This window comes from Emys orbicularis, chromosome 23 (assembly GCF_028017835.1).
Source record: "Emys orbicularis isolate rEmyOrb1 chromosome 23, rEmyOrb1.hap1, whole genome shotgun sequence".
Classification (NCBI taxonomy): Eukaryota; Metazoa; Chordata; order Testudines; family Emydidae; genus Emys; species Emys orbicularis.
This window is the reverse complement of record NC_088705.1, coordinates 18,977,314-19,265,671: the sequence shown is the minus strand read 5'-3', so window position 1 is coordinate 19,265,671 and position 288,358 is coordinate 18,977,314. Positions and strand designations below refer to the sequence as shown.

The 288,358-nt window shown below is 48.1% G+C and overlaps 4 protein-coding genes across 5 annotated transcripts; 3 read left to right on the top strand and 1 right to left on the bottom strand.

Moving 5' to 3' along the window:
• Positions 1 to 34,511: 34,511 nt before the first annotated feature.
• On the top strand, positions 34,512 to 42,464 carry PTAFR (platelet activating factor receptor). The gene is made up of 2 exons (XM_065421758.1): positions 34,512 to 34,653; positions 40,509 to 42,464. Exon 2 carries the CDS (start codon positions 40,571 to 40,573, stop codon positions 41,672 to 41,674), a length of 1,104 nt encoding a protein of 367 aa, XP_065277830.1. The 5' UTR covers positions 34,512 to 34,653; positions 40,509 to 40,570; the 3' UTR covers positions 41,675 to 42,464.
• A 13,341-nt stretch (positions 42,465 to 55,805) lies between these two features.
• On the top strand, positions 55,806 to 202,489 carry EYA3 (EYA transcriptional coactivator and phosphatase 3). 2 transcript variants are annotated; one of them, XM_065421596.1, is made up of 18 exons: positions 55,806 to 55,916; positions 107,904 to 108,002; positions 124,535 to 124,578; positions 127,172 to 127,251; positions 140,734 to 140,800; positions 147,106 to 147,248; positions 155,183 to 155,320; positions 162,563 to 162,648; positions 164,008 to 164,191; positions 168,625 to 168,764; positions 170,759 to 170,842; positions 178,718 to 178,807; positions 182,026 to 182,084; positions 184,343 to 184,503; positions 192,700 to 192,814; positions 193,683 to 193,804; positions 195,204 to 195,304; positions 201,275 to 202,489. In XM_065421596.1, the coding sequence occupies exons 2-18, from the start codon at positions 107,970 to 107,972 to the stop codon at positions 201,353 to 201,355; spliced, it is 1,728 nt and encodes a 575-aa protein (XP_065277668.1). In that variant the 5' UTR covers positions 55,806 to 55,916; positions 107,904 to 107,969; the 3' UTR covers positions 201,356 to 202,489. The 2 variants fall into 2 exon arrangements, with proteins under 2 accessions (XP_065277668.1, XP_065277667.1); XM_065421595.1 differs by lacking the exon at positions 155,183 to 155,320.
• A 6,351-nt stretch (positions 202,490 to 208,840) lies between these two features.
• XKR8 (XK related 8) lies at positions 208,841 to 217,778 on the bottom strand. Its single transcript, XM_065421833.1, has 3 exons — positions 217,462 to 217,778; positions 214,482 to 214,678; positions 208,841 to 209,571 (listed from the first exon to the last, which is right to left on the bottom strand). The coding sequence occupies exons 1-3, from the start codon at positions 217,776 to 217,778 to the stop codon at positions 208,841 to 208,843; spliced, it is 1,245 nt and encodes a 414-aa protein (XP_065277905.1).
• Positions 217,779 to 255,449: 37,671 nt separating this feature from the next.
• SMPDL3B (sphingomyelin phosphodiesterase acid like 3B) lies at positions 255,450 to 275,664 on the top strand. Its single transcript, XM_065421844.1, has 8 exons — positions 255,450 to 255,516; positions 262,279 to 262,492; positions 268,927 to 269,024; positions 270,322 to 270,465; positions 271,395 to 271,567; positions 271,729 to 271,909; positions 273,752 to 273,885; positions 275,284 to 275,664. The coding sequence occupies exons 1-8, from the start codon at positions 255,450 to 255,452 to the stop codon at positions 275,662 to 275,664; spliced, it is 1,392 nt and encodes a 463-aa protein (XP_065277916.1).
• The last annotated feature ends 12,694 nt before the right edge of the window (positions 275,665 to 288,358 follow it).

The following is a 288,358-nucleotide window of genomic DNA, read 5'->3' as shown; positions in this document are numbered from 1 at the left end:
GGAGCCGGTGCTCAGGGCGGGGGGGGGGGGGGGCAAAGTGAAGCTCAAGGGCTTCAGCCCCAGGTGGAGGCCTACCTGAGCCCCACCACCCAGGGCTGAAGCCCTTGAGCTTTGGCCCCCAGTGATGGGGCTCAGGCTTTGGCTTCAGCTCTGGGCCCCAGCAAATCCAACACCAGCCCTGGTGACCCACTTTGGAGTCCCAACCCACAGTTTGAGAACTGCTGATATAACACCACCAATAGTGCTGATTTACAAGGTGCTATGCACGGCCTCCTGCCTCCCACAGCCCCCAACCTGGGAGGGGACCCACCGTGCAGCTTCTCAGCAGCAGCCCAGTTGCAAGCACAGCTGCCAAACACTGTGTGAGTCAATGGGTGGAATCTGCAGCGCCTGGTCCAGGCCGCGCCCTGAGAGTAGCAGCAGGTCTGGGGAGTATTGCAGCTGCCAAGAGGAAGATGACTCACTGACCTGTGAACCCAGGCATCCCTCCTCTTCCACACCTCCACTTCTTGCTCATTACTCTGGGGCAGAGTCTTCTGAGCAGACAGGAAACAGGCTCCATTCTCAGGGATCCCTCAGAGTTTGGCCTTTGCAAAGGCTCCTGGCGGCTCCAGCTCCCCGTGCTCCGCTGCCCAAGGTAAGAAGGTCCTTTCCTGGCTGTTCTCCTGGTGGGAATCTCTCTCCCCCATCATTGGGCTGATCCCTTGGCTGCCTCCAAAACCCCTCTGCTTCCTCCACCTGCCTGGGCCAGAAACCGCCCTGTGCATCCCTATCTGAGCTGGGGCCTCTGCCCTGGCCCTGGGCTCTGCCCAGCACTTGTTTTCAGTGCAATCAGTGCTCCCTATGGCTCGCTATCTGAGCCCCCAGGAGAGCGTCCAAGGGCACGTGGGAATGAATGGCTGTCTGCAACCCCCCCCAGCTCACTCACGGGACTCAGCAGGTTTCTGCCTGTGCCCCATTCTGGTTCGGGGGGGGGGGGGAGCGGCAGTGGGAAGACGGGGGCTACAGTACCTTCCTCATGCCGGTGATGAGCTATCTTTAGCTCGTCACACCCAGCCTCACCAGGGTGGAAGGAAGAGAGTTCCCGCTAAAGCTCAGTGCAAATAAGAGCAACATTTCCTCCTGCTGCTCAGGGTGTCTGGTGTCTCGGTGGGATCCAGCTGCAGTCGTGTCTGCACCTGCACTCTATAGGGTTGCCAGGTGTCCGGTTTTCGACTGGAAAGTCCGGTCAAAAAGGGGACCTGGCAGTATCTAGTCAGCACTACTGACCGGACACCAAAAGTCCAGTGACCTGAGTAACCGTCCACAATCGGCTTCCGTTCTGCCGCTAGGAAGGTGGGAAGAGCAGCTACTGCTGGAGTAGGAGGAGCACTCAGGAACTGCCTGGCTCTGGCAGAGAGAGGTACAAGCAGCTGGCGTCCAGGGGGAGGGCTCCTGAAGCATGCGGCATTTGAGGAGCGGGGCCGGTGGCCAGATTCACCACCTGGGACCCCTTCTCAGCCTCCTTTATGCCTCACCCCCGCGGTGCTGCCCCTCCATACTGCCCCAGTCACCCCACCACCCCCGGCGTGCGTCTCTCCCTCCCACACTCTGCCTCAGTCACCCCCACCCCGGAGCATGGTTCTCCATGCCCCAGTCACCCCTCCAGCCCCAGAGCGTGGCTCGACCTAGAACGTCCTGCACATGTCACCCAGCTGGCAGGGGGCGGGAGATGGAGAGAGCAGCAAGTGACAGGCAGGGGAAAGAGGAGCGGTGGCGGGGCCTTAGGGAAAAGAGGCGGAGTAGGGGTGGGGCCTTAGGGGGAAGAGGTGGGGCAGGGGAGGTTCTGTTTCTCAGTGTCCAGTTTTCACAAATTAGAAAGTTACCCACCCTAACTCTGTATTGTGTTTAGCCTCACACACCCCCTCCCTGCAGGGGGGCTATTCTTCCATTTGGCAGGGAAACTGAGGCAGAGAGTGGAGGTGATTTGTCCAAGGGAGTCCATGGCAGAGCAGGGCATTGACCCCAGGACCCAGGCTAGCACCCTAACCACTGGACCATTCTTCCTTCAGCACCCCTTATCTGGGCCTTTGTCCCTTCCAGACTAGTGCAGTGTGTGCGCTTTGGGGGCAGTCCCTGAAGGCACCCTGCAATGGACATGGGTGTAGCAGGCTGCAGCCTGTGTCAGGAGCAGTGCACTGCATTGAGAGCCCCCTTGTGGCCTCTGGGGTTCTGGGTTGAATTGAAGGTGTCTGGCTTTGACCTGTAGAGTCCTATCTGGGCTGGGCGCAGCCTATCTGCGAGATGTCTCTCCCCGGGTCACGCTGCCATGGCTGCGTGAGTAGAGGCGCTGGCACTGGAGCCACCTGGGCTAAAAGGGCTGTGGGATTTACTGCCCCTGGGTCCCAAGGAGTCCCAGTATGGTAACCCCCAGGGTGCCTGGCAGGGCCCCATCTCCGTACCCAGCCCAGGGCTGCGGTGTCACAGGATGGCTGGTCATTTCTGGTCAGCTGTTTTCTGTTAACTGCTGCTTTGTTTGAGGCGTGGGGTGAAGGTGCCCAGAGATGCTGGCGCTTTGGGGGCTGCTCTAGCCAGTCACAGGCCAGGAGAGGTTTGGCACCGTTTCACAGTGAGCAGGTTTCACTCAGCCAGGGAATATCAAGCTGGAGTAAACAGAGAGCTAAACAGTGAGCAGGCAAGGTCACTGTAGTGTTCTCCAAACAGGATGTTCTGTGCTGCTCTCTTGCCCAGCAGGGAGTCAGTGTCTATAGTGCTACATTCTCACCAGAAGCCACTGGTGCTCGCTCCATGCATTTCCCGCTGAGAGATTTGCACACAGTGCAGAGGGGAGGGGACACAGAGATCCAGGAAAATCCCATTCCTGGGTGGCCAAGGATTGAATTGCAGGGGACCAGAGTGTGGTACTCAGCTCACAACCCCTGAATTCCCCACGCCCACCACTACTCTCGCCACTCCTACTTCCTACCTGCTTGAGGTGTCTGCACCAGTTAGAGACAGGAGGAAGGACAAGGAGCAGAGATGCCCGTAAACCCATTGCCTGCTCTCTGGGACACGGCATCCAGTCTGAATCAGTTCCACGCCCCAGCTGAACATTTCATGTGCAGGAAATGATTTCACAATTATTGCACAATAATTGGTACAATTAGAAAGCTAGTGATTTCACAGCACCATCACTTTGTTAGTTTCGCCTTCATTAAAAGCTGCCAGATCAGAGCGGGGCACCCAGGATCCTGTCTCTGACAGTGCCAGCACCAGCTGCTGCAGAGGAAGGTGGAAGGAGCCCTGCAGTAGCAGTTACAGGATAACCTGCCCTGGGGGAAGACACCTCCTGAGCCCTTTGATCCCTTTAGGTAAGGATTGGCTCCTCTTCTGAAACAGGAAGATTTGTGTCCCTTCAAAAACTCTTGCTTAGATTTAATAACATTCTCTACTATCATATCTCTGCACATTCTTGTTCTCCATACAAACGGCCAATCTGTTTTTGAATTCAGTTAAGCTCTTGGCCTCTGTGATACTTTGTGGCAGTGAGTTCCATAGGTTACTGTGCATTGTCCAAAAAGTATTTTGTTTGCTCAGTTTTAAATGTGCAGCCTTTCATTTTCATTTGATGTGCCCTTCCCTGCCCAGCCATCATGTGGGACTATCTTATCCACAGCTCCTCATGGTGGGACTGGAACCCATGACCTAGGCTTGAGAGGTATCACTGGCCCATCCCCAGTCCTTTGCAGTCAGTAGTTCTGATTTTGTTTAGAAGCTCCCTAGAAATGAGCCCGTTCTTGCTGCATCCTGAGGCTGTTCACAGAGACAGGAGGAACTGGCTACGCTCACAGTCTGAGCATGCCAAGGCTCTTGGTTGCATCATGTGCTGGAGCTGCCCAGCAGAGAGCCTACCCAAGGCTGCGGTGCCTGCACTCTGAGCACGGCAGGGCAAGGGTGCTAAGTGTGCGGCTGGGAATAGGCTGGAGCGTATCAATGGCAGGGAAGCAGGCCACTTCCTGGGTTATTTATTTTTGTTGCGGCAGTCATGCCAAAGGACCCCAGATAGGGAACAGCACCCCATTGTACAGGGCACTCTGCAAACACTGCAAAGAATATGTGTCCCTGCTGCAGAGCACCCATAGTCTAGGACTGACACAACAGGGGCAGGTGAGCACCCAACACCACAGGGGTGGGCAGCGATGGGGGTTTAGCATCAGGAGTCAGTGGTCACCAGCCAAGGTAATGCCAGCTGGGCCGTAAGACGAAAGTCTCTGCCTGATGGAGATGTACTACTGAAGGGTCAGGGAGGAGGGGATGGTGTGGCTCCTGGGAAGGGAAGAGGAGCAGCTGCTTTCTCCAGCCTCAGCTCTGGGGGACAGGGAACTCCCCTTGCACTGATAATCACCCCAAGCCAGCAAGAGGGTGCAGGGACCCAGTGCTTCCAGGTGTTAGCTCCAAGGACATCATTTTGGGGGTGTTGCTGACAGGCAGGCAGGCTTGGGTTTGGCAGCGGGAGGGAAGGCTACAGCATGGAGCTGGGAGGAGCTAGCCCCAAACTCCTGGGCATGCAGCAGCATGGGTGGGAAGGGGACTCCCAGGGGATTTGCCTTGTGCACAAATGGCTCCTTCCTGTTTTTTGGGTTCAGTTGAATAATGCTGCAGTGACACTGAGCCCAAAGGTCTATTCGAAGCCTTCATGCCCATCGCAATACGTAGCCCTTCCACAGTGCCCTTCTAACCCTAGGAGGCACAGAGCCCAGGCTAGTGCTCTGCCCACTGGACTTTGCTGCCTCTCCAGGCCGGACCAGTGACCAGCCAGCCAGCACTCAAACACAGCATCCTGCTGCATCCCAGGGATGGTCCTGCTTTGGCACCAGTCCAGAGACACCCGCTGTGGGAGCTTTTCATACAAAAGCCACATGCACAGTTTGGGACGTCCTCCTCCTTCCAGGTAACATGGCTTCCCCTGTGCAGCCAGCGCACAGAGGTGCCACACCACAGGACAAGGGACTAGGCACTCACAGAGACCACAGCCAGGTTGAAGGCTGTGAAGTGTGAACATACTCCAGGTATGGCAAGCCAGCCTGGGGAGATGTTGCTCAGCTCCTTCTAGCTGGGCTAGAGTCTCTGGAGTGAAAAGTTACTGTGAATCCTGGTGACTAAGGCGTGGACCCGGCACCTAATAGCATGTCTGCTCATTCCACCTGTGCAAACTGAATGCTCCCCCACTTTGCAAGCAGCTCCTGCCCTGTCCCTACCAGGCTCCAGCACTTGGGCTCTGAGTGACGGGCTCCTGCCCACAGACCAGGGGTGCAGCCACTCTGCTCCTGCTGCAGGTCTCTGCAGCATTTGCCACCATGATGTGCTACTGCCTCCAAAGCAGCAGGACGACAAGCAAGGCCCTGAAATGGCTCTGGCCTTTCATCTCTGACTGAAGCCCAGGGTCATTCAAGGCAACTAGTCCTCAACCTCCAGGACTCCCATCTCCTGGGGCTCATCTACTCCCCTCCCCAGTCTGCATCTGCAGGAAACCAGCAGGTGAGCTGCCAAGATGCCCAGGCTGAGGGGCCAGCAGGGCACAGACCACACCTAGCTTTGCTCTGGCTTCATGGCCACCGTTACCTGCCCTGCCTCCTAGGCCTCTCGCTGCCTGGCCAACATCAGCACTGGGGTGAGAGGAGCGGCAGCAGCCACCCCACATGAGGTGGAGCTGATTCTGGCAGTGAGAGGGAAATACTTTGGAGAACTCTGCCAGAGCAACCCCATCCCTTGGCCCTAGACAGTTAGATGGGCCCATGGCCTTGGGCGCCTCCTGTGTTGGTTTAACTGGAGTGGGTATTCCTGTGCCAGGCTGTGTGGACACTCCTATCTTGGAAACTATATGGCTAGAACGGAGTTAGTTAAATTGGGTTTGTTACCAGCCATAGCTGAATCCACCCTAAGCCCAGGTTTATTCCAGGGTCAGACCATCCACACAGACCTGCACCAAAATACCCACATAACCACTAGGAATCCCGTTTAGCTGAACCATCCACATCTGTGCAGGCCAGCCTGATTCTGCCCTGCTCCTGCGCACTCCCACAGCAGAACACCCTCCCATCTACATCCGGCCAGCAGGTCACACCTGATCTTATCAGCTGCTGAGTGGCCACAGAGTTGCATGGGAAATGCCCTGATAAGACTGCTGCAGTTCTCTGTCTTCAGGAAATGGAGGCCAAGCTCTGAGAATGCGCCACTTGGTTCACAGTGCAGCAGCGTCTGCCCAGCCGCACCGGGTCCCAGGAACACATTGCCTGGTTCTTTGCTCTGGCCAGGGCCGGATTAACTTTTTGTGGGCCCGGCGCCAAACATATTTGTGGGCCCCCATTGGGGAAATAGGGCATGTGATGGGGGGCCATCCGCAGAGCGAGGGGCTGGTTGGGGGGCAATGAGGCGCATCAGGAGTGGCCCCACTCAGCCCAGCACAAGGGCACTGTTTACAAACCCAAAACTGCTAGACGCACACTGGCCTGCCCAGCCCTGCGCTGCCAGCGTGCCCCTTCCACACTGCCCCCTGCCCAGTGCCCTGCCCTTATGCCAGTGCCCCCTCACCCAGAGACTTCCCCCACAGATCCCTATGCCCAGCACCCCCTGCCTAGAGACCCCTCCCGCTGACATCCCACCACAACTACACAGCACCTTGCACACCATACCCCCTGCCCAGCTCCCCCACCCACAGATCCCCGACTGTCCAGCACCCCCTTCCCAGTCCCACCATCACAGCTGCACAGCGCCCCATATTCCTGAGGGAATTCTGCATCAAATTCTGTGCATAATATTTTAAAATTCTGATTTTTTAAAATAATAAATAGATGTGGAAGCTCCACCATTGCAGTGGGGAGCACAGGCCACTGGCTGCATGGAGGTGGGAGATCCCTGCAGCCTCCCCCACCCCCCTGGGACAGGGACTTGGCAGTGAGACTGAACCTGACCCTGACACAGCACAAGGGCCAGGCCTGCCACAGAAACACCCTGGGGCCCTGCCACTTTTGTGCCAGGCACATCAGATGTGGGCAGGGAGGCTCAGCCCAGCAGCAGGATCCAAGTGCAGAGGGACTTAGTGTGGGGGGATCCAGATGGGGGTAAGAGGGTTCCGGGGGGGGGGGGAAGAGGGTTCTGTGGGGGGGAAGTCTGGGTGCAGGGAGCTCAGTGGGGGATCTGGATGCACAGGGAGGTGCCAGGTGCAGGGGCAATGGGAGTCTGCAGGGGGGACCAAGTGAAAATGGTTGGAGCTCGGGGTTGGGAGGAGTCTGGGTGCAGGGGAGGTGGGGTTGTTGTGCTTAAAGTACTGCACAGGATCTTTTCAGGGGGAATAAGGCAAACGCCACATTCATTGGTAATACATGCATCAATCAACACTGTATCATATGCATATGATCTATATTACACTCATGCACTCACATACACACACACAAACACACTCCGTCTTGTTGTTGTTACCAACTAGTTGCTCCCCTTAACTTCACTGGCCAGGTGAGTTAGATGGGGGAGGGGTGGAGCCGGGCTTCTGCTGATCTGGATCAATGCTCCGATGTTGACGAGACCCAGGGTCCTCTGCAAGACCCCTCACATTTATAGCAGCTTCCCTCTCCTGCAAATCTAGACCAGCTTCAAACTCTGTGTCCGTTGGTCCTTTGTGCTGCTTCCTTCTGGGTGTTGTCCCAATACTGTTCAAAAAGGGTGTTTCCAAAAGAAGGTGCTTGATTCTAACCCCCCGGCCATCAATATGTCTGCTCTTCTTTAGTGAGCCCACTTGACAAGTTTGATTGTCCTTGGGTCTGGCTTCCATCCCCTCTCCAACTAGCTGTCTGGAGGTGCTGCCTTCCACGCCTTCCTCATTCACACCTCATTCATTCAACAAGGCAATTGATTAAGGGAGTATGTCCGAAGAAGTGAGGTTTTTACCCATGAAAGCTTATGCCCAAATAAATCTGTTAGTCTTTAAGGTGCCACCGGACTCCTTGTTGTTTTTGTAGATACAGACTAACACGGCTACCCCCTGATACTTGTGTGGGGAATCTTATTCTAGTAGCAAAACGACATTTTTCTTCTACTTTAACTATCCTTAGGAGCTATAACATTATACCAAGGCTTAACACAAAGTTTTCTATAAGTTTTTCTACATAGGGATCTGATACAAAGTTCCTATATCAAAGGACTTGATACAAAGTTGTATGAAAATAGCTTAATACAGGGTTATATGAAGAGGCATAATACAAAGTCATATGAAAGTTATGTGAAGATGCTTAATACCGAGTTTTATCTACAGGGTTCATTTGGATGGGGGTCCGGGTGCAGGTGATTGGGGCTCAGTGGGGAGTGTGTCTGGGGGGGGGCTCATCGGGGTGGTACAGATGCAGGGGAGGTGGGGCTTGTCAGGGTGAGGGTTTGATGGGCCTGCTTAACAGGGGAGCCCCAGTTGCTGCTGGGCCCCCATTTCCCCTATCCCAGGGATCGGTAACCTTCAGCACGCAGCCCACCCAGAGCACATGGACTAAACACATACTACAACAGCAGGTAGTTCCAGCTTCCCTTGGGAGACAATTCCATCCACACCCCAAGGCAGAGATTGCACTGCTAGGACACTTTCCCCTGATAGCCTCAGTTTTCCTTTCCTACCCACCCCCCATCGCTCTTCCCCACTGCCTCTTTCCTTCCAGCCCCCTAAGAGGCAGTCACCCAGATGCCAGGGAGGGGGACCAAGCGCATTACACATGTGGCCACTGTCTCTGAGAGGCAGGCGTCTCTGCCTGGGGAGGGAGGGCAAGCAGGAGAGACCAGGAGATACCCCCCACCCCCCATCATGCCTGTCCTGGTCCAGCTGCCCAGCAGGGCTGGTACTCTCAGTCTCTGTGCTGCGGGAGTGCAGGGGATATTTTTGGAGATGCCTCTGGCTGAGCCCCCTGCCAAATGCAGAGAGCTGGGTGGCAGCTAGTGCCCCCCAGGCCCCCACCATGCAGACCGCCAGCAGCCAGCTCTCAGCACAGCCACCTGGGAAGGGGTTTCAGTCTCCCCCAGCCACCCTCACCCCAAGACCCCCTTTGAAATACATTTACCAGCTCAGCTGCTGCTACTGGCTGCCTTTAGTTGGGTGAGAGGTTGGAGCAAGGCTGGGAGCTGCACTAGCGCCACAGAAAGCAGCCTGCTGCCCATGAGAAGCGGCAGGTAGGAGACGAAGGCGGGGCTGCACCTGGGGGGTTGCTCAGCCCCTGCTCCAGGAGCAGAGTTCCCCTCGCTGATTGGCTGGTGGCCAAAAAACACCTAAACAGCCCTGCCCACTACACCGGTGACCAGCCATGCTGATCAGCAACTCAGAGCCAGAAAAACTTCCTTCATTGGTGGCTCTGCAATGATTCCTCCAGTCCCCCCACCGAACAGCTGATGGCTCGTGGGCCCCCACGGCCCCATTCCCCCCCTTCCCCAAGGCCCGGCCCCGCCTCTCCTCCTCCCAGGAGCTGCTAGCTCTGGATCTCAGCCCTGCCCACTCCCCTCCTGCTGCTGGGAGACAGACAGCTAATCCGATCGGCAGCAGGGCGGGGCGGGCAGGGCACGCAGCGCTGGGGGAAGAGCTTCGCTGCTGCTCCAGAGCCAGCAGGAGGCCAGCGCCGGCAGCACCAAAGAGCGGCTTCCCTGGGCCCCTACCCTCAGTTTCAAAGCCCTGCATGACACTGGGCCCACCTGCCTGAGGTATCCGCTTTCTTCCGCCTCAGCCATGACTTCCCCCGACAGCTGCTAACTGAGTGGGGAAAGGGGGGAGGGATAGCTCAGTGGTTTAAGCATTAGCCGGCTAAACCCAGGGTTGTGAGTTCAATCCTTGAGGGGGCCACTTAGGGATCTGGGGCAAATCAGTACTTGGTCCTGCTAGTGAAGGCAGGGGGCTGGACTTTCGGGGTCCCTTCCAGCTCTCTGAGATAGGGATCTCTCCATGTATTATTATTAACAATTGGGTTTGACAGAGTCCTCACGGGAACCAGACCCAGACTACGCAGCTCACTGGCAGAGGAAACCCGGATGGCCAGCCTGGCTGCATTTAAAGCTAATGCAAAACCCATCACTGTGGCCAGCACCACTCTTCTGCATTCAGGAGCAGCCAGAGCCTGCCTATGGTGAACAGGGAAGAAAGACAGAGAGGCCCTGGATGCCATTATTTTCTGCTGGGAGACACTCAGACACTGCAGTGATGGGCCCAATGCAAGAACCCAGATGAGAGAACATGGATGTGAAATGCTGCAACATCAGCATGGGAGCACATTACACTTGCTCTGAGCTCATGCACCTTTCTATTTTCCTCAGCAGGATTGGACTTCCAATTTTTAAAGGCTGCCTTTTTGCCTCTGACCGCTTTTACTCTGTTTAGCCAGAGGGGCACTTTTTTGGCCCTCTCACTATGTAGTTAAATTTGGGGTCATGGGTAACATTTCATTTGCGCTTCTATTACTCTGCTTCACAGAGCTTTACACATTTCATTTTGTGTTGCATAATTTCCTGCTGTGTATTTTAAACACTCTGTTTTGGAAATGGCCAGCAAGGCAGGTCTGTTTCCTGCTAGTCTATGGCGTGCTAACAAGGTGGAAAGCTCCGGGGGCTGATTTAATATTTCTTTACTGGCATGAGTAAAAGAAAATACTGCTTAGGGCCGTGGAAGCTTGAGCCACTTTGCTGACTCCTGCTCCCTGGGATGTGGCTGAGATGGGAGTTGACATACTCAAGCCACTGGCGAAATTAACCAGGCAAATGAGTTCACATCAAGGCCCATCTCAGTACTGTCCCCATTGTGGTATGCTTTGAAAATCTCTCAGCACTGGTGCTTCCGGCAAAGGCAGAAATACTGAGCTGTGTTGCCTCCCACGTCAGCCACAAGAAATCAGAACCAGATTATGCAGCTACACACAGCTGTGCTTTGAGCTGTCCCTCCTGCTCTGCTGCAAAAGACACCACGCTGCATTGCTGAAGCAATCGGGTTGGAAGGTGCCAGGATCTGCGTGACCATGAATTAAAATAACAAAATAGATAAAATGTGGCAGTGCTGACCATGAAATGTTGTGTATGGGCCACAGATTACACGTCTGGAATTGTAAGGCCAAGATTTCAGAGAATCACGCCGTGCAGTAGATTTAGAACTAGCATCTTATGTTGCTGCGTCACGTGTCCCATGGCTCGGTCGCTACTGAATGATGGAAGCACAGTTCTGTCCTGGCTCCAAATCCTGCTGTTATTGGAATTGCAGTGAGGCCTCTGAGAGACTTTCCAGTACTGCTGTGGGCAGAGCAGACCTATAGCACAGTCAGTGGCTGTCTTCATGTACATTTTCCAACACAAAAAGCAGCAAGATACTTTGAGTGACAATGACTTTCGAGATGACAGTGTGTGCCTCCTCTGTAACATGATGCAGCCACTCTGCTGCACAAAATGGCAGCTGTCTCTGCAGCCTAAAGGCTCCTAGAAATGTAAAGGTACGGTACACAGAACACAAAACCATAACAGTTACATAGCTACATGTCCCGGGGTTATCTGTGGTGCAGAATGAGCTCCTGATTCCTAATGTTTGTATCCGACGTGGCTATTTGCACCTGTGCGAAGGGGGCGTCATCTGCTACCAAATGGCCGGATAGTGTATTACAACCACTCTGCACAGCCATGAGTGCTGGCACAAGGCAGAGACCGGCACTGAATTTCTGCCTTTCCTATGAGAATGCTGAACAGGGGTTTCAGCAATGAGTCCAGTTAACATTCAGCAGCTGCTTAATGGAAATACACAGACAACAGCATTTCGCATTGACTCATTAGCTGCTATTCAGTAAAATAGTCAGTTGGGGTGACCAGATGCCAAAGATGAAATATCGGGTCGCCGGGGGGCGGAGCAAAAAAAAAAAAAGCCGCCAGATCGCGCCCCCCTCCCCGCCGCAACCCTCTGCAGCCGCTGGCTGGGCCCCCGGCTCTGCAATCAGAGATGCAGCGCTCGGCTGCTCCTCTGCCCTAAAAGCCAGCCTCCCTCCCGGCACGGGCTTGTCCCTCCTCCGCACACAAAGGCTGGTGCAGGAGGCAAAGTCCCGGGGGGGGGGGGGGGGGCCGGGAAGGCCGCAGGAGCAGGGGGCAGTGAGAACCCACCCGGGGACGGGAGAGCCCCGCAAAGGAGGCACAGACCCCCCCTTCCCCACCCTGTAGCTGCCATAAGCGCCAGTGAACAAACCGGAGCGCTCCCCCCTTGGTGTGTGTGGGACTGCCGAGCCGAGCCGCTTCCTTCTTCCCCCGCCGCCTCCGCTCCACTCACGGGCGGGAGGTTTCGGGTTACAGCGCCTGCACCCCGGACCCCCCACAGCCGCCGCGCCAAGAGAGAGGTGCAGACTCGGAGCAACTGCCCGACCCTCCTCCCTCCATCCCCCCTCCACACATCCCTCGTCCGCTGGCCTCCAGGCGCAGCTGCTGCACCGCACCAGCTTCTTAATCTTCATGGCGACCGCGCCACACACGCTGGTGTCCGCCTCCCTCCAGCGCTTGTGCCGCCGCCATAGAGCTGATCAGCGCGCAAGCGGCGTGCGTGGGGAAGAGGCGGGGCCAGGGCGGGGATTTGGGGAGCTATCCAATGGGGGAAGGATGGGGCGGAGTCGGGGGGGGGCGCGAGCCGGAGTGGAGGGCAAAAATTGCTTCTTTGTCCAGTGTCCCGACCAAACATCAGTCGGGACGCGGGACAAACAAGTAAACATCGGGACAGTCCCGATAAAATCGGGACGTCTGGTCACCCTATTGTCATTAGAGGTCATTGGGACAGTGACCAGCCCTACCTGTGTGTTTGTGCAGTACCCAGCACAGCAACATCCTGGTTCTGACTGGTCCCTTTGGGCATGATGGCAATGCATGTCAGAATACTCCTAATTAATAATGGCATGTCTGACTTCAGGCAGGAGGGCAGAATCTGGCTGCCTCATTCTTTATTGCATTCCATTGAGAATTTTTCTCAAATAAATGCATTAAAATTATTTATGCTCATTGACAAAGGTCTCTGGACTTTCTTTTATAACATTGTTTTTTGTTGCCCGATTCATACGAGAGAATTGCATCTGCAAAGCTAGCATCTGGCCATCACCATTTATCATCATCATCATGTTCCTATTACGCCTCTGGTGTTTAGGGCAGTGACGAAGCTCCTCCATGCCTGTCTGTTTCTGGCAAGTCTTTCAATGGTTTCCCAGCTGTGCCCAGGTTTTTCAGCTCAACTTCCACAGCTCTTCGCCATGTTGTTTTCGGGTGGCCTCATTTTTGCTTGCCTTCAGGTGTCCATCTTATTGCTACTCTGGTGATGGAATCAAATGACCGATACATCTCCAATGTCTCCTGGCAATGATAGTGCTCAGATCCTCTTGGCTGCACTGTGTCAATAGATCTTAGTTTGAGATTGTTCTGGGCCAAAAGATACGGAGGATTTTTCTGAGGCAGGTTGTATGGAATGAAGATTGTTTGGACATGTCATACTTTCTCATTCCCCAGCATTCTGCACTATAAAGTAGTGTTGAAAGTACACAGCTCTGATAAATCTTGAGTTTGGTTTTGATGTTGTATTTTGACGATTTCCAGACTGTATTTAAGCTCCTGAAGGTGTTCCTGGCTTTATTGATTTTGTTGCGGATGTCCTGGCTTGTTCCATCATCCTGGGTGATGGTGCTGCCCAAGTATGTGAATGTTTCTACATTGATGAGAACATAATCCTCTATCCATACTGGTGATGGTGAGGCAATATTAAAGGTCATGATATCTGTCTTATTGCTGGCTGAATGCATTGAGTTGAGCTGATTTTTCTTGTATATGGTGTTGGGTATGTGACAGGAGAGCGACATCATCTGCAAAGTCCAGGTCTTCAAGGGATGAGAAGAGACATGACAGGTAGACAAACTAACACTGGAGGTAAATCAGGCACTCCTGTTCACATCCTCTCATAATACAGGAACAAGGGCATGTTCAATGAAATAGAAAGATGGCAGATTCAAAACTGATAAAGGGAATACTTTTTTGCACATTGCTCAATTAGCAGCCACAGGAAGAATGCTAATGTTATACCAATAGTCATAAAGACCAAGCAAAATGTCTCAGGTAATTATAGACCAGTTAGTTTGACATCAATCCTGGGCAAAATAATGGGAAAGCTGATACAGGATTCAACTGATAAAGAATTAAAGCCTCAGTACAGGCCTAACTGGGTGAAATGTAGCAGCCGGTGATATGCAGGAGGTCATACTAGATAATCCATAATTCCTTTAAATTATGAATCATTGAGGCACAGGATTAGCAGGGTTCAGAAAAGGTCTGGATGTTTATATGGAGGACCTGACTATCCAGAGATATAATAGGAAAGATTGAAACAAAGAAACAAACAAAACCACCCCAGAATTTTGGAAGGGACAGAAACTTCCTGATTCAGGGCATGAACCAACCTCTAGTTAAAGGGATCAGCACGAGCCTTTTCCTAGTGCATGCTGTCCCATAACTGCTACTGCGGGCCCCTTGCTCCTTCCTCCAGAGCAGCTGGTGATGGCCATTGTCAGAGACAGGATTCTGAGCTAGAGGGACCCTGGTCTGATCCACTCTGGCAGCTCCTCCGCTTCTCTGTTAATTAATGAAGGTAAAACTAATGAAGCAGTGGTTTTGTGAAATCACTAGCTTTCTGCTTATAGTAAGAACTAGGACATCATTTCCTGTGCATGGAATGTCTGTCTGGGCTCTGGAAATGATTTGGTTCTTTTAAAGAAATAAGCATTTTGGACTGTTTCTATGTCTTGAATTGTCTCAGTATAAATCACTATTCAGCAAAAATGACAAATTGTCCCTTCATTGCCAGCAAATAATCCTCCCCCCCACACACAATGACATGAACATTGGTGCTCTTTGTGCGTCAGTCTCTTTAATAGAAACCGACCACTGAGGCAGTGACACAAGGGAGTCAGGGATACACAGGCATTCCCAACCCTGGGGCTCCAAAGGGGTGGCTTTGGAATCCTATGTACTCTGTTGGTCAGTGAATGTGATGGGCGGTCACATCCAGAGATATAAGAGACAAGACAACACAACTAATCTGGGGCCCTTGGATCATATGCTAAGGCAGCATGGCCTAGAGCAGCGGTTCTCAAACTTCATTGCACCGTGACTCTCTTCAGGCAACAAAAATTACTATGTGACTCCAAGAGGGGTTACCGAAGCCTGAGTCCACCCAAGCAGGGGGGCCAAAGCCCGAGCCCAACCGCCTGTAACCTGAGCCCAGCCACTGAGGACTGAAGATCTCTGGCTTTAGCTTCGGCCCAGGGTGGTGGGACTTCGACCCCAGGCCCCAGCACGTCTTATGCCAGCCCTGGCAACCCCATTAAAATGGGGTCATAGAATCATAGAATCGTAGAATATCAGGGTTGGAAGGGATCTCAGGAGGTCATCTAGTCCAACCCCCTGCTCAAAGCAGGACCAACCCCAACTAAATCATCCCAGCCAGGGCTTTGTCAAGCCTGACCTTAAAAACCTCTAAGGAAGGAGATTCCACCACCTCCCTAGGTAACCCATTCCAGTGCTTCACCACCCTCCTAGTGAACTAGTGTTTTCTAATATCCAACCTAGACCTCCCCCACTGCAGCTTGAGACCATTACTCCTTGTTTTGTCATCTGGTACCACTGAGAACAGTCTAGCTCCATCCTCTTTGGAACCCCCTTTCAGGTAGTTGAAAGCAGCTATCAAATCCCCCCTCATTCTTCTCTTCTGCAGACTAAACAATCCCAGTTCCCTCAGCCTGCCCTTATAAGTCATGTGCTCCAGCCCCCTGATCATTTTTGTTGCCCTCTGCTGGATTCTTTCCAATTTTTCCACATCCTTCTTGTAGTGTGGGGCCCAAAACTGGACACAGTACTCCAGATGAGGCCTCACCAATGTCGAATAGAGGGGAATGATCACGTCCCGCAATCTGCTGGCAATGCCCCTACTTATACAGCCCAAAATGCCATTAGCCTTCTTGGCAACAAGGGCACACTGTTGACTCATATTCAGCATGACCCACTTTGGGGTCCCGACCCACAGTTTGAGAACCACTGGCCTAGAGGAACAACAGTTTACTCACTCTTGCAAATTTATCGTAACCTGATTTTGGCCCTTGCTGCAGGCAGACTCACAATATTGCACACAAGATTGGGAAGCCAAATGAGAAACAGTGCCCTGGCACCAAGGGGAAAGGACAATGAACTGCAAGCCCAAAGACCAGTCCTATCCCAGCTCTTCCACTAATGGCTGGAGATACTTGCTACTAGCAGTGGCAGACGGGCCACATGCCATTGTCTCAGCATAGCATCCCTTTCATAAACTTATCAAGCTCAGTCTTGAAGCTAGTTAGTTTTTTCGCCCACACTGCTCCCCATGGAAGGCTGTTCCAGAACTTCACTCCTCTGATGGTTAGAAACCTTCACCTAATTTCAAGCCAAAATTTATTGATGGCCAGTTTATATCCATTTGTTCTTGTGCACCATTGGCGCGGAACTTAAACTTCCCCTCCCTGGTATTTATCCGCCTGGTGTATTTATAGAGAGCAATCATATCTCCCCATAGCCTTTGTTTGGTTAGGCTAAAGAAGGCAAGCTCCTTAAGTCTCCGCTCATAAGATAGGTTTCCCATTCTTCTGATCATCCTCGTAGCCCTTCTCTGCACCTGTTCCTGTTTGAATTCATCTTTCTTGAACATGGGAGACTAGTACTGCACACAGTATTCCAGATGAGGTCTCACCAGTGCCTTGTATAATGGTATCTTTGCTATCTCTACTTGCCTGATGCTTTCTAAGATTGCATTAGCCTTTTTCATGGCTGCATCACATTGGCGGCTCATAGTCATCCTGTGATCGACCATCACACCCAGCTCTTTCTCCTCCTCTGTTGCTTCCAACTGATACGTCCCCAGTTTATAGCAAAAATTCTGGTTAATCCCTAAGTGAATGACCTTGTACTTTGCACTATTAAATTCCATCCCATTTCTATTACTCCAGTTTTCAAAGTCATCCAGATTTTGTATGATATTCTGGTCAATCTCCATATTGGCATAGACCTTCCAACTTTGTGTCATCTGCAAATTTTATTAGCACACTCCCACTTTTTGTGTCAGTAATAAAAATGTTAAATAAGATTGATCCCAAGACAGATCCCTGAGGATCTCCACTAGTAACCTCTCTCCAGCCTGACAGTTTACCTTTCAGTACAACCCATCATAGTCTGTCCTTTAACCAGTTCCTTACCCATCTTTCAATTCTCATATTAATCCCCATCTTCTCCAATTTAACTAATAATTTTCCATGTGGAACTGTATGTTTTACTGAAATCCAGGTAGGTTAAATCTACTGCATTTCCTTTGTCTAAAAAATCAGTTATCTTCTCATAGAAAGAGATCAGATCGGTCTGGCACGATCTACCTTTTGTAAAACCATGTTGTACTTTATCCCATCCAGTTTGGGCTGCAGCTCTTCCCTATGAATTTTTCCCCCTTGCTTAGGATGCAGGTTTCACATAACTTCTGCAACTTTGACCTAAATAATTTCAAGTCTACTTCACATTCAGATCCTTCTGTTCTTCAGTCCAGTCACTTCCCTAACTACTTCCCTTAATTTTTAAATTTGCTCTTTTGAAATCAAGCACCATAGTTGCAGATCTATTTTTGTTTATCCTTCCGTTTAGTTTAAACTAAATTAGCTCATGATCACTTGAACCAAGGTTGTCCCCTACAACCAGTTCTTCCATGACAGGGGTAGCCAACCCGTGACTCCGGCGCCACATGCGGCTCTTCAGAAGTTAATATGTGGCTCCTTGTATAGGCACCGACTCCGGGGCTGGAGCTACAGGCACCAACTTTCCAATGTGCTGGGGGGTGCTCACTGCTCAACCCCTGGCTCTGCCACAGGCCCTGCCCGTACTCCACTCCTTCCCATCCCCTCCTCTGAGCCTGCCGTGCCTTCGCTCCTCCCCCCCAGAGCCTCCTGCACACCATGAAACAGCTGATTGGGAGGTGCGGGGAGGGAGAGGGTGGGGCTGCCGGTGGGTGGGAGGCACTGGGAGTGGGGGAGCTGATCAGGGGCTGTTGACATATTACTGTGGCTTTTTGGCAATGTACGTTGGTAAATTCTGGCTCCTTCTCAGGCTGAGTTGGCCTCCCCTGTTCTATGAGCTTCTCACTACTCACCAGTACCAAATCTAAAATGGCATCATCTCTTGTTGGTTCAGCGACCCTTTGGTGAAGAAATCTGTCTGCTATCACGTCCAGGAAAATTTGGGCCCTACTATTAGTAGTAGCATTTGTCCTCCAGTCTATATCTGGGAAATTAAAGTCTCCCATAATCACACAATTCCCAGTAGGGTCTGACTCATAATTAGTGAAATTTTGGCTTTGGTAATACTGCAAATACTGCACACTGCTTTGAACATGTACAATGCTACATATGGCAATGCTAAGGCTGATCTGTTCTGAGGTCAGGAAGAATTGGGGCCTGAACTAACACTATCCACTTGAAATTCCTGTGTAGTTAGCAAACCTTAATGGAAGAGCTATTAATAGCAGCAGGGCTTGTTTAAAGAGGAAAGCAGGAGTTTTCTTGTCCTTCCCTGCACTGTTATAGAGCACTGCCCCTGGGGGCTTTCTGCCTGGAGCCGCTTTATCTTCACTGCCCCAGCTCTCCAGCCAGGTTTCTCAAGTTCAGCCCCATTCCAGGGTTGCAAAGAGTTCAACAAAACTGTCTTCACTTGGACTTCCAAACAGAGCCTTGTCCCCCTTGGGGGCTTAGGTCATTTCACTAGTAGGCTGCGCGGGGAGGGACCATGGCCCACCCACTACTCCGGGTGCCAGCCCAGGGACCCTACATACAGCAGCCACATACTGCTTCCTTCAGTTTCCTGCTGCTATTCCATGGGCCTTTTCCCATGTAGCCCCTTTCTCTTTACCCTGACTCAGGGCTGAGGTTGTCAAATCCTCCTCCTCCTTGCTGAATGCAGGGATTACCAGAAGCTGTCTTCTGGTTCTCTTCTTGAGCTCCTGTCAGCAGCAACAAGCACCCTTCCTTGCTGTTCTGGTCCCAGCCAGGAACTGACCTACTCAGGCCCTATAGCTCCTTTTAATTGAGCCTGCTAGGCTCTGATTGGCTCCTTCCATGAGGCCTATTTAGGCAGGCCTGGAGGACCCACCTCTGCTGCTTCTTCCTGGGTCTAGGGTTGCCACCTGTCCAGGTTTTACCAGACAGTCCATTTTTTGGCTTCTGTGTCCAGGTGCTAATTAGGGTTGCCAGGTGCCTGGTTTTCAACCAGAAAGTCCAGTCAAAAAGGGGACCTGGCAACCCTAAATGGCACCCAAACCAAAAGTCCAGTTACTGTGGGGTGGCAGGAGGCACCAGGTCATTAGTCAATGCCAGCCCCTGCTCATCGGGGCTACCTCCTTCCTGCAAGCAGGCTCCTTGAGACAATCCAGCAAGTGACATGAGAAAGGAGTGAACGATGGGGGCAGGGCATTGGGAGGAAGAGGCAGAGGAGAGGCGGGGCCTTGAGGGAAGAGGCAGAGCAGGGGTGTGGCCTTGGGGGAAGAGGTGGAGAAGAGGCAGGGCCTTCGGCATCCAATTACCAGCAATAAGAAAGGTGGCAACCCTACCTGGGGCGGGGTGTGGTAGGAACGCAGGGCCTCCAGCAGGAAGCCTTGAAGGGGCTGGTACACCCCATCACACCACTGTTAGGATTCTTTTTGATCTTACTACTTTTTAAAATGCCTTCTTATTGTTCTTAACTCTACTGGCCATAGATTTTTCCTTGTGTTATTTTGCTTCCCTTATCAATTTTCTACAATTTCTAGCCTCTGATTTATATTCATTACTATCACCTTCTCCATTCATCCATTTGTTATATATGTTTTAAATAACTGCCTTCACTTCCCTGCTAAACTTGGTCTGTTTTTTAATTAGCACGGCCTTCTTCCTGAGTTGTGGGATTGTGGCTTTTTGGGCATATAGTAAAGTATTCTTAAGCAATTGCCAGTTATCATTCACATTTTTCTGATAAAATTCTTACTTCCAGCTGAATTGGCTCATAACTGTTTTCCACTTTTTGAAATTGATCCTTTTAAAGCAACAGGTACATAAATCACTGGTCTGGACTTTTTTCTGTTTGCACATTATAAATGTGACCAAATCATGATCATGTGTATCTAAATTACCATTAATTTTTAGTTCTATGATCAGTTCTTTAGCTGTGAAGATGAAGTCTAATATAGACTCCCCCATGTTGGATGCAACACTTTTTGAGTTGGGAAATTGTCATAATAGATGTGCCAACTCTATGAGCTTGGCTATATTCTCTCTAACCAGCCACTGCTCTAACCATGAGACCATGCTCCTCCCTTAGTAAACATGTGTGCTAAGGATCTGAATGTCTTGGATTCAAATCCTGCTGATGACCTGGCGGTGGGGGCGGAAGAGAGTTATGGATGCATATAATGGTATCAATTTTTCTAATTTTCTCATTTTAAAATTGTATCAATTTAATTTGTACAGTCAGAAAACACCCTGAAGAAGTTCTGTAGTTAAAAAACCTGTCAATTATGGGGCAATGTATAACAAAAGCCAGGCGTTCCACATTTCAGTCATGTTCTCAGTTTGATGGCTTGTGTCACACATTGGCAGGTTTGACAGCCCTCAAGCCACATTTACTATCCCTCACTTTCACAGGCCTTGGGTGGCAGGCCAGTCCTCGCCCACAGACAACCCGCCAACCTGAAGCATATTCTCACCATTAACTACACACCTCACCATAGTAACTCTAAACTCTAAAGGAACCAATCCATCCAACAAACCTCGATGCCAACTCTGCCCACATATCTACACCAGCGACACCATCACAGGACCTAACCAGATCAGCCACACCGTCACCGGTTCATTCACCTGCACGTCCACCAATGTAATATATGCCATCATATGCCAGCAATGCCCCTCCGCTATGTACATCGGCCAAACTGGACAGTCCCTACGTAAAAGGATAAATGGACACAAATCAGATATTAGGAATGGCAATATACAAAAACCTGTAGGAGAACACTTCAACCTCCCTGGACACACAATAGCAGATTTAAAGGTAGCCATCCTGCAGCAAAAAAACTTCAGGACCAGACTTCAAAGAGAAACTGCTGAGCTTCAGTTCATCTGCAAATTTGACACCATCAGCTCAGGATTAAACAAAGACTGTGAATGGCTAGCCAACTACAAAAGCAGTTTCTCCTCCCTTGGTGTTCACACCTCAACTGCTAGAAGAGGGCCTCATCCTCCCTGATTGAACTAACCTTGTTATCTCTAGCCTGACTCACTCTTGCTTGCATATTTATACCTACCTCTGGAAATTTCCTCTACATGCATCCGAAGAAGTGGGTATTCACCCACAAAAGCTCATGCTCCAATACGTCTGTTAGTCTATAAGGTGCCACAGGACTCTTTGCTGCATTTACTATCCTGTGAGCCCTTCTCTTGCTTGAAAGGGTCTGTAGTGAGTTATGGGGCAGGGGAGCTGGTCGGGACTGCTTGCAGAAACTCCCAAAGGTGCAGCTCAGAATATGCACCTGGAGGTGTGTGATCTGAATGACACCTCTGACTCTTTCAGTCAAGCCCAAGAAGGCAAGCAGTGCCACAATGAGGCTGCTGCCACCATCTCTGTTCCTCTGAGGCCAGCTAGAGACAGTCAGACACCTCTGTATGTCAGGGGGTTGGGGAAGGGGCTGGGAAAGGCTCTCACAGCTTGGGCCATTCCCAGTCTCCTGATGCCAGTGACAGGCAGTGGTGCACAGCTCCCCCCCTTATCATTAAATATTGACATATACTGGGTCATTAACAATCTGTGTGCAGATTTTCAGATACACTAAACAGGTCCCTAGTGCTGGAAAGCGCCTGAGCTGCTCCCACAACCTACCCCATGGACAGCTCTGCTGGGCTCCTCACACTGCTCCTGGGATACTGGCAGTCTGGCAGCTGGATGACACTGCCTGGGCCACACACAGCAAGGGGGAGGCAGCTGGGCTCCAGGTGTCTGTGCTGTGGGCCCAGTGCATACATGCAGGTGAATGGCTCACACTGGAAGGGCTTGTCCAAGACACTGAGTCTCTGACTGGGAAGAATATGGCCAGCATTCCTCAGCTACCCTTGGAGTTTGGGCACTCCAGAAATGAGACACTGATGTCAAATCCCTAGGGTGGGGCCTGGTTTCCAGCAGCACTCACAGCTGCAGCTGACGTTAGGGTTGCCAACTTTTTGACTGCAGAAAACCGAACACCTTTACCCTGCCCCTGCCCCTTCTCCGAGGCCCCTCACTCCATCCCACCTCCCTCCTTCGCTCACTCTCCCCCATCCTCATTCATTTTCACTTGGCTGGAGCAGAGGGTTGAGGTGCGGGAGAGGGTAAGGGCACTGGCTGGAGTTGTGGGCTCTGGGGTGGGGCCAGGGATGCAGGAGGGGGCTCGTGGCAGGGGGTTGGATTGCAGGGGGGTGAGGGCTCTGGCTGGGGGGTGAGCTCTGGGGTAGGGCTGGGTATGAGGGGTTTGGGGTGCAGGAAGGGGCTCCAGGCTGGGAACAAGGGGTTTGGAATATGGGAGGGGGCTACTGGCTGGGGTTGGGTGGCGGGGTGGTGCAGGCTCTGGCTGGGGGTGCAAGCTCTGGGGTGAGGCCAGGGATGAGGGGTTTGGTTTGCAGGACGGGGCTCCAGGCTGGGACAGGAGGTTGGGGTGCAGGAGTGGGGGAGAGCTCCAGCTGGGGGTGCGGGCTCTTGGTTGGGGCCAAGGAGTTTGGAGTGCGGCAGGAGGTGCGGGCAGGGCCGTCCCTAGGCATACGCAACATACGCGGTTGTGTAGGGCACCCAAAAATTTGGGGCACCACCCTCACTGGCCTCAGCTGGAATCCTCTCTTCTCCGGCCCCTCCCCCGCACTGGGCTGGCAGGCTTCTCCCCAACCCCGCCCTCTCCCTCACTGGCTCCTCAGCCAGCCGGCTGAGGGCTTCAGCCTCCAGCTCTGCCGACCCAGCCCTGGGGAGCCCAGAGCGGCGCAGCCCTGGCCCACTGCCGCCCGGAGCGGAGTCCCTCCCTGGACCCTGCCTGCCTGCGGCCCTCGGTCTCCGGCGGGGGACGGGGCCAGGACCGAGGAGCGAAACTTCTATGTGAGTGGGGGGTGGAGAGGAAGAGGGGGACTTAAAGTGACAGTGCACTCACTGTCTCTCACAGTTCACTAACACACACACACAGTCTCTTTCGCACATCGACTGGCTCTCACACCCACATACACTCTGCCTCTCATGAGTCACAGTGCCCCAACACACAGTCACACACACACAATCTCTCTCTCTCTGTTTCTCTCACACGTACTGGCTCTCTCTCACACACACACACATACATACACACACACTCCGCACGCGCACACACACTGTCACGCACACACACTTGTATTATTGTTGGTGTTATTACTGCTCGGTACTTCCTGTCAAAATGCTTGTGGTGAGCCAGGAGTGGCGACGGGCTGCAGGATGCAGCCTCCATGTGACAGCACGAAGCCTGCCTTGAGCCACTGCCGCAGCGTCTGCTGCGTACGAAGCATAGGGGCACCAGTTTAATAATACTGCGTAGGGCCCCATAAATCCTAAGGACGGCCCTGAGTGTGGGCTCTGGGAGAGAGTTTGGATGTGGGAGGGGGTGCGGGCTCTGAGTGGGAGTTTGGGTGTGGGAGGGGGTGCGGGCTCTGAGTGGGAGTTTGGGTGTGGGAGGGGGTGCGGGCTCTGAGTGGGAGTTTGGGTGTGGGAGGGGGGGTGCGGGCTCTGGGTGGGAGTTTGGGTGTGGGAGCGGGTGCGGGCTCTGGGTGGGAGTTTGGGTGTGGGAGCGGGTGCAGGCTCTGGGTGGTGCTTACCTCAGGCGGCTCCCAGAAGCAGTGGCATGTCCCTCCAGGCGGCTCCTAAGTGGAGGGGCCAGGTGGCTCTGCGCAGTGCGCGCTACCCTCACCCGCAGGCGCCGCCCCTGCAGCTCCTATTGGCCACGGCTCCTGGCCAATGGGAGCTGCGGAGTGGGAGCTCGGGGTGGGGGCAGTGCATGGAGTCCCCTGGTCCCTCCACCTTAGGGCCACCCCAGTGGCGTAGCCAGGTGGAGGGAACAGGGGGAGCAATAAAAAAAAAAGGCGCCACCCGCTGCAGCGCTTTTACTCACCCGGCGGCGCTCCGGGTGTCTTCGGCGGCACTTCGGTCGCGGGCCCTTCACTCGCTCCGGGTGTCTTCGGCCGCGGGCCCTTCACTCGCTCCGGGTGTCTTCGGCCGCGGGCCCTTCACTCGCTCCGGGTGTCTTCGGCCGCGGGCCCTTCACTCGCTCCGGGTGTCTTCGGCCGCGGGCCCTTCACTCGCTCTGGGTGTCTTCGGCCGCGGGCCCTTCACTCGCTCCGGGTGTCTTCGGCGGCACTGAAGGTCCCGCCACCGAAGTGCTGCGGAAGACCCGGAGCGAGTGAAGGTCCCGTCGCCGAAGACCCGGAGCGAGTGACGGTCCCGTCGCTGAAGTGCCGCAGAAGACCCGGAGCGAGTGAAGGTCCCGTCGCTGAAGACCCGGAGCGAGTGACGGTCCCGTCGCTGAAGACCCGGAGCGAGTGACGGTCCCGTCGCTGAAGTGCCGCGGAAGACCCGGAGTGAGTGAAGGTCCCGTCGCTGAAGTGCCGCAGAAGACCCGGAGCGAGTGAAGGTCCCGTCGCTGAAGACCCGGAGCGAGTGACGGTCCCGTCGCTGAAGACCCGGAGCGAGTGAAGGTCCCGTCGCTGAAGTGCCGCGGAAGACCCGGAGTGAGTGAAGGTCCCGTCGCTGAAGACCCGGAGCGAGTGAAGGTCCCGTCGCTGAAGACCCGGAGCGAGTGACGGTCCCGTCGCTGAAGACCCGGAGCGAGTGACGGTCCCGTCGCTGAAGACCCGGAGCGAGTGACGGTCCCGTCGCTGAAGTGCCGCGGAAGACCCGGAGTGAGTGAAGGTCCCGTCGCTGAAGACCCGGAGCGAGTGACGGTCCCGTCGCTGAAGTGCCGCAGAAGACCCGGAGCGAGTGAAGGTCCCGTCGCTGAAGACCCGGAGCGAGTGACGGTCCCGTCGCTGAAGACCCGGAGCGAGTGAAGGTCCCGTCGCTGAAGTGCCGCGGAAGACCCGGAGCGAGTGACGGTCCCGTCGCTGAAGACCCGGAGCGAGTGAAGGTCCCGTCGCTGAAGACCCGGAGCGAGTGACGGTCCCGTCGCTGAAGTGCCGCGGAAGACCCGGAGTGAGTGAAGGTCCCGTCGCTGAAGACCCGGAGCGAGTGACGGTCCCGTCGCTGAAGTGCCGCAGAAGACCCGGAGCGAGTGAAGGTCCCGTCGCTGAAGACCCGGAGCGAGTGACGGTCCCGTCGCTGAAGACCCGGAGCGAGTGAAGGTCCCGTCGCTGAAGTGCCGCGGAAGACCCGGAGCGAGTGACGGTCCCGTCGCTGAAGACCCGGAGCGAGTGAAGGTCCCGTCGCTGAAGTGCCGCGGAAGACCCGGAGCGAGTGAAGGTCCCGTCGCTGAAGACCTGGAGCAAGTGACGGTCCCGTCGCTGAAGACCCGGAGCGAGTGAAGGTCCCGTCGCTGAAGTGCCGCTGAAGACCCGGAGCGAGTGACGGTCCCGTCGCTGAAGACCCGGAGCGAGTGACGGTCCCGTCGCCGAAGACCCGGAGCGCCGCCGGGTGAGTAAAATAAAAGCGCCGCAGCGGGTGGCACCTTTTTTTTTATCGCTCCCCCGGGTGAGTACAAAGGCGCCAAGAAATTGACAAGGCGCCACTTGTGCTCAGTGGGGAGCGGCCACTCCCCCCGCTCCACCCTTAGCTATGCTACTGGGCCACCCGGAGGGATATGCCGTCACTTCTGGGAGCTGCGCGGAGCCAGGCAGGCAAGGAGCCTGCCTTAGCTCCACTGCACCGCTGACCGGAGCCACCAGGGTCACTTTTCGACTGGGCGTTTCGGTCGAAAACCAGACACCTGGCAACTCTAGCTGATGTCAATGGGACCTGCGGCTGCTCAGAACCTCTGGCCAGTCTGGCCCTTGGGGGCTAATGCAGGGCACCAGATCCCTGAGCTCCCCAAATGAGAGGCCCCTTTGATTGTGCTGTGCTAAATGTGACGACAAAGCTAGCAGGGAGTCTGCCGGGGTCTCACCCAATGTTCCTGCTGCTACCTTGGCATTAGTACAGGCCAGCTAGGCCAGCTCTGGACCTGAATCCTGAGTAGAGCTATTCGTGGGAGGGGCTCCAGTCCCTCAGGGCTTGTCTACACCAGTGTTTTTCAACCTTTTTTTGGGCAAAGGCACACTTGTTTCATGAAAAAAATCACGAGGCACACCACCATTAGAAAATGTTAAAAAATTTAACTCTGTGCCTATATTGACTATATATAAAGTAATTCTCTTGAATAGGAATCAAATAAACACAAAGAAAGTATTTTATAATTACTTTATTATGAAATAGTAAGTAAACAGAAATATGAAAAATTATAAAATACTTTATTCAGTGCGCAACCTGGGCCTGTTTGGCTGAACACAAAGCTGATATTCTGGCTGGAATCGAAGAAAGACACACACGTAGCTCTTCGTCAACAGCTCTCAGTCTCTCTCTGTATTTAGTTTTTATAGCAATCATGCTTGAAAAGCTCATCTCACACAGATATGTAGTGGAAAATGGGAGCAATGTCAAAATAGCTTTGTTTGCCAGAAGGGGGAACTCCTTGGCAGTATCCAACCAAAAACTGTCCAAAGGTAGATCAGCAAATCTTAGCTTGAAACCACGATTTTGTCTCAGTTCAGTTAGTTCCTCCTGCTCCTGTAAAGTCATGTCCTTTCCACCAACTGATGCTGAGCTATAAGGGTCCCTAACCCAGTCAAGGCATTCAGTGGAGACTGAAGAGAAATAAAATGACAACTTCTCCTCGAGAGTTTTTAAATGTTTAACTATTATCTCACACAGTGCAGCAGTGTGAACACCTTGCCATTGCTTGGTGAGTGTGAACATTTCAAGATTGCCACTTTCCACGTGTTGATGCCAGAGTTGCACCTTTGAACGGAATCCATTTATTTTATCTGTACTTGTAAGCAGGTTTTCATTTCGGCCTTGCATTCGTGTGTTCAGTTCATTCAGATGATGAAATATATCTGCCAGGTATGCCAGCCTTGCACACCACTCATCACTTGCAAGCAGCTTTGCGTAATCTGACCTCTCATTTGTCAGAAATACTTTAAGTTCCTCCCGCAGCTCATACACACGAACCAAGACCTTGCCACGCGACAACCACCGGACCTCCGTATGAAACAGCAAGGTTTTATGCTTCGCTCCCATCTCCTCACACAAAGCTGCAAATATGCGACTTTTCACGGGTCGTGACTTTACAAAGTTTACCATGCGCACAACATCATCCAACACATGAACTAGGTCTGCTGGTAAAGTCTTGGCTACGAGGGCCTCACGGTGTAAAAAACAATGCGTAACAATCACATCTGGATTTCTTTCCTTCACTCTGCTTACAAAGCCTTTGGTGCGCCCGACCATGGCTGCAGCTCCATCGGTGCAGACACTTGTGCAGTTTTCCCACTTAAGTCCTCCTTGTTCAAGGTATTCTGATGTGACCCGAAAAATTTCTTCTCCTGTTGTTTTTTCTGGCAATGCCTTGCAAAAAAAGAAGTTTTCTCTAATTGCATCACCATCAACAAAACGCACATTGGCCAAGAGTTGAGCATGTCCACTGATATCAGTAGACTCGTCAAGTTGCAATGCAAATTTCTCACTGATACGGATCTTTTCCAAAACCACACTTTCGATGTCTGCAGACATGTCATTAATACGTCTGGAAATTGTGTTGTCTGAGAGAGGGACTTTGGCTATTTCCTTAGCTGCTTCAGGTCCGAGCATCTCCTCTACAATAGCTTTGCAGGCGGGAAGTATTAATGTCTCTGCCACAGTGTGCGACTTTTTTGACTTGGCTATAAGTTCAGCAACTTGATAGCTAGCTTTAAGAGCTCTTTCATTTACCTTTGTGGTTTTTCTCATGAAAGTTGCCTGTTTCTCCGTGTTTTCACGCAGGCGAACAAAATAGTCCGCATTCTTGTTTTGAAGCGAAGGGTGTTTCGTTTGGAGATGGCGTTTAAGTTTGCTTGGGACCATAGCACTGTTAGCTAGCTTTTCACCACACACCACGCACAGTGGAGTTGGTTTGTTTGCATCTCCGGTGAAAGTAAATCCAAATGAAATATAGCTTTCGTTATATTGCCTTGTGCCAGAGAATTTGCTTGAGCTAACCATCTTTGCTTTCTTTTGATCCCCACTCATACTTGGGCTCTCATCTGGCTCCAAATTTTGTTCAGAGTCCAGTTCTTTCCTTTTCAAAAACTTGTCCATCACTGCAGTATCTCACTGTCACTCAGTACTTTCTGCGCTTGTCTCCTCCAGATAGCCGCTGTCCGTCACACTCAGCACTCTTCTGCGCATGTCTCCATCCAGATCCATCAGTCAGCGCTCTTCTGCTCATGTTTCCTCCAAATCCAGATCCATTGGCGCTCTTCTGCTCATCGGCGATCTACTGCGATGTCTCCTCCTGTCCTCCTCCTGTTAGTGTAACAGTGACACCGGAGCTATTTATAGTCCTTAACATCAGTGGTGGGATTCAAAAATTTTAGTAACCAGTTCCGACATTCAAGCATGGTTTAATATTTTTTTCCCACGGCACACCAGGCAACATCTCGCGGCACACTGGTTGAAAAACACTGGTCTACACTACACAGCTTTTAGCGACAAGGCTGTGTCGACACAGCCTTGTCGCTAAAACTCAGCATGTGTAAAAGCTCTCTGTAGGTATTTTGTTGGCACTTTTGCTGACAAAATACTTCCAGCCCTGTAAGTGGCATTAGTTTGTTTGTCGGCAGGGGGGACTTTTTTAAGTACCTGTGAAAGACAAAAGTTTTGTCAACAACCTCACAGTGTAAACAAGCCCTCAGTCTCTCCTTGAGGGGACTCCTCCCTAGTGGCTTGCTGAAGGGAGGATAGGAGTAGGAGGCTTGCCGTGTGCAGGGGCAGCCTGGGAAAAGGCCTGGGGGAAGAACAGGGGCATTCCGGCTGGTGGCATTGAAGGGGTGGGAAGAGGAGGTCAGCATTAGTCACACAGGCAAGCACTGGCAGGGCAGACAGCTCTCCTGGCTCCTAGGCTTGTTCTTTGTCCAGAGCTCTCTCCCCTGAGGCACCGCACCCCTCTCGCACACAGCTTGGGATCCCAGTGCTGGCCCAGAACACACATGCACTGTCCCCAAGTGCTGCTGGGGGGCAGCATGGCACGGCGTCCCTTTCTGAGTGAGTGGCAGGGCTGGGTGAAGCATGGGGAGGGGAAGGGTCAGCCCCTGTCGCAGAGGCTTGGCAGATGCTAGTTCTATGTGCCCCCCCCCCGCCCCGCCCCGCCCCGCCCCGCCCCGCAGCCAGTGTAAATGGGGTCACAATGTTGCTTCACCCATATTTCTTCTCCTGAGTTTTCTACACTTGTCCGTGGAAACCAGCTCCTTCCCTGCCTTGAGGCCCAGCAGTTCAGCATCGAGCCAATGGCACAGGCCAGTTACTGTCTACACCCCGGGAATTCCTGCCCCCTGCCTTTGCATGAGTGTGAGGGCAGCTTGTGCTGACAGTCTCTGAGAGGTTCCTTCTTCCTTCAGCCTCATGTCTCTTCCTGACACATATCAGACTAGGTGGTTGGCAGCCCATGTCCCTGTGTGGTTGTGGGGCAGAGGGTCTCAGCTTTTTCTGGCCTGGATCCCATCAATGGGGAACCTGAGTGCTGGGCCCTGAGGCTGCTGCTTTTCTTTTGTGCAGCCATGGCTGGAGCAGGCAGCTGAGCCTCTGTGTCCAGCTCAGCTAAGCAAATTAAATAAAGAAGATAAATTAATGGAGATATCCCATCTCCTAGAACTGGAAGGGACCTTGAAGGGTCATCGAGTCCAGCCCCCTGCCTTCACTAGCAGGACCAAGTACTGATTTTACCCCAGATCCCTAAGTGGCCCCCTCAAGGATTGAACTCACAACCCTGGGTTTAGTAGACCAATGCTCAAACCACTGAGCTATCCCTCCCCCCAAAGAGGTCCCCCTGCCCCACAACCCTGCCCCCTGCAGGCTTTTTGTTCTTTCCAGTACAGCCACGCTCCCCTTAGCAGCCCCAAGCTCCCACTACATGCTGATTCTGACCAGAGGTGACGTTAGGGTTGCCAACTTTCTAATTGCAGAAAACCAAACACCCTCATCCCATCGCCTGCCCGCCCCTTCCCCTGAGGCCTCACCCTGCCCTGCTTCTTCTCTGAGGCCCCGCCCCCCCACTCACTCCATCCCCTCTCCCTCTGTCACTTGCTATCCCCCACCCTCGCTCACTCGCTCATTTTCACTGGGATGGGGCAGGAGGGTTTGGGTGCGAGAGGGGGTGAGGACTCCGACTGGGGGTGCTGGCTCTGGAGTGGGGCCAGGGAAGAGGGGTTTGGGGTGCAGGAGAGGGCTTTGGGCGGGGAGGTGGGGCGAAGGGGATCAGAATGTGGGAGGTGGCTCTGGGCTAAGGCAGGGGATTGAGGTATGGGCTCTGGGCTGGGGGTGCAGGCTCCAGGGTGGAGCCAGAAATGGGTTCAGGGTGCGGGAGGGGGCTCAGGCTGGGGCAGGGGTGGGGGAGGGGGTTCGGGAAGCAGCTGGCATGTCCCTCTGTGCGGCTCCTAGGCCTAGGAATGGTCAAGGAGGCTCCACACACTGCCCCCGCCTGCAGGCGCCGCCCCCGCAGCTCCCACTGCTTGTGGCAGCGGCAGCACGCGGAGCCTCCCTGGCCGTCCCTCCACCAAGGAGCCACGGGGACATGTCGCTGGTTCTGGGAGCTGCGTGGAGCCTGGCTGGGAGCCTGCCAGCCCCTCTGTGCCGCAACGGAACTTTTTAGGGCCTGGTCAGCAGTGTTGACTGGAGCTTCCAGGGTCCCTTTTCAACTAGGCATTCCAGTCGAAAACCAGACACCTGGCAACCCTAGGTGGGAGGGCACGCAGGATCATATGCCCTCCCCCCGATTTGCTGCTTGTCTTGTACTGAGTATGCTCAGTAACATCTGCTGAAGCTGGCTGCTCTCACTCTGCCCCCCACTATTGGCAGGCATGGGTTGTCTCTGTGATTCTCAATGGGGAAGAGCCATAGGGTACATGCAGATTTGGGCTAGCAGGGCTCGTGGTAACACTCTGGCAAGTAAATGCCTGTCTAGACAGCACTTTGAAATTGTGCCTTGGGCTGGCGCTCAGACTCTAAAGCCTACGGATCGTGTGTGTGTGTGTGGGGGGGTGCTGTCTATACACTATTGTTAGAGTACTAGCATGAGCCTTGCAAGCTCAAGTCTGTTGACCCAAGCTGGGAGGCTTGCTCCAAAATGCTGTGTAGACATACCCATAGTGACCTTTAGTCCCAGTGAACTCTTGGGCAATGTGGTGGCCCACTGTTCTCCAGTCACCTCTAGAGGAGACTTTAACACCACGGTGTGTGTATGTATTACAGCAGCGAACAGAGGAGAAGCAAACACAGAGAGTTTGCTGAGAACTTGCAAGTACCACGAGGATGAATGGGTGATCACTAGCAGCCAGCATGGATTTACCAAGAACAATCATGCCAAAACAGCTTGGTTTCCTTCTTTCACAGGGTAATTGGTTTGGAGGATAGGGGAACACAGTGGACATAATATACCTGGATTTCAGGAAAGCTTTTGACACAGTTTCACTTGACATTCTGATAAGTAAGCTGGAGAAATGTGGGCTTACGCAGTGTCATCAGATGTTGGCTATGTGTATGTGTTCTCTCTGCGTGCTGCACTGGCTCTGGCCAGATAGCCCGTACAGCAGGTTCCGATCGAACTGCCCAATAACCACAGACCTGTTTAGTAGCGAAGGCACCCGGCCAGGTTTATTGTTAACGAAGATTCTACAGGATCACTAACACATGTATGCCCATCACAATGGACCAGCTCAGTCAGTGGCAGGACTTTTCACTGCCCCCCGGCCAGCCAAAGACACTCCCAGTCTGAGACTCCATTTTATACACTGATACAAACAAGTTATGTATTGCCCTCTGACATGGTCAGTTACCACCCTCTGACGTAGTTAGTTACCACCCATTACCTTTTACATGTTGGTTCGATCAAACATATCTATCCATCACACTGTCATCCTGACCTTATCTCTAACAGTGTATTTTTGTATCATCCTTGGGGCATGTGTTTGTACCATACTTGGTATTGGGGTGTTCTGGTACCATCCTTCTGGAATGTGTTTGCATGAGTGTCCTGTGCCCAGCATTTCTCAGGAATGTGTGTGTTTTTGTAATACCAGCCCTGTTCTTGACAGATTCTGTCAAGCCTGCACGCAGGCAGAGCCTAACTCTGCTCACAGCCTGTCTCTTGCTAACTTTGCTTTATATTAGCAAGGCTTGACCACTACTTTAGTTCAGGCCACAGGCCGGACCTCTGATACAAGGGCTTATATCTCAGGCTCTCTTTCTATTACAGGCAGAACTACCATTAAGTGGACACATAATTGGTTAAACAACCGCAAACGAAGAGTAACTATTAATGGAATGATGTCAGATTGGAGGGAGGTCTCAGGTGGGTTCCACAGGGATCTGTTCTGGGTCCAGTATTGTTAAAAATCTCTGTTAATGACCTGGATGTGGGAATAGAGAGCATACTGATCAAATTTGCAGATGACACAAAGCTGGGGCGTAAGGTTGCTGACACTTGGGAGGATAGAGCTAAAATTCAGAGGGCTCTTTATAAATTGGAGAACTGGGCTATAGATGAGAAAATGAAATTCAACAAAGACAAATGTAAAGTGCTACACTTAGGGAAAAAAAACCAAATGCACAAGTACAGAATGGGGGATAACTGGCTTGGCAGCAGCACTGCTGAGAAGGATCTGGGAGTGGAGGTGGATCACAACCTCAACATGAGTCAGCAATACGATGCTGTTGCAAAAAAAGCAAATGCAATTTTAGGCTGCATTAACAGAGGCACAGCATGCAAGTCACGGGAGGTGATAGTACCACTCTACTCAGCGCTAGGTAGGCCTCAGCTGGAGTACGGTGTCCAGTTTTGGTCACCAATGTATAGAAAGGATTTAGAGAAACTGGAAAGGATCCAGAAGTGAGCAACAAAGATGATCAAAGGGATGGAATGCAAGTCATATGAGCAAAGGCTGAAGGAACTGGGTATGTTTAGTTTGGAAAAGAGGAGATTGAAGGGGAACATGATAGCAGTCTTTAAATACTTGAAAGACTGCTGTGAAAAAGATGGAGAACAGTTGTTCTCTCTTGCCACAGAGGGAAGGACAAGAGGCAATGGGTTCAAACTACAGCATAGCAGATTAAATCTCAGGATAAATTTCCTAACTGTAAGAACAGTAGGACAATGGAACAGACGCCTCGGGAGGTTGTGAAAGCTCCTTCACTGGAGATTTTCAAAGGGAGGCTGGATAGCCACTGTCTTGGATGGCTTAGACACAACAAATCCTGCATCTTGTCAGGGGGGTTAGACTCACTAGATGACCTTTGTGGTCCCTTCTAACCCTATGATTCTATGATTGCTGTCCAGTTACAATGGCTATGGGAAGCAGAACTTTGCATTCGCTGGCCCAGATCCTGGGCTGTTATGTAAATCATCTTTGGTGCCCTGATCTTGGGGCTGTCAAGCACTAAGCCAGTTCCCAAGAGCAACACAGAGTGGTCCAATGCTGCTTTAAGTTGTACCAGCTGACAATGGCCCCAGGGCTGTTCTGGGAGCTAGGGATTGTCAGGCACAAGGATACCCCAGGCCATGTCTTCTTTCCTCCAGTCTTAACCCCTACACCAGTGCCTGGTAGAGGGTAGGGTAGGAACTGCTAGGATGGCTCATCAACCCCTGAGGATCCCCTTGCAGAACAGGAGTCCTAGAGTGGCTGGATTCCCCAGGTTTAAGTCTGTTTAGTACTGGCGTAAAGATGCAGAGCTGACTGTTTACTGGAGAATCGGCTCCTGTGGCCTTTGTGCATCAAAAATCCCAGCCTTTATGTGGAGTGACCAGTTCTCTAGCAATTAATTTTCTTGGATTTGTAAAGAAAAAGCACTCTATGCACAGGCCAGCCCTGCTGCTGGGAAAGATGCCATTCAAGTGCTGTTTGCTTCCTGACTTAACCACAGACAAGGGACTGGATTCCTACTTGGCCTCCAGAGGCGAATTGTGATGTCCCTATCTCTTTCAGGAACACAGCCATTAGAAGTAGATTTCCTTTGATGAAATGCTACTGCTAATGGCTTTTCAGGGACACCCAGTCTTTGCTGTCAATTTGCTTTCCCCCCATGTCTTAGTTTATTTCTCTTTTCCTTTGCCCTGCTATCACATGACATTTCCTCTTCTCTAATGACTTGGCAGGAAGCTTTTGCAATCCTTTCAGTTCTGCAATTCTGATCAATAGAACTGTGTGTGCGGGGAGGCTGCAGCCACAGGCTGGGACGGACAGGACCTGGAAGCAGACCCAGCAAGCAGAATACGCCACTGCTCTTCAAAGTTTGGCATTGGAGAGATCACGCTGCATCCATTCGACTCTGGTAAGCAGGGACTAGCTTTCACTAGTGCTATTCATATGGAATTTGCATTCTAGCCTGAATTTCTTAGAATGGTTTACCTGGGTGAGATTGCTGTACCAAGCTGCCATGCTATTGTCTATCCTGTATTGGGGCAACATGGCAGTGGACTGGGAATCAAGGGACCAGAGCTCTGTTCCTAGCTTTGCCACTGGCTCGCTGGCTGATGTTGGGCAAGTGACTTCCCCGCTGTGTCTCAGTTCCCCTAGTATAAAATGGAACTAATGATGCACACCCTTGTTTGTCAAGTGATTGGAGCTCATTGAATGAACATGAAGTATCATTATCCTGGAGACAGAGGTATTGCCTTCGTTCCTGGCTTTGCCCATGCTCTTTCTGATTTTAGAGAATAACATAACAATGACTAAATGATGACCCTTCCCATATTGTTAGCCAATGGGTGGGGGAAGCCTGCCAGGGCACCTTTCATCCCAGTGGATCCCAGAGCATTTTATAGGCCACATCCACAGGAATCACTTCATCTATTGCTGAAATGCAGTCACCTCTGGCCTGAGCTCTTAGCAGCAGCATTACTTAAGAGTTTACAAGAAGAAGCAGAGAGAACGCTGTACCCCCACTAAAGCTGCTGGGGGAATTCTTGATAAACAGAACTAATTACCCAGGTTGGAATCTAGCCAAGACATCTGTAACAGGTGGCTTTGAGGGCTGGCCAGGGCTCTCAGCCTCCTATTTGGTTGAGGAGCCTCAGTCTTTAAAGCCAGTGGGGGCAGACGGACCCAGGCCCTCCCTCTCCACCAAGTCCCAGCCCAGAGCCCTGTGCATGTCAACCTCTGAACTGGAGGATTGGGGGGACGGACGGAGGGAGGGATAGCCCCAAGCAGGGAGTCAAAACGCACTGCCCTGGGCTATGTCCTACCAGTCTATTCAGTTTGGGGTGTGGCCCCTCTAGTCCAGTTTGCTTGGCGGCTTGCTGACCTCTCTTGGGTCTTGCGCAGCTCCTTTGGGCAGGGCAGCTGCAAGTTGGTTAGGGCAAGCCCCACAATGTCTCTGGGGTTGCTCACTCAGTTACCTGGGGTGCTGGGTACATAGGTCCCCTTCGCAGGCTCCCTTGTCTGGGAAGACAGTGCTCTCTCCCAGGTGGCTGCCTTGGCTGGTAGGCTAGAGCTCCTTCCCCTCAGGTAGGGACACAGGCGCCGGCTTTTTCCTTTGCCCAACCTCCACTCAGCCCCAGGCCCTGCCCCCACTGCACCCCTTACCCCAAGCCCCGACCCCACCTCTTCCCCACCTAGTTCCGCCCCCTCCCCCAAGCGCACCCCATCCCCACTTGTCCCCTTCCCCCCAGTGCCTCCTGCACGCCACAGAACAACTGATTGCGGCGGACGGGAGGCGCTGGGAGGGGAAGGAAGGCGTAAGCTGTCAGTGGGTGATAAGCAGCCGCAATTTTTTTTCCAGGACTGGAGCACCCACGGAGTCGGTGCCTATGGGTAGGAAGGCAGCTAGCTCCTGCCTCTTCGCAGTCAGCCCTGAACTGAGCCAGTCTCTGACCTTTTCTCCCCTCTCCAGGCCTGGCACTGTTTGCAGGGATAGCAGGGCGGGGCTAGCTGGGCCCAAAGGCTCTCCTTAACCCCTGCTGTTCTGACTGGCATCACAACACTGGAATTCATACCCAGATTGAAAAGTGCCATGGGATCTTTAATGATCACAAGCAATTAGTGCTTCATTTTATATCTCATTCTAGTATCAGGGCCCTCAGCAGAATAGTGCCCCAACATCATCCTCAGCCATTAGTGCAGTCAGAGAAGAGTCTGACCTCTGGAGTGAAATCACCCCTTCCCAGCTCTGCTCAGCAGGCCAGAGGGACTTAGTGGATCATGTGTACATCAGCTGGGTCACTTTCAGCACATTATACCAGGACCTGCAGAACATGTTGTGCTGAGAGATGAGTATGCACTGGACACATTGTGCTGGGACAGCTCTTCACTGGGCCAGGACACACACCCAGGCTGAGATCCACTGGCCCTGCCATCGCTGGGATGGGAGTGTTGGACATGTTCCATCAGGACAGGTACTCTTGGGGCTGGAATATGTGAGGCATATTTCCCCAGGACACATAAGTATGTGTAGCACTTAACATGCTTTACGGATGGGGAAACTAACGGAGACACAGAGAGATGCAGTGATTTTTCCTAAGTCACACAGTGAGTCAAGGGCAGAGCTGGGAATGGAATCCCAGTTTCCACTCCCAACCTGGTGCCCAATCCAAGTCTAAATCACACTGAGTGGAGATAGGCACGTGATGAGCTAGATATACCTGTTCAGTCTGGGACACAGCCTGATGTGGTCAGACCCTCCAGTGCGCTGTGTCACGCTGGTGCAAAGGTTACTATGGCACAAACCCCTCCTGGCAAAGGGTGTATCCCCAGAGTTCCCTCTTGCCCAGTGGATCTCTGACTGCTGGGCAATATTGTAAGTTAGAGCAGCCTTCAGGCTGGAGTTGGGACTGGGACCAGGATGGCCCCTGGATATGGGGAACACAATGGTAATTTAAAGCTACTTTCTTAACTTGACTTCCTAAGCTGCACTAAATGCCTTGGTTGCAGCAGCCGAAGATCTGTCCATTTATGCTGGGATGCACACTTGGTGAGCCAGGATGGCCTGAATATGCGGCACTCACTGGGCTGCAATGCTCATTCCCTGGGCTAGGCCTACAGGATGTGTGGGGAGACGGGAACATGGTTATTGCATTAAATAGGCAGAGAAATCCTGTCTGTTAGGGCAAGTGTGACGCACTAGGAGCGGGAAGCCTCTAGGAACTTGGTAACTAAATTCCTTTGCAGGCTGTACTCTCCCATATATTCTGTACTTCAGTGCATAATGCTGGCCTCCTTGGCACTGTGTAGAATTAATACAAAAGGTTTGTTGTACATTCAGCATCAACCTCCATTCACTGTTAATTGGAAGATGTTGCTGGTTTGACAGCCAGCAGCCTAAAGTCCCCTTTCTCAGTCACAGCATGGGCAGCTTCATGCACACGCTGACCGAGAGGGGTCACTTCCAGGAGAGAGTATAATTCAGTCTCCACAAGCCAATCCTAGGTTAGATGGATGGGTGGACAGAGAGAAGCAACTTCAAAGCCCCTGGTTGGTGCAAACAGAGATTTGATTGTATTTCCCCAAAGTGTGTATTCCAAATGATTCCTCTTGCCCCTTGCTTGAATAGTGACCTCTACCCCCACCGCACTGGGGAACGAAGGCCAGGAGGTGGCCTTGTTTGGAATGATTCCTGGATCTGATTTAAATTAGCACATGGTGACTCTGCCTGGACATCTCCAGGCTACTAAATATAGTGCAGCAGCCGCATGAGTGAATCTCTGGGTGCAGCAGACAGGTTGGATTGGAACAAAGCCACAAAAAGGCTCCTTTACTGAACAGGGTGGGGAGGACCAGGCTCAGAGGTTAACCAGCACTGAGAGGGGACATGATAGCAGTTTTCAGGTATCTAAAAGGGTGTCATAAGGAGGAGGGAGAAAACTTGTTCACCTTAGCCTCTGAGGATAGAACAAGAAGCAATGGGCTTAAACTGCAAGTCTAGGCTGGACATTAGGAAAAAGTTCCTAACTGTCAGGGTGGTTAAACACTGGAATAAATTGCCTAGGGAGGTTGTGGAATCTCCATCTCGGGAGATATTTAAGAGTAGGTTAGATAAATGTCTATCAGGGATGGTCTAGACAGTATTTGGTCCTGCCATGCGGGCAGGGGACTGGACTCGATGACCTCTCGAGGTCCCTTCCAGTCCTAGAATCTATGAATCTATGAACAGCATCACCTCAATCCAGAGCCCTCTGCACAGGCCAGGGCAGGAACACTGTGCTAGCTGTCAAGGCTGATGGACTCCTCCAGTAGCAACAGGTAAGTTTGGAGCAAACCTCTAGCTCTCTTTTAGCAACACCCCCCTCCGTGCTGCCAGGTGCTGCGGGGGTGATGCAGCCATGGCAGTATCTTCCCACTGCTCTCTCATGGCAGTCAATATAAGCGCTGTTTCAGTGCTGCTGCTGAGTGAGCAGCCTGACTGAGCAACAGCTGGCACCATGCAGCTTCTCTCTGCAGTTTCCCTCAGCAGGTCCCAGTCTCCCAGCCTACAAACTCTTCCTCAACTTGGATGTCTAGGAATTACCCCTTTCCCATTTGGGGCCCTCCCCCTCCCTGGCCAGGGGTCTTCTAGCAGAGACAGGCAAGTCGCTCTTGAGAGGTGCTCTATGGGCAAGGTGACATTGTGAGGAAAACAGGGGCATTTGTTTGTGTTTTCCACTCGGCTCCTGGCGAGGCGTTAGGGACAGATTACTTTCCTGTATGTTCTCTTCCATTGATAAGTCAGCAGAGACTCCAGAGGGCCTGTCCAGAGTGCGACTGTGCCCAAACTCCAAGCCCTGCTGTAGAAAGGCTCTGAACACACCCACTGCCACGGGCTGCTTGTCAGTAAACCTGCAATGGAATGGATCTATTTCATGGGGCATGCACACCACACTGCACCCTGGAGGGGGTGGGGGGAGAGGGCTGGGCACCACCACCAGGGGCTTTGATTATGCATTGGTTGGTTCAGCAGGCATCATAGCTCACAGCATGGGGGATATATTTATACAGTAAAGTCATGTTACAAGAAACTCAGCATCTGTCCCTATACAAACACATCCCTCCCTCAAAGAAATGGGTGAGCTCTTAGAGGTGGAGCTAACAGAGCTCACTGGGCCTACTGTCCCATATACTATATGTGATTAACTAATGATTCTGGTTTCTCTGTGTTTATGTGGCAATAGGTTGTTGCTTGGTCAACAGTAAAGGAGAAAAGAGAGGAAGTAACCTATGTGAGAAGGGACAGTGACGCACAATCAACCTGTGGAACTCCTTGCCAGAGGATGTTGTGAAGGCCAAGACCATAACAGGGTTCAAAAAAGAACTAGATAAATTCATGGAGGATAGGTCCATCAATGGCTATTAGCCAGGATGGGCAGGGATGGTGTCCCTAGCCTCTGTTTGCCAGAATCTGGGAATGAGCGACAGGGGATGGATCACTTGATGATTACCTGTTCTGTTCATTCCCTCCCTGGCACTGGCCACTGTCGGAAGACAGGATACTCGGCTAGATGGACCTTTGGTCTGACTCGGTAGGGCCATTCTTAGTTCTTATGTTCAGTGCAAGTCAGATAGGCCAGCAACAATTAAAGAGCAACTTCCTCACCACACAGCTCTGGGAAAGAGGCTGAGATTGGAGGGGCAGGTGGGGTAGGCAGATATGAGCTCGTAGGGTGACCAGCCATTCTGTATTTTAAAGAACATGGCTTATGTGGTGCCTAATGCCCTGTGATATGACCAGTGTCCAAGAAGGAGACTTTAGGAAACACATCTGATTTCCAGTAATAACCATGGAAATGCTCAGGTACTGTGATACCGACATAGGCTTTGTATCATGAGTAAAACACTTTCAGGATAAGCTCTGTCCCATACTTTACAGTTGGCTTTTTCAAATCCCTGGAAAGGCAGGATAAGGAAAGTGGTAGAATGAGTAGTTGGCTGTGGAACTAGAGAAGGGAGATTGGACCACAGAGCAAGTGGGCATAGGATGTAAGTGGGTATGAAACTGGAGTAATACTGAGAAGAGGAAGGAGCGGAGTGGGTGGGGGGCAGACAGCAGGGTGGGTGTCTGAGGTCGAAGAGTGAGAGGAGAGATCAGAGGGGTAAGTGGGCACAGAGGAATGCGGGAGAACTCCCGCAGTCAGAGGGGATATGAACTGAGAACAGACAGGTGGCTCTGGGGCTTGGCAGTGGCCCTACATGCTGTAATCACATGTTTTGTGTTCTTAGAATAAGAAGAAAAGAAGAGGACAGAAAATTTTCTGCCTTGGAAGAGTTGGGTCAGTGACACAATGTCCTCGAAGGGGGGAACTCCTTCACCCCTGAATGTCACCACCCTGTCCGCTGACACCTCATGCGGGGTGGATTCTGAGTTCAGATACCTCCTTTTCACCATCTTCTACAGCTTCATCTTCATTCTGGGCTTCATTGCCAATTGCTATGTGCTGTGGATTTTCTGCCACGTTTATGCTTGGAGGAAACTAAACGAAATCAAGATCTTCATGGTGAACCTGATAGTGGCTGACCTGCTGTTCCTAATCACACTGCCCCTGTGGATACTTTACTATCACCACAATGGAAACTGGATTATGCCTACATTCCTGTGTAACGTGGCCGGCTACTTGTTCTTTGTTAACACCTACTGCTCCATCGCCTTTTTGACAGTCATCACATACAACCGATTCCAGGCAGTGACCAAGCCCATCACAGCCGCTCAGTTCCCCACCAGGAGAAGGGGTATCTTCCTCTCCGCAGCTATCTGGGTGGTGATAATGAGCAGTGCTTTGTACTACCTCACTAGGGATGGAATTAATGAAATTAACCATGGCACCATCAAGCGGTGTTTTGAGGGCTATAACACCTCTACCTCTGACAACAATGTGCCCATCCTCGCCAGCCACGTTGTCATATTCATTATTTTTGTCTTCATTTTCCTGTTTATACTGGTGTGTAACTTGTTCATTATCAAGACACTGCTGACCAAGTCAGTGCAGCTGCAGAAGAGCACCCATGTCAAGCAGAGGGCATTCAGGATGGTGTGCACTGTCCTGGCTGTATTCATCATATGCTTTGTACCTCACCATCTTGTTGGACTCCCCTGGACCCTGACGGTCCTAGAGCTGTGGCAGAAGGAAAACTGTCCCTTGCGCCAGCAGCTCAATGATGCCCATCAGGTGACGCTATGCCTCCTGAGCACCAACTGCATGCTGGACCCTGTCATCTACTGCTTCCTCACCAAGAAGTTCAGGAAGCACCTTTCAGAGAATCTTAAAAGCATGAAAGGGAGTCGCAAGTGTTCCAGGCAAACCACTGAAACAGTGATCGAGGGCACAGTGCCCGTCAATGACCTCCCCACCACCCCCATGAGAAATGAATATAGCCCTATCTCCTACTGAGCAGGGCTGGGCCACTTGTGTCATCAGCTTCCTCCCACTAAGCCAGGAAGAGGAATTATGAGCATTCAATCCCTGTATCCACAAATGCAACCAGAGGAATAGGGAGCCAGCAGGGGCTGCAAAGAGGCACCTTCTGACACATACTGATGCTTCATGGGACACTAATCACAGCTCAGTTTGTTTTATTTTCTGTAAAGAAAAATACCATTGACCTTGTACAAGTCTTTCTCCCCCATCCCATCTCCTTGTGTGATCTGTCAGCACTTTAACATGGGAAGGCAAGGGAATTGCCATGAGGCGAGCTCACCCTTATGAATGACAGAGATTCTATGGGATCTGATTCAAGTAACCAGCCTGGAGAGAAGGGGGGTCTGTGAAAGTCGATGAGTATTGGTGATGTGCTGGAAACCTCAGCCATAGCTCCCCCAATCCCTGGGATCCCTATGTATAGATTTTAAGGCCACCAGGGACCATTATCTAGTCTGACCTCCTGCATATCACTGGCTAGAGAATGTCACCTATTCCTAGACCCAGCCCAATAACTTCTGGTTGAGCTAGCACATATCTTTCAGAGAGACCGAATATCAACTGAAAACCTCCAAGTGACAGAGGATGATTGCCAGCATAGGAGTTAAGATAGCAAATGAATTTAATGCTTCTTCATCATAGCTTTTATTTATTATAGATGGGATTATAAAGAGGGAGTGGCTATTGTCCCTAAGCTTGTGCTGCTGGAAACAAAGAAATGTAGCTGGTTGCTTATTTGAAGACTGTTTTCTGGTATTTTATCATTAATAAACTAACAGCTTGTGGCCACACCCCAGGGCACCCTCCAAACCACTCAACTGATGCCGTGGTGTTAAGTCCAGTGCAAAAATGTCAAGGGTTTTAAGCTCAGGCATTCAGTCCAGGGTGAAATGGACCCTGCTCCAAACAGTGCTGGCGGCAGACAATTTGGGCCCACAGAAAGCTCGCTATCCTGAGGGTGCCAGGCTTGGTTACAGAGCAGAAGACACTCAAGGCTCCTTGTCTAACCCTGAGTTGCTCAATACTAAACTTCCTTGAAGCACAGGAAGTAGAACAGGGTGGGGAACTCCGTTTGGTTCTTACATGAGGTTTTGGTTCCTCAACTCTTCTAGAAAAATTTCCCAGCTGGTGATAGGAAAAACTCATCTGCCATATTGACACTGGAAAAGGTTATTTATACCAGTTAGCAGCAGCCTGGTGATACCAGCCAGAGAACTGCTAGGAGTTTTTATGTGGCAAACTCCAAACGTCCGACCAACAATGGTATTATATTATGCCCATATTTCACTGAGAGGATTCCCAGCTCTTCGATCCCCAGTCATCACTGGTGGCAGGGCCGGCTCCAGGCACCAGGCACCCAAGCACGTGCTTGGGGCGACACCTGGTAAGGGGCGGCGGGAGGAGCGCGGCTTGGCATTCCCCGGGGGGGGCGCTCCGGCGGCGCTCGGCGGGGGGGGGCAGCGCTCGGCGGGGGCGGGCTCCGGGGGGGCGGCGCTCGGCGGGGGGGGGGGGCGGGCTCCGGGGGGGCGGGCTCCAGCGGCGCGGTGCTCGGCGGGGGGGCAGCGCAGGCAGGGCCGGCTCCAGGCACCAGGCACCCAAGCACGTGCTTGGGGCGGCACCTGGTAAGGGGCGGCGGGAGGAGCGCGGCTCGACATTCCATGGGGGGGGGCGGGCTCCAGCGGCGCGGCGCTCGGCGGGGGGGCAGCACGGGGCTCGCGCTGGGGGGGGTTTCTGGCGGTTTGGCACGGGGGGAGCGGGCTCCGGCGCGCGGCGCTCGACGGGGGGGGGGGGCGGCACGGGCGCGGCGCTGGAATGGGGGTTCCGGCGGCGCTTGGCAGTGGGCGGGGGGGGTTCTGGCGGCGCTCGGCACAGGGGGCGGGCTCCAGCGCGCGGCGGGGGGGGGGGGCGGCTCGGCGATCGGCTGGGGGGCGGGTTCCGGCGGCGCTCGGCGCGGGGGGGGGTGGGCTCCGGCGCGCGGTGCTCGGCGGGGGGGGGCGGCAGGGGGGGGCAGCGCAGGGGGGGTTCCGGCGGCGCTCGGCGCGGGGGCGGCGCGGCACTCGGCTGGGGGGGGGGGCTCGGGGGCGGCGCTTTTTTTTGCTGCTTGGGGCAGCAAAAAAGCTAGAGCCGGCCCTGACTGGTGGACCACTGAAACTTTGATATCTGTGAATGGGCAAAAAGTTTAGACTTTTCCTTTCTACTATGTACCTCACAGTGGTCACCCACGCATTCAGATGCTACAGTGCAGGACATGGATAAGAACCCGATCAGAACTGCATGTGCCTTTGCCTCCTATGGGCAAGACTACTGCAATGATCTCTGCTTAGGGCTGCCCATGAAGACTACACAGGGGCTTCTTCTAGTGCAGATATGGCATTCACTTGGTTATTAGAGCAAACCATTCTGAGTGCCTAACACTCATGCTCAAACCTTTGCCCTGGATCCCTGTTCATTTGGAATGCAATCCAAGGTAATGGCAATGATCTTCAAAACTCTTAGTGGGCTTACTTGCTGGAGGCACCGCCTCTCACATTTATGCCCCACTGTGACAGTTATTGGAGGATGTGGTGGCACTCCCCAGGCATGGTAGCAGAATTTTCTGGTTTTGGAGAACTCTCCCATTGGCGGGCCTCCATTACTTGAGTTTTGCAAATTTCAGAGAACAATGGAAGGGGGTGGTGTTTGCTGCAGAGTTTAAGTGTGTTGATTTTGTACTGTGTGTTCCTAGAAATCTTGCAATAGAGACTAGTTTATGCTACACATTGTGGATAACTTTGTACAAGTATGTTTTGCTCCACTGTGCTTAGCTGCTATGGCAATAAGTGCTTCGCTACTAGATGTTTGCATTTATTATCAAAGGGCAAAGACAAAGATATTTGCACAGGACAGACAATGCACTCCAGTTGGAATTTTTTTTAAACTTAACCAAATCATTTAAAATATATCTGTTTAAAAATTTTGCTGAGATTTTTCACTTCTGCTTCTGAGATGATCATTTCAATTTTAGAGGAGGAACAGGATTATACAAATTGGAAATTGTAAACTGCATGCAGGACAAGGATGTCCTGGCCTGACTTAGCAAAATGGATCCTCCAGGAGAGTCTTAAATAAATGTAAAACTCTGCCCACTTGTGCGCAATCCTCTGATATTTTTTCTACATTCACCAATAAATGGGGAGGAGGGGTGTGAAGGGGATGTGAAGAGAAATGGGGTAGAAAAAAGTGATGTTCTCACCCAGACCAAAATGTAGAAATTCATAAATCAAGCCAAGCTGGATGCTTGTGATGAAACAAGCACACATTTTTAAGATAGTGCAAACAGGACTATAAGAATGACATATGTAATGATGAACAGAATCAGGGGATGAGGACTCAGACATAAAGGCCAGAATGGACAATCACAATCATCTAGTCTGACCTCCTGCACAATTGTAGGCTACAGAACCTCACCCAACACTCCTGCAATAGATCCATAACCTCTGGCTGAGTTAGTGAAGTCCTCAAACAATGATTTAAAGACAGAAAATCCACCATTTATTCTAATTTAAACCAGCAAGTGACCCATGCCCATGCTGCAACAGAAGGTGAAAAAACTCCAGAGGAATATTTCTATAACAATGAATAGATGTTGGGGTAGAATTCAAAGGCAACTGATATTGTATTTAACCTTCATTTATTTCCTTTGGTGCAGTAGAAAGTACAACTAAGGTCTACAACCCCACAAAACCAGGTTGCCATGATATCGCACAGTGTTCACTGGCAGCAATCTTCTTTTTTCTTTTTTTTTAAACTACCAAAGAGTAGACTGTCTGGAATGATGAAATAGAAGATTAAAACACAATCTAACCCAGTGAAGGGAAAAGGGAAAGAAATGAGGTTTCAGTAGGAAGCCAACTTCTGAAACACTGGCTTGAGCCAGTAGCCAGTAACAGGTTGTGACAGTGTACCCCATAAGGCTTTATGGGGAGGGGGTGCTTATAAATGTATGTATGACATAACTGGAATATGTTTTGTGCTGCCTGTGCCAGGTAACATATCTCCGTAAAGGTTATGGTCTACTATATCTATTCATCCTATTTGTACATATATATATCATTTTCTATTTAAGGTTAAGAATATGGGCTGTATGCTTGCTTGGTTTCTAAGTAAGCTTTGGGTGGCATTTGGTCAGCTTCTTTAGGAAGGAATTCGCCAGGTTAAGTACCTAATCAGGAAACACTTGGGGAACAATGCATCTTGGAATACTCCAATCCACATAAGAAATCTTCCTGGAGACATGCAAGATACCATGTGAACAATGGCTTCAGCCTGTAAAGACTGAGTCATGCAGGGACATGTGACTTGTCCAGGTAACTCCAGAACTCCATCTTGGAGCTGGACTTTGCATAGGAGGGAGGAGGGGGGTCTCCTCCCACAAGAGAGAGTCTATTTAAGCCTGGGGGAGACCCCTCCATCTTGTCTTCAGCTGGCTAAAGAAGGAGCCTCTCCACCCCCCCCCAGGATACTTGAACAGAGACTACAGGGGTTGTGAAAGATTGCTGGACCCAGGCTAAAGGGAGAGTAGCCTGTAAAAGGGAGCATTCTGGAACTGGTGAGGAACTTATCTGTATTTAGTTTGATTAGGCATAGATTTGCGCATTTTATCTTATTTTGCTTGTGACTTACTTTGTTCTGTCTGTTACTACTTTGAACCACTTAGATCCTACTGTCTGTATTTAATAAAATCACTTTTTATTTAGTAATTTACTCAGAGTATGTATTAATACCTGGGGGAGCAAACAACTGTGCATATCTCTCTATCAGTGTTATAGAGGGCGAACAATTTATGAGTTTGCCCTGCATAAGCTTTATGCAGGGTAAAACGGATTTATCTGGGTTTAGACCCCATTGGGAGTTGGGCATCTGAGTGCTAAAGACAAGCACGCTCCTGTGAGCTGTTTTGGGTAAACTTGCAGCTTTAGGACAACTGATTCGGACCCTTGTTCTGTGTTGGAGCCAGACAGGAGTGTCTGACTCAGCGAGACGGGGTGCTGGAGTCCTGAGCTGGCAGGGAAAACAGAAGCAGGGGTAGTCTTTGCACATTGGGTGGCAGCTCCCAAGGGGGTTTCTGTGATCCAACCCGTCACAGTGGCGTAGTCGAGCAGGATCTGTGCACAGCTGATTGCTTTGAGATACTGGTAGTGATTTTAAGTGAGTTTTAAGTGTGGTGGCTGGAGAACAGACAAAGTAGTTACTGGTTTGTTATTTTCTGTTTGCTTATTTCGGGAAAGGGAAGTAGGGACAGAAAAGGAAGCAAAATAAGTAAGACGGAAGATCAGAAGAAACTAAAACTGCACAGGGTACAAATTGCCCAGAAAAGCTGAACGCTGGGCACTGTGAAAGTCTTGGTTAACTAAGAATCCCCTGAGCTAAGTGCATCTCAGTTTCAGTGAACTGCAGAGGGGTTGTGGCCCAGCCCAAGAAAGCAGGAAAATGAGTACTAGTGATCTCAGTTTCAGTGAACTGCAGAGGGATTGCAGCCCAGCACAAGCAAGCAGGACAATGAGTACTAGTGACGCTGCTTATAAACTAAAGCTGGCCAGGCTGGTAGCAAAAGAGAAAGAAAATGAACATAAGAGACAGTTGAAACTAAGACAATTAGAAATTAGTGCCAGGAAGGCAGAACATGCAAGGGAAGAGGCTGCCCACAAGAGAGCTATGGAGGCAGAGGCAGCGAGAGCGGAGGCAGAGACAGCCGCCCACAAGAGAGCTATGGAGCTGGCGGCAGCGAGGGCGGAGGCAGAGGCAGCTGCCCAGGAGAGGGCTATGGAGGCCCAGAGGGAGGCCCAGAAACATGAACTGACTGTTATGGAGTCGAGGAGACAAAACCCTCCCCCTGCTGTCTCCACTTCCCCAAAAATCCACAAATGGGAGCGACTATGTCCACAGTATGACGAGTCCAGCGATATCGCCGAATATTTCATCACCTTTGAGAGACTGTGCACCCTCCATGCCATCCCTGAAGATCAGAAGATGACCACATTGATAGCAAAATTGTCTGGCAGAGCTCTGGACATATTCAATAAGATGCCGATTGATGATGCTTCAAACTATGGTAAATTTAAGGAACTGGTTTTGAAACAGTTTCAGGTTACACCTGAAACCTACAGGGTTAAATTCAGGAGCCTTAAGAGGGGATCTGGATTAAGTAATGTGGCTTATGCCAATGAAATGAGAGATTTGGTAGATAAATGGGTGCGGGGGAGAGGCATTACCAGCTTTGAAGGGATGTGTGATCTGGTTACTCAGGAACACTTCCTGAATATGTGCAGTGATGAGGTAAAACAGTATTTGTGGGACAAAAAGGTAAATGCAGTGGGTGAATTAGCTGAGTATGCTGACTCTTATGAGCAAGCACAAGCTGCAATCAAACATAAACCACTGGCGGAGGGGTATAGGGTTGGGGGAAAGCAGAATCACCGTTTTACACCTGGGTCTGGGAAAAAGGAGGCTGGGCGGTCACCTCCCCATTCCACTGGTACTCGTCCCAAATTTCCTGTGCAAGCAGAGGAGCCCAAGAGGTGCTATCATTGTAAGTCCACTGAGCACCTGAGGAATAAGTGTCCCTTGCTGAGTGGAAACAGGCAACAAGTAACTCATGAAGCTGTGGCTTCTCAGAGCCAGGCTGTGGCCTCTTTCCACACAGGATTTGTAAAGCTTGCTTCCACACAACCAAGCAATGAGCACATGTATGCTGTTAAATTAAATGGTCAAATGCTTCTTGGATTAAGGGACACGGGTGCTGAGATTTCTGTGGTCAGAAGGGACCTGGTCCAGGAAAAGGTTTGTTGCCAGGTAAAATGGCAGAATTAGAGCTAGTAGGGGGTTACAAAGTCCTTGCACCTTTAGCTAAAGTACACATGCAAACTCAGGGTTTGCAGGCTGAGCTGACTGTTGCAACGGTGGCACACAATTTTGCACCGTTTCTACTGGGGAATGATTTCTTTAGTATGGCAGAATCTGTCCCAGGGTTAGTTAGCAGTGAGAAGGAATCTTATGCTAAAAGCCCCAGAGGGGGGGGGGGTGAAGTCACACGAACTGCTGGGGGAATAGGAGAGTGTCTCTTAGATTCCTCTGCAGCAGTAAAGGATGCAGCTTCGGGGGCAGGGCTGGTTGTAGCCAATTCCTATAGCCCTGGGGCTCCAGGAAAGTTCAAGAGGGAGGAGCTGGATAGAGCTAGCTCCTGTCCCGTAATCATCTCCCCGGGGGAGGGGGATGTACCACCTTGTAGCAAGGAGGCCACCACAGCTGCTGACTGCCAGAAAGTTGCAGGTCAGCAGGGGGCCGGGCCTGCCCTGGGGTGCACAGAGGCGTGTGTCCCAAAGGTGGAAGTTGGGGTCCTGGGGACCGCTGCGGTGGGAACAGGCCCCAAGGACTCTTTAGCTGGGTGCCAGCCCAACCCGAGTGAAAGGGGGGGGATTTTCCTGGCCAATGAGAGGTCTGTCGTAGCTGGTAGCTGTAAGTCCACAGCTGGGGCAGGATCACCTTCCCTTTTGGGGAACACAAGAGTGTCGGACCCAGAGGGGAGCCCAAAGAGGGAAGCCCAAATGGAAGGTCAGGGGGGGGCCAGAGAGTCCACCCACCTTTTGTAGGGAGGGGCTTTCCCAGGAGGAGGGTGAAAAGTCTGCATTCAAAAGGCCAGCCCCCTCTCCTGTGGATCAGGTTTTAAGGGAAACCTGGGGGTCAGGTCTCCCGGATGAGGGGGTCCATCCAGCTGACCCATTGGAAACAAAAAGTGGGGGGCCCAAAGGGGTCCAGAGCACCCCAGGGAAAAATGTTGTTCTTGCTACACTTGCAAGAGATAAAACTCTCTCTCCAAGAGGGGGGGGGGAAATCTCTGCATGGGAGGAACTTCACAAGGGAGTGGGGCCCAGCCCAGAGAAACTCCAGAGGGAGGGGCCGAGGGCAAGCATGGGCGTAGTACACCCTTTCCTGGCCAAAGACCCAAGCACATGCCCGAACTAGAAGTCTTCCCCAAAGAGGCAAAAGAATCGGCATCAGAGTGTCTACCAGAGAGCACAGAGAACTGGGAAAATGCAATAGGGGCTAAACAAGTCAGATTGAGTGAACGAAGCCTGTCCACCGTAGATTTGCTGTTAACCTTGTGTCTTTTGCTAATTCACCTATGGGATAAAATAAAAGAATTCACACTAGTGGTAAACCCTTTAAAGACGTGGAACATTCCTAATTTGTGGAAGAAGCTGTTATACATGCTGGGGATGGTAACAAGACAGCCCCACCAGCATGTTACTTTACAGCCCATACCTGTAAAAAGCAGCGAAAGCATAACAGGCCCATGCTGCTGTGTAGAAGGGGAAACTGAGGCACACCGCCTCATGGCATTGGTGGCTAAATGCCAAGATACCCCCACTTTAACGAATATTGCTGCTTGCATTCTGTTAGCAATACTACATCCCTACCTGTTTGCAAACATCTGGGGACCAGGAACCCCAAAACAGGCTAGAACCCCTAGAAGTGACATCATATGGTTTCAAGGTACTGAAAGGAAGTGTGACCAAAAACAAACAGAAATTTTACAGGTACTGCCTCCGCCATGGACAGTGTCCAAGTCTCTGGCAGTAAGTTCAGGGGGAGGGTGTGACAGTGTACCCCATAAGGCTTTATGGGGAGGGGGTGCTTATAAATGTATGTATGACATAACTGGAATATGTTTTGTGCTGCCTGTGCCAGGTAACATATCTCCGTAAAGGTTATGGTCTACTATATCTATTCATCCTATTTGTACATATATATATCATTTTCTATTTAAGGTTAAGAATATGGGCTGTATGCTTGCTTGGTTTCTAAGTAAGCTTTGGGTGGCATTTGGTCAGCTTCTTTAGGAAGGAATTCGCCAGGTTAAGTACCTAATCAGGAAACACTTGGGGAACAATGCATCTTGGAATGCTCCAATCCACATAAGAAGTCTTCCTGGAGACATGCAAGATACCATGTGAACAATGGCTTCAGCCTGTAAAGACTGAGTCATGCAGGGACATGTGACTTGTCCAGGTAACTCCAGAACTCCATCTTGGAGCTGGACTTTGCATAGGAGGGAGGAGGGGGGTCTCCTCCCACAAGAGAGAGTCTATTTAAGCCTGGGGGAGACCCCTCCATCTTGTCTTCAGCTGGCTAAAGAAGGAGCCTCTCCACCCCCCCCCCCCCCCCAGGATACTTGAACAGAGACTACAGGGGTTGTGAAAGATTGCTGGACCCAGGCTAAAGGGAGAGTAGCCTGTAAAAGGGAGCATTCTGGAACTGGTGAGGAACTTATCTGTATTTAGTTTGATTAGGCATAGATTTGCGCATTTTATCTTATTTTGCTTGTGACTTACTTTGTTCTGTCTGTTACTACTTTGAACCACTTAGATCCTACTGTCTGTATTTAATAAAATCACTTTTTATTTAGTAATTTACTCAGAGTATGTATTAATACCTGGGGGAGCAAACAACTGTGCATATCTCTCTATCAGTGTTATAGAGGGCGAACAATTTATGAGTTTGCCCTGCATAAGCTTTATGCAGGGTAAAACGGATTTATCTGGGTTTAGACCCCATTGGGAGTTGGGCATCTGAGTGCTAAAGACAAGCACGCTCCTGTGAGCTGTTTTGGGTAAACTTGCAGCTTTAGGACAACTGATTCGGACCCTTGTTCTGTGTTGGAGCCAGACAGGAGTGTCTGACTCAGCGAGACGGGGTGCTGGAGTCCTGAGCTGGCAGGGAAAACAGAAGCAGGGGTAGTCTTTGCACATTGGGTGGCAGCTCCCAAGGGGGTTTCTGTGATCCAACCCGTCACACAGGTCACTAACAAGGAGCACTTTCCAAAAGACTGGGAAAGGGAAGAGTGTTGCACTTTGCTTAAAAAGGTGGGCATCAAATATGCTGGGTTTGAATAGTCCGTCTGAAATGATTTAATGGCTGAAAACCAATTATTTTCAGAAACTTTCTGTAACAGAACAAAACGGAGAGAAGAAAGGTGGTTCCATCCATTACAATAATGAAGTGAGGGTAATGGACAGTACAGAGGACAAACAATTGTGGAGACCCATAAAGTGACTGTTCAACAGTCATATGAAGAATCAGTATTGTGAAGAGGGTTTCAATTTTTTTTTTCAGATTAAGTTTTACATTGTGATTTCTGGTAGGTGAAGTTGAGACCGAATCACCACCTTGCCTGCTGAGAGGATTGATGGTAGCTGTATTCCATGAGCATAAATATTCTCTCTCAGGGCCAACTGCAATACCCCTATTCACATTGAGTAGTCCTACTGAAACCAATGGGATTATATGAGAGGTAATGTACGATTCAGTGTTAAGAGTACCAGTTTGAGGGCCAGATTATAAAATACTAGGGACCAGGACTCTCTTTTTAGTTGTGTCTTGTTGTATCACCGTGGTCAATATGGGGGTTCCAGAGTGCTACTTTGAGGTACAGTGTCACACTAGTCCTGTGAAATAGGTATTATCTACTTATGCTAAACAATCTGTTCCACCTCGTATTTAGCTGTGACACTCATTTCCCAGACCGGAAGAAGAGCTCTGCGTAAGAATAGAATAGAATATCAGGGTTGGAAGGGCCCGCAGGAGGTCATCTAGTCCAACCCCCTGCTCAAAGCAGGACCAATCCCCAACTAAATCATCCCAGCCAGGACTTTGTCAAGCCTGACCTTAAAAACCTCTAAAGGAAGGAGATTCTACCACCTCCCTAGGTAACCCATTCCAATATTTCATCACCCTCCTAGTGAAAAAGATTTTCCTAATATCCAACCTAAACCTCCCATACTGCAACTTGAGACCATTACTCCTTGTTCTGTCATCTGCTACCACTCAGAACAGTCTAGCTCCATCCTCTTTGGAACCCCCTTTCAGGTAGTTGAAAGCAGCTATCAAATCCCCCCTCACTCTTCTCTTCTGCAGACTAAACAATCCCAGTTCCCTCAGCCTCTCCTCATAAGTCATGTGCTCCAGCCCCCAAAACATTTTTGTTGCCCTCCGCTGGACTCTTTCCAATTTTTCCACATCCTTCTTGTAGTGTGGGGCCCAAAACTGGACACGCTACTCCAGATGAGGCCTCACCAATGTCGAATAGAGGGGAATGATCACGTCCCTCGATCTGCTGGCAATGCCCCTACTTATACAGCCCAAAATGCCGTTAGCCTTCTTGGCAACAAGGGCACACTGCTGACTCATATCCAGCTTCTCGTCCACTGTAACCCCTAGGTCCTTTTCTGCAGAACTGCTGCCTAGCCATTCGGTCCCTAGTCTGTAGCAGTGCATGGGATTCTTCCGTCCTAAGTGCAGGACTCTGCACTTGTCCTTGTTGAACCTCATCAGATTTCTTTTGGCCCAATCCTCTAATTTGTCTAGGTCCCTCTGTATCCTATCCCTACCCTCCAGCGTATCTACAACTCCTCCCAGTTTAGTGTTATCTGCAAACTTGCTGAGGGTGCAGTTCACCCCATCCAGATCATTAATGAAGATATTGAACAAAACCGGCTCCAGGACCAACCCTTGGGGCACTCCGCTTTTTACCGACTGCCAAGCTTGAAAGCTTGTCTCTCTTAACAATATAGTAGAGCCTCACAGTTCCAAACACCAGAGTTACAAACCTACCAGTCAAGCACACACCTCATTTTGAACCGGAAGTACACAATCAGGCAGCAGCGGAGACCAAAAAAAAAAAAAAAGCAAATACAGTACAGTACTGTGTTAAATGTAAACTACTAAAAAAAATAAAGGGAAAGCAGCATTTTTCTTCTGCATAATAAAGTTTAGAATCTGTATTAAGTCAATGTTCAGCTGTAAACTTTTGAAAGAACCATAATGTTTTGTTCAGAGTTACAAAAATTTCAGTTATGAACAACGCCCATTCTCAAGGTGTTTGTAACTCTGTGCTTCTACTGTAGAAGTTGGTCCAATAAATTATCTCATTCACCTTGTCTCTCTAAAACCATAAGTGACAAACTATGTTTAACCATTTTAAAGGCCGTGTTTTCATTGTGTGAATTATATCATTAAAAAAAAACAAAAAAAACAAAACAAAACGAACCCCCCCCAAATCATCTCCTATGCAATCAGAGATTCATAGAACTGGAAGGGACCTCAAAGGGTCATCTAGTCCAGTCCCCTGCACTCAAGGCAGGACTAAATATTATCTAGACCATCCTTGACAGGTGTTTGTCCAACCTGCTCTTAAAAATCCCCAATGATGGAGATTCCACAACCTCCCTAGGCAATTTATTCCAGTGCTTATCCACCCTGACAGTTAGGAAGTTTTTTCTAATGTCCAAACTAAACCTCCCTGCAATTTAAGCCCATTGCTTCTTGTCCTATCCTCAGAGGTTAAGAAGAACAATTTTTCTCCCTCCTCCTTGTAACAACCTTTTATGTACTTGAAAACTGTTATGTCCCCTCTCAGTCTTCTTTTCTCCAGACTAAACAAACCCAATTTTTTTCAATCTTCCCTCACAGGTCATATTTCCTAGACCTTTAATCATTTTTGTTGCTCTTCTCTAGACTTTCTCCAATTTGTCCACATCTTTCCTGAAATGTGGCGCTCAGAACTGGACACAATACTCCAGGTGAGCCCAGCTGGGGGGGGGGGGGGGGGGGGGAAAGACAGCAAAGCCTGAGCTTCACTGCTCTGGGCGGGGGAACCAAAGCCAAAGGGCTTTCAGCCCCAGACAGGGGGCCTGTGACCTGAGCCCTGCCACTAAGGGATGTAGTCCTCAGGTTTCGGACCCGGCCAGTGAGACTCAGGCTTCAGCTTTGGCCCAGTGCAATGGGGCACAGTCTTCGACTCCAGACGGTGAGGCTTGGTCTTGGGCTTTGACTGCTGACCCCAGAAAGTCTAACACCAGCCCTGGCGACCCCACTGCATGATCAGGATCTCACCCTGTAAGCTCCCATGGGCATGGCTCACACCTTCACTTGTTCCTGTGTCATGCCTAGCTTGGGTGCTCAGCTACCAGTACAGTAAGCAAACCTCAGCATCAGGCAGGAGTGGCGCTTGCCACCTCGGCAATAGACAGCACGCCTCCTCCACACGTCCCGACTGTTTCACTGCATGTCATGACACGCCAGAGCAGGGGGTGGGCAAACTACGGCCCGTGGGCTGGATTTGGGCCGCCAGCCATTTTACTCCTGCCTGTGATCTCCTGCTGGGGATCGGGGTCTGGGGTTTGCCCCGCTCTGGCATTCCAGCTGGGGAGCAGGGTTGGGAGCCGGAAGCAGTGACATGGCCCTCCGGCGCCTACACAGAGGGACAGCCAGGGGACTCCACTCTGCAGGCTGCCCCCACCCCAAGCGCTGCCCTGAAGCTCCCATTGGCCGGGAACCATGGCCAATGGGAGCTGCAGGGACGGTGCCTGCGGAGGGGGTAACGTGCAGAGCCGCCTGGCCACACCTCTGTGTAGGAGTTGGAGAAGGGACATGCTGCTGCTTCTGGGAGCCACTTGTGGTAACCCCAACACACTGCCCCAGTCCTGATCCCCCTTCCGCCCTCCAAACCCATCTGTCCCAGCCCAGAGCCCCCTCCTATACCCCAAACGCCTCATCCCCAGCCAGTGCCCTCACTCCCCCTCATTTCTAGCCCCACCCCAGAGCCTGCACTCCAAACCGAGCCCTCACCAACTCCAGCACTCCAACCCCAATTTGGTGAGCATTCATGGCCTGCCACACAATTTCTATTGCGCCAGACGCTCGGCCCTAGGCAGGCTGACGAGCTGGCACTGAGCAGCTCCTGGGTGACACCTCGTGGGCCGGACTGGTACCTGTAGGGGCACCTACAAAGGGGAGGTGGGCGGGCCTCAGGCCGAGATGCCGCTTTCGCCGGGTTTATGGCACTAACCCAGGTGCCCCGTGCTCCCCAGAGCTCGCCCCGGCTCCACAGGCTGATCCGGCCTGACCCGGCCCGAGCGGGCCAACGTCGCTAAGGCGACTGGCCCAGCTCCCCGCCCGAGCTCGAGCTGAGGACGAAGAAAGAACCAAACCGGGCAGCCGAGCCGAGCCGCTCCCAACCCCACCGCAGCGTCACTTCCGGCTGAGCGGGGTTCTGCTTCCGGGTTACGCTGCCTGGCTGGGCTCCGAGCTGAGTGTTCCTTGTACCGACCGCCACGGCCGCTGCCATGTCCCCCACGGGACGCATTGCCGGGGCCGGCTCCGGAGCTGCCGCTTCACGGTAAGAGGCTGCTCCGCTGGCCTCTGCAGGCTCCTTCTCGCGAGACCCAGGGACCCCCGCCATAGCAGCCCCCCCCGACGAGAGATATCACGCGTGTCCTGCCCCCCCCGCGTGGATCTGCCTAGCCCCTCCCCGGGACCTGCACGGCGGGAACTGAGTGGTCCCCCCCGTCACTGTGCCCCCCACGGCGCTGCTGCTACTTCACCCCGCCAGGCCTCCGCTGTGGGTCGGGGGGGGGCGGAGCGCCCGGAGATGGATCTCCTGTGGGGCCGCGGCTGGGTGGGAGTGTATGGCAGCTGAGCTTAGGAGACAGTGGGCTTGTGGTCACTGTAGTGACTAAGGGCTGGCTGGGGGAGGGGGGATAGCCCCTGAGCGAGCCATACAAATTAATGTGAAGGTTTCTTTCGTGTACAGCCTCAGTGAAACGGTCAGTGCCTATAAATGTACCAATTTCCCTGCTGAGTCCTTCCATCCAGCTCCAATAGCCTGTAAACATGGACTTACTTTCTGTACCTGTGGCTAGCACTGTTTCTGCCACATGAAAGCCTATAGAGCATTAACCATATTGTGATGTATTGTCTGGGTTCTAAATACAGAGTTCCAGATTGTTAAGAAAGCATGTGCTTGTGGACAGTTAAATGAAAACCTCTTCTCTATATGCAGCTACAGTAAAAAGAAAGCAGCAAAGAGTCCTGTGGCACCTTATAGACTAACAGACGTATAGGAGCATGTGCTTTCGTGGGTGAATACCCACTTCTTCGGATGCATAAGGTGCCACAGGACTCTTTGCTGCTTTTACAGATCCAGACTAACACGGCTACCACTTTGATAGTAAAAAGAAACAAGATGTTAGGGCGCATAGGAATGAGATGGAGAATTAAAGACAAAATGTAATGCCATTATATAAATCAATGTTACACCCTCAGCTGGACACTGTGTGCTGTATTGGTCATGCCATCTCAGAAAGAATGTTGTAGAATTAGAGGGGTTTTAATTCACTTTTCTCTTATGGTGACTTCTGTCTGTAGCTGCACAGGAATCCTAATTTTCACTATCGGGGAAAAGTTTGCTGTTCTGCTGACATTATGTAGCTGTGGCCTTTCCTTTCCTTAAAATCATGTCATTGTGAATACCATTGTGCCCTTTTGTGATGTGATTTTGATTGCGTACAGTATATTTCACAAATTTTTAATTAGACCTTAATGTTTCTTATCACTTAAGATTTTAGGCGTGAGCACTCATTTATGGCTTAGATGGTTTAAACTTTATGTGAAATTGGACTTTGAAATGGTCACTGGCCCATCAGCCTAGAATTGTGTGTTTTGCATTTTGTGGTACTGACTGTAGCAAGTCGTAGATATTGGCTGACCATAATTCTCAGTCCTGATTCATTTACCATCTGTAAACATTTTTAACCTTTAAATGTCTAGTTGCAGGATAACTTTTGAATTGGGCTGTATATAAAAAAGTATCCGTGTTTTGCAGAGTGTGTGGTAATAGGATTTGTGGAAGAATCTCCATGATAAGCTAGCATACTGTTTCTTAGTTTCATGTGCCACAGGCTGAGCTTATTGGTGTAAATAGTAGGCCCCACAAACAGCTGATGACTGTCCTGGATTTATGGTGAGCTTGATCTTGGTCAGGATCCAAAGACACACAGGAAGGCTGGGTAAAGCAGATTGGAATGTTTTTGTTTAATGGACAAATCTAATCATTAAGATAAAGTGGTCCCAAAATGTTGTTCTCCGTGGGTATTGAGGTGTGCTAGAAATGTATACACTACATTGATGTCGAAGGTATATTGGCAAGTCAAAATTGCCCCTGAATTAATATTTGGAAAAATTCAACCTGATACCAGTAGATTTTTTTTTCATGCTTTGCAGTGCAAGGCTAGTGCAGGAGAATTTGAATGTGAAATTGACTAAAAACTACTTTCATTGTCCTACCTGCGAGAAATGGAAAAAGTAAATGACATTAAAGGTGTAAAGCTAATTAGATTTTTAACATTTTCAGTTTTAATCTTTGTAAACTTGTAAAAATGATACTTAAGATGACTGCCTCTTTAATATGCCAAATCAGGGTGTAAGGTTACAATATTAGGAAGTCAGAGATACATGAGGTGGTTTGAAATAGTGTCAAGCTTTGCTATAACAGATCTTTATGGTGGGGAGAGACTGCTTAAGGGAACTCTCGTTTCCTAAGCCCATAAACTCTAGAGTTAGTGGCAGAGACTGCTAATTTTTGTTTAGTACCACTGTGGGCAGTGCACGTCTGAGACAAATGACAATGTTCCTGCCCAAGGACTAACAGTCTGAAGCCCTGATCCCACTAGCTAATCCGTACAGACTCCTGTGTCCATGTGGATGAGGTCAGTGGGGCTCTAAATGAGCATAAAGATCTATCACTAGATATCAGCTTGCAGTATCACGACCCAGGTTACTACATAATGTGTTGATGCATTATAGTGATCAATAAGGAGGTGGGGGAAAAAAGAGGACAAAGATTACAGCAATATCTACTTTGGCTAGTAATACATTCATGTACCTCGTGGGTTTGTAACTTGGATACTTCCACTATAAGAGCAAGAGTAAGGTTTTATAGATCTCACAGAAGGGATTTGTTTTAAGGAGAGTCTTGAGAAAGAAGATGAGGCATGGTGAGCTGGGTGTGAACAGCAGCAAGGAAAAAGGCCACGAGGTGACACTGGGAAATGCAGCTAGGGAGGTGGCTCATTGTGTGCTTGAGGGGTAAAATCAGTTCAGTGGGAAGTGCTGAATTGTGAAGGGCTTTGAAGGTAAGGGTCAGGTCAGGAGCTCAAATTTAAAAGATATAAAGGTGTGGGGAAGCCAAAGCTAGATATACTAGATGTGATCAGAGCATCAGGCAAGGTACCTTTTTTTCCCTCTCTCTTTTTTAACAGTAGCATTTTGAGGGTTTGGAGAGTCTAGAGCAGTGGTTCTCAAACTGGGGTTTGCGAAATGTTACAGGGGGTTCTTGGGGGGGGGGGGGGGGGAAATTCCCTAACGGTGGACAGAGCTGTCCCTAGGGATCCTGGGCAGCACAGGGCCAGCAGCCCGGAGCCCCTGGACTTCCAGGAGCTAAGCATATCTGTCACACTGAGGAGATTTAAACTTCAAGATTCCTTATAAGAAATGGAAAGGGAGGTGGATATTTTTTGCTGTTTTTAAAATTAAATAGGCAGCTAGTATTGTTTTTAAAATTATTATGAACAAGTTTAAGCTTTGTTGTAATGTGCGTTGTTTGCCTGAAGACCTGAATGCTTGTGTAGGAGGAACTCTTTGAGTTGGCTTCTTAAATACCTTTATGCTGTTTCACATCTGATACTCCTTGATGAAACACAGGAGCCTTGTCTTATAAAAGGCTTATTCAAAGTGACACAAGCTACGAAAGTGAGATCTTGGAAGAGTGTTGCCATTTTCATAATGTAATAAAAATACTATAATGATAAATAATAATAGTGTGTAATAAGCATGTTATAAAAACAAATTTTATATTCCCAAGATCACTGCTTTTATAATTTATACTCAGGTAAAGGAGAAAATCCCTGGAAATATTCATTTCATATTCAAATATTCATTCTATGATTTTTAGGAGGGGGATTGCGAGATTTGACATTTTAGTGAAAGGGGTGTGACGGGTTGGATCACAGAACCCCCCTCGGGAGCTGCCACCCGATGTGCCAAGACTACTTCTACCCCTGCTTTCCCTGCCAGCTCGGGACCCCAGCACCCTGTCTTGCTGAGCCAGACACGCCCATCTGCTCCAACAAAGACCAAGGTTTGAATTACTTGCCCCAAAGCTGCAGGTTTACCTGAAAGCAGCTAACAGAAGTGTTCCTGCTTTAACACTCAGATGCCCAACTCCCAATGGGGTCTAAACCGAAATAAATCTGTTTTACCCTGTATAAAGGTTATACAGGGTAAACTCATAAATTGTTCGCCCTCTATAACACTGATAGAGAGATATGCATAGTTGTTTGCTCCCCCAGGTATTAATACATACTCTGAGTTAATTAATAAGTAAAAAGTGATTTTATTAAATACAGAAAGTAGGATTTAAGTGGTTCCAAGTAGTAACAGACAGAACAAAGTAAGTCACCAAGCAAAATAAAATAAAATGCGCAAATCTATGTCTAATCAAACTGAATACCGATAATCTCACCCTTAGAGATGCTTCAGTAAGTTTTTTCCTCAGACTGGACACCTTCCAGGCCTGGGCACAATTCTTTCCCCTGGTACAGCTCTTGTTCCAGCTCAGGTGGTAGCTAGGGAATTCTTCATGATGGCTCCTCTCTTCGTTCTGTTCGACCCATTTATATATCTTTTGCATAAGGTGGGAATCCTTTGTCCCTCTGGGTTTCCACCACTCCCCCCCACTGGAAAAGCACCAGGTTAAAGATGGATTCCAGTTCATGTGACATGATCACATGTCACTGTAAGACCCCAAGCCTTCATTCCTCTCAGCCAGACTCACAGGAAGGCTTGCTTGCAAACAGAGCCATCCAGTCAATTGTCCTAGTTGATGGGAGCCATTAAGATTCCAAACCACCATTAATGGCCCACACTTTGCATAATTGCAATAGGCCCTCAGAGTTATATTTCATATTTCTAGTTTCAGATACAAGAGTGATACCTTTATACAAATAGGATGACCACACTCAGTAAACAATAAGCTTTGTAATGATACCTTACGAGATACCTTTTGCATGAAGCATATTCCAGTTGCATTATATTCACCCATTAGCATATTTTTATAAAATCATATAGACTGCAATGTCACAAGGGGTTCACAGGTTGTTAAAGTTTGGGAACCACTGGTCTAAAGGCAGGGAGATGCACAAGGAGGTGATGGCCAGTTTGACTACTGCATTATCTTGATGTAAACTTCCCTTTTCCATCCGCACCCTGACACCACCTACAATGCGGCTATCCATTTTTAATACAGAAACGTACAGCATATTGAGAACTTGGAATGCAGTAAAATATCAAATAAATAATCTGGGACACTGTCCTGATTGTGCAGTGCTGTGGGAAAGGACTTAATCAGTGTGTTCAGAATTATTGTTTATGATATCTGGATGTATTTGGCACAGTTCAGAGCTAGCTGCACCCATATCCTTCATAGTATTAAGCTGGGTATTGTGAAGTTTGTAACTTGGCTAATTTAACCTGCATTAGGCAGAAACTTGGTGTATAGGATTGTCACAGGGTTTTTATCTCTATATAAATAGGGGCACCCTCTCTTCAGGTGTTTCCTGCACTCACAGCTATAATGCCTTCTGCCTTGGCCTCTGGCCTCCTAGTCCTGGAGCACCTGGCCCTTACAACCTCTCCAACTTCCCTCTTGTAGGTTTTTATACAGCTGCTGGTCTTGATCAGCTACTCTCACCAAATAGTCCTGTAAGTATACTTAGGTCTCCCACAGTCTCTGTTGATTTTTCCAGTATCTGTCCCCATATAGCATGGACCCATCCCTGTTGCTTATGATCTCCCTTCTGTGAGAGTGGCACCTCCGGCATCAACTCTGGTATGGGATAACTTCCCTCAGCAAAAGAAGTCTGTACTGTAGGAATCTCCATCTCTCTTTCCCTTAGGGGTTCTTTCTTTGTTATGGCCCCTTTGTCAAGGTTCGACTCCCTTACAGTCTCTAACACCTCACCTTGGGGTGCTCATCATGCACAGTCTGTCACTGATCCCTTTTGTCAGGGATGACTATCATGCCCACATTCACCACCAATTGTGATGGGGTCGTCTACACTGCTAGATGGGTGCCTCCTCCTGATGGTTCTGGGTATTAGCTCTGAGGCCGACGCCCCTTCCTGAGGTTGCACTTTGTCATTGTCTCTTTCTCACTCTGTGCCCTCTTTTTCACTGCGGGAGCTGCAGCTTTCTCTTCGGGATTCCACCGTCCGTCCAGGTCACTCGGCAATTTCCCGTTCCAGGTTGGTCGTTAAAGGTTCTCTCCAGAAGCAGCATCAGGCAGCCCTCACGCCTGCCGCCCTGACTGTGTCGCTCCCGCAGTGATGCCAACAGGCTTTGTATCCACTACCCTTAGTAATACCGGTTGGCAGGGAAACCCAGGCCCACCCTCTACTCTGGGGGCCAACCCGGGGCCCTTAGTAAATAGTTAAGGTCTGCATCTACCCCAACCTTACTGTTCTTACCCCTGGACTCCTTCCTACCATGCTGCTTCTCCCCTACTTCAGGCAGAGGGACGGCAGGATTCCTCCCTGCTGATCCTTACGTGGTTGCGGGCCTCCTGGCTTTATAGAATCCCCTCCTGTCCCCTCACAGGTGAGCTTCCTTCTAATTAGCTCCCTCCACACAGCCTAAAGCTCCCCAGTTTGCAGCTTAATTGGCTGATTTGGCCCACTGGGTCTAATTCAGCTTTTGCAGGGCCAGTGTGGGGATTACATCCCATCACAAATATCTTCTCCAGCTATAATCTGAGTCCATGTTTACGCTAGAAAGCTTTATCGGTAGCATTTTTGTCCACATACAGCTCTCTGCATTGCAGTATTTCTAGAGCACATGCGTGCATGACTGCCTTTGCCAGTGCCACATGTCCTCACTGAAAGTGGTTGTATCATCAGAAGATGGTATGAGGCACTGTGGGCAGGCAGCCCAGTGTTCCTGTGCCACTGTCCAGTGTGTTTTCTTGTGGGAGGTTTTTGGAGTGCATTGGGGGATACCAGCACTCCTCTCAGGGAATTGTGGGAACTTGGGGTTAAACGCCCACAATTCCCTTTGATACCGTAATCTTCTCTTTTTGTGCCATTTATAAAATTCCCAAAGTTCCTCTCTTACATCCCATAATCTGTTCTTCCTCATGCTACTTTTCAATCTTTTTGCCATCTCGCTGGCAGAAGCATGGCTGCTGAACAGATCAATGGAGTTCTCATGTCTGTTTTAGAGACTGGGCACCAAATTCTTCTGTGTTTGTGGAACTTCAACAGCTACCACAGCGCCAGCCATGCAGCAGCGAAAACGAGAATACCAAGGAGGGAGTGGATGATGCAGATAGTGACTGACAACTGCTAGCTGCTGCAGGCATTCTCTGACTTGGTACATGCGGTGGAGTGGAATTTCTGGGTCTGTGAGTTGAGCACCAAGTGGTGGAATCAGATCGTGATGCAAATTTGGGATGATCAGCCGTGGATGCAAATTTTTCACATGTGGAAGGCCACAATCCTGAAGTTGTGCACTGAGCTTTCTCCAGTCCTCCAGTGCAGAGATACCAAAATGAGAGCTGCTTTTGACAGTGGAAAAGTGGGTGACGATCGCACCCTGGAATCTTGCCATCCCAGATTGCTGTTGATCCGTGGACAATCAGTTTGGTGTCGAAAAATCTACAGTAGGGCTGTCATCATCTAAATGTGCAAAGCCATTCAGCACGTCCTGCTGCCAAGGACTGTGACTCAATCTGGGCAATGTGTAGGAAATAATAGAGAAATATTATAATAGAGATTCTATGCAGTGGGTTTCCCAAACTGTGGTGAGATGATAGGACACACATCCCCATTCTGATAACCCCCCCCTTGTTTTTGAGACTATAAATAGAAGTTATCACTTCAAAAGTTTTTTTTCTCTTACTTAATTGGCCTCTCAGACTTGGTAAGACAACTCCCACCTGTTCATGCTCTCTGTATGTGTGTATATATATCTCCTCAATATATGTTTCACTCTATATGCATCCGAAGAAGTGGGTTGTAGCCCACGAAAGCTTATGCTCTAATAAATTTGTTAGTCTCTAAGGTGCCACAAGTACTCCTGTTATTTTTGCGGATACAGACTAACACGGCTGCTACTCTGAAACCTATAAATGGAAGGGGTACTTCTCCATGGTTATGCAAGCGTCGGTGGATCACCAGGGATGTTTCACTGATGTGAACATTGGGTAGTCAGGGAAGGGGCATTGTGCTCACATCTTTAGAACTATAGGACTTCTTGAAAAGCTGCAAGCAGGGACATTTTCCCCTGACTGATGTATTAACATTGGTGGGGTTGCAGTACCAACTGTGATTCTCAGTGACCCAGCTTACTGTTTGCTTCCCTGTCTCATGAGACCGTGCAGCAGGGACCTGGATGGCAGCAAGGAAAGATCTAACTACCACGTGAGCAGGTGCAGGATGATGACTGTTGAATGTGCATTTAGTAGATTGAAAGGACGCTGGAGGTGCCTCATGATTAGGCTGGATCTCTGTGAGCCAAATATTCCTATTGTTGTTGTTGTATGTTGTGTTTTACATAATATTTGTGAAGCAAAGGGAGAAATGTTATCGCGAGGTGGAAAGGAGTGTCTGCTGATCTTTAACAGCCAGCCACAAGGGCAACTATCAGAGTGCATCGATGCTGTCAGGCTGTTCACAGGTGCTGCATGGGACGCCTTAAAGGAACTCTAACATTGTGCCATAGTATTGCAGCATGCTGCTTTGCTATTGTGACACTTTGTGAGTAAACTGTACTTTGCTTGTATATGAATTTTAATAAGTGTAAATGCTTCTTGTAAATCTGGTGGGAGGGGTGCTGATGACATCACATACCTGATTTGTAATACAGTAAATAAATCATGATTTTTACTAAAAACAATTTTATTGAGCAGTAATAAATAATGAAAGAACTTCTTTAAAACATTTTAAATAACTTAAGAGCTAAATGTAAGGTGCTGATTACTCCTGAACGAATCACAGGTATATATACTCAAAGCAGCACTCCTTTGTAATGTTCCTTTTTTACCTACAAGCAGTTTCAATTGTTTGCAATTGTCTCTGAGGGTTTTCCTTTGATAGCTTTGCAATGGAGCAAGGCTAGACAGTTGAGCCTTGCATTACATCACCGCCTAACCAGGGCAGGGTGACAACTCTGTCCTGCTGCAGTGGGTCATCACCAAGACATTGTATCCACTGGTGACTAACTTTTACTCCGAGTCCATAAAGCATACTTTCAGAATAAATACATTATTTCTTACATATTTCCTGTATGCACATCTCACAACAATTATGAATCTTGAGAGGTTATGACGTTTCTTTAGATTCCTAACATGTAACTCTTTATGGATAAATATCCTGCAGGATGTGTTTGGTGTAGTGAGTTTGTCAGGTCTGAGATGAGAGTTGTTTTAAAGAACAGAGGACCCTTTGCCAAGAGGTCTCTGTGTCACCACTTCCTTCTTCTGGGTCTCGTGAGGTGTCCACTGTCACTTGTGGAGTGGTGATGGGGTCCCCGCAAAGTATGGCATCCAGTGCCTCAGAGAAGTGGCATGTATGGAGGCCAGTCCCAGATTTTCTTTTGGCCTCCGCTTTTTGGCAGTAGCCCAGCAACACCCACTGTTGGGCTCCTCTCCCTTCTGAACAGGGAATTTCCAGGCTGCACAGTTCCCTGCCTTCATTGTGTATTTCCCAGCACAGATAGGTTGCCCAAGGACACCTGCTTGCTTTCTCTTCAGAGACAGATAGGTGTAATTTCTACGGTTACAGGTTGCTACATAGTTCTTTCTGTGCAACCTTGCTTATTCTTAAAGTGAAAAGCATTAGCGAGAAAACGTATTAAAATGATAGAAGAACCTACACACATGCTACTAAGCTTACCAGAATTACCCTTAACCCTAACATGGATTCTGGCAGGAGCAGTCCTTCAGTGCACCACCCAAGAGGGTTCCTTATGGTTACCAGTTCATCACAGCTTCAGCTCAGAACAAGCACCCAGTCCTACCTTAAGGTTGGGGCCCTCTGTGGACCAGGGATACTGTCTGTTTGCTGGATCAGGAACAAGGCCAAGAGCCAGTTTTAAACAAGGCTATATATCCAGAAACCCTTCCTTTGTCTGTTGGTCCCTGGAGAATCCAGTCTGAGGTAGTATATGTACTTTTCCAGGAGGTGGCTTCTCTGGAGATGTGACAACCTTAGGAACATAAGAACAGCCATACTGGGTCAGACCAATAGTCCATCTAGTGTAGTATCCTTTCTTCCAACAGTGGCCAATGCCAGGTGCTTCAGAGGGAATGAGCAGAACAGGCAATAATTGAGTGATCCATCCCCTGGCGTTCACTCCCAGCATCTGGCAGTCAGAGGCTTAGGGACATTCAGAGCATGGTGTTGCGTCCCTGCCCATCCTGGCCAATAGCCATTGAGGGACCTATCCTCCATGAACTTATCTAGTTCTTTTTATCCCTTTTCCAGATTGTTTATGAATATGTTGAAGTACAGACACCTGGGGGACACCACTATTTACCTCTCTCCATTCTGAAAACTGGCCCTTTATTCCTACCCTTTGTTTTCTATCTTTTAACCAGTTACTGATCCATGAGAGAACCTTCCCTCTTATCCCATGACTGCTTACTTTGCTTAAGAGCCTTTGGTAAGGGACCTTGTCAAAGGCTTTCTGAAAGTCCAAGTACACTATATCCATTGGAGCACCATTGTCCACATGTTTGTTGATACCCTCAGGCATGATTTCCCTTTACAATAGCTACGGTGATTCTTCCCCAACAAATCATGTTCATCTGTGTCTCTGATAATTCTGTTCTTTACTATAGTTTCAACCAATTTGCCTGATACTGAAATTAGGTTTACCAACCTGTAATTCCCAGGATTGCCTCTAGAGTTATTTTAAAAATTGGTATCACATTAGCTATCCTCCAGTCATCTGGTACAGAAGCTGATTTAAATGATAAGTTACATACCACAGATAGTAGTTCTGCAATTTGAGTTCCTTCATAACTCTTGGATGAATACCTTCTGGTCCTAGTGACTTATTACTGTTTAATTTATTAATTTGTTCCAAAGCCTCCTCTTAATAACAACTCAGTCTGGGACAGTTCCTCAGATTTGTCACCTAAAAAGAATGGCTCCGGTGTGGGAATCTCCCTCACATTTTCTGCAGTGAATACTGATGCAAATAATTCATTTAGTTTCTCCATAGTGGCCTTATCTTCCTTGAGTGCTCCTTTAGCACCTCAATCGTCCAGTGGCCCCACAGATTGTTTAGCAAGTTTCCTGCTTCTGATGCACTTAAAAAAAAATTGCTGTTATTTTTTGAGTCTTTGGCTAGTTGCTGTATGTGGCCTACCTAATTATTATTTTACACTTGACTTGCCAGAGTTTATACTTCTTTCTATTTTCCTCAGTAGGAAAGAAGCCTTTTTGCCTCTAACTGCTTCCTTTACTTTGTGGTTTATCCATGGTGGCACTTTTTTTGGTCCTCTTACTTGTGTTTTTTAAGGGGTATACATTTAATTTGAGCCTCTATTATGGTGCTTTAAATAAGTTTCCATGCAGCTTGCATACATTTCACTTTTGGGACTGTACCTTTTAATTTCTGTTTAACTAGCTTCCTCATTGTTGTGTAGTTCCCCTTTCTGAAATGAAATGCCCCTGTTGTTCTCCTGTTTACTTGTCACATGGAAGTACATACAATAATGCATATACAACTGTATTTTAATACAGTGAACTTCCAAGATGTTTAAAACAAATTTCAGTAAGGTTTAACTTAATTCAGTAAAGTTCATTCAGGATATTGCAGGAAATTTTCAGTCTGTCACACTGCTCATCCCTCTTGTATCCCAACTGCGACATCTTCTCTGCCATGTCCAAATTATTTCAGAGGGTATTCCTCAGCTGGGCTTGCACTGCCTCTTCTCCCCACAGGCAGACAGAAACCAAGACTTCTTTCCTGGACCAGGCAGCAGCACATGGCTTTCCTGCAGCTTCAGATGGAGCCAGGTGGGCTATCAGGAAGAGAAGCATTTCAAAAACACTCTGGGATTTTCAAAGGCTTCCAGTCAGTCAGCAGCAAAGAACAGAACTGTGGCCAGAGCAGTCATTATTTTGGGGACAGGGGCACTTGTGGGAGTGTGCTGGAAGACTGTTTTTACGAATGCAGTGTCGACACAGGCATTTTATTGGTGGAACAGGGCTGGTAGGTGGCTTCTGTCATTTGGGGAGGTGGCTTAATTTGATCAGAAAGTCAGAGTTTTATCAGTAGGATTCAAAATTGAGTATGGATGCTCACAAGGATGTGCCAAAATAAAGCATGTTTTACCAGTAAAACTTTGTAGTGTAGAACAGGCCTAAGTCACCTTAGATGTCTTTTTAATTGACAGAAACAGTATTTTTTTTTGCTTTTTTTGTTAAAGCTCAGTGCTCCTCTTTCTACTTTCAACTAAAAAACAAATTGAATTTTAATTAAAACTGAGACTTGGCAGGCTGGTACATGCCATGTACTACACCCGTCCAGTGATTAGGTCTTCTAAAAATCTTTGTTATTCAAGTTTGAAAAGTGACATTATCAGAAGCCAACTAGCCAGAGACCTATGTATAAAAGTGACCTTCCAAGCAATGTTCAGGAACAGCACTCTGATAAGAATCTGAGCAGCTGCAAGTAAGGACCGGTCTTCTTACCAGAGCATTACCTATAGCACTTGCTAGTGGGTCCTATGACTAGTAGGTTTAGGAGAGCCTTTTTTCACTTTCCTTCCATCTTTCTCTTGCTGTGAATTCTCTCTTAGGGTTACCATATTTCCACAATCAAAACAGAGGACACTGGGGGGGGGGGGGGAGCCCCGCCCTAGCCACGCCCCCATCCACTCCCTCCCACTTCCCACCCCCTGACTGCCCCCCTCAGAACCCCCAATCCCCCCTGCTTCTTGTCCCCTGACTGCCCCCGGCTGAGAACCCCCCACCCTAACTGCCCCCCTAGGACCCTACCTGTCCCCTGACTGCCCCGACCCTTATCCACTCACATGGGTGGCAGGGTTGTAGAAATTTTGGTGGTGCCCAGAACCTGCCCCCCCCCCCACCTGCCTAAGGCTCTGGGAGGGGGGTTGGGTGGGGGGAGGAGGGCTGGGGATTAGGGTGCAGGAGGGGTGCAGGCTCCGGGCTGGGGCAGGGGGTGGGTGTGCAGGAGGGGGTGAGGGGTGCAGACTCTGGGATGGAGTTTGGGGGTGGGAGGCGGTGCAAAGGGAGGGGGTGCAGGCTTTGGGAGGGAGTTTGAGGGCAGGAGGGGGTGTGTGGGAAGGGGGAGGGAGTTTGGGGATAGGAGGGGGTGCAAGGGTGAGGGCTGTGGGGCTGAGGATGAGGGGTTCATGATGCAGGAGGGGGCTCAGGGCTGGGGCAGAGGATTAGGGTGCGGGGGGGATGAGGGTTCTGGCTGGGGATGAGGGGTTCATGATGCAGGAGGAGGCTCAGGGCTGTGGCAGAGGATTAGGGTGCGGGTGGATGAGGGCTGGGGATGAGGGGTTTGGGGCGTTGGAGAGGCTCGGGGCTAGGGTGGAAGGGCAGGGTAAGGGCAGCCTGTCTTGCCATTAGTGGATGGGGAGCACTAGGACCCCGGGGCAGCAGACAGCAGTTGCTGCCGGCTTTGGCAGTACAAGCAGGCAAGGGAGAGGCAGGCAGGGAGGGGGGGGATCCACGGGGGGGGGATGTGCGGAGGGGGGGTGGCAGGTGGAGGCCAGGGACCCATCCAACCCTCCCCCTGCTCCCTGACTGCCCCCGGGGACTCCCCTTACCATGCCCATGTCCACGTGTAGGCAAAACACACTGCAGGCAGCAGGTGGGGAGCAGGGGAGGGCTCTGGCTGCTGGAGGCCAATGGGAGCGGCTCAGTCAGGCCCAGCCACCCAATCAGCAGCCACACTCTGCATGGAAGGGAGGGAGGGGAAGGGAGGGGAAAAATCCGGGACCTTTTAACCTTGTTACCAATTCCTCCCGGACGGCTATTTAGAGACGCAAAAGCCGGACATGTCCGGGGAAATACGGACGGATGGTAACCCTATTCTCTCTCCCTTTTTGTAATTTATTGGAGGCGCTATGGTCTAATTTATTAGAAGGCAGCCAGTGGAGTCTTCGCTTCTTCCAGCAGCTCCTTTCTTTGAAGTACAGTAACTCCTCACTTAACATCCTCCCACTTAACATTGTTTCAAAGTTACGTGGCTGCTCAATAAGGGAACATGCTTGTTTAAAGTTGTGCAATGTTCCCTTATAACCTCGTTTGGCTGCCTGCTCTGTCCACTGTTCGTAAGATTCTGTGGAAGAGCAGCGACTTTACAAGGGAGTATTGCACAAGTTCCTCTTCTCCACCTCCTCCCCCTCCCTCCCAGCGCTTCCCCCACCGCCCAACTGTTTGGTGGCGCTTAGGACTTTCCGGGAGGGAGGGGGAGGAGCAGGGAAGCACTGCATCTCTGCTCCTCCCCCTCCCTCCCAGAAAGTCCAAAGCGCGAAGCGCTGGGAGGGAGAGGGAGGAGCGGGGAAGCGCCGCATCTCCACTCCTCCCCCTCCCTCCCAGAAAGTCCTAAGCACTGCCAAACAGCTTAGGACTTTGTGGGCGGTGGGAGGAGGAGCAGGGATGTGGCTGCTCCGGAGAGGAGGTGAGTGGGGGTGGGAAGAGGTGGGCCTGAAGTGGAGTGGGGACAGGAAGAGGCGGGCCTGGAGCATCCTCCGGTAAAGTTGGCGCCTGTTCTTCGGGGAAGCTGCCGCTGCTAAGGTGCTTCCTAGTGTTCTTGCCTGCAGCGGGCTGTGCCTGTGTGCGGTAAGCCAGGGGCACTTCCCAACCACAGTACAGTACTGTACAGTATATAATGCCTTTTGTCTGCCCCCCCCCAAATTTCCTTGGAACCTAACTGCCTGCATTTACATTAAATCTTATGGGAAAATTGGATTAGTTTAACATCGTTTCACTTAAAGTTGCATTTTTCAGGAACATAACTACAACGTTAAGTGAGGAGTTACTGTACATCTTAGTTAGTATATCAAAGGGATGCCATTTTACCACTCTGGTACCTTGAGCGGCTGATCTGTCTCTTGTTCCAAATGTAGCTGCAGAAAGGTCTTCATGAAGCAGTGCTACTTGTACAAACTCAGCAGATTGCTTACTCACAGACCTACTAGTATGCCATTCAAGAAAAGTGAAAAGTGCAAGGTCATGCATTTAGGGATTAATAACAAGAATTACTGTTATAAGGTGGGGACGCATCAGTTGGAAGTAACAGAGGAGGAGAAGGACCTCGGAGTATTGGTTGATCACAGGATGACTATGAGCCGCCAATGTGATATGGCTGTGAAAAAAGCTAATGCGGTCTTGGGATGCATCAGGCGAGGTATTTCCAGTAGAGATAAGGAGGTGTTAGTACCGTTATACAAGGCACTGGTAAAACCTCATCTGGAATACTGTGTGCAGTTCTGGTCTCCCACGTTTAAAAAGGATGAATTCAACCTGGAACAGGTACAGAGAAGGGCTACTAGGATGATCCGAGGAATGGAAAACTTGTCTTATGAAAGGAGACTCAAAGAGCTTGGCTTGTTTAGCCTAACCAAAAGAAGGCTGAGGGGAGATATGATTGCCCTCTATAAATATATCAGAGGAATAAATACCAGGGAGGGGAGGAATTATTTAAGCTCAGTACCAATGTGGACACAAGAACAAATGGATATAAACTGACCATCAGGAAGTTTAGACATGAAATTAGATGGAGGTTTCTAACCATCAGAGGAGTGAAGTTCTGGAACAGCCTTCCAAGGGGAGTAGTGGGAACAAAAGACATATCTGGCTTAAAGACTAAGCTTGATAAGTTTATGGAGGGAATGGTATAATGGGATAGCCTAATTTTGGCAATTAATTGGTCTTTGACTATTAGCGGTAAATATGCCCAATGGCTTGTGATGGGATGTTAGATGGGGTGGGATCTGAGTTACCACAGAGAATTCTTTCCTGGGTGTCCGGCTGGTGAGTCTTGCCCACATGCTCAGGGTTTAGCTGATCCCCATATTTAGGGTCAGGAAGGAATTTTCCTCCAGGGCAGATTGGCAGAGGCCCTGGGGGTTTTTCGCCTTCCTCTGCAGTGTGGGGCATGGGTCATTTGCTGGAAGATTCTCTGCATCTTGAAGTCTTTAAACCATGATTTGAGGATTTCAATGGCTCAGACACAGGTTTGATACAGTTTGTGGCCTGCGTTGTGCAGGAGGTCAGAGTAGATGATCATAATGGTCCCTTCTGACCTTAAAGACTATGATTCTATGAAGACTGATGCCAAGGTCAGTGCTGTGGGAAGAAAATGCCCACAAATGGCATAACAAACTGCTAATGTGGGTGAGGTCTAATTGCTGTGCTCCACTCCTGTTCTCATTCCCCAGCTCTCTTATCTTCTCCTCAGGGTCTTTACTCATCAGGCTCTCTGGCTAGGCCATGTAACTAAGCTACAGGCTGTATATCCAAAAGGTTACGCAGTATTGTAGCTAAGCTGATGGGGTTTTCTCTTTCCATTCCTCAGACAAGCCATCATCTTTTACCTCAATAGTTTAAACTTTAACTCAAAAGAAGACTTGAATTATTGTGCAAGGTCTACATCCTTTCTTGGGGATGTCCCAAACTCGATACAACACATAGGTACAGAAGATGGCCTCTCCATCCCCTTGGAGCTGTAAACTACAGCTCTCAAATTGCTCTTGGGCTAGGAAGCTACATTTACTTTCCAAAAGCCACCCCATGCCAAGTCTTGAAATCAGTATTCCTCATACCTGAGACTATCACAGATCTTTCTCCTCCAAGAACCATAATCTGAAACAAAATCAGGTCAAAACTCACAGTACCGCTTTGTCCTTGAAGATCATTCTTATCAGCCTAGATGCCATATCATCACAAGGAATTCCTCTCTGAAAATTCTCCAGTATAATCATCTGAGTTGGATTATACTGGTCTTTTCACTGCTGACCTAATCTGCTTGAGAGAGATTGAGAAAACTCTCCTCCTTAACCAAATGGGATTGGTTTAAAATGAAATGAAAGAAGAGAACAGTATTTTTTCTTACACCAGAATCACTTCGGAAAAATAGTAAATTATAAATAACTCACTGCACAATGGAAGGAGAGGTTAGAGGTCGCTCCAAAGAAACATAAATTTTTGACCTAGACTTAATCACCAGTTCTTTTACTAAAATGTACCAAAAATTACTTCCCTATTACAAGTCAGCACAGCTCTCCCTGAGTAGCTCCTGGGGTAACACTCCCAAACAAAGAATTGTTGTTAGCCCAGGAACTTCAAGGATTGAAGGAGAAGGCTGAGATTCTTTTTTTAATCTTTTTTGGGCACATCATCTAATATATGAGCTCTTGAAATTATAGGAGCTCTTAAAATTTCAGGAGCCCCTCACCTTGATTTTCCTAGCTTCTCAAACTTCTGCTCCCCACCCGATCTGGGAGGGGAATAAGCCAAGCCTTCCTAGATAATAATAGTAAAAGATATAAAGGTAATAGAGGATGCAGTACTTCTGGACTTGGGAGGGGAGGAAGGGGGGCTTTAATTCTGGTGGGTCCCAAAAAGAGATTCTAAAGGTTTTACTCCAGTTTCCTATAGTATCCAAAAGACAGTGAGGTTTCTCCTTAATGCTTGACCTAGCCACACTAACCCTATTGGTCATGAAGGCCTAACTGGATATGGGAAAAACTGGTTCTCCTGGTCCAGAAAGTAATTGCCCAGACCACACATGTCCAGCTGACCTGAAGGAAGCCTGTCTCCATGTGCCCATATGACAATGACGCCAACACTTCCTCCATTTTGAAGTAAAAGGACCAGCAAAATTGGTTTGGCCTGTGCTTCAGGTCATTACAAGATCAGCAGTACTGTTTTGTCTGTCATCTCTGCTGTGATCAAATCTAATGGTCATTCCGATGATCTGTTTGAGCCAGCAAAGGTAAAGATAAAGGTACTGTTGTGCAGTACTCCACACAATCAGGATGACTCCTTAGTGATTATGTCATGATTTCATTACTGATCTGCAAAAGAGTTCCCTTGTTCCTTTTTGAAAAACATTATTCATCAGATAGTTCCCTAAGACATAGAAGACTCCTATTTTCTCAAGAGAAGTTAATCAAGATCCTAAATGTGATCAACCTGTTGATCCGATCTCTAATTGTATTGGCTCTGCTGTGTCTGCCCCTGACCAGCATGAGGGGGTTTTGTGTGAACGCCATAATATAGGTCACACACCTTTGGGGATCCCTGCAAATGTTCCTTCTTAAACATTGGAACTTTCAGGACCAATATGTCTCATACTATTTCTCCCAGAAATGGTGGAAATAAAAAATGAACCAGCTCAGGGAAAATCCTTGGCAGACTCTTTTGTTTGGAGTAGAGCCAAAATCAAGAAAAATGATCCTGTTGGGGAAACTCATCACAATATCAGTTTGTTGGAGCTAAAGATGGTCGTAAATAGTGTAGAGTCCTTACTTCACGAAATTCCGCAGTGTCTCAGCCTGGCATATCAAACATGACTGTGACGGGGCATACACACTCCGCACTAGCATGGAAGAGATTAAGGAGCTGTTTTGAGCTGGAGTGGCCCTGCCCCTGTGCATCTACAGATCAGGCCAGGACTGAAGGAGTTAAGAGGAGGAAACTCTGCTTAGATGAGGACAACCCTGGGAAGGGAACAGGATGTTGAACTTCTCCAACCCCGAAGAGAGGGCTGGCAGCCTGCAGAGCCTCTGCCCTCATAGAATGTGGGAGCAGATTCCCTGAACAAAAAGGGGGAAAAGTGTGAGACTTAAACTGGAGCACCAGTGATCTCTGGAGTATGCTGTGGAATTCCTAGGGCCCTCTGAAGGAAGAGGGGCCCATCTCCCTGAAAGGAGCTGTCTACTGTTTTTTCTTTTTCTTTCTTTGGTTTAACTTTGTTTATTGACTGGTGTTGTTTCGCCTGAGACCCTGAGAGAGGGGCTGAAGGTTTGAGCACTGGCTGTCTAGAAAGACACACTCTGCAGCACCCACTGGGGTGGGAGTAATTAGACTCGCATGTGAGCGCACTACATGCATCTCCTAAAGGGGAAGCTCTATCATGTACAGATTCATGACAATTGGTGGAGAATATGGGCATGTTGATAGCCCTTGGGATAAGGGAAAATGATGTTGCTTAAAAAATAATGGACCTCGATTATTAAAATGGGTTGTGGAGAACCCTCAGTTTGCCCAGCAGCAACAGTAACAGTTGCTGCAACAGTTGGCCACTCAATAACAACAGCAGATAGCACAACAGCAGCAACAATTGATTAGTGATCTAGTAGCCCAGCAACAGCATCTGCAGCAACACCTAGTGCAATAAATGCTGTCCTTTTTCCAGTCTGGGGCGGCAACAGGGAATCCAACAGCACAGACCTAAAACTCAACCCCATCGACTGCATCGATCCTGGTGAAGCGTATGAAAATGGGCCCTGGTGATGACCCTGAGGCATTCCTTATGACATTAGAGTGGGTGGCGGCAGCAACACGGTGGCCCCAGAGTATTGGGCCATCTTGTTGGCTCCCCTCATATGACCGAATGTTCCCAGCTGGTCTACTGGGAGATCAACCTGGTGACTACTCAGGATTACCCCAGAATTAAGGCCACCATCCTCAACTACTTGGAGATCACAAAGGAGACACACCAGCGGCTAATGTACTGGGTACTACAACTGGAATGGACAGTATGTAGTCACCTACCTGGATGACTACTGTTATTTATTTATTTATGACATCCTCTACAGTCCGGAGTGGGATAGCCACATAAAGCAGTTCGGAGCAGTGCTCCAGGCCCTTGCACATGCTGGCCTGAAAACTACCCAGGAAAAACATAAAATAGGGAACCACAAAGTCTCCTTTTTGGGATACACCGTGGGAGGGGTCTGTCTGTGGCCACTAGTGAGTAACGTCCAAGTGTTGACAGCTGTCCAGTGCCCACACAAAAAACCAAATCCAGTGCTTAGTGGGTCTGGCAGATTCTACTGGCGCCTTGTGCCAGGATTTCCCACAATTGCAGCCTACCTCCCAGACCTTATAAAGAAAGGAAGGTTTGAGTGGTCGGATGATAAGGCTTTCAAGATATTGCAGGAGCTCTGGTCCTTTTTAATCCAGGCTTTCCAAACGGATTTATCCTGCAAACTGATGCTTCAGATGTGGGTCTAGGGGCAGTCCTTTTGAAGGAGATTGAGGGAGAAGAACACCCATTACTTTATATAAGCCAGAAGCTGTTCCCTCGAGAAAACATATAGTCCATCATAGAGAAGGAAGCACTGGCAGTAAAATGGGCTGTGGACTCCCTATGGTATTATTAGTTTGGGAAACCCCTTTTCTTTGGTCACAGACTGCGGTGAGTTAGGTGGATTTGTCTTCCTGGATTCTGGCATCAATGGTTTTTGCCAGTAACCTTTCATGAAATCTAAAGTGGAGTATATCTGACAGCTTCCAGACTATGGAAAATACTAAGGCACGGATAATGTGCTGGTAGCTGTCATTACAGGGGAGCACTCTACCACATACAGATTCATGACTGTGACAAACAAACAAAAAAGGCTTACATAGACTGGCATGGAAGAATAAGAGCAGGTCCTGAACTGAAGTAGCCACCAGGATCTTATTCCTGCTGCCCAAGGCCTGTTGATGAAAGCTATCTACATACAGGGCAAAATGAACTTTCGAACTAACTGGCACGGTCATCAAGACCCGTTACTGAGCAATTGAGAATTAGGTCAGTGTGAGGGGGTGTGCATATCCCACACTATGGGTGGAGGAAGTCCCGCCCCTCAGACCGTACTGGGCATGCTCCAAGTGCTATGCTAGTATAAAAGGGAGCAGCTCGGCTCAGTCTGGGCTGAATGCCAGAGAGGAAGGACCTTTGGTGGAGGCTCCAGCTGAGGAACTGTCACAGCCCTTGCTTGCGGGAACCAGCAATCCCGAGATCCATATTGGAGATCTGTGGCCAACGGAGCCCCAGGGAATTACCTGTGCTGAGGAGACCAGGGATCCCGATGCCCCATGAACTGCAGCTTCACGAAGCGTGGTAGGAAGTGACCCAGGGAGAGTGAACGATTGGTATCTCCCACCTGTGTGAGGTCAGCGGGTTTTGGTGGGATTCCCTGCTGACCCAGTGGCAGACCACTCCACCACTGTTAGGGCCTTGGGTCAGGACCCGGTGGAGTCAGGTGGGTCCAGGCCCTGTACCCGGGCTGCCACCCTCCTGGTGGCGTCCACTCAGGTATTGGCCATTAGACCACACTGCCCTGTACCTGAGGGCTGCTATATTGACCCTGGCTGCTATGCCACCCTGCCCTGTACCTGAGGATTGCTATATTGACTCTAGCCATTAGGCCACGCTACCCTGTACTCAAGGGCCACAGTATTGACTCTAGTCACTGGGCCAAGGTGCCCTGAACTCAAGGACCACTGTATTGACTCTGGCTATTAGGTCATGCAGCCCAGAACCCAAGAGCCGCTGCTTTGACTCTGACCCTTGGACCTCATCATTGCAAGGCCCAAGACAGTCTGGTAGACAGTAACCGCGATGTCAGCACACCCACTGTCCACGCCACAGTCTGCATGTTTTCAAGGAGCTGAGCACCAAATGGGTTTCTCACTAGGTGAACTTGTTAGTGATCCAGGGCAACAGAAAAATACTGATCTTTTGCTCTCTATATTGGCTTCCAAATGAGGGGAAGATATGGGAATGAGAAATAACCTAAAGTTGCAGCTGTATGCCTTCCCACCCTTCCCTCCAAGAGCTGCAAGTGCTCACTCCTCACTGTCCTCAGAATTCTTGGCTTCCCAGCCTGTTTCAGATTTCAGTCTAATCCCTGGAAACTTCAGACATGAGAGGACCTCCTTTGCTAGGATTCTTGAATCATCTGGATGTTTAGAGATTAGTGGCCAATGCTTGGAACCAAAGATTTATTGCAATCAAGATATTCTCAGGATCTTGTTAACTTCCTCCTGAAATCGAGAATCCCTTTGTCCACCTGAGAATACCTCCGTATCAGAAGGACTTGGTTTATGTGGTGCAGGAATCAAGGTATTAATCTTCTTGTATTGATCAAAAATGCACAAAAATCTCTTTTGGAACTTTTCTACAGTGGTTCAGGTCTCAACTTCTTTGAAACCACTGGAGCTGTGAATCCTAAATTTCCAAACTCCAGTCTTTTCCGCTCACGTGTTTCTCACTTCTTTAAAAGTTGTAGCTTGGAAAAAATGTTAGGTCAAAAAAACCCATTGGGACACAAACTTAGTTGGTGGGGATTGGTCCTGCTTTGAGCAGGGGGTTGGACTAGATGACCTCCTGAGGTCCCTTCCAACCCTGATATTCTATGATTAGTTCTGCAAGTGGGGCTTTCCGGGCCTGTCATATTGCCCCCATCAGCTTTACAAAAATAGTATTTTGTCCGACTTTGTAAACCCTGCACGCTGGCCAGCTATGTCAGTAAAATTGGCAGTCCGGCTGAGGCATAGTCAGGGACTAGCCTATGCCTTACCTGTCACGTGACTACAACTGAACTCCTCTCCACTCTACTTCCTTTACTGCTGTCCTCTCAGTAAGTCCCCCCACACACTTGCATAAATCCTTTGGCTATTTCTCTTCCCTGCACATAGACTCAGATTAACTTGGATTTGGAGACTCACTGACCGTGGTTAGTGGTGAGCCTCGGGGCCGATCATCTTCACTGCTGCCATCTGAAGGCAGCAGCTGACCCAACCCAGGCCACTGGCTGCAATTCTGAAGTTACTACTGGGGGAATTCTGTGCTACCGCGGAATGCAGAGTTTTGCAGAATTCCCTGTTTCCCCCACAGAATTTCTGGCCGCACTAGGGGCCTCTGGACTCTGCAGAGCCCAGTTCACAATGAGCGGAGCGCCCAGCCTTGCGTGGCTGGAGGTTGCATGCTGTTTGATCCCCATTCTCTTGAGAGGGGAGAGGGTCAGAGACCCAGCCAGCTCCTGCAAAGGATGAGGAAGGGGCTGGGCTCTTGCGGGGGGTTATGTCTGGGGCTGCCCCATGGCTGGTCTCTTTGTGGAGGGGGGGACTGGTGTCTCGGGGCTGCCCTGCAGCTCGGCTCTGTCGGGAGGGGGGGCTGGTGTCAGGGGGTTACCGCTTGGGATGGGCTCTGTGTGGAGGGGGCCTGGTGTCAGGGGGCTGCCCCGTGGCTGGGCTCTGTGGGGGTAGGGGGGGCAGCTAGTGTCTGGTGGCTGCCTTGCAGTTGGGCTCTGTGCGGGGGAGGGGGGGGCTGGTGGCAAGGGGCTGCCCTGTGGCTGGGCTCTGGGGGGGGAGCTTGTGTCAGGGGGCTGTCCCGCGGCTGGGCTCTGTGCGGTGGGGGTGGGGGCTAGTGTCAGGGGGCTGCCCTGCAGCTGGGCTCTCGAGGCGGGGGTGGGGCTTGTCTGGGGGCTGCCCCATGGCTTGTCTCTTTGTGGAGGGGGGGACTGGTGTCTCGGGGCTGCCCCGCAGCTTGGCTCTGTCGGGAGGGGGGGCTGGTGTCAGGGGGTTACCCCTTGGATGGACTCTGTGTGGAGGGGGCCTGGTGTTAGGGGGCTTCCACGTGGCTGGGCTCTGGGGGGGGGGAAGCGCTGGTGTCAGGGGGCTGCCCCGCGGCTGGGCTCGGGGGGGGGGGGGAGGTTGGTGTCAGGGGGCTGTCCTGCAGCTGGGCTCTGTGCGGTGGGGGCTAGTGTCAGGGCACTGCCCCGCGGCTGGGCTCTGAGGGGAGGGGGGCCTGGTGTTAGGGGGCTGCCCCGTGGCTGGGCTCTGCGGGGTGAGGGGGGCTGGTGTCAGGGGGCTGCCCTGTGGCTGGGCTCTGTGTGTGTGTGTGGGGGGGGGCTAGTGTCAGGGCACTGCCCCGCGACTGGGCTCTGGGGGCATGGGGGAACTGGTGTCTGGGGGCTGGCCTGCAGCTGGGCTCTCAGGGCGGGGGTGGGGCTTGTCTGGGGGCTGCCCCATGGCTGGGCTCTTTATGGAGGGGGGACTGGTATCAGGGGGGTACCCCACAGCTGGGGTCTGCGGGGAGGGGGGGATCTAGTGTCAGGTGGCTGCCCCATGGCTCGGCTCTGTGTGGAGGGGGGGCTGGTGTCAGGGGGCTGTCCCGCAGCTGGGCTCGGGGGGTGGGGGAGCTGGTGTCAGGGCACTGCCCTCGGCTCGGATCTGGGGGCACGGGGGGACTGGTGTCTGGGGGCTGCCCCACGGCTGGGCTCTCGGGGCGGAGGGGTGGGCTGGTGTTTGGGGGTGCCCTGCATCTGGGCTCTGTGTGTGTGGGGGGGTGTCATGTCTGGGGGCTGCCCCGTGGCTGGGCTCTGGGGGTGCTGGCCTCTGGGCCAGGTGCTACCCTGTGGCTGGGCTCTGTGTGGGTGGGGGGGCGCTAGTGTCTGGTGGCTGCCCTGTGGCTGGGCTCTGTTGGGGGGGGGAGGCGGCTGGTGTCTGGGGACTGCCCCGTGGCTGGGCTGTGGGGGTGAGGGGCGCTGGTGTCTGGGGGTGCCCTGTGGCTGGGCTGTGGGGGTGAGGGGCGCTGGTGTCTGGGGCTGCCCCGCGCTAGGGTCTGGGGGTGGGGCTTGTGGCTGGGGGCTGCCCTGTGGCTGGGGTCTCTGGGGAGGGGCGCCTGGTGTCAGGGGGCTGCCCTGCAGCTGGGTTGTGTGGGGAGGGGGGGTTAGTGTCTGGTGGCTGCCCCGCGGCTGGGCTCGGGGGAGGCTGGTGTCTGGGGGGCTTCCCTGCAACTGGTTTCTGTAGGGAGTGGGGGTTGATGTCTGATGGGCTGCCCTGTGGCTGGGCTGTGTCGGGAGTGTTGGCTGGTGTCTGGGGGGTGCCCCGCAGCTGGGCTCTGTGGCGGGGGGTAAGGGAGGCTGGTGTTTGGGGCAGGAGGTGTCCTGTGGCTCGGCTCTTGGGGGGAAGGGATTGTGGGTGTCAGGTCTGGGGGGACAAATGGGAATCTGTCTGTAGGGTGCAGGAGAAGGGAGGAGGAATAGAGAGCCAAGGGCTGAGAGCAGATGTGTGGCCAAACGAAGTTCCGTGAAATCCATCTTCATCTCCTCTGGCATTTGGAGAAGAGGCATTTATGTGAACTAAATGAATTGTGGAAGGTGTTTATTATCTAGGGGGTTAATCTATTGTTCATGCAGCGATTGAATGGACTGAGTGTGGTGTAAGCTTTTTAAAATGGTTCTTGATGAAAAACTGTTTGTTTTATAAAGTAACCAGATGGCACTTAAATAATTAAAATAAGTAATAGAATTGAAGGACAAGGAAAAAGAAATGGCGGGAGTAGATTGAAGGACAAGGGGAAAGAGAGAGAGGAGAAATAGGTGTCTGTTTTTTACTGTGAAAATCTGGTTACCATAGCTGCAAGCCCTCACTAAACCTCTTGAATCCTTGTAGATGCCTTGGCATTATTTTATGCCTCAAGGTAACCTTTTTGATACTGATTACCTTAGCCAGGAGAGTAAGTGAACTTGATGCACTCTCAATAAAGGAACCATATACTTCTATTTCTGTTTGGGTAAAGTAGTACTAACCTGCTCTGGACTTCAGAAAAGTCTCTGGGTTACATCTGAGACTGTCAGCAATAACAACTTTATGCTAACTATGGTTAGGCTTGGCAGAATTCAATTTTTACTTTTTTATAATTTCAATGGACAATAAATACGTTCATTTTTAAGCATTTTATTTTTATTTTTGATTTAAATTTTCAATTGTGGGAAATCATGGAGGGGATCAGACAATTTTTTAATGACAGTAGATGGTTGAAATTCAAAAAGTTAAAGCTTTTTAACCATTAAAGCCTAATTTGTCAATATTGCATGTTGAAGTATACGAAGTAAATAGCCTTAAATTACTCTAATAAATTCTCAAGCAGTATTTTTCTTTCTTTGCCTATCTGTAAGCTTCCATTATTATCAATGGAAATAGCTTTTTAATCGGTTTGTGTGTCTGGTGAAATCAACGTTTATTGACATTTGTTGAAAAAAATCTAATCCTTCCAAGCCTAACTATGATTAATACTTGAAAAGATCCCAATGCCTGTCAGAAAGGCAGCTGGGCTAGCTGTGGAGAGAGGGATGGAGAAAAATAGGAGTTTTAAGTTTATTCTCCCCAGTGAACCCGGAAGCCCCTTTAGGCAGGACTTGAAAAATTTAGATACAAAAGATATGGGGATGGGGGGGGGGGGGGGCGCCCTCAATAGGTAAGGTCCTGGTGAGAAGCTTGGGTTCACCTGCCAGTAGTGGCTGAGAAGGATGAGGGAGTTCAGGATTGTGTCAGGGTGCTGTTGCTAGACCCTGACTGGAGTCTCTACCTTTTTGCATTAGTCTGGCTCAATGGTGTCTAATAAATCTGCAACTACTCCCCTTCCCCAGGTGCTGGTAGGGAGGAGTTTTCTGATTCTTCTCCATCCTCTAGAGTTTCCTACTATATGCTTTTCCCAGTGTTGTGGGTCCTGAATAGGGGGAGAGAGATCCCTCTTGGGGGTCAGTGGTGTGTGTGTGTGTGTGTGTGTGTGTGAGAGAGATGGTGGTCTTACCTTGTGAATAGCTTCAGGTCCTGTTTCCACTGCAGTTCATAGCTTTGCGAAGTAGTAGAGGCATAAACTGACATGATACTTGGGTTTAAATCCTCCTCACAGGCTCCTGAACAGCATCAATGAAACTGATAAAAGTTATGTTAATTTTGTTCCGCTTTTTCAAACAACAGCAGTGAGCCTCAGCAGGCATGCTGGAGCTCTCTGTCTGCAGATCTTTTTGGCAAATTTTTGTTCTAAAATGATGTGACCAATAGAAGGTATGAGAGAGCAATATAAGCTCAGAAAATAAAGAACTAATAATAAAACTATTAAATCAGCTGGAGTTAGCAGTTGTAGTAAGTCTTCAAGATTGTTTAAATCCCAGTGAAGGCTTTTTTTCTCCTCCCAGGTTAATCATCACCCCCATAGTATTAATTTACAGTAGACGTTAGAGTTGTAATACTCATTTCTTAAACTTATATTGTTTGTTGGTGTCATTGTCATACGGGCACATGGAGACTTAGGGTATGTCTACACTACGAGAGTAGTTCGATTTTAGTTAAATCGAATATGTGGAATCGATATTACAAAGTCGAACGTGTGTGTCCACACTAAGGACAGTAATTCGACTTTGTCAGTCCACACTAACGGGGCAAGCGTCGACATTGGAAGCGGTGCACTGTGGGCAGCTATCCCACAGTTCCCGCAGTCCCCGCTGCCCATTGGAATTCTGGGTCGAGCCGCCATTGCCTTCTGGGTAAAAAAATGTGTCGAGGGTGGTTTTGGGTAACTGTCGTCATCCAACCATCACTCCCGCCCTCCCTCCCTGAAAGCGCCGGCGGGAAATCAGTTCGCGCACTTTTCTGGTCAGTGACAGCGCGGACGCCACAGCACTGCGAGCATGGATCCCGCTGTGACCATCGCTGCAGTTGTGGCCGTTGTCAACGCATCGCAGCTCATCATCGACCTTTCACTGAGGCAGATAGAGAGAAATCAGGCGAGGAGGCTACGGCACCGGGGTGAGGACCTGAACTCCGAGAGTAGCACACGCCTGTCTGAAACCACGACACCCAGTGCCGAGGACATCACGGTGGCAATGGGTCTTGTGGATACTGTGGAACGGCGATTCTGGGCCCGTGAAACAAGCACGGACTGGTGGGACCGCATAGTGCTTCAGGTCTGGGATGAATCCCAGTGGCTGCGAAACTTTCGCATGCGGAAGGGGACTTTCCTCGAACTTTGTGAGTTGCTGTCCCCTGCCCTGAAGCGCAAGGACACCCGGATGCGAGCAGCCCTGACTGTCCAGAAGCGAGTGGCCATAGCCCTCTGGAAGCTTGCAACGCCGGACAGCTACTGGTCAGTCGTGAACCACTTTGGCGTGGGCAAATCTACCGTGGGAGTTGTTGTGATGCAAGTAGCCAACGCAATCGTTGAGCTACTGCTCTCAAAGGTAGTGACCCTGGGAAACGTGGAGGTCATCATAGATGGCTTCGCCGCGATGGGATTCCCAAACTGCGGTGGGGCTATAGATGGAACTCACATTCCTATCCTGGGACCGGACCACCAGGCCAGCCAGTACATTAACCGAAAGGGCTACTTTTCAATGGTGCTGCAAGCACTGGTGGACCATAGGGGACGTTTTACCAACATCAACGTCGGATGGCCGGGCAAGGTTCATGACGCTCGTGTTTTCAGGAACTCTGGTCTGTTTAGACGGCTGCAGGAAGGTATTTACTTCCCGGACCACAAAATAACTGTTGGGGATGTGGAGATGCCTATAGTCATCCTCGGGGACCCAGCCTACCCGCTAATGCCCTGGCTCATGAAGCCCTATACAGGCGCCCTGGACAGTGAAAAAGAACTCAACTACCGGCTGAGCAAGTGCAGAATGGTGGTGGAGTGTGCTTTTGGACATCTCAAGGGGAGATGGAGAAGCTTACTGACTCGCTCTGATCTCAGCGAAACCAATATCCCCATTGTTATTGCAGCTTGCTGTGTGCTCCACAATCTCTGTGAGAGCAAGGGGGAGACCTTTATGGTGGGGTGGGAGGTTGAGGCAAATCGCCTGGCTGCTGATTACTCCCAGCCAGACAGCCGGGCGATTAGAAGAGCCCAGCGGGACGCACTGTGCATCCGGGAGGCTTTGAAAGACAGTTTCCAGACTGAGCAGGGTCACCAGTGAATTTTAAGTTTGTGGACTCAGAACCTGAACTTGCCACCGTTTCTTTACCCAGTTACCGTTGACTATCCTCTCCAGTTACATACCCCCTTCCCAAAAAATAAAATCTGTTCTGTTTTGTTAATGAACACCGTTGTCTTTATTACTGTTTTCGCGGGAATGTTTTAAACCTGGGACGCAGACTGTGGCGGGGTGCGGGTTTAGTGTTGTGATGCAAATGATGCTTCTAAACTCCAGGAATGACGGGTTCCGCAGTGGTGGACTGGTTGTTTCAACAGAGCCTGCCAGCCCTCCTGGGCGGGACAGCGTGTATGTGTCGGCTATGTGACTGTCTGGCAGGGGGAGGAGGGTTACAGCTCCCCTGCTGCGGGGCTCTGTGATGCATTAGATCTGTAACTGCCCTCCCCCGCCACAAAGTCACAGAGCAAACCCCCCCCCCCCCCCCCCCCCCCCCCCAGAACATGAAAACCACCTCCCAGATTGAACAGGGTCACTAGTCACTGCACTGGGTATGTGTCCTGATCCTGGACCTGACCCCGCCTCTGTACCCTGGTAAAGGTGACTGTCCTGTCCAATTACCATGCCCCTTCCCCTCGTTCAGACAGACTCTCCTCCAAAATAAAATCATGGAAACAGTAATTAACAGAAACGAATATTTTATTATGAACCAGACATGAAACGTGGGGGTTGAAACTTGCACGGGGGCTTCTGTGAGGTGTGTAGGAAAGGACTTTTAAAATTTTGGGGAATGAGAGCCTTCTAGTGCTAGAGCAGTCTGCAGGGGTTGACTGAAAGTTTTAACGGCCCTTGCCGCCCCTCCTTCTTTGTACTTTGGGTGAGGGGGGTGTGGGACTTGGTGGCGGGGGAGGGCGGTTAGAGATAGACTGCAGTGGGGCTCTGTCCTCCTGCCTCCGGTCTTGCAGAACATCCACAAGGCGCCGGAGCGTGTCCGTTTGCTCCCTCAGAAGTCCAAGCAGCTTTTCAGTAGCCTGCTGGTCCTCCTGACGCCACCTCTCCTCCCGTTCCATGACTGCTCGGTGCATTTGGGACAAGTTCTCCCTCCACTGTGTCTGCTGGGCTGCCTGGGCTCGGGAGCAGCTCATTAGTTCTGAGAACATGTCCTCCCGCGTCTTCTTCTTCCTCCTCCTAATCTGCGCTAGCCTCTGGGAGTGTGCTGACAGGCTGGGTTGGGAGACAGTCGCAGATGTGTCTGTGTGAATGGGAAAAATGGAGTGAATTCCTGAGACAGATAAATGAAGTTGTGTACAAAGAACCTAGTCTTTCTCTGTGAACAAGACCATGCACTGCACCTCTCACATGCGCACTCAGGACAAGGTCGAATTTTCGGCCATCGCCTTCAGTGCCTGGGGTCCTGCAGTGGTCTTGCAGTTATCTGAGAAGCGTGGCAGGACACCTGAACTTCTGTAGCGTGCAATCATGGTAAGCCGTAGACTTCTGGCTGCTTAAAACTGTACTAGTAGCACTGGCCTCCTTTCACATTGAAAGCAATGCCAGTCTCTGCTGCCAGCAATCAGGACAGCATGAACTATGCCCCTGTCCCACCCCCTCGCGGCTGTTCCAGGGAAAGATCCCTGTATGCTGCCCCTCTCCCTCCACCGCGTGGCTGTAAAGCAGTCCCAATACTAACATTCCCCTCCCTAATTCAAAGCAGGGCGTAATGAGCGACATCACCCTGCTGAGGATCTCGGAGTCCCAGAGGGAAAGGATGTTTCGAGAAAGCCTTCAGAAACCAGGGCCGTTTGCCGCTATGCTCTGCAGGGCAATGATACCAGAGTATCTGATGGTGTCGTGGCGCGGTAACGTGTCGTACCACGGAGGGCCCACTAAGATCGCCCTACCCAGGAACCTGATGAACAGGCTGGAAATGTACCTTCATGAGACCTACGAGGAGTTCTCCTATGAGGATTTCGCCTCCATCCCCGGCCATATTGACCGGATTTTCGCGTAGGTGCACTGGGACTAAAGAGTGGAGCGTCTTGGGCAGCATAATCATGACTTACCGGACATTGTAAAATTTTTTTTAAATACTTGGGACTAAACTGTGAAGAGCCTAAGGCAGACAAATCATGAAAAACCCTTTGTTACTATTGTAAATATTCCAGTTTTTTTGCAGATAATTGTTTACATGTTTAAGCACTTTAATAAACAGCCATTGTTAATATTATAAATATTTCAGTTCTTGTAAAAATAAATGTTTAGATATTTAAAGCACTTACTGCTTGATCCTTCCCCTGATTCTGTCTCCGGGGTAAGGGATGGGGACGGTTGGTAGGGGATCTCGGTAAGGGTGATGAAGAGATCCTGGCTGTCGGGGAAATCAGCGGTGCCAGCGCTGTCGACTGCCTCGTCCTCCTCATCTCCTTCTTCATCTTCCCCGTCCGCTAACATGTCCGACGAGGAACCTGCCGCGGACAATATCCCATCCTCAGAGTCCACGGTCAGTGGTGGCGGACGCACCTAGGATGGAATGCAGTGCCTCGTAGAAACGGGATGTGTGGGGATGGGATCCGGAGCGTCCGTTTGCCTCTTTGGTTTTTTGGTAGCCTTGTCTCAGCTCCTTGATTTTCACGCGGCACTGCGTTGCATCCCGGCTGTATCCTCTCTCTGCCATGGCTTTAGAGATCTTCTCGTAGATCTTTGCATTCCGTCTTTTGGAGCGCAGCTCTGAAAGCACGGACTCATCGCCCCACACAGCGATGAGATCCAAGACTTCCCGATCAGTCCATGCTGGGGCCCTCCTTCTATTAGATTGCACGGCCATCTCTGCTGGAGAGCTCTGCATCGTTGCCAGTGCTGCTGAGCTCGCCACGCTGTCCAAACAGAGAATGAGATTCAAACTGCCCAGACAGGAAAAGGAATTCAAATTTTCCCGGGGCTTTTCCTGTGTGGCTGATCAGAGCATCCGAGCTCGGACTGCTGTCCAGAGCATCAACAGAGTGGTGCACTGTGGGATAGCTCCCGGAGCTATTACCGTCGATTTCCATCCACACCTAGCCTAATTCGATATGGCCATTTCGAATTTAGCGCTACTCCTCTCGTTTTGGAGGAGTACAGAAGTCGAATTTAAGAGAGCTCTATGTCGAACTAAATAGCTTTGTGGTGTGGACGGGTGCAGGGTTAATTCGATGTAACGGCGCTAAATTCGACATAAAAGCCTAGTGTAGACCAGGCCTTATATTGTTCAAGTGCTGAAATACATGTGAAAGATGAACCAAATACATTTTATAAGAAAAAGTACTTGTGCCCACTAAACACAGTCCCCTCCAGAGCCTGGGATGGAACCCAAGATCCCTGAGTCTCACCATTCCTCTGCTGTCAGCAAATATCTGTGAAACCCATTGGCAAAGCGTCCCAGCCCTCACTAGTGCTGGTGTACCCAGAGGATAGCAACTTATTCTTACTATCATTTACTCCATTAGCTCAAGTGACAGAGGTCTGTGAGGTGGATCTAAAGGTTCCAACCCTTTCGATTAATCATGTGGACAGTCAGTATGATGCTGCGTGATGGAATTTCTATTTTTTTTTCAGTTTGCTTTTTTAAAAACCTAGAAGATCACACACACAAAATTACATTAAAAGAACACTGTTAAGATTGCAAAGTCAAGCACTCCAAAGTTACTAGAATTAAAGTTACCTGTGCAACCTTAATTCAGCCCTCTTGTGCATATGCATTATGGTACAGTCTTCAATTACATAGTAACATACCATTTTTTTTCCTCAGGATCCCTGCCTCTTTCAGTGCACGGGATGGACAGGGTTCACTGAATGAGCAGCTATTCAAGATTTTGTTTTCTGCTTATTGTTTAATGTGCGGCTGCAGGCCTTATTTACTGCATACTATTCAAACCCTGCTCTCAAGGCAGAATTATTAATTTCCTCACAGGCTTTTCACTGGTGCTCATCATTACAATATGAGTGCTTCACAAATATTAATGAATTTATTTTCAGAATTCCCCTGAGGTGAGGGGGTGTGTGATGGGCTGTGCTGGGCCCTTTGAGGCCCCCTGCTGGAGGCCTCATGATCCTACCACACCCCAGCCCAACCCAGAAAGGAGCAGTGAAGGTGGGTCCTCCAGGCCTACCTAGAAAGGTTACGGGAAGCAGCCAATCAGAGTCCAACCGTCTCAGTTAAAAGGAGCTGCAGGACCTGAGCAGGTCAGTTGCTAGCTGAGACCAGAAGGGTGAGGAAGGAGTGGAAGGCTGTGAGACTCCACAGGTAAAGAGACTGGGGAGAAACCCTGCTCAAGCAGGGATAGGACAGTGAAGTGCTCCAGGTGCAGAGGCCTGGGAGAGAGAATCCTGACTAAAAGGTGGCAGAGACTGTTACAAGCTCTCCAGGCAAAGAGGTCTGAGAGAAGACTCTGAGAAATCAGGACAGAGATTGAGAAACTCTCTGGGCAAGGAGGCCTGCGAGAGATCCTGCTTAAACAGGGAACAGATGGAGAGCTCAAGAAGGTGATGGGACAGAGTGGGAAGAAGCCCAGGGAATGCAGCAATAGCAACTAGTAAAGAAAGCAGCATGTGGCTGCTACTTGTAGGGGGTCCCTGGGTTGGGACACAGAGTAGTGGGCAGGCCTGGGTCGTCCCCCCCCACTCCTCCACCAGCAGAGTGGGCAAAGCCCCGAGAAGGGGATACGTTTCATTTTGGAGCCTGAGAAGGGGGCTAGAGTTTAAACAGGCCCAGAGATGGGCCTGAAGACCCTAGAGAGGACCAACCATTTGTTGGACTTTGTTACCCTGGAAGGGGTTTGTTCATTCATGCATATTAACTGTGTGACCTAGTCGGAGGGCTGAGCAGTGAAGACCCGCCTGATGAGGGCAACAGCCAACAAGGGGTACTGCGAAAAGAGAAAGTGAGTGCAGGTTCGCACCTGGCCAACAGGAAGTGCTTACAAGAGTTGAGTGGCCCCCATCATCGGGTGCTATAATCCCTATTTTATAGATGGGCACCTGAGGCACAGAGAGGTTATGCTTGAAAGTATCCAATAATATTTGGAACCCAATTTGAGAAACCTAGGGCCTGATTTTTCAGAATATTTAACATGATATCTAAAGCTATAAGAAAGTTATGATTTGTTTGTTTCAAAAGTTGTGGTCATAGTTGGTTAAAGTTGGTTAAAATTGGTGTGAGGCCAAATTTGAGTGCACCAGGTCACAATACCACTCACTCAAATTTGGCCTGGCTGCCCTTCTATCATGGTGGAAGGGGAAGCTGGTTTAAATTTGAGTGAACAGTGTTGTGACCTTGTGAGTGAGTGGTGTGGCAAACTGGCAGATAGGGTCACAATGCCATTCAAATTTACAGTAGCTATAGAATGTTGTGGTGTGTGTTAAAAGTGTGGTTTCTGCAATAAAATTGGAGCACATGATTTTCTTGTAACCTTGATTATATAGCACTTTGTATGTTCAAATCACAGCTCCCGTTGAATTCAGTTGCAGCTGTGAGTGTTCAGCGCGTCTGCAAAGCAGACCAACCGTCTCAAGTCAGGCACCCAGAAAATGAGGAACATAAAATTAATGGCCAGCTGTGAAAAGTTTGGCTTATGCGGCTTGTACAGCATCATACGGGAATGATGAGGCAGAGTACAGAATCCAAATCTCTAGGACAGCATTCAACTGCCTGGAGGAAGCTCCAGCAGGAGAGCGCAAGAGGGGAGGATTCCTGCCTCATACTGAGAGAGCAGGACAATCAGCAAGTTATCTTAAGTGCCTATACACAAATGCAAGAAGCCTGGGAAACAAGCAGGGAGAACTGGAAGTCCTGGCACAGTCAAGGAATTATGATGTGATTGGAATAACAGAGACTTGGTGGGATAACTCACAAGACTGGAGTACTGTCATGGATGGATATAAACTGTTCAGGAAGGACAGGCAGGGCAGAAAAGGTGGGGGAGTTGCATTGTATGTAAGAGAGCAGTATGACTGCTCAGAGCTCCAATATGAAACTGCAGAAAAACCTGAGAGTTTCTGGATTAAGTTAGAAGTGTGAGCAACAAGGGTGATGTTGTGGTGGGAGTCTGCTATAGACCACCAGACCAGGGGTATGAGGTGGACGAGGCTTTCTTCCGGCAAATAACAGAAGTTACTAGATCCCAGGCCCTGGTTCTCATGGGGGACTTCAATCACCCTGATATCTGCTGGGAGAGCAATACAGCAATGCACAGACAATCCAGGAAGTTTTTGGAAAGTGTAGGGGACAATTTCCTGGTGCAAGTGTTGGAGGAACCAACTAGGGGCAGAGCTTTTCTTGACCTGCTGCTCACAAACCGGGAAGAATTAGTAGGGGAAGCAAAAGTGGATGGGAACCTGGGAGGCAGTGACCATGAGATGGTTGAGTTCAGGATCCTGACACAAGGAAGAAAGGAGAGCAGCAGAATACGTACCCTGGACTTCAGAAAAGCAGACTTTGACTCCATCAGGGAACTGATGGGCAGGATCCCTGGGAGAATAACATGAGGGGGAAAGGAGTCCAGGAGAGCTGGCTTTATTTGAAAGAATCCTTATTGAGGTTGCAGGAACAAACCATCCCAATGTGTAGAAAGAATAGTAAATATGGCAGGCGACCAGATAGGCTTAACGGTGAAATCCTTGCTGATCTTAAACATAAAAAAGAAGCTTACAAGAAGTGGAAGCTTGGACAAATGGCCAGGGAGGAGTATAAAAATATTGCTCAGGCATGCAGGAGTGAAATCAGGAAGGCCAAATCACACTTGGAGTTGCAGCTAGCAAGAGATGTTAAGAGTAAGAAGAAGGGTTTCTTCAGGTATGTTAGCAACAAGAAGAAAGTCAAGGAAAGTGTGGGCCCCTTGCTGAATGAGGGAGGCAACCTAGTGACAGAGGATGTGGAAAAAGCTAATGTACTCAATGCTATTTTTGCCTCTGTCTTCACGAACAAGGTCAGCTCCCAGACTACTGTACTGTGCAGCACAGCATGGGGAGGAGGTGACCAGCCCTCTGTGGAGAAAGACTATTTAGAAAAGCTGGACGAGCACAAGTCCATGGGGCCGGATGCGCTGCATCCGAGGGTGCTAAAGGAGTTGGCGGAGGCGATTGCAGAGCCATTGGCTATTATCTTTGAAAACCTGTGGAGATCGGGGGAGGTCCCGGATGATTGGAAAAAGGCTAATGTAGTGCCCATCTTTAAAAAAGGGAAGAAGGATCTGGGGAACTACAGGCCAGTCAGCATCACCTGAATCATGGAGCAGGTCCTCAAGGAATCAATTCTGAAGCACTTAGAGGAGAGGAAAGTGATCAGGAACAGTCAGCATGGATTCACCAAGGGCAAGTCATGCCTGACTAACCTAATTGCCTTCTATGACGAGATAACTGGTTCTGTGGATGAGGGGAAAGCAGTGGATGTGTTATTCCTTGACTTTAGCAAAGCTTTTGATTTGGTCTCCCGTAGTATTCTTGCCGGCAAGTTAAAGAAGTATGGGCTGGATGAATGGACTATAAGGTGGATAGAAAGCTGGCTAGATCATCGGTCTCAATGGGTAGTGATCAATGGCTCCATGTCAAGTTGGCAGCCAGTATCAAGCGGAGTGCCCCAAGGGTCGGTCCTGGGGCCGGTTTTGTTCAATATCTTCATTAATGATCTGGAGGATGGTGTGGACTGCACCCTCAGCAAGTTTGCAGATGACAGTAAACTGGGAGGAGTGGTAGATACACTGGAGGGTAGGGATAGGGTCCAGAGGGACCTAGACAAATTAGAGGATTGGGCCAAAATCAATCTGATGAGGTTCAATAAGGACAAGTGCAGAGTCCTGCACTTAGGATGGAAGAATCCCATGTACTGCTACAGACTAGGGACCGAATGGCTAGGCAGCAGTTCTGCAGAAAAGGACCTAGGGGTTACAGTGGACGAGAAGCTGGATATGAGTCAACAGTGTGCCCTTGTTGCTAAGAAGGCTAATGACATTTTGGGCTGTGTAAGTAGGGGCATTGCCAGCAGATCGAGGGACGTGATCGTTCCCCTTTATTCGACATTGGTGAGGCCTCATCTGGAGTACTGTGTCCAGTTTTGGGCCCCACGCTACAAGGATGTGGAAAAATTGGAAAGAGTCCAGCGGAGGGCAACAAAAATGATTAGGGGGCTGGAGCACATGACTTATGAGGAGAGGCTGAGGGAACCGGGATTGTTTAGTCTTCAGAAGAGAAGAATGAGGGGGGATTTGATAGCCGCTTTCAACTACCTGAAAGGGGGTTCCAAAGAGAATGGATCTAGACTGTTCTCAGTGGTTGCAGATGACAGAACAGTCCCAAGTTGCAGTGTGGGAGGTTTAGGTTGGATATTAGGAAAAACTTTTTCACTAGGAGGGTGGTGAAGCACTGGAATGGGTTACCTAGGGAGGTGGTGGAATCTCCTTCCTTAGCGGTTTTTAAGGTCAGTCTTGACAAAGCCCTGGCTGGGATGATTTAGTTGGGGATTGATCCTGCTTTGAGCAGCGGGTTGGACTAGATGACCTCCTGAGGTCCCTTCCACCCCTGATATTCTATGATTCTATGATTATTATACCTCCTAGTTCACTACACTCTGTGAAATTACCCAGAAATGTGCGTCTTGTACTGCTCAGTATCCTTCTGAACAGTTGACGCTCATAAAGCCTGTCATTTCATCAAAGGAAAATAATAATGCACCAGCCTTGTTATCCCAACTGGGGTTTCCCACACACTGTAATCCAAACACAGTGGTTAAATGTATCTTATTGTTTTAACTTATTTACTACAGAAAGATAGATTTAAGTGATTACAAGTCAAGATTGGTTACAAAAGAAAATAAAAGGGTAAAACGCAAGCTAATACCTAATGTAATAAGCTAAGTGAACTTAAAAGCAAAAGGTTTTGTCTCACCATATTCTGCAGAAAATTTCACAGGTTCGGTTTCCTATCAGCCTGGGTTCAGTTTTTTGAGAGGAGTTGATGTCATGACAGGGGGAGGGATAGCTCAGTGGTTTGAGTATTGGCCTGGTAAACCCAGGGTTGTGAGTTGAATCTTTGAGGGGGCCATTTAGGAATCTGGGGATTGGTCCTGCTTTGAGCAGGGGGTTGGACTAGATGACCTCCTGAGGTCCCTTCCAACCCTGATATTCTATGAGCAGAGGTGAGAGAGGTAAATTTGAGTCCACTGTCTCTCATTCTTATGCCACCCTCCCCTCTTTGAGGATTACCCACAGCTGGGGTGCAGGCGACAAGCAGTCTCTGGACTGTCCACATGATTAAATGAAAATTTCTTGTTTATACCTTCCCCTGCTGCAGAATGGCAGCTTAAGCTCTTTAACACCTGGCTGGGGCCAGTGTAACTTTGTCACTGAAAAACTGGTTTGTGAGTGTTACCCAGAATTACAGCATATTTCAGTAACAATCATATAGTAGAGTCTCATAACTGCACATATAGTGTTGCTATACATAGTCCAACAGGATAATGATATTTAGCAGATTATGACTTTTCAAGTGATACCTCACAAGGCATACTTTGTACAACATTTAACATAGTCTTGTAAAAGTGGTGAACATAACAGTATAGACCGTCACACACTCCTTCCAGCTTCTGCAACAAATGAGGCCAGGGTCCAACAGTCTCCTTCCCAACACAACACTGATTCATTCACTGAGCACCCTCAATCCTGTGCACTGAAGGAGGGAAGGGCAACTATGGAAAAAACAGTATGTAATCACATAATGTAAAGATTGTATCATTATGTATATGCATAGACAACCTTAATTCTGGAATTCCTAACTATGGAGTGCTTAGCTTTGCAACCTTACTAATGTTCTTTTAAAGACTTTTTTGTGTAATTATACTTACACATAACTTGCGCTTAATTTTCAAATGGCTATGCTTTCTGCAACATCCTTGTGAGGTGGCTAAATATTACACCTGTTTAACAGATTGAGTGAGTTAGTGAGGTAGAGTGGTTAAGCGACTTGCTAACAGAGGGAGATAAGTGTCAGATGGCACTAGAACTAATGAGGTCCTGCCCTCTAGTCCTGTGGTCAGACCACTACTTCCATAGTATCTTTCTTCTGAAGTAAATTTTGGGAACATGATGGATGTGTTAACTGGCAGTAAAGCTTTGAAATTTGATGTTGAAACAATTTTCTTTTAGTAAAAATACTAAACTACCCAAGAATTCATTCCTTCTTTAAATTTTTGAGTGGGTTACTATGGCAATCTATGGTTGCTAAGACGCAAATTGCTAGATGTCCTAGAACTGCTTGCACCATGATAAGTATCATGGCCACTCCTAAAGCAAAATAATAATGAGAAATCACTGTTTGCCATAGTTACTATGTTTTAAATATGGTTGTGGCTTATGGCTGAGCACTTAAACAGATTTGGGGAAATGATGAAATATCTATTTAGAGATTAATCTTCAAATGTGCTGGATCCTGCAGCCCTTTAATAGTCAACATATGAAGTCAAGACATGCATTTGCAAAATATTTATTGCTTCTTGTTGAAAATAAAATTGAGGGCAGCCTAAGGTAAATAAATACAGGTCACTCTTAGTGATTAATATGCTGTGGCTGTGTGAGCTGACCTGTTAGAGCTCTGAAAAGGCTTTTTTCTGGAAAACTATTTACCTATTGTGTTTTAACATGCAGTGCAGTCTGCAAAGGTTAGCTACAAGAAAAGTTTAGCAGTGGCCTGTAGAGGGTGGTGGTGGTTTTTTAAAATGTATTTAAAAGAGTATTGTAAACTTTATTTAGGATAGATTTTCCCTCAGAAGATGCAATCCTAGCAATTGTATAGATTTTCTGTGTATGTATAAAAGTACATACAAGCCACAGAGACATGGCTTGCTTGCATGAGTAGATAGATATGTGTATAGCACATGCGCATAATTTAGTTTCACAGAGCAGTGTTTAGGGACCCCATCATTGCATGTTGACTGAAAACAACAATTATACTCTGGACATCCGATTTATTCAGCACAGTTATAACTCGATTGTGAATGTAGAAACTACGTGTTTGATCAAGGTGTAAATTCAGTTGTTACCAAAACAGGAAATAATCTCGCTGTCGCTTATAATGTTATGTTTCTGTGACCAAGAGGGTTCTATCAGGTAGCTAAAAATGAAAATGTTGTAAGGGTAGATAATTTTATGTTTGTGATCTAATTCTGTTCTCTCTAGATTAGTTTGAAGGGACATTTGGGATGTTTTAGGCTCAAAATGTAAGGTTTTGTTTAAAGAAAAAATATTTTGCATAAATAAGATGAAAATTGATTTGCTTTCACATACTATGTTTTTTGAAATTCCAGGGAAAACAAGTTTTTCCATTTAAAATTCCCCAGCTGTGTTTGCAATCCAAACATTAGAGCACTGTATGAGTGTTAGAGAAATAAAAACAACAAAAATGACCAATATATTCTTTGTTCCAGCTAAGTGTACACTGAAAAGCATTTGTTGTGATAAGTTAATTGGAATTTTAAAATGATCACTTTTAAATACTGATCTTGTGATTCAATTTGTCCACCTGATGAAACCATTTGTTGATGTTATGCTATCCGGTAATGTGTCCACATGTCAAACTGCTCTTTAAGGTTTCCAAATAAAGTGATTGGTTTTTGCTTACATTTACTTATCTTCCATAATCTTCATTTCTCTTTGCACTAAACTATCTGCCAAAAATATCCAACCTATGTTGCATCTTTTAACAATGTGACTAGTTTATTATAGGTACAATGAACTTCATCTTAAAATTACTTTGCTTTTCACAACATCCTTGTGAGGCAGCTATATATTGTACCTGTGTAACAGACTGAGTTGAGTTAGAGAGGTTAAATGACTTGCTAACAGAGGTAGGTAGTGTCAGACAGGGTTAATAATCAGGAATTCTTGTCCTGCAGTCAGACCTCTACTACAGTATATTTCATCTGAAGTTAATTCTTGGGACATGATGGATATGTTAACTAGCAGTAAGGTTTTGAACCCTGGCATTTGTGCACCGGACTGGACTAGATGACATCTCGAGGTCCCTTCCAGTTTTATGATTCTATGATTTAAATAGTTTTCTTCTAGTAAAAATGCTACAAAGGATTTAGTTCTTTCTTTACATTTTTACACAAGTGTGCAAACTAAATGCTTTAATATTTGTAATCCATAATTCCATTTTAGCCCCATAGGGTTTTTAGCCTGGACTTTGGCACACTGGATCATTTTCCTTTCCGAAATAAAATAGATGGCTCATATAACACGACTGCTATTTTAAGGAGCAATTAAGGAGATCAGAGTTTGCACCTCAAACTTGGTTCTTTATTACCTGTCTGGGAATGCTATCAGGCAAGTCAATATAGCCCCCAGCTTCATTAACTGTATGTTTTATTCAAACACCCTTGGTGCAACCTAGGAGGGGTATTTAACTGGCTGTGGAGAGCTAGCTCTCCTCAGCTGGAGGGATGGATCACCATGATCCTAAGTCAGGGGTCGGCAGCCTTTCAAAGAAGAGCCATTTTTTTGTTTTTTATCTTTGACCAAAATATTTTGAGAGCCACATCACACGCAAATCTACTTGTAGAGTTAGAATTTATCAACTAATAATAATTGAACATATTAAAGTTATTATTACTCACCAATACTTTTAATGCGACTTCTGCCATTTGAATTTGAATATAAACAGGAGGGGGCAGGGGATTGGGGTGCAGGAGGAGGTGCGGGGTCTGGGAGGGAGTTTGGGTACAGGAAGGGGTTCTGACTTGGGGCAGGGGGTTGGGGTGCGGGAGGGGATGTGAGGTGCAGGCTCTGGCCGGGAGGAGCTTACCACAGGCAGCTCCCGGCCAGCAGTGCAGCAGGGCTCAGGCAGGCTGCATGCGGTGGCCCCATGCCACTCCCGGAAGCGGCTGGCTAGCGGCATGTCTTTGCGCGCCCCTTGGGGGGGGGCGCGGGTCTCCGTGCGCTGCCTGTGCCCGCAAGCACTGCCTCTGCAGCTCCCATTGGCTGGGAACTGGCCAATGGGAGCTGTGAGGACGGGGGCAGTGCACAGAGACATGCCAGCAGCCACTGCTTCCGAGAGCGACATGGGGCCAGAGCCCTGCTGCGCCCCTGGCTGGGAGCCGCTTCTGGTAAGCGCCTCCCAGCCAAAGCCTGCACTTCGCACCCCCTCAAAAAACAGCTGCCTGCACGGGGGCAGCCAAAGGGCTCTGGCACCACAGGATGCCGACCCCTGTCCTAAGTGCTTAGGGAATTAAGGGGGGCGGGGGGGACTCTGTGTGCGGAAATTTTTAAATTACATTTCTAATAAAGCAAATAGAGTGGATTTATTCATGAATGGGGCTCAGGAACATTGTTACAGAGTAGTTCTGTGCATGAAGAAATGAAACATTCAGTGTATGTTTTTCCCTGAACTGACTTAGTCAATTATACTACAGTACTTTAAAAAAAAAAAAAAAATCTTAGTGTACGCAGCTTTTTGGTTTGTTTGTATCTTGATTTATTTCCTGCCTGGTGTCTATTCTATATAGATTATTATACCATGCTCATCACCATAGTGTCTGAATGCCTTCCACTAGTGCTAGGTGTTATGGTAATACTACTAAGCAATGTGACTGTTTATAATTTGTATTAACATGTGTCACATGTTTGTTCTTGGAGTGGAAGGTGATAAGGATTATGATGGTCCTTAGTTCCTTGGAGAGTTCATTCCACAATCTTGGAACAGCCCCCAAGAAAGCTTTGCTGTTGCCCTTGATGTCTTTGTTCTTTTTTGTCTTTTAAAAATATATATTAATTTGACTAATGTTAACGTGTTATGGTTCTCCAGTTTGTACTAAATCATAAACAAGAGTTAAATTTACCTCCCAGCTGGGTTCCCAATGTTTTATTTTTCCCATCAGAGATATTCCTCCCTTACACAAACCTCATCTTTTTAAGTGTAGGAAGGCACATTAAATAACACGTAATTTAATGCCCTCAAATTTTGTTAGCCTGTTGAGCTGCTTTATGATCTGGTTGTTTCATGTCCTTCATAATTGTCTGGGGCTGCCAAATAGCATTTTTCATGATCTTTGACTCAGTCTGCATTGCTGGGCTACATGTTTAAGGAATTTCTCATGTACTTAAATTTAAGACACAAGAGCTGGAGTAAGAAGAATGGCAAATAATTCACTTCTCGTAGGAAAGCTGCGGGCTGTTGGGTTTGTGATGTCTCGGACAGATTTTTTTCAGGTGGGAGGAAGCTTTTAGTATTAGCATAAAGTTTAGGATGTAAAGAGTAAAGCTTCCGTGATAACTGCTGCTGATTGTAAGGCTGTTTACATATTGACACATTACTCTTTTAGGTTAACCCTATATCCTAACATGACCTAATCATTCTTGTTTGTGCCATAATGCTGCAGGTAAATAATGTTTTCCTTCTTAACATAGTGTGTAATCATTAGAAAACAAGATTGCCCTTACCAGTAGTGCTACGAACCTCTGCTCACTCATTCATGTCTCCTCATAGGTTGTAACTTATTTTCATAAACCATTTTAAAATAATGCTTCATTCAGGTTAAATATTATTTTTATATTTAAAAAAGCCTAAGGGGAACTACAGTCTATTACATTTTAAATGCTTTGAGAAGTTAGATTATTTACTTTCAGGGGTTTCTTAATAAAAATCAGTGACTCAGCAAATCTACAGCTCAGCTGACCTGGATCATAGAATCATAGAAGATTAGGGCTGGAAGAGACCTCAGGAGGTCATCTAGTCCAACCCCCTGCTCAAAGCAGGACCAACACCAACTAAATCATATTATATTGGCTATATTGCTCCAAAGTACTGAAAAGCCATAAGCATTTCTTTGGTTATTTACCTGGCAGCGTACGGGATCTTATGAATATTGACAAATCTTTATAGATGTTCCTAAGCAATCAGGAATACTCCAGCCTTTCCAAGAGATTCATTTTACTTTTAGTGTTTTTCTGCCTTCAGAATAAAATGATTTTATCATACTAGAACAGAACTAAAATTTCATGTGAAATAGTAAAACATAGATTCCATAACTTTGAAGTTTTAATAACAGAAAAAGATCGACACAATTCCCCAAAAAAGCAATAGTGAAGAAAAGTTAATCTTCTGATAAAATCTAAAAATGCTAATTTAAAGGGCAGAGATTGCTTCTTTTAATATAAAAGGACTAATTTTAATTAAAAGACTTTTCTAGAACTCTTAAGGAGTCCTGTGCAGTTATGGATCTATTAAAAAACACAACCTTTTCTAGAGTGGAATCCCTAATATTCTAGTTCTCGGGCTATAAGGATTTAATTTCTAGGTTTTATATAGAATTAATAAAATTTAATATGGAGTATAAATGTGGTTAAATGATAAAATGGGAAAGGAGAAATCTCTTGAATTGTGATCCCAAATTTGGAACAGAGCTGTTAACTCACCTGTTGGTGTTTCTGTTAAAGAGAATCACTAAGGTACTGGTTCCATGGGGTTTTACGACTTCTTACATGGAAAAGATATTAAAATGTAAATCCAGTGCATTCAGGCAAATACATGTGTGTGGGGAGGTGGGTGGGGGGGAGAAGGGCTTTCTTCCACATCTGGTGGGAGGGTCTGAAGGTAGCCAAATTTTGGATGTGTATCCTGGATATAATTTTTGAAATTAGTTTTTGAAAATCACTGGATCCAGATGGCATCTGATCATTCAATCCTACTTCAGGGTTTACTTTTGAAAGGGGAATTATCTACTTAAAAATTCTAAAATTCTCTCATCTCTTAGTGGCATATACATTTTATTAAAAGCCTTTTTTCTGTATCACTGGAGTTAATATTGGTCACTGAATGCTGCTGCTACTTTTCCTTCTGAGCATGTTTTTAAAGTAAATTTTGTGTTATTGAAAGTTGCCAGATTGACCATTCTAGAGAATCAAGCCCTCTTTTTGTCCACTTAGTTATCTGTTTGCATTGTTTTGGAGGCACAAGCTTCCCCAGGTGCACATCCTGCCATCCCTCTGCCCTTCAGTGACCCCTTCAGGGAGAGAAAAAGTGAAGTTCAGTCCTCAGATTTACTCACTCCTAGACAGCTCTACCAGTAAGAATTCCAGCTGAATCCCTAATTCATTTCACATAGGTCTGAACTTAAAACAAAATGGAAAATTGTCTAAATTTGGAACTAAACTGAGGCCCCTTGCTGGCTGATTCCAGGTAGAACACTGATTAATTGAAGAAAAGGACTTGGATGTGGGGAATAGGATGTCACTAACGGAAATGAATGCTGGGAGTTGAATGAAAAATGGGAAAATTTTGGCCAGCTGATTAATGAAGTAGTGGGAAAACCTGAGGAACCCATCTGAACTGGCCTTTGGGTAGGGACCGGGGCACAAGGAAGTCCTCTCTTGGATCAGGAAGGAGACCTCTCTCTCTCTCTCTCTCTCTCTGCTTGTATGCATGCCTGCTCGTATTCTGACATGGAGGAACAGAGGTCATTGTGTGGGGAATGAAAAGTTGCCATCTTCTGGCTCCAAATTCAGACTAATAAAGCAATTAACAATGCAAATACAGAAATCCTCTAACTCCTTACCTATTTAAGTGGTTCTACTTCCTGATTCCTCAAAAGAGTGACAGTACAGTATATGTTGGGGTGGAAACATGTAAACCTCCTTGTGATATTTGTACAATAGATTCAGTGCAATCATTGACCTTCTGGGATCTAACAATTTAATGATTTAACTACCTCCTTGGGATAGAAGCAATGACTGAGACTCTTAGGGCTTGTCTACACTGCCACTTACAGTGCTGAAACTTTCCTCACTCAGGGATGTGAAAAAACACCCCCAAATGATGCAAGTTTCAGCGCTGTAAATTGGCAGTGTAGACAGTGCTGGGAGCCGTGCTCCCAACTCTGGGAGCTATTCCCCTCGCAGAGGTGGTTTCTCTCCCAGCGCTGGAGCCACGACTACACAGCCACGTTAAAGCAATGTTGGCTGTGTAGACATACCCTTATTCAAACTTTTCCCTTTGCTTTACAGTGTGAGAGAGGTGAATTGAAAAATACAGCAATCCAGAGGTGAATTTTTGGGTCTAGCCTACTCCACCCTTTAGTGTCAAACTAAATTGAAAGCAGTTTGCATAGAACCTTGTTTGAATAGTTTCTGTTAGCTTTTTTCTCATCATGACAGTACAATTTTTGACAGAATTTGCTGCTGACAAAAGGTATCGGATTGACTGTCCTGGAGGGCGAGGACCTCCAACTACTGTGTAGACACAGAGAGGCTGTAACAGTGCAATCTCGCTAAGTAATCTGCCTCAACCCTGTCCTGAAGGGTCCAGCTCTCTTTAAGATAAGAGAGGAAGTTGAGCGTCCTTGGTCTCTTATCTCAAAATGCCAACTAGGCTAGTCTAGCTCAATTATATTTACTTTTGTTCTGTTAACTAGAACATAGATAGCACTAGACAGTTTTTTTCTGTAGTCAGCATTGTCACTGTAAAGCTGGGCATATTCATTCTGCAAAGAGGAGATGTATAATAATGTGTACAAATACTGTAAATGGACTTTAGAGGTAGAGTTTGCTAAGAAATGGCTTAAAAGTCTTCAGTGTTTTACAGTTTATTTTAAGTTTTACTGGTTACTTTATTTGTAGTCTCTCATCTTGACAGCATTTTTCCCCTAGGGACCCCTTTTCCGATTGGCAAATATGGATTTTTATCCCCCTGTATTTTAATAGGAAATTTTGTCCCTCTGTATTAGTATGGAAAATTTTTATTTTAACAACTTCAGCTTCTGTTTATGCCTACTATCTACAGCCCACTGCACACCAGTATTGCCTATGTTGTAGGAAGCAGCAGCCTTCACTCTACATTTATTTGCTTTAGATTGTTTTAAAGGCAGACCCCTTAAGGTTCCTTCACTGCATTCAGTTTCTGTGTTTTATTTCCTTTGTTGGTTTATGGTATTAAAAAGGCACATGTGGGAATATTGAATTTTTATATTAATAGTGTTTCTAATAGATCCTTTGAGTATAGTACAAAGTGAATGTGAACAGAATTTTTCTTATTGACATTATAGATGGTCCAGAAGGCCACAAATGCTTGAATAATTTGCTGAGATTCTGTGCTATATTATCCCTGCTCGAAGACATGCTAATCTAGTAGGTGCTGTATGTATTGTACAATAATCATCGTATGGAGAGAAGGAAATTAAACACCCAGAGCAAAAGTGACAGTAATAAAACAGATTCAATGCATCATAAAGAAATCAGTGGAGTTTGTATAGTATCCATAAAATGTGTGGTTTTCTGTAACTTAAAAATTAAGGGGAATTAGCTATTTCACAGAAGCAGCTTTTGATATCAATTATAAATAAATAAATCCGACGAAGTGGGCATTCACCCACGAAAGCTTATGCTCCAATACATCTGTTAGTCTTAAAGGTGCCACAGGACTCTCTGTTGCTTTTTATAAATAAATAAGTCACTTTCCAATTCTTTTCTTTTTTACAGTGTATTAAAACTTTTTGTACAAGCCTATAGATCACAATTGGACTTCATTTTAAATAACTACAGTTTTTTTATTTTGTGGTTCCCATATGGAGTCTTTAACTCCATGTTATGACTACTGCATTAGTGTATCTATGCACCGTGACAGTATGGCACAGAATCATTGTTACAGTAGTAAAACTAGTACTCGCTTTTTGGATCTTCTACAATGTCAGTGTAACACAACCTGGTAACAATACAGTACATAATACTAATTTAGTGTTCCTGTCCTTGTCTCCCTCTGCTGTATTTTTTAATTCAGTGAAACCCTAAAGGAAATAAAATACAGACACTAAATACAGAAAAGTGTCCTCAGGGATCTTCCACATCTCATTGTGCCTAGGCACTGCACAGTTTCTGAATACTGAGCACTCTGCAATACCATAAATTTTGAAGTGTTGAAGTATATTTTAAGGAATAATCCTGCATTGGTTGGATGATGGACTAGGTGACCTAACAGAGCTGTCTCCTGTCTAATTCCGTCTGTCCATAGGGTAGAGAAATGGGGCAGATCATCATGAAATGTCTCTTTTTCCATTGTAGCTCAGAGCCGTAACATTATTTTAACCCCTTCATTCCAGAATTAATTGCTACCACATGCAGAAACACTATATTAGTGGTCCTTGGGGGGATAAGGGATTGAAATAAATGTGTTAAATATTGTACATTTTAAAACCTCAAAGTGTATCATAGTGAAATATTTCATTACAGTTTTCTATTTAGTAACTTTAATTTCATTATTTAAAATTGTGTAGAATCTGAAAAGTATACATTCAGGCAAATACAGTTTGAGCAAAAAAGCAGTGACTTTTTTAATAATAGAAAAGTATCTAAAGTGCTTTTCACTGATATTTTAATTATTTGGTGGTATTCATATCACAGTATCTTTAACTTTAATCATTTGCAATTTGAGAGATGTACTGAGTTCCAGCTGACATTTTAAAGACTCAAAGCCAAAGCCTATGGTTCTGGAAGAGGAGATTGCTATTTGCTACTAATATCAGTCTGGGTTGCTGAGGGAATTATCTCCATTCTTACTAAGTTTTAACATTCCAAACTTGCCTGTTTAAGATTTTTAAAATAGGATTTAATGCAACAAGACTCTTTTTACTTGCCAGCACTTTTAACACAGGTTTGGCATGGAGATACAGTGTCAGAATTTTGCTATAGAAACAGAAGCCAGAGAAATTGATATATGAAATGTTATAGTCCATGCTTCTGCTTTTTGTGTCTTTTATTTTGAAGTTTAGGAGAATGGTTTTTCAGTAAATTGAACAAACTAAAGAAAATGGTGTGTAAAGAATCTATCTTTTTGGAATCTTTTTTTTTTTTTTTTTTTTTAATAATACTGGCTCTAGCAAACAGCTACTTGCCCATAATGATAATAAGTAGCTTAAATTAATTAACAAAATTACAAATCAGGTTTAAATAAAAAAGCACTAAAACTTTATTAATTTGATTCAGATTTCAGTGTGTCACTATATTTTCGTAATTCTATTTTGCAGCTGATGAAAATTGCTATTTATTTTTAGTAGAATATTGTTTCTTGAAGACAGTTCAGCAGTTAAACACTGAACTTGTGTCCTTTAATAAAACAATTATTTTTTTCACAATTAAAAAAAGAAATGTACTGTTTCACAAATCTTGTTCAGAATCTTGAAACTCCAGACTGCCTCCTGTCATTCAGAGTGGTAGCCGTGTTAGTCTGTATCAGCAAAAAGAACCCATTTTTTCATGTTCTGTGTGTGTGTATATATATCTTCCTACTGTATTCTCCACTGCGTGCATCCGATGAAGTGGGTTTTAGCCCATAAAAGCTTATACCCAAATAAATTTGTTAGTCTCTAAGGTGCCACAAGTACTCCACGTTCTTTTTCCTGTCATACAGTGGCTTGCTGTAGGTTTTTGAATTATTCATGTTTTGTATACAGTACAGCTTTATATTCACAGGTACCAGTTACTTTCCTCCTGAAAATACTCTGATTTCTTAATCTGTTGAGCTGTGACTTCATGTTTTTATGAGGTTAGCCATCATTTGGAAGCTTTGAAGACCCAAGTATGTGGACTAAATGAAACAGTACAACAGTTCAGACTATATAGGGGACCTAGGGATGCTGAGGGTGGTTTTTAAAAAAACCAATACAATAATATTTTACCGATTGTCCACTGGAAAGTGTGTAGATACAGTTATCAAAGCATGGTTACCTTAATGTTTCAGGAGTTAAAAAATCTGCTTTTGAAATTAGTTTGTAGTAAAAATGGTGAAAATTAGAATTCATTTTCTCTAACTTTTTTACCAACTTTCTGCCAGCAAAGGTGTGTGTTTGCTAAATAATATGGCATATGCCACCCATCTTGTGTCCTGACAAAAGGTGAATAAAACATTAAACAGACACTCTAAACTAAAAAGCTATGTTGCTTAGAGAACTCCTAATCCTCTATCCAACTGCACTACAGTTATCCCAACCCCTGTAATGCGTGCTTTCTCTTCTGTTGGTTGTGTTCTGTGTGCTTCTCTGTAACCCTAGCTACAACTTGGATTGGTCTTTATAGGATGTCCTCTGTTTAAATGGCAAATGTCCTCTGTTCATTATAGCAAATGTTTCACACTCTCCTTTCCTCTGGGAAACAGTCTTGGCTCAAGTTCAGTTGCCACTTGGACAAGAAGTTTCTCCATTTTAATTTCATTTTGATTTTGGTGTAGTAAATGGTTTGATTTGGAAAAGCTTTCTGCATTCATGGTAGCAAGCTGTCCTATTTGTTTGAAAAGGAGGATCTTCTTATTGTAATTGTAACTCTATTTATAAACTAGATGTGAGTTTGGATTAAGTTGTTCAATGGTAATTCCAGCATTTGTGAGAACAAATTTGCCCTTTGATTTATTTGAAAAAAAAAAAAAAAAAATTAAAAATCCAGATCAGAAAACTAAGAAAGTTTTCGCTCTTGCTCTTGCTCTCTGTAAAAAACCAAACCAAATAAACATTTTTTTTAATGGAAGCATTAGGTCAAAATGTCAGATAGGATTTGAATCAAAATCTGATTTGTAAAGTAATATTCTTCTTTTTGTTTCAGCTGTAAACTTTCAAAGAATTTACTCCGTAGTTCTGAAAATATTTCAAGAATCTTTAAATTCCACAATTTTCCTTTCCAGTCTTTATTTATTAAAAGGAGTAAATTACAATTAAAAAGGAAACGAACTTTTTATATGTAAGATGATGCTATGAATTTAAACTGACAAACTACAAATTCAGTCTACCACCCACTCCTTCATCTGCTGTGTGGTGTGTGCTATACACAGTAAATTTTATACATATATTTTTATATAAAATGCACGCGCGCACACACCCTCCCGACCCCAACCCCAAAATGGAAAACTGAGAAATTTCAGGTCAAACTGGTTTTGTTTGACCCAAAGTGAATTTTTTTCATTTTTTGTTTTCCAAGAAAAATTTTAAAAAATTAGTTTTGGTTTGAACTGAACTGGATTTTTTGGCTCAGTTTGAGTATATTGTGTAAGGTCATACCTCTTGACTTATTTATTTTTTCATTGGGATCATTTCATTATATGGAAGGTGCTCAGATACCACAGTGTAAGGGGCAAAATATAAGAATCCAAATGCCGAGAGAACAGCGGCTATATGATATGAATATAGGGCCAGTCCTGTTTCCACTGAAGCCCATGGCAATGTGACAGGGTCAGAGTCTAACACAGTCAATAAATTATGAACATTGCTGTTATTTATGTATTCCTAAATTATGATGTATTCTTTCAGTGCTTTTTGTGGTTGCTTTAACCTAGCTGTAAAATGGCTGTGTACTACTTTTGTGTGCTTCATGTGTCTTTTTGTGGGAAAGACTGATTTATAGGGAGGATATGAAATTGTTTATATCTTAGTGTACATCATGGGAGAAGTGTCTTACTCCATTGAATGCATATTGAAGGTAAATCAGTTCTTGAAACACTCATTGATTTCAGTGTTATGAACAGAGTTTGGCTGACAGTTTTTACGTCAGTGGTTTGGAGATAAAGAGGTAATCAAAGAGAAATTAAACTTTAAACTGTAATGGTTCATATTCAAAGTTGGGTGTCACTGTTCAACCTCTTACATTTTGCATCCTGTTGGTACTGTTTGTTGGCATAAGTCTAGTGGATTTTATTTTTTTAAATGCCAAAAAGCCAGCCAATGAAAAAAACACTGCGGAAGTAATGTTTTTTTATTTTATTTTTTGAGTAGCAGACTATAGGAATTCAGTAAAACGATTCTGAAAGTAGTCTCCTTCAGAATGCTCACTTTTGAAGAAGTGAGGTTCTTACCCACGAAAGCTTATGCTCCCAATACTTCTGTTAGTCTTAAAGGTGCCACAGGACCCTCTGTTGCTTTTTACACTTTTCTATGGTAATTCCAGTGAGTCTTGACTCTTGCTTGTTACAGTCGGCACTTAATACAGATAGCATTTAGTACTAAAAGCTTTACTTTCTTTGAAATTAACTTTTTCTTTCAAAGTAAAAGGTCAGACTACTCATTCTTAAGTGTGCAATTTAAATAGTTATTGCTAATAATCAGTCTTGCTTGTAGAAACATTTAGTTGTGAGTCATGTCCTGATTTTTTGTGTGACAGTTATGTAAATGTTCTAAATTAAAACAGGTTAGATTGTATCATTCTGTTTACTGACATAGTAGCCTGGAGTTGATCACTTAAATTAACTCTGGTAATCCTAAAGTGTTTTTACAATCACAGCGCACGTGTATGATTGAAATGTTTAATATATTGGCTTCTATAGTGAGTATGTTACAAGTGAAATGCAGTAGAAATGTGCCACGTGCATTTAAAAACCCCCCACCATTGTTTATGTCTTTGGGGCTTAATGGTAAATCTTTGTTTTAGAAAACCTCCATATGCGAGTTTGGTCTCTTATTTTAGAGATGGCAACATGACTTTAGAAAGCTTGAGAGCAGAAAATATAGAAATGAATATTCTCTGATAGCCTAAATGATAAGCACCCCACAAAGTATATAAAGCTATGAACACCTTTTTTTAACAGGCTTTGAAGACTGCAGATGAAGACACACATTCTAAACATTTAAGCATATTAAAAATATTAATACTCATGGAAGAGGCACAAGACTTACCAGAACAACCTGTAAGTATATTTGTAAAATCTTATAAATTATTGGAAAATAAGTCAGTAGTCTAAAAAAAGTCAATTGTGATTATTCTAATGGATAACAGGAAATATGCCTTACATTTGTTGTGTGTTTCTAGATGTGGGGATCATTCTTCCTGTTGGTAAAATATATTGGGCATTAGCCTAACTGGGGTTATACAAACTACAGTAATAAAACAAGTGGATAGGTACATTTGAAGTTTGTAATATCTTCGTTTAAAATCATGGATAATAAATATTTGCTTTGTTCAGAACCTGTAAAATGAAATACATGGTTTCAAACCATTTATAGAAAATGAAAAATTACTATTTAAGATAGCACTTGTAAAATAGTTACTGTAAACTCTATGCTCTTTAATTTCTTCTGGTACCCAGAAGAGCTTAGAGAAGTTCCCTATTTTCTAGTACATTGTGAGCAGCTGTTGCAGGAAAGCAGTACTGTCACCTTTAATTTAATTTAACAGTGTCTGTAGGTAAGAAGTATGGTTGGAGTGATATATGTTTTTAAATCCTATTTGCTGCATCCTAAAACCAAAGTTCTGCTAATAACTGATTTTAAATACTGTAACAAAAACAAGACATTTTAATTTTTACTATTTATATTTACAGTTTCAAAATTCCTCAGAGGTGCTTCTTATCACTGACCATGCTCTTCTTGATAGAAAATTTGTCGACAAAGTTCTTAAAGATATTTGAAATGTTAGTGCATATTTGTTTTTTAAATTACTTAGATGGAATGTTATTGTCAGTTCTGGAAGAGTAAATATGAATGCAGGATAATAGTCAGCATATTTGATATAAAAGTCCCACATCTAACTTTAAAGTAAATGCAACAGTGTCATAATTAAACACATTACTTTACAAACAAAAAAAATAATGACAATGTTATATTTAGAATTCAGTCAAGCTTGATGCAAACAAAACCAGAAAACATTACTTCATTTTTATGGTAGCCTGTGGCTACTTTTTATATTGAAGTTATCAAATGTACTAGAAAACATGGGGGTATTTTTGGGAGGAATGTAGATTTAATAATCTTTGCATAGGAAATATTTTGGGGATGTTCAGACTAGTTAACTGGAGGAGATACAGTTCTTCAATCTGAGAAATCTAGTTAATATTTTGTAACTCTTCGTGTATCACAAGAATGGATAAACTGACATGGGGGCATTCAATGAAACTGAAAGGCAGGAAATTTAAAACTAATCAAAGAAATACTCTCCTATACTACACACACACGAGTGGGAAACTGCCACAAGAAGATTCAGTTGAGATTCAGAGCTCTGTATGATTCAGAAGAGGATAAGACATTTATATAGGTAATGAAAACATCCATAATAGCATCCATAGGTAAGGAAAACAGGTCTATGAATCCTCATGCTTCATTTATAAGCCAGCCTCTGACAGGAGTTAGGAGGAAACTTTCTCAATGGGCAGATTATTCCAAAATTACCCACTATGAATTTCCTTGCAATTTCCTCTGAGTCTCCTAGTAGCCACTGTCCGAGATGGACTAGTGGAATAGATTGACCACTGCACTGATGTGCTATTTGTATTGCCTGTAAATATTTGTTTGTCACCTGTACCTAGTGAAGGAGGGAACTAATGAATGTAGCTAACATTATTTTTCACAGTGAGAGCATTGTTGAAACCTAGTGTTACCATTTAAAAATAAGGAAAGGAATGAATTCACCCTTGCAAAATTCTACTAGCTCATTAGCACTTGATTGATATTTTATATATCTGGGTTCCCAGTTTTTCCCCCTTTGATTAATTATGGCAACTGTTACTTTGAAAATGTAATCTATTACAAACTACTGATTACTAGTACAAAAGATAGTGTTACATATTATTGATTACTTATCTGATTTATTTTACCAAAATATTTGGAAGAATGGGGAAAAAGGAGTAATTCCAGACAATTTATTATTTCCTATTTCAGTCGGTATTATTCAAATGTGGAATAACTGTAATGTCTGCTTGAAGTTTACATGAATTGCTTTTTATAGATGTTGTGTGGTATGATTGTTACCCATCTCAAAATATCCCACCATAAAGGTTATGTCCTGCATCTTGACATCTTGATAGGCAGGACAATTTAGTCCCTGTTTTTTGCTGTCCCTTCTTTTCTTTCCAAGTGCTTTGCAACAATAAGAGGGGGCTGTCTGCTGCATAGTGTGGGCTGCCACTCAGTGGTTTGGGGTTCCCAGGAGAAGGACTGGGAATTGAAGACGAAGGTGAGGAGGTAGGTATGTGGCAAGAGTGATGGTCAGTGATCCAAAGGTTACTGTTTCTTATGAAAAGTTATTGTATTTTTATCGGGATTACAATTTTCAAAAGTAATCCCATACCGTGATCTGTTTTAAAAAAAAAAAAAAAAAAAAAAAAAGTGATATAATTATATGTAACTTATTCTAACCCTGCATGGCAAAAGGTGGGCAAGTAGATTTTGTGTCACGGCTGGTAAATTTTTCTTGACAGTTTTGCAAAATTGAGATAAAAATTTCAAGAATCAATAAAATCTCATGAGCATGGCCAATTTTAAAATATTATTTGAATACTCATCATAGACATCCTGCATATATTGCCCTCCAATATGGTGATTACTTCCCATAAACACTAGCAACAAGAAAGCTAGAGCTGCTGCTGCTGCCAGAGCAGAGAGGAGGAATAGCCACCATTGGGCTAGAGTGATGACCGAAAAATGCATTGCTCTTCACTTGTGCATGAGCTTTCAGTGTTGGGCGGTATTCTGCAATCTTGGAAGCTGAGATTGGAGCACTATTTTACTGCAGTTGCATTCACAGCCAGTCATTCTGTTGTATTCTTTTGCTATAACTAGGAGCCCTATTGTTGGAGTTACAAACTGCATGCAAATGGTTCAGGCTAATCTATTAAACTGTTATGGAGACATTACAGTTGCTCTGTAAAGTTGAAACTAAATTTCCATTATAATTCTGACTTTACCTCCAAAATAGATAAAAAAATATCTCATTCTCAGAACTAGTAGGTTAAGTCTTAGACTGAGGTAGAATTTTTCTACAAAATTAGACGCTTTTGGACAAGGGGTTTTTCAGTTATGAAACCCTAGCATGAGGAGGTGGGCGGTTCATCAGTGTTGGTTTTTTTTTTTTTTTTTTTTTTTGCCAGTTGTTAGCAAAATAAAATAAAAACTAGAAAGGAAAGAGATGAGATTTGGATCCTTGGACACTAGATTAGCTGCAATGTAGTTTCGAACCCCGGAGTTCGATCAAATCATGTCACACTTTAATCATTAACTTTTTCACTGGGAACATTGGTGTGGACCTCAACTTTTTTTTTTTTTTTTTAAAAAGCTAAATCTTTGTCCATTTCACTTGCAGAGGGAGACCTCAAACTATAGCCTAGTCACTGGGTCAGTGATTAGGAAGCTTCTTCCAGTAGTCTCACCAAGGGGCATGAGTGATGGTGGGAGCTGGTAGGTGTAGGGGCCAACTGACTTTCTAAGGCTCATGGGAGAGGTGGTGTGTAGGGGACCTGATGAGGTTTATGTAGGCAGGATGTTAATATAAAAAAAAATATGGAGATATACTTATCTCCATAGAGCTGGAAGGGACCCCGAAAGGTCATCGAGTCCAGCCCCCTGCCTTCACTAGCAGGATCAATTTTGCCCCAGATGCCTAAGTGGCCCCCTCAAGGATTGAACTCACAACCCTGGGTTTAGCAGGCCAATGCTCAAACCACTGAGCTATCCCTTGCTATGATTTACTGGGGGTTCTGCCCTCCTGTAGACTGTCCTGCCAGCAAAAGCTGTTTTCATCCACTCCACCCCCTTCTGTCTTTCAGTGGTTCACAGCAGTGGGACTCCCTGCTGAAACATAGGTGTGCCAGGTGGAGAAGGCAGGGAAGAACTTGTGTCTCCTGGTTGCTTTTTCTTTTTGTGCCTGTAGTTCCTCCTAAGTGCTCTTTTCACTTAGATCTGTTTGTTCCCTTATCCCTAGCTCTCTGATGAGGAATCAGCTATTTTCTGGAGTTGTGCATTGTGGAAGACAGGTCTCTGGCTGGGGGACAAGGGCAGAACTGCCAGGAGCAAATTGGTCTGTGTTGTAAGGGAATGCTCAGGAGCAGGAAGAGAAGACACATCTCCTGTTGTTCATGTCAGCAGGACTCCACAGGAGATTCATTAGGTTCAGAAGTGAAGTACTACCGCTCAGCTTTTCTCTGCAGCACTCCCTTCTATCTCCCCCACCTAGCCCTCGTCATTCTTTGAAGTCTACCCATGTTCCCTTGCTGAATGCCCACTCACCACCATCTTCCACATACCCCCAAGTTTCTATGGCTTGCAGGAGTGCCACAAATATAAGGATTACAAGGGGTAGATCTTGGGGAGGTCTGACAAGGCTCACAAAGCTCACCTGGTGGATAGCACATTTATGCAGGTAAAGGCCTCCTTATGTGCTCATAAAGTCCACTGGAGTCTTAACTCCCCTCCTTAGGATGATTGAATTAGTGATACTCCACCTCTGCATGCCTCAAGAATTGGGGGTGTGGTTGGGGAAATGCTCCACAAGATTTGGGGGGCATTGTGGCTAATGAGCTGAACATGAATTTCCAGTGTGATTCTGTGGCCGAAAGGGCAAATGCGATCCTTGTTTGTATAAACAGGAGTCCCGAGTAGAAGTAGAGGTTATTTTACCACTGTTTTTGGCACTGGTCTGACCACTGCTGGAATCCCGTGTCCAGTTCTGGTGTCCAGAATTCAAGGAGGATGTTGATAAATTGGAGAGGGTTCAGAGAAGAACTATGAGAATGATTAAAGGATTAGAAAACATGCCTTATAGAGGTGACTTGATTAAAGTCTATAAGTACTTACATGGAAACAAATATACGATAATGGGCTTTTCAGTCAAGCAGACTGTTGAACCTAAACAAATTCAGACTGGAAGTAAGGAATACATTTTTAACAGTGGGGTATTTAGTTACAGGATCAGTTTACCCAGGGTTGAGGTGGATTCACTGGCAACTTTACAATCAAACTTTACAATGTTTTTTTTTTTTTTTTTTTTTAAAGATATGCTCCAGTTCAAACAAGAATTATTTTGGGGAAGGTTTATGGCCTGTGTTGAACAGGATGTCAGACTAGATGATCACAATGAATCTTTCTAGCTTTGGAATCTATGAGAGAGAAAAAAAAAGCCCATGTTAGCACTTAAAAAAAGAAAGAAAGAAAGTTCACACACAAACGTCAAAGTGTAGTGAAGGTTGTAATGGCGTCCTTAATTCTGGTATTTTCTAATCTTTGCGTGCTTGACTTTACAATCGTAATAACCTACTTGGTTTTTTGTATGGCATATAGAGACCACTTATCTCCATAGTTAGGGTTGAAGTTCAGCTCCTACTTATAAACTTATTTTGACCCCTTTACCCCTAATTTCTCCAAAACTAAACCAATTGGTTTGAAACTTTACTTGTATGATCCTGTGCTAGAGTCAGATTTTTCTGAAGTTTGAGGAAAACTAGATAAGCTATTTTAGGGGAAATTTGAAGGTTCAGAAAATGAGGCGATCTCACCTCTTGACAGTTTTTGTAAATGTTAGGCTCATCATACTTCTAGAGGCTTGACTTAGAACTCCCCTTCTGTTTTAATCTGTCTGTTTGCAGCGATGACTGTCTTTGACTAGTTTTGGGGATTTGATGGTGGAATTATTTAATTATTGAACTTTCTGCATACATTGCCTGACTTTAACTATGGAGCCATGACCAGTGCCTTCATAATATTAGCTAAGTGGAATTTTTTTTATCTTTGCATTATTCTGATGCAGACATTAAACAACTTGAATTTCCCCAGTACTGTTAGGCATTATGGCATGGGTTATGGCATGCGGGGAGTCCCGCAGAGCTTTCGAGGTGAGGAGGGATACTCATGGTGAATCAGGGGGGTAAGGTGAGGTGGGAAAAGAGACAACTTGAGAGAAGTATGGGGAGGAGGAAACTGCTTTCCAAGTACATTCACTTTGCATTTTCTTTCCTCGATGGAGAAAGCAGGGAGTTACGTGGCTACCGGTTGAGCGGTCAGAGGAGGAGCAGAATCTCCCCCAAACTATGCACAACATCTTTGTATCTGACTCCAAAATTCCTCTATTGATACTGATTGTGCACTCCTGTAGCATTTAAACTGACATGTGACCTCTCTTTAAATTGCTCCAGCAAACTATTCCCACTGTAGATGTAGCTGCCAGAAAATGAACTGCTTTAGTTCCTATAACATTGTGGAATCATTCACCAGGACAGTTTCTGTAAAGCATATGGGGTATCAAATATAACATTTAAAGGTGATTGAAACACAAACCTACGAGGGGGGAATACCCAGAACTACTAAGTGCAGTTTTGAGAGCACTCGTGCCTTTTGCCACAGCATCTCTGGGAATCAGGATTTTCTGCACTAGTTGCTATTACAACAAATCCCACTTCTGCCTTGCCATTGAAGGTATACACACACTAGACAGAAGCGGAGGGAAAATGGGACACCCTGTATGAGCAACCTGAAGTAGAAAGAGCAATTACCTCTTACTGCCTGTCGTGCTGGCCAATATTGTCTCATTGTTTCCTTGTGCTCCCTCATCTGTCTGTCTCCATCTGTTATCTCTTGTCTTATGCTTTGGTTGTGAGTTCTTTGGGGGCTGGGTCTGTCTTTTGATTTTGTGTTTGTATAGTGGCTAGTGCCATGGGGTCCTGCTCCATAGCTGGGGCTCCTAACTGCTGTGGTGTACTAATACTAACTGCCTTGAACCAGCCTCTTTTGAATGCTCAGCAGGGCAGGCCTGGAGCCACTCCTGCTGTGGGCTGCAGGCCAGTGGAGGCTGCCACATGGGTAAGGGCCTCAAAGGCGGTTTGGGAGAGTGAATGATGTTGGCATCGGCATCTTGTCTTGGGCCATTGTTAGGAGGTGACCTCCCAATGAAATATTGATTCTTCATTACTGAGCTACTTACAGGCAGGGGTAAAGGGTGTAAGGCATTGGTAGAATTTATTATGTTTTCCCTGATAGGTAAGGAGGCGAGGGGTGAGGACTGGAGGTGAGCATGGACAGACAGGGGGGTGAGGAGGTGAGTGGTGGGGGAGGGGGGCTGGCGGAGGATTAAGGAGGCAAGCGGCGAGGAGTAAGGAGGCAGCAGGGTGAGGAGGGTGGGTGAGGGTCTGGTTGCAAGCGGGAGAGTGAGGAGGCAAGTGGGGGGGGTAAGGAGGTGAGCGTGGGCGGTGAGGACTGGAGGCGAGTGGCGGGTGGACGGGGGGTTAGGAGGCAAGTGGCGGGGGGATAAGGAGGCGAGGTGAGCAGGGGCGGTGAGGAGGAGGGGGTGAGGACTGGAGGCGAGCGGCGGGTATACGGGGGGGTGAGGAGGCAAGTGGCGGGGGGGTAAGGAGGCGAGAGGCGAGGTGAGCAGGGGCAGTGAGGAGGTGGGTGGGGGTGAGGACTGGAGGCGAGCAGCGGGTGGATCGGGGTGGGGAGGGGGGAGGAGGCAAGCGGTGAGGCGGGAGGCCCTGGCGGAGGAGTAAGGAGGTGAGCGGTGAAGCATGTGTGGAGGGGCTGACGGAGGAGTAAGGAGGCAAGCGGCAAGCCAGCAGCAGGGTGAGGAGGCAGGAGTGGGATCTGGCTGCGAGCGGGGCAGTGAGGAGGTGAACAGTGAGCCATCAGCGAGTGGGAGTTCTCGTGACGGGCAGGAGGGTGTCTGTGGCCTGGGAGTGAAGAGGGACACAGGAGGTGGGCCCGGGGTAAGGAGGTGAGTGGTGGGTGCATGGGCAGCTGGTGGAGCCCCCTGACTGCACCCCTTCTGCCTGCGCTCCCGCCCCCTGCACCTGGAGCCACAAGCCCTGAGCACCTCCCCACCCCCTGGGCTGGCCAAAGCCCTGAGACCTGCCCCCCCCTCCTCCCCCACCTGCCCGGAGGAGCTCCGGGCTGGCCGAAGCCCCAAGCCCCCCCAGCTGCCCGGAGGAGCAGCCACAGCCGTGCCTCCCTTTCCCTCCCCAGACCCAAGCCACCCAGATATGTTTTTCATTATTTAGACTTCTATTATGTAAAAGCATTTTAAATTTACTTCAGAATCGTTATACAGACAACCACTTTTACCCAAAAAGCAAAAGAAACAATAATAAAAAAGACAAGAATGTGCAAAGCACCTTATTTGTGTTTCTGTTCCGTAAGGTCCAGTAAAGAATAGAGATAACTGTGCAAGATTTTTATTATTGAGTCTGCAAAAAAAAAAAAAAAAAACCCAAACCTTACATAAATTACAATGATTTGGATGTATATATGTGCAAACTATTTTATTAATTTTAGGAAAAATAAATAATTTTAGGAAAAAGTGTAAGTGCGGCCACCAGCAAGAGTTGGTGGCCACACTTCGAGGCCACCAAAAAATTTGTTGCAAGAACCCCTGGCCTATGGGCCATATATGAGCTAGTAGAGGGCAATTCTCCTGCCCCACACGACCACTCTTGGTGAGATCCGCGTGCACGAATCGTCGGAAACTTTTCCCTCAGCGGCTCCCGTCGGGCCCGCAGGGTCTCCCTTCCCGCCAGAGCGGCGCCCCGCCCTCGCGTATATATATCCCTGCCGGCCCGACCCTCCCTCAGTTCCTTCTTACCGCCCGTGGCGACGTTGGAACAATTCTGTCTCTCGCCTGAGAGTGTCCCTTAGCATAGCCATTAGCAATAGTTATCAGTTCATAATATAGTTAAGTGTTTAGTGTTAAGTAGTTAATTAGTTCTTCACAAAGACCAAAAATATCTTGGTGATAGGGGTTTGGTCAACCCCGGCACCGGCCCTGGGCGGCGGGGCATGCCGCACGCCCAAGGCTTCAAGGCTTGTGCCGCGTGCCACAGGCCTATGCCATTGAGCGACCCGCACGAGTCGTGTCTCCGTTGCCTCGGGGAAGCACACCAGAAGGAGCGCTGTAAAATTTGTAAGGCTTTCAAGCCCAGGACTAGGAAAGAGAGAGACTTTCGTCTTAAACAGCTCCTCATGGAGACGGCGTTACAGCCCTCCTCTTCCGCGGCACCGTCGGCTTCGGTGCGGAGTGCCCCGGCATCGGTCCACGACCCGACACCGGCGGTGCAGACTAAACCTACGGTGCCGCCACGGCGAGATCACGCCCGGCACCGGTCTTCTTCGCCGGCCAAGTCCAAGAGCCAGCCCAAGGCCCGGGGTCGCTCCCCACACAAGAAGGTGGCACCGGCAAAGACCGCAAGTGCGGCCAAGGCCGTGACGGCCCTGATACAGGTCCCGGTACCAGTGGCTCCGGCGCCGAAAGGCCCGTCGAGCCCCGGGACAAGCGCATCGAGTGAGGAGGAAGGGCTGGAGGAACTGTTGGAATAGCCCTCCACCCCGGACACATTTGAGGCAGCAAAGGACCTCATTGAATTGTCCTCCGACAACACACTCCGCGCTAAAGACATTCCGCCGCGACTGCCTTCCAAGGGCAAGCCGGCGATGATGCGCCCATCGCAGTCGCCATCTCGGCACCGTTCACGGCGCCGGTCCCGGTCGAGCTCCGCCTCGGTGGGCTCCCGGCTTCCCGCCGCGCAACGGGCCACCAAACAGCCAGGCCCCGATGCGAGCGAGGCACCGTCCCAGCAGCCCGGCTCGAGCAGGCACCGGGACGCTTCGATGGCGAGGTTCCCCAGACCATCCTCCCGCAGCCGTTCCCAGTCCCGCGGTCAACGGTACCGTTCCAGGTCCAGATCGGCACGGCGCTACTCACGGTCCCGGTCCCGACGGCTCCGCTCTCCGACACCGGACTGGCACCGCCCCACGGCACCGCCGTGGCCCTCTAGGTCACCATCCCTAGCGTTGGAAGAGGGCTCCGGTTTTTCCAGATATGGCTGCAGAGGGCACGCCGCTAGAGAGCACGAGGCCTCTTGGCAACCGCATTGGAGCCATCCTGGACAGTGGCCGTTCTGGACTCCGTGGGCCTATCATCAGCAAGGCCCTCCGTCCAGAACCTCGAGATCGCGCCCCTCAGGAGACCGGTCCCGCTCCCCACGGTGCCGTCCTGCCTCCCGTGCGGAGGCCACGGTCTCCAGACCACCTGACACAGAGAGGGCGGACTCGGCACCGAGCCCGGCACCGTCCCTGACTCAGGGCAGGGGACGCACCCCGGAGGGCCACCCTGCTGAGGAGGAGTTACAGGAGGACGAGGACGCTCAAAAGGCCATGACCTCCTCCTCCTCACCGGACGAAGCCGTGGCGGGCACAACAGTGTCCGGCCCTCCCCCTATTGACCACCGGGCGCACCAGGACCTGCTCCGACGGGTAGCCCTCAACTTGGCACTACAAGCGGAGGAGACGGTTGAACAGGAGGACCCGATGGTGGACATTCTGAGCCCGGAAGGTCCCTCCAGGATCGCGCTCCCGCTCATAAAAACGGTCCAGTCAAACTATAAGACCGTATGGCAAACGCCAGCCTCCTCTGCGCCAACTGCAAAAGGCGTAGAAAGAAAGTACTTTGCCCCATCCAAAGGGTTTGACTTTCTCTTCTCCCATCCGGCCCCATGTTCGCTGGTCGTCTCGGCGGTTAACGAACGGGAAAGGCATGGCCAGCAGGCCCCAGCCCCCAAGGCCAAGGAAGCAAGACGGCTAGACCTATTTGGCAGGAAAGTCTACGCGTCCGGAGGCCTCCAGTTGCGGATCGCAAACCAGCAAGCGATCCTGAATAGGCACAACTTTAACTCATGGGCATCAGTGTCCAAGTTCAAGGACGCCTTGCCTCAGGGCTCACAACCTGAGTTTACGGCCATAGTGGACGAGGGGAAGGCGGTGGCCAAAACCTCTTTACAGGCCTCACTTGACTCTGCCGACGCAGCCGCTAGAACAATCGCGTCAGGCGTTGTAATGAGACGCTCTGCATGGCTGCAGTCTTCTGGCCTCCCCCCGGAGGTACAAAACACCCTCCAGGATCTGCCGTTCGAGGGTTCGGGCTTGTTTTCAGAGCAAACAGACGCCAGACTACATAGCCTCAAGGACTCTCGGGCTACCCTCAAGTCCTTGGGGATGCATACCCCGGTGACGCAGAGGAAGCCCTTTAAGCCCCAACCTCCGCAGAGGCAGTACCATCCTCGCCCTCGGCAAGAGCCGTACCGCAGAAGGGGCAGGGATAACAGGCGTAGACGCAACAATATGCCTGACCAAGGCCAAAACAAACCGCAGCCGGGAAACAAATCAGGGTTTTGAAGCTGCGATCGAGGACAGTGTACCCATCTCCGTTCCGGATCCACCCCTGTGTTTCGGGGACCGCCTGTCTCATTTCTACCGTGCTTGGTCCAGTATAACATCAGACCGTTGGGTCCTCCGCACGGTGGAGACAGGTTATACCCTCCAGTTTTCCTCGCCCCCTCCCTCCCACCCACCAACCCCGTCCCTCTTCAGGGACCCCTCTCACGAGCAACTTCTCATGCAGGAGGTACAGACCCTCCTTTCAGTGGGAGCGGTGGAAGAGGTTCCCCCGGACCTCAGAGGAAAAGGGTTCTACTCGAGATACTTCCTAATTCCCAAAGCAAAAGGGGGCCTCCGTCCTATTCTGGACCTTCGCGAGTTAAACAAATACTTGCTCAAACCATGTTTCCGTATGGTCTCCCTTGGTACCATCATTCCTTCCCTGGATCCGGGGGATTGGTACGCTGCCCTCGATATGAAAGATGCCTATTTTCACATCGCCGTCCGGCCCGCCCACCGGCGATTCCTGCGCTTCACTGTCAACCAGCGCCATTTCCAATTTACGGTCCTGCCCTTCGGCCTGGCAACAGCCCCGCACGTTTTTACAAAATGCATGTCAGTGGTAGCGGCTTTCCTTCGAAAAAGAAGGATGCGCGTCTTCCCGTACCTGGACGATTGGCTCCTAGCGGGCAGGTCGGAGGCGGAGGTTCGCGCCCATGTGACACTGGCGCTGCATTTATTCCGGGAACTCGGCCTGTTGGTCAATGTGCCCAAGTCTTCGCTAGTCCCCACACAGAGGCTGGACTTCATAGGGGCAGTCCTGGACTCGGTGGCGGCACGAGCGAGTCTTCCCGTATCGCGATTCCTGGCTATCCAGGAGGCCATAATCTCCATTCAGCGATTCCCCACGACCACGGCCGGATGTTGCTTACAACTCCTGGGGCACATGGCAGCATGCACACACGTAGTCGGGCTCGCCCGTCTCAGACTCCGGCCTCTGCAGCTGTGGTTGGCCCAGGTGTATCGCCCCAACAGAGACCCATTGGACATGGTCGTCACGATCCCAGCCCGAGTGTCGGGCGCCCTCTGTTGGTGGCTCGATCAGCAGCAGGTTTGCGCGGGGGTCCCGTTCGCCGCCCCACAACCAGCTCTGACGTTAGTGACAGACGCGTCGGACCTGGGTTGGGGGGCGCACCTAGGGGACCAGCGCACTCAGGGCTTGTGGTCCAGGGAGGAACGGTTGCTCCACATCAACCTGAAGGAGCTGAGGGCGGTTCGCCTCGCCTGCCAGACCTTTCACGCCACCATAAGAGGACACAGCGTGTCGGTTCTGACGGACAACACTACCGCTATGTTTTACATAAACAAGCAGGGTGGGTCCCGGTCCTCTCCCCTCTGTCACGAGGCTCTCCTCCTCTGGGACTTCTGCATAGCCCATTCAGTGCACCTTCGGGCGGCATATCTCCCCGGGGTCCAGAACGGCCTGGAGGACCGGCTGAGACGGTCCGATCTCATGCACGAGTGGAGGCTGAGACGAGACGTCCTCCGTTCTATTTTCCTGAGGTGGGGGTTTCCCCAGGTGGACCTCTTTGCCAACAAAGACAACTGCCAGTGCCCGCAGTTTTGCTCGTTCCAGAACCACAGTCCGGGCTCAATGGCGGACGCCTTTGCAATCCCGTGGGGCGGAAGCCTGAAGTACGCCTTCCCCCCGTTCCCACTCATTCACAGGGTCCTCCTAAAAACCCGCAGGGACAGGGCGACAGTCATTCTAATCGCCCCGGCGTGGCCACGCCAACACTGGTTCACAACTCTGTTGGAACTGTCCGTGACCACTCCGATAGCCCTCCCCCTCCATCACGACCTCATCACCCAAGATCGGGGTCGCCTACTCCACCCGAACCTGCTGTCGCTGCATCTCACGGCATGGCTTCTCTGTGGCTAAGTGATGTGGAGCGCAGATGTTCCCACGAGGTCCAGCAAATCCTCCTTGGTAGTAGGAAACCCTCCACAAGGGCAACCTACCTTGCCAAGTGGAAGCGCTTCTCCCTGTGGTGTGAGCCTCAACTCTCCCAGCCCTTGCAGGCCTCGATACCGCTGATTCTGGACTACCTGCTGCACCTCAGGCGTCAAGGCCTTGCCCCCGCTTCTGTTAAGATGCATCTGGCCGCCATTTCGGCGTTCCACCCTGGGGATTCGGGCAGATCCGTCTTCTCCAACCCCACGGTAGTCCGTTTCCTCAAGGGACTGGAGAGGGTGTTCCCTTACTCACGCCCTCCTATACCCCCGTGGAACCTCAATCTGGTCCTCTCTAAGCTTATGGGGCCGCCCTTTGAACCCCTGGCCTCTTGCTCCCTCACGCACCTTTCATGGAAGGTCGCGTTCCTCGTGGCCATCACCTCGGCTAGAAGGGTATCGGAATTGAGGGCCCTCACCTCAGAGCCTCCTTATACCGTCTTTTATAAAGATAAGGTGCAGCTTAGACCCACCCTACATTCCTCCCAAAGGTGGTCACGAATTTTCACATGGGGCAGGACATTTGTTTACCGGTGTTCTTCCCCAAGCCCCATACGGACCCAAGCCATCGCAGCCTACATACCCTGGATGTTCGGCGGGCATTGGCTTTTTATCTGGACCGTACCAGACCTTTCCGTAAATCGACCCAGCTGTTTGTGGCCGTTGCGGATCGGATGAAGGGCCAGCCTATTTTGACGCAGCGCCTGTCGGCATGGATCGTGAGTTGCATACGAACGTGCTACGAGCTCGCCAACATGCCTGCACCTCAGATCAGGGCTCACTCCACTAGGGCCCAGGCGTCCTCGACGGCCTTCTTGGCACAGGTCCCGCTCCAGGAGATCTGCAAGGCAGCCACCTGGTCGTCGGTGCATACCTTCACAGCCCACTACGCGGTCCACCATCAGACCAAAGATGACGCGGTGGTCGGCAGGGCCGTGCTTCAATCAGTTATTCCTTGACTCCTACCCTCCTCCAATGGTAAGCTTGTGAGTCACCTAATGTGGAATGGACGTGAACAAGCACTCGAAGAAGAAAAGACGGTTACTTACCTTCTGTAACTGTTGTTCTTCGAGATGTGTTGTTCACGTCCATTCCACTTCCCACCCTCCTTCCCCTCTGTCGGAGTCACCGGCAAGAAGGAACTGAGGGAGGGTCGGGCCGGCAGGGATATATATACGCGAGGGCGGGGCGCCGCTCTGGCGGGAAGGGAGACCCTGCGGGCCCGACGGGAGCCGCTGAGGGAAAAGTTTCCGACGATTCGTGCACGCGGCGCGCGCACACCTAATGTGGAATGGACGTGAACAACACATCTCGAAGAACAACAGTTACAGAAGGTAAGTAACCGTCTTTTATTGCTCTCTAGCATGGTACACCTGAATAACACAAAGGGAGCAGAAGGCAGCAGAGAGAGTGCCCCAAATTGACTGGGGCACTTTGACCTTTCTGAAATATTTTGAGACTCAGTTCGAAAAGGTTGGACACTCCTGCTCTCTGTGTCCTGATCATGCGGTTAGCTTATTTGCATGGAAGGAGCCAAAATTAGTGTGATGACAGATCACCATGCTTTGTATTAGAGACATATAAGAATAAAATGAATTGCAGGGGTAATTTTGGATTATGTCCATTATGATACATTCTACTTTGCACAGAAGGGAAGATGGGATGCTAGCATCTCTCGGGGGTGGGTAGGATTAAAAGAATTTAAATGGCTTGTTTGAGAAGTACTGCAAGATCCTGGGGCCTGAAGCTGAAGTTATAAAAATTAAAAATGGGAAACGACACAAAGTCTTCATAGTATCAGGGGGTAGCCGTGTTAGTCTGTATCCACAAAAACAACAAGGAGTCCGGTGGCATCTTAAAGACTAACGGATTTATTTGGGCATAAGCTTTCGTGGGTAAAAAACCCACTTCTTCAGATGCATGGAGTGAAAATTACAGATGCAGGCATTGTTATACTGACATATGAAGAGAAGGGAGTTACCTCACAAGTGGAGAACCAGTGTTGGCAGGGCCAATACAATCAGGGTGGATGTAGTTCACTCCCAATAATTGATGAGGAGGTGTCAATTCCAGGAGAGGAAACATTGCTTCTGTAATGAGCCAGCCACTCCCAGTCCCTATTCAAGCCCAAATTAATGGTGTTAAATTTGCAAATGAATTTTAGTTCTGCAGTTTCTCTTTGAAGTCTGTTTCTGAAGTTTTTTTTTTATCATGTATGGCTACTTTTAAATCTGTTATAGAATGTCCAGGAAGATAGAAGTGTTCTCCTATTGGCTTTTGTATGTTACAATTCCTGATGTCCGATTTGTGTCCATTTATTCTTTTATGTAGAGACTGTCCGGTTTGGCCAGCGTACATGGCAGTGGGGCATTTCTGGCATATGATGGCATATATCACATTAGTAAATGTGCAGGTGAATGAGTCCCTGATGGTGTGGCTGATGTGGTTAGGTCCTCTGATGCTGTCGCTAGAGTAGATATGGGGACATTGCCCAAACCATGTGTCAGTATAACAGTGCCTGCATCTGTAATTTTCACTCCATGCATCTGAAGAAGTGGGTTTTTACCCACGAAAGCTTATGCCCAAATAAATCTGTTAGTCTTTAAGGTGTCACCGGACTCCTTGTTGTTTTTTTAAAAGTCTTCATAGGATCCCAGTCCATTTTGGACCAGAAGTGACCGACCAAATCTGTGTTTAAATTGATCCCTCTACAATAGCACATCATGCTACCATTAGACTAGTGAGCCATCCACAAATGCAGTATTAAATACTAGTTTAATTTCTCTTACTCTAAAATGCAATTTGGGACTTCTGATTTGCTACTGTTGTGAACAAAGAAATGATTTAAACTTCTTGCTTCAAGTATTACCTTGCTAGGGAGAGGGTAAGGGAATCTAGTTCATGGCAGCTGAGCATTGGGTGCAGTTTGAGTGCTAGATCTGTTCAGAATAGAATTGTTTTAGAATTAACGGAGTTCCTTGGGTTACAAAGAACAGTCCCTATCAAACCTTGGGAGTTGAGTATCCCAGTGCAAAAAAATGTGTAGGGGGGTGGGGGAGGGAGACAGGGAAAAAGCAACCTTGCAAACAAATTCTGGGGTAGCAATAGCTGTTTAAATCAGGGAACTTACAGGTTTCACTATTTAACTCCAGGACTCAAACACAAGGCTACTTGAATTTAAACAGCTGCTAATAGTAACGGTGTTGCAAACAATGATTAGCTTGTAACTGCAGCCTGTGACTTGTGTACAGAGATTGTCAAGGACAGATCTCTCTCATGGTGTCTTTGAACATTTTCATCTTTGCAGGTGAAAAAGGCCAAGATGCAGGAATCTGGAGAACAAAACTTAAGGTGTGTAGTACTGATTTTTATATTAGTGTTCACCAATTGTCAGTTTCTTGTTTTCATTGTATGCTTCAGTTGAGAAAGCAATTTTATGTTGATGTGTGCATTTTTCACAAGACATGGGCTTTTATCATTTATCTTCCTTTTGTCAAGTAACACAATTTTGAGAAATTTCTGTTTTAAACAAAAATATTCTTTGAGACACAATGAGCTTTTTTAAGAATGCTAAATCTTGCCAAAAGCATTTTCTGTGAATGACTGCATAGAATTTAAATAGCATCAACTTACATCTTGCTTTTAATATTGCGTTGTAGTGCTTTATTTAATACATTCCATGGAGCAGTCAGGTGAGACAACCATTCACTGTGTAAGGAATTCTCTGACTGATAGGATCTTTTATTTTGGAATTAATTCAATGGTACATAGTTTTTGCTTAGTAGCTGCTTTTAAGTACATCTTTACTTTGATAATATTAATCACTATTACTACATTTAGAGAGCAGCATGCTATGTGTGACGGGTTGGATCACAGAAACCCCCTTGGGAGCTGCCACCTGATGTGCCAAGACTACTTCTATCCCTGTTTTCCCTGCCAGTTCAGGACTCCAGCACCCTGTCTTGCTGAGCCAGACACTCCCGTCTTCTCCAACACAGACCCAGGGTCTGAATTACTTGCCCCAAAGCTGCAGGTTTACCTGAAAACAGCTCACAGAAGTGTGCTTGTCTTTAGCACTCAGATGCCCAACTCCCAATGGTGTCTAAACCCAAATAAATCTGTTTTACCCTGTATAAAGCGTATGCAGGGTAAACTCATAAATTGTTCGCCCTCTATAACACTGATAGAGAGATATGCACAGTTGTTTGCTCCCCCAGATATTAATACATACTCTGAGTTAATTAATAAGTAAAAAGTGATTTTATTAAATACAGAAAGTAGGATTTAAGTGGTTCCAAGTAGTAACAGACAGAACAAAGTAAGTCACCAAGCAAAATAAAATAAAATGCGCAAATCTATGTCTAATCAAACTAAATACAGATAAGATCCTCACCAGTTCCAGAATGCTCCCTTTTATAGACTAATCTCTTTTTAGCCTGGGTCCAGCAATCACTCACACCCCCTGTAGTTACTGTCCTTTGTTCCAGTTTTCTTCAAGTATCCTGGGGGGTGGAGAGGCTCCTTTTTTAGCCAGCTGAAAACAAAATGGAGGGGGTCTCCCAGGGGTTTAAATAGACTTTCTCTTGTGGGTGGAGACCCCCTCCTCACCCTGTGTAGAATCCAGTCACAAAATGGAGATTTGGAATCACATGGGCCAGTCACATGCCCATACATGACTCAGGACTTGCAGGTAGCAGCCATTACTCACATGCTACCTTGAACGTCCTCAGGTAGACTTCTTATGTGGATTGGAGTCTTCCAAGCTCTTTTGTCTGTTAAGTGCTTCCTGATTGAGCACTTAATTTGCACATTCCTTTCCCAAGAAGTGACCAAATGTTCTAACTAAGGCTACTTAGAAATCAAGCAATTATAAAGCCAATATTCATAACTTTGAACACACAAATGGTGCCTGCATACAACTAGGATGAACATAACCAGTAGATCATAACCTTTACATAGATATGTTACATGGCATATGTAGCAAAACCCTATTCCAGTTATAGCATACATACATTTATGGGGTACACTGTCACACTATGCATATCAAATTGTATGAGAAAATGAGTGGGACAGCATTGTCTTTTCTGATTGTCTTTCTGTCTTTAATTGGATTGTCATGACCCATGAGTCTCAAACCTGGGTCTGCACGATTTCCAGGAGCAGCCGAGCTCCAGCCCTCCATCTGGCAGTCTGCTGGTGCTCGCCTGCCTGGGACCAAAGAAGCCTAGCTCCAGTTTGAGGCTTTGCCCCTGCAGTCCTATTGGCAGAGTCCCGGAGCAGCTGACTGGCTGGCTGGTCCTACTTAAGCCAGCAGCAGGAACAGGAAGCTGTCCAAACAACTGGGCTCCACCCCATTCTGGACTGCGTGCCTTGTGCTTCCTGCTCCTGCTGCTTGATTTCCTGGCATCTGATTTGTTGTTTTCTGCCCTCTCGGTGTCCTGATCCAGCCTGACTCTGGTTCCTGATTTGTGGTTCTGATCCCCAGTTTGTCTCCTGCTTCTCAGCTCCTGGTATCCTGACCCAGCTGACTCCTAAACCCTGTCTTGTGACCATGGACTCTGGCTCTGACTACTAAGTTTGGCCACCCACGACTCAGCTGTGACATGGATTATTTTTGTCCCTTTGGGATTTTTCACATTTACACATTACAACAAAGCTTATATTAGATTTCCGTGTTCTATTAAAAGTTTATTATTTTGAGAAAATTAGTGAGTTAATACTCTGAAGGAGGTGAGGATTTGAGGTTTGTACAAAGAGATGCAAGGATATCTTTCAGATTCTAGTGTGTTGGTATATGTGAAATAGTGCAGAATGCAGAGTGTTTCCCTAGCAGCCTGTGGCCATTGTTAGCTAGGAAGGTCAAAATCAATTGCTTAAAATTTCCCGTGCTGTTAGTGCACAGATTAGTGATGTTGGTAGCTAATGTGTGCTTTTATCCTTTCAGTCAAGTGAGCACCACAGAAGTCAGTGATCAGAAATCTGAATCTTCAAGCCTTGGCCCAAACCTTCCCATGTCAAGTGAAAGTAAGGCTCGTTCTGACCCTCTCACTCCCTTCTTTGTGTCCATTGGGTCCTCTGCACCAAGCACAAACTTCTTGGTCCTGCACCATTTACCCCACCTTATCTTTCAAATCTAATTACTTATCAGAGGCCATCCCCTGCTTTTGCTCCACTAATGATGCCAATCTCCATCTCCCTCCTGTCAGTTTCTCTCACAGACACCTTCCTGACCTCTCCCACGCACATCCCTGTTCTTGAGAAGAACTCCTGGTCAGAATTCACAAAGGCACTATCGCAACCTCTTAAATCACTCTTTAAAACCTCCCTTTGCTGCGATGTCTACAAATCACTACTGCCTGGCCTTGGTTAGGTTGGTGACCACCTGTGACTACTAATGCAACATTTCTTCCTCTATCATTACCATGTCTTCCCCATTCCCCTATTTGCCTGTTCATTCCTCTTTGTGCATTATCTAAATCCTAGATTGTAATTTCCTTTGGGCAGGGACTTTTGTTTGGTAATGACAAATGAATGTGAACCGTCTCTCATAAATTGTCACTACCTAAACACAAACACTGAGTGGAGTCTTTTACAATCATTTGCACTGCTAAAGCACAGTTAATCGGAAGCTCTCAGAGCTTTACAGAAAAAGTTTCTCAAAACCACTGTGAAGGTAAGTAGTTTCATTTTGCAGATGGGAAACTGAGACGCAGAATAAATAACTCGCGGAAGGTCACACAGTGAGACAGTGGCAGAGGTGGGAAGGGGAGTACATCTTCTGTACTTGATGTGGAGCTAAGTGTCATTAGCATACTGATACCCCTGGAGTTCAGAATGCCTAAAAATGTCCCCTAGTGCCTTTAATACAGATGAACAAGAGGTGACAGAACAGAACTCTGTGAGGGTCCCCGTTTGAGGACTTCCATGGTGCATAGTGTCTACAATCCACTGAGGGCTTGTCTATATGAAGAATTAGTGCATAGCAAGCGGAGGTGTAAATCTATAGTGCACTCTGCTTGCTGTGCACTAACTGGCTGTGTGGACCTTGCTACTGCACTAAAAGTTCTTCAAGTGATGGTCCCTATTGTATTCCACTGTGGTTATGCTTGCACATCATGCGCTCAGAGTCAGAGAATTTGAAAGTAGTGTCAGTTGTTTCCGTGCATGTGCCCTGACTTGCCTCGTGCTTCCGTCCAAGGTGATATAAAGGGTGGGGTGGACCGACTGCATCTCCAGTTCCTTCTCACCACCACATGGTCTGGGTCAGAACCTTCAGTGTCCTCTCTCATGCTGTTCTAATTGCAGTTGTAAATAGCTTTATCAGTTTTTAAGGCAGTTTACCTAGTTTTATTTCATTTCTAGTTTTAATAGTTAATAGTTTTAACAGTTTAGTGAAGACTTCAGGGGTTTCCTGCCCCCATTCGTACCCCTGTTCGGATACCAGACTATGACGAGGACTTTGGGCTTCAAACTGCGCCTCTTGCCCGCTGTCCCTCTCAGTCAGCAACAACCAATTCAACGCTTCCTCTACTGCTTGGGAGAAGCTCACGTCATGGCTATGTGCAGTCCTTCCCCAACTGTACCCGAGAGGGCTGTGCACCTCATCTCCACAAGTATCTCATGGAGATGACCATGAGACTGCAGTCAGACCCAGGCCGGGGAACATCCCTCCTTCCCCACTGTACATCAGCCTGATTCTGCGAGGAGTGTGCCTCCTGGTGCTACGTCCGACTCTGATGCCAGCGGGAACCTCCACCCCCACCACCCCGACCCCATGATGAGGCCTTGTTGGGAGATTAGGAAGTACTCCAATAAGCCTGGGACTAAGTCTTCCTCCAAGTTCAGGAAACTGGACATTCCCTCCACCAGCTCAGCCCCAGGGGCCAAAGCACATTCTAAGTCCCACTGGCCCGAGAAGAAGACCTAAGACCCCCCCTTCGGGGACCACTCTAACAACAGTATTCTTACCCAAAAGGTGAACTCCTTATTACAATGAGAAGTAATAAAACACATTTCTCTAGCATATCAAGGAACAGGTTCTACTCTACTTACTTCCTCATACCCAAGAAGAGGGGTGGCTGGAGACCAAACCTCAGTCTCTGCCACTTCAATTGCTTCATCTGCAAACTGACGTTTTGCATAGTCACATTGGCAGCAATAATTCCATCCTTAGAAAAAGGCATGTGGTTCCCGGCTCTCGATTATGAAGGATGCTTACTTCCACATCGACAACCCACCCTGCCCATAGACATTTTCTCAGATTTATGGTGGGCTCCAACCATTTCCAATACAGAGTACTACCTTTTGGGATAGCTACTGCTCTGAGTCTTCACCAAAGTATTTTATGTAGTAGCAGTTAAAATAAATAAAATAAATTAAGTTCACATCAGGCTTTATGGTCTCCTTGGTTTTCCATACCTTGATGACTGTCTCCTAGCCGCCTGGTCCTGCCAAGAAGCACACTCATCTATCTTCATGTATCAGAGGGGTAGCCGTGTTAGTCTGAATCTGTAAAAAGCAACAGAGGGTCCTGTGGCACCTTTAAGACTAACAGATATTGGGAGCATAAGCTTTCGTGGGTAAGAACCTCACTTCTTCAGATGCAAGTAATGGAAATTTCCAGAGGCAGGTATAAATCAGTATGGAGATAACGAGGTTAGTTCAATCAGGGAGGGTGAGGTGCTCTGCTAGCAGTTGAGGTGTGAACACCAAGGGAGGAGAAACTGCTTCTGTAGTTGGATAGCCATTCACAGTCTTTGTTTAATCCTGATCTGATGGTGTCAAATTTGCAAATGAACTGGAGCTCAGCAGTTTCTCTTTTGAGTCTGGTCCTGAAGTTTTTTTGCTGTAAGATAGCTACCTTTACATCTGCTATTGTGTGGCCAGGGAGGTTGAAGTGTTCTCCTACAGGTTTTTGTATATTGCCATTCCTGATATCTGACTTGTGTCAGGAGGTGCTGTTGTCATCATGAACAGTTCTGACTACCAGAAGGAGGCTGCCAGACAACTCTCCAATACCGAATTCTACAGGTCACTTTCCTCAGATCCCACTGAGGAATACACTAGGAAACTGCACCATCTACTCAGGACACTCCCTACACTAACACAGGAACAAATCAACATACCCTTAGAGCCCCGACCGGGGTTATTCTAGACCCAAGATCCACAAACCTGGAAATCCTGGACGCCCCATCATCTCAGGCATTGGCACTCTCACTGAAGGACTGTCTGGATATGTGGACTCCCTACTCAGACCCTACGCCACCAGCACTCCCAGCTATCTCCGTGACACCACTGATTTCCTGAGAAAACTACAATGCATTGGTGACCTCCCAGAAAACACCATCCTAGCCACCATGGATGTGGAGGCTCTCTACACAAACATCCCACACACAGATGGAATACAAGCTGTCAGGAACAGTATCCCTGATGATGACACAGCACAGCTTGTTGCTGAGCTCTGTGACTTTATCCTCACGCACAATTATTTCAAATTTGGTGACAATATATACCTCCAGACCAGTGGCACCGCTATGGGCACCCGCATGGCCCCACAATATGCCAACATTTTTATGGCTGACCTGGAACAACGCTTCCTCAGCTCTCGTCCACTCACGCCCCTTCTCTACCTAAGCTACATTGATGACATCTTCATCATCTGGACCCATGGGAAGGAGACCGTGGAAGAATTCCACCATGATTTCAACAGCTTCCACCCCACCATCAACCTCAGCCTGGACCAATCTACACGGGAGGTCCACTTCCTAGACACCACAGTACAAATAAGCGATGGCCACGTTAACACCACCCTATACCAAAAACCCACCGACCGCTACGCCTACCTTCATGCCTCCAGCTTCCACCCCAGACACACCACACGATCCATCGTCTACAGCCAAGCGCTGAGGTACAACCGCATCTGCTCCAACCCCTCAGACAGAGACCAACACCTACAAGATCTTCACCAAGCATTCTCAAAACTATGATACCCACACAAGGAAATAGAGAAACAAATCGACAGAGCCAGACGTGTACCCAGAAGCCTCCTGCTACAAGACAGGCCCAAAAAAGAAACCAACAGAACTCCACTGGCCATCACCTACAGTCCTCAGCTTAAACCTCTCCAACGCATCATCAGTGATCTACAACCCATCCTGGACAATGATCCCTCACTTTCACAGACCTTGGGAGGCAGGCCAGTCCTCGCCCACAGACAACCCGCCAACCTTAAGCATGTTCTCACCAGCAACCACGCACCGCACCATAACAACTCTAACTCAGGAACCAACCCATGCAACAAACCTCGATGCCAACTCTGCCCACATATCTACACCAGCAACACCATCACAGGACCTAACCAGATCAGCTACAACATCACCGGCTCATTCACCTGCACGTCCACCAATGTTATATATGCCATCATGTGCCAGCAATGCCCCTCCGCTATGTACATCGGCCAAACTGGACAGTCACTACGCAAGAGGATAAATGGACACAAGTCAGATATCAGGAATGGCAATATACAAAAACCTGTAGGAGAACACTTCAACCTCCCTGGCCACACAATAGCAGATGTAAAGGTAGCTATCTTACAGCAAAAAAACTTCAGGACCAGACTCCAAAGAGAAACTGCTGAGCTCCAATTCATTTGCAAATTTGACACCATCAGATCAGGATTAAACAAAGACTATGAATGGCTATCCAACTACAGAAGCAGTTTCTCCTCCCTTGGTGTTCACACCTCAACTGCTAGCAGAGCACCTCACCCTCCCTGATTGAACTAACCTCGTTATCTCCATACTGATTTATACCTGCCTCTGGAAATTTCCATTAATTGCATCTGAAGAAGTGAGGTTCTTACCCACGAAAGCTTATGCTCCCAATACTTCTGTTAGTCTTAAAGGTGCCACAGGACCCTCTGTTGCATCTATCTTCATGTTACTCAGCCTCCTTGCTTCACTAGAAGTCCGCATCAACATCAAGAAGTCAATCCTCAACCCCACGCAGTCATTGGACTTCATTGGAGCTACCCTAAACTCTATCACGGCACAGGAATATCTGTTTACAGACAGATTTCAAGCAATGAATGTCGTCATAGCTCGCATCACAAACAACCATTTTGTACCAGCCAAGATGTGCCTCTCTGTACTTGGCTATATGGTTTCATGCACCTACGTGACCCCCTTCATTAGACTTCACCTTCTCTGCCTGCAGACATGGCCTCAGTCAGTGTATTCACTGAATCGTCACTCTATGAACCTTATGCTGACAGTCCCACCCAAGATACTATCATCCCTCCTATGGTGGACAGGCCCACATCGCATTTGTGTGGGAGTCCCCATTTTTTCCTTCTTCCCCAGACAGAACTGTTGTCACTATTCGGCTGGGGAGCACATATCGATGACCATACCACACAAGGGACATGGACACTTTAAGAATCCAGAATGCACATCAATGTCCGAGAACTTTTGAGCAGTAAGAAGAGCGTGTGAATCCTTTCTTCCACTCATTTACTCTCATCATGTCCTGATCATGTTGGACAACACCACCATGGTCTTTTACTGCAATGAACAAGGAGGAGTGAGATCCACCTCTCTATGTGCAAAAGTGGTCAAACTCCGGAACTGATTCATCAGTAATCAGATTAGCCTATCTGCGGCCTATATTCCGGGGACACAGAATGTTCTCACGTCACTCAGCAGACATTTTGCGATCAATCATGAGTGGGAACTTCATAACGCAGTGCTACGTGACATCTTCACGCAATGGGGGACCGCAACCAAGGACCTATTCGCTTCTCAGACAAACAGCAGGTGCACCACATACTGCTCCAGGGGAGCCTTCGGTTACTGCTGTCAGGATGAGGCCCTCCTTCTCTTTTGATCGCACCAGCTCAACTATATCTTCCTTTCTGTACTGCTCCTACCTCAAGTGCTCTACAAAATCCATCAAGACAAGGCAACGGTCATTCTGATTGCCCCCTTCTGACCCAGACAATTCTGCTTCCCCAATCTTCTGCTCATGTCGTCCTGGCCACCGATCCCCATCTCGTACTTCCCGACCTTTCAACACAGTGCAATGGCGAGATCAAGCTCCACAATCCGTGTCCACTTCACCTCAGTGCATGGTACTTGGACGGGCATCAACTATAGAACAGGCATGTTCCTCAGTGGTACAAGACATTCTCTCTAACAGTAGGAAAAAATTCCACTAGACAATATTACTGAGCTAAGTAGAGATGTTTTTTGTCTTGGGCACAACATAAGAGTTTTTACCAGAAGCAACTGATATTCCCCCAATCCTGGACCACATTCTTTCCTGGTACGCATTGGGCCTTGCCCTCAGCGCTTTGAGAGTCCACCTAGCGGCGATCAGCACATTCCATCCTCCTATGGAAGGTTACTCTATTTTTACACACCCACTAACTGCTAGATTTTTGAAAGGCCTCGTCAGAACCTTCCCACCTCTCCAAACAATTGCATCTCAATGGGACCTGAATCTGATACTCTCGGTATTAATGAAACCCCACTTTGAGCCAATAGAATCTTGCTCTATGTCCTTCCTCTCCATGAAGGTCGCCTTTCTTGTTGCTATTACTTTGGCGAGGAGGATAGGGGAACTCAAATGCTATGATGGCAGATGTGCCATTTACAGTCTTCCACAAAGATAAGGTTTCCTTATGCCTACACCTGAAATTCTTACCTAAGGTGATCTGTTTCACATTAACCAATCCATTCACCTACCTGTTTTCTTCCCGAAACCACACGCATCTGCAGAAGAACGTCTTCTCCATTCCCTCAAAGTCCAATGAGCTCTAGCCTTCTGCCGGCAGAGAACGAAACCAATCAGAAAGTCTATTTACTGAGGTAACAGAGAGACTTGGGATAGGCCATCTCCACCCAGAGAATTTTTCAAATGAATTTCTAGCTGCATTATACTCTGCTACCAGCTGTCGAACCTCGCCCAATAGAGGTATGAGCTCACTCCAAGCTATGACCACGGCATCCCTTCAAGTTGTGCCTTTTATAGACCTGTAAAGCAGCCACGTGGGGTTCTGTCCACATCTTGGCAACACACTACGCCTTGGTGCAGGACTTGGCAGCAGATGCATCCTTTGGCATGGTGGTTCTTTGCACGACCCTTCCACCCTCATCCTTGCACCTTCTTCCAACTAAGGTACTGCTTGCCAATCACCCACAGTGGAATACAATAGGGACCATCACTCAAAGAAGAAGAGGAGATTAGTTCCCTGTAACTGCAGGTTCTTTGAGATTTGTGGTTGCTATCTATATTCCACTACCCACCCGCCCTTCCCCTGTGTTTTGAATCTGTCTGATTCACAGTGGAGAAGGAACTGGAGACACAGTCTGTCTGTCCTGCCCTTTATCGCCTTGGATGGCAGCACAAGGCAAGTCAGGGAACATGTGTGGACCAGTGGACTCTACTTTCAATCCAGTCGCATGGGTGCGCATGCATAACCCACAGTGTAATACAGAAAGGGACCACGTCTCAAAGAATCTCCAGTTACAGGGAAATAACCTCTCCCCTAGTGCACTTTGACCTACTGCTGTTTAGTAGTAGGTCAAAGCACACTAGGGAACGTTTAGTTTAAGGTTGCAGGGCCCACACGGCTGGTTAGTGTGCGGCAAGCTAGTGCGCTGTAGATTTACATCCCGTCTTGCCACACACTAGCCCTTTGTATAGACAAGCCCTGAGACTTTTTGTCATCTCTACTCATAGCCCGCAACATTCAATAGTTAATACTAAGCAGCAGAGGGAGCTATTTCATTAGCTTCTATAAGGTCCAGACTATGTTTGCAGGATTGTAATATCAGACTGGATTACATCGTATAATTAAACTATATCCCAAAACACTAAGTTAAAAGAAAGTTATTTTGGTTGCAAAGTCAAAATGTCAATTGAAGGTTGCCTGTGCAACTGTAATTTAGCCCTCTAGTGCATACAGTTCTTTAATTACATAATCACACCCTATTATTTCCACAGAACCCCTGCCTCATTCAGTGCACAGGGAAGACTGCGCTCAGGGAATGAGGCCGCTCTTATGCTCATCATTCAATGTGTGGTCTTTGCCTTATTTACCATGCCCCATCCAAGCCCTGCGCTGACTACAGAGTTAGTAATATGCTCATTGGCTCCTCTGTGGCTCTCATTGATGTAGTACGAAAGCCTCACAGACACTAATGAATTCATATTCACAACTTCCCTGTGAGGTAGGAGAGTGTTTATCATCCCCATTTCATAACTCTGAAAACTGAGACAAAGAAAGAGGTTTATGGACGGTTTAGGGATGGGGGTTCCACGACCACCACTCCCAAGAGGAGGAGGAGGGTGGTGGTGGTGGTGGTCGGGGACTCCCTCCTCAGGGGGACTGAGTCATCTATCTGCCGCCCCGACCGGGAAAACCGAGAGGTCTGCTGCTTGCCAGGAGCTAGGATACACGATGTGACGGAGAGACTGCCGAGACTCATCAAGCCCTCGGATCGCTACCCCTTCCTGCTTCTCCACGTGGGCACCAATGATACTGCCAAGAATGACCTTGAGCGGATCACTGCAGACTACGTGGCTCTGGGAAGAAGGATAAAGGAGTTTGAGGTGCAAGTGGTGTTCTCGTCCATCGTCCCTGTGCAAGGAAAAGGCCTGGGTAGAGACTGTCGAATCGTGGAAGTCAACGAACGGCTACGCAGGTGGTGTCGGAGAGAAGGCTTTGGATTCTTCGACCATGGGATGGTGTTCCAAGAAGGAGGAGTGCTGGGCAGGGACGGGCTCCACCTAACGAAGAGAGGGAAGAGCATCTTCGCCAGCAGGCTGGCTAACCTAGTGAGGAGGGCTTTAAACTAGCTTCACCGGGGGAAGGAGACCAAAGCCCTGAGGTAAGTGGGGAAATGGGATCCTGGGAGGAAGCACAAGCAGGAGAGCGCAAGAGGGGAGGACTCCTGTCTCATACTGAGAAAGAGGGACGATCAATGAGTTATCTTAAGTGCCTATACACAAATGCAAGAAGCCTGGGAAACAAGCAGGGAGAACTGGAAGTCCTGGCACAGTCAGGGAACTATGATGCGATTGGAATAACAGAGACTTGGTGGGATAACTCACATGACTGGAGTACTATCATGGATGGATATAAACTGTTCAGGAAGGACAGGCAGGGCAGAAAAGGTGGGGGAGTTGCGTTGTATGTAAGAGAGGAGTATGACTGCTCAGAGCTCCGGTATGAAACTGCAGAAAAACCTGAGTGTCTCTGGATAAAGTTGAGAAGTGTGAGCAACAAGGGTGATGTCGTGGTCGGAGTCTGCTATAGACCACCAGACCAGGGGGATGAGGTGGACGAGGCTTTCTTCTAACAACTAGCAGAAGTTGCTAGATCGCAGGCCCTGGTTCTCATGGGAGACTTTAATCACCCTGATATCTGCTGGGAGAGCAATACAGCGGTGCACAGACAATCCAGGAAGTTTTTGGAAAGTGTAGGGGACAATTTCCTGGTGCAAGTGCTGGAGGAACCAACTAGGGGCAGAGCTTTTCTTGACCTGCTGCTCACAAACCGGGAAGAATTAGTAGGGGAAGCAAAAGTGGATGGGAACCTGGGAGGCAGTGACCATGAGATGGTCGAGTTCAGGATCCTGACACAAGGAAGAAAGGAGAGCAGCAGAATACGGACCCTGGACTTCAGAAAAGCAGACTTTGACTCCCTCAGGGAACAGATGGGCAGGATCCCCTGGGAGAATAACATGAAGGGCAAAGGGGTCCAGGAGATCTGGCTGTATTTTAAAGAATCCTTATTGCGGTTGCAGGAACAAACCATCCCGATGTGTAGAAAGAATAGTAAATATGGCAGGCGACCAGCTTGGCTAAACTGTGAAATCCTTGCTGATCTTAAACGCAAAGAAGAAGCTTACAAGAAGTGGAAGATTGGACAAATGACCAGGGAGGAGTATAAAAATATTGCTCAGGCATGCAGGAGTGAAATCAGGAAGGCCAAATCACACTTGGAGTTGCAGCTAGCAAGAGATGTTAAGAGTAAGAAGAAGGGTTTCTTCAGGTATGTTAGCAACAAGAAGAAAGTCAAGGAAAGTGTGGGCCCCTTACTGAATGAGGGAGGCAACCTAGTGACCGAGGATGTGGAAAAAGCTAATGTACTCAAGGATTTTTTTGCCTCTGTCTTCACAAACAAGGTCAGCTCCCAGACTGCTGCACTGGGCAGCACAATATGGGAAGAAGGTGACCAGCCCTCTGTGGAGAAAGAAGTGGTTCGGGACTATTTAGAAAAACTGGACGTGCACAAGTCCATGGGGCCGGATGCGCTGCATCCGAGGGTGCTAAAGGAGTTGGCGGATGAGATTGCAGAGCCATTAGCCATTATTTTTGAAAACTCATGGCGTGTAGTTCCCCGGATGACTGGAAAAAGGCTAATGTAGTGCCCATCTTTAAAAAAGGGAAGAAGGAGGATCCGGGGAACTACAGGCCAGTCAGCCTCACCTCAGTCCCTGGAAAAATCATGGAGCAGGTCCTCAAGGAATCAATTATGAAACACTTAGAGGAGAGGAAAGTGATCAGGAAAAGTCAGCATGGATTCACCAAGGGCAAGTCGTGCCTGACTAACCTAATTGCCTTCTATGATGAGATAACTGGCTCTGTGGATGAGGGGAAAGCAGTGGATGTGTTATTCCTTGACTTTAGCAAAGCTTTTGATACGGTCTCCCACAGTATTCTTGCTGCCAAGTTAAAGAAGTATGGGCTGGATGAATGGACTGTAAGGTGGATAGAAAGCTGGCTAGATCGTCGGGCTCAACGGGTAGTGATCAATGGCTCCATGTCTAGTTGGCAGCCAGTTTCAAGCGGAGTGCCCCAAGGGTCTGTCCTGGGGCTGGTTTTGTTTAATATCTTTATTAATGATCTGGAGGATGGTGTGGACTGCACTCTCAGCAAGTTTGCCGATGACACTAAACTAGGAGGTGTGGTAGATACACTAGAGGGTAGGGATCGGACAAATTAGAGGATTGGGCCAAAAGAAACCTGATGAGGTTCAACAAGGACAAGTGCAGAGTCCTGCACTTAGGACGGAAGAATCCCATGCACAGCTACAGACTAGGGACCGAATGGCTAGGTAGCAGTTCTGCAGAAAAGGACCTAGGGGTCACAGTGGACGAGAAGCTGATATGAGTCAACAGTGTGCTCTTGTTGCCAAGAAGGCTAACGGCATTTTGGGCTGTATAAGTAGGGGCATTGCCAGCAGATCGAGGGACGTGATCGTTCCCCTTTATTCGACATTGGTGAGGCCTCATCTGGAGTACTGTGTCCAGTTTTGGGCCCCACACTACAAGAAGGATGTGGAAAAATTGGAAAGAGTCCAGGGGAGGGCAACAAAAATGATTAGGGGGCTGGAGCACATGACTTATGAGGAGAGGCTGAGGGAACTGGGCTTGTTTAGTCTCCAGAAGAGAAGAATGAGTGGGGATTTGATAGCAGCCTTCAACTACCTGAAGGGGGGTTCCAAAGAGGATGGAACTCGGCTGTTCTCAATGGTGGCAGATGACAGAACAAGGAGCAATGGTCTCAAGTTGCAGTGGGGGAGGTCTAGGTTGGATATTAGGAAACACTATTTCACTAGGAGGGTGGTGAAGCACTGGAATGCGTTACCTAGGGAGGTGATGGAGTCTCCTTCCTTGGAGGTTTTTAAGGCCCGGCTTGACAAAGCCCTGGCTGGGATGATTTAGTTGGGAATTGGTCCTGCTTTGAGCAGGGGGTTGGACTAGATGATCTCCTGAGGTCCCTTCCAACCCTGATATTCTATGATTCTATGACGCATGTTGAATCAGTGGGAGAGCCAGGATCCGAACTCAGGATCCTGACTGCGAACTCCTGTGCCTACAACTCCACATCTTACTGCCTTGCTGCCAGAGGTGGTGAGCACCCACAGCTCCCATTGACTTGACTTACTGTTCTGAGCACTCAGCACTTCTGTGCATCCGGAACCCCAAGTTGTCACATTAGGCACCCAGAAAGTGAGGGGCATGCAGTCAGTGGTCAGCTGCCAACAATATTGGTTTAAGAAGCATGGGAAGTGTGTGGGAGAGCCAGGATAGAAGCCAGTTCTAAGTGGCATTTAACTGCCTTTACCCCAGGACCATCTTTTTTCTTTCTCCAGTTCCCTTCCTCGTTCTCTGTGTGCCTTCCAACTTCTAGAGCAAATGAGGCAAAGAGCCCACAGACTAGAATGACCTCATTTATTGCATAGCCCTGATTCATTCCCTGAACACCAACTGCCCTGTGCACTGAATGAGGCAGAGGTCTTGTGGAAAAAACAGTAGGTGACCATGTAATTATAGAGTGTATCATAAGGCACACGCAGAACATTAAATATGAGATTTCTGCACTTTTGAGTGCTTGCCCTTGCAACCTGAATAACTTTTTAAATTTCCTTTTGCTTTTTTAAACAGAAAAAAGTAAAAACATCGGCATGTACAACTGTAATAAACTTCACATTAACAGTGTTTGAACTGCCCCTCAGATGTACTACTTGAGCTACAGGGCTAACTACATTAGCTGGCAGCAGAAGGCTGTTACTGTATGTGAACAAGCCACTAGAGGAGGATGGATAACCCACAGAAGCAATACTTGACTAAGTAGCCCCCTTTTACTGACAGTATAGCCAAGGACAAGATATAGCAGGCTCTTCTGAACAGGCGTTGAGGCTAAGTGGATGCGTTTTCAGACTGGTCCTGTTATGCTGCCCCTGAACTCTTGTCTCATGTAGCGTCCCCAAGGGGGAGGTGGGCTGCCAGGGCCATGTGAAGGATCCAGAGCAGGTGGTAAAGCTTGGTGCTCTCCCCATTGCTGTTACAGCTGTTCTGGCAGCAGCCAGGCTGTTTCTCAGCTCCATGAGTTCTTGTCCTGTCCCCCAAGAGATGGGTTGGGGGATCCTGCCTAATGTGGTGCCACCAGAGGGAGAAGATGGGCTGCTGGGCCCATGTATTTTGGGGGCAGGGGAGAGGGGTCTGGGGGAAGAGCCTGGCTCAACTTGGCCTCGCGGTCTCTCTATCCCTTAGCCACCATAGCTGCTCCAGTAACAGCTGGGTTCCAGGGGATTTTCAGTGCAGTGCATGCTGAAGTGAAGCATCGGTGCACGTGCAGAACTGTAGAATGTTCAGGGGATTTGTCACACTCCCAAAATCAAGGAAATGAAAGCCATAGATTCTGGTCTTATTGTCTGTGAAGGGACAACTTGCTGCTCTGAATGATGCACTTATTTGCAGGGGCAGGAAGTTACATTTTTCACCCTGTTTAAACACATTTGTAAATATTTTTTAACCATATATCCAAAGCACTCCAAAAACTTAACAGCTACATGGTTTGTCAGGTTAGAACACCTTGTGGGACGTGCTTATGTTTCACTGTGATTCATTAAGTTTTGTTACTTTTTTTGGAAATTGTGTAGTTTAAAAAAATCCTTTCTTTACAATTCTGTTGTATAAAATGTTTCTTTTTCAGTTCTGACATGCACTGATTACATCCCAAGGTCACCAAATGACTATACCTCACAGCTATATTCTGCAAAGTAAGTTGAAAAATTGGTTCTAAATTTTATAACTGCATTTTTCTCTAAACTGTTAAAACTTTTGATTTAGTTCTGAAAGAATTCAAATATGAAATTGCAGAACTACTAACTGTGTTACATAACCTGTCACTTTAATCAGCCTCTGCACCAGATGACTGGAGGATGGCTAATGTGACACTAGTTTTTAAAAAAGGCTCCAGACGCGATCCTGTCAATTACAGGCCAGTACTAACTTCAGTACCAGGCAAATTGAAACTATAGTAAAAATTAGAATGATCAGACACACAGATGAACGTGATTTATTGAGGAAGAGTCAACATTGTTTTTGTAAAGGAAAATCATGCCTCACCAATCTATTAAAATTCTTTGAGGGGAGTCCACAAACATGTGGACAAGAGTGATTCAGTGGATGTAGTGTACGTGGACTTACAGAAAGCCTTGAAAAGGTCCCTCACCAAAGGCTCTTAAGCAAAGTAAGCAGTCACGGGATAAGAGGGAAGGTCCTCTCATCGATGAGTAACTGGTTAAAAGATAGGAAACAAAGGGTAGGAATAAATTATCAGTTTTCAGAATGGAGAGCGGTAAATAGCAGTGTCACCCAGGGATCTGTACTGGAACCAACATAATCATAAACGATCTGGAAAAAGCGGTAAACAGTGAGGTGGCAAAATTTGCAGACGATACTCAGGATAGTAAAGTCCAAAGCAGACTGTGAGGAGTTCCAAAAGATTCTCTCAAAACTGGGTGACTGGGCAACAAAACAGCAGATAAAATTCAATGTTGATAATTGCAAAGTAATGCACATGGGGAAAATATAGTCCCAACTATACATACAAAATGATTGGGTCTAAATTAGCTGTTACTGCTCAAGAAAGAGATCTTGGAGTCATTGTGGACAGTTCTATGAAACATCTGCTCAATGTGCAGTAGCAATCAAAAAAGCTAACAATGTTAGGAACCATTAGGAAAGAGAGAGATAACAAGACAGTAACTACAATAATGCCTTTATATAAAGCCATGGTACGCTCACACCTGAAATACTGCATGCAGGTCTGGTTACTCCATCTCAAAAAAGATATATTAGAATTGGAAAAGGTATGGAGAAGGGCAACAAAAATGTTTAGGGGTATGGGACAGCTTCCATATGAGGAGAGATTAAAAAGACTGTGACTTTTCAGCTTGGAAAAGAGATGACTAAGGGGGGATATGATAGAGAGCTATAAAATTGTGAATGGTGTGGAGAAAGTGAATAAGAAAGTGTTATTTACTCCTCCTCATAACACAAGAACCAGGTGTCACCCAATGAAATTAATAGGCACACAAAGAAAGGGAAGTATTTCTTCACCCAACACACAGTCAACCTGTGGACCTCACTTCCCGGGAGTGTTGTGAAGGCCAGAACTATAACTGGTTTCAAAAAGGAACTAGGTAAGTTCATGGAGCATAGGTCCATCAATGACAATTAATTAGCCAAATGGTCAGGGATGCAATCCCATGTTCTGTGTGTCCTTAGTCTCTGATTGCCAGAACCTGGGAGTGGACAACAAGGGATAAATCACTCGATAATTGCCCTGTTCTGTTCATTCCCTCTGAAGTATCTGGCATCGGACACTGCTGGAAGACAGGATACTGGGCTAGATGGAACATTGGTCTGACCCACTATGTCCATTCTTTTGTTAACCTTCCCCTCCTCCCATCTCAACCTGCATTTAGCAGAACCTTTAACATTGCAGAATGGTATTTTTATAGACAACAAATTGGCATTGCTGCATATGTGACCCAGTCCAGCACATGGTGAAGCCAATGGAAAGACTGCCATTGGTTTCAGTGGGAGTTGGATTGGGCCTTTAGTGATTGCTAAGGTATCATGTCACTTGGTAATGACTGAGAATATAAGGTATTCTAGACTCAAGCCCAAGGTATTCAGTGAATGAACAAACTGGACATGAGTGAAAATGAAATAGTTTCCTTATGTATAAAATCAGACACACCGGAGAGAGAGAAAGGAAAGGGGTAAAATTTCCAAACGCATCTAACTGATCTAGGAGCCAAAGCCCCACTGACTTCCAGTGGGATTTAGGCTCCCATGTCACTTTTATGTCCTTTTGAAAATTGTACCTATGATCTAATTCACGTAGATGAGTGCAGAAGGATTCCCTGTTGTCTCCAGTGCTTTGTTTTCTCTAGTCTTAAATATTCCAAGTGAATGAGCTTCCCCCACTTCCCTTTGGAGACTGTTTCACAGTCACAGTAACTGGATGTGTCCTCTCGTATTCATCTTTATTGTTCCTTCTCTTAATTTTATTCTATTGCTTCTAGTTCTGCTCCTTTTAGCACCCTGAATAATTCTTGACCCTAGTTACTGACAGTTCTGTCCTCCCTGAGGAGCGAAATTGTCATGGTAGGGCTCTGGAGTAAGGTAGGTGAGGCTCACTTGGTTAAGGGCTGTGAACAGGACTGGGGCTCTGAGTTTGACCGGGTGTTTGGGGGCTGTGTCTGGAACACTGGGTAGATATGTTCCTGGCAGTTTATTTTTGGGATGGATGGGGGAGCAGGCTGAGGGGAGGCAGCAGGGTCAACCTGGGCAGGGGGCTCACCTGCTATTTCCCCCACCATTCTCAGAAGGGACAGAGATGCACACCAGAAGGAGGGGGGAAAAGGAGGGGAAGGGGTGGAAAGGCCAACTACTCCTCCCCAATAGGCTGCAAGCAGGGGAGGAGGGCGCCACGGGGGGCGGGGAGCTTGGGGACACCAATCAAGGCAGGGGAGGGGCGCGATTACCAACATGTGTTGGAAATACCGGTGCCTCTGGCTGCCCTGGGAAAGGGAAGGACTATAATATCATTGGGGAGGTGCAGTGAACGAAGGGGCTCAACATAAAAGGGGAAGGGGTACAAGTGCATAGGGGTGAGACATGGGCTTACTTAGCGAGGGGACTGGATGGTGGGGGAGGGAGGGCAGTGGAGAAAGGAACGGGCTGGAAGCAGGCCGGGGCAGGAAAACTGCAGGGGCTAACTGCAAGGGCCAGGGTGGGGCAGGCAAACTGGCAAATTTCCAGGGACTGGAGCGGTACAGGCAAACAAACAGAAAAACTGCTATGAGACCTGAGCGGGAGGGCATGGGGGCAAATATGGGCAGCAAGGGGGCAAACTGCTGCGGGAAGGCCGATGGGCAAAGCAGAGGGTGAGGGAGGTCCACCAGCTGAAAGCAGCAGAGGAGGGGAGGGCAAGTCTAAAGGGAGGGGAAAGGCATTTGTGCCCACGTGCCCTTGCACAACGCTGTCCTTGTTTGCTGCTGCTGCAGTCCCAAATGGTGGGGAAAAAGGGGGAGGCAAGTGGCTGAGCGGAGGGATGAGGAACAGGTCCAGGTGGTAGGTGGGGGGTGGTGGAGGGGGCAGCAGCAGTGGTGGTGGTGATGGGAGGGAAGGGCAGATGGACCAGGGGGAGGGCTTCACGCCGCTCCCCTTGCACCCCACAGCAACAGTAGCTACCACCACCACAAGAGCAAAGCTGGAAAAAATCGCTCAGTCCTGCAGTAAGCCTCCTCCACAGTGTCCTGCAGTGGTCCTGCATGCTCTCCCCGCAGCAAAGGTCCTCCTCTTCCTCCCCAAGGCAGCAGCAGGCTTCCAGACAACAGCAGCAGCAACTAGCAGACAGCCAGGAGGGACCCCACAGGTGGTAGCAAAGCAGTGTCGGGGTCTTCACTCCCCCTCCCCAAGGAGCAACAGCCGCCAGCGAGAGCACCAGCCGGTGAGGTAGTGGGGGGTGGGGAGGGAATCTGGCCCAGACGAAGCTGAAGAGGGTGCTCTGGCCCCAGTAGTAGCAGCTCCACGCCGCAAGAGGGTCCTCCTATTGGTTTCCAGGAGGTGGGCAGGCGCAAGCCCGCCTACAGCTAAAGGACTCTCCCCCAGCCTATGGCGAGGATCCACTGAGCCCAGGACTCAAATAATTACGCAGGACAACAGAAAAAAATAAGGAGGACAGGTGTGAGGGTCAAAAGTAGGAAACCTGGCAGTTTATGTTGATGGGCAGGCAAAGTGTTGCCTTCTGAACCATAACGAGCCTTTTCAGTCTTGTGCCTTCATTCCCAGGTGGCAGTGCATTGTAGTATCTAGCCCGAAGGTTGTCAGTGCACAGGTCACAATGCCAGGTCCTCATCCATCTGATTTACCACAGATGAAAAAAGATATCTTTACCAGCTGTGGTTACCTGGATTTCTGGTAGCAGTGAGGTATCTAGGAAGGCCCCTCTGAGACTCAGAAGATCTGAGTTCAGTTCCTCGCTCTGCCACAGATTTCCTGTGTGACCCTTGGCAAGTCACTCAGTTTCTCTTTGCCTCAGTTCTCCATCTGTGAAATGGGGATAATACTCCCTTTCTTCTACCTGGTGTATGTCTTGTTGGTTTAGCCCCATGTCCTGTAAACATGTACCTGCTTGACTTTAGCCGTGTGAGAAATTTTGCTGAAATTAGTGGTTTCACTTATGTAAAATTAACCATTTGCATGAGTTTGTAAGGCTGGGTCTAAGATTGGAAACTCTTCAAGGCAGCAACTGTTTCTTACTGTATACATGTACAGCACCTAGCACAATGGGCCCTGATCTCAGTCAGGGGTTCTGGGCACTACGCTGCATATTATCTTGATGATTGGAGAATAGATGCCCTTGATGGAAGATGTTATGGTGTTTGCTACTTCCTATAGCTATTTCCCTCTACCCATCATCATGCCTTCTATCTCACAAATATTTAGCTTCAACTGTCTCCTCTTTATTTAGGCATTGATGACATCTAAGCAGTTGCATACCTGGGAAAAGGAGCTGTCAGCATCAAATGTAAAGGAAATGGGAATAATCAGATGTGTTACATCTCCAGTGTACTCTTCGTACATTGTTTGATATTTTCTCAAAAGGGAGCGAGGTATTCTGATCCTAGTCACTGGGACTTGGGGCCCTTTTAGCCTCCTTTGAAAACCCCAGCCTAGATGTTTACCATTTACTTTACATATTAAGTTCCATTTTATTAGGGGTTGAATGTAGAGTTTCCTGTTGGTCATTTCTAGGATCACTTGTCTTTCCTTTTTTGAGGATTGATACTGCCTTCTCCACCCTGCCCACCATCCTCTGGTACCTCCCCAGTACTCCATAACTTTTCATAAATAATGGTTTGGTAAGCTTACAAATGTAGGATGCGTTTTAATCCGGAAAGTAGAGAAATGGATCTCACAGAAATCCTAAGTGTTCCCTTGCCTGGTTCTTATTAATATTAGGTCTTCATTACTTCCTAACTGTCCAAATCTCTCTTTTATTTTTCTTGATGAAACTAGATTTTAAAAAACCATTCAGTAAGCCATTTAAGAGGTGTTACTGCTATTTCACCCTCCTAATTTATTAGTGGCCTTACTTTCATGCTAGTTTATTTTTCCTTGATCCTTATTATAAAATCCTTCTCTTATTGTTAGCCTTATTAGCTCATTCTGCTGTTTTCTTTCCCTATCATGTATTCTGTCCAGATTCTGTGCCCTTCACTGAGATGCTGGAATGCCTTTATTGATTGTGTATTCTTATTCAGTTGCTCCCTGCTCTGTCACTTCAGTACAGTTTTTTAAACCTCAGCTCAGCGCTTCAAGCCACATTGTCATCTGCTTGTTCTTTATCTTGTTTTAAGACAAATTGCCATCACCTTGATTTTCATCTTAGGATGTCCCAGCCTTCTTCTATACTTGTAGATTTTAGTATTTTCTCCCATTGCACAATAATTTCTAGATACCTCATAACCTCATACTGCAGTCGTGTATTAACGTGTCAAAACACTTACAAATTGTAGTATGGACAAATTCTAAGGCATTGCTTTGTTGCCAAGCAGATGGGATGGCTTTCATTAACTTGGAATATTTTTTACTTTTTTAACCATTAAACATTTGTAACAGTGTATCCCTTTGATTAATTGATATTAATGATGCTGGCTGGGATTTCTACGGGAACTCTGTGCTCAAATCCTACTGAAACCAGTGGAGCTTGCTACTAACTCACTTCGACTCTTCTGAAACTATTAAAAACTGTGGGAAAGCATCCTGACTTCCTTGAGGTGCTGAGTACCCACAGCTCTCTAAGACTTCATTTGGAGATGTGGATGCTTGGCATGGCGGAAAATCAGACCCAGGAGCTTCTGTCAGCTGCTATATTATCCTCCTAAGTTCCTTAAAAAGTACATGTCCCTGTATTTATAATTAGCACATGTTTCTAAAGCGCCCTTTCAGGATGTGCATGATGAGAGCTGCAGAATATGAACATTTTAATTCTTTTTTATAGGCCATATGCACATATCCTTTCTGTACCTATATCAGAAACGATGACCCCTTATCCTGGTCAGACTCAGTACCAAGCGCTACAGCAGACTCAGCCCTATGCCATCTACCCTCAGACAACCCAGACCTACGGACTACCTCCTTTTGGTAAGGAGTCAACAGAAAAGTTGTCAAGTTTTAAATTGTCTCTTCAAACAATGTATATAATTGTACTTCCCATGCCCATTGCTTTTCCAGCAAACTTCCCAGACGTGTTAGAGAGAAGAATTTACAGAAGAGACCGCAGGCGTGGCTGTCAATAATAGAACAGTTGGAAATGAGGGAATAGTGTATTTAGTTGACAGCTGTTCAGGTTTAAAGTGCATTGTCTCTGTAGTGCGGATGTGATAAATAGATCTTGTAAAAAAATCTGATGTACTCACAGTTAATTCTGGTGGACTGGCAAGCTGACTGCAGGGATGTTTGATACTTGAGGATCACAGTTTTCTCAAATTATTACTTGACTGCTTCAGTGCTGATTTATGTACCAGGTGAAATGGGACAAAGCACCTCTCCAGTGTTGCCCTATCTAACATCTCTCCACTAGGTATCATCTTTCTTTCCTTTTTGCTGGTACATTAGTACTGGCCTATTGGCTAGTATTAAAAGACCTGTTGCCTCACCTCGCATTTCACTGCACGTAGATTGCCTGTTACACTGTCTTTGAGATTACTCAGCTAATAATAATATTTAGCTCCATAGCTCCTGTTATGTATTAAGCCACTGAAACAGATGGTTACATTGCAGTAACATTTAAGTTCTGCATTAGCCATTTCAGGGTGTCATGAGTGATTGTATCACTGAATTTTCCTTTGGATTTTCTCATTTTCTAATATTGCGAACCCCCAAAATTAAAAAATTATGAGTCAGACCCCAAGAAATCGTAAGAGTGTCGCAAAAGTAATGAGAGAAACAAAACTCAATCCTGATTTTTGAACCCCCCTGCCTCCTCTCTAGTGTGTGGGTGGCAGTTTGCTTCTGTAACTTACATGAAAACATGGCTTTATCACCCGTTAGCAGCTGGACCACATAGTACTCTGCAGCTGCGTCCATTTGAAGAGATCTAGTTCGTCAGCTTAAGTGGTAGTGGCTCATGATTTTATATCCACGGTCCAGGGATCAGTCCCCACAGATGACCCCAAGAGTTGCATCATTACATTTGACTATGCTGTTTAACCAATCCTGATGCCTAGCATCTCACTGCTGTCTTACAATACTTGTGTAGCCCACTGAAATGTGTGTATGTCATGTTCCTTGTATGGGCTAGTCGACAGAGAGTAACATGCTCTTCCTCTCACAAGAGCTCCTACAGTAGGGGCCAAAGCTGCCTCTCTCACTGTAAACCTGGAAGAGTTGGCAACACTGTCTAATTTGCCATGTTGCTTCTAAAAGATTCGCAAAGTGGAAGAGACTTGGCTCAGTTTTATTAGAGACCTGGGTCCTATCCCCAGCTCTGCCTGCTGAAATGGTGCAAACTCTGTTATCTCATTTGTGAAATTGGAGAATGATGGTGTTTCTTGGGTCAAGATATGCATGTAAAAAAAAAAAAAGCTGATATTAGTGGGAATGATTCCTCATCTAATCACTTATATATTGAGGGTCTGAATCCTCCAGACCACCTTCTTTTCTGCACTAGTGTTGAGAAATTTGCCCTTTGATAGAATCATAGAATCGTAGGACTAGAAGGGATCCCAAGAGGTCATCTAGTCTAGCCCCCTGCACTCAGGCAGGACTAAGTATTATCTAGCTCATCCCTGACAAATGTGTGTCTAACCTGTTCTTAAAAACCTCCAGTGACAGATTCATGACACTAGCTGGATGAAAGCTATAGAACTAGGAGACTTTGGGGATGTATGTGTGTAGGAGTGGCTGTTAGAAATTCTGGCTCTTTGGAGAGTGGGGGGAATTGGGTGACTTTGAGGACTTGCTGCTTCATCACTTTCAGCCCAGACTGTGTCAGTAATGACCGAGATTTATTACCATTTCGGGGACGTTCATGGAAAGAGGTCAACTGAATTGGTGGTGTCAGCAGAGTCCCTAGTGGGTACCTACATTGCATTTGCCCCCCTTGGCATCCATCTTGCTAGATCCTGAGATCCGTGTGGGTGGTGGAGTGAATTCCCATTTCACCCATGGGGCGAAGCGGGGGTCAGCACAGAGAAACTTACTGTGCTGCAGCTCTCTTGATAGCTAGGTCTTCACTCACATGTACTGTTCATGAACACTCTGTTCGCTGTAGGAATACATAGAACAATCAGGCTGTATTGAGCAAAATGAAACAAAAATGTCAGTCTGCCTCTGCAGACTTCCCAGACTATGGTCTTGAGTGCATGTGTGTCTGCCTTGCTGTGTATCCGGTCTGTGATTTCAGGACGTTGTTTCAGATTCACATATAGTTTTCTGTTAATCTGAGCATTTGTTTAGAGGTTCATTCAGTTGCTACCATAGATGACCTGCACACTGATAGTTCATTTACTGTAAACATGAAGAATATGTATTGCTCTGTGTGTTCTCTTGTCTTCCTACATGTGTTTCATTGATTATCCTAACAGTGTGTGAATTTGGTTGGGGGTTTTTTGTGTTTGTTTTTGTGAAAGTGTTTAGGCCAAGATTTTAAACAACAGCACGTAGATTTAGTGTCGAAGTCCATATTTAGGCATCTAAAGAATTGGTCTGATTTCCCAAAGCACTAAGAGCCCTGCAGCTCCCATTGCCATTAATGCTTCTGGGGGAATTCTGCACTACTGTGCACATGCAGAATTCATGTCTGGCTGCAGAATTTTTTTTCCACAGAAAATACATTCTGCCTGAGAAGTGCTGCAGTTCTGCCTTTTGCCCACCAGAGGCTGCTGTGGTGCCAGAACAGCCAGCAACTGGCTGCATTCATGCTGCTGGCTGTTCTGGCACCACAGCGGCCTCTGGTGGGCAAAAGGCAGAACTGCAGCACTTCTCAGGCCGAATGTATTTTCTGGGGGGCGGAAATTGTGCGCAGTGGCACAGAATTCCCCCAGGAGTAGAAGTTCATCACAGCACCCTGCCCGTGGAGCCTGGTTACGACAAACAAAGTGGGGCACACAGGGTTGCGGTGGGGGGGGGCGAAGAGTGTCACAGACTGGTGTTCAGAATGGCGAGTGAGCTGGATAGACTGGGGTGTGAGCTCAGGAGCTAGTGGGGTGACAGCATTGAGCCAGAGACTGAATGGGAGTGGGGGTGCAGGGCCTCATGGGGATGGGAGAGGAAGGCTGCAGAGCCACATGGGGATGTGGGGTGTGGGAACAGGGGCAGATGTGCCTGAATGAATGGGCAGGGCCGGCTCTAGGTTTTTTGCTGCCCCAAGCAAAAAATTTTTTGGCTGCCCCCCACCCCAGCCCTGGGCTCTCCCCCTCCCCCCAACTGCACCCTCCTGCCGCCGCAGCCCTGGGTCACTGGTAACTCGCTCCCAGGGCAGGTCATTCAGCAGGAATTTTGGATGTGCACAGAACACAGACAGGATTGGTTCCCATATGGTTACAGAACTGCAGTAAAGTGAACCCCTCTTTTCATGTTTGGTCTCAGCCCAAAAATGAAGAGTTTTCTTCAGCAAATTTGAGCCAGTTGTGTTCAGCCATCTTTGAATTACCATATATACTCGTTCATAAGCCGAATATTTTTGGTAAAAAAGTGACGCATCAAAGAGCGGGGGTCGGCTTATAAACGGGTCTACACCAAAATTTGATGATTTTAAACTCTATGGAATCATTGAATTGAATATCTAATACAGGAATTGGCAACCTTTGTCTCACGGCCCGCCAGGGTAAGCACCCTGGCAGGCCGGGCCAGTTTGTTTATCTGCTGGATCCGCAGGTTCAGCTGATTGTAGCTCCCACTGACCGCGGTTCGCCGCTCCAGGCCAATGGGGGCGGCAGGAAGCGGCGGCCAGCACATCTCTCGGCCCGCGCCACTTCCCGCCACCCCCATTGGCCTGGAGCGGCGAACCGTGGCCAGTGGGAGCCGCGATCGGCCGAACTTGTGGACGCGGCAGGGTGCTTACCTGGCATGCCGCGCCACTTCCCACAGTTCCCATTGGCTGGGAACGGCGAACCGTGGCCACAGGGAGATGAGGTGCTTCATGCCTGCAGACACTCCAAGTAAACAAAATGTGCCGACCCGCCAGCGGCTTACCCTGACGGGCTGGGAGCCAAAGTTTTCCAACCCCTGAAATATAGGGGCGGCTTATGAAAGGGTCATACAGTTTTTGCTATTTTTACCTATCCATTTTTGGGGGGGTCGGCTTATAAACGAACGGGCTAATGAATGAGTATATATGGTATATCAAATTGGGAAAAATACACTACTTCCTACTTTTAAAAACTAGTTTCTTTCACTGTGATAACTCAAACCCAGCTGAGCTGTGAAGGTTCTGTCATGGGCTTCTCATGGATACACATCACTGTGCAATTTCCATCAGCATTACGTAAATTCATTAAGGCCACATACAAAGTAGTGAAGTAGTCTGTAAGGATGAACAACCGAGCAACAGAGTGGTTCAGTGTGGACAGTGGTGTGAAACAGGGCTGCATTTTATCTGCGCTCTTGTTTGGCATCACCATATACTGGATAATGAAGAAGTGTATTAGCAACACAAATACCGGTATACCATGGATAGGTGGCAAATGCCTAGAAGAACTAGACTTTAATGATAATGTGCTACTGAACAACATCCCCTGAAAAGTTACAAACAGAGACAGACGACTTGGCAAAAAAAGCAGACCAAGCAGGGCTCAAAATTAGTTATGCTAAAACAAACATCCTTGAAACCCAGACAGCAATCATTAACATCACATTAAAAGGCAGAAATATCAAGAAAGTAGAACAGTTCATCTACCTGGGAATCGCCATGTTAGCCAATGGAGACCTCAAGAAGGAAATGACATCAAGGGTAGGAAAGGCATCCACAGCATTTATTAAACTCAACAACGTATGGAAATCAAATATATACATCACCAGAACAAAACTCTGAATTTTCAATTCAGACATAATTTTGGTGCTAAAATACGGCTGCGAGAGCTGGAGGTCTATTAAGACATTAGACAGAAAATTAGACACCTTCAAAAATAAGTGCCTATGAAAGATTCTGGACATTGATTGGAAAGACTTCTTCACCAGTTAAAAGATCCGAGAATCACCAGCCAGCAGCTTGTTTCCACCAGAATCAGAAGGAAACGCTGGATATATTTGGGGCATGTAGAATCCTAGAATTGTAGGACAGGTGTTTGTCTAACCTGCTCTTAAAAATCTCCAATGGTGGAGATTTTGCAACCTCCCTAGGCAATTTATTCCAGTGCTTAACCCCTTTGACAGTTAGGAAGATTTTCCTAATGTCCAACCTAAACTGCCCTTGCTGCAATTTAAGCCCATCACTTCTTGTCCTATCCTCAGAGGTTAAAGAGAACAATTTTTCTCCGTCCTTCTTGTAACAACCTTTTATGTTCTTGAAAACTGTTATCATGTCCCCTTTCAGTCTTCTCTTCTCCCGACTAAACAAACTCAATTGTTTCAGTCTTCCCTCATAGGTCATGTTTTTAGACCTTTAATCATTTTTATTGCTCTTCTCTGGACTTTCTCCAATTTGTCCACATCTTTCCTGAAATGTGGCGCTCAGAACTGGACACAATACTTCTGTTGACACCTAATCAGCATGGAGTAGAGTGGAAGAATTGCTTCTAATTTCTTGCTTATAACACTCCTGCTAATACATCCCAGAATGATGGTTTTTTTTTTTTTTTTTTTTTTTTGCAACCGTGTTTCACTGTTCACTCATATTTAGCTTGTGATCCACGATGACCCCCAGATCTCTTTCTGCAGTACTCCAACACACAGACTCCCACATGAAGCTGTCAAGCGGAAACCAACTGGTGTGAGGAAATGAGGGTGCCTAAAAGAAACCTTAAGAAGAACCCTTAGCAGGGACGGCCGAATAGTTTATCTCAACACCACAGAACAAATGGAAGCAGCAGCAAATGACAGAGGAATGGAAGAAGCTGGCTTCTGCCCTATACACCAACATTGGCACAGGAAGGATTTTTTTTTTTTTAAAGGTAAAGGAAATGTCTAGAAGCTGGTAGCTGCCCTTGAGCCAGACAAATGAGACTGTTTTGCTTTCCTCTGTCCTCTTCTACTTAAAAGTAAAAGAAGGAACTTGGAAATTAAATACAAACAAACAAAAGTAATCCTACTTGTAAGATTTCCCAGTTAAAATGGGGAAGAGGCTGTCAGAAAATGAAGAGTCTCTTTAGCAGTTCTATCTCAGCCCCTTGGCCCTTATGCAAATCCGTGCTGTTACTTATCACCTTATTATCTTCTAGATATTTGCAAATTGATTGCTTAATTATTTGCTCCATTATCTTTCCGAGTACTGAAGTTAAGCTGACTGATCTGTAATTTCCTGGGTTGTCCTTATTCCCTTTTTTTATAGGTGGGCACTATACTTGCCCTTTTCCAGTCTCTTGGAATCTCTTCTGTCTTCCATGACTTTTCAAAAATAATTGCTAGTGGCTTAAATAGCTCCTCAGTCAGTTCCTTGAGTATTCTAGGATGTATTTCATCAGACCTTGGTGACTTGAATACATCTAACTTGTTTTAAGTAATTTTTAACTTGTTCTTTCCCTATTTTAGCCTCTGATCCTACCTCATTTTCACTGGTATTCTTTGTGTTAGATATCCAGTTGCTACTAACCTTTTTGGTGAAAACTGAAACAAAAAAGTCATTTAGCACTTCTGCCGTTTCCAATTTTTTTGTTATTGCTGATGTTGGAGTTAGTTCAGAAAGCAGCTGAAATCAGGAGCTTAGGAGGTCTGCAGAACCCTGCTCCTGACTAGGCTGCCTTGTTGAGATGCTGTTCGTGCTGATTCAGTTCCCACCTGAGTGCAGTAGGCAGAACCTTAAAGGGACATGTGCATTGAGAGGTCATACTGCTATATGTGTGCCACTATTGTTACAATTCCAGTGATCTTAAGGACAGGTTTCAGAGTAGCAGCCGTGTTAGTCTGTATCTCGATTATCACTTCAAAGGTTTTTTTCTCTCTCCTGCTGATGATAGCTCATCTCAATTGATTGGCCTCTTACAGTTGGTATGGCTACTCCCACCTTTTCATGTTCTCTGTATGTATATATATCTCCTCAATATATGTTCCATTCTATGCATCCGAAGAAGTGGGCTGTAGGCCACGAAAGCTTATGCTCAACTAAATTTGTTAGTCGCTAAGGTGCCACAAGTACTCCTGTTCTTTTTAGTGATCTTAAGCAATACCTGTAAGAGATTTGAGGAAAAACTTATTCTCCTGTTTGCAGTTTGTTTACTTTGTGCATTTGTGAGCCCTGCCTATACAGTCAATTTCACTGTTTTCCCCTGAAGGCAGTCAGTCATTTCCCCCATTTGTCAGTTTTTGCACAGAAACAAGGGAAATGACTATTTATTTTAAAAAAATTAAGTGTAATTGTAAAACTACATGAATCGGCAGGAGATTCAGGGTCAGGCGTAGGATCTGACACTACTTTTAATTCTTCTTCTTTTTTTTTTTTTTTTTAAGTACTAGATAGGAAGTTGAATTCCCCTTTAATGCCACCCAGTGTCCATTGAAGCCAATGGAAGGACTGCCATTGACTAAACGAGTTCTGGATCATTATCTCACTGAGTAGCAGTCTGGGCTACTGAGAACACTTTGTAGCAGTCCAAGTCCCAGAGAGTGATGAGTGGCTCCTTGGTGCCAGCATTGCAATAGCTCCTATTGTTGGGTCAAAGAATTTTCCATTGAAAGGTTTAGAAACTACTCTTGCTGGTCTCTAAGCTTTTCTTTTTCAGCTAGCTTTATCTCAGCAGCTCAAATCCAACCCGAGAATCAGGAATTTGCTATTGCAAAATAAAAGCAATATTGTTTTTTTTTATATGTGACTTTGTCAGTCATTTACTTTGGTAACAAGCAGACAAACTGTTCTCGGGTAGTAAGCATTCTGTTTGGTCCCAGCGTATTTGTTTGTAACTGGTCCAATTTATCTGATTCAGGTGCACTGTGGCCAGGTATGAAACCTGAAAGTGGTTTAATTCAGACTCCATCTCCAAGTCAGCACAATGTTCTTACCTGCACTACAGGGTTAACCACAAGCCAGTCCTGCCCAGCACATTATTCTTATCCTATTCAAGGTAACTTGGCATGGTTTTTATCTACATCTCTCTCCACCTATTCGTGTCCAGATACCACAAATAAAGAGGCCAGCATGTTTGCTCTTGGTTTGTGCATGCTTCTCTGTGCCTTGCAAGCCATATTTTTCTCTTGTACGCTCCAGACCCTGTGTGTTGTGTGTGTGTGTGGTTTGTACTCTATATAGAGCTCTGCCTGCACCCAGCCGGCTTATGCCATGCTGATGAATCCTAACAGGGTGAAGAACAAAGGCGGGGTGGGAAAGAGGAGATTGAATGTTGTTCACTTGCATGCCGCTCCTCAGAATGCTCTTGTAGCTCAAGCTGTTCCTTAGCAGTCCTGGGCATGAGTTGCACTAAGATTCATGTGTTGCTTCTTGAGGCAAAGGGTGTTCTTTTCTGTGTGCTAGCTAGGGTGGCAGAGATGGTCTGCACTGGGTACCAGTGTGTGTGCTTGCTTCACTATACAAGGTCAGCTAGAAAGTGAAGCTGTAGACACTGGAGCTGGATACAAATATCCACCCGCCCACCCCCTGCCAGGGACTCTCATTTTAATATTGGGAAGTAAAAGTGCTGCTTAGTTGAAAAAAATGTATGCAAAGTTACTTGTTTCAGGTTTGATTTTTGCCATTTTACTAGTGAAAATGTGTTTTCCGGTGAAAATTCATCCTTTGACAAATTTCTCGGATTTTTGAGAACCTCCTAGAAATGTCTTTTCAGAAAGGAATTTCAAGAAGTGCTAGTTTCTCATTTGTGTGGGCTTTAACATGACTTAAATTGTACAGCTGATGAAGTGCATCATTAAGGCTGATGCTTTCTCAGCTCACTGCATTGTGATCAGGAAAGGCCAAGGATGCATTTATCCTGAACTCATTTCCCATCATAGGGTTAGAAGGGACCGCTGGAAACATCGATTTGTTGTGAGTTAAAATTGGAAAAGTGACTGTCTATCTAGAAAAGGCACCTTTCAGTGAAGCTGCTCTGCGTGTAGCTTTGCTGACAAAAATAAATTTTCACTTCTTTGGAAATTGCCATACAAATAAGACGATATGTAAGAGGTTGCTGGATGCTGTCCTGCGTCCTGCACCATCACTAGAATTGCCATCTAAGTTCCAATTGCAGAATACAGGCTCACCAGGGGTGATGTGAGAGGTAGAAGAAATCCAACTTGACCCTCAGATCCTTGGAGTTTGAGGTTCTTCACTTACAAACTGTACGCATTTGATACGCAGTGAGAGTATAAATTTGGAGCCCCATGTTATCATTTGAATGGAACCGCCTTTCAGAGCATAATTATGCTTTCTGGAAAGTGTCAGTCTTCCCTTTGAATTGTCCAGCTCTCACTGTCACTATTATCGTCTCATCATATAGAGATAATTACATTTTCTAGAGAGAGTTTTGCAAGCTCTGATAAGAGCTATTCCTTACTTCTGTCATACCCCACATCACCACCATCAGAATGAGACAGAAAGACAAGACATGGGACGGCAATTCAGGAGAAAGAGAAGCGGGGATTAGTAGTGAGGAGAAGGAAGGAGGGATTATTTATTTGTATTGTAGTAGCACCTAGGAGCCTCAGTCAATGATTATGACCCCATTGTGGTAGACACGGTACATGTATAACAAAAAGATAGTCTCTGTTCCAAAGAACTTCTAATTGAAGTCTCAGATGAGAGAACAGGTGGATAGATGGGGGAGACAGATGGGGGAGAACCAAGAAACAATCATACAGCACTGCTCACCATGATGGGCAGTGATCACGACCTGCCTAACCATTGTAGGCATCAGGGGGTTTTCAGGAGGGATTGGAAGGAAGATACTGAGGTGCTTTGCTGATGGTTCCAGGCAGCTCCTCCCAAGTGTTAGAGGCAGCGGGGGGACAGCCCAAAGGTGCGTTTGAAAGGTTAACCAGTAGGCACTGAAGGGCAATATCGTGGGCAGAGCAGCATCACCATCGGGTGACAGAGAATAGATGGGTGGGGGTAGGGCTTGAAGGGCCTTGGAAGTGAAGACAATAGTTTGTGTTTGGTGCAGTGGAGAACGGGGACCCAGTGGAGGGATGCGGAGAGAGGGGTGATGTGCTCGAAGCTATGAGCTAGGAAAATGATCTCTGCAGCAGCACTTTGAATGGATACAAATGGGGCAAGATGGGATTTGTCCAGGCTGGAAAAGAGGAGGGTACAGCAGTCAAGACACAAGGTGATGGGAATCTGGATGGGAGTTGTGGATGGAGAGGAAAGGATGTTACTCAGGAAAAATTGGCAGGGTTTAGGCACTGCCTGGTCATACGTCTCTAGAAAGAGGGCCGGGTTGAAGATAACCTGCAGGGATGGGCCTGAATGACATGAAGGATGGTAACTTCATCCATGGTGACTGGAGTTGTGGGAGGAGATTAAGAGGTGAGGCTGAAAGAGAGAGAAAGCACTTGATGAGGAGAGGGAGAATGTTCTGGATTTAGGGCAGCATGATAAAGAGGGCAAAGCCAGAGGGGGCAAAAGGAGATAGGCTGGCAAGAGGACAGGGAAGGAAGAGAGGAGTGAGTTGGGATGTAGCTAGGCAGGCTCTCCATCTAGTTTTAAGCCGGACAGTCCTGCTTTTCTAAGGATTGTCCCCCGTCCGGTACAGAGACCAAACTGGATGTGGTTTCACCAGGTATTGGATGGGGGATGCCATTTTGAAGAGCCCCCTGCCCTCTGGCATAACCTTGCTGCATGGGGGTGCAGCAGCACGCTTTTCAAAATGGTGTCCATCATGTGGCATGGTGCGTGCGAGATCACACAAGTGGGGTTCGGCCCACATCATTCCCAGAAGTACTGGAATGTCTGGTGTTCTGTGGATGTGTGAGTGGCCATGCTAGATGTAACCAGGGGCAAGCTTAGGTAGGGCTTGTTGATGATGACAGGAAGTCTGAATGAAAAGGCTGGTGTGGTCTGAGCAGGGGAGATGCAAATTTAGCAGCGGCATTTGGCCAGGCGGGAGATGGTTAAAGGGAAAGATGAGAGAGGTCTTTGCCTTGGGGACAGTGAGGGGAGGGTGAATTTGGGGGATAGTAGGAAGAAAAACTTTAGGATTTAGCAAGGCACTGGATGCTGGGAGGAGGAGGGAGCACTGAGATATGAGCTTGGAAGAGAGGGAGGGAGAAGTTGTCAGTGTAGACAGAAAAGGAAGGGAGATGGAATGGTGGGGTTAGGAGGAAAGATCAGGTCAGTTTTTGGAGTGAATGTGGTAGATTTGGTAACCTCACCATAGAGGTGGTAGTTGAAAGTATCCAAGAAGATATTGAAAGTATTCAAGAAGACACTGGGAGAGGAGAAGAGGTGGATATTGAGAACAGAACGAAAGCTTATGCCCAAATAAATGGGTTAGTCTCTAAGGTGCCACAAGGACTCCTCGTTGTTTTTGCTGAAACAGACTAACACGGCTACCACTCTGAAACCTAGAACTATTTGGGACACCAAGAGAGAGCTGCTCCTTCCCATTAAAGGACATGCTGCAAAATAGGATGCAGTCAGCAAGGTAAGAGGAGATGCCGGAGATCTCTGACACACAGAAGAGATGAGATTGGAAGAGAACATGATCAGCTGTGTCAAAAGTAACAGAAAGCAAGAAAGATGAGGGCAAGGGAGATCCCTGTAGATGTAGCTATTAGAAAGCCAGTAGTGGTGATCCTGGGGAGGCCATTAATGTAGTGGAAAGAGCAGAATCCAAAATGGAAAGGATCAAGGGCAGAGCTGGAGGAGTGGAAAAGCACTTTAGTAGAACAGACTGTTTGTTTGTTTGACTTCAGAGTCAAAGGGGCTAAGGGAGATTAGGTGGCAGCTAGAGTCTTAATGTTACTTAAGCATAATTATTCAGAATAAATGCTCTTTAAAACAAACCCTAAAAACCTGACAGAAATTACAGGAGAATATGTATTCAGTGGTATGTGGTTATGCTGTATTATTGGCCCAGTTGATATGTATTTTAGTCCAAGTTCTGCATGTTTTGGTCTTCAGACTTCTGCCTAAGTAATGCCATGGCTCAGGACTCTGGTGAATGTCCAGGTGCACTTACTGACTTAGCAAACTTGGGTAGTGTACTCAGATGAACATAAAAGCTCCCCCTGGAGCTGAAAAGCAGATGATTTTCTTTGAGCTAATTTTGCTAATGTATACACCCGGGAACCCGCAACTCCCACCCTGCATGCCAGAGGGGGCACAAACCACTCTGGTCAGATGTGGAAGGAACCGCTGTTCCTTCCCTCCCTCACTGCTCCACTCCATGTAGGAGCAAAGCAGCCAAGTCAAACTTACAAAATTTGTCAATTCCACTTCTGCTTTGCTTTGCTCTCTGTTATTAGCATGTGAAGCAGAGCAGGATAGGGCATTTTAGGATGGTTGAAGTAGAGCATTCTGGGGTGAATGGAGCAGTGAGGGGGGCGGTGAAGATGCAGGGTCTGGAGAAGCAATCTGGAAACAGGAGGGAGAAGTAAAGAAAACTGGGGGTGGGGTAACAGAAGGAAGACACAAACCTCTGTGACTCCATTTAAACATGGGACCTGGGGATAGTTCCTTTTGGCATGTCAGAAGGGCAGAACGATGTTGGTGTATTTGTGGCACTCACACACAGAAGAATTGTTGACCCTCAGGGTAACCTGTGTCAGGCGGTTGCTGAAAGAGCATTGCTGACACAGTTTAATATAACCCTGTTAAAGACCTGGTACATTACAATGTGTAAACAGGTGGGCCATGACAAGGCGATATCCTCAGGGTGTTGGGTAACAAGAGGAAGCATGTCTGTGTTGCTACCAGAATCCCAATATGTTTTTTTCCTTTCTATAGTTTCTTTGATCCATTTTAATGGAGCAGCAGCCTCCTGTCCCTGGTTAAGGCTGAGACTTGCTTTCCATTGTAAGCCTGATCTTGGCCTCCCCTCTAACTCCTCAAAAATCTTTTATTTCAACTTTGGAAAGTGTGTGTGTGGCCTGTGGCCATAGACAATTCCTTGCTCAAATCTGAGATGCTTCTTTGATCCCAAGGGGTAGGCAAGGGCAAGTCCTGGGGCTTGAGATAAAGATGGAAAATCCTGTTATGCTTCGTGTTACAAAACCATTCTGTACTGTTCACAAAGGTGGGGGATTTACAATTTGCCACCGTGGGTACCCCTGAACAGTGGGGGCACAGCAGCAGCACAAGGACTTCACCTCACTTTGACCCTAGTGACTCCTGTAGCCCTACAGAGCTCTTAAGCTTTGCAGGTTTCCCCAGAGGATCCTACAGGTGTCCTGGTTACCTGGCTTCCTGACCAGCTTCCCCAACCATTCCCTCCCTCCCCCGCTCTGTGGGCTCTCAGGCTTCTCCTAGTTCCATACTGGGAGCAGGAATCAGATTTTCCTCCCCACAGACTTTTCAAAGGAGTTTCTGTAGGTCTTAATGGATTCTGCAAGGGGCCAATGGGTCTGCCAGTGTGGGTGGAGCGGAGGCAGGGCACTAGATGTTTCCCATTGAGAGATTCCACCCAAGTGGGGCTCACAATAAATAGTTGGTTCTCTTTCTCCAAGAACACATCACCTTGTGCAGTTGTTCTCCATGTTCCCCTTTCCTTGCTAACGCTTCTGTCTGGGTGCAGGGATCCCAAGGTGATGAAATTCCTCTGAGGCTTCCACAGGATCCATTGCAGAGTTCTGCTTCTGGGTTGGTGAGGAGAGTTTCCAGACAGCTGTGCTGTGTGTGTTGTTTTGAGAAAGGGCGTCTTCTAAATGTGCTAAACTCCTCTTTCTGTGGGGCTTCCTCTTCAGGGTGGCATTCCTGCACCAATGGTGTCTTTAGAGAAGAGAGAATTACCTCACTGTCATTCTGCGTTTCTTGAGATGCCATCTTGGAGGGTTCTCTCTCTCACCTCTCTGAGGGAAGGTTGCCTTTCTTGGGTATTTTTTTCTTGCACCGGGGTTTTCCTTTTTCTCTAAGGCACATCTTGAATCAGTTTTTCTTTTCGGGAGCTTCAACTCCTACTAAATTGAAGGAACTGACTGGAATCCTCAAAGGGCAGCATCTAGACTCACCAGGAGGCAGCATGCGAAGACCAGGAAGGGCCTGGTGTGAGCTCTTCCCTTCCGCTGCCTCCCTCAAGGATGGGAAAACACCAAACCATTGAAGAGCCTGGGTTGTTTTTCAGTCTCGTGCTGAGATTCCTCCACAGGTGGTATCTGTAGAAAATGATTATTTTTTTTATGGCAGGAGATAAGATGGGTGATACTGTGCAGTTTCCACAAAGATTTCTTTACAGTCTGTGCTACCAGAACCTTTGTTTTTATGGAGTTTGGGCAGGCATGACGGAGGCATAATGGCATTCTCTGATTGCACCTAATGTGTACACTTGGATTTCACTGGACTTGTCATTTTGTGTTTCGGCCTCCTGAGACCCAAAGCAGGCCGCAGTCTAATCTGACTATTCTGCTACTTGAAAACCATAAATGCTGCTAATTTACATCCCTCCCCAAAGGGAGGCACAGAGGGCCTCCAGGGATTCAGGTGAACTAAAATTGGCTGAAAATGCAACCCTTCTATAGACCGGGTTGCTAAGCATCTCAAAATATTTGTACTAGTAAAATTGTATCTGTAAGTGCATGGTCTGTCTCACAGAGCTGCTGTCAACAGTGATCTCAAGGGACCTGTTCCAGAAAATACTTGTAATTTCACATGGATTTCAAAGGTTAAATACCAACAGTTTCTCAGTATGAAGTAGCTTTATATGTAATGATTTAAATGGGTTTTAGTATTTCCTGAAGTTGTTGAATTCAGCGGGATCAAATATTTTAAGGCTTCATCCACAACGTTGGATAAAAATGTTATCAGAACTAATTTAAATGCTATTCAGATCTCTTACTGTTAGTATTGATTTATTTGTTTTTATCTGTTGTAACAAATACAGACAAATACATCTTGTGTTCTGGTCTTTGTTGTCCCAAAATTTGAAATACAAATTAATAGAAAAACACATCACATTAACCTAATTAGCACTATTTGCGTGGCAGGAATGGAGGGGGCAAGGCCTTATGAAAAGTGTTATATAGCACATTATAAAAACATAGTTTTAAAACATTACGCTCCATCCCTACTGTCCTGGCAAACTCTGTTTAAGCTATTAGTTAGTGTAGTTAGGGCTAGAAATGTGACTGCTTCACAGTTACAATAGGTCTTCTCCCTTTTACATTATTAAAATATATTAACATATGGTCATTCTTTGATTTTATTTGGTTTTTTACAGCATCAACTACCAATGCTAGCCCAGTCTCCACGTCCTCGACTGTTGTCAATATTTCAACACCAGCTGTAGCCAGCATCTCGCACCAGGTAAAACATCTTGCTAGCTTTTCTTCTCTCGGGCACATCTGGTGTAGCTTTTGTTTTCAAATATTCTGACATCACAGTAATTGGAGTGTAACTGTTTGTTCATTTTTTTTAAAGTACCTGAGTATTTTAAGGCTAAATATTTGTAACCACTTTAAATGGTCCCCAGAGCTTGTTCACTGCAGCATTTTCTTGCCAATGTGGACACCTAGCTGGGGCATGAAGTAAATTCAAAATTCTGTTGTTGGGCACTGGATTTACAGAGAGCAAGTTCACTGTGTGTGGAGAATTACTTCTGTGGTTAAAGTACAGGGCTGGGAGTCAGTAGATAGCTGAGATAGCTCAGTGGTTTGAGCATTGGCCTGCTAAACCCAGGGCTGTGAGTTCAATCCTTGAGGGGACAACTTAGGGATCTGGGGCAAAAATCTGTCTGGGGATTGGTCCTGCTTTGAGCGGGGGGTTGGACTAGATGACTTCCTGAGGTCCCTTCTAGCCCTAATATTCTATGATTCTGTGATTCTCCTGACCACCACAGATTTCCTTTGGGACCTTGAGCAAGTCACTTCACTTCCTTGTACCTCAGTTTCCCACCCTGTCAATTTAGAGAGAAGTGAGGGTCAGTAACCATAAAGCACTTGGAGATCCCCGTGTGGCAGGCACTACAGAAGTGTAAGTAGCATAACTATGATTAGCGTAGGGCTTATCTACACTTATAACACTACAACAGCACAGCTGGAGCGCTTCAGCGTAGACGCTACCTACACCACTGAGAGGAGGTCTTCTGGTAGTGTAGGGAATCCACCTCCACGAGCGGGAGTAGCTAGGTCAATGGAAGAATTCTTCTGTCTACACAGTGACTTAGGTCAACTGAACTTCGCTGCTTAGGGGGGTGGATTTTGAACAGCCCTGATCGACGTAGTTATGCCAACCTAATTTTCAAGTGTAGAATTCTACAGTGAAGAATATAGTCACACAGCTTTTTAAACCCTTCTCAGTCTCCCTCAGCAAGGAAAGGGGAAGGGGATGCATCCAAAGAGTCTGACAAGATGGTGAGCAGAGAGGGAGAACCCTTCTGATATAGTTGGAATTTAAAAACCATTCATTAGCAGGCAACACTGTTTCTTCTCCCTCCGTAAGTCTGGAGTGGGCGATCCTGTCTGCCTACTTGCTCTTTCCCCCTTGGGGACCAGCTCTTTCTGCCGTAGAGCGCTCTCACGGTGCTGGGGGCCAAAGCAGAGAGAGCCTGAACTTTTGCTGGCGCTTCTCTGTCCCAAAGGCATTCTAGCCCAGCAGCCCATTTGGTTTTCAGTGTTTTCTGAGGAACAGCCTTTTCCTACCTTATGTGATCCTTTCTTTGAATAGGAATATCCTACCTACACAATTCTTGGCCAAAGCCAGTACCAGCCATGCTACCCAAGTTCTGGCTTCGGGGTTATAGCGCAAGCAGACAGCAGCATGGAGAGTACCATGTTAGCAACCACCACATATCCAATTGAAAAAGCAAATGCCATGGTGCCTACACGGACGGCGCATAGACATTTATCTGGTAAGTGCTGCAGCTTTAGTAGGGTGGATTTCAGACCCCCTCTGTTATACAGCACGCTGGCGGGCCTAGCAGGGAGTGCAATTCAGAAGTGTAATGAGGGGCATCGTTGTGTGTTGATGTGTGCAGCGCATATTCCGTCCATTTTCAGGGAAGGATTTTTGCCATTTTGTTTCTCCTTTGGGCCTAAAATATCTGGTTTCCTGACCCATTCTGCATCCTGTGCTCCCACTACACACCCTTCAGTATGATGTGGAAGACTGCGGAGGTCATATGGTTATAGATGTCATCTGCGTTAAACTTCTGCCTGTCTCTGGTGGCTGCTGTCAGGTGGGAATTAAAGATCCCTTGGAACACTTCAAATAAAAGTTAAAGATAATTTTGGGGGAATGGCCAACATTCCCTCTCTCAATAACATGCTCTCATGTATGAGCTAGTGCAGCTGTGTCACTACACTGCGGGCATCTAACTCACTGGTGTGCAAAGCATCTGGGATTCCTTAGCTCTGAAAGTCACCTGCATGAGAACAAGTTTTTTCCCAGCATTCCTCATGAAATTCTTCCCTTTCCTTCCTCCAATCCCCTTTGTCATATTAACTGGCACTGATGAAGGCATCTCTGCTTGTTGCCTGTTCCCCCATGGTGACATCTGTTTGTTTCACAGTGCTTCTGAAGCAACTTTCTTCTTCCAGTGAGGGGAAACAAACATGCGCTAAGTAAAGACTCCTTTCCGAGTGGATCAAGTTTCACACAGTTCCTCTAGCTCTTAGCGATACCCAGAGCCATCCCATCAGTTGTTTCTAAGGCCCTTCAGGGAAGGGAAATGAAAGTTAAACCAGGCTCTGCAGAGGAAGGGGAGCTGACATTTTCTTTTCTAAATTAGCAGATGTTTTGCCCCTCTCTACTCTGATAGACCCAACTTCCCCGTGATGACCACTTCCCTTGGCTATGGTAGGATGAGCTGGTGAAAGTTAGGGTCTGGGAAGGTTATGAGGAGAGATCCTGAGGGAAAAAGAAACACTCACTTTGCACTTCTATTTATGGGCTGAGCTTGAGGCCTTACACTCAATTTGATGGTATTTGCCTGCCTGTCTGTCACAGGATAACTTCTGAATGCCTTGTCCAATTAATTCCAAATTTCAGCAAATGTTCTAGGTATCAGTGTGCACCCTGTTGTGTTGGGGGGAAATTGGAAAACCAGGAAGGGGAAAATGGGGGATACATGGAGCCATTACCATGTGTTTAGTGTGTTTAGCACAGCCACAGCTTCATGTACCTGTGCAATTGGCTGTAGATTAAAGAACTGGCAGATTACACCGATGAGTATCTTCCAGCATAACAGTACCCTGCATATAATCTCTGCCCACCCTCCCAATAGAGTGTAATGTGTTAACACCCTGAATTACTTTACTCCCAGACAGAAAGAAGAGAAATAATAATGATGAATAAAGGTGGGGGGTCATACAGAGCCGTGGTTGGGGGTGAGAAGAATGGGGGCATGCACAGCGCCCCTGACATGAGGGGAAGAAGGGGATAGCAGAAAATCCCAGTGGGGAAAAGAATAGGGGACCTTGGTATGGGAGTAAGGGGGATGCGAACACCTTGGAAATGGGGGACCCTAGCTGGGAGGGGGACCCTGGTATGAAGGAAAATGGGGTACACACAGGGCAAAGCTACTGACATAAGAGGCAGAATGGGGGATCCTGGAATGGAGGGAGGAAGAAATGGTGGCGTGCACAGCCCCTGGCCTGAGGTAGAAGGGGGAATGGGTTGCACACAGCCCCTGACTTGGGGGTTAATGGGGGACCCTGGTATAGAGGGAGGAGGAAATGGGGGCACACAGAGCCCCTGGTGTGAGGGGTGTGTGGGAGAGTTGCTGGGAGTCCTTTAAGTAGAGGGGGATGGGAGGGATACAGTGAGCCCCTGGTGGGTGCAATTAACTCAGCCTTCACAAGCTATGAAGTGTCCTATCCCCTAGTATGTGTCATAGTCTCACACAGAGATTTCATATGTAGAGGGATAGGGTTGCCAACCTCCAGAATTGTCCTGGAATCTCCAGGAATTAAAGAAACATCTTTAATTAAAGATTGTCATGTGATGAAACCTTCAGGAATACGTCCAACCGAAATTGGCAGCCCTGTCAGAGGATGTGAAAGCACTTTACAAAACCCACATTGTACAGCTGGGAAAATGAGGCACCAAGAGAGGAAGGAGGTTTTAAAAACAGAGAAAAGCTGTAAGAATAATTCAAGGGCTAGAAAACCTGCCTTGCTGCGAGTGAGTGAAGGAGCTCAACCTGTTCATCTTATCACTCATCTATAAATATTTACAGGGACAAGATTTCTGATTGTAGCAGGCTCTTTAATCTAGCATTCAAAGGCATAACAAGATCCAGTGGCTGGGAGTTGGTCAGCAAAGTTCACCTGGAACTAAGATGTACTTTTTTTTTTTTTTTTTTTTTTTTTTTAATAGTGAGTGTAATTAACCATTGAAACCGATTGCTAAGCAATGCAGTAAATTCTCCATCATTTGGACTCTTTAAATCAAGATCAGATGTCCTTCTAAAAGAAATGCCCTAATTTAACTACAACTCATTGGCCTTCATGCTGGAATTGTTGGGTGAAATTTCCTCACTGATCTGAGGTAGAAACCAGGAAAAGAGAAATTCCAGAAAGCACTTTGTATATAAATGTCTTTGTGTGTCCCGTTAATTTCCCCAGTCTTTTGTCAGGTATTTTAGTTAAAAGATGCAGCAAATGTAACTGAGAAGGATTTAACTGTCGGTCCAAAGCTGTTTTCCTGTTTGCTGGCTGACCTTTTCTGCTGATGTCATGTCATGATTCAACTCACAATAGTGCATGACTGGGACCTCATCACCAAAAAGCCCACATCCCTTTCTTACAGGGGTAGAGACGGATCTATTACTTCCTGAGCCCCTCGCAGTAGGATTGAGGGGGCAGTGGTGGTTTCCCTGTTGATGTGCCACTGTGGGAGGAGTGTTAAGCCAGAGCCTGGCTAGGCTGCTTGGCAAAGGCTGAGAAAGTTGTGGGGCCGAGTTTAACTAGCTGCTGCTTAAAAAAACCTGATTTTAGATTTAGGGCTCCCAGTTCAGTAGCTTAAAATACTTTAAAGAGGGAAATTAATGCCTACCATTGCGCCTCACCTGTTAGACCTGCTGCCTTTTCGGCAGGGTCTCTTGGCCCTCCAGCAACAGTTAACTAAACAGGGGTGGTTTAATACTCCCTGTTGAGTCTCTCCTATTTCACACTGCATTGAAAGTGGTACAAGGTACTAACCGCTGGGGGATGGGCAGTGAGGAAAGGCATCCAACTAGCCCAGGAACCTGGGGGAAACGAGATGTTAGATGAACTAACTTAATAATAAGTGTACTCTAAAATGGGTCAGAATCCTTTCCAAGAGAACTCTTTCCCAGGGCTCAGGGTCTTGCAGGAACCCTCTACAAATATTGAGTTATCATTTTTTAAATGAAATTTAAATAGAAGTAGCTCTAATAGCAGTAAGGCAGAGGAGGGTTGTATTCTTGGTACAATTCTTAGGTAGCTGGAGGAACTCTGCCATTGATCTTGTACCTTACCCAGCGTACAGCATTCATTTCTGGGTATGTCTACACCAGGGGTAGGCAACCTATGGCACGCGAGCTGATTTTCAGTGACACTCACACTGCCCGGGTCCTGGCCACCGGTCCGGGGGGCTCTGCATTTTAATTTAAATGAAGCTTCTTAAACATTTTAAAAACCTTATTTACTTTATATACAACAATAGTTTTGTTATATATTATAGACTTATAGAAAGACACCTTCTAAAAACATTAAAATGTATTACTGGCACACGAAACCTTAAATTAAAGTGAATAAATGAAGACTTAGCACATCACTTCTGAAAGGTTGCCGACCCCTGGTCTACACTATTTAAAAAAAAAAAAAAAAAAAAAAATCTATGGCACAAGTCTCAGAGCCCAGGGCAACTAACACAGGCTTGGGCTGTGGGGGTAAAAATTGCAGTGTCGACTCTCAGACTGGAGCCCAGGCTCTGAGGCCCTCCCCTCGTGGGGTCTCAGACCCTGGGTTGCAGCCCAAGCGTCTACATTCAATTTTTAGCCCCATAGCTCAAGCCCCACAAACCTGAGACACCTGACCTGGGCCAGCACTGTAGACGTACTGTCTGACTGTGCCCCCATCATGGCTTACTGCTGAATTGACTGGGGAGATGGGTGTGTATTGACATGACTGGACAGAAAAACTATGCATTTGCTCTATGTAGGTATTCAACTGCTGGTGACTCAGTGAGGTGCAATAACATCTCATGTTTCCTGACTCTGATATATGGCCAAGAGCTGTCAGGAGGAGAGGTGTGTTGGGACTGGGTGCTCATTTTGTATGATCATGAGATGGGAACAGTGTTGTGTGTTTCTTCTAGGAGATCCATCCACAAGTCCATCTTTGCCAAGAGCAACAGCCAGTAAAGAGTTAGATGAGCAGACTAGGAAAAACATGGCTGGGAAAAACAGGGGCAAGAGGAAAGCAGATGCCTCCTCCCCTCAGGACAGTGAACTGGAAGTAAGTGAACAGTTTGGTTTTCTGATTAGTCGTTTTGGAAGAGCAGTCAGGCCAGCGTGTCTCCCTTCCCCTTTCTGGCGGGGGAAAGGGGCTGGGATAATTGGGTAAAAAACAGGAGGAGCACTGGAAGTCCAGAAATGCCGCTCTCTAACCAGAGGCACAAAGTTAAGACACTGTTGATGGAGCTCGATAAAAGAGCGTTGGGCCATTCCTATAGGGGACACTCCACCTAACCACAAAGTGGGTGAGAGAGCAAGCTTGGCCTGATGAACTTCATCCTAGGGTACTTAAGGAACTAGCTGACGCTATCTTGGAACTGTTAGCAATTATCTTTGAGAACTCCTGGAGGACAGGTGAGGTTGCAGAGGACTGGAGAAGGGCAAACCTTAGTACTTAACTTTAAAAAGGGAAGCAATGAGGATGTGGGGAATTATAGACCAGTCAGCCTAACTTTGGTACCTGGGAAAATATTGGAACAAATTATTAAGCAATCCTTTTGTAAGGACCTAGAGGATAATAAGGTTATAAGGAATGGCCAGCATGGATTTTTCAAGAACAAATTATATCAATCCAACCTAATTTCCTTCTTTGTTAGGGTTACTGGTCTCGTGATTAAGGAGGAAGCAATAGATATGATATATCTTGCTTTTTAGTAAACCTTTTGACACAGTCCCACATGACATTCTCATAAGCAAACTCATGAAATGTAGTCTAGATGAAATTACTATAAGGTGGGTGCACAGCTGGTTGAAAGACTAGTCGGAGTACGTATCAATGGTTCGCTGTGAGACTGGTAGGATGTGTCAAATCAGGTCCCGCAGGGGTCTGTCCTGGGTGTGGTACTGTTCAATATTTCATTAATGACTTGGATAATGGAGAGTATGCTTATAAAATTTGTGGACGATGCCAAATTGGGAGGGGTTCCAAGCACTTTAAAGGACAGGATTAGAATTCAATACAGTATTTCAGAACTGTACTGAATTTCACCTTGTTGATTTCAGACAAGACTAGTGCAAAGTAATATACTTAAAAAGCAAAAATCAAATGCACAGCTCAAAATGGGGAATAACTGCTAAAAAGGATCTAGGAGTTCTAGTGGATCACAAATCGAATATGAGTCAACAATGTGAGGCAGTTGGTATCATGCTAGGGAGTGTTAGCAGAAGTGTTGTATGTATGAAAAATCCACACCCCTGAGAGATGTAGCTATGCCAACCTAATCCCTGGTGTAGACACTGCTAGGTCAACAGAAGAATTCTTTCATTGACCTTGCTACTGCCTCTCGGGGAGGTAGATTAACTACTTCGCTGTAGTGAGTGTCCGCACTGAAGCGCTACAGCAGCTCAGCTGCGCCATGTGGCTTTTTACATGTATACATATCATCGGACACAGGAGGTAATTGTCCCGCTCTACTCGGCACAGGTGAGGCCTCAGCTGGAGTGCTGTGTCCAGTTCTGGGTACCGCACTTTAAGGAAGATCTGGATAAATTGAAGAGAGTCCAAGAGGAGAGCAATAAAAATGATGAAAAAGCTGACAGTGAGGAAAAGCTGGACATGTTTAGTCTTGAGAGAAGAAAACTGAGGGAGAACTGATAAGTCTTTAAATATGTTAAGAGCTGTTATAATAAGGATGAGGATCAATTATTCTCTATGTCCATTGGCGGTAGAACAAGAAGTAATGGGCTTAATCTGCAGCAAGGGGGATTTAGGTTAGATATAGGGAAAACTTTTTAACTATAAGGGTAGTTAAGCTCTGGAGCAGGCTTCCAATGGAGGTTGTGGAATCCCTGTCATTGGAGGTTTTTAAGAACAAATCGGACAAACACCTGTAAGGGATGGTCTTGGTTTACTTGGTCCTGCCTCGGTGCAGGGGGTTGGACTTGATGACTTCTCGAGGTCCCTTCCAGCCCCACGTTTCTATGATTTTTCTGTTTGCTGCAGCATGGCAGTTGGAATATCCCAAGATTAACCTCCTTTTGTAATTCCTTTCCCAGCGAGTGTTTCTATGGGACTTGGATGAGACCATCATCATTTTCCATTCCCTTCTCACAGGGTCGTACGCCCAGAAATATGGAAAGGTAATATTGTCTTACCTCTTTCTCAGAGGTAAGATCATAAATGTTATCAATAAGTATACATTAATTGTAGGTGAAAGAAGTAGAAAATGCATACTCCTTCTTCGAGTGATGGTCCTGTTGTATTCCACTGAGGGTTATATGCATGCCTCTCCTTCCCTGCCCGCACCCAGGAAGCCAGACTTCTCTGTGCCTTAAGAAGCACCTCATGGAGGTTGCCATGGGACCGCAATTGGATCCTGGCTGGGGAACCCTCCCCTGCCCCCATACATTGGCCTGAGCAATCCAGGAGTGCACCTCCTGCTGCGGAGTCCCAGTCCAGTTCTGCCTGTACCAGCACTATGGACCCCATGCTGGGGCCTAGCCATGAAACATGGAAGCATGCGCATAAGCATGGCAGTAAGTCTTCCTCCAGATCCAAGAAAAATGCTACACTGCCATGAGTTCTGGCCATGGTGGAGCCCACAAGAGTGACAAGAAGTCACATCGTTCGCCAGATCCACCAATCCCGGTTCCTGAACCACGCATCCCTCCTGCAATGGCTTCGCTGGCGCAGCGTGAATTGTCTGTCCTGAGGCAGGTACCCTTACTGGCCCTGGTTCTGTCCGTGGACCAGGTGCCGTTGAAGCCAGGGAGAATTGGATGTGCTCTTGGGCCTCACAAACTGTGTGCCCTAGAATGGATAAGGTCTCCGTGTGTTCTGGTCCATTCACCTGCTAAGAGGACCCCCTCTCCTACATCAGATCTGCCTCCTTCTGGTCATGTTCCTACAACATACCCCATTCCATCGGCACCCCCATTCATTTAAGACTCTGGTTCCTCTGAGTCTGAGGATTCGTATGCTACCTATGGTCCACCACTTTCTCTTCTTTCTATGAAGGTCACTTGCCTGGTGACTATCACCTCTGCAAGAAGAGTTGGCAAACTGGGAGTCATGATGGCAAACCCCCCTTTCATAAGGATATAATTTTGCTGCACTTGCATCCTAAATTTCTACCAAAAGTGGTTTCCCGCTTCCACTTCAATCAACCTATACATTTGCCAACCTTCTTTCCCAAACCACACACCTCAAATGAGGAACGGCAGCTTCACTCTCTCAATGTCCATAGGACCCATGCCTTTTACCTACAGAGAACGAAGCCCTTCTGGAAGTCTCCTAGACTATTAGTGGAGAGAATTAAAGGCCAGACCATCTCCACCCAGAGAATCTCAAAGTGGGTCTCAGGATGTGTTACTCTCTGCTATCAATTATCGGAACGGTCCCCACCAGGTGGGATATGGGCCCATTCCACAAGAGCACAAGCATCAACTACCTCCATACTCCACAACGTGTCCCTTGCAGACATGTAAGGTGGCCACACAGATTTCGGTACACACCTTTTCTTCTCATTATGCTTTAGTTCACGATTCTGCAATGGGCACATTCAGTGCAGTAGTCCTCCATTCCACGGTTCTCCGTCATCTTCCTCGCACCCTCCTACTACATAGGTACTGCTCGTTAATCACCTTCAGTGGAATACAATAAGGACCATCACTTGAAGAAGAAGAAGTGGAGGTTACTTACCAGTAACTGGAGGTTCTTCTTCGAGTGATTGCTCATGTGCATTCCAGTAGGTATGTGCACGCTCCGCATTCACGATAGCTGGAAAGGTTTTCCCCTAGTGGTACCTGTTGGGTCGGCTGTGGAGACCCCTAGAGTGGCGCCTTCATGGCGGTGTATATATGTCCCTGCCGACCCACCGCCTGCTCAGTTCATTCTTACTGCCCATGACGGTCATTGGAACAGCTCAGTCTCTTGCTTCTGCAAGTGCCTTACTTAGTGGTTCCTTTGTTTTTCCATGTAAATAGTTCAATAGTTGTTAGTTAGTTAATAGTGTAGGTTAGTTTAGCTTACTTCGGGGGATTTCCCCCCCGCTCTTCACTCGCCGGGGCTTGCCTCGGTCTCGGGTTTAAGGCGTGCGAGAGGTGTGCAAAACCTATGCCAACAAGTGATCCGCATGCCACCTGTCTCAAGTGCCTCGAGGAGGGCCATCAGACAGATAAGTGTCCTATTTGCAGGATGGTCAGACCTAGGACTAAGAGGGAGCGTGACTGTTGCCTGAAGCTCCTCCTGATAGAGTCGGCCCTTCAGCCAGAGCCAATACTGGCATCCTTGGTGTACAGCGCACCGGCCTCGGTGTGGGATGTCCCGGCACCGAGGAAGGACTCCGCCAGGGAGCACCGGCACTGCTCCCCAGCCCGCAAGGCCAGTGCCACATGGCGGCACCGTTCACAGTCCCCGGTGCCACATAAGAAAAAGAAACCAGAAAGGGGACGTTCCCCTGTCAGGAAGCCGAGGAGAGATTCCAGTGGGGTGCGTCCTTCGGTGGGACACCCTTGGTCTGGTCCCCAAGAACCGGCGCCGTTGACTCCAGCCCCAGTTGCAGAACCGTTGACTCCGGCGAGAACGGACTCTCCTAACCGGGACGATTTGGAGGACAAGCTTGACCTCCCCTCCATTCTGGACGCATATGAGGTGGCTCGAGACCTCATTGCCATGACGGTGCAGTACCCGGCTTCGCAAACTCAAGCAATGCCAGTAGCACCAGTGACGGCATCGACCGTGGCGTCGTGCCCGGCACCCCGGACAACTCCGACACCCGTCACGGCACCGATGGTGGCACCGCCGTTGATTCATCATCGGGGGAAGCCCATGATGTTACAGCGCCGATCTCCATCTCCCCGGTCCTGCTCCCTGGCACTGTCAGGCTCTGCTCCCCCATGGTCGGGTACAGAGTACTCGTCAGAGTCAGACGCAGAATTGTCTGTGTCCTGACGCAGCCGGCACCGATCCCGGCACCATAGGCGAGCGGAACAACTGGCACTGGCCATCACTTGGCCACCCCAGTGGCAGGGCCGAGTGCAGTGGCCTTTTTGGATCCCTTGGGCCTACCACCAGGCTCAAGGTCAGGGATCTAGGCCGGTATCGGTGGTATCGGCCCCCCGTACCCCTCCATCAGTGACGTCGATGGTACGCTACACCCCTAGGGCCCCTGAGGACCCAGCACGGGACATGGCTGTTGAGTGGCCACATACAATCACAGCCCCATCTCCACCGACATCAGTGGCACTTGATCTTCCGGTCGTGGGCAGCTCCGAGGTACTTGGGAACTAGAGAACCTGAGGGGCAGGAAGACCCCATCCTGGGAACCAATTCCTCTTCCTCACTGGACGAGGTGGTGGCGGGCACCTCCACCACTCTACCATCAATGGACACCAAAGGCCACCAGGACCTCCTTAGGAGGATGGCAGTTAACCTCAACCTCCAGGCAGAGGAGGTTATGGAGGATTCAGATCCGATGGTGGACATCCTCACTCCTGAGGGTCCTTCTAGAGTGGCCTTGCCCCTCATAAGGACAATTCAGAATACCATGAAGGTGCTCTGGGAAACCCCGGCCTCTATACCACCAATGGCTAAAGGGGTCAAGAGACGCTACTTTGTGCCGCAAAACGGCTATGAGCACCTTTTTACCCACCCCCAACCGGGGACTTTGGTGGTTGATGCGGCAAACCACAAGGAGACCGTCACGTCAGACCGCTGGGTCCTCAGCACGGTGGGGGCAGGATATTCTATCCAATTCTGTTCCCTCCCGCCTTCCCAACCCCCTTCCCCGTTCCTCTTCAGGGACCCCTCTCACGAGCAACTCCTTTTACAAGAGGTGCAATCGCTCCTCGCTCTAGGGCCAATAGAGGAGGTTCCTCAGGAATTATGGGGCAAGGGGGTCTACTCCTGGTATTTCCTCATCCTCCAAGGCCAAGGGTGGGCGTTGGCCTACCCTGGACCTATGAGACCTCAACACATTCATAAAGGTGAAGTTTTGCATGGTCTCTCTGGCCGCCATCATTCCCTCCTTGGATCCGGGAGACTGGTACGCCGCCCTCGACTTGAAGGACGTGTACTTTCACATTGCTATTATCCCAGCCCACAGACGCTTTCTCAGATTCGTGGTCAGTGGCCGGCACTACCAGTTCAGGGTACTCCTATTTGGCCTGTCAATGGCCCCCCGGGTGTTCACCAAGTGTATGGCGGTAGTGGCGCCTTCCTCCACAAGCGCCAGGTGCAGGTATTGCCGTATCTGCATGACTGGCTCATCAAGGCCGAGTCCCAAGCACAGGTAGCAGAGCACATGTCCGTGGCCTGGGCTATGTTTCACAGGCTGGGACTTATATTGAACGAGCCCAAGTCCACACCGACCCACACACAAAGGATAGAGTTCATCGGCGCTCTCTTGGACTCCACGCACGTGAGGGCGTGCCTTCCGGAACTGCATTTCAAAGCGCTCACAGACATTATCCAGACCCTTCTCCACTTCCCCACAACCATGGTCAGAAATTGTATGAGACTATTGGGGCACCTGGCAGCCTGTACATACGTGGTACAGCACGCCAGGCTCCGCCTGCGGCCCCTCCAGGCATGGAGAGCGCAGGTGCACAGGCAGGGCAGGGACCCATTGGACTCAATAGTGACCCTCCCGCCTCGCATTCTCTACTCTCTCCACTGGTGGCTGCAACCACAGCTGGTTTGTGCGGGTGTACCCTTTGCAAAACCCCAACCCACGCTTTCCTTGGTTATGGACGCCTTAGTGCTCAGTTGGGGAGCGCATCTGGGCAATACCAGAACCCAGGGCCTCTGGTCCCATGCAGAGATAGCGCTGCACATCAACGTGAGGGAGCTGAGGGCGGTTCGCCTGGCAAGCCAGGCGTTTCAGGCCCGTCTTCAGGGCATGTGCATATCAGTGGTCATGGACAATACTGCAGCGATGTTCTATATAAACAAATGGGAGTGCTCACTCCTCTCCCCTCTGTCAGGAAGTCCTCACGCTGTAGGACTTCTGTATCGCCCACTCCATACACCTGCAGGCGTCACACCTTCCGGGGGCACAGAAGGAGCTGGCAGACCGCCTCAGCCACTTGTTCCATGGACACGAGTGGTCCCTCAGACTGGACATCGCTCACTCAATTTTCCAGAGGTGGGGCTCTCCCCACATGGACCTCTTTGCAATGCAGAGCAACAGGAAGTGCCAGAGATTCTGCTCCTTCCTGAACCACAGCCCAGGCTCCACCGCGGACGCCTTTCACTTATCATGAATGGGCCACCTGCTGTACGCGTTCCCGCCATTCCCCCTCATACACAGAATGCGCCTCAAGACTCGTCAGGACAGGGCTTCCCTGGTCCTCATAGTGCCAGCGTGGCCTCGCCAGCACTGGTTCACCATGTTACTGAACCTCTCAGTGGATGGACCAGTAGCGCTCCCTCTCTCTCCGACCCTAATCACGCAGGACCACGGCTGTCTACGGCACCCCAACCTGGAGTCCCTCCACCTCATGGTGTGGAAACTCCATGGCTGAATCCTCTTGAGCTTCAGTGCTCATACTCCGTGAGGGAGGTCCTGTTGGGAAGTAGGAAACCCTCCACATGAGCCATTTACCTGGCTAAGTGGAAGCGTTTCTCCATTTGGTCTCGACAAAGGGGAACTGAGCCACAATCAGCCCCAATTCTCCTTATTTTGGACTATCTTTTATATCTCAAACACCAGGGGTTAGCAATATCATCCCTGTGGGTACACCTTGCGGCCATTTCGGCCTTTCACCCGGGAACGGCGGGTGGGTCAGTGTTCGGTAACCCCATGGTGGGCAGGTTTCTTAAGGACCTGGACAGACTTTATCCTCCAGTATGTCAGCCTGTTCCCCCCTGGGCCTCAACCTGGTCCTGTCCTCGCTCATGGGGCCCCCCTTTGAGCCCCTAGCTACCTGCCCTCTTTCCTCCCTTTCCCGGAAGGTGGCTTTTCTGGTGGCTATAACTTCCGCTGGAAGGGCATCCGAACTCAGGGCACTGATCTCTGAACCGCCTTATACAGTATTTTATAAAGACAAGGTGCAGCTACGCCCCCCACCCTGCGTTCCTGCCTAAGGTTGTCTACCAGTTTCATGTGAACCAGGATATATTCTTACCTGTGTTCTTTCCTAAACCCCATGCCACTAACAGGGAGCACATGTTCCATTCCTTGGACGTTAGATGTGCCTTAACATGTTACATTGAACGCACAAAGCCGTTTCGTAAGTCACCGCAACTCTTTATTGCTATCGCAGAAAGAATGAGGGGGCTCCCGATCTCGTCCAAGCACATCTCATCATGGATCACGTCCTGTATCAGGACTTGCTATGACCTGGCTAAAGTTCCAGCCCCTCCGATTACGGCGCACTCTACCAGAGCGCAGGTGGTGTCCACAGCTTTTCTGGCGCAGGTCCCTATCCAGGACATCTGCAAGGTGGCAACCTGGTCTTCAGTTCACACCTTCACTTCCCACTATGCCATCACCCAGCAGTCGAGGGATGATGCTGGGTTGGTAGGGCATCCTACACTCGGTGATTAGGTGAACTCCGACCCCTCCCCCGGGGTAACTGCTTGGAAGTCGCCTATTGGAATGCACATGAGCAATCACTCGAAGAAGAAAAAAAACGGTTACTTACCTCTCGTAACTGTTGTTCTTCGAGATGTGTTGCTCATGTCCATTCCAAATCCCACCTGCCTCCCCACTGTCGGAGTATTCTGGCAAGAAGGAACTGAGCAGGCAGCGGGTCGGCAGGGAGATATGTACACCGCCACGAAGGCACCACTCTAGGGGTCTCCATAGCTGACCCGACAGGTACTGCTAGGGGAAAAGCTTTCCGGCGATCATGCACGCGGCATGCTCACACACCTATTGGCATGGACATGAGCAACACATCTCGAAGAACAACAGTTACGAGAGGTAAGTAACCGTTTTTTCTTTGAGATGTGTGGTTCCTATCTGTATTCCAATCCCACCCTCTTTCCCCTCTGCGGTGGAGAAGGAACTGGAGACGCAGTTGGTCCGCTCTGCCCTTTGTCGCCTCAGGCGAAACCATGAGGCAATGCAGAGGCACATGCACAGACTGATGGACACTACTATTTTGAAAAGCTCCGGCTCTGGGCACATGGCACATGCGCATAACCCTCAGAGGAATACAGATAGGGACCACGCATCTTGAAGAACTGCCAGTTACAGGTAAGTAACCTCCCCTTTTATTTGAACAAAGGGATAACCACTTCAAAGAAGAGAATACTAGATCAAGTACCTACAGAGCTAGGAGGTGAAGACTGCAAACACATTCATTTTAATTAAGTACAAGGCTATGAATTGATTTATTTTTGAAGTGCAGATGCTGGCAGAAATTAAGGATCATGCACTGTGTAATTTCAGCCCCTTTGTGCTGAGATCATATAATAACTTTAATCATTTGGAGGTTTCATTTGTCAAATATTTTAAGTGCTTAAATGTACACTAAAAATAAAAATATTTGATTTGTTTGACATTTTAAAAATATGTCAGTATTACAGCTGCTATATAATTTTCAAAATAAATGAGCAAAGCACATTAAGCTTGCTTTTTTATTGTGTGGTCACTTTCTTGCTAACTCCAGTAATTAACAAAGCATGTCCCTGTCATTAGTATGCATCAGTGAGTTTCCAATATAGAGTGAAGATAAATAGAGCCTCTCCGAAACATACTGAACAATCACAAATAATTTTTCTGTTTTGCTGCTGGAAGTATATCTGTCCAAACCGCAGAGCACTGGAGTTTGATTTGTTTTGCTTTGATACTTTACTAGAATCTGGCTTTTCTTCAAGTGCCCACAATATTTTTGGAATATTACAATCCATACAATTGAATGGTATGGAAAAAAAAACAACCCCATGCCAGCACATTCTAGCCTTGGGATCCAGTGGGAATCCTGTGAAACTTCATTAGCAAGAGGTTTATCTCTATTTTAGTACAGAACCAGGGCAAAATTTTCTTTTCCTGTCTTGTTTTCCAGGACCCAACTCTAGTGATTGGTTCAGGTCTGACAATGGAGGAGATGATTTTTGAAGTGGCCGACACACACTTATTTTTCAATGACTTAGAGGTATGTGCCAGTTGTTTGTTCAGGAACCTAAACATCAGAAACTTCCTGATGAGAATACTATTTCTAATGACAAACACAAGTGTGAAGCAGAACTTAATATGAAAATCTAATAGCATCTACCAGAACTAAAGCTGTACAGGAACAAAGCTGATGTGTGAGCCAAGATCATACAAAATGGAATGTACTCTGTCAATCAGCTTGCTGTAATTGACAAATACAGAAATGCTGTTGAGGTGTGTAAGGCCTCGCTTTACTCAGCCAATCATAATCATTCATTATAAATTAGAATATTATATATAATAAATATGGCTTACCCAAGGAGGTGTGGAAGTACTTCAGATTCTGCAAATAAATGGTTGGGAATAGAAATCAGATCTTACTGACGTCTAGTCCCTTACTATAAATTCTAGTCTACATTGCCCCTGAGTATACAGTTCTATTTTTAAAAGATAACACTATAGCTGCTGGGTTTAGATCAGGAACCATGAGCTATTACATGTGTGAGCATCTCAGTGTACTCCACAATTGCTTTTAAAAATGCAAATATTAGAAAAACTAAAAATATAAAATAAAATAAAAAAACGTAATTTTTTGTTAATTTTCTGCTGGCCCTGTTCAGCTTTGAGCTTTACAAAGAAAGCAGTCAAGTTATGTCACCATTCCAGCTCATGATGCTTATCAGGTCTCCTCCGCACAGTGCAGTCTGGATGGTCTGAGATGGTAAAGCCCAAAATACAGTCTCTCTTGTTGGCAACTCAGTGTTCCAAGGTAGAAGGAGCTACGTAAATGATTTTGCCTTGACATTTATAAGAGATTGCTTAATCTTGGCTGCATTAACCTGAATTTGATACAAGTGTAAACATGTTCTATGATGTTACTACTGTAGGAAATGCACTTTGGGCTAATTAAAGGCATTGAAGTGAGGATTTTGAATTGACTATAATCTCCCTATTGCCACCTGTCACAGTTTCCGACGTTACTGCACTTCTGACTCTTTTGTAGACTCTTTGCTGGCATCCCACTTAACTGATGGGTAGAGGTCTGAGACATTTCTCAGGGCAGAGTCCTGTGAGTTTCTCCCTCTAGACTGGGGATTTCAGCTGCAATTTCTCCTGCAGTTCACTGTGGTTGTCCCAGCACGTCTGAATTTAGATCAGCACCTGCAGCTCTACTGTCTCTGAGGCAATTGACTAGCCAGCCTTCATAAAGCAAAGTATTTACTCAGAACAAAAGTATTACAGAAAAAATGTATCTTAAATACAATCAGCAATTCACCTACAATATTCAAATGGCCAGACAGGTAGGTAGATATCTGTTACCTCCTGCCTGAAAGGAGAAAGGAGCATGTCGCAGCTCTCTCACATCCTGGTGACCTGCCTTAACTTCAAGACTTTAAGAACATAATTTTTAGTATAGATACATAATGCCTTAAATATTATCTGTACACACATTTCACTATGATTATTAAGAATCATAGTAGACTACTGGCTCTTGGCAGAGATCTCACATGCCACCCTCTGGTGAACTATTATGCAGATCTCTGATCCAGGGGATCCCTGTAAAACCCCTGCACTCTCTGTGCCCTCTGCCAGTTGGCACCAAGGGGTCTGTGGGTCCCAATTCCCATCAACAACAATGCGAGCTCTGCACTTAGGTTTGTGTCCTGCACTATATTCAAAGTTTCCCCTGGTCCCTTGGTGGTGTCTGTACTAGGCTCTTTCCTCCAGTTCCTCATGTTTGCTACCACTGGTTCAGCTCAAATGGGCAGAGCGATGTTGGGATCAGTAGTTTAGACTAGGCTCCAGGCAGCCACCAGTGTTTTAACTAGACTGAGCCAATGACTGATTTGTTTGTTTGGTGTCCAAACAGAAACATCATAAAAACAAAATAAAAAGGTTAGTTTCAAACCAAAACTGATTTTTCTCTGTTTTTCTCAACGAAATGAAAAACAAGAAAAAAATTCATTTGGCTCAAACAAATGTTTTGAATGTCAATTCGAACCAACATTTTATTTGAAATGTTGATTTGAAACAATGTCAATTTGATGTATTTTTAAATTTTCAAAATTTGTTTTCAGGTTTGGGGTTGCTTTTTTTGGCTGAAACTGTTCAGACTGAACAGAGATGCTGGATTTATGGCTGCTTATAACAATCTGTAATCCACTAACCCCTTCTTTGTGTCCTATGACTGCAGAGGTGTAACGGGCCACTCTACCTTGAATTGTCCCTTACAATATGTACTAACTACTTATGCTAAACAATCTGTTCCACCTTGCATTTAGCTATGATGCTCGGAGTACCTCCCCCAGACCTGAAGAAGAGCTCTGTGGGTATGTCTACGCTGCAGCTAGACACCTATGCCAGCTGGCTTGGGCTGGGACTGTGTGGCAGTTTAATTGCAGTGTAGACTTCCAGGCTCTGGCTGCAGCCCAAGCTCTAGGAGCCTCCCATCTCGCAGGGTCCTAGAGCCTGTGCTCCAGCCCAGGCCCAGAAGTCTACACTGCAGTAAACAGCCCGACAACCCAAACCCCGTGAGCCTGAGTCAGCTGGCATGAGCCAGTTGTGGGTTTCTAACAGCAGCATAGACATGCTGTGTGGGGCTCACAGTTGGTCCACCTCACTCACTTTGTCACTCTAAATGAGCATCAGAAGTTCAATCAGGGTAAACTCCGACAATTTCAATTATTTGTTCAAATGTTCTGAACCTTTGAGTCGCAAACCTGAATTGAAATGTCATAAATTAATAAATTAAATAAATTAATGGAGATATCCCATCTCCTAGAACTGGAAGGGACCTTGAAAGGTCATCGAGTCCAGCCCCCTGCCTTCACTAGCAGGACCAAGTACTGATTTTTGCCCCAGATCCCTAAGTGGCCCCCTCAAGGATTGAACTCACAACCCTGGGTTTAGCAGGCCAGTGCTCAAACCACTGAGCTATTCTGTCCAGACATTTCTGGTACTTTAAGTTCCAGTCTTGGCCAGAACCTGCAAGTGCAGAGGTGCTGAGGAGTGAAATCTGAAATGTGAGAGGCAAAGATAACTGAAGTTCTTTGAACCTCAGAAAGGTTTGTTTTGGGAGACAGGATGGAAGATTTCATCTAAACCAGTTTGCTAATCCTGTTGGGTAATCTAAGATTTGTACATATACAACCAGCCAATTTCTGTTATATCAGTGCATTCCTCAGCTACAGCAATCTGTGGGTCTTTTGTCTTCAACAGGAGTGTGACCAGGTGCACGTAGAAGATGTTGCATCAGATGACAATGGACAAGACTTAAGGTGGTATATTCAAGACGTGTGTGGAGTGAGCACCTGGTTTAGTGCTTCTCTGTTTGAGAGATTTACTACAAGAAAGGCTGTGGGGGAAGGGGAAGCTTCTTAGCCAAACAATCCAGCATAACCACTTGTGTGCTCAGTTGTACTATCTGGTGGTCGAAACAGGCTCAAAGTCTGAGATCTTGCCCTCTGAAAGTCCTCCCAGAGTCTTTGACATGACACCATGCAGCTGTGACCTAGGGTGAATGGTTGACACAAGCTAGAAAGGCCTTCTAGATCATTTTGGCCAGCACAGGCTTACTCCCTTGTTTGTGGTTCTCACAGTTGATCATAGAGCGGCCATCTTCCAATCTAAGCTTCCCACTTTCCCTGGGCCAACTCTACACCTTGATTCAAAGTAAAGCAATATTAGAACAGTATTGAGGAGACAAGATGGGTGCAGCTGTCTGGGTGGTATCTGTGCTTCTCCTTGGGGGAGGGGAGGTGGCGGTGGTCCTTGGCATCTCATTTCTTCTCCCTGGCAGGGGTGTCCTTCACACTTGCTAGGCCTGAATCTCCTCCCATACAGGCAGCTCTGCTCTCGCCAGACCATTCTGCAGTCAGGTTTTGGACTGGCTGCTGCCCCTCCATATATGACTGTCTTTGCAAATTGGCTTGATTGAATTTACACCAAAGAAACTGTCCACAAAGAGATGAAGCAGCCATAGAGGGTTCAGAAAGTGTTTTCCCCCCGCTCCCAGTTTACCCAGATTAGGATAGTGAGAGCAAGTGCACAGTGCTGAGAGAAACCAAAGACAAATTTCTAAAATTTCAGCTACTCACATGGAAACTGGTCAGCTGGGATAGGGTTTAGCAAAGCAGCCTCTTGACCCCTTACACAAAGGGTGTAGAGCACACAAGAGGAGAGGCTTTTTGTGATCTGGGCTCACGTAACACACAGGTGTCGATCTGAGATATAACTACAGTTGGACCATTAAATAAGTGACACCAATATAATTAAGTTAAAACGGTCACAGAAGACTGCAAGGAACTTCAGAGGAACCTAACACAACTAGGTGACTGAGCAACATGCTTGCAGATGAACTCCGGTATTGACAAGTTCAGGGAAAAGCACGTTGAAAGGAATAATTTGAACTACTTTGGCTTCCAAATTAACCCTTCAGAAAAAGAGACCAGGCTATGGTTGTGGTCATGTTTGTGAATGCATCGACTCGGTGCAAAAAAGCAAACAAGGTGTGAAGTGTCATTAAACAGGCTAGAGAATACCACTGACAGCATTTATAATGGCATGTCCTTACCTTGGAAATTGTACCCTATCACCTGACAGTTGAAAAGGCAGATTCGGTTCCAGTCTATTTAATGAGAGAACTACTGACACATTAGTCTGAGTGTAATACAGTACCAGACAATCTTGGACTGAATTATGAAAAAATTGTCTAAATACCTAGAGGAAAGAATTATGGGTAGTAAGCAGCATGGGCTCAGTAAACCTAGACTGCACTTGACAAATCTGCTGGCCTGAGGGAGACAGGTAACACAGTAAATGTAACTTAACTAGATTTCAGTGAAACCTTTTTGTACAGAAGCCAATGAAAGCAGGAAGTCAGAAAGCAACTGCAAAGAAAACTGGAACACATTGGCTGAGAGGCAGCAAGATCTTAATGGGGAACCACCAAATGAGGGAGGTAGCTAATGGGCTCCTACAGGCAGTCTCTGGCTTGTGCATCTCAATACAATATGATCTGAAGTGTAAAGTGAGGTTAGTGAGATGCCCTAAACCAGGAGGGATTCTCAGAGGTAGCTTTTATGTAGTTTAGGTTCTAGATACATATCTGTGAATTTAAACAAATTTATTAGAACTTTTCACTTACTATGGCCTGGAGGAGAGGTGATTAAAGGGGAATATAATGCTATATAACTGGGAGGTGTTAGCTGAGGGAGGAGAAGACGGTTTCTGTAGTTGAGGGAGTGCAAGAGGAATAATCTCACACTTCGAAAGCAACGGTTCAGGTGCAGTAGTGAGACCAGTTGAGCATTGAAGTAAATTGCCCAGTGAGCGCACAGAGTCCCCATCTTCACTGGTGCTGAGGAACAGGCCCGTTATGTGTAGAGAGGTCCTGCCTGCAATGGGGGGAAGGACTGGTGGTCCCAGAGGCTTGATCAGCCATGGGCAGAGAGTGAAACTAGAACACCACCAGTTAGGAGGGTGTCAGCCAGCCTGCTGCTGTAGCTTGTGTAACAGGTTTGTTTTTCTGCTCTAGTAACTACAGTTTCTCCACGGACGGCTTCAGTGGCTCAGGAAGCAACGCAAATAACAGCTCCACCGTGGGGGCACAGGGAGGAGTGGACTGGATGAGAAAACTGGCTTTCCGCTACCGCAGAGTACGAGAGATCTATGACAAGCACAAAAGCAACGTTGGAGGTGAGTGCAGGCCACACGTGTGTGCACAGGTGCTGGAACCTTGACCACAGGGTGGAGTTTGAGCATCATGCATAAAGCGGGGTTCTTGCTAGAAGCTGTTCCACATTCAGTAACTTTTACTTGTCCTGGTGCTTGGGCATTAGCAAAGTCACGACCCCCTAAGGCAGCATATGGGATCCACCCTTTGGGAGAGCCCAGACCCTTCATTGTTTCCATTTCCTAGCTTCAGGGACATGGCCACTCCTCCGGTGACATGTTTCATCATTTTCATGTGTTGAAAATGCATTGGCCATAAGAACATAAGAATGGCCGTACTGGGTCAGACCAAAGGTCCATCTAGCCCAGTATCCTGTCTTCCGACAGTGGCCAATGCCAGGTGCCCCAGAGGGAGTGAACCTAACAGGTAATGATCAAGTGATCTCTCTCCTACCGTCCATCTCCACCCTCTGACAAACAGAGGCTAGGGACACCATTCCTTAGCCATCCTGGCTAATAGCCATTAATGGACTTAACCTCCATGAATTTATCCATTTCTCTTTTAAAACCCTGTTATAGTCCTAGCCTTCACAACCTCCTCAGGCAAGGAGTTCCTGTGTGCTGTGTGAAGAAGAACTTCCTTTTATTTGTTTTAAACCTGCTACCCATTAATTTCATTTGGTGGCCCCTAGTTCTTATATTATGGGAACAAGTAAATAACTTTTCCTTATTCACTTTCTCCACATCACTCATGATTTTATATACCTTTATCATATCCTCCCTTAGTCTCCTCTTTTCCAAGCTGAAAAGTCCTAGCCTCTTTAATCTCTCCTCATATGGGACCTGTTCCAAACCCCTAATCATTTTAGTTGCCCTTCTCTGAACCTTTTCTAATGCCAGGATATCTTTTTTGAGATGAGGAGACTACATCTGTACGCAGTATTCAAGATGTGGGCGTACCATGGATTTATATAAGGGCAATAAGATATTCTCTGTCTTATTCTCTATCCCCTTTTTAATGATTCCTAATATCCTGTTTGCTTTTTTGACTGCCGCTGCACACTGCGTGGACGTCTTCAGAGAACTATCCACGATGACTCCAAGATCTTTTTCCTGATTAGTTGTAGCTAAATTCGCCCCCATCATATTGCATGTATAGTTGGGGTTATTTTTCCCAAGGTGCATTACTTTACATTTATCCACATTAAATTTCATTTGCCATTTTGTTGCCCAATCACTTAGTTTTGTGAGATCTTTTTGAAGTTCTTCACAGTCTGCTTTGGTCTTAACTATCTTGAGCAGTTTAGTATCATCTGCAAACTTTGCCACCTCACTGTTTACCCCTTTCTCCAGATCATTTATGAATAAGTTGAATAGGATTGGTCCTAGCACTGACCCTTGGGGAACACCACTAGTTACTCCTCTCCATTCTAAAAATTTACCATTTATTCCTACCCTTCGTTCCCTGTCATAGAATCATAGAATAGAATATCAGGGTTGGAAGGGACCTCAGGAGGTCATCTAATCCAACCCCCTGCTCAAAGCAGGACCAATTCCCAACTAAATCATCCCAGCCAGGGCTTTGTCAAGCCTGACCTTAAAAACCTCCAAGGAAGGAGATTCCACCACCTCCCTAGGTAACCCATTCCAGTGCTTCACCACCCTCCTAGTGAAAAAGTTTTTCCTAATATCCAACCTAAATCTCCCCCACTGCAACTTGAGACCATTACTCCTTGTTCTGTCATCTGGTACCACTGAGAACAGTCTAGATCCATCCTCTTTGGAACCCCCTTTCAGGTAGTTGAAAGCAGCTATCAAATCCCCCCCTCATTCTTCTCTTCTGCAGACTAAATAATCCCAGTTCCCTCAGCCTCTCCTCATAACTCATGTGCTCCAGCCCCCTAATCATTTTTGTTGCCCTTCGCTGGACTCTTTCCAATTTTTCCACATCCTTCTTGTAGTGTGGGGCCCAAAACTGGACACAGTACTCCAGATGAGGCCTCACCAGTGTCAAATAGAGGGGAATGATCACGTCCCTCGATCTGCTGGCAATGCCCCTACTGTCTTTTAACCAGTTCTCAATCATTGAAAGGATCTTCCCTCTTATCCCGTGACAACCTAATTTATGTAAGAGCCTTTGGTGAGGGACCTTGTCAAAGGCTTTCTGGAAATCTAAGTACACTATGTCCACTGGATCCCCCTTGTCCACATGTTTGTTGACCCCTTCAAAGAACTCTAATAGATTAGTAAGACATGATTTCCCTTTATAGAAACCATGTTGACTTTTACCCAACAATTTATGTTCTTCTACGGGTCTGACAATTTTATTCTTTACGATTGTTTCAACTAATTTGCCCGGTACCGACGTTAGACTTACCGGTCTGTAATTGCCGGGATCACCTCTAGAGCCCTTTTTAAATATTGACGTTACATTAGCTATCTTCCAGTCATGGAAGTACAGAAGCCGATTTAAAGGACAGGTTACAATCTATAGTTAGTAGTTCCGCAATTTCACATTTGAGTTCTTTCAGAACTCTTGGGTGAATGCCATCTGGTCCCGGTGACTTGCTACTGTTAAGTTTATCAATTAATTCCAAAACCTCCAATGACTGGAAGTTAGCTAATGTAACGCCAATATTTAAAAAGGGCTCTAGGGGTGATCCCGGCAATTACAGACCGGTAAGTCTAACGTCGGTACCGGGCAAATTAGTTGAAACAATAGTAAAGAACAAAATTGTCAGACACATAGAAAAACATAAACTCTTGAGCAATAGTCAACATGGTTTCTGTAAAGGGAAATCGTGTTTTACTAATCTATTAGAGTTCTTTGAAGGGGTCAACAAACATGTGGACAAGGGGGATCCGGTGGACATAGTGTACTTAGATTTCCAGAAAGCCTTTGACAAGGTCCCTCACCAAAGGCTCTTACGTAAATTAAGCTGTCATGGGATAAAAGGGAAGGTCCTTTCATGGATTGAGAACTGGTTAAAGGACAGGGATCAAAGGGTAGGAATTAATGGTAAATTCTCAGAATGGAGAGGGGTAACTAGTGGTGTTCCCCAAGGGTCAGTCCTAGGACCTATCCTATTCAATTTATTCATAAATGATCTGGAGAAAGGGGTAAACAGTGAGGTGGCAAAGTTTGCAGATGATACTAAACTACTCAAGATAGTTAAGACCAAAGCAGATTGTGAAGAACTTCAAAAAGATCTCACAAAACTAAGTGATTGGGCAACAAAATGGCAAATGAAATTTAATGTGGATAAATGTAAAGTAATGCACATTGGAAAAAATAACCCCAACTATACATACAACATGATGGGGGCTAATTTAGCTACAACGAGTCAGGAAAAAGATCTTGGCGTCATCGTGGATAGTTCTCTGAAGATGTCCATGCAGTGTGCAGAGGCGGTCAAAAAAGCAAACAGGATGTTAGGAATCATTAAAAAGGGGATAGAGAATAAGACTGAGAATATATTATTGCCCTTATATAAATCCATGGTTCGCCCACATCTCGAATACTGTGTACAGATGTGGTCTCCTCACCTCAAAAAAGATATTCTAGCACTAGAAAAGGTTCAGAAAAGAGCAACTAAAATGATTAAGGGTTTAGAGAGGGTCCCATATGAGGAAAGATTAAAGAGGCTAGGACTCTTCAGTTTGGAAAAGAGAAGACTAAGGGGGGACATGATAGAGGTATATAAAATCATGAGTGATGTTGAGAAAGTGGATAAGGAAAAGTTATTTACTTATTCCCATAATACAAGAACTAGGGGTCACCAAAAGAAATTAATAGGCAGCAGGTTTAAAACAAATAAAAGGAAGTTCTTCTTCACGCAGCACACAGTCAACTTGTGGAACTCCTTACCTGAGGAGGTTGTGAAGGCTAGGACTATAACAATGTTTAAAAGGGGACTGGATAAATTCATGGTGGCTAAGTCCATAAATGGCTATTAGCCAGGATGGGTAAGAATGGTGTCCCTAGCCTCTGTTCGTCAGAGGATGGAGATGGATGGCAGGAGAGAGATCACTTGATCATTGCCTGTTAGGTTCACTCCCTTTGGGGCACCTGGCATTGGCCACTGTCGGTAGACAGATACTGGGCTAGATGGACCTTTGGTCTGACCCAGTACGGCCTTTCTTATGTTCTTATGTTCTTATGTTCTCCTCTAGTGACACCTGAATCTCTGACAATTCCTCAGATTTGTCACCTACAAAAGCCGGCTCAGGTTTGGGAATCTCCCTAACATCCTCAGCCGTGAAGACTGAAGCAAAGAATTCATTTAGTTTCTCCGCAATGACTTTATCGGCTTTAAGTGCTCCTTTTGTATTTCGATCGTCCAGGGGCCCCACTGGTTGTTTAGCAGGCTTCCAGCTTCTGATGTACTTAAAAAACATTTTGTTATTACCTTTTGAGTTTTTGGCTACCTGTTCTTCAAACTCCTTTTTGGCTTTTCTTATTACATTTTTACACTTAATTTGGCAGTGTTTATGCTCCTTTCTATTTACCTCACTAGGATTTGACTTCCACTTTTTAAAAGATGCCTTTTTATCTCCCACTGCTTCTTCTACATGGCTGTTAAGCCACGGTGGCTCTTTTTTAGTTCTTTTACTGTTTTTTTTATTTTGGGGTATATATTTAAGTTGGGCCTCTATTATGGTGTCTTTGAAGAGTGTCCATGCAGCTTGAAGGGATTTCACTCTAGCCACTGTATCTTTTAACTAACACCCTCATTTTTGCATAGTTCCCCTTTCTGAAGTTAAATGCCACAGTGTTGGGCTGTTGAGGTGTTCTTCCCACCACAGGAATGTTAAAGTTGTTATTATATTATGGTCACTATTTCCAAGCGTTACCTCTTGGACCAGATCCTGTGCTCCACTCAGGACTAAATCGAGAATTGCCTCTCCCCTTGTGGGTTCCCGTACCAGCTGCTCCATGAAGCAGTCATTTAAAGTATCGAGAAATTTTGTCTCTGCATTTCGTCCTGAGGTGACATGTTCCCAGTCAATATGGGGATAATTGAAATCCCCCACTATTATGGAGTTCTTTATTTTGATAGCCTCTCTAATCTCCCTTAGCATTTCATTGTCACTATCACTGTCCTGGTCAGGTGGTCGATAATAGATCCCTACTGTTATATTCTTATTAGAGCATGAAGTTACTATCCATAGAGATTCTATGGAACATATGGATTCACTTAAGATTTTTACTTCATTTGATTTCACATTTTCTTTCACATATAGTGCCACTCCCCTGCCCACCGCATGACCTGTTCTGTACTTCCAATATATTTTGTACCCCGGATGATTGTGTCCCATTGATTGTCCTCACTCCACCAGGTTTCTGTGATGCCTATTATATCAATATCCTCCTTTAACACGAGGCCCTCTAGCTCACCCATCTTATTATTTAGACTTCTAGCATTTGTGTACAAGCACTTTAAAAACTCATCACTGTTTATTTGTCTGCCCTTTTCTGATGTGTCGGATTCCTTTTTATGTGAATGTTTCTTGTCTGATCTGGCCCCTACTTTATCCTCTTCCATCCTCTCCTCCTGACTAGAACCTAGAGAATCTCTATCAATAGAAAGAACAGGAGTACTTGTGGCACCTTAGAGACTAACAAATTTATTTGAGCATAAGCTTTCGTGGGCTACAGCCCACTTCTTCGGATGCATAGAATGGAACATATATTGAGGAGATATATATACACATACAGAGAGCATGAAAAGGTCGGAGTTGTCTTACCAACTCTGAGAGGCCAATTAAGTAAGAGAAAAAATTTTTTTGAAGTGATAATCAAGATAGCCCAGTACAGACAGTTTGATAAGAAGTGTGAGAATACTTACAAGGGGAGATAGATTCAATGTTTGTAATGGCTCAGCCATTCCCAGTCCCCATTCAAGCCTAAGTTGATTGTATCTAGTTTGCATATCAATTCCAGCTCAGCAGTTTCTCGCTGGAGTCTGTTTTTGAAGCTTTTCTGTTGCAAAATTGCCACCCACAGGTCTGTCATTGAATGACCAGACAGGTTAAAGTGTTCTCCTACTGGTTTTTGAGTGTTATGATTCCTGTCAGATTTGTGTCCATTAATTCTTTTGCGTAGAGACTGTCTGGTTTGGCCAATGTACATGGCAGAGGGGCATTGCTGGCACATGATGGCATATATCACATTGGTAGATGTGCAGGTGAACGAGCCCCTGATGGTATGGCTGATGTGATTAGGTCCTATGATGATGTCACTTGAATATGTGGACAGAGTTGGCATCGGGCTTTGTTGCAAGGATAGGTTCCTGAGTCAGTGTTTTTGTTCAGTGATGTGTGGTTGCTGGTGAGTATTTGCTTCAGGTTGGGGGGTTGTCTGTAAGCGAGGACAGGTCTGTCTCCCAAGATCTGCGAGAGTGAGGGATACAGACTAACACGGCTGCTACTCTGAAATCTATCAATAGACTCTCCTCTAAGAGAAGTCTCTGTCCGATCCACTTGTTCCTCTGCAGCAGTCGGCTTTCCCCCATCTCTTAGTTTAAAAACTGCTCTGCAACCTTTGTAATGTTTAGTGCCAGCAGTCTGGTTCCACTTTGGTTTAGGTGGAGCCCATCCCTCCTGTATAGGCTCCCCCCATTCCAAAAATTTCCCCAGTTCCTAATAAATCTAAACCCCTCCTCTCTACACCATCGTCTCATCCACGCATTGAGACTCTGAACTGAACTGAAAGGCCAGAACTGAAAGGCAATCTGATGCGATTTGCTAGTTATGTAAGTCGCCTTGATCAGCCTCCAGTGCCTTTAGCAGTTATAATCTTTCCATTAAATGTAAAATGTCCCATTGGAGCTGCTTTTGTACAAATAGCTGCATATTGCTCACCTTAAATAGCTTGAAATAAATCATTCTACATTCAACATTTATTTTCACAAACCTTAATTTGTTTCCCATGTGAAAAAGGGAGATGTTCGAAAGGTTGTTCAGCAGTACAGAGTGCAGAATGAGACTGGTCTGTGATGTGAGATAGAGAATCCCATGACTGGAGTTGCAGCGTGTTAGGCCTTGTTTGCATTAGCCAGGCTTAGCTTGTGTTGGTATGGTGCTGGACTAGAGTTGCTGGAGGTCAGGACTGAGGTGAATTGGCACAATGTTAGCTGGTGAGGAGTGTGAAATGTTGCACGTTATCACGCTGCCTACGTCTCCCTAGGTTCACTGGATTCATCCTTAACTGCAGCGAATTTTCCTGAAATGTGCGCTGTGTGCACTGTTCAGACTGCTGGGCCCACAGTCTGGTGCGTCTTTTTATTAAAATTTGTTGGCAGAATTCTTTGAATTCCTTATCCAGTTTCTTCTCTTTCCTTCTTCCCACAAAAAGTGTTCTCCTAACAACCCCAAAACTCTGTATTGCCCACACTAACCCAGGAGCGGTAGTGGGATGTGCAAATGTACTGGTGACAGCACTACTAACCCTTGTATTTACGTCTTTTAACTAAAGTTGGAAGTCTCTTTCGAAAAGATCTGTACTCTAGCTCTCAAAATACATTCTGGGCTTGGTACAGGATTTACTGGATGGAATTCTCTGGCCTGTGCTATGCAGGAGGTCAGACGGGATGATCAGAATTGTCCCTTCAGGTCTTATGAATCTATAAATATAGTGCTTTACTGCTTCAGTGTGCTGCACAGATATCTCTGCCCCAATGTCGAGGATGTTAGGTCAGCATTTTTCCTTTCTTACAGATGGGGAAGTTCAGATACATAGAGGTTATAGACTTGCCCAAGGCCACACAGTAAGTCAGTGTCAGGACTGGGAATACAACCCAGGAGTTCCTACCTAGCTCCTTGTCCTTCACTCAGTGCACTTTGGAATGGAACAAAATGGAACAGATTGTACTGTCAGTACTCTAAGAGCTAGTTTTACACAATCATGTCAAAGTATCATGAAATGCCTGCCCTGTTTCCTCTTCCCCACACTCCTTAGAATTCAAACACCAATTACAATCCTGACTTCCCAGCCATGTCACCTGTGTGCATGGAAACTGATTTACCAGCTGTTGTTTTCCTAATCTCACAGCCAGGTTTGAAACAACCCTTCTAACATTCCTTTTCCAGCCAGTCAGACCAGAAAGCACTGCTGTTACCTTGAGGTCCGAATGGGGCAGTTCTCTGCATTGGACAATACTTCTACTTGGGGAAATATGGTTTTCTAAGGAGCTTTTTGTTTGTCTGCACCTCCTATAGGCCTCCTCAGCCCACAGAAGAGGGAAGCTTTGCAGAGACTACGGGCTGATATAGAAGTATTAACGGATTCCTGGCTGGGAACTGCATTAAAATCCCTACTTCTCATACAGTCCAGGTATGGAAATGGGGCCAAGTATGTGTCACGCCAACAGTAACTGTCCGTGACCAGCTGCCCCGGCCCCGCGGCAGTGCCCATGCCTCTCTCAGAACAGAGAGTAACTCAGCAGAACTTGTGGAGGGGCAGGGTGCTCAGGCATAGTGATCTTCTTACCTTGCTGCTTGCCCAGCATTACGGCAACACACCAGTGCCGAAAAGCAGAGCAAAAGGTTGCAGCTAATGGTTGCAGTACCCATGCACCGCTTTCTCTAGCTACCTATTCCTTAGCAGCGTTTGGATCCCCTGGGCTCTCTCTGTTCCCTCCCACTTTGTGTTTCCTCCCCCCCTCAGGGACCTGGGATACAGCAGCCCTCTGTTTGTAGGCTGGGCCTGGCTTCGGCAGGTGTTTGTTAATGTCTTGGAAGTGCTCAGAACTGAAACTGAGTGCTCCTTTCCCAGTGGCCAAAGATGCTGCCTCCCCCACCCCAGGGGAGTGAGGGACGGACTTCTGCATAACAGCATATTGCCTTGCTGCTGTGTTCTTAGCTCAGACTCAAACTGACTTGAGTGCTGATGTCAGTGACTTGGAACAGAAAGCAATAGTGACAGACCGAGCCCAGCTACTGTTAAAGGCACTGAATGCAGTGTAAAGAAGAGGGGGGATGTACAAAAAGCGCTAAATGTAAGAGAGGGATGAAGGGGAGAGCAAGGAGACTTTTTCAGCAGGCAAAAAGAGAGAGGCTAAATCATGATCTGCTTTGAGAAGTACAGCAGTGTCCAGCAGAGCACATGGCCCCTGCTATGGTTGCCTAAGCCAGCTGTCCAGAGCCAGCCCCTGCACCCTCTGCCATGGCTGTTTTTCATTGTTTCTTCTCTTACCCTTTAGAAAAAATTGTGTGAATGTCCTGATCACGACGACACAGCTGGTGCCAGCTCTTGCCAAAGTTCTCTTGTACGGCTTGGGAGAAGTGTTCCCCATTGAAAATATTTATAGTGCTACAAAAATAGGTATGGTTATTGCTCCAAATAGCTCTTTGTTGTTGCCAGGGGTGCCTGTTTGAGAGTGCTGGCTGGGACCTCTAGAGGAAGAGCCAGGGCTCAACTATGTCAGGGATTTTAGCACTGTTGCTACATGGCCAGTGTGGATGGACTGCACTAGCATAATGCAGGGCTTGTACCTTCACAGCTTATCCTGGGATAAACCCCATTTTACACTGGTGCAGAACGTCCATGCCAGTTTGGCACTCGGGTAGCTGCCCAGATGCAAAAAACCCTAATGTAGACAAGTCCCCAGTAACACAGCTGAGTTTGAACAGCACTGCCCAAGACTGCCAATTGAGGACTTCTGCCCTCATCCTTGTCATTGGGCACTCCACAGACAGCACAGAATATGGCTTCAGTACAGCTCCTGAAGTATTCAGATTGTTTTAACACATTCTTATCCGTAGATATTTGAGATTTAAGACTCTTCAGTAAAATCTCTTTAGGAAATAAAGAGTCTGCAGCCACCTGACATATAGTGCTGCAGCAGACAGAGAGCCATTGCTAAAGGGACTTAAAAGAGGCTTTGCTCAATTGGCAGAGTCTCACTGTCCCTCTCAATCTCCAGTTTTGGTCCAGCCCTGTGTTGGGATGTGCAGGAGAAGGGAGGGCCCTGGTGCTGCTGGCCAGAATCCCATGGAGAGCACAGGCCCTGCTGGCATGCCTCTGGGAGCTAGATTCCTGACAGAGTATGAGGGTAGGGCCATGACTTTACCCTCCTCAGCACCGGACAGTAGAGCCAGCTGGGTGGGGGAGTGTACTGCACCCTCTCAGGAATGGCATAGCTGCTGTGTGATGTCTGAACTGGCTAGCAGTCCTGTTGGGGAACCCCTTGGCTTGCATCCCTCAAATGGCCTGGATATGGCAGATGGGCCCATCTAGTCACTGGAACTAGATCTATAGTTGCTCGGTGTTTTCAGACAATCCTTGGGGAGGGAGTGGCAGGCACAGACAAATCTCTCCCTGGTGCCCAACTCCTCTAGTCTGCAGTGGCTGTGAGCTCATCCTTCTAGACAGCCCAGTACTGGATTTGAAAAAGACATGGACTGGGGCTCCCCCATCAGAGAAGGAGCTAGCATTTGTATTGTGTGCTTTGAAAATGACCATCTCTCTATCCTGCAATAGGAAATCAGAGCACTGTGCAAATGAGAAATCCCTGATGCCCTGGCTCTCTCCAGCTGCTCGTGTGAATAGGAACAGCTTGTACCAGTAGAGTCCAAAGCAGGTGTTCTGTCCTTGCCGAGGAGATGGTAGCCTTGTGAAAGGAACCAAACGAGAGTCTGTCCTTGGCCAGGCAGGGTGGGCCTGTGCTGGGGTGGATAGTGCTGCTCCCACGAGCATTCACCATTGGGGTGTGTTTTGGCAGGTAAAGAGAGCTGTTTTGAGAGGATTGTGTCACGATTTGGAAAGAAAGTAACATACGTGGTGATCGGAGATGGGCGCGATGAAGAGATAGCAGCTAAACAGGTGAGTGTCTGGGATTGCAGCCCAGGTTGTGGGGCTGATGCGAACTGGGAGGCTGGGCTGCCACTGCTCTTCTTTTCCACAGACTCTGCTTCTGGGGCTTGGCTCTTCTTCCCTGGCTGCTCCCCAGTGGTGTGGAGCTCCTCCCCGATCCTCCTGTGACGTGCACTCCATCCCTGCTCTTCCCCTCTTGCCTCTATGTAGCTGTGATCCCTTGGCCTCTTCACCTTTTGGTGCCGTTACCAGCATTGACTCTGTCACATTGCACTCCTGTAGTGTTCACCATTGTGTACGTCGGTGAGGATCCACTGTAGGTGTGCATGCATCTCACATACATGAGATTGGATTCTTTTGAATTGCAATACCTGGCAGGGACAAGCATGTGCCCTGTGTCTCTTTGTGCTTCCCTGCCAGGTCAGAAAGGACAGGCAGTCGCAACCCTCCCTCAATTCCCTCTTACCACCCATGGCTGCGAGACAGCCTAGATGGTGTCCGACCCACTAGTCTTTCACTCCAGCTAAACTTATCAAAAAACTCCTTCAGATCTTCTGAAATTCTTCAGAACCACCTTCATTCTTTATTTTTATTGGCCTACTCTGTTCTTAGCGCTTGTCAAACTAACAGTTGCTTGCAGATCCCCTGTACAACCTGCCCATAGAGACAGCCCCCCTGTACAGGAACTTCGAATGGCGGACTCAAAACATGCTGCCTTCTAGCCCCACTCCTCCTGCGATGGGCTGATTCCTCTGAACGACAGGCACAGCAGGTACCTGTTCTGCTGGGGAGAGCCTCGCATCCCAAGCAAGGACTCGGTTTGCCTATCCTCCCCTGCAGGAACCCACAAGTCAAGGGATATGAGGCTGAATTTCTGTCTTCTGGAGCAAGCTATGAGAGTGGCATTGGATGCAGAAGAGCCAAGCTCAGACCCCTTTAGTGATCAAGCCTGCATCTTCCAGCACAACAGGCAGGCCATGCCAAAGACCTGTGCAAACAAAACAGCACCAAAGCCAGAGCCAGCACTGGCAGCAGTGTGGACATTAGTGCCAAGCCATCAGTAGCCCAGACATGGAAATAGGGTTTCAAGAGAGGTCTCCCTAGCCATCAGGGCAGGAGCTCGGTGTCCTCCCATAATAAGGATCACAGGAAGACATTGGGAGACAAGCCGACCAAGTCACATGTGGCGACGAAGATGAGTGGAGAGGAGCACACTGTGCTGCAGCAGACTCCACTGGTACAGGTACCAGAAGTACCTCCATTGATGTCGATTCTGGTACTGGCAGTACAGACTGGGAGTGCACCAGAGCCGCACTAGGCACAGACATACGCACTAGCACCCACACACTCCTTGATACCAGTGCCACCTTTTCTATCAATGCTGCCTATGGAAGAGATGTTGTCCTCTTCACAATCCCCAGGACATACCTCTCTATTGGAGTCTAGCAGAGACCCGTCACCACTGAGGTCTGTGAGCAGTGCCACCAATAAACCAGAGGGTCTCTACAGACTTAACCTCCAGCACACTTGCATTGGCACTGGTCTGGCCAGCAACCTACCAGAACTTGCCCTTCGAGGCTTCAGAGCAGTTCAGTGAATGGACTGAGAGCACCCTATATTCACTGATTCCAATGCGACCTATGCTTTCTGGGAAACTACACTGCCCACCCTCTAGAAATGCATACTGCTCTCAATCATTGCACCAACAGAGACCGCATATCCCGTTTTACCACAGACATTCAGAGTACCAGGCCAGCAAAGGTACAACAAGGCATGTCAACAACCCTCCTGCTCCTCAGCCCCGTGATGACCCATCAGCACATTTGATTGGACAGTCAAGAACTGCATAACCAGTCCACTGAGCACGACCTTTGGAAGCCACCTCACCCCATTCCACTGGGCATGGTCTGTGCTAACAACAGACAGATGGGGCTGGAGATCATCGCCCAGAGCTACTCTGTCCAGTTCCATTCCCTACCTCCTACCCACCCACCCCCACCCCATCCCTCCTCAGGCACCCTTTTAACAAGAGCCTATAACGAACAGAAGTGGCCCCCGTTGCTTTGCCTAGGAGCCATAGAAGAGGTACCTCAGGAGTGCAGGGGAAGAGGCTTCTAAACCTGATATTTCCCTGTCCCAAAGAAGAAAGGGGGTCTTCACCTATCCTAGACCTGAAGAGACTCAGCAAATACATATGCCATCTCAGGTTCAGGATGGTAATATTTGCCTCCATTGGCTCCAAGCTCCACTGGTTTGTGGCTCTTGATTTTCAGGATACATACTTCCACATTGCCATCCACTCAGCCCACAGGAAGTATCGAGCATCGCAGTGGGGCCCGACCATCATCAGTTCAGGGTTCTGCTCTCTTGACACTCTACGGAGCGAAGAATGTTCACCAAGTGTCTGTCTGTGGTGGCCAAGCATCTAAGGAAACGAGGAATCTGTCTCCCCTTATTTAGACAATTGGCTGGTCAGAGGCAGATCCTGAGGGGAGACCAAAGCAGCTTATATCCTCGCTCCATTCTCCCACTTGGGACTCCTGGTGAACCACGAGATGTTGTCTCTTGTACCGGCACAGACGTTAAGAGTTCAAAGGAACTCTGCTCAACTCCTTTGAGGAAAGCTTTTGCCAAACTGAGGACAAGTTCTGGTCCCTGCAGTTGTAGTGTGTGACCCGCAGACAAGGCCAACAACCACATTGTGTACATGTCTGAGACCCTTGGCCTTATGTCCGTGTGCACATATGTGGCTCTACTTGCCAGACTTCACCTCAGCCTCCTGCAACACTGGCTGAGGACAGTCTATTCCCCATCTCGGCACCTTATGACCAAACAAGTCTCGGACCTACCCCATGTCCTGCAGTACCTCAAATGGTGGCTAGACCCACTGTACGTAAGAAAAGGGGTACCTTTCTTAGTCCCCTCCCTGATGATGGTGCTGGTCACAGGCTGGAGTGTCCACCTGAACCACCTGCAGATGCAAGCTTTCTGGCTTCAGGATGATCTAAAACTCCATGTGAATGTCTTGTAACTAAGAGCCATCAGGCTGGCTTGCATAGCATTCTTACCTGCCCTCTGGAATGCCACAGTGCAGATCCTTATGGACGATACTCTGGTGATGCTCTACATCAGGGGTAGGCAACCTATGGCACGCGTGCCGAAGGCGGCACACGAGCTGATTTTCAGTGGCACTCACACTGCCCGGGTCCTGGCCATCGATCCGGGGGGCTCTGCATTTTAATTTAATTTTAAATGAAGCTTCTTAAACATTTAAAAAACTTTATTTACTTTACATACAACAGTAGTTTAGTTATATATTATAGACTTATAGAAAGAGACCTTCTAAAAACGTTAAAATGTATGACTGGCACGCGAAACCTTACATTAGAGTGACTAAATGAAGACTTGGCACCCCACTTCTGAAAGGTTGCCGACCCCTGCTCTACATAAACAAGCAGGGAGGTACTCAATCATCTCCTTCCTGCCTGGAGGTGATCGTGTTCTGGAAATGGTGCCACTGACACTCAGTGATTCCAGTAGCTCTGCACTGAACAGGGGTCAGCAACAATCTGGCACCTTCCTGAGCAGGAACGCGGAAATCCATCCCTAGACCCAGTGTTTTGCTGGTGGGCTATTCCCATCATAGGCCTATTTGCATGGTGAACAATGCCACATGCAAGGACTTCTGCTCCATGGGAGGTTTTAGTCCTGCTCCCTTACAGACACCTTTCTACTTCAGTGGTCTCAATATCCAAGATCAGATGGGACCAAGCTATGATCATAATGATAACCTCTTACTGGCTGAGGCAAGTTTGGCTGTCAGGTCTCCTGTAGACATTCCCACTAATACACTTTTCCACCTACCTGGATGTGCAATTGCAGAACCAGGGGCTGGAATTGCACCTGGACCTGTGGTTGCTGCATCTGATGGCCTGGATGTTGGAAGGTTCAACAGGACTGATGGAGACTGCTCCCTGCAGGTCCAGGAGATCCTTCTACAGAGTCAGAAACCCTCCTGTGGGAAGACTTGCTCCTCAAAGTGGAAAAGATTTTCCATGTAGACAACTCAAAATGATGTAAACCCAGCTAAGGCCCTGATACCAAAGATTCTGGACTACATACTGGTCCTTGAAGCAGGCAGGACTAGGCCTTAGCTCTCTTAAAGGCCATCTGGCAGTAGTATCAGTGTGCCACACTCCAATGCAGTCACACTCAGGTTTTTCACACCATATAGTGTCAAGATTTCTCAAGGGCCTTCTCCAGACCTGCCTTCAGTAAGAGACCCTACTCCCACATGGAAGATTCATGTGGTTCTCCTATAGTTCATGGAGTCCCCCTGAGAATAATTAGCGGAATGCTTATTGTGCCGTCTCACCATCAAGACTGCCTTTCTCATAGCCTTCACGTCAGCACAGAGTCAGTGAAGCACAAGCTCTCATGGCTGGACTGCCATGTACACCCTTCCACAGGGACACAGTGGTGATGAAACCACCCTAAGTTCAGAATTCCACCTGAACCAGTTTCTATCATTACCAGTCCTCTTCCCAAAGCTGTACTCATTGCTAGGAGAAAAGAAACTTAATACTGTGAATGTTCCAAGAGCCCTGCTTTGTTACATCAACAAGGCCAAGCCTTTCAGACCTACTCTCTGCCTCTTCGTGGTCATATGTGATGTGTTGAAAGGCCAAGCCATCTCATCCCAGCAAATCTCGAAGGAGATCACACAATGCATTTCCACTTGCTATCAGATGGCTGCTGAGCCTGCCCCTCCAAACATCAAGGCACGCTCCAGCAGGAACAGGCAACATCTCTGGCCTGCTGCAGAACTATACTGATCTCTGTAGGGCAGCCATGTGGAGCAACCCACTGACCTTTGTAAAACATTCCACAGGTTCGGGACAGCAGTGCTTCAGTTCAATCCCTGTTTGACTGATACAGCCAAGACGACTCATCCCGCTATCCAGGGAGAATTACGAGGGAACTGAAGGAGGGTCATGGCTGTCCTTCCCTTTATGCCCTCGTATGGGGGCATGGGACACATGCACAGCCTCGATGGATGCTGCTCAAAAGACCCCAGTCTCACACCAGAGGTGCATGCGAACCTACAGTGGGATCCACACTGACCACATCATCTCAAAGAACCATAGTTGCTGAGAGGACAATAACCCTACTTTCCCTTCCCCCAAGCTATGCTGTTTAACAGTGGGTATACGTATAGTAGAGTTAACGTGGTGGGAGATCCTTTAATTTGGAGAATTACCTGACTCTTGAGGGCTTGATTTCTCAGCCTTAATGTCTCCCTTGGGTGCTTCCTTTTTTGGTTGCATTTAACTTGCATTCATAGACTGTTAGTACAATATCATCCTCATAAAATAATCTCAGAGAATGTTACTATATTACATTGATTGGTGAGGTGCAAGGTCTCTGAAATGAATGAGGACTCCGTTCCTAACAGTTGTTAGATCACTAGATTGCTCCTGGTTAACCCCTCTCAGTTTTATAAATTAGACTAACAGTGGGTATTGACAGTTTGGTTAAGCAAGCTGTTCAGGCTTGTTCAATCCAATCCTGCTAACTATGTGATCTGAGACACTCTCATGTGCACTAAGTCACTGTCTGGACAGTCATTATGCAGACGTGACTTGCATGCATGCTGTGAGCTTTGTGTGCCATGCAGCTGCTTTCTCATCTAAGCATGTAAACGATGCAGCAAACTGTCCTCTGAGAGCAGCAGCAGCTTGCCCAAAGCCTGAGGTCAGCACCTTCTGTAACCCAGCTGACTGCAGCCTTGTTCATCCTGAACACAGAGGTGTGGGTAGCACAGGCGGGAACAGGCCAGCGGAATCCTGGTGGCCCACTGTATGCTAGGGCCTGTCAGCTTTGGGACTGCATTGTCAAACTCGACCTGTGCACTTTGATGTGACTATGTGGAGATGGATAGCTGTTCTGTAACAGTGGTTTTGTAACTGTCTGTTGCAGCACAACATGCCCTTCTGGAGGATCACGAACCATGCAGACCTTGTGTCCCTTCACCAGGCCCTCGAGCTAGACTTCCTCTAAGAAGCTGAGAAGACAAATGTAGCTCCTTTCAAGCCCCTCTCCAGGAGGGGCAGAAATCTTGTCTATCTGGGAGCTTTCGTTTCACCTTGATGAAGAAATGTAGCTTATGCAAACTCTACAGTAGGAGGTGACACCCAGTCACTTCCTCAGGAGCACGGGTACTGCCAGGTACAAAGGGGTTTACCCAAAGCAGCAGACACAGTATAGCTACAGTCTTTAATTGTTCTCTGTTTTCTAAAGAAGGGAATGGCTGAGGTTAAGGAGCTCTAGTTGGTAATCTCCAGAGATTCACTGTGCATATCCTTGTGGTAATATAATAGCAGCAGACTTTTGTAAGATCCCTCTCCCATTCTAACCAACTTAGTTATAGACCCCACAGTGAATGTATAGACATTATTTTTATAGAAAAGAGTCTAGCATCTGGGGCAGGGTTGAACTTTCCCCATCTTGCAAGGCCAAAAAGTCTGTTAATTTTTCATGGGAAATATTAATGAAAATGACAAATATACCTCTGTCACTGTGCAAATGAGCCCCTCCCCCGCCCCGTCTGTTCAGAAGAGTTAATTTAGTGCCATTTCTTTAGATTGTTTTGTTCCAAGGCAGCTTCACTGAATAGTAACAAGGGAGAAGGGCATGTATCCAGGACTTGTAGTTCCCCGTATAGGAAAAGATCGGCTTTCCTAGTGAACCCTTGGGTCTCTATTCAGTCACCACAGACCCCTTCCCCTGGGCCCTGTCTCCCAGCTAAGAATTACCAATTTCTAGCCTCGCCAATGGCCAGTGATCTGGACTACAAAGTGATGGGCACTATAGGAACATGTGCTGTATTTCATTCAGCGCTGCTGATGTGGTGGGAGGTTCTTCACTTGGCCACCAGTGATTTAAGGCACAATTATTCTTTCAAATTATATTAGGAAAAGAAATGTCAATGGGCTTTCTGGGCTGTTTCTTCCAGTTCCATCCGTGTCCATTAAGTTCCTGTTGGCAGAATCAGGTTCAGTTGCTTGGATTTCTCTTTCCACTAAACTACAGCCCCAGTTACACCCAGCAAAAATCCATTTGTCAGTGGAATTCTGTTTTCTAGGACAACTGAGACCGAGAGCCACTAGCAATGAGTGGAGACACTCACCCACCCACCCCCACTGCACCCAGACACGGATTGTAGCTACATTGACCTTTCTGCTAGGGCGTTAGTGACATCAACTCCCAGTGAGAAGACCTGTATCTTAGCACCACCCTGCTCAGTACCAGCCATGTGTTAGACCTTGGAGATTGTCACCTCCAAGTCAGGGGCTTCATGTCAGAGGCCAGTTCCAGTGTTAGCTGCAGGGCTTTGTTCTGCATAGCTCTCCCCATCCCATGTGAAATTCTTCTGACTCTTTCCTAAGCATGTGCCATGGCAGCACCTGAACATGTAGCTACTCGGAGGTTCCTGTGTACAATGTAGGAGCCTCTCATGCCCAGCAGCAACGCATCCTCTCTGCTGTTCGTGCTCAGCTGGGATACGAAAGGTTTAAGGTATCGAGAGGATCCCATCTTTAGACATCCTGAGCTCCCTAGACAGCCCTTGATCCCTGATCTGGAACCTGTAGAGGGGATGGTCTGGGAAGCTCAGCACTTCACTCCAAAGAGCTACGCACTGAGAGGGACACTGAGCAGCTGCATGTTTTGGCCATAGCTACCAAAGTGTCTGTCCTACTCCCCCATGCCATCAAGCTCGTGCATTTCTAAGGAAATCCACTGGCAGCAAGCCCTGTCTGTGCCAGAGACACTTTCTGAGAATTCGGCATTATGGCTAGCACCAGCTCAGCTGCACGGGTGTTGGCAGTGCCGGAGCCTCCTGTGGAGAGCCCGCTGGCTGCTGCCACTGTTCTAAGCACTGTCAGCTCTGAACAGGGTCAGGAGAAACAATGACTGAAAAACTGGTGGCAAGCAGGTGGCCCCTCTAGACTAGGGCTCCCAACCCTGCTAACCCTGGGACAGCTGGATGGGTTTGCTAATCTAGGCAGAGCCAAAGTGGTGAGAACTGGGAAAGCATGGGGGTCTCTGGATTTCAGGTATATTTAGATCTTTGACCTCCTTGATAAAACAACAAATAAGCAATGTCATCTCCCAACTGCCAAAGGGAGCTCTGGGACTAGGAGCCTGCCTTTCTTGTAATATCCACTCACTAGGTACTAGCTTTGCACTCTGACCTTAAGCTGATATACTCCAGAGCTGGGTGCATTTGTAGCTGGCTCCCCAGGAGACTTCTTCCATGTGTTTAGTGCCGTGTACATAGAAACCATTCAGTCTGGGAAGCATCTTCCCTGGTAGAGAATCTGTGACGCCAGTTTCAACAGTGAGTAGTTACTTTATGGCTCATTATATGGGAATTGTCCTAATGTTTGGAAATACGTCTGTATTTGTAACTACTGCTCTGTTCCCTGCATTGGCGGCCTGAGGGAAGCTGCCTGGTCATGTAGTGTTCAGATACACTAGCGTCTCTTGCTCGTGTTGCTGCCATTACCCCAGTGAGGTTTACACACTGACATTGGGAGGAGACCCCATTGTCCCTGCTCTTCCTAACATGTGTGCTGGGGGAGAAGGACTCGGGGCAGGGAAGGCATGCACTGTATATGGTGGTGCCCCTGTGTTTGGGGAGGCTAGAGGAGTGTGGCGAGGGGTGTCCTATGTGTGACAGGAGGTCCTGGAGTTGCCCTGTTCTCAGCTCCTTAAAGCACCTGTTTGTAAAATAAAGCCCATAGAAGGGTTAGCTACTACATTAACCACCGAGAATGGAGAGGAGCCAGCAGGAAATTAGCCACATGAAAATGCATAGTTTCCAAAGACACAGATGCTGTGTGCGTCTGAAGATGAGAAGTCTACTTTGGATGATCAAAGGAGAATCCGTTCTGGTTTCCATAAGCATCTCTCACTGGTGAGGGTCACTAGCTGACCAGAAGCTCTCTTGTAAACATGCTTGAGGCACTTTGTCCTGTGAAACTGAGCCTGTTTGGAACATGTGTCATACTTCAGTGAGCTTAACTTGGGATTTGAAACCTGTGCCTTAACCTCGGGAAACTCCCCCTTCACTTCAGTCATTGTACAAAGTAGAACTGCAGGGGAGCCCTGCCTTGGGGGGGATCCCCCGGTGCTCGTAGTGAGCGTAGAAGCCAAGGTACTGAGCAGTCAGATAGCTGGCAGGCTTTGCTTTGTGTTTGTTTACTTCCGATTATTTTAAGGAACCTTTAAGACCTCAGCAAAACTTAGGCTGAGTGTGAAACTATTGCAGCCAGTGATATTTCTTAGCGATATTTATACGATGTCTCCTCGAATGTATGTAAAATACTTTTCTACCAGGAGGTTGATGGTACATTTCTGTGTTACATTAATAAAGGTTAATCTGGCTGTTTTATTCTTTCCACGGCTGACTGCATTTGTGAGACTTGTCCCTTCTCTAGGGAGCTGGCAGGCGTGGGATTCTCTTCAGAAGAGGATTGTTTGAAAATGCCTGCTGTTTTGTTGCTTTTTGATTATTTTCAATTTGATTGTAATTTAACCAGCACTGTGTCAAATTCTAAAGCTGGAAAAGCGGCACAGCCCCCTAAGATGCTCCCTCTGAGTATTCCTCTGCCCTCCAGGCTGAGTCGGTAAAGTCTGTGTCCTCAGCTTTGCTATAGCCCTGTTACTTTAAAAACCAGCCTGTTGATGCTTGCTGGTTCCCAGTGCCCTGGCAGGGCTGCATTACCCCTTTGTACTCGAGTATATTAGCAAACAGGTGGTTCCATCTGGACCTGCCAGATGCCTTACACAGAACCAGGTGTTGGTTGCAGTGTATGTATGTGACTGAGGGCATTAATGGCTGTGGATTCCGTGACCAGTCATGTTCTGTGAGATGGGAACTGTCCTATAAAAATAAAGTCTATTTTCTGTAATAATTGCTATGGTCTATTCTCTGAAAACCTGACTGTCACATCCCAGCCCAGCAGGAATTGTGCCCTGGCAGGGATGGTGTCCCTAGCCTCTGTTTGCCAGAAGCTGGGAATGGGCGACAGGGGATGGATCACTTGATGATTACCTGTTCTGTTCATTCCCTCTGGGGCACCTGGCATTGGCCACTGTCGGTAGACAGGATACTGGGCTAGATGGACCTTTGGTCTGACCCGGTACGGCCGGTCTTATGTTCAGTGTAAATGGCACTAAAGCCACCCAGCTGGCTTTAAAATCCAATATGACAGCCCTGGAGCTGATTATAGGCCGGGGAGAATTCTGAACCCTGCCCTGGAGGGGCCATCTCTCAGGGCAAATGAGCGTGCTGTTCATGGTTCATGCAAGACTTTTGCCTCTGTGCTGTGGCTGCCAACATGGGGTAGTTCATGCTTGCTGCGTGGGCTGGACAGAGAACCACAATTGCTCATGCCGCAACATTGATGAGTTCTGTGACTTACATGGAATTTTTTTGATGTTTAAATTATGTTTTTATTTTTAAAAATAAACCTGTTTAAAATGAAATCTAAATTTAATACAAAATCTGTTACAGCCAAAACTTCTTATTTCTTAAACATTTAAATAAAAAATAACTATGCTGAATCCATGAGCCTCTAGCAAAACCTTTAGGTTAAAGGCTGTTTTTCTGTAGAAAGAAAGATGTTTTCCCCCGATTCTAACTTCTGAGGTCAAGCTTTATAAATATGGCACAATAGGTCTGGAGCTGCGTTAATGGCTTGATCCTGTGGGGGACCTGGGGATGTGCTACTGGGTGCAAAAGACCCAGTCTCTGACTCTAGGATATGCCATCATGTATCTCGTCAGGATCATCCATTGAGCCTTCCTGGGGGTGGGGATCTCATACTCCTTTTTTATAGCTTGTCCCTACCTGAGCCCTTATGGCCTCAGTTCTCAAATTATGAATATTTATGACTCCATCCGCTATGGACACTTATTCTCCAGATCAGCTAGTAACTCCCAGCCCTTGCTTCTGGATGGGGCTGGGCACTTCCAGTAAATGGCCTTGCGTGTGTGCACAGACATCCACTAACTTCTGAACTGCCTCCCTCTGTCTCTAAACAAGTGCAATACTGCAGTGCAACAGGCATGTGGGTTACACAAGCAGAAGTCTTGGATTGCTGTTAGTTCTTGGGGGGAGGGGGGGGCTAAAGGTAGAAGGGGGGGGCAGGGAAGTTATGTAACAGGGGAGAAGGAGCAGATTGTGCAACCAGAAAGGAGCAACACCAGTGTCAAAACTGCACTGGGAAGAAGGGACAACATTCTTGTGTGCAGCCTTAGTTCTGATTTCAACACCTGGAAACTGGGGGGGGAAATAGCTACCATGGCTGCAGGTTGTAAAAAAGACCCTATTAGAATATTGTTGAGAGATTCCCGTACCTCGGGGTAAAAAAAAGAACAAGTGCTGAATGTAAACAATGCACCGAAAAGATGCAAGGCACACCAATTTTGGTATATTAACTTCTGGCTCCATCATCTGTTTTTAACAAACATAATTTCAACAGTCTTTGGATTATATCAGAATGGCCTTTTTGGTTTACTTGGTCTGGTTCTCTTGCACCTGTTTATAACATGCTTTCTTTATTGAAAATAACTTGACCTGCTTTCCATGTAAATTCCAAAGAAGGCAAAAGTTTTAGACCAATTATCACAACATCTGAAATAATCAGTTTAATTCACTGACCAGTTAATCCCTCTCTTTGATTAAATCATTGTTATAAATGTGAAACATGTTTTGATAAGACATTTAAGTAAAACAACTTTTAAGGTAGTTTTGTTTAATACAAATAAATGTTATATTGTTTTGTTTGTTTAAATTCCAGTTACCATCCTAACACAGCTTGACACAAATGAGCAAAAAGTTATCTAGTAAATCACCATTTTCTAACATACTAAAAATGTACAGTTAAGAATCTGAAAATATTAAGCTGTATAATTGCTTACATAAATGTATCTCGTTGTAGTGTACTCTCTGAGGTAGCAAAAAGATGTTCCAAATCTAGTGTCAAGCCTCTATGGGGTTGTAAATCAACATGTTTATTTCACTTCCTTTAGAAAATGACTGAAGCACAAATGGAGAAGTTGATTTAAATAATTGATTTTAATCAATCCACCCTGCTTTGCACAGGCCGGCTGGGAGCAGTACTTGTCCCAGTCCAGTCTAGTGTGCAGTTACCCACCTCCCCACCTGGGTGGGCCCAGCTCAGTGCTGCCAGTTCATGACGTTTTCCCAGGCATGTGCTTTGGGCTGCAGCTACCCAGCAGTGACACAAGACGCTCCAGGCCTCTAGCAAATTTGAGTCCTGCCTGGGGGAAAAACCCCTTCTGAGTGTCTGCCTGACTCATTTGCCCACCTTCTGGGGCTCTAGCAACCCACAGTCATTCTCACAGGAGGTATGGAAAGAGGAGGAAACAAATTACTCCACAGCCAAAGGCAGCACCCCTCTCACCTGTGAATAATGGGGACAGCGCCTCCACTCCTCCCCCACCCATGGGCCTGAAGGACGGTGTGGAAATACCATGGGGCCATGCAGGGTGGGAGGGGAAAGCCCCCCCAGGTGCAGGGGATGTTTCACCAGTATGGGCCATGTGGGGAAAAGGGTTTCCCTCCCTTGCCCCACAAGGCACATCTCATGTGTAGACCCACAGCTCCCTGCCCTGCCCTTTGGGGTGGTGTGAGATTGCTGGGGGCGGGGATAGGGCTGAGGCTGTTGGGGAAGCTTTTGATCTGGATTTCCAACCCTCCTGCACAACACCAGATGGGTGGCTACTAGGGGTGGGTGCTCAGGGTCATCCTGTACTGCTGGGGCAGGTGGCACCAACAAGTCGTCCATCCTGGCCTCCAGCTCCCTCCCACCACACTGTTTCAGCTGGTGCTGACCTTTTGCAGCTGGCTGGAAAACCCTCCAGCAGTGCCATGGGTTACCCACTACTACAGGGAAGCTTTGAAATCAGCAACAAAACACAAGTGCCGGGAAATCCCAGACAAATGGAAAATCTGGCAGGTCCTGCCAAGAACAGCACACAGTTTCCCATTGAACTCTGCTGAAACAAAGCAGGGGAGAGCCTGGCAGGGAAATGGGGATGGGGCTAAACAGGGCAGTGTGCAGAGCAGAAGTGGGGAGGCCACAGAAACCAGCAGGAAGAAGTGAGGAGTTTGCTGTAGTGGAGCAGATCCCGGGGCAGGGGCCTAACAATAAAGGGTTAACATGGTGCTGAGCCCACTCAGCAGCCAGCCCTCTTATAGCGGGGTTCTCCCATAACGCTGCATTGCCTTTCCCACTGGAAAAGCGCCAGCCCAGAACAGGGGTCACAGCTACTAAGTGCCAGTGCTCTCAGCCCGCCCAGCTCTCTCCAATCTCCTCTCCCTGCCACAGCTGCCCTCTCCGTAGGTGTGGTGCTCGGTCCCTGGGAACGCTGGAGCCAGGTCTGGAATGGGATCCCCCAGCACAGATCCCTGAGGTGTAAATCCGCTGCCTGGAGCAGGGACAGCTGCGCTCAGAGAGACATGTCATCCAGGACACCATTCCCCCAGTTTTGCCCGGCCTGCAAAGAGACCAAGAAGTGGTTCTGGGACAGCTGGTACATTCGTCTGTTCACAGGGGCCGGCGCTGGGCCAGCTCGGGAATCGGCTAGTCCTTCTGCAGTGTCTACTTCATCATAGCTGGCCTGGCGCCGGGTCTGCAGCGTGGGGTGGAGCCACTTGTAGTAGGTGATTCTCAGCAGCAGCCCGAGCACAGAGCAGACCAGGGCAGCGAGAAGCACAGGGAGCAGATAGGAGTGCTCATGCAGAGGGGCACTGTACCAGAGCCAGGAGCCAGCGAGGAGCACGCTGTCCACCAGGATGAAGCCATGATAGATTGCGCTGCGCTGCCGCGTCTGCCCCTTGGCCACATTGAACCAGCAGAAATATAGAATCACGGCCACCGTTGCCCTGTAGAGCCATTCCCGCCTGGGGCACTCCATGAAGGCAGTGTCCTGCAGCCAGACCCAGAGGAGCATGGCAGCCCAGATGCCCAGGAAGTGCAGGCCGATGTAGCACGGGAAGAGTGTGGCGAAGAGTGCGACTGCCAGGACGCGGGGGCAGAGGAGGAGGAAATTCCACAGAAAGTAGATGGTGGAGGAGAGCGGGCCCAGCTCATGCTTGTCCAACAGGAAGCAGCGGAGGGACTGGTGATAATCCAGTAGTGACCATGCCACGCATAGGGAGGCAGTGCAAATTCCGAGCCCTATGACAACAGCGGGAGAAAAGGTCACCGGGGAACACAGGCAGTGGGGGCAGCTGCATGGGGCATCAGGCAGTGGCTCAGGCCCTGGGCAACAGTGACCAGCATGGAGAGGTGCTGGCTTCACCCCAACGAGGCATCACTGCAACCAGGCCCTGGATCAACGAACAAAGCCCACTGCTCTCAAGGGCCCCCCCCCAGCCAGCCCAGCTGGAGGGCTGTGTGTCACAGCTGCTCTCAGGTCCCTTGCACACCTCGCTCACCCGCCCCACAGGCCTGTGCTGAAACATGCCACTTCCTGTTTCATAGACTCATAGGTCAGAAGGGACCAATATGATCATCTAGTCTGACCTCCCGCATGATGCAGGCCACAAAAGCTGACGCAGGCCACAAAAGCTGACCCACCCACTCCTGGAATAATTCTCTCCCTTGACTCAGCTGTTGAAGTCCCCAAATCATGATTTGAAGACTTCAAGTCGCAGAGAATCCTCCAGCCAGCGACCCCTGCCCCATGCTGCGGAGGAAGGCGAAAAACCTCCAGGGCCTTTGCCAATCTACCCTGGAGGAAAATTCCTTCCCGACCCCAAATATGGCGATCAGCAGAACCCCGAGCATGCGGGCAAGAATCTCCAGCCAGACCCGCATCGACCATTGATATTAATTACCTGCGATGGTACGTTATAGACCTATTGACTAAAATCACGTTATCCCATCAAACCATCCCCTCCATAAACTTATCAAGCTTAATCTTAAAGCCAGAGAGATCTTTCGCCCCCACCATTTCCCTCAGAAGGCTGTTCCAGAACTTCACCCCTCTGACAGTTAGAAACCGTTGTCTAATTTCAAGCCTAAACTTCCCGACGGCCAGTTTATATCCATTCGTTCTCGTGTCCACATTAGTACTGAGCTGAAATAATTCCTCTCCCTCCCTGGTATTTATCCCTCTGATATATTTAAAGAGAGCAATCATATCCCCTCTCAGCCTTCTTTTGGTTAGGGTAAACAAACCAAGCTCCTCGAGTCTCCTTTCATACAACAGGTTTTCCATTCCTCGGATCATCCTAGTGGCCCTTCTCTGCACCCGTTCCAATTTGAGTTCATCCTTTTTAAACATGGGAGACCAGAACTGCACACAGTACTCCAAATGAGGTCTCACCAGCGCCTTGTATAACGGAAGCAGCACCTCCTTATCCCTACTAGAAATACCTCGCCTAATGCATCCCAAGACCGCATTAGCTTTTTTCACGGCCACGTCACACTGCCGACTCATAGTCATCCTGCGATCAACCAGGACTCCGAGGTCCTTCTCCTCCTCCGTTACTGCTAACCGATGCGTCCCCAGCTTATAACTAAAATTCTTGTTAGTCATCCCTAAATGCATCACCTTACACTTTTCACTATTAAATTTCATCCTATTACTATTACTCCAGTTTACAAGGTCATCCAAGTCTCCCTGCAGGATATCCCGATCCTTCTCCGAATTGGCAATACCTCCCAACTTTGTGTCATCCGCAAACTTTATCAGCCCACTTCTACATTTGGTTCCAAGGTCAGTAATAAATAGATTAAATAAAATCGGACCCAAAACCGAACCTTGAGGAACTCCACTGGTCACCTCCCTCCAACCTGACAGTTCACCTTTCAGTACAACCCGCTGCAGTCTCCCCTTTAACTAGTTCTTTATCCACCTCTGGATTTTCATATCGATCCCCATCTTTTCCAATTTAACCAATAATTCCTCATGAGGTACCGTATCAAACGCTTTACTGAAATCGAGGTATATTAGATCCACCGCATTTCCTTTATCTAAAAAATCTGTCACTTTCTCAAACCCCTGCCTCTTTCTAAACCTGCAGAGCCCAGAGCCCTCCCCATGGCTGGAGCTAGTCCCAAGGAGAGAGGTGAACAGGGATTGTGTGTGCAGCCGAGAGACACCACAGACAGGGCAATGCTAGATTTATGCCTCTTTGAAAGCAGGAGGGGTGGGGATGGTTTAACTCAGGTCTGCAAAACTCGTAAAGCAGCGAGGGCCATATTACTCCAAATAAAACAGCTGAGGGCCAAAACCCACCAGGTGGGCCCGGAAACAGCTCCCCATCGCCACCCAGCCCCGCCCCTCCCAGTCCCGCAGAAACAACCCCCCCAGCACTGCCCACCCCATGGAAACAAACCCTCCTTCCCCAGCGCCGTCCCATCGAAACAGCGGTATTGAACCATGGTAATAAGTTATAGCGGGCCCCTAAGGTAGTATAATTAAGGTAAATGAAAAATGTCTTTTTGCTAGAGGTAGAATAAGATCTTCCCCCTCACTTTGTAATCAATTGCCCTGTTGAATGAATGAGCTGTGAATGAGGAAGGCGTGGAAGGCAGCACCTCCAGACAGCTGCAACCTTTGGAGAGGGGCTGGGAGCCAGACCAAGGACAATTAAACTTGTCAAGTGGGCAGACTAGAGAAGAGCAGACATACTGACGGCCTCGGGGGTTAGAAGCAAGCACCTTCCATTGGGAACACCCTCTTTGCAGCATTGGGACAACCCCCAGCCCAGAGAAAAGCAGCAAAAAGGACCAATTTTTATGAGAGACAAGATCAGTAGAACAGGTCAGCCACCAACTCACCGCTCGCCTCCTCACCCCGCCCAAGTATGAAGCCCCCCCACCACTGCCCGCCTGGCTCCTCATCCCCCCCCACCCTCCCAGCTCGCCTACTCACCCCCTGCCACCCACTCGCTTCCTCAGCCCCCCACCACTACCCGCCTGCTCACTTCCTCAACCCCCCTCCCCCACCCCTACCCGCCGCTGCCCGTCCGCTCACCTCCTCAGCCCCCTACTGCCCCCCATCTCGCCTCCTCACCACCCGCTCGCATCCTTAGCCTCCCTCCCCCGTTGCCGGTAAACCTGCCCCCGCCTCCTCAGCCCCCCTCCCCCGCCGCCAGCTCACCTGCCCCCCCCCAGCCACTGCCCGCCCGCCTCCTCAGCCCCCCACCTCCCCCGGCTCGCCTACTCACTTCCCCCGCTGCCGCCGCCAGCTCACCTGCCTGTCCGCTACTGGCTTGCCTGCTCCCCCTGCCACCAGCTCACCTGTCTGCCCGCCACTCGCCTCTTACCTTCTGCTGCTGCCCCCACCCCCCAGTGCTGGCTCACCCTCACTCCCCAGCCTGCCACTGGCCTCTTCACCACCCCGCCCACCTGCCAGCCAGCCAGCCGTTGGCTGGCCCCACCCTGCTGCTTGCCTACTCACCCCCTGTGGGCCACACAGTGAGCCCACGCAGGCCGTATGTTGTGCAGGCCGGGTTTAGCTTGTCCATTAGGTTTTGATACCCATGTCCCACTGGAGAGGGCACAAAGATGCAAGTCTCTCTCACATGGCAGATGTGCATTATGGAACCACTCACCTCTGATCTAACTGACCAGGGAAGAACCTGACCAGATTCAGATAAGCAGACCCCACGGTTTCTAAAAACTGAGGGGACGGGAATCCCTTACCCAGAGAGATCACCATCTCGTAGTTCTCCTGCATGACGTCCCTATAGAGGGCTCTCTGAGCGGGGTCCAGGAGAGCCCCCTGCCCCTGGGTGAAATACACAGCCACCTCTTCGAAGGTCACCAGCATCTTGTGCTGAAACATGCCACTTCCTGTTTCAGGGAGCCCCAGAAATGCTTAGGAAGTACCCAGCCACAGGCCAGCCCTTATTCCACGCCCTGCGAGATGCCTGGAATGGGAGTTCCCCACCCCCATGGGGCAGCACCAGAAGAGAAGTGCAGGGCTTCGGGGAAGCCCTCCTTGGCCCGGATGCCAACAGCCGGGGGGGGGAGGGGCACGGGGGGCACCATGGGGCTGGGAGGATGACTCAGCCATCTCCATTTAGGACCGAGTGAGGTATAGCCACAGGACCTGGGCCACAGTGACAAGCCTCTGAGGCCAAGGCCAGAGGCACCCTGCTACTTCCTGACTAAGGGAGCCCAGCCTGGAGGGAGGGATTGAACCAAGCCTGATTTGTGCCGCCCCCTGCAGCCAAGCACTAAACACTCGGGGGAAATCCTGACCCGCTGGAGTCAATGGAATAGCATCTGGCCCTCAACTGAGCTGGGGGCTCAGGGTTGGCCCAGTTTTGTGTCCCACTGGGAAGCTCTGAGAGCCAATCAATCTCCGAGGGCACTGCCCAGCCCACATGTGCCCAGACGCAGGGAGATGCCACGCCTGTACCTGGCTAGGCACACGGCTCCATGGGCCCAACACACCCCTTTCCCGGCTGAAGCAAGGTCTCGGCTCAATGCAGGGCCCTGCTTTGGCCCCTCTTGTTCAGAGTGTTCTGCCTACCACCTCCCAGAGAGGATCCCTCCCCATGGGCACCAAAATCCCAACCCCTCCCCTCTTCTCAGAAGGCTGCTTTGCAGCATCTGAGATGGGCACATTAGCATGAAATGGAAACACCTGCGACTAGGTAACAGTCCAGTCTCCCAGCAGCCAGAACCCCCTTCCTTGCAGCACAGCACATCCCAACCTCCCTCCTAACGCTGCAGGGTCTGGCCAGAGGGCGTCCCAGGTGCAGAGCCTCTAGGGATTCACCGCCCTGCTACACTGGGCAGCTCTCTAACTGGAGCCCGGCCCTGCACGACGCTCAACCCCAGCTCTGAGCTAATGCGGTGCCTAGCGAGAAATCCCCTAGGGCTGGGACCACAAGACACTGTGGGCAGGAGGGGTCAAGCTACATTCCCAGGGAGAATCAGCACCTCCCCAGTCTGACCGATGGGCTCCAGAACGAGGCCCAGCTCTCGTATCCTTTAGAAGCCAGAGCTGAAGAAGCTCAAGGGATCGTTCCCTTATCCCACTCACCCACTCCTCACCAGGTGGCTCTGTGATAAGGAATCCCCAGTGCCCTGCCCCCACCATGCCCAGGAGCTGTGCCACTCACCCTGGAAAAGCTCCACCTTGTTTGTATGCAGAACAATGGAGAGAGCAAGCGTGAGCTGAGGGGTGCTCTCCAGGAAGGTCTCAAAGAGGCGCAGCATGCTGATGTCGTGGGACAGGAAGACAGCGTAGCCTCGCTCCTGCTGTGGTGCAGTCTCTGCCCTGCATACTCGCCAGCCCACTCTCAGCATACGGAGACACCTGTGCAGACATCACAGCCCTGCCATGAGAGGCTGCTCTACACCAGGGCAGCACCTCAATGCCACAAACACAGCTCTGCCTGTCCGTCACTAGGGCGTGGGATTCCAGAGCCAGCCTGCCCTCAAGACAGCTCTAAATCTGTGCTGGACAAAGTGAATGGGACACTCATTCATGCCCTTCACGTCAAGGGAGATCTCATTTTAATCCCCAGTACCTGCCTTTCCCTGACTTCTATTATGGACAACTATCTACGTCGCCAGTCAGCATTCATGATATGGATGCTACAGAGCATATGCTAACGCCAGGGTCCCACAGCAGGTTACGTTTCCTGCATGAATAACTTCAGAGTGTCACTCATTTGGGGGGCTTTGGGCTGCGTTTGACAGGCTGAGATCTCACACTCACTTGTCAAGTCACTTTAGGTCCAAAGTTTCGGCTGTATTAATAATCCACCATCAGAAGAAAGAAATCCAGGGGCGTCATTTTCTCCCCAGTTCCAATGAAAACAACTTTTGGTTTGGGTTTAACATTCCCCTGAAGTATTTGCAACCCAAACACTGCAGCGAGGAGCACTGCACAGAGTGACCTGAAATCCACTAGAACCGGACCAGAACCAAAAGAGAAAGTGACTTGTCTACTTTCCTTGTCCCAGCTGAACAAAGCACAACCCCCAGCAATCAGCTCAAGTGGTGAACAGCAAACAGTCCGCCCAGTTTTAACAACCATAGGTTCAAATGCAGGAAATGACATTGCTTTTTACACACAGGATACTGAACCTGCCAGTGGCGGCCTGAAACACAGCCCCAATGTGCAGAGAACCCTGGGAACTTCAGCAGTTTGTTTCTGTGCCCTGGGCAGAGAATGAATGAAACACTCCACCAAGAGAAGAACATGGGGTACTGCCAGAGGCGGTGCTGGAGAGGGACAGGCCCAGCGCAGCATTGAGGCTGTCTGCATCAGCCTTTTCTTAGTTACTAGCTCTGCAGCACCCCCTGTGACCGCAACAACTAGCGTATGTGGGCTGCCAGCAGAATACCCAAGCAGGTCTAGGAAATGGGATGGTGGCCTCTGAGTACTGTCTACACTAGCATTCCTGGTGCTACTACTCCCAGAAGAGCAAAACCAGCTAGCAAAGGTGGGACATTTTAGGGGAAATGGCTGGAACTGACAAGGCAGCTGCAGTAGCTTAGGTCTCCTCTGCACCAGAAAACAGCACAGCTTCAACAACCAGGTTAGCTGAACCACTGCTCTCTGCACTTGCCACTGGACTGTACCGGTGCAGCCAACCCCAGACCTGAGGTCGTGCAGGCGAGGCCTGAGGGAGCTGAGTGTGTTTCACACTTAGGCCTAGTTCAAGCAGAAAAGGTTTGCTGGTATAACTCTGCCAGTGTAGCTATACGAGCAAACCCTCCTCCTGGAGGTATAACTTCTGCTTATACCAGTTCCACAAGCAAAGTCACCTATACTGGCTAACGCACTTTTATGTATACAGCCACGTCTATACTAGGTGATCTGCCAGAATAGCAGTGCTGCAAACAAATCCACCTCTGACTGACATTGCTACACTGCAGAAGTGTAAGGGCCTGCCTACACCTAAACGCTGCAACGGCACAGGGTGCAGCTATGGCACTGTGGCACTTAGTGAAGACACCAAGGGAGAGCTTCCCCCACTGGCATAGGAACACCACCTGTCCGAGAGGCGGTGACTATGGCAACAGAAGAGGCCCTTCCATCGACAGCACTATCTAGACTGGGGACTAGGTCGCTCTCAGGCGTGGGAGATCCACACCCCTGAGGGACGTTGCTATACCGATATAAGTTGGTAGTGTAGACCAAGCCTTACTGTAGACCTGGCCTCCTTGTGCATGCTGGGAATAAAGACAAAAACATGCACTGTTTTGTATGTGTTAGCACCAGGGAGTCACACAGTTCTGACGTTTCCTCATGTTGTCACCTATTGCAGCTGCCCCTCCGCAACGAAGCCCTGCCACCTACCGAACGAGTCCCTGAGCAGCACGTTCCTGTTTGTATAATGGAGGAGCACCAAGGAGGGAAAAGGAACAAAATTACGTTCTTTCAGAATCAGCTTCATCTGGGCCCACAACCCTACAGAGCACTAGGAATTGCTGAGGGGAATACAGGTGCCTTGACTGTGCACTTCCCCACCCTCGCTCTTTGGATTTCAGTTGAACCTTAACCCTGAGTTTGTAACAGCTGGTATGGGGATAATTACAGCCCCATTGTGATATTTTAACCCTTTGGTTACTGACATGTACTCAGCCTCAACTCCAGTGTAGTGTAGTTTTTATTTGTAAATTATAGTGGGAAATTCAAATCTAGCCTATCTGGAGCAGGCTACCTACCCCTGGAAGTGACAGCAGCTGTGATGATGAAGGGCAAGGCAAGGCGAAATGTGTGTTCACCGCACTGGGGAGAAGGCTGCAAATGCAGAGCCCCAGTGGCACAGGGAAGGTGCTGTTGGGATGTGCAGATCAGTCCAGCACCTGCCACCAGGCTAGTGTTGCAGTTCTGAGCCGGGGAACAGGTAGGGGTATTCCCACCCACTTGTGCCTAAGGAAATCACCATTCACTCTGGCACCGTTAGTTTCCTCCCTCCAGGATCTGTGTGTGCCCAGCAGCAGGGCCTGCAGGAACCTTCTGGACCCCTCTCCAGCTGAGGTCAGGGTGAAGGACAGGTGGCCTTGGGCTGCAAGATCTCAGCAGAGGGTGAGTTACTGGGCAGGGGGCACTTAACCTGCATTCACCCTCCGCAGTGCCCTTACCTGTAGAGATAGCCCAACTGGAGGAGGTGCACCACAGCCAGGCAGCAGCCACTGGGAAGGTCCTGCTCGATGTCGTCCGTCTGGTACCAGGCCCAGCTGAAGAACTGCATGGCCAGGGAGGAGAGGCCCAGCAGTGCCAGCACCAGCCCCCCCCAGAGACAGTGCCCAGCCTGCATGTAGCTGGAGGCCACCCACAGATCAGCGACCAGGTCTGCCAAGAAAGCAGCAGCGCCCAGGAGGGCAAAGAGCAGGTCCAGGTACCGGTAACGAGGGGATGAGGGTTGGGGGCCACCAGAGCCATGGCCTGACCCTGCCATGGCACAAAGGGGCCACAGATGGCACCGCCCCACTCTCCCTGCACAGCCCTGCTCTCTGCCTGCTGTGCCCAGTGCCGGAGGGGCCGGCTCCTACCAACCCCCCCCCCCCCCGGAACCCTGCTGCCCTGGGGAACCCCCCTGACTCCCCTCCTGCCCCTTGAACCCTTCCCCCTCCTGCCCCGGCTCCCTCCGCTCCGGGCTCACCCCGATCGCTCCCCGGCCCCACAGCGCCGCACTAGAGAAGTTCCCGGGCCGCAGGCGGCAGCGGCTTGTCCGGGGGCGGAGACAGGGAGGGCGCGGCCGAGCGGCCACGGGGCAGGACTTAGGCCGCCGCGCAGCCCAGGCCCGACCCCGACCCTCCAGCCCGGAGCTCGGCGGCGCCCGGGCGGAGCCGGGGCACCTCGGGCAGGAGCGCGGCCTGCAGGGCACGTCCGGCCGGCGGCTCCCCAGCGCTGCCGTGTCGGGCGGGCGGTGACCTGCGAGCCCGCGGGGGAAGCTCTCCCCGCACAGCGCCTGGCTGTCAGCGCCCCACCGTTAGCCGCAGCGGGGCTCGGGATGCTTCGTAATGATTGAAATCGACCTGCAAAACGTGTTGAAACGACCAGGGAACGCATAAGACACGGGGGAAAACGCGTTTAAAATGCTCAAAAACCTTGTCTTTATCTTTGAACTATGCATTACATTGTTTTTAACGCCCAGAAGTCTGGTCCATCTGCATATTAAACACCAGTATTTTCCTCATTGATCATACAAACGGATAATGTCACAAGTGCAATAATCTGCTGGATTGGTAATAATCTCTCTGTTTTGGTAAAGTTACTGGGGCAAAACATTACCCCAGCCCCTAATTGATCTATCTTCAGCAATACTCATGGTTCAGTAGAGCTGTTCATGTATTCCATTTTAACTCCAGGCAAAGTATTTGGATGATAAATGCATATTTTAAATTAATTTCTTCTAAATATTCATAGTCAAGTGTTTTCATGGCAAACAGCATATTTTCCTTGACAGCAGTGTTGTAGAAAAATGGCACATAAAGTCTGCATCTTACAGGGAAGTTTTGATGTCTCAAACGGTGATAAATTTAATTTCAAAGAAAAAAAAGACAGGGTAAGAACACAGCGCCACCACATTTTCCTTGCAGCAACTATTAATATCAGTATTTTAGGGGATACTGCAGGCACAGCAATGAACATTGTCAACCATGTCAATTTTCAGGAAGTGACTTCATTGTAGTCTCCTAGACCAGGGGTGGGCAAACTTTTTGGCCTGAGGCCACATCAGGGTTCCGAAACCGTATGGAGGGCTGGGAGGGAAGGCTGTGCCCCCCAAACAGCCTGGCCCCCACCCCCTATTCTCCCCCTCCCACTTCCTGTCCCCTGACTGCCCCCCTCAGAACTCCTGACCCATCCAAACCCCCTGCCCCTGACCACCCCCCCGGGACCCCACCCCCTATCCAACCCCCCCACCCCCGCTCCCTGTCCCCTGACTGCCCCAACCCCTATCCACACCCCTGTCCCCTGACAAGCCTGCCGGGACTCCCACACCTATCCAACCCCCCCATTCCCCATCCCCTGAACACCCCCAGAACCTCCGCCCCATCCAACCGCCCCCTGCTCCCAGTCCGCTGACTGCCCCCCACGACCCGCTGCCCTTATCCAACCCCCCAACTCCCCGCCCCCTTACCATGCCGCTCAGAGCAGCAGGACTGGCAACTGCGCCACCCGGCCAGAGCCAGCCCTGCCGCCGCGCTGCCCAGCAGGAGCTCGCAGCCCCGCCGCCGACAGCACTGGCAGTACGGCGAGCTGAGGCTGCAGGGGAGGGGGAAGAGCAGGGGAGGGGCCGGGGGCTAGCCTCCCCAGCCAGGAGCTTAAGGGCCAGGCAGGACGGTCCCGTGGGCCGGATATGGCCTGCGGGCCGTAATTTGCCCACCTCTGTCCTAGACCTTGCTATTTTTTTACATTTCCGCGCCCAGGGTGCAAATATGGGAAAGTTACACCACTACAGAGTCAGTCCCACATCATGCACCACTTTAAAAGAGCCAGTAGTATAGTTAGGAGGCCTTGGATTTGACCAGTTAACATGTATTCATGCAGAACCAATATGGCCAGCTCAAGGGTAGTGACAAAGACCAGGAAATCCCTTGTCGATCATCTGAGATTCATAAGAAATTGTTAGTCTCTAAGGTGCCACAAGTACTCCTGTTCTTTTTGCAGATACAGACTAACACGGCTGCTACTCTGAAACCAGTTTTATAACTGTTTGCATTGTTAGATGCATCTAGCCTCAGTAAAGAAGGAGTCCACTTGACCATTTACACGTGGCAGGTGGAATAAATACTGTGACTGTGCTCAAGCATGGTTGAACTTGCCTGGTGATAACGGATCCATTGCAGAATCATTTCAACAGCACCTGTCAAAAGAATTTGATGGCATCCCCAGTGACACAGGGTTCCACCTCACCTGCTATAGGCATTTTATAGACAAGCAGTGCAAAGAGTGCAAGAAAATGCTGTACTCAGCATTTGATATCACCGGGGAAACGGGATGATGCACAGTCTACCTCTTCCAGCACCAGTTCCACACCTTTGTCCAGGCCCAGAAAGACACTTCACTCAAGATCTGGCCTCCCAGTTTGTGCATCTGGACCAGTCCCCCCAGCCATCTGTGGAGAAAGAAGTGGTTCAGGACTATTTAGAAAAGCTGGATGAGCACAAATCCATGGGGCCGGATGCGCTGCATCCGAGGGTGCTAAAGGAGTTGGCGAATGTGATTGCAGAGCCATTGGCCATTATCTTTGAAAACTCGTGGAGATCGGGGGAGGTCCTGGATGACTGGAAAAAGGCTAATGTAGTGCCCATCTTTAAAAAAGGGAAGAAGGAGGATCCAGGAAACTACAGGCCAGTCAGCCTCACCTCAGTCCCTGGAAAAATCATGGAGCAGGTCCTCAAGGAATCAATTCTGAAGCACTTAGAGGAGTGGAAAGTGATCAGGAACAGTCAGCATGGATTCACCAAGGGGAAGTCATGCCTGACTAAAATAATTGCCTTCTATGATGAGATAACTAGCTCTGTGGATGAGGGGAAAGCAGTGGACATGTTATTCCTTGACTTTAGCAAAGCTTTAGATACGGTCTCCCATGGTATTCTTGCCAGCAAGTTAAAGAAGTATGGGCTGGATGAATGGACTATAAGGTGGATAGAAAGCTGGCTAGATCATCAGGCTCAACAGGTAGTGATCAATGGCTCCATGTTTAGTTGGCAGCTGGTATCAAGCAGAATGCCCCAAGGGTCGGTCCTGGGGCCGGTTTTGTTCAATAACTTCATTAATGATCTGGAGGATGGCGTGGATTGCACCCTCAGCAAGTTTACAGATGACACTAAACTGGGAGGAGTGGTAGATTTAGTTGGGGATTGGTCCTGCTTTGAGCAAGGGGTTTGGACTAGATGACCTCCTGAGGTCCCTTCCAACCCTATATTCTATGATGGCCTGGATTACTGGAGTATCAGAGGCACCAACACTGGCTGGCTATGTGATCTTCCAGTTGATGTGGACTTCCCGCATATCACTTTGCCAAGACATTGTTTATCTTGCATCCAAGGGTTGAAAACGGACCCCTAAATCCTTTTGCCTTGTACTGACAATTAGACACTTGACAGAATCCTCTCAAGTTGTCTCCATGCTAAACAAACTGGGACACTGTCCATTGGAATACAGTGATTCGCCATGACATGAGCCTTGCTCAACTACAGCTTGTTCAAGGGTCTGATGAGGTTCCAGTGGACTTTGCAAAGAAAGCTTCCAAAGTTCTATCTGGGCGTGGCACTACCCACCGTGCAAATAGAATAATGCTGCAGAGCCACATCACTGAATCAACCCCAACATCAGGCAGAGCCCCACTGCCAAAAGGTGAGTGTATTCTCTTAAAACACCTCCTAGTTTTGCAATAGAGCAGTGCCACCAGAACAAGAGGCAAGGTCCCCAAAACCTGAGTCATGATGCACATGCCCCATTAGAGGCTGACAGGTGCGGCGCAAACCAGGAACCAGCACTTAGAACTGAACTGGCAGACATTCTTATGAAGGCTCTCAATGCTGACTCATGGACACTTCCTGGCTGGACAAGTTTTCATATTGCTCTGCAACATGATTGTACTCTCGAGAAGTCAGCTATCCATTACCTCCCAGGCATCGAGGCATGACCAACAGAGATGTCTACTGTGACGGGTTAGATCACAGAAACCCTCTTGGGAGTTGCCACCCGGTGTGCCAAGACTACTTCTACCCCTGCCTTCCCTGCCAGCTCAGGACCCCAGCACCCTGTCTTGCTGAGCCAGACACTGTCTTCTGCTCCAACGAAGAGCCAGGGTCTGAATTACTTGCCCCAAAGCTGCAGGTTTACTTGAAAGCAGCTAACAGAAATGTTCCTGTCTTTAACGCTCAGATGCCCAACTCCCAATGGGGTCTAAACCCAAATAAATCCGTTTTACCCTGTATAAAGCTTATGCAGGGTAAACTCATAAATTGTTCACCCTCTATAACACTGATAGAGTGATATGCACAGCTGTTTGCCTCCCCCCGTATTAATACATACTCTGAGTTAATTAATAAGTAAAAAGTGATTTTATTAAATACAAAAAGTAGGATTTAAGTGGTTCCAAGTAATAACAGACAGAACAAAGTAAATCATCAAGCAAAATAAAATAAAATGCGCAAATCTATGTCTAATCAAACTGAATACAGATAATCTCACCCTCAGAGATGCTTCAGTAAATTTTTTTTCTCAGACTGGACACCTTCCAGGCCTGGGCACAATTCTTTCCCGTGGTACAGCTCTTGTTCCAGCTCACGTGGTAGCTCGGGGATTCTTCATGATGGCTCCTCTCTTCCCTTTGTTCTGTTCCACCCCTTTATATATCTTTTGCATAAGGCGGGAATCCTTTGTCCCTCTCTGGGTTTCCACCCCCTCCTTCTCAATGGAAAGACACCAGGTTAAAGATGGATTCCAGTTCAGGTGACATGTTCACATGATCACATGTCACTGCAAGACTTCATTGCCCACTTGCCAGCACACACGTATATAGGAAGACTTACAGGTAAAACACACCCATCTGCAGACAATGGTCCTGGTTAATGGGAGTCATCAAGATTCCAAACCACCATTAATGGCCCACACTTTGCATAATTACAATAGGCCCTCAGAGTTATATTTCATATTTCTAGTTTCAGATACAAGAGTCGTACATTTATACAAATATGATGATACACTCAGTAGATTATAAGCCTTATAATGATACCTTACAAGAGACCTTTTGCATGAAGCATATTCCAGTTACATTATATTCACTCATTAGCATACTTTTATAAAATTATATAGACTTGCAATGTCACATCTTCTGTCTACATTGTTTTGAAACAAAGTATGTTTAATTTCAAGCTGATCAGCTTGAAATTAAACATGTACTCTTGGTCTTTGATGGAAAGACAATGGCCACACAAGACATTTGATAGTGTGGCTTGGCGAATTCCATACCTGCATTTCATTTCTGTGTGTCCGTGGCAAAAGATTTGTGGATGCAGGGACTTTGCAACATCTTGACAGAGTCAGAAGTTGTCACTCTAGGATCAGTCAGTGGTGTTCTAAGTGGTCACGATTAAAATCGCAGTATGAGAGCACACAAACATGCAGTGTCTGAGATTCCTGACTTTTCTTAAATCGTCACCACTGGATAAAGCAGATGAATACCTAGAGGTCTTCAAAAAAATGAGGTGAGCATTCCCTGTTGACTCATTTAATGTTCTGTGTAGAGCAGTTTCCTACCCTCTTGCTAGTGCTGACGGTACTCTGGCAAAAACCAACAAATCAGCTCTGCTTAATCTTCATCAATCCAAAGGTGGACATTGCCTTATTGACCATGTTCCAGAGAATGGTGCAATAATGTTTGGTGGAGTGGCTGTCATCCAAGAACTACGTGATGGTCCTTCAACATTTGGTGAACCTGCAGACACCACTGTAATGTACACGATGAAGCTTGCAAGAATGTACAAGTGTACTTGTTTGGATGTCATCACAGATCAGTATCCCAATGTGAGCAGGGCCGGCTCTAGGTTTTTTGCTGCCCCAAGCAAAAAATTTTTTGGCTGCCCCCCCTCCAGCCCTGGGCTCTCCCCCCCCCCCAACTGCACCCTCCTGCCGCCCCAGCCCTGGGTCACTGGTAACTCGCTCCCAGGGCAGGTCATTCAGCAGGAATTTTGGATGTGCACAGAACACAGACAGAATTGGTTCCCGTACGGTTACAGAACTGCAGTAAAGTGGAACAATTTTCAGCTTGTGTGATTGGAGGATAGCTGGATGCATATTATAAGACTGTCCTACATAAATGAGGAAAAGTTCAGGTGCCTTTATTATTCTTTTGTTCCTCTCTTTCTTTCTATGGGGAATTTGCCAGTGCACTATCACTGTCTTCCTTTTAAACAAATACAACTAAAACAAAAAAAGCAATGGCTGTTGAAAATAGCAATTCCAGTCCTAATAACCATTGGGAAGCATTTCTTGCTCAATTTATTCTACTTTTTCTACAGCAAGTTACAGTGGATCAGTATATTTGATTTGGAGGAAATGAAGTAACAGCTGCCCAAATTGAGCTTGAGCCCTCCTGAATTTTGAGGGTGTTCAAATCTGGAAGGCAGGTGCTAGATTCCCTTTCTGAATATTAGCTATATCTGGAAAGGAAAAGTCAATTTCTGCTTCCATGGCTCAGAAGTGGAAATCCTCCTAAGTGCCTGGTACTGTATCTAAAGCTGCCCAGTCTAGTAGAGCCTCCCCTCCCTTACTTTTCATTTTAAATTCTAGTGGGATCCACGTACCTCCCTTGCTAGGCTTCAGATAGAGAGGTGCACTGTCTATTTAGTCCACCTAATTCTTTCTTTGGGGGAGAGCCCAGGGCTGGGGCGGCAGGAGGTGCGGGTGGGGGGGGGAAGAGCCCAGGGCTGGGGCGTCAGGGGGTGCGGGTGGGGGCCAGAGCTGGGGCGGCAGGGGGTGTTGGTGCGGGGGGGGGGAGCCCAGGGCTGGGGCGGCAGGAGGTGCGGGGGGGGGGGAAGAGCCCAGGGCTGGGGCAGCAGGGGAATGCAGGTGGGGGCCAGAGCTGGGGCGGCAGGGGGTGTGGGCAGGGGAGAGTCCAGGGCTGGGGCAATACAGGGGTGGGGGGGGGAGCCCAGGGCTGGGGTGGGGGGGCGGCAAAAAACCTAGAGCTGGCTCTGTCCCTACCATTCACAGCAAGCTGCAGGTTTCAGTTCCATACTCCTTCCCCCTCCCTTTCCTGTTGCTAGTGGCTGAGGGAATGCTGGGAAATGTAGTTCTTTCCCTGCTCCAGGGCTGGCTCTATAGGCAGGGAGCTAACCAAGGAACTACAGCTCCCAGGGCCCCCTGTTGGTTCTCAGCTCCCAGGCTGGATTCTTGCGCCCCTGCAAATGTGCCGCCCCAAAGAACTGCTTGCTTTGCTGGTGCCTAGAGCCGCCCTGAATGTGAGCATAAAAAATGTGGAACGGTCATGTTGAGCAGCTGGCGGTTCCCAAACTATACAAATCTATGGAAAGGCCCAGAAACCCCCCAGTCAGCGGAAGAAGTTTATTTCTTTCTGATGGCAACAGTAAGGAAGCACTTCAGAAATTCTTGTACACTGTGTGGAGAGATGCAGATTTACAAGCTGTATAGGGTTACCATTCGTCCGGATTCCCCGGACATGTCCGGCTTTTATTTGTAAATGTCCGGACTTCCCCCCCCCCCCCTCCCCCCGAGCACGTGCTGCTGACAGGGCAGCCGGACGGATGGTGCCACTTACATGGGGCTCCGACAGCCAGAGAGCCCCTCCTCCGCTTCCCCCTCCTCTCCCCTGCAGCTGAGAGCACTCCCTCCCTCCCTGCATTCGCAGATCACCAGCCGGCCGTTCGCACCGGCAGTCTGGAGCTCCTCCCCGGCACGCTGGTCTGAGCGGCAGAGTAAGGGGGCCAGGCGGTCGGAGAAGGGGCAGGGAGGTTCTGGAGGGGGCAGTCAAGAGATGGGGGGGGTCGGGTGTTCGGGGGGGGCTTTCTGGGGGTGGGGGTGTGGATAAGGTTTTGGGCAGTCAGGGTACAGGTAGGGGGTAGGATCCTAGGGGGGGGCAGTTAGGGTGGGGGGGGTGTCAAGAGGGGGCAGTTAGGGGACAAGGAACAGGGAGGCTTAGGTAGGGGGTGGGGTTCTGGAGGGCAGTTAGGAGCAGGGGTCCCAGGAGGGGTAGTCAGGGGACAAGGAGCAGGGGGGGGGGCTGTCAGGGGGCAGGGGTGGGGAGAGGGATCGGAGCAGTCAGGGGACAGGGAGCAGAGGGGTTTAGATGGGTCGGGAGTTCTGGGGGGGGGCTGTCAGGGGGTGGGGAGTGGTTGGATGGGGCGTGGGAGTCCCGGGGGTCTGTCTGGGGGTGGGGGTGTGGATAAGGGTTGGGGCAGTCAGGGGACAGGTAGGGGGTAGGGTCCTAGGGGGCAAATTAGGATGGGGGGAGGGTCTCAGGAGGGGGCAGTCAGGGAACAAGGAGCATGGGGAGGGTTGGGGGTCCTGAGGGGGGCGGGAAGTGGGAGGGAGTGGAAGGGGCGGGGCTAGGGCAGGACTGGGGCGGGGCTAGGGCAGGACTGGGGCGGGGCTCCTCCCGTCCTCTTTTTTGCTTGCTGAAATATGGTAACCCTAAAGCTGTAGGCAAGGACATCACTCTCTACATAGCCCATGGACAGGAATGTCACTGCCTGGCTGCGCAGGAAGGTTCACTGACAGTCACAGATGTTGATGAATTAAGTTGTGACATGAAGAATATGACACACGTGTATTTCATCATGTGAAACATGCAGCCAAGGGTGACTGGAATGTGAAAATTAGGAGCCCAGATCCAGATGCTGCAGTCATAAGCACCAATCTTAAGTCACTGCCAGTCAACTGGCTTTTCTTCACCAGTGTTGGGAATCAAAGCCACATAATTGAAGTGGAAAAAGTCACTTCAGCTCTAGGCTCGCAGGTCTGTACCTCCCTTATTGGACTCCACACATTCACAGGATGTGATTCGGCAAGTGCCTTCTATGGGGAGGGAAAGAGACAGGCATTTGCTGTGGCCTCTGAGGGTTCTTGACGCTCTCACAGACCTTGGGAAAGATTTCACACTTCAAGACTCAACATTCCTTGTGCTTGAGTAATGTGTGTCCATCTGTATGGTCAAGCTCCAACACAGGATGTCTATGGGGTGTGATGCAAGATGTTCTGCCTGGCATGGTCTTCACTGTTTGAACAGAGCCTGCCACCACCATGTGATGCTCTACACCAGCACAGCAAGCAGGCAAATTACCAGCCTGCTCGAATGAGGCACAGGATGAATGCTCTTTCCCCTGCTGGCCATGGATGACATTTAGTAAACAAGGAGCTTGCCCTCACCTGGATGACACGAGTCCAGCACCAGACAGTATGTTGCAGGCAGTGCATTGTCCAGTGGTGCTGGAACAGTTTTTAGAGTGGGGGTGCTGAGCTGCCCCCCCCCACCTGTGTGTGCCCCTCACTGCCCCCTAGAGCTGGGACCAGGAGCAGGGCTGTGGCTTCAGGAGTGGGGGACACGGATGGGGTAAAGGAGCCGAGGCTGGGGCCACAGCTGGAGATGGGTGCAGAGCCCCAGGCCGGGGCCAGGAGCGGAGTCCCGGGTGCAGGGCCTGCAGCAGAGCCCCCAGGCGTGGGACTGGCAGCTGGGGCACAGGGCTGGCAGCGGAGTCCCTGGGTGCAGGGCCTGCAGCGGAGCCACTGGGCGTGGGGCTGGCAGCCAGGACCCTGGGCAAAACGCACCCCCTGCACCCCTAGTTCCTGCGCCTATGGCACTGTCCCGGCAAGCATGTGAAATGTTAGACTGGGAGGGGTTCCTGTCTTGTTGCTGGATTTTCATGCACACACTATGTATAGAGTCAGAAGTGCAAGACCACTGGACCCACCACTCACAATGATGAAGTGTCCGATGAGAGTGAGTTTGATGAGTAGAATGCCATGATGGTCAGCCTGGGAAATAAAAATGTATTTTACTTGGTGTCACAGAGTCCCCGGGCGATGCTCTGGAACTGCTCCCTACAAAGCCAGTCAGGACTTTGGGGAGCCTCCTCTCCCTTGGAGCAGACCGTCTTCAGGGCAAGAAGCTCACACGGCTTCACCTCCTGGGTCTCTCCTTGGAGCATTCAGCATATGCCCCTCCGTGCACTTCCCACAGCGAGTCCGCCCAGACGGGGTCCTGGGGAAGCCAGAGGACCTGCACGCACCCCCACTTTGCAGTCAGACGTGAGACTCAGCCAGCCAGTAAAACAGAGGTTTATTAGATGACAGGAACATGGTCTAAAACAGAGCTTTTAGGTCCAGAGAACCGGATCCCTCAGCTGGGTCCATTCTGAGGCCCAGCGAGTCAGACACCCCCGTCTGCCCTCACTTCCCGTCCCCAGCCAGCTCCAAACTGAAACCCCCTCCAGCCCCTCCTTCTCTGCTGAGTTCCTTTCCCGGGCCAGGAGGTCACCTGACCTCTTTGTTCTCCCACACCTTTAGCATCCCCTTGCAGGGGGGAAGGGCCTGGCCATTAGTTGCTAGGCAACAGAGGGTCAGCCAGAAACTGAGGCACCCACACCGTATTCAGAGGAAACATTAAGAACAGTCCCACTTCGTCACACTTGGAATTCAAAACAAGCACTGGATTTGAATAAGAAAATCAACTGTTGATTTATGTCAGTAATTAGTCAATCCATACCAATCCAGATAAACTGTTATCTATACATACATATTTGAGAAATAAATGCCATATGCAAGGGGATTCCAGTAAAAAGGTTTGTGTTTTACTTTTGTCAGTGCTGTTGCTGAGGAAAATATGCTGGTTGTCAAGGAAAATAGTAATATTTTAGGTATTTACAAAATGCATCAGATGTATTACATGTATCATTTCACTTAGTTGGTTGGCGTATAAATACTTCTCTTCAGGGTAAATGGTAACATAGTCTGGCCTACAGTGAAAGGTGAGTGCTGCTGAGAAAAATAAATGGGGGAGGGAGGGTTATACAGTACTATACAGATCTATACTTATTACCAAAAGATAAACATGGTAATTTATTGCAAATTAGCTGTTAGACTGATGTCTGTAGAAAATATTGATGTATAAAACACCCCAGTAGGGCAAGAATTTTTAGTTCTTTAGCATATTTTATTGCCCACAAATACTAACAGATAAAAGAATTTTCACCCAAATGAGCTATTTGCAATATTTTTTCTTGTACATGACTTCTGAGTTGCTCAATCCATTGTCTTGCCTTTAATATACTTCCATATACATTTCAATCATTTTCAGCTAATTTGGGATTTTACAGGGCTAACATTAATGAAGTTGTGAACAAGAACTTTGTTGGTGTAGTGTCAAAATTTGTAACTCTGGTGTGACGTTATTGACATAAACTGGGACCATATAGATCATTGTTGCAACCAAGGTCCTGTAGTGGCACCCAAATCTTGTATAAAGGGGGTCAAATGGGGTGTCTAAGACAAGGTTATGGTTTACTGGTTATGATTATGCTGTCTATATGTGTGTATCAGTTTTGTAGTTGAAGTTATGAATATTGGCTCTATACTGTCTGTATGGCAAACTTATGCTATGCTTCTGGGTGACATCCAGGGCCGGCTCCAGCATTTCTGCCGCCCCAAGCAAAAAAAAAAAAAAAAAAAAAAAGCCGCCATCGCGACCAGCAGCGGCAATTGGGAAAAAAAAAAAGCCGCGATTGGCGGCGGCAGTTCAGCGGCAGGTCCTTCGCTCCTAGAGGGAGTGAGGGACCTGCCGCCCCCGAATTGCCGCAGATGTCGCCCCTCTCCCTTGGCCGCCCCAAGCACCTGCTTGTTAAGCTGGTGCCTGGAGCCGGCCCTGGTGACATCCCAGACAAGCTGGGATTAGCTCTGCCTAGCCTGCTTGATGGCCCATTAAGGACCATGAGCTATACAATGGACCCGTTGAGAGAAGGCAAATATGCCTTGAGACTCAGCAAAGTATGCAGGAACTGGCCCATGTGTAATTTTCCACAGTAAGAACAAAGAGGTGTTCTTACACCTGGAAAAGACTATATAAGGCTGATGCCTCATCTCCATTTTGTCTTCAATCCTGCTTCATACCTCTGGAAGGACTTTGCTACAAGCTGAAGCTTTGAACAAAGGACTGAGGACCCATCCCAGCGGGGGATGTATTCCAGAGACTTAATTTGAACCTGCAGTTTATTCTATCGCTGCTGCAAGCCTGAACCAAGAACTTTGCCATTGCTGGATGTAATTGATTCCATTTAACCAATTCTAACTCTCTTCTCTATCTTTTTCCTTTTATCAATAAACCTTTAGATTTTAGATTCTAAGGGATTGGCAACAGCATGATTTGTGGGTAAGATCTGATTTGTATATTGACCTGGGTCTGGGGCTTGGTCCTTTGGGATCGGGAGAACCTATTTTTCTTTTATTGGGGTATTGGTTTTCATAACCATTTGTCCCCATAACGAGTGGCACTGGTGGTGATACTGGGAAACTGGAGTGTCTAAGGAAATTGCTTGTGAGACTTGTGGTTAGCCAGTGGGGTGAGACCGAAGTCCTCTTAGTCTGGCTGGTTTGGTTTGCCTGGCTGGGTGGAAAAACCCCAGACTTGGGCTGTAACTGCCCTGTTTAAGCAATTTGTCCTGAGCTGGCACTCTCAGTTGGGTCCCGCCAGAACCGCTTTGTCACACATGACTTCTGAGTTGCTCAATCCATTGTCTTGCCTTTAATATACTTCCATATACATTTCAATCATTTTCAGCTAATTTGGGATTTTACAGGGCTAACATTAATGAAGTTGTGAACAAGAACTTTGTTGGTGTAGTGTCAAAATTAGTAACTCTGGATGGGGTGACCAGATGTCCCAATTTTATAGGGACAGTCCTGATTTTTGGGTCTTTTTCTTATATAGGCTCCGATTACCCCCCACCCCGTCCCGATTTTTCACACTTGTTGTCTGGTCACCCTAACTCTGGATTTGCTATGACAGAAAACTTCAGGGTTTCTTGTAGAGAATGTTTAACACAAAGTCTCAGTGGTTATTGGCTATATAACTCTGCAGAGAGTAAGTAGGATCCCTGTTGCCAGAATGAAATTCATTTTCTAAGTACAATAATGAGCCTCACCATATGGTCTAAAATGGGCTGAGCACCAATTGGGACTGACTCTTCCATTTTAGATTCTCTCTCACTCTAACTCTCTGTTTTAATAATGTTCTCAGCCCCGTCCCACCAACCATCAATTTAAAGGATTTTTTTGAAAATTCTGAACAGTAATTTATTATGGGCCAGATTCTGTATGGCCCCTACCCAGCCGCCTAGTGTGTGGAAGAGGGAGTCAGTGGCACAGCTTGTTTGCATCACGCATATGACTTAGGCCCCAGTCCTATGAACACTTGCACAGCTGAGGAGCTTTACACAGCAAAGTGGTCCCGTTATTCACATACAATAACATCTGTAGGATCAAACCCTTCATGCCTCAGAAGCCGTTTCTCTGAGAAGGATGTGTCCAGAGTTGTGTTAACACTGGGGATATATTTTATGATTGTGTCTAACAATTCATTTCACTCTTCAAAATACCTTAATAAAGTTCAAATAGTAGATATACTTTCCTTAAAACATTGTTAAACTCTTTCCAGTATCGCCAACCCCAAAAGTTCAAAAATCACGTCAGAATCCAAATAGCCAGGAGATTGTCCAAAATCCATTAGATTTTTTAAAAAATATTAAATTGTGGGTGTTTCCCCCACCCCGTCTGTGTGTGTGTGTGTGTGTGTGAGAATTACCATGGTGCTGATTCTCACAAATTTATTGTAATTTTGGCCCCCACTGCAGCAACTCGTGCTTGAGCACTCAACTGAGCTTGGGGGCCCTCTTTGCTGGGCACTCTGCAATGAGAGACAGTCCCTGCCCACACCCTGGCAGAAGTGCTGGGCAGGTGGAGAGGGTCAGGGCACAGGGGTGCCCATTTTTCTGGGAGCCCCCAATTGGCCGGGGTCCCTGGGCACGGGCCCCGTTGACCCAATGGCTAATCTGTCACTGACTAGATGGAACAACTTTTACTCCCTGCTGAACTGGGCAGGATTCAGACTTGTGCCCAACAGACAGAAGGCTCTGTAGCTTCTTAGCTATGCCCTGAGGCAGCCAGTCCCCAGAAGCTCTCATGTTGCACCTTTGAGAACGAGGCTGCTTTCTGAAATCACGTTCTGCCCATGGTGAGCTGACACAGGCAGGGTCTGCCACATGCTGTGGTCAGGCTCGGACACACTGTGCACCACAGTGTCTTCCAGTTCTTAAAGAGACAGCGCTCATGAACAAGACAAACGCTGAAACAAACATTAAGACAACAACCAAATTAATCTCTCAACGTGTTTTCCAAAATAAAAGCATCCCACCCATTATAGTCAACCTTAAGCTCCTTATACTAATTTTTGTACATATCTATTTTTCACACACACCCAAAATCATAGGCAGGGTTTAAACCCAAAACCTTCTAATCCACAGTAACGCCAGGGATGATATGCTGTTATTTCCCACATAGACTGGCATATACAGGGAAACAGAACATGCACATTGTCAGTGGGTCAAACAGCTACTTAAGAGACAGCAGTAAAATGTTGGGTATGAGGATTCCACATTTGTATTCCTGGCTCTAGAAGCAGAGCATAGCCTTGTGGTTAAGAACATAAGAACGGCCTTACTGGGTCAGACCAAAGGTCCATCCAGCCCAGTATCCTGTCTTCTGACAGTGGCCAATGCCAGGTGCCCCAGAGGGAGTGAACCTAACAGGTAATGATCAAGTGATCTCTCTCCTGCCATCCATCTCCACCCTCTGACAAACAGAGGCTAGGGACACCATTCCTTACCCATCCTGGCTAATAGCCATTAATGGACTTAACCTCCATGAATTTATCCATTTCTCTTTTAAACCCTGTTATAGTCCTTGCCTTCACAACCTCCTCAGGCAAGGAGTTCCACAGGTTGACTGTGCACTGTGTGAAGAACTTCCTTTTATTTGTTTTAAACCTGCTGCCCATTAATTTCATTTGGTGGCCCCTAGTTCTTATATTATATGAACAAGTAAATAACTTTTCCTTAAAAAACGACAAAGAGTCCTGTGGCACCTTATAGACTAATAGAAGTATTGGAGCGTAAGCTTTCGTGGGTGAATAACCACTTCGTCAGATGCAGCAAATAACTTTTCCTTATTCACTTTCTCCACATCACTCATGATTTTATAGACCTCTATCATATCCCCCCTTAGTCTCCTCTTTTTCAAGCTGAAAAGTCCTAGCCTGTTTAATCTCTCCTCACATGGGACCCGTTCCAAACCCCTAATAATTTTAGTTGCCCTTCTCTGAACCTTTTCTAATGCCAGTATATCTTTTTTGAAATGAGGAGACCACATCCGTACACAGTATTCAAGATGTGGGTGTACCATGGATTTATATAAGGGCAATAAGATATTCTCTGTCTTATTCTCTGTCCCTTTTTGAATGATTCCTAACATCCTGTTTGCTTTTTTGACTGCCGCTGCACACTGCGTGGACGTCTTCAGAGAACTATCCACAATGACTCCAAGATCTCTTTCCTGATTAGTTGTAGCTAAATTATCCCCCATCATATTGTATGTATAGTTGGGGTTATTTTTCCAATGTGCATTACTTTACATTTATCCACATTAAATTTCATTTGCCATTTTGTTGCCCAATCACTTAGTTTTGTGAGATCTTTTTGAAGTTCTTCACAGTCTGCTTTGGTCTTAACTATCTTGAGCAGTTTAGTATCATCTGCAAACTTTGCCACCTCACTGTTTACCCCTTTCTCCAGATCATTTATGAATAAATTGAATAGGATTGGTCCTAGGACTGACCCTTGGGGAACACCACTAGTTACCCCTCTCCAGTCTGAAAATTTACCATTTATTCCTATGCTTTGGTCCCTGACTTTTAACCAGTTCTCAATCCATGAAAGGCTCTTCCCTCTTATCCCATGACAACTTAATTTACGTAAGAGTGTTTGGTGAGGGACCTTGTCAAAGGCTTTCTGGAAATCTAAGTACACTATGTCCACTGGATCCCCCTTGTCCACATGTTTGTTGACCCCTTCAAAGAACTCTAATAGATTAGTAAGACATGATTTCACTTTATAGAAACCATGTTGACTTTTGCCCAACAAGTTATGTTCTTCTATGTGTCTGACAATTTTATTCTTTACTATTGTTTCAACTAATTTGCCTGGTACTGACGTTAGACTGTAATTGCCGGGATCACCTCTAGAGCTCTTTTTAAATATTGGCATTACATTAGCTATCTTCCAGTCACTGGGTACAGAAGCTGATTTAAAGGACAGGTTACAAACCATAGTTAATAGTTCCACAATTTCACATTTGAGTTCTTTCAGAACTCTTGGGTGAATGCCATCTGGTGACTTGTTACTGTTAACAAGCATGGTCACACAGCATGGTCACATGTAGCAATGCCCAATTTCGATTTGTCTCTAGGGATTGAATCCAGGGCTCTGAATGTAAACATATGAGCCCATGCTGCTAAAAAGGGCACCTCTGTTAGCATAAGGACAGTAGCAGAGGCCTACATCTCTTTATGTGCTCTAGCCATTAGAGCATGTGACAGAGCAACATTAGGTCAGTGTCAGTTACACAAGTACATCATTTCACATAATTCTTCTGAAAGGTGATGAGGCAAAGCATATGAAACGTGGCTCTGGTATATTAGAAATATAGATTCTGTTCCCCACTCTGCCAGAAGTAACCTCAGATGTGAGGAAGGGCTCTGTATAAGCTTGAAAGCTTGTCTCTCACTAACAGGAGTTGGTCCAATAAAAGTTATTATCTCACACACCTTGTCTCTCTGAAGTAACCTCAGTTATTTGTAAAACGGATAAGTAGTTGCCTCTTATTATGAAGCTAGGCTTCATAATAAGGGATAGTAATGGTACAGAAGTATTAACAACCACCAGTGGAAGAGCTAGGCCTAGACCTCGGTCTCCTGTTTTATAGCTCAGGGAACCATCTCTAGGCTACAGGACATTAGCTGAGGGGAAGAAACTATTGAGCTATCTGTAGCACATAAAAACATGCCCCTGCAACAGGGGACAAACTCCTGAGAGTTGGCAACACTTGTTTCTTTAATGAATATGAATGTGAGTACAGATCTACAGCTGTACCTTACTGATGGGGAAACTGTCAATTGAATTCTAAATGGACAAGTGAATTGAAAACTGAATTTTTCCTTAATCTGACATAAAAATATATTTTTATTTCTAGTCTAGGTCAAAGTAAATTATGGTAAGATGCCCTAAATGACACTGCCAGTGCTGTAGCCAGGAAAAAGTGAGCGTCCCAATTCAGTTCTAACCTTTTTCTCTGAATACTTTACAATTTGTTACACTTCATCTGTAGCATGTTTTCTAAGGCTGATTTATGGTGTAGCTGTCATATAAATTACTTTGATGTTAAATTGCTGCTTGCCATGCACAGAGCAGGACCACACCATGTGACCATTTCAGGTGCAGAAAGTTATACATTTGAATGTTTAAGCACACAACTTTCACATTCTCTCAAAATACTTTTGTATGGAATTTCCAGCCGTTTTGTTTGTTTGTTAAGGACAGGAAAGGGGGAGAAAAGCCAACAGAAAGAGCCACAGCATTCCAGGGCTTTGCAACTCTGCTGCCATGCAAAAAAATGGAACTAGTGCACATACATTTCATAATTTAGAACCATATGGACAGAGGCCACCAGAACCCAGGCGCCTTGACTCAGCATCCCAGGTCCTAAGGAAAACACCCCCCTTAAACTTTATTAGATATTTGTGTATTAAGAGATCTGATTTCAGCATCTGGCACCTGGCACTAGCTACATTTATTTCAATACTGTCCCAGTTAAGCAGCAGTTCTTACCTTTAACTATCATTAGGCTAAATTGGCTTCCTGGGAGACATCCCATTATAGTAGAACTCGAACTGAATAGACTGTAATAATATTTCACTTTTATAGACACAGAGCACCATACACCTGCACCAGTCTCTAGTGGGAAGGGCAGCATTCTCCTAGTGCACCTGCCATAACTATAAAGGGAAGGGTAACAGCTCTCCTGTGTACAGTACTATAAAATCCCTCCTGGCCAGAGACTCCAAAATCCTTTTACCTGTAAAGGGTTAAGAAGCTCAGGTAACCTGGCTGACACCTGACCCAAAGGACCAATAAGGGGACAAGATACTTTCATAGACTCAGACTTTAAGGTCAGAAGGGACCATTATGATCATCTAGTCTGACCTCCCGCATGTTGCAGGCCACAAAATCTGACCCACCCACTCCTCGAATAATTCTCTCCCAAATTCTTTCAAATCTTGGGCGGGGGGAAGGCTTTTGTTTGTGCTCTTTGTTTTGGGGGTTGTTCGCTCTTGGGACTAAGAGGGACCAGACATCAATCCAGGCTCTCCACATCTTTCTGAACAAGTCTCTCATATTTCAAACTTGTAAGTAAACAGCCAGGCAAGGCGTGTTAGTTTACCTTTGTTTTCTCAACTTGTAAATGTACCTTTTACTAGGGTGTTTACCTCTGTTTGCTGTAACTTTGAACCTAAGGCTAGAGGGGGGTCCTCTGGGCTCTTTTAGTTTGATTACCCTGTAAAGTTATTTTCCATCCTGATTTTACAGAGATGATTTTTACCTTTTTCTTTAATTAAAAGCCTTCTTTTTAAGAACCGGATTGATTTTTCCTTGTTTTTAGATCCAAGGGGGTTGGATCTTGATCCACCAGGAGTTGGTGGGAGACAGGAAGGGGGATGGTTAATTTCTCCTTGTTTTAAGATCCAAGGGGTTTGGATCTGTATTCACCAGGGAATTGGTGAAGAGTCTCTCAAGGCTACCCAGGGAAGGGAATTAGCTTTGGGATGGTGGCAGCGGACCAGATCTAAGCTGGTAGTTAAGCTTAGAAGTTTTCATGCAGGCCCCCACATTTGTACCCTAAAGTTCAAAGTGGGGAAGCAGCCTTGACACACCCAACCCAGCACAGCAGCTGTGAGAGGGAAATGATTATAAAATCATGAGTGGTGTGGAGAAAGTGGCCACAGTTTTGGGCTTCCCATTTAGGATGTACCTTTCTATTTCCTCAGGAACACCCTGCTATTAATTGATTTATCTCGTTAGACTGACCTCACACTTGGTAAAGCAACCCCCATCCTTTCATGTATTTTTATACCTGCTCCTGTATTTTTCACTTCATGCATCTGATGAAGTGGGCTGTAGCCCACGAAAGCTTATGCCCAAATAAATTTCTTAGTCTCTAAGGTGCCACAAGGACTCCTCATTGTTTTTTCTCTAAGAACTGCTTCATTTGTATTAGGAGAGAGAGATCTTCCAGAGACTTAACATTTGCTCCTGATATCCAGGCATCCCAACTTTTTACAATGTGGTAGGCATGTCGGGGAAATGCCACGTCTGGTTTCTACCTTAGGGCTCTGAACCGCCGACAGGCATGCTTGGGTGTTAGCCCCATTCTAATTCTGGCCTTTTGTTTTAAAAGTTCGTATGCATTCATGTGTTCTTTAGGCATTTCAGCTGCCACCTCTGCTAAGGGTCCACTGAGTTGTGGTCTCAGCTCCACCATATACTGGTTTGTAGGGATGTTGTACCCAAGGCAGGCCCTTTCAAAATTTTCTAAGAAGGCCTCTGTATCATCGCCTACCTTGTATGTCTGGGAACGGCGAACCGCGGCCACAGGGAGCTGAGGGGCTCCATGCCTGCAGATGCTCCAAGTAAACAAAACATCCCGACCCGCCAGCAGCTTTTACCCTGATGGCCGGGAGCCAAAGTTTGCCGACCCATTTATTGATGTCAATACTGCAGCCTTTTAAAGTTGCAAAGGCTTTGTTTAAACTAGATTGGCTTGAAAGGAATACTAAAAGAGCAGTGCTGCAGAACTGCATGACATTTGACCCATGCATTTCACAAAATGCTATGCCTTACAAGCCAATCAGAAAAATACAATTAACTATAGTACTATAGCACTGGTGTCAGTCCGCTACTGTGTAATTTGATCTCTTCATGCATTTCTACCATTGGACCTCATAAGTCTCGAGCCAATATGAAAATATAATGTGCAGAATCGATGAAATCTCTAATAAAATTGAAATAGCCTGTTATCCCCACAGACATGCCAATATACAGGGCTCTTTGAAATAAACAAAGAACAATAATAATTTGACAGTGATAAAGCAGGTGACATTCCTATATAAAGTCCTACTAAATCTATAACTACAATAATAATAATCTATTTTCATACTAGTATTTAAAATGAACAACGGTGAAATCAAAAGAAAAAGGTCTGCTTATCACGCAGCGTTCAAACTTAAAGTTGTTGAATATGCAGAAGCAAACAATAATTGCGCCGCTGGTCATGAATTCTGTATCAATGAGAAGCAAGTAAGAGAATGGCGAAAAAATAAAACAACACTAAAAGACATGCCAAGAAGCAAGAAAAAATGTCCAACAAGGTGCACTTCATTTCCTGAGTTGGAGAAAGATCTCAATAATTGGGTTGTTGAATGTCGACAAACTGGGTACATTGTCACTAGAACTGGAATTCATCTGTGTGCTCTGCAAATGTCGAAAGATGACAAATACAAGTCAGTAAAGCCGTCAATGTTTGTTGCATCAGTGGGTTGGTGTACTCGCTTCATCAGCCGTCATGGTCTCTGTCTTCGGCAGCGAACAAAGATAGCGCAGAAGCTGCCAAGAGATCTGGAAGAAAAAAATCAAATCTTTCCAAAGGTTTATTATAAAATATCAAAAGGAATATGCATTTGAACTGTCACAAATAGGAAATATGGACAAAACACTGATGACATTTGATCTCTTGAGCAACAGAACGGAAACTGGTGTTGGTGAAAAAACTGTTTTAATTAAAACCACTGGCCATGAAAAAATCTATTTTACAGTGGTTGTATCGTGTTTGGCAAATGGATCAAAGCTCTCTCCTGTTGTTATTTTTAAAAGAGAAACCTTGCCTAAAAACATGAAATTTCCTGCTGGTGTCATCGTACGTGCACACAAAAAGGGATGGATGGATGAAAGTGGGACTGTTGAATGGCTGGAAAAAGTGTGGAATAAGAGACCAGGAGCACTTTTCAAGAAACCATCTATGCTCGTTTAGGACATGTTCAAGGCACACAAGATGGATGAGGTGAAAAATGTGACCAAAAATATGAAAACTACTTTGGCTGTAATACCTGGAGGCTTAACTTCAGTTCTATAACCACTTGATGTCTGCCTGAACAAACCATTTAAAGACAGGCTACGCAAAATGTGGTCTGAATGGATGTGCTCAGCCATGGCAAAGTTGACAAAAGGCGGGAAACTTATGAAGCCCGAAATCAATCTGGTTGCCCAGTGGATCAAGGACACGTGGGTGTCCATTCCCTCGGAAATTATAGAAAAATCATTTAGGAAATGCTGTATCAGCAATGCACTCGACGGGTCAGAAGATGATGCCATATTTGATGATGACACAACAGAGGCTGATGATGAGAAGGAATCTGAGTCTCAAGATGACACTGCCGACATCTACGATGACAATGCAGGTGCAGCTGTGACTGAAGCTGAGTTTAATGAACTGTTTGGTGAATCAGAGACTGCTTCAGACTTTGAAGGATTTTAAGACTTTTTAAAATCTCATATTGTTCTAAGTTACTTGTTTTAAATATCCATTTACTGGTTTTAAATAATGACTGTAATTTTGAAGGTGACTACAGATTTGTTCTGTTATTATTATAACAACAACAGGTTTTTTGTTAGATTACATTAAAATAATTCTAGCAAAACTTTTGAGTGTTTCTTGTGATGCCAGCTTTTAAAATATAGCAGGGGTTGGCAAACGTTGGCTCCCGGCCCGTCAGGGTAAGCCGCTGGCGGGTCGGGACATTTTGTTTACCTGGAGCGTTCACAGGCACAGAGCCCCTCAGCTCCCAGTGGCCGCGGTTTGCCATTCCCAGCCAATGGGAGCTGCAGGAAGTGGCGCGCCCATTGGCTGGGAACGGCAAACTGCGGCCACTGAGAGCTGAGGGGCTCCATGCCTGTGAACGCTCCAGGTAGACAAAACGTCCAGGCCCACTAGAGGCTTATCCTAATGGACCAGGAGCCAAAGTTTGCCAACCCCTGAAATATAGGGTCGGATTATGAAAGAGTCATACGGTTTTTGCTATTTTTACCTAACCATCTTGGGGGGGTCGGCTTATAAACGAACGGGCTAATGAACGAGTATATACGGTACATGTACATATATTTCTGCCTCAACAAATAATGCAATTGCAAACAAAAATAATTCTCTTTTATCAATCACAGTTGTGTTTTGTTTTTTAAGGTTTTTTTATTTGTTATTCAAAGAAAAAACGTAAAGTGAAACCTCAACATTAAGGTAAAGATAATATTAACAAAATGTCAATTTCTTGTGTGGGCTTTTTATAAACTTGTTTGCACTTTTGAGTATCGTTATAAGAATGTGATAGCAAAAACGTTTAAAAATAACAATTTATGCATAAAGCTAACCAAACAATTTCAACAGGTTTCCACGTTTTCAACAGGTTTCTACCTTTGGCTCCCAAACACAACAAAGCATCATGAAAGTTTAATACCCTTAAAGTATTTGCATGGACCTGTATTTAAAATGTATTTTGGTTTAATTTTATAGTTGGTTTAATTTTATACGCTTTTCTTTTGTTATGTTATGTTAATGGGAAGCTGTGGTTGTTAAAGTTAGTGCTTCTAAACAGTTAAGAAGAGTGAAGTTGGTATCACAAGCAAATTAACTCTAAAAAGCTTGTTAAAATTATGTTACTAACTCTTTTGCTGAAACAAAGTGTTCAGCAAGGGAAAGCAATACACCTTCTCATGGAAGATTGTGAGCATTTATTTTAGCCGTTAAGCATTACATTTAGTATGAAATATTAGTAATGCACCTTAAATGAAAATGAATGTCTACACAACAATTGCAAAAGTGCAGCTTGTGTTATAAAAGACTCAGTCCCTATTACATTGTTCCTATTACATTGTAAACAAACTAAGTAAAACTTTGTATTAAGTTTGGGTTACTGAAAACAAAAAACAAAAAAGGAAAACAAAAACTTTACTATGTTAACTGACAAAAGTTGTTTAAGTTGCATCCCACCGACCAAAGACACCAGAAAATATCACACCCTGAAGACACCAGAAAATATCAGTATACAGTGAAGAAACCCCCAAACATCAAGAAAAGAAAAATAAAGTGCTTTATAAATAAGAGACTGGTCAAATACACTGCTATCTACCATATATGGACAATTAAGTTAACAATCAGCTAAAAACCACTAGCTGGACCAGGATAAACTGTCATTTAATTTCAACTTGGTTACTGTGTAAAAACAACTGTATTATTGCTATACTACTGTATTATCATTGTACTGCTGTATTATTGCTGTATTGTATTATTGCTGTACAACATGTACAATGTGCATAACCTTGCTAAACTGTTTAACCAACACACAGGTAAAAATCAACAAATGAATGGCAGCAAACAACATGAAGGGAAGGAGAAACAAATTGGTTAAAAAAAAATTGTTACACAATAACTACAAATTAGATATATAAATTCCCTGTTAGTATTGGTCACAATTTGGGATCAGTAACACTGCATCCTAACTGAGGCACATGTTATTTAAAACAATTTTGTTCAGTGCCTGTGTTGCCGGCACAGAGGCCCGAGGACAGCAACAGCAGGGTTCGTTGCCCGGTGTGCTTCGCGCCAATAAACATACCGGGGTGGAGAAACAATCAAAGTTTATTTGAGATCTCAAAGTGGTGCAAGGAGACAGGCAAGTCTCAAATCAAGCACACTAGCAAAAACAGTTTCTCTCTTCTTATACATTTTACAACTAAGCCCCTCCTCTCTCCCCCCCCACCTCTCCCTCTACTCCCCTTCCCCTCTCTACCGAAGGCATGTTTATACATTTAAGCCGCTAAATCATTCTAGGGCTATAAATCTAGCTTGTTAGTAACATTCCTCTAAACAGTTATTTGGTTCTGTTTACCCTTAGTTTATTACCCCTTCTCCAGCTAGAAACATGCAAACCTCATCATTATCGCTTGGTACCTGGTATGAGCAAGGTCGTAATTGGTAACTGGCTATTTACACATTCCAATTTCTGTCCTTGGCTTTTGAGGCCGATTAGAGTTAAACATGGAAGGACAGAGTTTAAACATGGAAGAACTTTGGTTCATATAGGCCTAATGACGTCAACAATTCCCTCCTTTGAGAATACTCAACAAGCTTTTGGCTAAGTTTTCTCATATTCTGTAGACAAGATACGATTGAGTGCCATAGAGCTGGGGTTCTCAATGAGAGGGTATGCTGGGATTTCTGGGGAACGGGGGGCACAAAGCTTACGGAGGAGCAATTTAAAACAAGCAATCAGGAGGAGGGTGACCAGGCACAGTACCACACCTGTGAGGAGGAGATGCACAAGGCTATTTCCCAGTCCTCCTAGGTTGGGCAACCAACTCCAAAGGGAATCAAAAACGGTGGGTTCCCTTTCCTGAGCCTTCCACTGCTCAAAAGCCTGTTCAGCTGACAGGACGTGCTTGTTAATGTCCTGTGAGTTTTCTGGGACATAAGTACAACATTCACTCCCAATAAGGACACACACCCCGCCCTGGGAGGCTAAAACATAATCTAAGGCCTGTCTGTTTTGCAGGGACAGCAACCGGAGCTGGTAAAGCTCTAAGTTAAGGCTTTTCTCTATTGCCAAGGTCTCATTGGCATACTTGGTGAGAAACACAGAGAGACTACGATAAAATTGAGCCAGTCGTCCTACCCCATAGGATGGGAGAAAGATCATACCCAATCTGTCTCCTTCTGTAATGGGCTCTGGGGTGGCATATAAAGATCTACGCTGCCTAGGGCGGCCAGGGGGCAGTTTAGGAAGGATACGAAGGGGAGGGGCAAGATATCTTAGATAGCAGCTTCCATACCACCGATGCGGTAGCCACGTATAGGCAGAGGTACCGCAAATATAAAAGGAGTGGCCATTCCCTACCAAGCCATTATAACCGCTACTCCACCTATTTACTTGTCTGTCATTAAATGATCCGAACCGGGTGGTAGAGTCGGATTTGCCGTTAACATAGACAGGGATGGAAGCGTCACTGTCGGGATAAATAATACTGACAGGTGCTATTCCCAGCAAACCAAGTGTGATTGCTGGACTTAAACTATCGATAGCACACCAAACCAGGGGCCACTGGCCGCAACCTAATAGGGGAAGGAATATACGTTGAGTTGGCCTGCGGCTTCCAGGGGTCGTCCCTTAACGCATACTGGGACTCAATGGTACAGTTTTGCGACAAGGGGGTACCCGAGGCATTTTTCCCCCTACTGAACCATCCCCAACAGATATCTGACCAATTCTGGGGAACTACCCTCCAGGGTAACCCTGCAGCATGGTACGGGATTTGGGAGCATACCCAGCAGTTAGAGAGGTTAAACTCTTGGGCAAAGCAAACCTTCAGGGACTCATATGTGTTTGTCTCTAAGTTAGTAGGGATTCCTTTCCATCCCGCATGTGCCTGGGGGGAAACGGGAGTTAACAAGAGGAGTGTCTCTATGGCAAAGAGCACCACTGTGGCAGACCCTGGACCTGAACTCATATTGGGCAGGTGACCCTAGGGCCTAACAATCACAATTCCCCAAATATCCACAAAATAACAATTACCAATAGCAAGCAGATTAAAAACAACAGGGACCAGGCCACCAGGTTAGGCCGGCCCTGTGAAAATAAACACAACCAACGCTCAGAGGTCTCGCGGGGAGTGCGCTGTGACTGTCCAAAGAGAGCACAGGGCATTCCCAGCAGACACTATTGTCGCCTGAATAACAGCTTAAGTCCCAGATCGTTGCTGGCAGTCTTCTCTGCAGGCTGGACGGTCCACCGTTCAGGAGCAGGCACCGCTTTCAGATGAGAGTGATGAATCCAGTTCTTGTGTCCCTCAACCTTTGCTGCTGTATGGGAGACCAGCAGGACGGTGTGAGGTCCCTTCCACTTCTCTTGGAGAGGCTCGTCCTTCCAAGTCCGAACGAGTACGGAATCGCCTGGCTGCAAGGAGTGGATCGGGGCATCCAGCGGGAAAGGCTGCAAATCTTTGGTATACCTGTGGAGAGAACAAAGAACAGCAGACAGAGAGCACATGTACTGAGACAAGAAGCCACACCCCATTTCCCACTCCCCTGCTAGAACCGGTGTACCATTCATAGGCCATGCCCTTCCAAACATAATCTCGAAGGGACTGAGCCCTAACCTGCCCTTAGGGAGAGCGCGAATGTGGAGCAAAACAAGGGGCAAAGCATCAGGCCACTTAAGGGAAGCCTCTTGGCAAACCTTTGAGAGGTGCCGCTTAAGAGTCTGATTTGTACGCTCCACTACCCCACTGGCCTGCGGTCGCCATGGCGTGTGAAGCTTCCAGGGGATCTGTAGGGCATCCGATATCTTATTGAACAACTTGGGATGTGAAGTGTGTTCCATTATCAGATTCCATCCACTGGGGGAGCAATCTGAGCCTTACTCTGTGCCACTCGATATCCTCGAAGTCCAACAAAGTTCAGGAGGCTCACAGTGGCTTTAAGGCAAGAGGTTAGACCCACAGCAGCAATTAACAAGTCATCCACATATTGCAGGAGGAGGACTTCGTCCTCGTTGTCCCACTCCTCCAAGTCTCTAGCCAGGGCCTGGCTGAAAAGGGTGGGGGAATTTTTAAATCCCTGAGCCAGCACTGTCCAGCAAAGCTCCTTTCTAACCCTCCTTTTGTCCTCCCACTTGAAGGAGAAAATCTCCTGAGACTGGGGGTCAACCGGAATCGTGAAGAAAGCATCCTTTAAATCCAGGACTGAAAAATGGGTGTACTGCCCCCCTATAGAGGCCAACAATGTATACGGATTTGGAACAAGGGGGTGTAGAGTCTTAACCCGCTCAGTAACTGCCCTCAGGTCCTGGACCAGCCGGTATGTGCCATTGGGCTTTTGTACAGGCAAGATAGGAGTGTTCCAAGCTGACTGGCATTCTCGAAGTACCCCGCACTTTAGGAACTGGTCTATAGTCTCCTGCAGTCCCTCTCTGGCTTCCCTTTTGATCGGATACTGCTTGATTCGCACTGGACCTTTTCCTGGCAAGAGCTGAACAGTAATAGGAGTATGATGGGCTGCCTTTCCTGGGATCCCTGATGCCCATACCAGAGGAAAAACCCGCTTCTCCCACTGACTCCACTCTGGGGCTTGCATAGCTGAGGGCTCAATTGCAAGTGTCATTATCCAGGCATTCTCTGGGGGTAAGGTGAGGCTTATTTCATCTTGAGTGAAATGCAGGGTGGCACCTAAGCGACAAAACAGATCCCGTCCTAATAGTGGCGTTGGACAATCGGGGAGGTAAACCAGTCTGTGAGATAGAGTTCTGTGTCCCAAAGCACATTCCGCTGGGGCATATACTGGGCACTTAGTTCCTTTCCCTGTGGCTCCCACCACAGTGAGGGAATCTGCCACAGGCAGCTGAAGAGGTTGGTTTACAGCAGTTCGTGCAGCTCCAGAGTCTATTAAAAAGTCTATGTCCAAATCTCCCACCTGCATGTTTACTCGGGGTTCTGGGGGCAGGATAGTCCGTCTCCCCTGACACCCCTATTCTTGATCCTCTGCTGCCATCATAGGGGTACCTTCCCTTTCGGGGCACTCATTTTTCCGATGTCCCTCCTTTCGGCATATGGCACACTGCTTGCGACCCAGACGCCTTTCCTGTAAGCCAGGGCGCCCACGTCCACGTCCTCTCATTCCCCGGCCCCTTCCACCTTCCTGAAATCTTCCCCTGCCACCAGCCTGTACTGCTGCAACCATCATTTTCACTTGCCTCTTTTCCTTTTCTCCCTCCTTAAGGCTGTAAGCCCTGTTTGCAGTTTCCAGAATCTGTGCCATTGTCATGCCCATCAAATCCTCCTTTTTTGCCGTTTCCTTTTAATATCAGGGGCAGCACGGCTGGTAAAGATACCCTTTATAATTGCCTCAGTAGCCTGATCATCGGGGTTTGCATTAGTAGTTTGCCTGATGTCTAAGCTGTGCCTCCTCCCGTGCCTTAGACACAACCTGATTACGCTCCACCTCAGACAGCAGGGTCCGCATAAGGACATTACAGTCATCCCAGTCAGGCTTATGGCTAGCCAGACACCCTTCAAAGACCGAGATAAACTTGCTTGGATTGGTAGAGAATTCCCCTGCCTGTGCCTTAAAGGCTGCTAGGTCCACTGGGTTAAAAGGCACATGGGTATAAACCTGCATTGTAGTGGCTGGGCGATTTTCTGCTCCAGTACGGGCTATCCGAGTCTCAGTAATCAATGGATAGAATCCCACCGAGGGGGCAATCTCTGGGACCTGAGGCACCCTGTCTTTATATGGTGGGGGTGTTGGAGCCGAAGGGGACACCGACTCTGCCATCACAACCGGGGGAGGGTTCTGGGGACTAACAGTAGTTACTACCGAACCTGTCGGAGTCAAATTACACCTTTGCAAAAGATCTGACCTATCTCTTAACAACATAAACAACTGTGCATACATATGTTCATTCCATTTACCCGTACGCTGACAAAACAAAAGCAATTGAAGGATCGTATTATAATTAAGTGATCCTTAATTATAAGGTGGCCACCTTTCCTGGTCCTCTAGCTGATATTGAGGCCAGTCTACTGTACAGAATCTTTTCAGTTTACTTTTAATCAACGGATCTGATCCAAACACTTTCCAGTTCACCAGAATGCATTCTAAGGGCGTACACCTTGCCCTGCCTGCAGTACTCTGCCCCTGCCCCATACTCTAGGGAGACACTGGGCGTCCCCAGGTCAAAACAGGTAAAGTCCCCACTGGACTGTTCCTACCTTATCCAAGGGTCCGGTTCTGCACCGTCGCCCGCAGCTGCTTCTCCACTAATCGAGCGCGTTGCACCGTTGTACCCTCCGGGATCGACCAAACCACGTCTCCACCGAGGCCCCCGATGAAGTCACCGGTGCGCGCTGGGCGTCGGTCGTCGCCGCAATCCGTCAACCTCCGAGAGGGGTCCGGGCAAGGCTAAATTTCAGCCTCGAGCCCACCCAGGGACGCCAAGACTGTTGCCGGCACAGAGGCCCGAGGACAGCAACAGCGGGGTTCGTTGCCCGGTGTGCTTCGCGCCAATAAACATACCGGGGTGGAGAAACAATCAAAGTTTATTTGAGATCTCAAAGTGGTGCAAGGAGACAGGCAAGTCTCAAATCAAGCACACTAGCAAAAACAGTTTCTCTCTTCTTATACATTTTACAACTAAGCCCCCCCTCTCTCCCCCTCTACCACCCCCCCACCTCTCCCTCTACTCCCCTTCCCCTCTCTACCGAAGGCATGTTTATACATTTAAGCCGCTAAATCATTCTAGGACTATAAATCTAGCTTGTTACTAACATTCCTCTAAACAGTTATTTGGTTCTGTTTACCCTTAGTTTATTACCCCTTCTCCAGCTAGAAACATGCAAACCTCATCATTATCGCTTGGTACCTGGTATGAGCAAGGTCATAATTGGTAACTGGCTATTGTGGCAAACCCAGGACAAACAGCTACAAAGGGGGTAGTAATCAGTCCCAGGGGGTTAAAAAGGCCTCTCCCAAGCCACTGAAGAAAGAGAACCATGGGGAAATAAGGTTCAGCTGGGCAAGGGGTTACTAGGGAACTAATTAGGTTCAGCTGGCTCCAACTGCTTGGGACCTTTTTAAACCCTCCCCGGCGTGGAAGGGGGGAAGAGAGAGGGAGAGAACCAGGGAAGCTGCCAGTAAGTTAGGAGCAGCAAGGCTCTGAACCCTTCCTGCAAGGAAGGCTGCACTCTGTCCCCAGAAGGGAAGACAAACAAGCACAAGGGGCTGACTGAGGGAAGGAATAGCCAGCCCCTGTGCTACCTGCAAGGATTTGCCTTGCCCAAGCCTGTGTCTCCAAGGCTAAAAAGGACTGAGCCTGCTGAGGAGAAGAAGGTACTTTGCCACACTTGGTGTCAGAAGTGGGATGGAGTGAGGCGTTGTGGCAAGCCATCTCAGGGCAAGGTAAATCGCACGCACGCACACGCACACACACGCACACACACACACACACACAAAATGGAGGATGTAGTGAAGGCGTTGATTCAGGCCACTGCGGCCCAACAAGAGGCTACCAGAGTACAGATGACAGCCCAGCAAGAGTCAGTACGTGTCCAACAGGAGACAAACCAATTGCTGATGAACCAGGCGGCCCAAGATCGAGCCACCCTGAATGATGTAGTGAACCAGTTGAAAGCCCTGACCGCGCTGACGCATGGGCCCCAGGGGACCCGGCCGCTACGCGCAAGCAACTATTTACAGAAGATGACAACGGATGACGATATAGAGGCGTATCTCCTTGCATTCGAGAGGACGGCACTGTGGGAGGCTTGGCCCCAAGATCAGTGGGCAGGCCTCCTGGCTCCATTTCTGTGTGGGGAGGCTCAGAAGGCCTATTTCGATATGACCATAGAAGCAGCTATGGATTACCCCCAGCTGAAGGCGGAAATCCTGGCGAGGTCAGGGGTGACGCCGGCCATAAGGGCCCAGCGCTTCCACGAGTGGAAGTACCGGGACGACAAAGCGCCGAGGTCCCAGCTATTTGACTTGATCCACCTCGCCCGGAAGTGGCTCCGCCCTGAGACCCATGGGCCGGAGAAGGTGGTGGAAATCCTGGTGTTGGACAGGTACATGAGGGGGTTGCCGCCGGGCGTACGAGGGTGGGTCCGCCAAAATGATCCCTCCTCGTATGATGAGCTAGTTGCCCTTGTAGAGAGACACTTAGCAGCCCAAGAACTTTCTCGGACCCCCGGGGAAGGAAGGCGCCAGAATCGGAGACCAGTCTCTGCACCGAGGCCCCGGTTTGCCCTAGCGCCAGGCCGGACAATGGAGGGGAGGAAGGAGGCAGAAGAGCAGCCCGTGGTCCCGGAGAGACTTGAGGACTGGGGGAGAAAGACTCGAGAGATAAAGCCCAGCAGCCCGAAAAATAGGGGGCTGCCCCGAGCGGGGTACCGATGTTATGCCTGTGGCGAAATGGGGCATATCGCTGCCCAATGCCCGAATCTAGGAGAGCCTATGCAATGCGAACTGGGAGATATAGGGGGACCGTGTGATCTAATAAGTCTAGTCGGGGTTGCGATGGTCCCTCATAGATACACTAGGCCAGTTAAGCTGAATGGTATAAAGACCACAGCCTTAGTAGACTCGGGAAGTGCAATCACGTTAGTCTCGGGGAAGCTGGTCGGACAAGACCAACTATCCCGGGCCAAACGCTCAGGAATATCCTGTGTGCATGGGGATGTCAACTATTATCCAACCATCCCCGTAAAAATAGAAGTTTTCGGAAGCCCCACTAGGTTGATGGTGGGAGTAGTTCCAAAACTCCCCTACCCTGTCCTTATCGGACGAGACTTCCCGGGGTTTGATAGCCTACTCCCTGGGGAGAAGGTAGAAGAAAATAATGACCCTGGGACCCAGGGCATGGCCCAGATCGTTAACCCTCCCCCAACCTTCCATGAATTTAGCCAGGATTTGTTCTCCCCGCCGGGGAAGTCCAGGAAGACTAGGAGGGAACGGAGGGCGGATAAAAGGAGGGGGACAAGGGTCCTGACCCAGTGCCAGAAGTCTACGCTTGTAGGGGAAAGAAGGGGCTCGACTGACAGTGGGACTGGGTCGGCGATCAACAACCCTATCGCCGGACCTGGTTCCCCAGGGGCTTTCCCCGAGGGGGAGACGGAGGTAGACCCCCCCGAGTTTAGACAAATGGGGACCGCACGCGGGAATTTTGGTCAGGATCAGGCCAATGATCCCATATACCACAATATTCTCAAAGAAGTAGTCGAGGTAAATGAGGTACCCGTGGAGGGGAGAGTTAAGGGCGCGGGGCCATATTATATGATTAAGAATGACCTGCTATACAGAGTAGTCCGGGTCCAAGAGCAAGTCATACAACAACTCTTGGTCCCACGGAAGCATCAAAGAGCCGTAATGGAGCTGGCCCACAGCCATCTGTTCGGGGGCCATCTAGGGGTAGATAAGACCCTGGATCGGATTCTACAGAGGTTTTTTTGGCCTGGCGTTTATGCAGCGGTCCGACGATATTGCACATCCTGTCCAGAATGCCAGATACATGGGCCCCGACCCCACTTAAGGGCCCCTCTGGTACCTCTGCCAATTATCGAGGTCCCATTTGAGCGTATAGCTATGGACATAGTAGGGCCATTGGAAAAGTCAGCCCGGGGCCATCAATACATTCTGGTAGTACTAGATTATGCCACCCGATACCCCGAGGCCATACCCCTACGGAATACCACGTCCAAGACCATAGCCAAAGAATTAGTCCAGATTTTTTCCAGAGTAGGAATACCTAAGGAGATCCTGACGGACCAAGGGACCCCCTTTTTTGTCTAAGCTGATGAAGGACCTGTGTACAATGCTCCACATACGGACCCTTAGAACATCGGTCTACCATCCCCAGACCGATGGCCTGGTCGAACGCTTTAATAGGACATTGAAGAACCTGTTACGTAAAGTGATTAGTCGGGACGGGAAAGACTGGGACGCCCTGCTGCCTTACTTGCTGTTTGCCGTACGGGAGGTACCTCAGGCTTCCACTGGATTCTCCCCCTTCGAGCTGTTATACGGTCGCCACCCCAGGGGCATACTGGACCTGGCTAAAGAAGACTGGGAAGAACAGCCGAACCCTGGGAGAAACGTTGTTGAACATGTGTTGCAGATGAAAGACAGAATAGCCCAAGTCACCCCCCTTGTGCGCGAACACATGGAGAAGGCCCAAGGGGCACAACGGACAAACTACGATCGCCGAGCAACGACCCGGAAGTTCCAGGTGGGGGACCAGGTGATGGTGCTCATACCCACGGCCGAGAGCAAGCTCCTGGCCAGGTGGCAGGGGCCATACGAGGTAATAGAAGCGATAGGAGAAGTCGACTATAAGGTCCGACAGCCGGGCCGCCGGAAGCTGGAGCAGATCTACCATATAAATCTGCTGAAACCTTGGCACGATAGAGAAGCTCCGGTGGCTGCACTGGGGGTGTCATCCCCTAAAAGCAACCAGCCCGACCTGGTGGGGATATCCCCGGAGTTGACTCCGGAACAACGATCAGAAGTGATCAGCCTGATCAAACGCAACCAGGATGTGTTCTCCGAAAAGCCGGGCAGGACTACGGAGGTTCACCATCACATCCTCACGGAGCCGGGAGTGAAAGTGAACGTTAAGCCATACCGGATCCCAGAGGCCAAGAGAGAAGAGATTAGGACAGAGGTCAGGAAAATTCTGGCCTTAGGAGTCATTGAAGAATCTCATAGCCAATGGTCCAGCCCCGTGGTTTTTTTGCCTAAGCCAGACGGCAGTATGAGGTTCTGCAATGACTTCCGCAAACTCAATGAGGTGTCCCAATTTGATGCCTACCCTATACCCAGGATAGATGAGTTGATTGACAGATTGGGAAAGGCACGGTTTATGTCTACCCTTGACCTTACCAAGGGCTATTGGCAGATCCCCCTGGCCAAGGCCGACAAGGAGAAGACCGCCTTTGCAACGCCAGAAGGTCTATATCAGTACACTGTTCTCCCCTTTGGGTTGCATGGGGCCCCCGCTACTTTCCAACGGCTAATGGACAAACTGTTGCGACCCCATGGGAAGTACGCGGCAGCCTATCTCGATGACGTCATCATATATAGCTCCGACTGGGAGACTCATGTGGAGAAGGTGGAAGCGGTCCTGGACACCCTCAGGAAGGCAGGGCTGACTGCCAATCCCTCCAAATGTTCGATCGGGTTAGCTGAGGCTAAGTACCTTGGGTATATAGTGGGGAGGGGCGTGGTGAAGCCCCAGCTCAACAAGTTAGAAGCTATACAGAAGTGGCCCCGACCACTCCGGAAGAAACAGGTCAGAGCATTCCTAGGACTAGTGGGGTACTATAGGCGGTTCATTCCCCACTTCGCCACCAGGGCATGCCCATTAACGGACCTAACAAAAGCTCGGGGCCCTGACATAGTAAAATGGTCCGCTGCGGCCGAGGGCGCTTTTGCGGATCTGCGGACGGCCCTCTGCACAGACCCCGTACTAGTAGCCCCAGACTGGGGGAAGGAGTTTATCCTACAAACCGACGCCTCTGAAGTAGGGCTGGGAGCGGTGCTTTCCCAAATGGTCGGAGATGATGAACACCCCGTCCTCTTCCTCAGTAGGAAGCTCCTACCTAGGGAACGGAAATACGCCGTGGTGGAGAAGGAATGCCTGGCTATGAAATGGGCCATAGAGAGCCTCCGCTACTATCTACTTGGACGGAGATTTACCCTTGTCACAGACCATGCCCCTTTGCAGTGGATGCACCAAAACAAAGACAAAAACGCGAGAGTAACAAGATGGTTCCTGTCGCTTCAACCCTTCCACTTCACAGTACGACATAGGTCTGGGACCCGACATGGCAATGCGGATGGCCTGTCGAGAGTGCACTGCTTTCCGACCCAAGTAGCCCAACCCCGTAGTGTTGAGCAGGGGGGGGGGATATGTGGCAAACCCAGGACAAACAGCTACAAAGGGGGTAGTAATCAGTCCCAGGGGGTTAAAAAGGCCTCTCCCAAGCCACTGAAGAGAGAGAACCATGGGGAAATAAGGTTCAGCTGGGCAAGGGGTTACTAGGGAACTAATTAGGTTCAGCTGGCTCCAACTGCTTGGGACCTTTTTAAACCCTCCCCGGCGTGGAAGGAGGGGGGAGAGAGAGTGAGAGAACCAGGGAAGCTGCCAGTAAGTTAGGAGCAGCAAGGCTCTGAACCCTTCCTGCAAGGAAGGCTGCACTCTGTCCCCAGAAGGGAAGATAAACAAGCACAAGGGGCTGACTGAGAAAAGGAATAGCCAAACCCTGCGCTACCTGCAAGGATTTGCCTTGCCCAAGCCTGTGTCTCCAAGGCTAAAAAGGACTGAGCCTGCTGAGGAGAAGAAGGTACTTTGCCACACTATTTACACATTCCAATTTCTGTCCTTGGCTTTTGAGGCCGATTAGAGTTAAACATGGAAGGACAGAGTTTAAACGTGGAAGAACTTTGGTTCATATAGGCCTAATGACGTTACTGTCCATTCAGTAGGTTATCTGGAAGACAGCATCTATAAAAAACAACTGGATCTACATCAACTACCGGTGCATCACAGAGCAGTTCAACCAATGGAACAGAGAAGCTAGCCACTTCTGTTTCCTGCCCAGTGAAGCTTACCAGAGGGTGACAACCAGCAGTAATCTATAACATGAATGGACAGTACTATGTAGTAACTAATTACAATAGATTTATATATAAAGGCCTCAGTGGTAGTGTCACTACTCCAAATTTCTGTTTTACTTATATACATAGCACTGTGGGACACATTATCACAATCCCTATCCCAGTATTTCAAAACACTCAGCCTACTACTAATAATGATACAGATGATAACTGTAATTGCCCTAATAAAAGTGGGTTGCTATCTGCAGTATCACAAGGGCCAAACTACAACAACAGATTGGAAAAGAATTGTTATGCTTGGATATAAAGTGCTGTTATATGTATACATATATACTATACATATATGCCCATATACACTACAAATATATACGCCATATCCATATTATTCATATATATTAATTATTTGGGAGTACCTCTAAGGCTCAATCATAATACTACATTCCTCAGTCATGGTCCCGGGCCTAACATTCCCAAGCCCACCATAAGGGACTAAAAAATAATTGGATAATAAAATCTGTCTATCAGTCGTAAGAGGGAATGTGCAGACTAAACAGATGGATGGGGCATGAGTGTATGGATGGTTAAATTAGATAACCACATAACAGTGTTTAGGCCACTGGGTTATCTTTAGTCCATGCATTATGCTTTTCTGGGACGATGGGTAAACATCCCCCCCATAAAAAGACAAAAAGTGGGGGAATGTAGTAAGATGAGGCCCTGAAACATAAACCCTTCTATCAGAGGCCCTGTCTGAGGCCTAAGGCCTGAACTAAAGTAATGGACAAGACTTTGCTAACATAAAGCAAAGTTAAGCTGTGAGCCAGAGGCAGGCCCTGCTCACAGAAGCTGGCAAGGAAAGGGCTGATGCTGCAAAAAGATGCAGACCTAAAAGGTACTGGACACTAGATATCAGAACATTCGCATACTTGCACATTCCACACAGATAACAAGGAACAAGCTGACCCACCCTAAAGACGGGCAAAAGGGTAATATGATGGATAGAGTTATTTTGTTCGAACCAACATGTTCAAGGTGAGAGGCGGCACCTTGCTACGTAGTGGGGTTGCACCTCAATATGTCAGGAGTGATGTGTAACTTGTTTGTACCTGTGTATAAGAATGCATCCCTGGGACAGTGTCTTTGTCCGGCCTAGGGAGCAGTGGAGTGTCCCGCCACTGACTGAGCTGTGTCCATTGTCAGGGGCACAGATTCGTAGTATGTCCTGTAGAGTCTGCTGGAAACTATTACTGTGCTTCGTTTGACAATGAACCTGGCCGGTTGCCTTCGTACCTTATCGGAGTCTGTGGTCATTGGGGGTTCTCTCAGGGTCTGCTGTGCCAGCGATCTGCAGAGCCGGGGCAGCACACAGAGGGAACACACACACGCAGCCGACTGTGATCAACATTGAACAGAGCAAAGCATCATACCGGTGGCGTCTGACAACAGAGGTGATATGTCCTTACTGTGAAGGACTGGAGCAACAAAATCCTGAACTCTGCATGCCGTTCCAGGCACCTGCCCCCAGAAAGGTACCAAGAAAGTAGAACAAATTCTGAGGACAGCAACAAAATTGATGAGGTGGGAGGGGAGTGGTTTGTGAGGGAAGAGAAGAGCTAAGCATCCTGAGCCTGGCTACGAGGTGAGCAAACAGGCCACCTGAAATCTGCACTGCAGGTAGGTATTTGAGATATCTAAATATTCAGACCCCAAGAGGGGAATTCACCCCTGCACTGTGCCTCCTTTTTGCTGACTTAAGCAGCCGAAAGAGGCCGGGACGCCTCCCTGGAGAATGCCACCAGCTCAGAGGGTCCTGTAGTTCACCCTTGCCTGTGCCAGGGATTGAATTGGCCCTCAGAAGCTGCAGAGTGGGGGCGGTGCAAGCCACCACTCCTCTGTCCCTGCATGGGTGCTAGGGCCTGTCGGGTGAACGTCCGCACAGGGGTAGCTAGACGAACTAGAAGGAAATAGAGCAAAGTGAGCATTCAGTTAAATATGAACAAACAGCCCCCCTCTCCCTGCATGGACTCCCAGCAGCAGCATTGCCCAGACTTGATTGCAATTGACCCTCCATTGGCTGAGAATATCTTTCTTGAGGCGAGCTGGAGGTGCTCCCACTTCACACATTGCCACGGAGTCAGGTGAGGTGACAACGTCCTGGGATTGGTTCTCTTCTCTACAGCGAAGTGGGTAATTAGTCAGAAGCAGCAGCAGTCAGAGCTCCCTGTTCCAGATGGATTCCTTGAGATTCCTGCTGCTTCTAACGCACAGCAGAATTGCTGCCGCTGCCACCGGCCAAGGTAACAGCCTCCTTGAGCTTTCTGTGGCTGCCTGATTCTCTAGAGCTAGGGAAAGTGCTCCTGCTTCCAAGGGGTGGTTTGCCATAACTTGATTTCTAAACTAACCTCGGCTTGCTCACATCTCTTTAAACAAGCTGCCAGATACAAACAAACCCATGACTTCTGGGGCAGGGCATGGCTGGCTCTCCTGGCATTCATGAGGTTTATTTCCGTCTGGCCACTGACATAAGATTGTGTTGAGACCTCCCCTGCCTTGAGGCCCAGGCAGAAAGCATTGGGCTAGGTAGGATGGCAGAGAGCTCAGCCCTGCCCCCATTACTGGAAAAACATGTCGAACTTAAGAAAAGGCACCCTTCTGTACTTGTACCTTGTGTATCGACAATCCCAGAAACCCCCAAGTTACCCCAAAGTGACAGAGAGATTAGAGGGCAAAGGCCTTCTCTGTCCAGTTTGTTCATGTGGTCTATTTGGCAGCACAGTGAGGCTGGTGGCTAAGGGAGCTGGTTCTGTGTGTGTGTGCGTGTGTTTTTTTCACTGGGCAATACGGGAGAGAATGATATTAAAAAAACCAGGATTGTAAAAAAGATTGTTAAAAAAAACAAACCATTGACAGGTCCTTGGGGTTGGGGGAGAGGCCTGGAACAACCTAATTCATTAATTAGACTGCAAGCTAACAGTGTTCCTTTAATTGTGTTGGGTTTAGGGACCATATGTCGGCTCCAGCCGATAACAGACACGCACTCTGCCCTGAGGAATGTGCAATTCAAGTATAGTCATAACTCGAGAGAAGGGATTAGGGTGGGGGAAGGGCTGGTGAGGTATATAGCTGTGTGTGGTTATGGGACTGCTTTGAATTGCTATGGCCTCACTGAGAGTGCTTGTTTGTGGCTAGTAATTCTATAGCTGTATTAAATGCACCTCACAGTTGGAGCTTTAAAGGAGGCAATGCGCCTGGTACTAAAATTCTGCCCTTCCAAGTGTGAGGCCCCCTGGGGGGAGGGGGAAGCTGTGTGGTTGCAGTTAAGTCAAGGATCCCTGACCCATTCCAGCTGCACATTCAGCACTGCAGCTCCAGTGAGGAGCAGAGTGCACTTCCCTGCAACTTGCATCATGCACGGATCCCAGACATAAGCCCATGGCGCATTGCCAGGTTTCTCAACCAGGGCCGGCTTCTAGTGCTCGAGAAGCACTCTGCTTGTATCCTGCCCTGCTGCTGCACAGGTTCACTGACTGGGGGGTCTCTGCCCCCCAGCAAATCTGAGTGAGACAGGCCACAAATTTGCCCTAAGCAGCCAGGGCAGCCACTGAGGGCAGCCTCTTTCCAGATGATGTCATGGTGTCCTCTCACACTGAGGATACCCCTCTGGGGGAGGGGACCCCACTTATTAGGAAGAGACAGGTAATAGTAGTGAGGGATTCAGTTATTAGAAATATAGATAGTTGGGTTTGTGATGACCAGGAGAACCGCATGGTGAATTCCCTGCTGGATGCGAAGCTTGCGGATTCTTGAGACATCTAGATAGACTTATGTGCAGTGCTGGGGAGGACATGTAGGTACCAGTGACATAGGGAAAGGTAGGATAAAGGTCCTGGAGGCCAAATTTAGGCTGCTAGGAAAAGATTGAAGTTCAGGACTTCCCGAGTGGTATTCTCTGAAACATAGGTGCCGACTCCATGGGCTGGAGCACCCATGGGGAAAAATTGGTGGGTGCGGAGCACCCACCGGCAGCTTCCCGACCCCTCCCCCCGCCCTAGCTCACCTCCACCTCCTCCCCTAAGTGTCCTCCTTCTCCCCCCTCCCTCCCAGGCTTGCCGTGCGAAACAGCTGTTTCGCGGCGCAAGCGCTGGGAGGGAGGCGGGAGGAGGAGGAACGTAGCGCGCTTGGGGAAGAGGCGGGTCCAGGGTGGGGATTTGGAGAGGGATCCAATGGGGCAGGGAGGGGGCAGAGTCGGGGTGGGGCTGGGGCCGGGGGTGGGGCATGAGCACCCACAGGCGCCAACTTTTGTTCTGTGCTCTGAAATGCTTCCAGTTCCACTCACAGGGCCAGTTAGACAGGCAGCACTGCAAGATCTCAATGTGTGGGTGAGACGATGGTGTTTAGAGGAGGGGTTTAGGTTTATTTGGAACTGGGGAACCTTTAGGGAAAGGAGGAGTGCCAAACCACAGGCCTTAACCTGCTGGGTGATGGATGTGCTGCCAACAGTGTAACATGTCTCAATCAGTCCTGCTCCAGCCTGTCAGCCATCCTGGAAATACTGTACACCAGAACTTTGGGAACTCTGCTGCTGCTGGGACGTTGGAATCTCATAAGAATGGCCATACTGGGTCCGACCAATGGTCCCATCTACCTCAGTATCCTGTCTTCCGACAGTGGCCAGTGCCAGATGCTTCAGAGAGAGTGAACAGAACAGAGCAATTTATCAAGTGATCCATCCCCTGGCGTCCACTCCCAGCATCTGGCACTCAGTCACTTAGGGACACCCACAGCATGGGGCTGTGTCCCTGACCATCTTGGATAATAGATATTGATGGACGTATCCTTCATGAACTTCTCTCATTCTTTTTAGAACCCAGTTATACTTTTGGCCTTCACAACATCCCCTGGCAACAAGTTTCCCAGGTTGACTGTGCACTATGTGAAGAAGAACTTCCTTTTGTTTGTTTTAAACCTGCTGCCTATTAATTTCACTGGGCGATCACTGGGTCATATCCTACGTTATGTAATGTGAAGGGATAAATAACGCTTCCTTATTCACTTTCTCCACACCATTCATGATTTTATAGACCCCATCATATCTCCCCTCTGTCTTCTCTTTTCCAAGTTGGACAGTCCCAGTCTTTTTAATCTCTTCTCATATGGAAGCTGTTACATACCCCTTATGATATTTGTTGCCTTTCTCTGTATCTTTTCCAATTCTAATATATCTTTTTTGAGATGGGGCGACCAGAACTTCATGCAGTATTCAAGATGAGAGCATACCACTGATTTATATAGTGGCATTATGATATTTTCTGTCTTATATTCTATCCCTTTCCTAATGGTTTCTCACTTTCTGTTAGCTTTATTTGACTGCCGCTGCCTATTGAGCAGATGTTTTCAGAGAACTATCCATGATGACTCTAAGATCTCTTTCTTGAGTGGTAACAGCTAATTTAGACCCCATCGTTTTGTATATATAACTGGGATTATGTTTTCCATTGTGCATTACTACTTTGCATTTATCAACACTGAATTTAATCTGCCATTTCCTTGCCCTGTCACCCACTTTTGTGAGATCTCTTCGTAAATCTTCACAGTCTGCTTTGGATTTAACAATTTTGAGTAATTTTGTATCATCTGCAAACTTTGCCACCTCACTGTTTACCCCTTTTCCCAGATCATTTATGAACATGTTGAACAGCACTGGTCCCAGTACAGATCACTGGGGGACCCTGCTATTTACCTCTCTCTGCTATGAAAACTGACCATTTATTCCTACTGTTTGGTTCCGCTTTGTTTGTAACCAGTTATGATCCATGAGAGGACCTTCCCTCTTATCCCATGACTCCTTACTTTGCCTAAGAGCCTTTGGTGGGGGACTTCATCAAAGGCTTTCTGAAAGTCAAAATACACAATATCCACTGGATCACCCTTATCCCCGTTTGCTGATCAGTTCAAAGAATTCTAATAGATTGGTGAGGCATGATTTCCCTTTACAAAAGTCATGTTCACTCTTCACCAACAAATCAGGTTCATCTATATGTCTGTTCTTTACAATAATTTCAACCAATCTACCTGGTACTGAAGTTAGGTGTCCTGGCCTGTAATTACCAGGATTGCTTCTGGAGCCTTTTTTAAAATTCAGCCTTAATTAGCTATTCTCCAGTTTCCAGAGGCTGATTTAAGTGATAGGTTACATACCACAGTTAGTAGTTCTGCAATTTTATATCTGAGATCCTTCAGAACCCTTGGGTGAATATATCTGGTCCTGGTGAGTTATTACTGTTTATCAATTTGTACCCAAACCTCTTCTATTGACACCTCAATCTACGACAGTTCCTCAGATTTGTCACCTAAAAAGGACGGCTCAGGTGTGGGACTCTCCCCCAGACTCTCTGCAGGGAAGACCGATGCAAAGAATTCATTTAGCTTCATCCACAACGGCCTAGTCTTCCCTGAGTGCTCCTTTATCCAGTGGCTCCACTGATTCATCTCAGATTTTGACTATACTGTATTTGATTGTATGCTTTCTTTCACATATAGTGCCACTCCCTCACCAGCATGACTTACTCTGTCATTCCTATATATTTTGTACCCTGGTATTACTGTGTCTCATTGATCAGCATTCCACCAAAGTTTCTGTGATGCCTATTATATCAATATCCTCATTTAATGCCAGGCACTCAAGTGCACCCATCATAGTATTTAAAATTCTTGTATCTGTAGACAAGCACTTATAAAATTTCTCAGTCTTAAGTTGTCTGCCTTTATGTGATGTAGCAATGGGACTTTTTTTTGTGTTTGACTTTTTCTCTTCAGTTCCTACCTGTACTTTATCAACTTCTATCCTCTCTTTACTAGTATATAGAGAATCCCCTTTAATAAATTCTCCCCTAAGGGCTGTCTCTGTCCGAACCATGTGCTTCTCCACACTCGCTGGCTTTCCCCCAGCACTTAATTTAAAAACATCTCTATGTTCATTTTTACATGCCACCAGTCTGGTTCTGTTTTGGTTTAGGTGGAGCCCATCCTTTCTGTATAGAGGCAGGGGTCAGTCAAGAGCTCACCTGTAGCTGATGGAGCCCAGAACTCACTTGCCATCTGCAATATGACTTCAACCAGAGCTAGTTCCTTTCCAGATACTATTCTGAGAGTGTCCACTAGGAATGGTGTTTGTGTGCGTGCACAGAGTAGACAAGGGCTCAGTCACTGCAGGAGCTCAGGGAGTCAGGGAAATGGTTCCCCACAGAGAGAAGATCAAGTCAGAACTAAACTCTTCCCCTGAACTGCTACTCAGCAGACAGCCAGGCCGGGCTAACGTTTTGTAAATGGAGGGCAGGGGCTCCGCTTCACTGCTACAACCAAGAGGAGCAAAAACCAGAAGGGGGCCCATAGAAAGGGGATTGCTGGCTCTATGGCCTGCTCCTCCATTCTCCCACTCCACTAAACTGCAGCTGCTTCTTTGTGGATTCCACTGGGGGGTAGGGTCCTGGCAGCAGGAGGTGGGTGTGGCCGTGGGGTCAAAAAACATTGTGGGGCAAAGAGCTTCAGCTCAGAGAGTGCTGGCTTCCCCAGAACCCCCATGTGCAGAGAACACAGTAAAGAATTGCAGAAGGAGTCACTTTCTTCCAACACTGAACAAGGAACTTGATTAGCATAAGGACAACAGTCATCTCCCTGCAGTTGCCTGGCATCTGTCTGTTCCTGCTTCAGCATGCAGCTACTGCCTGAAAATTTCCTTACCCTTGTCTTGCTGCAGATTTTAAAGCAACAGTTCACTCATCCTCGCAGAATCCAGGACAGCCCCTCCAGGGGAAGGAACCAGCAGAAACCCTGCCAGTCCGAGCCCTGTGCAGGAATAGCCAGCCTGACAGTGTTTAGAGATCTCCCACTGTTGCACTGCCAGGGTGGCCACGTCACCTGCACAGAGCAGTGGTGACTAACAGCACCTGAGCTCCGTCTGCAGGAGGTTCCTCCAAAACGCTGGAGTTCACCAGGTCTGCACTGCCCAAGAAGAAAGGGCTAAGGCACTGCACGGGAGGCTGCAGTTAAGAAAACCCCAAATTCTCTCTGGGTCTTCCACTTACAGAGGCCTTGTTCCACCAACACAGCACCAGTCAGCCTCTGTCACGTTCCCCTTCTGCAAACCCCAAGCAACAACAGGGAGATGAACAGAGGGCAGCTTTTCTGTCCTGGGGAACAACCCCCATCTCTCCCTCTTCCAGATTGCTCAGTTCAGGGAGGCTCCTTGCTTTGACTCTGACCCTAGCCTTGCTTTAACCCCAGCTGAAATTTAGCTGCCCAGAATCCACAGACTGCTCTCTGGCTTGGCTATGTGCTGGGGGCTGCTTTTGGAAAGTCACACTGATAATAATTCTGTTTATCATTTGCCTGACTGTAGTATGGGATCTTATGGTGGAAGTAGAAGCCCCCAACCGACTCATGATGCAGCACTGCTGAGTTTATTGAAGGCACAAGGCATGTTTAACTTTCTGGTAGGGATTACCTAGGTCAGGGATTGTCCACCCACTGCAGTTACATTGTGTTGTTAGCTCTAACTGACCCTCAGTCTCTGCAGCTGTGCGCACTGAGTGCTTAGTTTGAATTGCACTGCCCAGCAGTGTGTGTTTGTTTGGACCATGCTGTATTATCCTGTCTGTCTATGGAACTTCCCTGGCCCCCAGCAGTGCAGTATCTGAACACCTAACGCTCTGTACTGTATTTACCCCCGGGACACAAGGCACTGCTATTATCCCCTTGTGACAGATGGGAACTGAGGCTTGGAGAGACTACGTGACTTACCCCAGGTCACACAGTAAGTCTGTGGCAGAGGAGGGAATTGCAGCCAGGTCTCCCAGCTCCCAGGCCAGTGCCCTCCCCACTGAGCCTCTACTGCGGGCTTGATAGTTATGTCAGTGAACTTCCCGTAATGACGCTGGGTTTGGAATAAGAAGTAGAAGTATAGCTGTATAATGATCTCTGACCCCATGGCTTCCCAGCTGGCACAGCTACTTCAGGTGTTTGATTGCACTGCACTGTGGTGTTTGTTCTGTCTTTGGCAGGTCACTTTTGGCATATCACAGACCTCCATTTGGACCCAGAATACAGAGTGGCAACCGACCCTCTTCATGTGTGTCCGTCTGCTGGCTCCAAGCCAGTGTCCAATGCAGGCACATGGGGAAATTACATGTGTGATTCTCCTTGGATTCTCATAAACTCCTCCATTTATGCCATGAAGGCGATCCTGCCTGATCCGGACTTCATCCTTTGGACTGGGTAAGGAGTACATCCACGCATAGCAGTGAAAGATAGGGCACGATCACATTATAAGCCCCATGAATGTTGTGATTAGATGTCACATGCAGAAACCCTTTCAATTCTACTCACAGTGCACATGAGCACCTTAGTGTAACAGCTGCTACTCTGCAATTTGCAAATGTGGCTGCAGAGAGAGCCCCACTCAGTTACAGTGGAACACAGTAGGGACCTCCCGGGTCATCAGATCCAGTCTCCTTCTATCATCATATCATCCTGTTCATAAACTTATCAAGCTCCATCTTCAAACCAGTCAGGTTTCTTGCCCCCAATGCTCTTATTGGGAGGCTGGTCCAGAGCCTCATTCCTCTAATGTTTAGAAACCTTCTTCCAATTTCCAGCCTAAATTTATTCATAGAATCATAGAATATCAGGGTTGGAAGGGACCTCAGGAGGTCATCTAGTCCCACCCCCTGCTCAAAGCAGGACCAACCCCAACAAATCATCCCAGCCAGGGCTTTGTCAAGCCTGACCTTAAAAACCTCTAAGGAAGGAGATTCCACCACCTCCCTAGGTAACCCATTCCAGTGCTTCACCACCCGCCTAGTGAAAAAGTTTTTCCTAATATCCAACCTAAACCTCCCACACTGCAACTTGAGACCATTGCTCCTGGTTCTGTCATCTGGTACCACTGAGAACAGTCTAGATCCATCCTCTTTGGAACCCCTTTCAGGTAGTTGAAAGCAGCTATCAAATCCCCCCTCATTCTTCTCTTCTGCAGACTAAACAATCCCAGTTCCCTCAGCCTGTCCTCATAAGTCACGTGCTCCAGCCCCCTAATCATTTTTGTTGCCCTCCGCTGGCCTCTTTCCAATTTTTCCACATCCTTCTTGTAGTGTGGGGCCCAAAACTGGACACAGTACTCCAGATGAGGCCTCACCAATGCCGAATAGAGGAATGATCACGTCCCTCGATCTGCTAGCAATGCCCCTTGTAGCGGGGTGGTCACACCTTTTGAGAGGGAAGGACCTAGCTGCCTGGGAGCTGAGCAGGGACCTGAGGTAGGGCAGTGCTGGGGGAAAGGCAAGAGGGGCTGGGGAGCTCCAGCCTGACAACCCCCCAGGCTGCAGGGCCTTGTGCGGGGCCTAAACCAGGTACTGGGGTTGCAAAGGGGCAGCCCGAGGCTAGGCAGTGGCAGCAGGTCCTACCCCCCTTGCCAATGATGAGTGGCCATTACAGGCTGCAGGCTGCCCCAGGGAGCGGGGGCTAAATGATGACTGGCAGTAGGCACTGAGGCAAGGTGGGATTAGGGGGTTGGAGGTTCCCCGGGGAGGGGAGATCCTGAGAGTGAGAGGTTACTGCAAGGGGGCAGCACCCCAAATAAAGGGGCACCGGGGCCTGGGAGGGACATGGGGGCCAGCGAACGGCGATGACATCAGCCTGCCGAGGGCGCTCTGGAGCTGGAAAGCGAGCCAATTCCCAGACAGCCAGCAGGAGGCGCCGCAGGGGTGAGTCCCGCATCGCTACAAGTGGTGGAGAATGCGGGCACAGGTGGTCCGCCCCTGATACAAGGGGAAGACAAGGACTGGGACTATTGCCTGGAGAAACTGAGGAAGGGGACAATGGAACCCGTGTATACTGGGGCTTACTTTGCAAAGGCCCCAGGTGTTAACTCTGGTTGGGGACAGGCATCAGTGCACTGGCAGAAGTGGGCTGGCGACCCACAGAGACTATGGGAGGTGCAGTGGGCCCTCCATGGACAGTTGGGCCGGCTGGTGGAAGAGCAGTGGGCCCTGGTAAAACTCCTCCGACAGGAGTTTCGGAGGAAACAGGGAGAGTGGCGTGGGAAGCCAAGTGCCAGGGCCAGGAGGCCTGTGGTGGAGCGCTGGGCTTGCTATGCCTGCGGTCTGCGAGGACATTTGAGGGTGGACTGTCCCTACTGGGATGGGGGCCGAGAGCCTCACCCAGAACAGGGGAAGGTACAAGTCCCTACAAGAGTCCGCCGGGTGAGGGAACCCAGGCGACTGAGGACATGTTGGGCCTGTGGCCGACAACGGCACATGCAGTGTGCATGCCCAGGCCCAAGGCGGAGGGTCCAGGTTAGCCCCGGCGAGGGGGCGGGACTCCAGAAGGACCCCAAAGGGTCCAAGACAGCCAAGAGGCAGAGAGCCTGCTGGGGCTGACACATACTGGGCCATATTAGGAGGCACTGCCCCCTCAAGGGAACTGAGGGGCGGCTGAAGGAGGTGCCTGGGGTCCCGGAAGGGGCGAAATTGGACCAGGTGGAGGTGGCCGGACGGAGGGATGACCGGCCATTGGGTCACCCGTGAGAGGTGGCGGAGACAGCAACCGGGACGCAGGGAACCCAGAGAGGGGTCAGGACCCAGACTGTCACCGGGCAGGTCTCACACCAAGGGACGGAGACAGAGTGGGCCCAGAAAGAGGCTGGGACCCAAGTGGTCCACGATCAGGCCACCAAATGGACCCAGAACCTGAGGGTGGAGAGTCAGGGGGAGGCTGACCTGAGGGCGTGGTTGGAAGCCGCGGAGCAGGCCTGCCGGAAGGCGGAGGCCAACGCCCGGGAGATGGCCCGAAATTGGGAGGCATCCGAAAGGAAGCAGTCAGCCCTGGAGGGGCTGCCCTGGAGGGCCAATTTCAGGGATCCCAGGCCATGAGTCCCCCCTATCCCCAGGGGTGGGGATTTTGAGGAGGGGTGTGTGTAGCGGGGTGGTCACCCGCTCTGGCCTGGAAAGGGTTAAAGCCAGCCCTGGGAGAGGGCTGGGGCTGTGAGAAGTGGCTAGACTGATGGGGAAGCAACCACAGCTGGGACCATGCCCCAATCAGGTTGCAGCTGGCCCTATAAAAGGTCAGTGAGCCCAGAGCTTAGGAGACTCCCTCTCTAGCTTTTGAGAGGGAAGGACCTAGCTTCCTGGGAGCTGAGCAGGGATCTGAGATAGGGCAGTGCTGGGGGAAAGGCAAGAGGGGCTGGGGAGCTCCAGCCTGACAACCCCCCAGGCTGCAGGGCCTTGTGTGGGGCCTAAACCAGGTACTGGGGTTGCAAAGGGGTAGCCCGGGGCTAGGCAGTGGCAGCAGGTCCTACCCCCTCTTGCCAATGATGAGTGGCCATTACAGGCTGCAGTCTGTCCCAGGGAGCGGGGGCTAAATGATGACTGGCAGTAGGCATTGAGGCAAGGTGGGATTAGGGGGTTGGGGGTTCCCTGGGGAGGGGAGACCCTGAGAGTGAGGGGTTACTGCAAGGGGGCAGCACCCCAGATAAAGGGGCACTGGGGTCCGGGAGGGACACGGGGGCCAGCGAGCGGCGACAACACCAGCCTGCTGAGGATGCTCTGGAGCTGGAAAGCGAGCCAATTCCCAGACAGCCAGCAGGAGGCACCGCAGGGATGAGTCCCGCATCGCTACACCCCTACTTATACAGCCCAAAATGCCATTAGCCTTCTTGGCAACAAGGGCACACTGTTGACTCATATCCAGCTTCTCGTCCACTGTAACCCCTAGATCCTTTTCTGCAGAACTGCTGCCTAGCCACTTGGTCCCTAGTCTGTAGCAGTGCATGGGATTCTTCCTTCCTAAGTACAGGACTCTGCACTTGTCCTTGTTGAACCTCATCAGATTTTCTTTTGGCCCAATCCTCTAATTTGTCTAGGTCCCTCTGTATCCTATCCCTACCCTCCAGTGTATCTACCACTCCTCCCAGTTTAGTGTCATCTGCAAACTTGCTGAGGGTGCAATCCACGCCATCCTCCAGATCATTAATGAAGATATTGAACAAAACCGGCCCCTGGACCAACCCTTGGGGCACTCTGCTTAATACTGGCTGCCAACTAGACATGGAGCCATTGATCACTACCCGTTGAGCCCGATGACCTAGCCAGCTTTCTATCCACCTTATAGTCCATTCATCCAGCCCATACTTCTTTAACTTGCTGGCAAGAATGCTGTGGGAGACCGTATCAAAAGCTTTGCTAAAGTCTACTCCACTGCTTTCCCCTCATCCACAGAGCCAATTTCATGGCCAATTTATAACCATTTGTTGTTGTACCAACATTGTCTTCTAGCTCAAATAGCTCTTGGACCAGATCCTCAAAGGCATTTAAACACCTAACTTGCAGTGGGTGTTAGCCACCTAAATACCTTTTAGGATCTGGGCCCTTCTCCCTCTCTGGCATTTACCCCTGATGTATTTATAGAGAGCAGTCAGATCCCTTTCAGCCTTCATTTTGCTAGGTTAAACAAGCCAAGCTCTTCTAGTCTCTTGTTGTAACAGGTTTCAGAGTAGCAGCCGTGTTAGTCTGTATCCGCAAAAAGAACAGGAGTACTTGTGGCACCTTAGAGACTAACAAATTTATTAGAGCATAAGCTTTCGTGGGCTACAACCCGCATCCGAAGAAGTGGGTTGTAGCCCACGAAAGCTTATGCTCTAATAAATTTGTTAGTCTCTAAGGTGCCACAAGTACTCCTGTTCTTCTTGTTGTAACAGAGGCTTTCCATTTGCCTGATTGTCCTAGTAGCCCTTCTCTGCTCCTGTTCCAGGTTCTTAAACCCATACTTCTTTCTTGAGAGTGGATAACCAGAGCTGCACACAGAATCCCAGATGTCTTGCACAGTGGCATCATGAGTCAACCCCATTTAAATCATGAGACTGGCTTTAAAATCATGAGATGTAAAAGATGATAAAGTTGGGGGGGGGAGTTATATGCAATCTGTCATTGAGGGGTCCATAGCCATGAAAGCTAGAAATTTCTGTGTTAAAGAACTGAAAATGGAGATTCTCACATAATCACAGGACTCCAGGAGCTGGGGCTTTAAGAAAAAGACACTGCTTATCTGTTTATTTCTTCTAATTATTTGTAGAATGGCCATTCCTGTAGCATGCCTCAGTAGTCCAGAGCTCCCAGCAGTGTTGGTAGAAGGTACAGGCTGGGCTGGGACAATGGTTAGGGAAGAGTGAATCTCGGAACTGTATTTGGAGGCTATTCAGATTCCAGGGTCCTGCTACAGTATCCACTTGGGATTTGGACATGCTTGTAACATGAGACCTGTGCTGAGTTGGGGAGCAAGGGCAGCAGCATCACAAGACAGAGGAGATATGTGGCTTTGCTCCCAAGTTGCTGCAGCAGCTGCATGCACAATATAGGGGAGACAAAGATAAAGAAGCAGAAGTTGCTGTCCTCACTAATGAAGAAGCTGCTAAATATGGCCAGCCATTCCCAAGTTCTCCCTTGTGTATCATTCAGGGCATTTCAACTACCTAGGAGTAAGGCATGTGTTGCTGTCATCTGTTGGACACTTCTTCTCAGGCAAGAGTGCTCCTTTGCAGGTTTCTCTGGTTCGAGATAACTAATTCTGGAGCCTTCAGTAGGTATTTAAACAATAGCCTTTATTATAGAAGTGAAACCATAAACACTTGAGCTGTGTTGGTCAGGCAGAGTCACAGTGGGGCAGCCTGGCTAGCAGATATGTCCTGGCCAGATAACTGGTAACGTATACAGTATATGTATTAACAATTGACCAATCAATACAGAGCACGAAGGAGTTATTGTTAGGTAAACAGATTAACAACTCAGGAACCTGTTGCTGGCGGAATGAGACTAGTACCCCGCACAAATCATAACCAGACCCATGCACCTCAGGCCAGGAGTCCCTTCTGCACACATACAAATCCACAGCGGTCACACAGTGGGCACCATGATTGACAGCCCCTAGGCTGCACTCACTCTCCTGGCCCGATGCTGTTAGTACAGCCATTGGAGCACAAAGTTGTGCATTGTTAAAGGCACCAGAAGCAGGGGTTTGCAAACAGCTTTGTGCCCCTTGGTATGACACTAAAGAAGAGTCTGGAAGGTTTGATTCGAAAAGGGGCTGTTTGACATATGAGGAATGTCAAGTCTGCTCTGTGGGTTCAGCCGGAGGTCCTTCTTGGAGCACCCAGAGAGCAGGGTTGGGAACCCTTGATTAAAGAGGTGGGAGTTTGTATCTCTAACAAATGGGCTTTTCTCCAGCTGTTCAGTCAGGCAGGTGAGTTACAAACAAACAGAAACAAAGAGCTTTATTTCCCCTCAGTTAATCAGGGTTCACTCTCTTGGTATGTGTAACTCATAACCTCATGGCATCTTCCAGAAACAACAGAGTACAGCCAGACCCAGATTTCTAATGTAAAAAGAAAAAGCTGAACAAAATGGAACAGATCCTTGCCCTGAACAGTTCCCCAAATGTTCACCTGAAATCACACCCCACATGCTAGGCATAAGTTACCTACATGCTGCCTTTTCTTTTATGTGTGCAGGCGCTTCCCGGAGACAAGGTGGGTGAGGAAATATCTTTTATACCCACCCTCCTTGTCTCTCTAATATCCTGGGACCGACACGGTTAATACTGCATACAGACTCTTCCCTTTCAGGCTGCTAGCTGCATGTGATGTTTGTGCTGTTTTCCAGTGACGATACCCCTCATGTCCCCAACGAGAAACTTGGAGAAGAAGTAGTGCTGGAAATAATTGCCAATTTGACTGCTCTGATAAAACAGGTGTTTCCAGGTACGATTTACCTGAGCTGACAAACCAAGAAGGTGGCAGTGCAGAGAATATCTGACTCCGCATCCCACTGGCAGGAAAGACCAGCTCAGCCAGCTAGAGATGGCAGATCTAGAGAAGGGGCAGCCATCTAAGGGGTCAAGGAATCTAGTACATGGGGGATATGAGAGCATATTTGTCCCGCTTCCTATGGTTTATAAACTCTATGCATGGGACCTTATGGTCTCTGATTAGCTTCACTCTTGAATGGGCAACTCACTGCAAGGGGGAAGTTTGGAAAAGCAGCAGCCTTTGAATAATTAATGGTGGGGAAAAAATCATTGGAAACCTCCTCTCCTGCTTGAACATCTCAGCAATGGGGAGAAGGAATTATCCCAACACTAGGGCCGGACCCACCAGATCAGTGGAGAGATGCTGGCCTAGCACTGGAATGCCCCAGCAAAGTACATCAGGCCCCTAATTGAACTGGGTCTATGGTAAACCAAATGTGGGTCATTCCTAGGCAGGGCCACAGCTGCCCACTGCCCATTTGAGAAACCTAGTGCAAAAGGCCCACTCCTGAATGAGCGTTGTCCCTCCAGTGCTCCTGCAGGGGTCAGATACGGACAGCGTGGAGTCAGTCAGCATTTCCTACAACTGACTGCACTGTTTGCAAAAGGTGCCAGGCTGGGCCTTTGGGAATTGACAGCTTCCATTTGCCCGCAGATGCCCACCCTGAACAGCTCCTCGCCAGGGGCTCACCCTACAGCCCCCGCCCCCGAGTGCTCACCCTAAGCACTCCCTGTCCCCTTTGTGCTCACTCTGTCACTCACTATAAATGGCTCCCCAGGTGCTGACTTTAAGCAGTTCCCCAAGTGCTCCCCCTAAACAGCTCCTCCCCAAAGACTGACCTGCACAATTCCTCCCTAGACTCACTTAAAGCCCTTCATTGGGACATGCTGGCCCTCTGCCCCGGGGCTTGGTGGAGCTGCAGCAGTTCAGAAGACCACACTTTCCCCCAATGTAGCTGTCTCCAGGCATGAGAGGGGAATTCACTCCACACCCTATCCACTCCTGGCCTCAGGCTGCTCATAAGAGGCCTATTAGCGTTTTTGTTCCCCAGCCACTGGGTTGAGACCACCATGTTGGATGGGAATGTCATTCAGCCATTCCTGCCCTGCAAAGGGGTGACCTAGCATTGATGGGCCCCATAGCCTCTTGCCCTGCCCCTAAGTCATTCTGTCCTCTCCCTTAACTCTCTTGCACTCCAGCACCAAAACAGGCCACATGTTCCCTCACGTTTTCTCTTGATTTTCTCCAGACACTAAAGTCTATCCTGCGATGGGCAATCATGACTTCCATCCCAAGAACCAGTTCCCAGCCAAGACACACAGGATCTACAGTGCAACAGCTGAACTGTGGCGCTCATGGCTCAGCAACGCCTCCATCCCAACGTTCAAAGCAGGCATGCCCATAATTCCGGCATGGCTAGCTCCTGCTGTCTGCACTGCTGGGGGAAGAGGGCGGAGGAATCCCCAGTGACATGCTGCCCATGCAGTGCTGCCTTCTACGGATAGGGCAGTTTGGGGCATATCTGCAGTTAGAGGAAGGGCCCTAGCAATAGGCTGCCAACCTGGCGCCACTCGCCAGCTCTGAGTTCACTTACACATGAGAAAAGGAAAGATGGTTCCTTGTGCCTCAATCTCTCCTGCTTTCTCACAGTTGCACTAGAAGGGTGGCCCAGGAGTGTCCCTTATAGTGCAGAAGATGTAGGACTGGGCTGTAATGAATATGAGGGTCTGAGGCTGTTGGACTCAGACAGAGCCCGTGGTTCTCTCTGGCTCTCCAGCTCCTGGACTCACTTGCGCAGATTGCGCAGATCACCACTCAGGGCCTCCCTTATCCTGGGCTGACATAAGCAGCCATGGGTGGAAGTGCTGGTTACACTAGAGTCATAGGCTGCCCTGAAATAACTTTACTCCAGATGAGCTTGTCCTTCTTGAACAGGAACAAAGGATGCATTTACAAACTCCCAGACATGCAGGAGAGCAGTGGGCTGGACCACTTTGAGCTTCTTTACAAAATGTTTCCCATCATTGCAGGACCAGCACTTCAGCTGCATGGCTGGAAGCAGCTTTGGGAGCACTGATGCAGGCAGGGCTCTAGGAAGCCTCTGGTCTTCTAATCACCATAAGCTAACCCTGCTCAGATCAGGTCCACAGCACATGGTGTTCAATGTGCTGGCAGCCACTGGCACCTTGCCCAGACTAGGGCCCCCATCACAGCTATCACCATGGAGCTGAACCTGAGGTAGAAATAGGAGGGGAATTTGGGGCACAAAAGCCAGCAAGTGGTGTACCGTCAGGTCCTTCTCCTGCTGGTTGTGTTTTGCAGGTGCTTTCTACAGCGAGAAGCTGCTTGGTCCCAATACCAAAGGACAAATGATTGTCCTCAACACCAATCTGTACTATGATAGCAATAATCAGACAGCTGGCTTGGAGGACCCTGGTGGGCAGTTCCAGTGGCTGGAAGATGTGTTGACCAATGCGTCAAAAGCAGAAGAAATGGTAAAACTGTTTCTTTCTTGACTTCTCCCACCCTGGAATGTCCTTCCTGTAAGCCCCTTCTGCCGCTGAGCTCCTCCTCAGTCTATAAACTCTGGAGAGCCTCTCCTCTGCTTGGAAGCGTGCACTTAGTCTGTACTCAGCCCGGCTCTTTTCTGTTGTAGGTCTACATTGTGGGGCACATTCCACCTGGTTTCTTTGAGAAGAAGCGGAGCAAACCCTGGTTTCGGAAGCACTTTAACAAACGATACACAGAGATCGTGCAGCAGCACCATGGAGTGATAGCTGCCCAGTTCTTTGGGCACCATCACACTGACAGCTTTCGGATGTTTTACAGCAATGGAGGTACCGTTCCTTGGCTTGGTATGTGCCGTTCACCCACAGCCCTGCCCACTCTAGGAGAACATCCCATTACTGAACGTGGTTCTCAGTGATCGTTCCCCAAATGCTATTGAAATTAGTCCAAATGCTAGGAAAGACTTGTTCTGCATCACACTTTCTGAAATTGCATGGAAGGCGGTTTGGTCCAGTCTATTCTAGCACATAGACTCTTTTCAGTACCAAATCAGGGGACCCTTTGCTGAAAACCTTTTCACCATGATGTAGCAAGACCCGTAAGCATGCCTATGTTACAGTTTGGCAAGTCCTCCTGCCTCCCAGCACTGTGCAGTAGGACATCCCAGAGTGCACTGCCCCACCTGAAGCTGGCGACTGTCCTCCAGGCACTCTGTCCCCACCTGCTGAGACACTGTGGGATAGCAGCACAGATCTTTCCAGCCTGTGTAACTCACTGGTCAGTGTCTGTCATGGAGCTCTCTGGTGGGTGCCACAGACAGGGCTGGATTAACTCTCCTGTGGGTCCGAGGTTATTAGATTTTGTGGGGTCCCTGTATACAACTCTTTTTCCTAATTTAAAACAAAATGATCACAATTATGGCATCGAGGCTATTAACGCTATAATAAACTTGCCTTTTAATTAACATGAAGCCATTCTGTGGTTACATTTCAGTCTTAAAACATGTAGAATATAGTTAAATTAATTCAAAATAGTCTACTTCTTACCTTAGAACAGCTGTTATATTAGTTTCTTTCTGGGAGGGCGTTTGGGTGCAGGAGGGGGCTCAAGGCTGAGGCAGTGTCAGGGTGCAGGAGAGGGTGAAGGGTGCAGGCTCTGGGAGGGAGTTTGCTGCAGGAGGGGAGTCTGACCTGGGGCAGGGGGTGGGGGACAGGAGGGGATGCGGGGTCTGGGAGGGAGTTTGGGAGCAGGAGGGGAGTCTGACCTGGGGCAGGGGGTTGGGGTGCAGGAGGGGTGTGAGTTGCAGGTTCCGGCTGGGAGGTGCTTGCCACAGGCGTCTCCCAGCCAGTGGCGCAGCAGGGCTCAGGCAGGCTGCCTGCCGTGGCCCCATGCCACTCCCAGAAGCAGCTGGCTAGTGGCACGTCTCTGCGTGCCCCTTGGGGAGTGGGAGGCAGCGGGTCTCCGTGGGCTGCCTGCGCCCGCAAGCACCACCCCTGCAGCTCCCATTGGTCGGGGACGGTGCTGGGGGCGGGAGCAGCACGAGGAGCCTCCTCCCCCGCCTTGCCAGGGGCTGCAGACATGTGCCAGCAGCCGGCCACTTCCGGGAGTGACGTGGGGCTATGGCAGGCAGCCTGTCTGAGCCCTGCTGCGCCGCTGGACTTTTAGCAGTCCGGAGATCGCAATGGACTGGCAGAGGCTCCAGGATCAACCAGTCAATTGCAATCGACAGATTGGTGACCACTGAATTGTATATAATTATGGATTTATTTTTGTGGGGGCCCCTTAGCCCAAGGCCCTGGGTTGCAGCCCCTGAAGCCCCTGCGTTAATCCAGCCCTAGCCACAGAGGATGTGAATCTGTCGCAGTCCCTAGCTGCAGAGCCTGATTCTTTAGCTCAGGCTGTAGAGAGTTGTGCTTTTAGCTGGGGAGGGCCCCAGTTCAATCCTGGTGTCAGCCCAGATGTTGGCTGTTGCTCATGCACTGTAGATGTCATTAGGTAGCATTAGGAGTGGATTCACAAACACCACTGACACATGGTTGAGGTAAGTGGCTCAGGCAGCAGCGTCACAGACTAGTTACCAATACAAGCACAGGGGTTGTAGCTGGACTGGGTCTGCCACATGCCAGGCTAGCCTTTCACTCATACATGCTTTGTTTTGCCTTTCCATTCAGGTTCCCCAATCAACACCATGTTCTTAGCCCCAGGAGTGACTCCCTGGAAAACATCGCTACCCGGAGTGCACAACGGCGCCAACAACCCTGGGATCCGGGTCTTTGACTATGACCGAGGCACCCTGCAAGTGAAGGTGGGAGACACCCCCACACTGCATGGTCTGTCCCCTTGGGGCATGACTGCAACAGCCCAGGGGCTGCTCACTCAACACCTCCAAGTTGCTCTATCAAATCAGAGCCAGCGCTAATCTAAGGCCAAAGGGAGAGAGGCAGGGGCGAAATATTCCAGTGTCACAGTGCACGTAAAGGTTTGATTTCAGTAGGACAATGGCAGTAAGTTCCAGGGAGCTTGGGAGGGTGATGTGGGCCTTAGCCAGCTGCTGGGATCAGAGCCCCCCGGGGCAGTGCAGGGTTGCTCTTCCCAGTTTATTCTGCAGGCCTTTACCCAGTCTGGTTTTAAATAGCCCAAACAATGGGTCTTCCAACACTTCCATTTGGGGAATAAAATCACAGCTGACTAGAGCTCACATGCAAGACTCTAGCTCCCATAGAGAATATGGTTTAGGTCTGATCTACACTATGAACGGGACCCGTACTGTAACCGGATCAGGGAATAGCTGTGTTGTAACTGGGGCCCCTGACTCAGTTATCTACCTGGAAAGGGGAAAATGTGCTTGTGCCCTTCTCTGCTTCTTTACAGTGAATAAAGAAGGCCCCAAAGTATCATTTTTATAAACTCCTCTGTTTGGTCCATTAGAAATGCAACGTTTATTTGTCCTGGAAGGCTGGAGAACTAGTAAAGGAGAGATCACAGGAGCCCAGAGGGTGAATGCTGGGAGACAGAGCAGTAGGGGTTTTAACTGGACTGTTTAAAGCTCTGCTTTTGCTTTGATTTTGTTAACACCCGGTAACTTTGCTGAGCAATGAACAGTTTGGCAAAAGGCAGCCTTAGTAAAGATTCCGCCCCCATCTCCTCCAGGAAGGGCTCATGCTTACAGTAACCCTGCGCCCTCCCCCACGCCCCCCTGCAAAGCGCCACAAGCCTGATATTTCTGTGGTTAAAAACAAACACCCCAAGCGCCCTGCTGGCCCTTCTCCATCCAGCATAAAGATGCAAAGTGGGGCACAAATCCAGTTTTAGTCAAACTCTTTTAAAGTTGGCCCCTGCAGGATACTCAGGTTTGAGATACCTTTAACCTGGGCCCCATTAACAGCCCTTTGTACATGGCCTGTTACTTGACAGGATAAAGCCCCCAGCATGATGGCCGGGCCCCCAAGCAGAGCCAACATCCAGCCAGAACTGCCTTGCTGGAATTGGCCAGAGTCTGCCAGATACCTACTCACTGCTAGGCGGCTGGTGTCTCTTCCAAGCTGGGTTTGGAGTGGTCGGAAGTGCCCCACACCAGCACCAGTGATGGGGAAACTGCTGAAGCCCAGCCCCATCACAGCCCTGGCTGAATTGGTCATTCCCAGTGTTGTTTCTGTGCTCGTTTGCCCTAACACTCCTCTTCGTCTCCTCTTTCTTGCTGTAGGATGTAGTGACTTACTATTTAAACCTAACCCATGCTAACCTGGTGGCCCCAAGATGGGAGAGAGAGTATCGGCTGACTGAAGCCTTCCAGATGCCTGACGGGTCAGCACGCTCCATGCACATGGTGCTGGAGAAGATATCAAAGGACAAGCACTACTTACAGCAGTACTATCAGTTTAACTCAGTCAAGTATGACCTCACAGAGTGTGACGAGAGCTGCCAGACTGATCATGTCTGTGCTATCAGGGAAGTTGATTTTCTAAAATATGACGAATGCATTAAAGCCAGGAGCTTCACAGCTGTATCCACTCTTCCAGCAAAACCCCTTTTATTTCTCTGCTCACTGCTGGGCCTCCTCAGCTTCCAGGGGCACCTCTGGTGACTCTGAATAGGTGGAGCCCTGTGCAAACAGAGAATGCTGCACATAAATCAACATCAGCAAATGCCTCAGTGGGTAGAACTTACTCTGGAAGAGGATGAAATCTGTTGTCATTGCAGGGGTTTTATGACATGATTTTGACCCCTTCTAATAAAGATTGTTGGGTTTGGAAGGGATGGTGTCCTGCCTGGTGCTTTCTAACCAGGAAGGTGGGCGAGGAAATTGCTGTTCACCCCACCATGACATGAGCGGGGACCTCACGAGTTCCATAATCTTTAACTCGACCTGCTAACAAGTGTGGAACTACACCCAGCCTTGTCACTAGGATTGTAGCCCAAGTGCAGTAACTTGAGTTAAGAACATGCCTTTTTTCCTAGTGACAAGGAGACCACAGAGGCTGACTGAGTGGCATGGGTGGGTGACAGTGTGGGGCAGCAGGATAGGTTGTGATGCATAAGCCAAGACACCTGGGTGCGGTTCCTTATTCTGTACTCATTTACCATGTGAACTTGAGCAAGTCTCTTAGGCCAAGATTTTCCAATGTCAATGCCTAACCTTAGGTTCCAAAATAAATGGCCAATTTTTAAGTGGTGGGCACCCAGTGTTACCCCAGGAACAGATCTAAGGGTCCCAGAGTAGCCCTTCTGTTGCTTACCTCTCATGGTTAAAAGATAGGGAACAAAGGGTAGGAATACATGGTCAGTTTTCAGAATGAAGAGAGGTAAATAGTGGTGTCCCCCAGGGGTCTGTACTGGGACCAGTCCTATTCAACATATTCATAAATGATCTGGAAAACGGGGTAAACAGTGAGGTGGCAAAATTTACAGATGGTACAAAAATACTTAAGATAGTTATGTCCCAGGCAGACTGCGAAGAGCTACAAAAAGATCTCTCAAAACTGGGTGATTGGGCAACAAAATGGCAGATGACATTCAATGTTAATAAATGCAAAGTAATGCACATTAGAAAACATAATCCCAACTATACATATCAAATGATGGGGTCTAAATTAGCTGTTACCATTCAAGAAAGAGATCTTGGAGTCATTGCGGATAGTTCTCTGCAAACATCCACTCAATGTGCAGCAGCAGTCAAAAAAGCGAACAGAATGTCTGGAATCATTACGCAAGGGATAGATAATAAGACAGAAAATATCATATTGCCTCTATATAAATCCATCGTATGCCCACATCTTGAATACTCTGTGCAGATGTGGGCGCCCCATCTCAAAAAAGATATACTGGAATTGGAAAAGGTTCAGAAAAGGGCAACAAAAATGATTAGGGGGTATGGAACGGCTTCCATATGTGGAGAGATTAATAAGACTGGGACTTTTCAGTCTGGAAAAGAGACGACTAAGGGGTGATATGATTGAGGTCTATAAAATCATGACTGGTGTGGAAAAAATAAATAAGGAAGTGTTATTTACTTCTTCTCATAGCACAAGAACTAGGGGTCACCAAATGAAATTAATAGGCAGCAGGTTTAAAACAAACAAAAGGAAGTATTTTCTCACACAACGCACAGTCAACCTGTGGAACTCTTTGCCAGAGGATGTTGTGAAGGCCAAGACTATAACATGGTTCAAAAACAAACTAGATAAATTCATGGAGGATAGGTCCATCGATGGCTATTAGCCAGGATGGGCAGGAATGGTGTCCCTAGCCTCTGTTTGCCAGAAGCTGGGAATGAGTGACAGGGAACGGATCACTTGATGATTACCTGTTCTGTTCATTCCCTCTGGGGCACCTGGCATTGGCCACTGTCGGCCACTGGGCTAGATGGACCTTTGGTTTGACCCAGTATGGCCGTTCTTATGGTTCCCAAATGTTAATCTATTAATCTGTTCCTGCAAGGTGAAAGGAGTGTCATCCACCCTCAGCAAGTTTGCGGATGACACTAAGCTGGGGGGAGAGGTACGTTGGAGGGTAGGGATAGGGTCCAGAGTGACCTACACAGATTGGAGGATTGGCCCAAAAGAAATCTGATGAGGTTCAACACGGACAAATGCAGAGTCCTGCACTTAGGACAGAAGAATCCCATGCACTGCTACAGGCTGGGGACCAACTGGCTAAGCAGCAGTTCTGCAGAAAAGGACCTGGGGATTACAGTGGATGAGAAGCTGGATATGAGTCAATAGTGTGCCTTGTTGCCAAGAAGGCTAACGGCATATTGGGCTGCATTAGTAGGAGCATTGCCAGCAGATCGAGGGAAGTGATTATTCCCCTCTATTCGGCATTGGTGAGGCCACATCTGGAGTACTGCGTCCAGTGTTGGGGCCCCACTACAGAAAGGATGTGGACAAATTGGAGAGTCCAGCGGAGGGCAACGAAAATGATTAGGGGGGTGGGGCACATGACTTACGAGGAGAGGCTGAGGGAACTGGGGTTATTTAGTCTGCAGAAGAGAAGAATGAGGGGGGATTTGAAAGCAGCTTTCAACTACCTTAAGGGGGGGTTCCAAAGAGGATAGAGCTCGGCTGTTCTCAGTGGTGGCAGATGACAGAACAAGGAGCAATGGTCTTAAACTGCATTGGGGGAGGTGTAGTTGGATATTGGGAAAAACTTTTTTACTAGGAGGGTGGTGAAGCACTAGAATGGGTTACCTTGGGAGGTGGTGGAATCTCCATCCTTAGAGGTTTTTAAGTCCCAGCTTGACAAAGCCTTGTCTGGGATGATTTAGTTGGTGTTGGTCCTGCTTTGAGCAGGGGGTTGGACTAGATGACCTCCTGAGGTCTCTTCCAACCCTAATCTCTATGATTCTATGAAATTGCCAAGGTTTACCAAGGATCTCCCTGTGCCCTGCAGGAAACTCCCCAGAACAGACTAGATCTGTTCACCCCTGGGAGGACACAGATCCAGCCTGCCACTCAAAGGATTGACATCCAGGCAATACTTTTCCAAAACAAAGTGTTTTCTTTATTTATTGTAATCAATGTTTCCTAATACAATTAATCTAAACCTAAATTAAAACATACACATAAATCCCTTAGCACAGGTATACAAGCTAAAGTACCCAATACTGTAATGTTATACAGTTGGAATGGCTTAAGTGATTATGTATCAGAGGGGCAGCCGTGTTAGTCTGGATCTGTAAAAAGCGTATTCACCCACGAAAGCTTATGCTTCAATACTTCTGTTAGTCTATAATGTGCCACAGGACTCTTTGGGTATGTCTACACTACGAGAGTAGTTCGATTTTACTTAAATCGAATATGTGGAATCGATATTACAAAGTCGAACGTGTGTGTCCACACTAAGGACACTAATTCGACTTTGTGAGTCCACACTAACGGGGCAAGCGTCGACATTGGAAGCGGTGCACTGTGGGCAGCTATCCCACAGTTCCCGCAGTCCCCGCTGCCCATTGGAATTCTGGGTCGAGCCCCCAATGCCTTCTGGGGAAAAAAATGTGTTGAGGGTGGTTTTGGGTAACTGTCGTCATCCAACCGTCACTCCCGCCCTCCCTCCCTGAAAGCGCCGGAGGGAAATCAGTTCGCGCACTTTTCTGGTCAGTGACAGCGTGGACGCCACAGCACTGCGAGCATGGATCCCGCTGCGACCATCGCTGCAGTTATGGCCGTTATCAACACCTCGCACCTTATCATCCACCTTTCCCAGAGGCAGATGCTGAGAAATCGGGCGAGGAGGCTACGGCAGCGCGGTGAGGACCTGAAGTCTGAGAGTGGTGTCACAAAGCACAGGACCCCGCGCCGAGGACATCATGGTGGCAATGGGTCATGTTGATGTTGTGGAACGGCGATTCTGGGCCCGGGAAACAAGCACGGACTGGTGGGACCGCATAGTGCTGCAGGTCTGGGATGAATCACAGTGGCTGCGAAACTTTCGCATGCGGAAGGGGACTTTCCTGGAACTTTGTGAGTTGCTGTCCCCTGCCCTGAAGCGCAAGGACACCCGGATGCGAGCAGCCCTGAGTGTCCAGAAGCGAGTGGCCATAGCCCTCTGGAAGCTTGCAACGCCGGACAGCTACTGGTCAGTCGTGAACCACTTTGGCGTGGGCAAATCTACCGTGGGAGTTGTTGTGATGCAAGTAGCCAACGCAATCGTTGAGCTACTGCTCTCAAAGGTAGTGACCCTGGGAAACGTGGAGGTCATCATAGATGGCTTCGCCGCGATGGGATTCCCAAACTGCGGTGGGGCTATAGATGGAACTCACATTCCTATCCTGGGACCGGACCACCAGGCCAGCCAGTACATTAACCGAAAGGGCTACTTTTCAATGGTGCTGCAAGCACTGGTGGACCATAGGGGACGTTTTACCAACATCAACGTCGGATGGCCGGGCAAGGTTCATGACGCTCGTGTTTTCAGGAACTCTGGTCTGTTTAGACGGCTGCAGGAAGGTATTTACTTCCCGGACCACAAAATAACTGTTGGGGATGTGGAGATGCCTATAGTCATCCTCGGGGACCCAGCCTACCCGCTAATGCCCTGGCTCATGAAGCCCTATACAGGCGCCCTGGACAGTGAAAAAGAACTCAACTACCGGCTGAGCAAGTGCAGAATGGTGGTGGAGTGTGCTTTTGGACATCTCAAGGGGAGATGGAGAAGCTTACTGACTCGCTCTGATCTCAGCGAAACCAATATCCCCATTGTTATTGCAGCTTGCTGTGTGCTCCACAATCTCTGTGAGAGCAAGGGGGAGACCTTTATGGTGGGGTGGGAGGTTGAGGCAAATAGCCTGGCTGCTGATTACGCCCAGCCAGACAGCCGGGCGATTAGAAGAGCCCAGCGGGACGCGCTGTGCATCCGGGAGGCTTTGAAAGCTAGGTTCCTGAGTGAGCAGGGTAACCTGTGACTATTAAGTTTGTTTACAGAGAAGCTGAACCTGCCCCCGTTTCTTTACCCAGTAAATGTTCACTATCCTCTCCAGTTACATACCCCGTTCACCCCGTTCCCCCCTTCCAACACACGTTTAAAAATAAAATCACTTGAAATTTGTTAATGAACACTGTTTTCTTTATTACTGTTTTCGCAGGAAAGTGTTGAACCTGGGACGCAGACTGTGGTGGGGAGCGGGTGTAGTGTAGTGATGCAAAGGACGCTTCTAAACTCCAGGAATGACAGGCTCCGCACTGGTGGACTGGTTGTTTCAACGGAGCCTGCCACCCCTCCTGTTCGGGACTCTGTGTGTGTGGGCTATGTGACTTTGTGGCAGGGGGAGGACGGTTACAGATCCCCCGCTGCGTGGCTCTGTGATCCAGGATAAGGACCGCTGCATAAGATCTCTAACCGCCCTCCCCCGCCACAAAGTCACATAGCCCCCCCCACACACACACACAGAACATGAAAACCACCTCCCAGACTGACCAGGGTAACTAGTGACTGCAATGTGTGTGTGCCCTGCTGCTGAACCTGCCCCCGCGTCCGTACCCTGGTAAAGGTGACTGTCCTGTCCAATTACCAACCCCCTTCCCCCCCTTCAAACAGACTCTCCTCTAAAAGAACATGATGGAAACAGTAATTAACAGAAACATATTTTTTATTAGCAACTACACATGAAACTGGGGGATGAAACTGGGACGGGGGCTTGGGTGAGGCGGGAAGGAAAGGACTTATCAAATTTTGGGGAATGAGAGCCTTCTGGTACTTGAGCAGTCTGCAGGGGTGGAGTGAGAGTTTTCACGGACTCTGCCGCCCCTCCTTCTTGGGACTTTGTGGTGGGGGAGGGCGGTTAGAGATAGACTGCAGCGGGGCTCTGTCCTCCTGCCTCCGGTCCTGCAGAACATCCACAAGGCGCCGGAGCGTGTCCGTTTGCTCCCTCATTAGTCCAAGCAGCGTTTGAGTCGCCTGCTGGTCTTCCTGCCGCCCCCTCTCCTCCCGTTCCATGTGTGATCGGTGCATTTGGGACAAGTTCTCCCTCCACTGGGTCTGCTGGGCTGCCTGGGCTCGGGAGCAGACCATAAGTTCCGAGAACATGTCCTCCCGTGTCCTCTTCTTCCTACGCCTAATCTGCGCTAGCCTCTGGGAGTGTGATGCCAGGGTAGTTCGGGAGACAGTCGCAGCTGTGGGATGGGAAAAAGGGAGTGAATTCCTCAGAAAGATAAATTTAGTTGTGAACAAAGAACATAGTCTTTCTCTGTGAACAAGACCATGCACAGCACCTATCACATGCGCACTCAGGACAAGGTCGAATTTTCGGCCTTCGCATTCAGTGCCTGGGGTCTTGCAGTGCAGATCAGACAAGCGGGACAGGACAGCAGAATTTGGGTAACAGGCTGACATGGTAAGCCGTAGACTTGTGGCTGCTTAAAACTTTAATAATAGCACTGGCCTCCTTTCACGTTCAAAGCAATGCCAGTCCCTGCTGCCAGCAATCCGGCAAGCATGAACTCTGCCCCTGTCCCACCCCCTCGCGGCTGTCCCAGGGAAAGATCCCTGTATGCTGCTCCTCTCCCGCCTCCACCGCGTGGCTCTAAACCGCCGGTTACAGTTCTGTAAAGGAACAGGCAAGCAGTCCCAATACTAACATTCCCCTACCTAATTCAAAGCAGGTCACCATGAGCGACATCACTCTGATGAGGATTTCAGAGACGGAGAAAGAACGGATGCTTCGGGAAAGCCTGCAAAGACCAGGGCCGTATGCCACCATGCTCTGCAAGGCAATGATACCCGAGTACTTGATTGTCTCCTGGCGCGGAAACGTTTCCTACCACGGAGGACCCAATAAGGCCGCTCTCCCCAGGAACCTGATGCAAAGGCTTTCCAATTACCTCCAGGAGAGCTTCGTGGAGATGTCCCAGGAGGATTTCTGCTCTATCCCCGGACATATAGACCGGATTTTACTGTAGCTGCACTGGCAGGGACTACACAGTAGAGCGCCTAGGGCAAAACAATCATGCTAAACCGGACATTGTTAGATTTTTTTTCAATAGTTGCACTGCCAAGGACTGAAACGTTAAGCGCCTAGGGCAAAGTAATCATGCAAAACCCATTGTTAATATTGTTAATATTCCTGTTCTGTTAAAAATAAATGTTTACATGTTTAAAACACTTACTGACTGATCCTTCCCCTGATTCTGTGTCCGGGTTAACGCCTGGGGACGGTTGGTAGGGGATCTCTGTAAGGGTGATGAAGAGATCCTGGCTGTCGGGGAAATCAGCGTTGTAAGTGCTGTCGACTGCCTCGTCCTCCTCATCTCCTTCCTCATCTTCCCCGTCCGCTAACATGTCCGAGGAACCGGCCGTCAACAATATCTCATCCTCAGAGTCCACGGTCAGTGGTGGGGTAGTGGTGGCGGCCGCACCTAGGATGGAATGCAGTGCCTCGTAGAAATGGGATGTCTGGGGCTGGGATCCGGAGCGTCCGTTTGCCTCTTTGGTCTTCTGGTAGCCTTGTCTCAGCTCCTTGATTTTCACGCGGCACTGCGTTGCATCCCGGCTGTATCCTCTCTCTGCCATGGCTTTAGAGATCTTCTTGTAGATCTTTGCATTCCGTCTTTTCGATTGCAGCTCGGAAAGCACGGACTCATCGCCCCACACAGCGATCAGATCCAAGACTTCCCGATCAGTCCATGCTGGGGCCCTCTTTCTATTCTGAGATTGCACGGCCATCTCTGCTGGAGAGCTCTGCATCGTTGCCAGTGCTGCTGAGCTCGCCACGATGTCCAAACAGGAAATGAGATTCAAACTGCCCAGACAGGAAAAGGAATTCAAATTTTCCCAGGGCTTTTCCTGTGTGGCTGGTCAAAGCATCCGAGCTCGGACTGCTGTCCAGAGTGTCAACAGAGTGGTGCACTGTGGGATAGCTCCCGGAGCTATTACCGTCAATTTCCATCCACACCTAGCCTAATTCGACATGGCCATGTCGAATTTAGCGCTACTCCCCTCGTTGGGGAAGAGTACAGAAGTCGAATTTAAGAGACCTCTATGTCGAACTGAATAGCTTCGTTGTGTGGACGGGTGCAGAGTTAATCCGATGTAACGGTGCTAAATTCGACATAAACTCCTAGTGTAGACCAGGCCTTTGTCACTTTTTAAGTGATTATGTTCTGCACATGGTGATCAGTCATATGCAGGACACTGACAGCAATCTTAATAAAGTCTAAACTTTATACATAGTAAAATAAACATACACACCACAGACACTCATCTTTATTTTCCCAAGCATACACATGCATTAACCCTATTTCTATACTATAGCTAGCATGCTTACGCTCCATAGTGTTCTTTCTAAGGATCCTTTTCTGCTCTGTCCCAGCAGCATTGCTGCTGTGCTGTCACCCTGCAGTTCCTTCTGCTGCTGCTTTGCGTTTTTAGGTTTCTTTTGATCTTTTCCTGGTTCTCTTCCTTCTCCTGGTCCTACCTTGATTGACTTTTGCCTGTCTGCTCTCTATCTTTTATACAATGTTTGACCTGTTCTGACTGGCTTGTTTCCCAATCTTAGCATTAGCATAGCTATCCTCCAATCATCTTTACACCCTCTCTGATGGGGCCATACTTATAGACCAATCACAACTGCTAAAGCTGTCTCTCAATCAAAGATGTTACACAACACGTTTTAGTATTATGGGATGCTTACTATTATGGCATGGTGACCCTCACCTAGTTTTGGACTGAACATGCCTGTCTGACCTTTCCCTTTAGTTTTGGCATCACCTTTACTTGACCTTAGGCCATATCTGACTACCAACACACTAGCCATAGGCTAACCTGCTTATACTGTCAATTCACTGTCCTTGGCTGTGTGCCAACATTGTACGCACACTTACAGTACCAAGCTTTTAAAACATCATCTTATTTCTTTAGTATATGCTTAATTGTTAATTTATGCACCTTAATGTTATGGTCTACCACTGCCACCCCATTTCTTACCAATTTAATTTTATTTCAGTTCTGCCCCTATTTTCAGTTAATGGTGGCAAAGCAAGGTTTTCAGTTCTGTGCTTAAGAAACAAAACAGAGCAGCTCAAAATCCTTTCATATCACCAGCAATGCCCATTGAGGTCAGGGGGGCTTCTGCACGCTCAACAGTCCTGCACAGCGCTAGTTCACTTCCTTAACATAGACTTGGGGGCCTGAATTTAGGCCCCTATTTATGAAAATCTTGTTCTTAATGACTCAGTGACTCACCGGCAAAATACAGTGTCTCTGTGCCCCCTACCCCCAACCCAAAGTGCCCTGAGACCCAGGGATGAGACAGTGCAGTGCTGTTATTGGACCCCTTTCAATATCTAAATGAAGCCACAGAGTGGCTCGTCAGGGCAGCAGGCCTTGATTGCATGGGTTCGTTCAGTTGCTAGGTTTGCCCTTGGACAAGTCATGGAGCTTCCCTCATCCCTGGAAGGGGCAGTAACCCTTCGCTGTGCTAGAGGAGTGGCTCTGTTGCAAACATGCAGCTCTAGAGAAGTTACTGAAATGTGCCCGCTGCAGCTGCACAGGGATGAAAACAGCTGTCCTGGGGCTTTTGCCTCCCCCAAAGGGATGTAGATCTTGGGGGCCAGAAGCCAGGAAGGGATTTGGGAGATGGAAGGGTGCTGGGCAAAAATTTTCTGTAGCAAGACGTTCCCACAGTATCCATGGCCACATATAGACTAACACAACTACCCCTCTGATACTTGACATCCACTCAATGACAATTACCCATTTACAATTATATTTTTAGACCTGTCAGTTAGCCAGTTTTTGATCCATTTAATGTGAGCCATGTTAATTTTATATCATTCTAGTTTTTTAATAAAAATGTTAATCAAAATATAAGAACATAAGAATGGCCATACTGGGTCAGACCAAAGGTCCATCCAGCCCAGTATCCTGTCTACCGACAGTGGCCAATGCCAGGTGCACCAGAGGGAGTGAACCTAACAGGTAATGATCAAGTGATCTCTCTCCTGCCATCCATCTCCACCCTCTGACAAACAGAGGCTAGGGACACCATTCCTTACCCATCCTGGCTAATAGCCATTAATGGACTTAACCTCCATGAGTTTATCTAGTTCTGTTTTAAACCCTGTTATAGTCCTAGCCTTCACAACCTCTTCAGGCAAGGAGTTCCACGGGTTGATTGTGCGCTGTGTGAAGAAGAACTTCCTTTTATTTGTTTTAAACCTGCTGCCCCTAATTGAGGCAGGGGAGATCGGAGCCAAATGGGTGGAGGTGGCAGAGAAGAAGAAAGCTAGTAGCAGTTGGTGGGGATACCAGAAGGGGCAACCCGAGACAACACCCCACCATCGGGGTTAGCCCAAGGCCCCACCTCGCAAGGAGGAGCCCTCCAAACAGCCAGGGAGACCCCAGATGCCCTCTCGTCCCACCACCCTACTCTCCACCACCCCCCTCACCCAAGCCCACAGTCAGCCGGGCAATGCTTTAAATGTAATGAGCTGGGGCATGTGAAGGCCAACTGCCCCAAGAAAACCAGCCGACTGCAACTCATCACACCAGGGTCTCACCGAGAGCCTTCAGGCCCAGATGCCTTGCAGAACCCCCAGAGTGAAGGGAAACTGTGAGTGTGGGTGGGAGAAAGATTATTGCGTGGAGAGACACTGGAGCACAGGTGTCAGCTATCCACCAATCCTTAGTGGACCCCAAATTCATCAACCCAGAGGCCCAAGTGACGGTGCAACCCTTTATGGCCAACTCTTTTAACTTGTCTACAGCCAAGTCGCCTGTCCAGTACAAGGGCTGGTCAGGAATATGGACTTTTGCAGTCTATGACGATTATCCCATGCCCATGCTGCTGGGGGCAGACTTGGCCAACCATGTAAGGCTACAAAAAGGGCGGGGATGGTCACCTGCAGCCAGGCTAAACAGGCCTCCCCACCTAACTCCGTTTCTGAGCCTCTTACAGGGACCAAGCCAGAGGTGGTGGAACCAAACCCCAGACCAGAGTCTATGGCAGCAGTTGTAGATCCAGTTCCTGAGAACCAGCCCAAGGATAGGAACTGGCGGAGCAGTCAGCACCAGAGCCCGTGCTTGCAACCCCACCAGAGTCAGGGGAGCCAGCACCAAAGGGCGCCACAGAGCCTGCACCTGCAGCAGCAGCTACACCGGTGCAAGAAGCTCAACCGAAGCCTGAAATACAACCTAATGCGCCAGTGGAGAGCGGTTCACAGTCGATGGAGACACCCCCATCACCAGCATGGCTTCCAGTGGGACCAAGCCCAAGTCCACAATCCAGTGAGGAACTAATGTCTCCAGCATCAAGGGAGCAGTTCCAGGCAGAGCAGGAAGCGGATGAAAGCCTCAGGGGAGCTTGGACAGCAGCACAGAATGACCCACCACCTCTCAGCTCTTCTAATAGGTCCAGGTTTGTTGTAGGAGGAGGACTCTTTTTGGAAACCCTTTTTGGTGGGCACAAGGAGGACTGGCATCCTCAAAGACAGTTGGTAGTTCCAAGTAAGTATTGGGAAAAGCTCCTGAGCTTAGCCCATGATCACGCTAGTGGCCATGCTGGGGTGAATAGGAACAAAGAACGTTTGGGAAAATCATTCCCCTGGGAGGGAATGGGCAAGGACGTTTCTACCTATGTCCGGTCTTGTGAGGTGTGCCAGAGGGTGGGAAAGCCCCAAGACCAGGTCAAGGCCCCTCTCCAGCTACTCCGCATAATTGAGGTTCCATTTCAGCGTGTAGCTGTGGATATTCTGGGTCCTTTCCCTAAGAAGACACCCAGAGGAAAGCTGTACATACTGACCTTTGTGGATTTTGCCACTCGATGGCCGGAAGCAGTATCTCTAAGCAACACCAGGGCTAAAAGCATGAGCCAGGCATTGGTAGACATTTTTGCCAGGGTAGGTTGGCCCTCCGACATCCTTATGGATTCGGGAACTAACTTCCTGGCAGGGACCATGAAACGTCTTTGGGAAGCTCATGGGTTGAACCATTTGGTTGCCACCCCTTACCACCATCAAACAAATGACCTAGTGAAGTTTTAATGGGAATTTGGGGGCCATGATACGTAAATTTGTGAATGAGCACTTCAAAGATTGGGACCTAGTGTTGCAGCAGTTGCTCTTTGCCTACAGGGCTGTACCACATCCCAGTTTGGGGTTTTCACCCTTTGAACTCATTTATGGCCATGAAGTTAAGGGGCCATTACAGTTGGTGAAGCAGCAATGAGAGGGGGTTAAATTTTGGACTTTGTAAGCAACCTGCAAAACACCCTCAAAGACTCTCTAGCCCTTGCTTGAGAAAATCTACAAGATGCTCAACAAGAGCAAAAGTCCTGGTATGATAAACATGCAGAGAGCGTCCTTCAGAGTAGGTGACCAAGTCATGGTCCTGAAAGTGCTCCAGGCCAATAAGATGGAAGCGTTCTGGGAGGGGCCATTTATGGTCTGAGAGCGCCTGTGAGCTGTTAGTTACCTCATAGCGTTCCCAGACCCTACCCTAAAACCTAAAGTATACCATGTTAATTCTCTAAAGCCCTTTTATTCCTGAGAAATCAAGGTTCTCCAGTTTATAGCCCACGAGAGAGACGACGCTGAGTGGCCTGAATGAGTCTACTATGAAGGGAAAAGCAACGGTGGTGTAGAAGAGGTGAGACTTTCCATAACCCTTGGGCGTAAGCAGCGACAGTAAATCCAGGAGCTGTGCACCAGCTTCGCGCCAATGTTTTCAGCCACCTCAGGATGGACAGAACAGGCATACCACTCCATTGACACAGGTGACGCTCACCCAATTCGAGCCCAACCCTACTGGATGACTCCTCAAGCCAAAACCGCAATAGAAAGGGAGATCAA

What these genes read in the sequence shown, in the direction of transcription:
- PTAFR (XM_065421758.1), top strand. Translation starts at nt 40,571, where the DNA reads ATGTCCTCGAAGGGGGGAACTCCTTCACCCCTGAATGTCACCACCCTG.
- EYA3 (XM_065421596.1), top strand. Translation starts at nt 107,970, where the DNA reads ATGGAAGAGGCACAAGACTTACCAGAACAACCT. An exon ending in CTACTTCTCATACAGTCCAG is followed by an intron (nt 192,815 to 193,682) that starts GTATGGAAATGG and finishes CTTACCCTTTAG; the next exon opens with AAAAAATTGTGTGAATGTCC. An exon ending in TTATAGTGCTACAAAAATAG is followed by an intron (nt 193,805 to 195,203) that starts GTATGGTTATTG and finishes GTGTTTTGGCAG; the next exon opens with GTAAAGAGAGCTGTTTTGAG.
- XKR8 (XM_065421833.1), bottom strand. Translation starts at nt 217,778, where the DNA reads ATGGCAGGGTCAGGCCATGGCTCTGGTGGCCCCCAACCCTCATCCCCT. An exon ending in CAGTTGGGCTATCTCTACAG is followed by an intron (nt 214,679 to 217,461) that starts GTAAGGGCACTG and finishes ATGTCTGCACAG; the next exon opens with GTGTCTCCGTATGCTGAGAG. An exon ending in CAAGGTGGAGCTTTTCCAGG is followed by an intron (nt 209,572 to 214,481) that starts GTGAGTGGCACA and finishes CTGTTGTCATAG; the next exon opens with GGCTCGGAATTTGCACTGCC.
- SMPDL3B (XM_065421844.1), top strand. Translation starts at nt 255,450, where the DNA reads ATGGATTCCTTGAGATTCCTGCTGCTTCTAACGCACAGCAGAATTGCT. An exon ending in GACTTCATCCTTTGGACTGG is followed by an intron (nt 262,493 to 268,926) that starts GTAAGGAGTACA and finishes GCTGTTTTCCAG; the next exon opens with TGACGATACCCCTCATGTCC. An exon ending in GATGTTTTACAGCAATGGAG is followed by an intron (nt 271,910 to 273,751) that starts GTACCGTTCCTT and finishes CTTTCCATTCAG; the next exon opens with GTTCCCCAATCAACACCATG.